Source organism: Bos taurus, chromosome 1 (genome assembly GCF_002263795.3).
Source record: "Bos taurus isolate L1 Dominette 01449 registration number 42190680 breed Hereford chromosome 1, ARS-UCD2.0, whole genome shotgun sequence".
Lineage (NCBI taxonomy): Eukaryota > Metazoa > Chordata > Mammalia > Artiodactyla > Bovidae > Bos > Bos taurus.
The window spans coordinates 118438278-118726635 of NC_037328.1; the positions used below are offsets into that span (position 1 = coordinate 118438278).

Here is a 288358-nt window from a genome sequence, read left to right on the forward strand (position 1 = left end):
GGGAGGGGTTATCAGACTCTGAGGCTGAGCATTTGGATATAGACCACCTCTAGTAGGAATTATAGCTTGGCTTCTGTGCGGTGATTTCCTTCTGTTATCTCTGAACCTTCAACAAAATCATGTTAAAGTTGTAGTCTGGTTTTACCAGTCTGGTGTGAGATTAAGAAAAGAGGTTGAATACACATGTAAGAAGTCAGTACAAGGGAAAACGTTAGCAATCTGCTGTGAGAGACCAGTGCTAATATTGCAGGAAGGTGTCTGCATAGAGTTTTATGTCCAGGAGCCAGATACAATGGCCATGATGGTTCTATGGGACAGGAATGTTTCCAGGGATTCTTGGAGCTTTTTGGTAGGTAAGCCTGCTAAAAGACTGGTCTTCCTGTTACCCTTCAGATAGGATGGAAGTAAAAGAAACATGTCTTGATGCTAATCTCCAAGACTCTTGAGTCCTGAGACTACTAGAGACTAATAAATATTGACATATATAAATGCTTGCTGTGGATAGCAGATTTCTAGAAAGATATATAAGGAATTTTTAACAGGGTTTTCTCCAGGATTTCACTTCTATTCTTCTATACAGTTGAAAAGTTTATAAAATATATGTATTACTTTTATAATATAAATTAATGAAAATGAGATAGGTATTATGTATACATGAAATATATATTGTTTATTACCTAAAACCATGTGCCAGCTAAACCAAGAAGTTCATACTACATTAGGAATTAAATAGTGGAGAAAAATAGAATATTTTAAATATTACCCCAGGATGGTTTATATTTGCCAAATTCCTTCCAGACTTTCCTTCTGAAATTTTCTTGCCTTAAAACAAAAACAAAATATACATATTACTGAACCACAAACTATGAAACAACTTTAGTATTCTCCCGGCTTCCATGACTAGTAATGATGTTGATTCCTTGCACACAGCATCACAGCATGATTCTCATCCCTGTTTGCATGCCCAGAAGCCTGACTCCAAGGTCAGTAATCCTGCAGCAGACTTATCTCTGCTCACCTCTTTGCATAATTTAAAAAACTCTACACTCGATTGTGATGTATGGTCCAGCACTGGAAGAGGAATTGGGGAGAATGGGGAGAATGATACAAGAATGCCCCCAGAGGATTCAATGCAACTTTCTACTCAAGGTGCGTAGGTATTAGTTCACTGGTCCAGCTCAAAGATTCTCCACAAATGAGCAAACAGCACAGCTGAACATAAAGTGAACCCTGACAAAGAGGCACAGACACCTCTGTAGCTAAAACAGACTTGTAATTTTGAACTGATTTTTTTCAATTCCAGTCTGGTTTCCGATTGTATTTTTCCTGCTTGCATTTCAAGAAAATCCAATATTGCATGAATGTAAATAAAGGGAAGGGAGTAGAGAGAATAAGGTGCGATGAAGAAGGTATTTTTGAAGTGGGTTTTGGGACTGTTTTGCAGTTGGTATTAATTGACTTCAAAGGTGCAGGAAAATATTCAGAGGCAGCATGAGGTTAGTGTGAAAAATGTTGGTGGAGCCTCTAGTTCTGTTCTTCACGCTCCAGGATTTGGGGCCAGCATGTGAGTTCTTTATGTCTAGTTGCCTCAGTAGTACAATTGAAAAAAAAATGCTTTCCAGCCTCACAGTTCTGTGTATCTGAGATAGAGAACCAGGCTAAAAAGGCCAGGTAAGGAAGGGGGACTCTTTTACAGTAAACGGAAACTGATGTTCTTTACCTGGGATCTTTAGAGAGCTTCACAGTGTCCATGAAGCTCCCGAAACTGCACGTAAAATTACGTGTCCCTTTGCGGGGCAGGGCAGGTAACTGTCCATGACTTTCACCAGATTTTTAGGCCATTGGGAAGTATTAAATGCTGCTTTCTTTTTCCTTTTTTTATTAGTCAAGAATATAGAGGGACTTCCCTGTAGTCCATTGGTTAGGACTCCACTCCACCCCAATGCAGGGGGCCCAGTTTCACCCCCTGGCCAGGGAATTATTGAGCTGGTGGTGAGAGCAGAGGTTATTGGCCCATCGTACCCTATGGCTGACTCACTGGAAAGACCCTGATGCTGGAAAAGATTGAGGGCAGGAGGAGAAAGGGGCAACAGAGGATGAGATGATTGGATGGCATCACTGACTCAATGGACATGCTGCTGCTGCTGCTAAGTCGCTTCAGTCGTGTCCAACTCTGTGCAACCCCATAGACAGCAGCCCACCAATGGACATGAGTTTGTGCAAACTCCGGGAGATAGTGAAGGATAGGGAAGACTGGCATGCTGCAGTCCATGGGGTTGCAAAGAATAGGACACAACTGAGCAACTGAATAAAAACAGCCCTATGGCTGGAACCTTATGGCTGAGTGAGTGGTTGGCAATAATCTCTCACTTCCTGCCATCTGCTTCCTTTTCTTCCTCAATTCCTTTTTTCTCATCTGCTTCCAAGAGAACAATCCCACTTCCTTGAGATCTTGAATTCCAAGTTTGATGTCATTATGAAAAAAGGGGAGGTAGGGAGAGTATGAGACTACTTTGGAAGGGAGTGTTTAGTCATTCAGTCCTGTCTGACTCTTTGAAACCCCATGGACTGTAGCCCTGCCAGGCTCCTATGTCCTCAGAATTCTCCAGCAAGAATACTGGAGTGGGTTGCCATTCCCTTCTCCAGCGGATGAGGTTACTTTGGAAGGCCCTTGAATTATCTGATAGTCACATAGACTTTTAAAAAAATCTCTAGGACCTGATAAGGAGTACGTCAAGGCTATATATTGTCACCCTGCTTATTTAACTTATATGCAAAGTACATCATGTGAAATGCTGGGCTGGATGAAGCACAACCTGGAATCAAGATTACAGGAAGAAATATCAATAACCTCAGATATGCAGATGACACCACCCTTATGGCAGAAAGCGGAAAAGTGAAAGAAAGTGAAGTCGCTCAGGAGGAACTAAAGAACCTTTTGATTGAAGAGTGAAAAAGTTGGCTTAATACTCAACATTAAAAACCCAAGATCATGGCATCCAGTCCCATTACCTCATGTCCAAGGAGCCGTGGCTGCGCGGGCGCAGGAGGGCCTAGAGGAGCTATCCCACGTTGAAGGTCAGGAAGGGCGGTGGTGAGGAGATACCCCTCGTCCAAGGTAAGGAGCAGTGGCTGTGATTTGCTGGAGCAGCCATGAAGAGATACCCCACGCCCAAGGTAAGAGAAACCCAAGTTTCATATGATTCCCCTATTCACTTATTTTTCAGTATAAATAGAATCTTGATGGTATGATCATTTCTGTTCTTTCCAAAATGAGGATAATAATGTTACTTGTTTTACTAACAGTCATATAAATCTTGGGAGGAAACAAATGCTTAGAAAATATGTGAACACTCAAGTTACTAATTGTTTTTCTAAACCTTGAGACCTTCCAAAACATGAATTTTAATGTCTTTACCTCAAACTGAGCATATTCTCCTTCACTATGCCCTCTCCACACCTAATAGTTAAAGAATTTCACATTTACCAATTTCACATTTGCCAATATGTTAAAGAATTTCACATTTACCAATTGGTACCTTGAATTGTCACCCTTGTCCTTCACCACTTGGGCACCAGAGGGCAGATGCCTAAGTTTCACTGTATCTGGAACACAAATCCTTTATCCCTCAGCAGAAGTTTTCTCTGGATTTGCTCCAGCTCCTTGAAGAAGCTTAAAAGATCTATTCAACTTTGCTCTTTCTGATTATTACTATTCAACACACCCAACAGAGACAAAAAGTAATGATTAACCAGAAGGCTCACTCTTTGTCAATCAACACAGTCAAAAGAGTTGTTCTTGTAGTTTTTGTAAACAATCAGTTTGTAATCTTTTTTTGTTGTTATTGTTAACTTTTCATTGTTTTTAAAGACTCTATTCATTACTCTAGCCTTCAAAGCTTATAAAGTGAGATAACAGAAGTCAAGCTGCTTTCAAAAGGACAGAAACCCCATATAATCGCAAAGTAGTCTTAACCTCTGCTACTGCTACTGCTAAGATGCTTCATTTATGTCCGACTCTGTGCGACCCCATAGACGGCAGCCCACCAGGCTCCCCCATCTCTAGGAGGCAGTAAAGAAGACCAGGCCATTTGCCTAACAAGTAATCAATAAATGGCCCATAATAATTGCTAGGGTAACATTTTTAAGTTCATTTATTTTTAAATTTTATTTTATTGAGGCATAGTTGATTTACAATGTTTACACATTGTAAATGATTTAATGATTTACAATATATTTATATACACATATACTTTCTTTTTCATATTCTTTTCCATTGTGGTTTATCACAGGATATTGAATACATGCTATGCTGAATATGCTGTATCCTATGCTATACAGTAGGACCGTGTTGTTTATTGCCAATGTTTTCTTTGTAAGCAAACTTGGGACCAATATTCCTAGAAAGACAATGTTGGTGAGGCTCCCCTGCTCATTCCCATCAAAATAAAACATGATGAAACATTATAAATACATTGTAGTTCCCTTGGGGGTCCCCACCAATTTTTGCTATTGTTATTGAATCTGCCTGCCAGGGCAGGAGACAAAAGACATGGGTTTGATCCCTTGGTCAGGAAGAGCCCCCTGGAAAAGGAAATGGCAACCCACTCCAGGATTCTTGCCTGGAGAATTCCATGGACAGAGGAGCCTGGCGGGCTACAGTCCATGGGGTCGCCAAGAGTCGGTGTGGCTGTGCACACACACACAGCATGTGATTAGTAGTAGTGTGGTGTTACTCACTCAGTTGTCTCCCAATGGACTTTGTAACCCAATGGACTGTAGCCCGCCAGGCTCCTCTGTCCATGGAGTTCTCCAGGCAAGGATCCTGGAGTGGGTTGCCATTTCCTTCTCCAGGGGATCTTCCCGACTCAGGGATCAAACCCAGGTCCTGCACTGCCGGCAGATTCTTTTAACATCTAAACCACCAGGGAAACCCTTCCTATAGCAAAGGATATCTACAAGTTTTTTATAAACCTTTATCTTTCTAAACACTTGTTCGACTTTTCCCATTATCTTCCCCACCTCTCAACAAAGCACTTCCCTTGTGAACTTCAAAGTTCTCCCTTGTGATTTTATAACCACACGAGGCAGTAACAGGACTCTGGATTTCTGGATCTCCCTTAATCAGCTAGCCCACTCTGCACAAGAACTATGCCTACCTTTCTTACAAAAGCCTTCTAAGCAACATTTTCAGTCCTCCCCACTGGATTCAGATAGATGCCTCAACACCAGGACTTTTCCGAAAACAATTTTTTAATTCCATGCAATCTCTTCTTCTGCTCAAAAATCCATTCAGGGTAAGAGGAAAACAAAGTCAACTACTTACCAGATCCCCACCCTTGCTTCTTTAAGGATTTAGTGAAGGTTTCTATAGCTTTCCCCTTTGCCTACATTCCCTCATTGATTTTCATAGACCAATGATGTCTATGGATTAAGGGTAGAAGCAGTAGAGTCTGGATCAGCCATGTTACTCTAACCTTAGAAACTGGTGAACGGAAACATTTTGCTTGTTGCCAATGAACTACTTTTGACCTATTCTAATAAAAAAAAAAGAATACAATTCCCGTGCTATCACTGAAATACAATGTGATTAGTATATGTAATGTGGAAAGAAGTTAATACTTGTAGAGCACTTCATGTGTTCCTAGTGGTACTTATCATCCATGTCCCAACTCCCCTGTGAGATCCATCCCAGAGGTGCTGCTGTTATTTCCACTTTATGGGAGGGACAACTGCCTCTGGGAAGTTAAATAAATTGATAAGATTTTAAAATTCAAGATGCATATCACTACAGAAGAGAACTTGGTTTTTGTTTCATTTTTTAGAATTGGCATTAGTAGTCTTGACTTTCTAATAGTTTATGGGTTAAAAGTTTTTTTTTAAGTCAAATATTAAAGAAAACTTGAAATATATTTTTATATTAGTAATGAGTACTAATATAAAATTATATACTAATATATTATATATATATTAATACTGAGCATGGAAGAATTGATGCTTTTGAATTGTGGTGCTAGAGAAGACTCTTGAGAGTCCCTCCAATCAATCAGTCAATCCTAAAGGAAATCAACCCTTATATTCACTGGAAGGACTGATGCTGAAGCTGAAGCTCCAATACTCTGGCCATGTGATGTGGAGAGCAAACTCACTGGAAAAGACCCTGATGGTGGGAAAGATTGAAAAGCAAGAAGAGAAGGGGGTGGCAGAGGGAGATGGTTGGATGGGATTGTCACGCGAGTGTATGTTCCTCGGTTCTTTGTCTCATCACAACAAAGATTTGGAGCCCTCAGGTCTTGGACAAACCGTGCTACAGCTCTTAGGCAAATCAGTGTTACAGCTCTATTTTATTTAGAAGATAGCAGGAGAGTGGGAGAAAGAGAGAGAGAAAGAAAAGAGCGCGCACACGCGGGAGAGAGAGTCTATGAGAGAGCGCTTTGGCTCCTCCTCTTATATGTTTTTTTCCTCCACCTGGGCCTGCCCTATGCAAATTGGGCTTAGCCAGGAGTGCTGTTTGTTCTGCCTGCAGTCTTCACTCTGGTCCTTGGACCTCCCTTTGACCTTCCTTGTCTTTTAGTCACCACGATTTTTGACCCCTTTTCCCTATTCTACCTACCTAACATTCCCCCCTCAAGAGATGGGAGGCCCAATTCTTTGGGAATAGGGGCGTCGAGGTCTTTCTGGCTACTTCCTGCTGAACTGGGACGGTGAGGGGTATTGGGCCTCCCCCTCTTGCTAGTCTCAAGCCTCAGAGTCCTTATAGCAGTGTCCAAGGGTGTGTGATATTTTCCGTGGTCGGCTGTAGTTTTATATCTTTGTTGAACTGGCACTGCATGTTGTACCTGGTTGACCTGGGCAGAGACAAAACAGGTTAGACAATTGACAGTACATGGAATAATCATAAGCATCATCAATATAGCATAACAAGGACTAGTAGGGACATTAGTCAATTTTAAATTCACATGGCCACGATGGCTCAAGTCCCTCCTTGTTCGGGGATCAGAAGATCTATCTCCTGTCTGTTTTGGAGTACAGTCTCTGTCAAGCTGTGTTGGCTCTTTAGAGTTATCCTGAGAAATTTTATCCCCAGAAACCAGATTTTGGGGGTGTTCATTAGAATGACACTCATTTGTAGTCCTGAATAGGTATCTGAGATCTCCCAGGGGCTCACAGGTGTATCAAGTGTCCTCTTCTGTTTTCTTCCATGGCTTGACTCGTGAGCAGTGAATCCAGGAGTCATGTCCTGGTACCTTGACTGCTGTGGGGGTAGAAAGTATTACAGGGTAGAGGCCCTTCCATGTGGGCTGGAGTTGAGCCTTTGGGGACCCATCTTTCCAGACTTTAATTAGGACTTGAGTCCCTGGAGCATATAGTGCTGACTCTTTAGAATCTTTTGGGTCCTGGTTCATACCCCACAAACGTATATCCTGTTGGAATTGCCCAATGGCCATGGTATAAGACTGGAGGGTCTGAACCTCTGGATCTAGGAAGAGGTCACTGACATAAACAAAAGGTCTTCCCACATAGCATCTCATAAGGACTAAGACCAACGTGTTCCTTAGGGGCAATGCGGGTGTGGAGGAGAGCTATTGGTAAAGCCTCCTTCCATCCCAGGGAGGTCTCCTGGGTTATCTTTTTTATGATTTTAAGAATTGATTGGCTCTTTCTACTTTTCCTGAAGATTGAGGCCTCCAGGCACAATGGAGGTAATAGGTAATGCCCAATGCTTTCGAGACTCCTTGGGTGACCTTAGAAGTAAATGATGTTCCATTGTCACTTTGTAATGACCTGGGCAGACCAAATCTTGGAATGATTTCATGGAGCAGTTTTTTTACCACCTCCTCAGCCTTCTCAGTCCGGGTGGGAAAGCCTTCAATCCATCCTGTGAATGTATCTATCATAACTAATACGTATTTATACCCTTGAGAAACTGGCATCTGGGTGAAGTCCATCTGCCAGTCCTCTCCTCCGTAGGCCCCACGTCGTTGGATGGGCTGGGCTAGCTGGGGTCTTCGAGCTCCTAGGGGTTTGTTTAATTGGCAAGTGGGACAAGAGAAGACCACCTGTCTTATAGTTGTTTGGAGGCCTGTTCCTCTGAAGGACCTTTCTAGTAATCTTTGGAGGGCCTTTTCTCCTAAATGAGTAGTGGCATGTAAGGAGTTAACCAACTTCCATTGGAGGTTTCCAGGCAGAAAAAGGAGTCCCTCCTTTTGGAACCACCCCATACGATCTTCTTGAAAGCCCTCGCTCTTAGCTTTAAGAGTCTCACCTTCAGTATATGAAGGAGTTTCTGGCAAATTAGTCTGTGGAACTAAGGTGGCAATCCCTATTAGGTCATGGTTCTGTAATGCTGCTCTCCTAGCTGCCTGATCAGCTGCTTGGTTCCCTCGTGCCACTTCTGTGTTCCCTTTTTGGTGTCCTTTACAGTGGGAGACTGAAACCTCAGTAGGCAGATGGACTGCCTCCAAGAGTCGAAGAATCTGATCACCATATTTGATTGGGGACCCTTGGGTGGTCAAGTGGCCCCTTTCTTTCCAAACAGCCGCATGTGCATGTAGCACCAGAAAGGCATACTTGGAGTCAGTGTAAATGGCTATTCTTTTTCCTTTTCCCAGCTCTAAAGCTCGAGTCAGGGCTATGAGCTCAGCTAATTGGGCTGAAGTACCTGGTGGCAGAGGCTTAGCCTCTATGGTCTCAAAATTGGAGACTACTGCATACCCGGCTCTTCTTTTTCCATCCAAGACAAAGCTGCTTCCATCAGTGTACCAGATTTCCTCAGGATTGGTCAGAGGATCTTCTGACAATCCCTCTCGGGGTTTTGTCCAGTGTTCCAAGGTTTCTAGACAAGAGTGAAACGGGAGAGAGCCCTCGGGGGTAGGTAGGAGGGTGGCTGGGTTAAGAACCTCACAAGGGGATATAGTGAGGCCTGGATTTTCCATCAGCATTATTTGATATCTGAGGATTCTTTGATCAGACATCCATAAATGGCCTCTCCCATTTAGGAGTTGTTTTACTTGGTGGCTGGTAAAAATAGTTAGTTTGCCCCCAAAGGAGAGTTTTAAAGCATCTTCTATCATGATTGCAATAGCCGCAAGATTTCAAAGGCAGGGGGGCCAATCTTGGGAAGTTAGATCGAGACTCTTGGATAAGTAGGCTGGGGCTCAGATCCCCACCTTTGAGTAAACACTCCCAAGGCTATTCCCTCTTTCATGGACATAAAGTTGGAATGCTTTTTCTGGGTCCGGCAACCTCAAGGCAGGTGCCTGAGTTAAGGCCTGTTTTAGTGTAGCCTCTGCCTCCTTTTGAGGAGTTCCCCACATCAGTAGGATTGAATCATCTCGTCCCTTTAAGCTTTCATATAAAGGCTGGGCAATTAGACCATAGTTGGGTATCCAGATTCTACAATAACCAGTTAGCCCCAGGAAAGCTCGCAATTGTTTTCGAGTCGTGGGGGAGGGCAACTGGAGGATTCCTGGTACCCGATCAGAGGATAGCCTCCTGGACCCGTGTGTAATCTGAACTCCCAGGTAAGTGACCTTTGTCTCGACCATCTGTGCCTTAGCACCGGAGACTTTATATCCCCTTTCTGCCAAGAAGTTTAGAACCTGAATTGCATGTTGTTGGGCACTTTTCTCATCTGGAGAACAGATTAGTAGGTCATCTACATATTGTAATATTTTCCCATTAGGTCCCAGGTCCAGATCTAGGAGATCCTGGCTATGGGCCTGTCCAAACAGGTGGGGGCTGTCTCTGAACCCCTGAGGTAATACTGTCCAAGTCATCTGTTGGTGTTTTTCTCCTGGGGCCTCCAACTCAAAGGCAAAAAGGTATTGGGATTCTTTAGCCAGTGGTATGCAAAAAAATGCATCTTTGAGATCCAAGACTGTAAACCATTTGGCACTGGGTGGGATTTCTCCCAAGATTACATAGGGATTGGGTACTGTGGGATGGAGGGGGACTACAGCTTCATTTATAATCCGGAGATCTTGAACCATTCACCAGGCTCCGTCTTTTTTCTTTACTGAGAGGATTGGGGTGTTACATGGCGAACTGGTGGGGACCAATAGCCCACAAGCAAGGAATTTATTTATTAAAGGCTGTGGTCCCTCCCGAGCCTCTCTTTTGAGAGGATATTGTTTCTGGTTAGGAAACTGAGTGGGATCTCGGAGGACAATGATGACGGGTTCAGTTTGGTGGGCTCGCCCAGGAATCCCCTGGTCCCACACCTGGGGGTTAATTTTGTCTTCCCATAGTTTTTGGTCCCTCTCTATTGAAGGTGTAATGGGTTCTTCAGTAGTAACCAGGAGCTGTAGAGCTCTAGGGGCTGAAAAACTTCCCATCACAAGGGTAGTCCCCAGTTTAGTGAGTATATCTCTTCCCCAATAAGGGGGTAGGACACTCAGGGACCACCAGAAACTGGTGGGAAAATATTTGTCCATCCCAGCAACAAAGAAGTGCTCGGGTGAATCTTTTAGTAGTTGCTTTTCCTGTAGCACCCAAAATGGTACAGGTTTGGGAGGAGAAGGCTCCGGAGTAGGAGATCAAGACAGAGTAGGTAGCTCCTGTGTCAACCAAGAAATTCTCGGACCTACCTGCCACATCCAGTTGCACCCTTGGCTCCAGCCCCGTGATGGTTATCTGTGACAGGCGGGCTGGCTGGAGCGTGCCGCTTCAGTCCTCTTGAACCATCATGAGGGTAGGCTTGGCGCTTGACCTTGAGACTCTTGGGTCCCAAGGGCAGAGTGCCGCCCAATGTCCCAGTTGATGGCATTTGTGGCAAGCCGTTCTAGACTTGTCATGGTTTGGACACTCTTTGGCCCAATGCCCCACCTGTCTACAGATCAGGCATCTGTCTTGTGCCTTGTCCCTCAAGGACTTGGGGTTTGCCATAGGGCTTCTCTGGAGGGCGGCCAGCATCTGGGCATGCCTTGTCTCTTTCTTTCTCTCCTTCTCCTGGGCCTTGGCCTCCTTCTCCTGTTCCCTGTTATAAAAGGTATTGGTGGCTGTCTGGACCATCTCATCTAAAGAGGCAGCAGGGTCCTGCTGTTGTAGCTGCTGTAACTTAATTCTGATATCTGATGCACATTGGGACAGGAATTTGTCCTTTAAAATCACCCATCCCTCGTAAGAGTCTAAGTCCAGGTTGGTAAACTTTTGGAGTGCCTCTTTTAGCCTCTCCAGAAAGGCAATGGGGTTCTTATTGAGCTCCTGAGTTATTGCTGAGACTGGGCACAGTCCCACAAGTAATAGGCTTCTTTATGTTTCCATGGGTGGACTTCCTTAGGGGTGAGTCTTTCTGAAGCTTATCCTACCCAGAACGGTTGCAACCTGAGAGCCAGGCATCTCCGGGTCAGGGTGCAGATCCCCAGGCAGGCTGAGGCGTGACAGCCTCCTAGAGATCGAATCCCCGGGCAGGTCGAGGCGTGACGGCCTCCCGAGGATTGGGTCCCTGGGCAGGTCGAGGCGTGACGACCTCCTGGGACCCCTGGGACTAAAGGATCCCCGAACAGGTTGAGGCGTGACAACCTTTTGAAGACCGATCCCTAGGCAGGTCAAGGCGTGATGACCTCCTGGGACCCCCCGGACTGGAGTTTGGGCGTCCCCAAGATCTCCAGTGTGATCAGTATTGGGTAGGATTAGGGGGTTGGATATTATAGAGTATTTCCCTCCCAAGGCCAGCTATTTTCTGGTTGTCTCTCCAGAAGATTGTAGAGGTAGTCTTGTGGGTCTGGATGGGGCTCAGGAAAAGAGCATGAAACAGGAGGGAAGGGGGCAGAGCACAAACTTTGAAAGAATGACATAAACCAATTAAAATCACTTGGGTCCAAGATGACAAGTCAAATTCAAGTAAACCTTAATCCCCAGTCTATAAGCCAACAGACACACCCAGAGGTGGCAAGACAGCTCCAAGGCACAAGGTCAGAAGAGGGAGAAGTGTGTGGTTCCCCAATGGTTGGGTTGTTCCTCTCACTCATTCGCATATGAATTCCATCCCCTCACAAAACCTAGCCAGGCCTAATTCCATGGCCTTGCCCTTAGCAATGGTTCACACCCTGAAGGGTGGCTTCTCTCTGGATCCTAACAAATCTACCTCTTATCTCAATGAATTTTTGGAATGAGACATCAGAGCCTGAGTTTCATTAGTTTTGGCTGGGCTTGAGTCCTGGGAGAGGGCTGAAGGACAGGAGGAAAAAGCAGTGGGAAAAACATGCCAAGGAATCCCCTTCATAGCCCACTGGAAGATTTGCTAAATATCTGACCGGTGCTCACAGTTTCATTGGTCTGATCTTTGGCACAGAGAAGAGAAAGGACAGAAGAACCCCCACCGGCTTGTGTAACAGCTACTGGGGCTCAGCAGATCGCGCCTTTGGGACTTGCTGAGGAATAGCCTCTCCAGAGTCCCTCAATTGTGCCCCTGCTGCCCGCCTGTTAGCGGGAGGTTTGAGGAAACAAGAAACTAGAGATTGTAAAGGTCCCTCCAGCCATAGGAGCGAGGATCTCTTAACTTAACCGGAGGTCTTCTGGAATCTGAGACTGGGCCGCGTGAGCTTTCTGCTGAGTTCGTTTTTCGCTGTCCCGGTTTCCAGCACGATGGGCCTTCCCCTGCACTGGGTTTCTTCGCCTTCCGCTTCTAGCGCGGGAGCTTCACTGAGTTGGGCTCCTGTTGTGCTTGGCCTCTTCCACGTAGAGGTTGTTTCAGCCAGGTTAAACCCGAGTCACAGCACCATAGATTCACGCGAGTGTATGTTCCTCGATTCTTTGTCTCATCACAACAAAGATTTGGAGCGACGGACATTAAAGCCCTCGGTGCGTCACAGCTCTAGGGTCTTGGACAAACCGTGCTACAGCTCTTAGGCAAATCAGTGTTACAGCTCTATTTTATTTAGAAGATAGCAGGAAAGTGAGAGAGAGAGAGAGAGAGAGAGAAAGAAAAGAGCGCACGCACGCGGGAGAGAGAGTCTGAAAGAAAGCGCTTTGGCTCCTCCTTTTATATGTTTTTTCCTCCACCTGGGCCTGCCCTATGCAAATTGGGCTTAGCCAGGAGTGCTGTTTGTTCTGTTTGTTCTGCCTGAAGTCTTCACTCTGGTCCTCGGACCTTCCTTGTCTTTTAGCCACCGCCATTTTGGACTCCTTTTCCCTATTCTATATACCTAACAGGATCAATGACTCAATGGACAGGAGTTTGAGCAAACTCCAGGAGATAGTGGAAAACAGGGAAACCTGGTGTGCTGCTGTGCATAGGAAAAGAGTCAGACACAGAACAACAACTGAGTACCTGGCAAAATATATTCTGAACTTCAATTGCCCCAAATCCAATCCGACCCAAGTTATAAATTTCAGACCTCCTTCCTATTTCCCAGTATTATTTTTCCTCTCCACCCACATACTCTGCTCACCAGGGTAGTCACTCTCATCAGCAGGAAATGTCAAATCTGAAGGCTTGTTTGGGAAGCAGTGTGGGTGGAGGGAAACATGTAGCCTTGGGCATCAGACATCTCCCTCCCCCACCTATTTATAGCATGACTTTGAGCAAAGACTGTGACTTGACTGAGTCTCAGTTTCTACCTCAGCAAATAATATCATAATAATACATACCTCTTAGAATTCTTTTGAACATTAAGTGAGTTAGCATTTGTATTGTCCTGGAGTGTGTGTGCATGTGTGTGTTAGTTACTCAGTGTCCAACTCTTTGTCACCCCATGGACTGTAACCCCCCAAGCTCCTCTGTCCATGGAATTCTCCAGGCAAGAATACTGGAGTAGGTTGACATTCCCTTCTCCAGGGGATCTTCTCAACCCAGGAATTGAAACTGTGTCTCCCACATGGTGGGCAGATTCTTTACCATCTGAGTTTCCAAATACTGCCCAACCTCTATAGTAGTAAATTGGGCAATATCTATCAATAAATTATTTGGCCATTTCAGTTGTGGTTTAGAGTAGTGAGAACAGTCAGGAAATCAAGGGCTGTGGCTGCCCCATAGGAATTAGCTTTTGGTATTGATCTAGGTCGGAGAAGGCAATGGCAACCCACTCCAGTACTCTTGCCTGGCAAATCCCCTGGACGGAGGAGCCTGGTAGGCTCAGTCCATGGGGTTGCTAGGAGTCGGACATGACTGAGCGACTTCATTTTCACTTTTCCCTTTTCCCTTTTATGCACTGGAGAAGAAAATGGCAACCCACTCCAGTGTTCTTGCCTGGAGAATCCCAAGGACGGCAGACCCTGATGGGCTGCCGTCTATGGAGTCACACAGAGTTGGACACGACTGAAGCGACTTAGCAGCAGCAGCAGCATTGATCTAAGTAGACTAATTAGAAAGTAGACTAAAAACTTTTGCTCATAAGGCTCAAGAATATGAAGGTGGGTTACACAATTCTTGCTTCCCTGGTGGCTCAGATGGTAAAGAATCTGCCTGCCAATGCAGGAGACACAGGTTCGATCCCTGAGCTGGGAAGATCCCCTGGATAAGGGAATGGCAACCCAGTCCAATATTATTGCCTGAAGAATTCCATGGACAGAGGAGCCTGGTGGGCTACAGTCAATGGAGTCGCAAAGAACTGGACACGACTGAGCAACTAACACTTTCAACTTACATAGTCCTACTTATGTAGGTCACACTTGCTTTTCCTCTCGATACAAGATTTTTATTTATTTCTTTGGTTATACAGGTCTTAGTTGTGGTATGTGGGATTTTTTAGTTGCAGCTAGATTTTAGTTGCAGTTGGGTCTAGTTCCTTGGCCAGGGATTGAACCTGGGCACCCTGCATTGGGAGTGTAGAGTCTTAGCCACTGGACCACCAGGGAAGTCCCTGAGAAGCTTTTGTCAGCAACTAAAAACCCGTTGAATAGTAGAGAAGTGGAATCATATCACAACACAGAAATGTTTGTGAATTCAAAAGAATTCAGGAACAAGAGAATATTGGGAAAATAGTAAATCAAGAACATGAAGAAAGCCACAGCTAGGAAAAAAGTCTAGCCAGTATCATCTTTAGCCCAGAGGACTGACATGAGGCCCTTACTCATGTCCCCACCTCTAGTCATTACCATCAGCGATCCAGAGCAATTCTTTCAAGCATTAAGGAGATCTCCTCAAAAAACTCCAGTATAAAATTCAAAACCTAATCACAGTCTAGAAGGATTTTCACAAGATGTCCCTCCCCCTACCCCTCTCTGACCTCATCTCCTAGCACTCTCCCCTTCAATCCTTCCTGTTCTGTCCTTTCAGACTAAGTTCATTTTCAATGCAAAGCCTACACATTTGCTAATACCTGATGCCCTAGAAGCTCCTCTCTCAGATCTTCACATGGCTCAGGCCTCATCAGCCATGTCTCAGCGGTGGAGAAGGTGAGCAGTAGACCTTTGAGAATATGGTGTAGAAGAAGAATGGATGTGACTTGCTGACGGACTGGATACAAAGCAGCAGGAAAGGGGAGAAATTGTTGCTGGCCAAAATCTTGGCTTTCTCAGCCAGCTAAAGTCAAATAAAAAATATGGAGACAGAGTTTGGAGGTAATAAAAAAGTGGCTTTAATTCTCAGCTGGCAGAGAGGGGAACACAGTAGGCTCATGCCTCAAGAACTGTGCCCCCTGTCCATGAGGAGTCTAGGGGCTTGATGGGAGCTTACAGTCAGCAGTCAGTGATGAGGAACAAAGGTGTTAGGATCTTGTCTTTTTCATCTTGCATTGCCTCAAAAACAGTCATAAGCTAGCATCAGTAGCCCAGTAACTGAGTCTGACCATTCTGAGGCCTCCTTTCTGATACATAAAAAAGAACTATAAGGAGAAGAAAATGTTTTAAGGGTAACATACTTACCTGTGTGTTACAAGATGTATTTAGCATAGAGTTGAAGGATAATGGGTGTAAATGTAGCTCCTGCAGACTTAGGGGACAGAAAAGCAAATTTAGTTACAGACATGCAGAATTAGGGGCAGTTAAAGTAAAAAACTAGGAACGTTCAGGTCTGCTCATGGTCCTCAGAAAAGAGAAAATAAAAACGTATTCCTCTTTTTTCCTTTTCATTGCAACAGAATCAACCGTGATTCCCAAGATTCTGGCCTCTGCAACTTGGAGTACAGTATTGCCATTGCTGAAATAGCATTTCATCCAGAGTTCATTTTTGGTCATACTAATGTTGAGATTCCTTTCAAATACCCAAATGCAAATGCCAAGCAGTCAGTTCAACATATGGTTTTGAAGCTCAGAAGAGGGAGTAGAGCTGGAGATATAATGTGACAGTTGTTGGCATGGAGATTGAATCATTTATTTTAAAAATACATGTTGAGTGCCTATAATGTATTCGTTAGTCGCTCAGTAGTGTCTGACTCTTTGAGACCCCGTGGACTATAGCCCGCCAGGCTCCTCTGTCTGTGGGGGTCTCCAGGCGAGAATGCTGGAGTGAGTAGGCATTCCCTTCTCTAGGGGATCTTCCCAATCTGGAGATCTAACCGGGGCCCTCCACACTGCCCGCAGACTCTTTACCTTCTGAGCCACCAGGGAAGTGCGGTGGATATATTCTATACTGATGCAAGAGTAGTCAGTTGTATAGTATCCTCAATTCAGTTCAGTTCAGTCGCTCAGTCCTGTCCGACTCTTTGCGACCCCATGAATTGCAGCACGCCAGGCCTCCCTGTCCATCACCAACTCCCGGAGTTCACTCAAACTCATGTCCATAGAGTCGGTGATGCCATCCAGCCATCTCATCCTCTGTCGTCCCCTTCTCCTCTTGCCCCCAATCCCTCCCAGCATCAGAGTCTTTTCCAATGAGTCAACTCTTCGAATGAGGTGGCCAAAGTACTGGAGTTTCAGCTTTAGCATCAGTCCTTCCAGTGAACACCCAGGACTGATCTCTTTTAGGATGGACTGGTTGGATCTCCTTGCAGTCCAAGGGACTCTCAAGAGTCTTCTCCAACACCACAGTTCAAAAGCATCAATTCTTTGGTGCTCAGCTTTCTTCCACAGTCCAACTCTCACATCCATACATGACCACTGGAAAAACCATAGCCTTGACTAGATGGACCTTCGTTGGCAAAGTAATGTCTCTGCTTTTGAATGTGCTATTTAGGTTGGTCATAACTTTCCTTCCAAGGAGTAAGCGTCTTTTAATTTCATGGCTGCAATCACCATCTGCAGTGATTTTGGAGCCCCCAAAAATAAAGTCAGCCACTGTTTCCCCATCTATTTCCCATCCTAGAAGGTTACTAAATAAAGGTTTCTTCTGAGAGAGAAGAAAGAGGAGAATTAGGATTGTGAGTGGGTGGAACTGGCTTATGGTTTTAAATAGGGAGGGCAGGAAGGCCTTCCTGAGATGGTGAACCTTAAGATTTCAAAGAAGTGAGGAAGTTAGCACTATGGATTCCCAGGGGAAGAGTGTTCCAGGCAGAGGCGGTGCCAGCTCCCAGAGGTGAGGACATGCCTGGCATGTGAACAGCAAGCGGTGCTGCAGGGCTGTGAACTCGGTACTGGAGAAATTCCTGTGGGCTGTGGGGCCCTACGTCTATAACAGGTCAGATAGCTAGGGAGAGAATCTGTTGAAGACTGAGAGCTGGAGGGGTAAGTACAAAATGTGGTGTCACAGAAGCAAGAGAAGAAAGTGTTTCAAAAAAGAGAGACTAGGGGACTTCCCTGGTGGTCTAATGGTTAAGACTCTGTGCTCCCAATGCAGAGGTTCCAGGTTCCATCCCTAGTCGGGGAACTAGATCCCACATGCCGCAACTAAAGATGCCACAGGCTGCAACTAAGGCCCACCACAGCCAAATAAATAAAAAGAAATATTAAAAAAAAAAGAGCCCAATCAACTGATGCTGCTGAGAGGGAAGGTGTGGTGAAAACCACAAGGACTACGAGAGTTGGCCCATGGTCGGCCGTGGGCAAAAAGCAGGGTCAGGAGGGTGACTGGATGGAAGCCCAGGGATGAAGGTTGAGGGGAGATGTCTGCAAAGGATGGAAACTAGTGGTTAGGCTGGGTGTGACTTAGAGCAGAGGTAGATTTGTCTCTAAAATAGGATAACGAGTTCTAGTATCCCTCTCTCACAACACACACTCACATGTTTTGTAGCTCTCTTGGGTGTGACTGCATAGACTTTTGTGGTACTCGGTGAAGCATCTGGCTGAGCCAAACAACTTTCATTCAGGATGACCACACCACCAAATTTATCCATGAGCTCATCTTCCTGACAGCCCAGAGTGTAAATCCTAAACTCTCTGAATAGGTCACTTATCTTTTTTGTGTAAGTTCTTCAGGCGATAAGCAGGATTGCTGGTAAACTTGTTAGCTATTTCTATGGTTGTTGGAAATACTGACATAAAGAAATATAAGTACTAAGCTTAAAGGTGTGATTTAGTTTTAAAATGTTACTGATTAAAGATGTTACACATCCTTCTCCATCTTGGGCACTTATTTCCTGTAAAAGTAGTCTTCACATAAGCCCCTAAGAAAAGGGAAAGAAAAAAAACTTCCTAGTGAATGTCAAATGGCTGATGAGGTGATGAGAGTCAGGATTCAATAATGCCCACCCCTACTTCCCGGAAACACACATATACTCTTGTAGCCTCATTTCAACTCACCAACATACACTCTAGAAGCTGCTGACACTTGGCAATTCAAAAATAGCACAGAAATGAATCTATTTGGTTTCTATCTTTTCTGACATTGTGCTAATAATAGTAAAAGGATTATTTCAGTTTTACTACTGATTTCATGTACTTTTGACTATTATATCAAGATTCTGTTTGGTACCCCCCAAGTATGTAAAACTTCTTCCCTTTCCCCTCCCCCATCTCCCTCCCAAACTGTGTCCATGTAATTGAATCAAAACATAATCAACTTAAAAAAAAAAAAAAACATAATCAACTTGACTGGACTTCATCAAAGCTGGGAAGTGAAATTACTCTGGCACGATGATAAAGAAGACAGACTTTGTCTATGAACCTAGATTTATATACTGGCTCTGCTCTTTTCTAGGTATGTGAACTTGGGCAAGTTACTTAACTTCTTAATGCCTCAATTTCTTCCTGTGTTAAAAGGAGATAATGGTAATATTTTACAAGTGTTTTGTGGATATTAATTCACTGAATCTTCACAATGACCCTATAAGTCTATAATTAAACCTAATTTACAGATGAGGAGACCAAAGCACATATGTTAAGTAATCTACCCTAGGCTAAAATCTATTAAAAATAAATTTACCCTATAATCCAGAAATTCTACTTCTGAGTATATATCCACAAGAATTGAAAGCAAAGTCCCAAAAGGATATTTGTACACCCATGTTACTGATAGCATTATTCATAATAGCCAAAAGGTGGAAGCAACCCAAGTGTCCATTGATAGATGAATAAATAAAATGTATATGCATACAGTGGGGTCTGACACATGCTATAACATAGATGAACCTTAAAAACAGTATGCTAAAGTGAAATAAGCTAGTCACAAAAAGATATTGTATGATCCTACTTATGCAAGGTACTTAGAGTCATCAAATTCTTAGAAAGTAGAATGGTGATTGTAGAAAGCAGAAGGGGCTGGGGGGAGAGTGAAATGGAGAGCTGTATAATGACTACAGAATTTCAGCTTTGCAACAGGAAAAAGAGTTTTGGAGATTGGTTGTACAACAATGTGAATGGACTCACTTAAAACTGAATAAGAGGGCAAATGTTATGCTACGTATATTTTACAACAATTGAAAACAAAACAGACAGAGACTTCCTTGTAGGTCCAGTGGCTAAGACTCTGAATTCCCAATGCAAGGGACCCGGGATTCAAGTCAAGGAACTAGATCCCACTTGCTACAACTACGGGTTTGAGTGCGGCAACTAAGACCCAGTACAGCCAAATAAATAAATAATTTTAATGAAAAAAAAAGAAAATGTCCACCAGCCTTTTTGAGAACATAGTAATTCTGATTCTGTACCACTGAGGGTGACAGAGGGTTGGGAAAGGATGCCTGTTGGTTAGGAACACATGAACGCAGGCTTTGACAAGCCCAGGTAAGTGTTCTTTAGTGGCCCAAATAGAAATGCCCAATCTGTAGCTAGGGGTGCAGGTCTGAGGTTGGATCTGTACGATGGAGATTCTAGGAAGACAAAGCAGTAGTCCTTTACTACAAAGTTAGATTAGACAGGAGAAGGTGGAGAGGAGGACAAAGGGAATGCAGAAGATGACTGCTATCATTCTCATTTAGGAGGATGGTGATGGCACTGCCATATACCAGGAAGGGGAGGCTGAGCAGGTGGAAAAGGCAATGGGTTCAGGAATGGATGTGTGAGGGTTAGGAATATGGAAAGTTGTTCCATTGATGGCGAATTTGAATTTGAGGTTTCAGAGGGTGACTGGGGCTGAGAAGCCTCTTGTCCAGATTTCCTCAGGTGAGTTCTAGTCTTTTGAGATACAATTTCCTTCAATGTTCAAGGTGTGCATGAACATTTCAGAGATCCCAAGAGTACTTTGGGAAAGGGAATTGCTTAACTTTGTTTAACCTGGTTTTTCTAAACTCATTTGCTTGCCCACCCACCACCACCTCCTTTTTAAAAAAATTAATTGACTGAGGACTACACTTTGTTCTGGGAGAAGGCAATGGCACCCCACTCCAGTACTCTTGCCTGGAAAATCCCATGGACGGAGGAGCCTGGTAGGCTGCAGTCCATGGGGTTGCTAATAGTCAGACACGACTGAGCGACTTCACTTTCACTTTTCACTTTCATGCATTGGAGAAGGAAATGGCAACCCACTCCAGTGTTCTTGCCTGGAGAATCCCAGGGACGGGGGAGCCTGCTGGGCTGCCGTCTATGGGGTCGCACAGAGTCGGACACGACTGAAGCGACTTAGCAGCAGCAGCAGCACACTTTGTTCTCTGGTCTAGGCAGCTATTTTTCTGTTGACAAAGTAGAACAAAGAAGAAACCATTTAGAGGGTGGATAGATCTGTGGGTATTTAGTGTGTTCCTGTTAAGTCACCAAAACAGTGAGGAAGGTTCCAAAAACCCTGGGCTGACCTGGGAACTGAGGACACTGACCCTTCTGCATGGGCCAAGGAGGGGAATGCTGCTGGGGGTTTTGATCAAAGCCAGCTTGCTGGTTTGGCTTTCTACCTACTCACACATGCCAGTAAAGCCCTGATCCAATCCCTCCCCTGGTTCTTTTTTATCCTCTACATTGGCTCCTTGTCCTTGCTTTTCCATTTGCATAACTAATGCACACAACACAGAATTCCCGCAATTTTAAAGACAGCTGGCCAGCACATCTTGGATGCTGATGTCAGGAAACATCTGGAAAAGGGCTAAAGTTACTGTAGCCCAACTGAGAACAATGGAAACACATTAATATGGAAAATTCAGGATGGGGGGGCTTGTGTACATAAAAATGGCTTCCAGGCGGACTTATAAAAGCCTCGTACAAAACTCTCTTGTTGGTTTGGGCATTGGTGTCACTGAGTCACTGAGTGGTAGGCCAGCTAAAACGAAAATATCGCTACTCTCTTTGGATCCTTGTCTTTGAGGCTCTCCTTTTCTTCAAAGTTTTCCTAGAAATCCTGCCAGCTAACCAAGGTATTCTTTTCTGAAAAATCATGAACTGGTATTTTATTTTAATAACTTTAAGCTCCCTCTTTCCTCATCCTCTCTCACAATATAAGGATATAAAATAGAGTTCTCGTGTACATATTTTTGCTGTCTCTAAGAAGTCAGTGATTGAAATATTTAAATATGAACTGTGATGGAAATATTTAAATATGAACATTATGTACCAAGGCTGCATGGTATGCAGTTAAAAGAATGGGTTTTAGAGTTTGGATTCTCCTTTCTACCAACTTTATGGGACCTTGTAAATTACTTACTTAACATTCTCTTAGTAATTTCTGCCTATTTGGATTGTCATGAAGAAGACACAAGCTAATGTGTATTGGAAGTGTTCAATGAGGTGTGTGGCCTGGGTTAGCCATTATGATTGTAGCTTTGTTGAAATCCAAGGATTAAGAAGAAATCCCTGCTATAATCTATTTCTCAATTCAACTCTAAAACATTGAGCACTTGGGCTTCCCTGGTGATCCAGTCATGAAGACTCTGCCTTGCAATGCAAAAGACACTGGTTTCATCCCTGGTTCAGGAAGATACCACATGCCTCAGAGCAACTAAGCCCGTGTGCCACAACTACTAAAGCCCGGGCACCTAGAGCCTGTGCTTCACGGAAAGAGAAGCCATTGCAATGAGAAGCCCACGCACCACTACAAAGAGTAGCCTCCACTCACTGCAACTAGAGAAAGCCCGTGGGAACCAACAAAGATCCAGGACAGTAAAAAAATCTAAAGAAATAAATCTTAAAAACAAAAAAAAAACATTAAGTGCTTGCTTCCATTTCCCTGTACTACAGACGTATGTTTTGGAATTAGGATTTCTTCTGCAAGCATTTCCCTAGAGTTTTTACTGTTTCACTTTAATTTGTAGAAACCGAAATGGTATGCCATCTCTTGTGAGGATTAATAATTACCATCTCATACTGTCTTCCAATCTTTGGACTCCTGTTTTTTTTTGTATGATACCTTGTATAATACGCTTTTTCCTTGTAAAACCTGGTTGGATTTTCTCCTGTTTCTTCTGCTGCTGCTGGTAAGTTGCTTCAGTCGTGTCTGAGTCTGTGCAGCCCCATAGATGGCAGCCCACCAGGCTCAGCCTTCCTTGGGATTCTTCAGGCAAGAACACTGGAGTGGGTTGCCATTTCCTTCTCCAATGCATGAAAGTTAAAAGTGAAAGTGAAGTCGTTTAGTCGTGTCTGACTCTTAGCGACCCCATGGACAGCAGCCTACCGGGCTTCTCCGTCTGTGGGATTTTCCAGGCAAGAGTACTGGAGTGGGTTGCCATTGCCTTCTCCATCTCCTGTTTCTAGGATTCTTCAATTTCTCAGTGATGTGTTTTGGTGCTGGTCTCTTCATCCTTTATACCAGGTATTTGTTGGACCCTATCAATCTGGCAGCTTGTGTTCCTTGGTTTTGGAAAACTTTGTGAATTATTGATGTATTGTGAGTTCCTCCCCAATCCTAATTCTCTTCTCTCTGGAATGCCTACTCATTAGAATACTGGACCTTCCAAAAGATCCTCTGATTGTCTTCTGTTTTCTTTCCTATTATCCTTTACTTTGTCTTTTGGCTTGGAGTTCTTCAACTTTATCACCTTAGACCTTCTGTCTTGTTAATTTTTAAACTCTGTGATCATATTTTACATTTCCAGTTCTCCGCCCCCCCCCCCTTTTTTTTTAGCTGCACAGAGTTTCATTGCCATGCTCTGGCTTTGTCTAGTTGTGGTGACAGGCTTAGTTGCTCCATGCATGTGGGATCCTAGCTCCTTGACCAGGGATCAAACCAATGTCCCCTTCATTGGAAGGCGGATTCTTAACCATGGACCACCAGGAGTTCTTTTTTGTTCTCATAAGATTCTTTTCTTTCTTTTTAAGCATCATATCTATATAATTCTTTTTATTTCTCTAAGTTCAGTTCAGTTCAGTCGCTCAGTCATGTCCGACTCTTTGTGACCCCATGAATCACCGCACACCAGGCCTCCCTGTCCATCACCAACTCCCAGAGTTTACCCAAACTCATGTCCATCGAGTCAGTGATGCCATCCAGCCATCTCATCCTCTGTCGTCCCCTTCTCCTCCTGACCCCAATTGCTCCCAGCATCAGAGTCTTTTCCAATGAGTCAACTCTTCGCATGAGGTGGCCAAAGTACTGGAGTTTCAGCTTTAGCATCAGTCCTTCCAATGAACACCCAGGACTGATTTCCTTTAGAATGGACTGGTTGGATCTCCTTGCAGTCCAAGGGACTCTCAAGACTCTTCTCCAACACCACAGTTCAAAAGCATCAATTCTTTGGTGCTCAGCTTTCTTCACAGTCCAACTCTCACATCCATACATGACCACTGGAAAAACCATAGCCTTGACTAGATGGAACTTCGTTGGCAAAGTAACGTCTCTGCTTTTGAATATGCTATCTAGGTTGGTCATAACTTTCCTTCCAAGGAGTAAGCGTCTTTTAATTTCATGGCTACAATCACCATCTGCAGTGATTTTGGAGTCCAGAAAAATAAAGTCTGACACTGTTTCCACTGTTTCCCCATCTATTTGCCATGAAATGGTGGGACCGGATGCCATGATCTTCGTTTTCTGAATGTTGAGCCAACTTTTTCACTCTCCTCTTTCACTTTCATCAAGAAGCTCTTTAGTTCCTCTTCACTTTCTGCCATAAGGGTGGTGTCATCTGCATATCTGAGGTTATTGATATTTCTCATGGCAATCTTGATTCCAGCTTGTGCTTCTTCCAGCCCAGGGTTTCTCATGATGTACTCTGCATGTAAGTTAAATAAGCAGGGTGACAATATACAGCCTTGACGTACTCCTTTCCCTGTTTGGAACCTGTCTGTTGTTCCATGCCCAGTTCTAACTGTTGCTTCCTGACCTGCATATAGGTTTCCCAAGAAGCAGGTCAGGTGGTCTGGTATTCCCATCTCTTTCAGAATTTTCCACAGTTTATTGTGATCCATACAGTCAAAGGCTTTGGCATAATCAATAAAGCAGAAATAGATGTTTTTCTGGAACTCTCTTGCTTTTTCCATGATCCAGTGGATGTTGGCAATTTGATCTCTGGTTCCTCTGCCTTTTCTAAAACCAGCTTGAACATCAGGAAGTTCATGGTTCACATATTGCTGAAGCCTGGCTTGGAGAATTTTGAGCATTACTTTACTAGCGTGTGAGATGAGTGCAATTGTGTGGTAGTTTGAGCATTCTTTGGCATTGGCTTTCTTTGGGATTGGAATGAAAACTGACCTTTTCCAGTCCTGTGGCCACTGCTGAGTTTTCCAAATTTGCTGGCACGTTGAGTGCAGCACTTTCACAGCATCATCTTTCAGGATTTGGAATAGCTCAACTGGAATTCCATCACCTCTACTAGCTTTGTTCATAGTGATGCTTTCTAAGGCCCACTTGACTTCACATTCCAGGATGTCTGGCTGTAGGTGAGTGATCACACCATGGTGATTATTTCTCTAAAAATGCTAATAATAGCTTTTAGGTAAGAGGAGCTCTTATTTCTCTGAAGTCTGTTTCCTTTCTAGGTGATTTTTTTCACTTTCTGTGTTGTGACTCCATATTCTTTGGTAGAGGCTTGCTTTCTTCAGATATCTGATAATCCTTACCCTTCACTCATACTGTAAAGTTAATGGGAAATTGTATCATGGATAATCTTGTCAAATTCAGCCTTTACTCTAGAGGGTTCTGCAGGGGCCATTTATGTAAGGGAAAATGTCATTGCCCTTAGGTCCTTTTTCTTGATCTAAGTTTTTCAGGGAGGAAACATCTACTTTCTTGCTTAAGCAGCTTAGCTATACTTTGCTGCCAGTGTTCTGAGAGTTGAATATGAACTGGGGAATTATTACACTTCATTATACAAACTTTTTTTCCAATGTCTGTGCTTTCAGTATAGTATATTCCAATCTTAATTATGCCGACTGCCCTAAATTCTGGCTTAGAGACCCTTATTCTCTGCAGGGGAAAACCTCAAGTCTTCTGCTGTTTTGAAGAGAGGCAGTTGACTAAGTTGCATTTGGGAAAGAGACTTTGGGGTGGGCCAATCCTGGGAATTGAATTGCTTCTTGGTTTTCTTCTCTACTAGTTTAGGATTTAGCTTTCTCAATTTGCTGACTCAGAAACCAATTCTCTCATCTTTCAGCCTCTAACATTTTGTTGCTATAGTGATTTCCTCCTCTTTTTAATTTTTAAAAATCCCTTTATATCTGTTTTAATGAGGGGGAATGCATTTGTTCAATCTTTCATCAGCATTGTTTTAAAAAAGATATTCTTAATGTAATGATGTGTTCTAAAAATCCAGATTTCCTGGGCCAGAATTCCAAGTCAAAGAATTCTGATGAGATCAACTAATCTAGAATAGTCTTGTGAATGTACTCATTAATTTCTAACTTTTTCTTAATATTTTGGCTGTTATAACTGCTGCGTGGTAAATGTTTCTATTTGTTGGCAAAACTCGCTTGAGTTGTTCATCACCTTTCATGTGGTTATAGATGCAAACAACATGTGTGCCCCAGCTGGGCTCTGAAATCCAGGCTCCCGCTTTGTGACAGACTCCTTCATAAGACCAGAGGCTTCCAAACCTAAATCCACTCATTTCAGCTCACACCCTGGCAACTCAAAGACAGAAATCTCTGAGTGATTGAAACCTCTATAGTGAGAAAACTTTTCCATTCAATATCTGTTTTGTGCCAAGTCACTTCAGTTGTGTCCAACTCTTTGCAACCCTGTGCTTGGGATTCTCCAGGCAAGAATACTGGAGTGGGTTGCCATTTCCTTCTTCAGGGCATCTTCCTGACCCAGGGATCAAACCTGCATCTGTTGCATCTCCTGCATTGGCAGATGAGTTCTTTACCTCTAGTGCCACCTGGGAAGCCTTATTTATTTTGGTGGAAGACTATTCTGCCTTCTTTCTCTAGAGTGAGGTCTGGGGTGAGACCACTTAGGGTGGGGTGGAGTCAGGGGGAGTAACAAGATGAGCAACAGGATGAGTGAGGATACATGTCCACGGAAAATGTCATGTGCTGGAGTGAGGATTCCTACAACTGATACCCTCCTAGCAGAGCTGCCTTCCTGGGAGGCAATTCTGGCACTGCCTTGAGTGGTGGACTGGGTGACATGTGACCAGTTTCATGACAAAACAGAATCAGCAGAGCCCTTGCAATCTCAGAAATGCCATGGCCTGCCTGATAAGCAATAGTCAAAGCTTACGTTTCTGAAACTGATTTTTGGCCTCCTTAGTTAAAGGAAGACTAACCTGGCTTGTTATTTTATTTGTCAATCAAAATGTATCTAACACCATTTTTTTTTCCAGTTTGCCAAAGCGAAGTTGACCAAAGCTGATTTTTAAGATCAAAGAATCACAATAGGGACTTCCCTGGTGGTCCAGTGGCTAAAACTCTGCACTTCCAATGCAGGGGGCCCAGGTTCAATCCCCAGTCAGGGAATAGATCCCACATGTCGCAACTAAGACCCAATGCAGCCAAATAAAATTTAAAATAATAATAAATAAAAATTTTAAAAAGAATCATAATCATTTATATTACTTAGTGCCTACTATTTTCTGGATGCTTTATAAACATAGTCTCATTTAATCCGTGGTATTATTATAGCCATTTTGCATGAAAAAAGTCTCTGAGAGGTTGAGTAACTTACCTAAGATCACAAAGTTATTAAAAATTGAAGCACAGTTAAAAGCAAAGTTTTTATAATTTTTCTCAAAAGTCCAGCTTTGATCCAGCCTGTCATGCCCACACCCAAACAGACAACAGACAATGTTTGTAAGACACTTGTATTATTTGTGCAGTGTGCATCTTGAATGTAGGGCACATTCCAGATGTGCTGAGAAGAAATGTGTTTATTCTTGTTGATAAATAACAAGATCAAAGGCAAACTTGTCCCTTCGACAGTACACATATACACAATTATGTGACAGACAGCCCAGCAAATCACCTTCTGATACAGATACACCCATGATAAGCACAGGAAACAGGAGTCAGCTGAGGGTGTTACTCGTTGGGCCGCCATTTTGTCTAAAACTATCCTGCTACAGTCAGTGGGGTCACAAAGAGTCAGACATGACTTAGTGCTTAAACAGCAGCAGCAGCAGCAGCAGCCTGCCTAATGGAGACACTGCAAAGACTTGTAGTCTTGTGTTCCAGGCCTGGTGTTGGTGTGAACCAGTGGTATTGGTCTTGCCACCTGTGAGGGAAACTCCCCTTTGCTGAATGCCTAATGTGTGCCAGGAACATTTCCCCTTTTAAATTTACTTGTTATTTTGAATAGTACGTGTCCAAGGGTTCTGAAGAGGATACTGAAATTAGGCTCTCTCTCCTTGGCCCCCAGTCTGTGATTCTCCTTCCTAGAGTTAATTATTTTTAACAATTTTATGTACTGCTTCCAGAAGTACTAGAAACTTTCATATATATTATGTCATTTAAGCTTCTTGATTATTTCTCCAATTTAATATAATTCAATTTAATTTGAGGAGTCATTTCTTAGGACTTTCCTGGTAGCTTAGGCAGTAAAGAATCTGTCTTCAATGCAAGAGACCCAGGTTCAATCCCTGGATTGGGAAGATCCCCTGGAGATCTGGAGAAGGAAATGGCAACCCACTCCAGTATTCTTACCTGGAAAATTCCATGGAGCCTGGTGGACTACAGTCCATAGGGTAGCAAAAAAGTCGGACACAACTGAGTGACTAACACTTTAACTTTTCCCTTTTCTTAGGACTTGAGGCAGAAAAAAGAGGTCAACAATATGTGCTTTGCCTGTATTTTTTGCCCCCATTTTACAGATTTCAAAATGGAAGCTCAATGAATGAAAGTAATCATTCAAATAGCTACTTAGTAGTGGCACCAATATTCATTAATTCTTAGTCTTTTTCAAGGGACAATAATGGATCAGGTATGGCTTTTATAATGGACCATGCTAGGCTTTGAGGATGTGATAGTGACCCAAATAGGCCCTTCCTCTTAGTGTAGTGGAGAGGTTTAAAATAACCAAAGTACAGTGAACTGTGGTTGTTTACTGGAGGAGCATCAACTCTACTTAGACGGCAAAGGAAAGCAATTAGAAAAATATGACCTCTTGGGACTTCCCTGATAATACAATGGATAAGAATCTGCCCACCAATGCATGGGACCCAGGTTCGATCCCTGGTCTGGAAAGATTGCTCTGCAACAAGAGAGGCTACCACAATGAGAAGCCCTTGCACCATAATGAAGAATAGCATCTGCTTGTGCATCTAGAGAAAACCCATGCACAGCCTAAATGAATAATTTTTAAAAGTGTAAATTAAAAAAAGTGACCTCTGAGCAGAGACATCTCGAATGAGTAAGAGTCAGCCAGGTGAAAAGGGTGACACGGGGGGAGTAAGAGAAGAGTAATCTAAGCAAGTGAAGCACATGGGCCAAGGCCTGTAGTCTGAAGTGTGGAGAGGCTCTCAGGATGACTGGGACAGCATCAGCCATTCCCAGAGGAGATCCAGGAAGCTTAACTGCCTGCCTAGAGAGGCCAGGGATTGGAAAATCTGCTAAGAGGTAACAAGGGAGTGATGTGCTCACAGAGGCACTTCAGAAAAATCATTCTGGCTATAGAAGAGCAAATGCATCAGAGAAGGCAATGCTAGTTGAGAGCCTGCCCCAGAGGGGAGGTGATGACTGCCTGAGCCAGGGTCAACCTGAGCTATTTGGGAGATGGAATCAACAGACTTTCAAGGCCTGAATGTACATTAATGGTCATGAGAGTAGATTCTAGAACTACCAAGAATCCTTGCTCGGCTGCTTCCTAACAGCAGAGTTGGATATTGAACTGCTTATGACATTGGGCAGAACTCTGGGACAGAATTTCTTGTGACACTGCATAAGGCATTGTAACCTTTTTAAGTGTCAGTTTTCTCATTTGCAAAATGAGGTAAAAAAATGGATCTAACTTTTCGAGGGCAATAACTGGGTGTGTGGAGCCATTCATTGCAGGAGACAGAGGTGCTGTATCCCCTCCTCTTCCACTTCCAGTTGCAAACAGTAAAGACTATAGTGCATGCCAAGTCACTTCAGTTGTGTTCGATTCTTTGCAACCCTTTGAACTGTAACCCACCAGACTCCTCTGTCCATTCGGTTCTCCAGGCAAGAATACTGGAGTGGGTTGCCATGCCCTCCTCCAGGGGATCTTCCTGACCCAGGGATTGAACCTGAGTCTCTTGTTTCCTGCATTGGAAGGCAGGTTCTTTACCACTAGTGCCACCTGGGAAGCCCAAAGACCGGAGGACCTTAGCTTAATAAAAAAAAAAAAAAATTAATGGATGTAAATGGGGATAATTATAGTGTCTACTTCATCAGGTCATCATAAGAATTAGTGAATCCCTGTAAAGACTTTAGTGTAATCCCCACACATACCATACTTCAATTAAACAATTTTTTTTAAAAAAAATATGAGCTTATGGAGAAAGGGGAATGATTGTGAAATTTCTGACTGTTAGAGAATCTGTTTATATATTTTTAAGTGGATGACAGGGGGCATCATGTTGCTTGGATTTTAGATTCAAGTGGATCTTTTAAAGAGAATATTGTGATAGTCTGTTTTAAAATACCTATATTTGGGACCTCCCTTGTGGTCCAGTGGCTAAGACTCTGAGCTTCCAGTGCAGCGGGCCTGGGTTCAATTCCTGGAAGGGAACTAGATCCCATTTGCCACAAGTAAGACCTGGTGCAGCCAAATAAATAAATAAATATTAAAACAAAATACCTATATTAACAATATGTTAGAAATCACCACCTTTCCAATTATTCAAACAAGTGAAACATTTTAGACATCAGCTAAAAGTTTTGTAAAGGATTACCTGGCTTTGAAAAATTATTTTAGTGCCAAAAAAAGAGGCTCTTGAAAGAACCTTTAAAAACCCAGAGACAAACCTCCTATGAACACTTCATAGATACATCGGGCTGCAAGAATGAGCAGGAGCTTTCCTGGTTCACCTCTGTCTTTTTCAAAAGCCTGTGTCTAGGTCACCCGGTACTTTGTTCCAACACAGGACATCTTTGCACATCAGGAGTCCTGCCAACAGTGTTACTTTGCTAGGTGTAGACTCATTTCTTTTGACCTTAGTTTTCCTATTGAATCATGAGGATGAGAGTCGCTTTCTTTCTTTTCAAAAGTTTTCCTTTCTTGGTTGTTCTGAGGATTCATGAGTTAAACATTTGTTAAGTACATTACAATACTTAGCTGAAAGTGCAAAGTTTTGTTTGTTATTGTTGGATGGGTGAAAGGTATACAAGTTCAAAGCCTTGTTTTCTCTCCTGGGCACACATCATGCATTATCATGCTTAATCCCTCACAACCCCCTTCTCTTGCAGGGGCTCCTCATTTACATAAACTGTCACAAACTGAGCTAACAGAGGACTCCTGGGAGAGGGCTGGCTGTTTCTTATGTTCTTCAGAGAGTTTCTATTTGCCTACCAGGTATGATAACCTTTTTGTCTGGCTGGACTAACAGTTCTTACTAAGTTATCATTTAGCAAGAGAGAACAGAAGGGAAGAAGACCCTGGACAGTAAGGGAATCAGAAGGATTGAGCTCTTATTTTGTTTTTATTTATTTTTAAATTACTTAATTTTTTTGGCTGCGTGGTGTGCCAGGCGGGGTCTTAGTTCATGAGGGATCTTAGTTCCCAGACCAGGGATCAAACCCCATGGCCCTTGCAAGGGAAGCTCGGAGTCTTAACCACTGGGCTACCAGGAAAGTTCCATTGAGCTCTTTTTTTGATTTGTCCTTGTTCACCTTGGACAAGTCATTTCACTTCTCTGAGGTTTATTTTTTTCATCTGAAAAATGAGAGAGTTGGAATAAGTAATTCCTTTAATTCTTTCAAACTTAAAATCTCCTTTTAGTATGTCAAAATGCTAAAAACTCCCCTGAAGATATCAGCATATTGGTGTGTATCATTTGGTATTATGTGATATGTACCAAGAAAAGTACCAGGGAATTAACTGCATAAGAGATACTGTTTTCCTAGTACCTCTAGAGTTAAGCTCTTTATTTAATTCTGGTTTTCATGGTAAATGTGTTTTATGCTATTAGATCTATGTAGCTGCCGATGGTGCTGGTTGAGGTGATTATGGTGGGTGGTGGTGGTGGTGTGGTGAGGACGCTGTGACGCTAGTGTTGACAGCGCAGTGATGGTAGTGATGGTGTCAACCTCACGGTGACCTTGAATGAAAACACATATATCAATGCTTTCATCACAGAGTCTGTTCATCTTTATGATCCCCATAATCTTTAGTGTTATTGCCTTGCACTAAGGAGGTAGTCGATACCTATTTGATGAAGAGCCAGCAAATTTGGCAAACTCAGCAGTGGCCACAGGACTGGAAAAGGTCAGTTTTCATTCCAACCCCAAAGAAAGGCAATGCCAAAGAATGCTCAAACTACTGCACAATTGCACTCATCTCACACGCTAGTAAAGTAATGCTCAAAATTCTCCAAGCCAGGCTTCAGCAATATGTGAACCGTGAACTTCCTGATGTTCAAGCTGGTTTTAGAAAAGGCAGAGGAACCAGAGATCAAATTGCCAACATCCGCTGGATCATGGAAAAAGCAAGAGACTTCCAGAAAAACATCTATTTCTGCTTTCTTGACTATGCCAAAGCCTTTGACTGTATGGATCACAATAAACTGTGGAAAATTCTGAAAGAGATGGGAATACCAGACCACCTGACCTGCTTCTTGGGAAACCTATATGCAGGTCAGGAAGCAACAGTTAGAACTGGACATGGAACAACAGACTGGTTCCAAATAGGAAAAGGAGTACGTCAAGGCTGTATATTGTCACCCTGTTTATTTAACTTCTATGCAGAGTACATCATGAGAAACGCTGGACTGGAAGAAACACAAGCTGGAATCAAGATTGCCATGGGAGAAATATCAATAACCTCAGATATGCAGATGACACCACCCTTATGGCAGAAAGTGAAGAGGAACTCAAAAGCCTCTTGATGAAAGTGAAAGTGGAGAGTGAAAAAGTTGGCTTAAAGCTCAACATTCAAAAAACGAAGATCATGGCATCTGGTCCCATCACTACATGGGAAATAGATGGGGAAACAGTGGAAACAGTGTCAGACTTTATTTTTCTGGGCTCCAAAATCACTGCAGATGGTGACTGCAGCCATGAAATTAAAAGACGCTTACTCCTTGGAAGGAAAGTTATGACCAACTTAGATAGTATATTCAAAAGCAGAGACATTACTTTGCCAACAAAAGTCCATCTAGTCAAGGCTATGGTTTTTCCAGTGGTCATGCATGGATGTGAGAGTTGGACTGTGAAGAAGGCTGAGTGCCGAGGAATTGATGCTTTTGAACTGTGGTGTTGGAGAAGACTCTTGAGAGTCCCTTGGACTGCAAGGAGATCCAACCAGTCCATTCTGAAGGAGATCAGCCCTGGGATTTCTTTGGAAGGAATGATGCTAAAGCTGAAACTCCAGTACTTTGGCCACCTCATGCGAAGAGTTGACTCATTGGAAAAGACTCTGATGCTGGGAGGGATTGGGGGCAGGAGGAGAAGAGGACGACAGAGGATGAGATGGCTGGATGGCATCACTCACTCAATGGACATGAGTCTGAGTGAACTCTGGAAGTTGGTGATGGACAGGGAGGCCTGGCGTGCTGCTATTCATGGGGTCGCAAAGAGTTGGACACGACTGAGCGACTGATCTGATCTGATCATTTTTTGCCACTAAGCTTGAGGTGGCTTGCTTTGCAGCAATAGATATCTGAAACACTTTCATGTAATTGGCCTTTTGCACACTTTTAATATAGTGAAGCTTTAAAATGATAACCTGGGAACTAAGTACTGCAGAATTCCTGTGCCCAGGTCTGCTGCCCAAGCCTAAATACTCTTAGAGTGGTGGTGAGCAGGCCAAGAAGTGGTTCTTCACTTCCCTGACAATCCAGACATTCCCATGAGGCTCTAAACATTGCAGTAGTGACAGGACTCTGGTTGTGCTGTTTATTTATTGGTTGCACTGAGTCTCTGTTGCTGTGCCCAGGCTTCTCAACCATTCTCTAGTTGTGGTGAATGGGTTTCTCATTGTGGTGGCTTCTTGTTGTGGAGCATGTGCTCTAGAGTCCAAGGGTCCAGTAGTTAAAGCTCGTGGACTCTAGAACTGGGGTTCAGTAGTTGTGGTGCCGGGCTTATTTGCCCTGAGGCATGTGGAATCTTCCCAGATCAGAGATAGAACGCATATACCCTGTGTTGGCAGGGGTTTCTTAACCACTGGACCACCAGGAAAGTCCTGGTTAGTGCTATTAAAGTCCTTCTCCATCTGGAGACAGTCCTAAGAGGATGGGGCTGAATAGGTAGGACTGAGATGCTCTGGCTGTGTTGTTGTTGTTGTTCAGTTGCTAAATTGTGTCCAACTATCTGCAACTCCATGGACTGCAGCATGCCAGACTTCCCTGTCCTCCACTGCCTCCCGGAGTTTGCTATAAAGGAAGTTAAATCTGCTTCTGTAACCATTGGCTGCTAAGGGAAGCTTCTCTCCCATTTTCCAAGGCTAGTCTCTGGACACAGTATAAGACCTTGACTCATTAGACTTAACTTTGTTCTTGGACTCATTTTACTCTAAGTCAGGGACCTAGTACATATAAAGACCTGGTACTGGAGAAAAGATCTAGAGTGGGAGGAAAGGCACCACCAATGAAATATCAGTGATGAAAGAAAAAAAACTTAAGTTGTTAGACAAAAGAAAGCATATAGAGCAGACAGGAGAATGGCTGCCTGGAGTGTAGCTATCTGCCTCATTCCTTCTGTTCCTATTAATTAGGCATGGATTTCTAGGTAGTGAAAGATAGAGGGCAAGGATGATAATTTAGGAGTCAAAATGGCCACGTGGCCATACGCTTGGGTTTTTTAATATTAATAAGTATTTCTTGAATATGCAGGATCTCATTAAAATCAGTTTGTGTCACAGAGGAACTGAAGAATCATCTGTTCAGTTCAGTTCAGTCACTCAGTCGTGTCTGACTCTTTGCGACCCCATGAATCACAGCATGCCAGGCCTCCCTGTCCATCACCAACTCCCGGAGTTCACTCAGACTCACGTCCATCGAGTCAGTGATGCCATCCAGCCATCTCATCCTCTGTCGTCCCCTTCTCCTCCTGCCCTCAATCCCTCCCAGCATCAGAGTCTTTTCCAATGAGTCAACTCTTCGCATGAGGTGGCCAAAGTACTGGAGTTTCAGCTTTAGCATCATTCCTTCCAAAGAAATCCCAGGGCTGATCTCCTTCAGAATGGACTGGTTGGATCTCCTTGCAGTCCAAGGGATTCTCAAGAGTCTTCTCCAACACCACAGTTCAAAAACATCAATTCTTCGGCACTCAGCCTTCTTCACAGTCCAACTCTCACATCCATACATGACCACAGGAAAAACCATAGCCTTGACTAGACGAACCTTTGTTGGCAAAGTAATGTCTCTGCTTTTCAATATGCTATCTAGGTTGGTCATAACTTTCCTTCCAAGGAATAAGCATCTTTTAATTTCATGGCTGCCAGTCACCATCTACAGTGATTTTGGAGCCCAGAAAAATAAAGTCTGACACTGTTTCCACTGTTTCCCCATCTATTTCCCATGAAGTGATGGGACCAGATGCCATGATATTCATTTTTTGAATGTTGAGCTTTAAGCCAACTTTTTCACTCTCCACTTTCACTTTCATCAAAAGGCTCTTTAGTTCTTCACTTTCTGCCATAAAGGTGGTGTCATCTGCACATCTGAGGTTATTGATATTTCTCCCAGCAATCTTGATTCCAGCTTGTGTTTCTTCCGGTCCAGAGTTTCTCATGATGTAGTCTGCATAGAAATTAAATAAGCAGGGTGACAATATACAGCCCTGATGTATTCCTTTTCCTGTTTGGAACCAGTCTGTTGTTCCATGTCCAGTTCTAACTGTTAGTTCCTGACCTGCATACAGATTTCTCAAGAGGCAGGTCAGGTGGTCTGGTATTCCCATCTCTTTCAGAATTTTCCACAGTTTATTGTGATCCACACAGTCAAAAGCTTTGGCATAGTCAATAAAGCAGAAATAGATGTTTTTCTGGAACTCTCTTGCTTTTTCTATGATCCAGCGGATGTTGGCAATTTGATCTCTGGTTCCTCTGCCTTTTCTAAAACCAGCTTGAACATCAGGAAGTTCACGGTTCACATATTGCTGAAGCCTGGCTTGGAGAATTTTGAGCATTACTTTACTAGCGTGTGAGATGAGTGCAATTGTGGGGTAGTTTGAGCATTCTTTGGCATTTGCTTTCTTGGGGTTGGAATGAAAACTGACCTTTTCCAGTCCTGTGGCCACTGCTGAGTTTTCCAAATTTGCTGGCACATTGAGTGCAGCACTTTCACAGCATCATCTTTCAGGATTTGAAAGAGCTCAACTGGAATTCCATCACCTCCACTAGCTTTGTTCGTAGTGATGCTTTCTAAGGCCCACTTGACTTCACATTCCAGGATGTCTGGCTCTAGGTCAGTGATCACACCATTGTGATTATCTGGGTCATGAAGATTTTTTTTGTACAGTTCTTCTGTGTATTCTTGCCACCTCTTCTTAATATTTTCTGCTTCTGTTAGGTCCATACCATTTCTGTCTTTTATCGAGCCCATCTTTGCATGAAATGTTCTCTTGGTATCTCTAATTTTCTTGAAGAGATCTCCAGGAGCTGACTGTGGCTCAGATCATGAACTCCTTATTACCAAATTCAGACTTAAATTGAAGAAAGTAGGGAAAACCACTAGACCATTCAGGTATGACCTAAATCAAATCCCTTATGATTATACAGTGGAAGTGAGAAATAGATTTAAGGGCCTAGATCTGATAGATAGAGTGCCTGATGAACTATGGACTGAGGTTCATGACATTGTACAGGAGACAGGGATCAAGACCATCCCCATGGAAAAGAAATGCAAAAAAGCAAAATGGCTGTCTGGGGAGGCCTTACAAATAGCTGTGAAAAGAAGAGAAGCGAAAAGCAAAGGAGAAAAGGAAAGATATAAGCATTTGAAGAACCATGCTGCTGCTGCTGTTGCTAAGTCGCTTCAGTCGTGTCCGACTCTGTGCGACCCCATAGACAGCAGCCCACTAGGCTCCCCCGTCCCTGTGATTCTCCAGGCAAGAACACTGGAGTCGGTTGCCATTTCCTTCTCCAGTGCATGAAAGTGAAAAGTGAAAGGGAAGTCGCTCAGTCGTGCCCGACTCTTAGCGACCCCATAGACGGCAGCCTACCAGGCTCCTCTGTCCATGGGATTTTCCAGGCAAGAGTACTGGAGTAGGGTGCCATTAACCATGGTGGGTCCCAAATAGAGGAAACAGGTAAGTTTATGGCTTTTTCTAAGCTCAAGAAAAGGGGGTAAAAATACATGTAAGGGTTTTTTGGTTTGTTTTATTCTAGGTGTTGTTCATCAGTTCCATTTCAAGTAGCAGGAGTGTACTCAAACCATTATGATAGGAATTCATTGGTTCTATAACTAGACAGTTGTGGATGTCAGGAGTACTTATATCCAGGAACTCAAATGAGATCTTTGAAGATCTATATATTGCTTCATTCTTCTTTGACTTGGCTTTGTCTTTATTCTACACTGGCTTCTTGCATGTGGAGAACATGATTTATGCTACAATGGCCAGACTCATACCACCCTTGTTTGTGGCTTCAGCATAAAGAGGATAAGTCTCTAGACACTGCAGGTAAAAAACAACTGGAGGAACTCTCATTGGCCAAATCTGAGTCATAGTGCCGTTCTTGAGGCTAGGGAGCTAGAGTGGGGGTCAGTCTCACCTAAACTCCTTGGAATGGGTCCTCCATAGACCAGACGTGCTCTGTTTTCAGGAGGGGGGAAATGAGGACAAACAAAATCATCAGATGTCCATTAAAAATATCTAGCTAATTTGACCCACAGAAGGCAATGGCAGCCCACTCCAGTACTCTTGTCTGGAAAATCCCATGGATGGAGGAGCCTGGTAGGCTGCCGCCCATGGGGTCGCTAAGAGTTGGGCATGACTGAGCGACTTCACTTTCACTTTTCACTTTCATGCATTGGAGAAGGAAATGGCAACCCACTCCAGTGTTCTTGCCTGAAGAGTCCCAGTGACGGGGGAGCTTGGTGGGCTGCCATCTATGGGGTCGCAGAGAGTAGGACACAACTGAAGCGACTTAGCAGCAACAGCAGCAGCAGCTACTTTGACCAGGATTAGAAAGGGACTGAGACTAGGGGCAGATGCTATCCCCAGGAGTAATGACCAAGCAGTTGGCTAGAACTTTTTGTATCCTGTATAATTCAAGAAACACTCTGAAGTGGTCAGAGTGTAGAAAGCTCAGAAATTCATGAATGCGTCTTTGACTGTATTCTGCTGTGGATCATGGAAACCCACCTACTGGCCTCACCCTGTTCCTAACATGCTTGAATTACCATTTTCCAGCCCAGAGGTTCTGTAGGTCGGGGAACAGGTGATTGTGATGCTTCTCAGTGTTTGCAAACTACTGACTTACACTAAGAAATCCAAAACATTGTATTCAGAAGTTCTCCTTCGGTATCTTGTGGCTTTAAATATACATGCTGAACTTTTTGTTGAAACATGATATACATACAAAAAGTGCACATAGTATGAGTGTATAGTTTGGTTAACTTTCAGAGGCTGAACGTAATCATGGAACCAGTCTCCAGATGAAGAGACAAAACATTTCTATAGCCAGAGGCAGCCCCCTCCCTGTATCCTCTTCTGGTCACGCTATCTTTGAACAGCACAAATTTACTTTTTCTTATTTTAATAAATTATATATATATGCGATTATACAGGGCTTCCCAGGTGGCGTTAATGGTAAAGAACTTGCCTGCCAATGCAGGAGACATGAGAAACTTGGGTTCGATTCCTGGGTCAGGAAGATCCTCTGGAGGAGGGCATGGCAACCTACTCCAGTATTCTTACCTGTAGAATCCCAAAGACAGAGGAGCCCGGCAGGCTACAGTCCATAGGGTCATAGAGAGTCACACACGACTGAAGCAACTTAGCACACAGCATGCACTTTATTATACAGTTTATATTCTTGAATGTTTATCTTTTTTTCTTCAGTGTTTTATATATATATATATAGGATTTATCTGTGTTATGTTTATAGTTGTAGTTTGTTCATTCTATATTCTACAATCTGTTACTGCATAGTGCCTCATTGCTTATTTATTCAACACACTTCTAAGGATTTGTGGGTGTTTCCCATTTGGAGCTTTTACTGCTGTGAACAATGAATATTCTAATTCATGTCTCTGAGTAAACATACATAAACATTTCTGTTTGTGTTGTATGTAAAAGTGGAAGCTCATGGCTTTAAATATTTTGGACTATTATTAACAAATAAGATTGCCCTTTAAATAAGTTATCTTTGACATTTAACGATAGCCTTTAAGGTATTGCATAGCCTTCTTCATATTCTAGGTGTTGTCCACAGCCTGAAGGGTGCTACTCAATATCTATAATCAGAATAAGACAAGGGGGCTGACACTGGTTGCCCAATAAAAAGTCATGAGTCTTTTCTCATGGGTCTGAGTCAATTCTCAGTCAGGAGTTCACTGACTGAAGAGGTAGCAGGTCCTCAGGAGAAGGGATCCTAAAATGGCAAGTTATGCTGTAAGAAAGTATTCTTAGCAATTTCCAAGGGCTCTGGTTGTTCAGTAGCTTAGGTGTGTCTGAATGACTCTTTGCAACCCCATGGACTGCAAAGAAATCCAGACTTCCTTGTCCTTCACCATCTCCTGGAGTGGCAGATGAAGCTTGGCTCCCTGGAGTTTGTTCAAACTCATTTCCATTGAGTTGGTGATGCCATTTAACCACCTCTGTTGCCCACTTTTCCTCCTGCCCTCAATCTTTCCCAGCATCAGGGTCTTTTCCAGTGAGTTGGTGCTTGATTTCCAAGGGAATCTATGGTTATTTTCCTGAAGAAAGGTGAATACTCAGATACTTCAAGGATTATTGAATACAGGTTCTAAGTTGCTATTGACATTTGGAGACCTGAGTCAAAAAATGGAGTTCTAGCTAAAGTCTGACTTATAGTGGGTTCCCTGGGCCTGCAGTCCCATCTGGTGGCCATTTTTTCTGTCTTTGAGTATGTAACTGGGATTGATCCTCTTGGCAGCTGGACTGATCTTCCCATTGGCCACTGGCCTGTGAAATAAGAGTTATCATAGTGACGAAGGTCAAGAGAAGGCTCTGAAATGGCACCGTGCACAACTGTCCACTCCCAGCAGGATAGCAAATCAAAACCAGCATTGCATCCTGAGGATAAGCGTGGGAGTGGGGTGTGGTAAAGATGAATGCCATTGTTAAAAATCTAAAGTAGGGGTCTCCAACTCCCAGGCTATGGACTGTTAGGAATTGCGCTGCATAGCAGGAAGTGAGCAGAGGGTGAGGGAGCCAAGCTTCATCTGCCACTCCCCATCACTCGCATTACTGCCTGAACCATCCCCTGCCCCATCCCCACACCCCCATAGAAAATTGTCTTCCATGAAACCAGTCCCTGGGACCAAAAAGGTTGGTGACCACTGATCTAAAGGATGCAAGGGTACAGGGGGTGTGGGTGGTCCTGATTATATGTGAGTGCTCAGTCCCTGTCTGTCCAACTCTGTGTGACCCCATGGACTGTAGCCCACCAGGCTCCTCTGTTCATGGAATTCTCCAGGCAAGAATACTGGAGTGGGTTGCCATTTCCTTCTCCAAGGGATCTTCCCAACCCATGTCTCCCACATTGGCAGGTGGATTCTTTACCAATGAGCCACCAGGGAAGCCCATAGACAACATTTATTTACAGTTTTGCCCCAGGGATATGTTAATTCTCCTACCCTCTGTCATATATGGTCTGGATATAGATACGCACCATCTAAAGTCCTGGAGAATATCACAATGATCTATTACATCAATGACACTGTGCCGATTAGGCAAATGAGCACGATGTGACTATTACGCTGGCAGCAGATGGTAGGAAAGAGGGAAGGAGGATTGGGTGTGAAGAGTTTCAGACTGCAGTGCAGCTCTGAGAATGTCCTGACCAGGCTGACGTGGAGCTTCAAGGCAGTGACTGACTGACTGGTGGCCTACATGGGCAGGAAGGGCCCAGCTTTAAAACCCTGGTGTGTGCAGTCATCGGCAGACTGAGGAGAGCATGGCCTTCAGCATGGCATTTCGGCTGTCAATTTCACAGACATGGCAGCTGGGGCTGTCAGCTCCCTGCCCTCCTCACAGGAGATTCTCTGTTGAAGGGAACCCTAAGCAGTGAATCCACATGGTTTTCACCGAAGTCTATACAGACTGCATCACATGGATGCACTTCTCCATCATGTTTCAGGGTGCAGCTCTCCCCTAGTTTCCATAGACCTCTCCCCTGAGGGGAAACTTAGAAGAGGGAGTTTAGTGACATAAACCACAGCCCCTACTGCTGCAGTTGGTCTGTAGGTCACACTGGCATTTATCTTCCCGCTCCTCTTCTATGCCCTCTGAAGACTCCCCGTCCCATGCTATCACCTCGGCAGGTGTTGATGGCTTACTTACCTGGTGGTGCAACTCAGACTTTCATTCCTGAGGTCCCAAATCCTTGGAGTCAGACCCTTCTCAGCGTGGGGCTGTTGTATAAGTCCATGCACAGTTATAACTGGGAAAAGGAATCCACAGAGGCACCAAGTAAATCATGTAGTTGTGCATATTTCTCTTCCCCTTCCTCCGCGCTGCTGCAGTGCAATAGCAGCCTTAGCTCCTCCCACTGCTCAGGTTCATTCTGGCCAGAATGATGGCAACTGCTGTCTCTTATTGATCTTGGACACAAGAGTCTAGGGTGCCTGTAGCATTCATAGATAATAGTTCAATGATACCAATGTTCACTAGCAAGAGTGTACTCCCTCTGGGGACCCGGACCCTTCTTCCTCTTTCCTCCATTCACTGCGGTCATATCTGCATGGCAATCTGAAAACCCTCCTGCCTGCTTTTCTTCTTTCGCTCCTCTATTCACAGGCATTTCCTCCAAAATATCCCTTGGTCATCTTGTTCCATCTTGGTGATCTGAACTGCCCCCATAAATCACACTCCTATTTCTTTCCCAAATAACCATCTGTTTTTCTCAATTTTTTCCCCCCTTGATAGACAGTTTAAACCTGAAGGTTTAACAAATACCTGCCCTATAAATGGGCTTCCTTGGTGGCTCAGACGGTAAAGAATCTGTCTGCAATGTGGGAGACCTGGGTTCGATCCCTGGGTCAGGAAGATCCCCTGGAGAAGGGAATGGTTACTCATGCCAGTATTCTTGCCTGGAGAATTTCATGGACAAGAAGGCTGGAGGGCTATGGTCCATGGGATCACAAAGAGTTGGACACGACTGAGTGAATGAATGCATACCTACCCTATAAACACAGGTATCTCTGCTGGTCAATTCACTGTCATTTAACTCTGCAGAGAAGTTACAGGATATGTCCGTGTCTTCCAGAACTTATACTGGGGAAACAGAAGTCTATTTTGTCTATCTGCAGAAGGGCAAGTTCACCTTCAAACTGTTCTTGGGTTACTTGTATCGTTGCCTCCCTTTCCCCTCCCATTGAACTTTAGTGGTAGGAACTCTTTTTTGTCTCCTTTAAACCACAGAACTGCTAATTCAAATGAAATGACATTTCCGGAAGAATAGAAATTCCTGGTTTAAGTGAGGCCCTTTTGCGTTCAGATGGATTTGTGATAAATAAGAGAAAGAGACTCTTGTTCCCAAACCGGCTACTCACTGCTGCCCCAAGCTGTAGATTAATGGAACTGGCCCAGGAAAAAACTTGGTTGGGATTTTCCTTGGTGAGACTTTGTGGCCACCAAGGAGCTTGCCTTGCAAGTAAATAAGTCTGGGTAGGAAAACACCTATATGTGAGGTTTTTATTGCCTCTCCTACAAAAACAAATCCCCTGGCAGTGATAAAATAGGAAAGACTGACTAGAGGTAAACACTTGAACTCTGCACAAAGGCTTTCGGTAATTTTAGGTAAAACGGGCTGGGTCTCTCCCATACCAACTGCTTGTGCTTTGGAAGCTGTAGAATGTGGGCTTCAAATACATTTGGTCAAACTGCCCGGAAAGTCAAAGGGAGGATTCATTAGCAAGGATGAAATTTACCACCAGACTATGTCTGTCTTTTCAGCCAAACAGACTGAGGCTTATTTCTGGGGGTGCTCAAACACTAAAACAAAATGTTTTGAAACCCCTGTGATATTTTTTTGGTGAGTAGAGTGTCTAAAGGAACTTATGTGGAAGAATCAATATTAACAGTTGCTCCAGAGTTGTCAGGGAATTCATCAAAAAGGTCCCTCTCTATTAGTGACTACTTTTATTTTAAGAATGGGATCCATCACTTTTAGCTTAAGACCTTAGCTTGTGAGGTAAAGCAAAATGAAGCATTAGCTCTTGGACACTTCACTATAATTTATCTCCAGGGCAGACAGAAGAGATAAATTTCTCACCCAAGATGTATTTAATTTAATATCAAAGAAACTTGTCATTCCTCATTGAAAGGCACAAGTTGCCATTGAATAAGGCAGTCTTTTAACAACTGCAAGAGAAAACTAAAGATTTAAGCAGCTTTCTTCCCTGAAAGACATTAACCAAGTTTAAAAAATTTATTTACTTATGTATTTGGCTGTGTCAGGTCTTAGTTGCCGCAGGAGGGTCTTAGTTATATCATGTAGGATCTCTCGTTAGGGCACACAGACTCTCTAGTTGTATCGTGAGGGTTCAGTAGTTGCCTTGTGTGGGCTTAGTTGCTCCATGGCATATGAATCTTAGTTCCTCGACTTGGGATCAAACCTGTGTCCCCTGAATTGCAAGGTGGATTCTTAACCACTGGACTACCAGGGAAGTCCCTAACCAGTTTACAGATACAATGTCTACTATCCAGACTGAATTATATTACCATCTCTAACCTGGAGCTCCTGACTGTGCAATCAATAACAGGAAGAGCTTTGATTGGCAATTTAATAGACAGTAGTTACCTAATTTTTTAGTAAGATGGTGGCTACATCTCAGGGATCTTGTCTTTCAAGTCTTTTTTTTTTTTTTTTTTGACCATTTTATCAGGGTCTTCTAAGTCGCTTTTCTAATGTTTTCAAATTATTTCCCCTCCTATGAAACATAAAAATAATGGCAGGTGGGAGGAAATTCACGGAATGAACAATACAATGTCTCTTGCCTGAAATCATTACCCCCAAAATAGGAGATGATGATTTAGTAGAACCACAATGTGCAGCCACTGGATTGGTGTCCATGTAGTTCTAAAATTGTTTGGCTGTAAGGGCATCATGTGATACCTCTAAGTATTTTGTTGGTGGTGTGTTTTTAGAAGATAAAGAGCTAAAAATTCAGGTTTCTGCTAAGCATATGAACATAGGTAGCTATTGCATCTCTGGGGTTCTCTCCATGGACCTTCTTTCCATGAGCTTCCTGCTTTCCTTTTAGAATCACACTCATTTTACTTATTCTTGACCTTGCTCTCACTTTCCCCCACCATCGAAGGACACCTGATTCAAGCTAAGCCAATCAGATACCTTTCCTTGGGAATTTAAACCTGAGGCAAAAGTCTGTTTCTCTTTTAAGAGGAACTGTGTATAACATGAGGACTTCTCTGGTGGCTCAATCGGTAAAGAAACTGCCTGCAATGCAGGAGACACAGATTTTATCCCTGGGCCAGGAAGATCCCCTGGAGAAGGTAAAGGCAACCCACCCCAGTATTCTCCCCTGGAGAACTCCATGACAGAGGAGCCTGGTGGGCTACAGTCCCTGGGGTCACAAAGACTTGCATAATATGTGAAGTTGTGAGGCATAGACAACCACGTGCCACGTGGCTTGAGGAGCAGAAAAAGCTGGGTGCAGAAAGAATAAGTACATATGCAGAGAGAAGTGGGAGGGTGGGGCTTGCAGGAGGAGACAGAGGGGGAGAGAGAGTTGGAGATGTGAACTTTCTCAGGTTTTATGCAGTATCCTTGTAATTGCTCTCTTTTACTTAAGAGAACATGACTTTTGGGACTTTTCAGGTGGCTCAGTGGTAAAGAATCTGCCTATTAGTGCAGGAAACATGGGTTTGATCTATGGTCCAGGACACAGGCTTTGGTGCAACTAAGCCTGTGCACCACAACTATTGAGCCTGTGCTTTAGAGTCCAGGATTGAGCCCATGCTCCACAACTACTAAAGCCTGCACACCCCAGATCCCGAGCTCAGTGACAAGAGCGGCCACCGCAAAGAGAAGCCTGAGCACTGCATGAAGAGTAGCCCCTACTTGCCACAATTGGAGAAAGCCAGTGAAAAGCAGCAAAGACCCAGAGCAGCCAAAAATAAATAAATAAATAAATAAAAGAACATAACTTTTTTACTTGCAGCCAAGAGGAGTCTTAACTTTTCCTCCCACTCCTGGCAGGTGTATGATATAGAAAACACGAATTTGCCCAACCAGGTAATCCTGGACTCACAGGAAATACTCTGATCCTGTAGGAACCGCTTTCTGCTGCAGGAAAAAAATTTGCCTGCTTTCTGCACTTTCTCCCCACACCAGCCCTCAAAGGGTTTAGAAAGACTCAACCTGAAGATTAGGACAGATGGAGGTTTGGGGGCTCCCAAGGATTTGGGGGAGGTTAGGGCCCCTAATGGAGAAGGCAATGGCACCCCACTCCAGTACCCTTGCCTGGAAAATCCCATGGACGGAGGGGCCTGGTAGGCCGCAGTCCATGGGGTCGCGAGGAATCAGACACGACTGAGCAACTTCACTTTCACTTTTCACTTTCATGCATTGGAGAAGGAAATGGCAACCCACTCCAGTGTTCTTGCCTGGAGAATCCCAGGGACGGGGGAGCCTGGTGGGCTGCCGTCTATGGGGTTGCACAGAGTCGGACACGACTGAAGTGACTTAGCAGCAGGGCTCCTAATTAGATAGCTAGAGTGCCTGGCCATTGTTTGTAATATATTTTTTCTATAACAGACTATATTCTGAGTTCCAAATCACCAATTTACAAGACAACTTCAGGACTACAATCCTTCAAAACAAAACAGTGACTTTCTATGCCATATTAATTAACAGTGATGATTCACAACCCAGAAAGGGTTCTGTAATACATACAAGCACTCCACTAATCAGGGCTTGATTGTATTAAGTTCCCTCCATCATATTTGACTTTTCATTTATTTAACGAGAGGGAGAAGACAACTAAACTTCAATTTTCTGTACACTGAATGGCCATTAGATGACAAAACATTTATGAAATGATACTGTAAGTCAGTGGAGGAAAAATAACTTTAAAAATATTCTTTTTTTTTTTGAAGAACAGAATTCTGTATGCTCAAGAAGGAGGAAGCAATTAAGACTTTGATTTGGTTAAAAAGTCAAGAGAGAAAAAAAAAGTTATGAGAGAAATATAATTTGAAAGCTGAGAGACACTAAAGGGTTTGAGTTTTGGCTCTTTTGTAACAACTCAATGACTTATGGTAAGACATAAATTTTTCTGAATCTTTGCTTTCTTGTCTGTAAAATAGGAGCTCCAGTAAGCCTTGCCTGCCAATTCTTAGAGCTACTGTGAGATTCATGTGTGATTGTACATGTGAAATTGTTTTGTAGTCTATAGAAATATTATATAAATATTGTTTACTCTTATTATGATAACTGAAATACTAATAGCTTTTAATTACTATGGCTAGGTGAAAATGTCTACAGTCATACAGTCAAATTAGGATTCATTGTACAGCAGACACTACATGAGAATAAATTCACCCTCTTATCCAAGATTATCTGCAAATATATATTTTTATTATTTTTATTTACTGTCTTTTTTTGGCTCAAACCTATGCCCCTTGCATTGGGAACATGGAGTCTTAACCACTGGATCACCAGGGACATCCCCAAATATATATTTTTAAAGAAACTTTCTGCTGATTTTAAGCTTGTGTGAGTTGAACCCATGCCTGCAGTGTCGGCTCTGGTGGAGCAGCATTTGCCTCCTGGGCCCTCTCTCCACCCTGTCTTGGTTTGGCTGGTCCTCTCATCTTCTCCTGGGCTCCAAACCACAAGTTGACTTTTCTTGACCAGGCAAAAAAGTGACCTCATTTGAGCATGGTCAGTCCTGAGACAGAGAGATAATAGGAGAGCTTGTATACTCTTGGCTCCTGTCAATAAGACAAATAAGACAGGGGAAGAGATGTGGCTTGAACAGCTGGTGTAACCAGATCTGGGACTTATTTGGGTAGAGGGAGGAGGTGAATGACATCATCAACCAATAAATGTCCTATTGGGAGGCAAATTCTTCCAGGCTCAGCCTGAAAGACCACGTCTGGTCTTGCACACAGTGGGCACCACAATTTTCTTTCTTCTGTTTTTGTTTGTTTTTTAAACTTTGTGTGTATGTTTCTTAAATATTGATTTTTATTATTTGACTGCCCCAGGTCCTGGTTGCAGCACGTGGGAATTTCAATCTTCATTGTGGTGTCTTTATGTGGGATCTAGTTCCCCAACCAGGGATTGAACCTGGGCCCCCTACTTTGAAAGCATGGAGTCTTAGCTGCTGGAGCACCAGGAAAGTCTCTGTTTGCTTTACAATTAAAAAAAGTTTTTTCCAAATATACATATACTATCATTATATGTATATATAATACACAGTATTATTCATACATTCAAGATATACATATATACACACATATATCACATATGTGTATGTGATATATGTATATACACATACATATATATATGTATACGTGAATGTGTATGTGTGTATATATATATATATATATATGAATTGTACTGAGCACCTTGAAATTTCCCCCCAAATGCTTAATTAGTTCTTTCATCACACCCAAAATAATATTAATAATATGGTTTGGGTTTCTGAGGGTGATGATTCCATTTCTACATCATGTGACACATTTACACAGATCTAAGTACATAGAGACAATTATCTATTTTATTTTTACATAGGTTTTTTTTTATTACTTTATCATCTTATTTTTCATTCATTTTTTCCCCTGTGTTTTTGAACAAAGTTGTAATTATGGTATTAGTTAATATTTGATTCTTGCTGTTTTTTTTTTTTTATCAAAAGTTAAATGTTTTTTTTTTTCACATTGGTACATTATCTTCATAAATACTACCTCAGATAGCTACCAAAAATTCACTGGATATGTTGAGCCATCACATATACTTTAGCCAATCTCGTGTTAACTGTTTAAGAAACTTCTGACTTTCCCCTACTATAAATAATGCTGTTTTCAGCAACTTAGCAATAAAGCTGCTAGTTAACTTCTACAGCTCACTTTATGTTGTGAAGTGTTTTCCATTTTTTGGCCGAGCCTCCCTGCTTGTGGGATCTTAGTTCCCCAACCAGGGATTGAACCCATGACCCATGCCCTTGGCAGTGAAAGTGTAGAGTCCTAACCATCGGACTGCCAGGGAATTCCCACGTTAAGCATTTTCAAAAGTGTATTTTTCTTTTCTAAAAATATATTAATTAACTTTTCCATTTAGATTTATTTTATCCCGTTCAAAATATATATGAAAAACTAAAGGATAAACAACTCATGCACAGTATCCAAGTAAAGACTGTGTCTCAGAAATTCCTTTTTCCTCTGGTCCAACTGCATTGCTGAAGCAGCAGATAACACTAAGCAGAAATAGTCCCATCCATCATGACCATCATCATCACGATTATCAAAACTATCTTCCTTATGATCATACCAGCGATGCATTTTTTAGGAACACCAAAATGAAAGTGGACAGTGAAACCTGTACCTGGGGAAAGTAAATGGAAAACTGGGTGGCAGCACCAATCGGCGTGCGTGAAAACTTGCTATATGGTGGACACGGTGGTCGAGGCTTGGGATGTGCTAACTTAAGAATATACACATGCCAGGTTGGACTTGTCAAGGAATTGGTCAACTCTTAGGCCCCTGTTGAAATAAAGATTCATCTTTTTCAATAGTTTTCTGGACTCTTTGTTATTCAAATCCTTATCTATTCAAAGTCCTTGCTGTTTTGCTCCTCTTCAGTTGCTAATGGTGACTGCTTTGGCAGTTTTCTCCATACTAGTTCCACAAGTTCAGGCAGCTTCTGCCCCCAAGGGTTCCTTGGGCCTGAGTCCTTTAACAACTCACCTACCCCATCAAGTTCCCGACCATTCACCTTCGCTGAAATCATTCAGATTTCAGTGATTCAGAGCTGAGGAAATCAGCTTGTGGCTTTCCTGAGGGAAAATGGCAGGCAACAGCCACTGGACTAGGCAGCCACATGTACTGGATGCCCCTGTGTGAACACTTTGTTAGGCATGTACTAAGTCGCTTCAGTCATGTCCAACTCTTTGTGACCCTATGGATTGTAACCTGCCAGGCTCTTCTGACCATGGAATTCTCCAGGCAAGAATACTGGAATGGGTTGCCATTTCTTCCTCCAGGGGATCTTCCTGATTCAGGGGTCAAACCCTAGTCTTTCATGTCACTTGCATTGGCAGGTGGGTTCTTTACCACTAGCGCCACTTGGGAGGTCCCTTGTTAGGCATGGGAAAGAGAAAAAAGAAAATGAAGCCCTCTTAGACTTGTCCTCAAAGAATTTGGAGTCCTGTTCAGGCGCTGAGTCCATATGTGGTGCCAAAATTGCAGTGAATGCTGAGAGGGTAACTTATACACTTAAGAGTATATCATGCGTGGAATTCCCTGGTGGTCTAGTGACTAAGACTCCATGCTTCCAATGCAGAGGGCCCAGGTTCAATCCCTGGTCAGGGAACTAGGTCCCACAAGCTGCAACTAAGAGCTTACATGCCACAATTAAAGATCCTGCATGCTGCTGCCAAGATCAAAGGGCCCAAGTGCCACAACTAAGACCCAGCATAGCCAAATAACGAAATATTAACAGAACAGGAGTACCCCAGTGGGTTCTGGAAGAGGAAAAGGCAATCATGTGGGGATCATCATTCCCTCACAACAAGGAATTATGACTTTCAGAGAAGCAAATCCATAAGGAAATGCAAGATCATCTAGACTTGCAGCAGGTGGAAACAGTGGATGACTTTATTTTGGGGGCTCCAAAATCACTGCAGAGGGTGATTGCAGCCATGAAATTAAAAGACGCTTACTCCTTGGAAGGAACGTTATGACCAGCCTAGACAGAATATTAGAAAGCAGAGACATTACTTTGCCAACAAATGTCTGTCTAGTCAAGGCTATGGTTTTTCTAGTGGTCATGTATGGATGTGAGAGTTGGACTGTGAAGAAAGCTGAGCACCGAAGACTTGATGCTTTTGAACTGTGGTGTTGGAGAAGACTCTTGAGAGTCCCTTGGACTGCAAGGAGATCCAACCAGTCCATGCTAAAGGAGATCAGTCCTGGGTGTTCATTGGAAGGACTGATGTTGAAGCTGAAACTCCGATACTTTGGCCACCTGATACAAAGGACTGACTCATTGGAAAAGACCCTGATGGTGAGAAAGATTGAGGGCAGGAGGAGAAGGGGACGACAGAGGATGAGATGGTTGGATGGCATCACCGACTCAATGGACATGGGTTTGGGTGGACTCTGGGAGTTGGTGATGGACAGGGAGGCCTGGCATGCTGTGGTTCATGGGGTCACAAAGAGTCGGACACGACTGAGCGACTGAACTGAACTGACAATCCAACTCAAGGCAAGAGATACTGAGGTAAAAGTTAAGTTCTGTAATCAAATCCCGCTGACCTTCAAAGTCAGATTCCCTGGGATTCTCACTCCCTTTGCCAGGTTGACATGCCTGTTGTGGAGCCTAGAACTTTCCTAACAGTGTGAGAACTTCCTTGGTATAATTGTTCTCCAGTTTGTGTATCGCCCACTTGGCAGCTCTGTGATAGTCACTAATGGCGACCTCCTTGAAGAGGTCTTATGCCACATGCTGCGCCTCCCAGGACTGCTGCTGCCAGAGCCTCTGTCCCCGAGGCAGGCCACTGCTGACCCATGCTTCCACAGGAGATGCTCAAACACTCACAGGCAGGTCTGCCTCAGCCTCTTGTGGGGTCACTGCTCCTTTCCCTGGGTCCTAGTGTGCACAAGGTTTTGTTTGTGCCTTCCAAGTGTCTCCGGTGGGTATGAAGTTTGCTTTTACATGCAATTGAGCCCCTCCTACTGTCTCGTTGCAGCTTCTCCTTTGCCCTTGGATGTGGGGTATCTTTTTTGGTGGGTTCCAACATTCTCTTGACAATGGTTGTTCAGCAGTGACTTGCACTTTTGGTGTTCTCGCAGGAGAAGATGAGCACATGTCCTTCTACTCTGCCATCTTTTAAAATAAGATATGTCAAGGGAGTGAAAGAGACTCAACCTGAATTTAGGGGAAAGGAGAGAGCTATGGATGCAGGCTTGACAATGGATTGTATGGAGGGCAGTTTTGAGCAGGGTTCAAACAAAGAGACGTGTGTAGTGAAGGATCCGGCCAAATGTGTTTGGGTTGGAGCCTGGCTGGAGCGGATGACAACACATTTGTGTAAAAATTTAGGTCAGAAAGCTGTGAAGATGGCAGTTTGTTGGGAGTCCTTGGGTGCTAGATTGACAGCTCAGACTTATTCTTGTGGGTGGTATTTCAAAACCTTGTGAGCCAAGGAATGATGTCATGAAAATGGGAGTCCAGAAATGAGAGACTGGAGGCAGAGAAAACAACTAGGAGGCCACTGAGCACCTTGGGAGATAAGGTCTGTTGTGGGAGTGGAAGATGGAAGGAAGTAATGGAAGGAAGAACTGACAGCCCTTGCCATGACTAGATGTGGATGGAGAGGGAGGAGAGAAGGATGACTCAGGGTAGATTTCAGTAGAAAGGGTGGAAGGGAGGATTTGGAGACAGGAGATCAGCTTCAGGAGATCAGCGGAAAGTCTTTGCAAGTGGAAAGATTTACATATCTGCAGGAGTGTAGTCTCAATTGATTATCTTATGAAAGCTGTGGAGTTTCTCTGTGAGATAGGCAGGCAGTAGGTATCACAGGAATTTAAATGACAAAACTTCTGGCGCACAGGAGAGCAGAGTAGGAAAAAGTACTCTCTTTGATCTAGGATTCCCCTGGAGAAGGAAATGGCAATCCACTCCAGGACTATTGCCTGGAAAATCCCATGGACAGAGGAGCCTGGTAGGCTACAGCCCATGGGGTTGCAAAGAATCGGACATGACTGAGTGACTTCACTTTCTTTCTTTCTTTCTGATCTAGGATTACAAACCCTAGACTAACCCCCGCCTTTTTTTTTTTCTTTTCTTTTCCCCCCTATTCATTTCATGTGCTGCTGCTACTGCTAAGTCACTTCAGTTGTGTCCGACTCTGTGTGACCCCACGGATGGCAGCCCACCAGGCTCCCCCGTCCCTGGGATTCTCCAGGCAAGAACACTGGAGTGGGTTGCCATTTCCTTCTCCAATGCATGCAAGTGAAAAGTGAAAGTGAAGTCGATCAGTTGTGTCCGACCCTCAGGGACCCCATGGACTGCAGCCTTCCAGGCTCCTCCATCCATGGGATTTTCCAGGCAAGAGTACTGGAGTGGGGTGCCATTGCTTTCTCCGATTCATTTCATGTACTTGGACAAAATACAGGCATACCTTGGAGATATTGCCCGCTTGGTTCCAGACCACAGGAATAAAGTGATTAGCTCACTAAAGTGAGTTGCTTAAATTCTTTTGGATTCCTCTTGTATATAAAAAGGGGCTTCCCAGGTGGTGTCATTGGTAAAGAACCCGCCAATGCAAGAGATGCAAGAGATGTGGGTTCGATCCCTGGGTAGGGAAGATCCCTTGGAGGAGGGCATGGCAACCCACTCCAGCATTCTTGCCCAGAGAATCCCATGGACAGAAGAGCCTGGTGGGCTACAGTCCATAGGGTCACAAAGAGTTGGACATGACTGAAGCGACTGAGCACACATGCACACGCATTTTAAGTAAAATTTATGTTTTACATTGTACTGTAGTCTGTTTAAGGTGCAATAGCATTATTCTTAAAAAAGACAATGTACATGCCTTAATTAAAAGATACTTTATCACTAAAAAATGCTAACCATCATCTGAGCCTTTAGTGAGTCATAAACATTTTGAAATAGTACCATCAAAGTTCCCTAATCATAGATAACCATTCACTAATACAGTAATTGGAGAAGGAAATGGCAACCCACTCCAGTACTCTTGGCTGTAAAATTCCATGGATGGAGGAGCCTGGTAGGCTACAGTCCATGGGGTCAGAAAGAGTTGGACACAACTGAGTGACTTCACTTTCTTTCTTTCTACAGTTCCATTTGGAGAAGGAAATGACAACCCACTCCAGTGTTCTTGCCTGGAGAATCCCATGGATGGAGAGGCATGGTGGACTACAGCCTATGGGGTTGCAAATATTACTATATTGCACACACATAATATAGTAATAAGGAAAATGTCTGGAATACTGTGAGAATTACCGAATTGTGACAGAGATATGATCTGAGCAAATGCTATTGCAAAAATGGAGCTGATAGTGTTGTATGACACAGTTCAGTTCAGTTTAGTTCAGTCGCTCAGTCATGTCCGACTCTTTGCGACCCCATGAATAGCAGCACGCCAGGCATCCCTGTCCATCACCAACTCTCAGAGTTCACTGAGACTCATGTCCATCGAGTCAGTGATGCCATCCAGCCATCTCATCCTCTGTCATCCCCTTCTCCTCCTGCCCCCAATCCCTCCCAGCATCAGAGTCTTTTCCAATGAGTCAACTCTTCACATGAGGTGGCCAAAGTACTGGAGTTTCAGCCTCAGCATCATTCCTTCCAAAGAAATCCCAGGGCTGATCTCCTTCAGAATGGACTGGTTGGATCTCCTTGCAGTCCAAGGGACTCTCAAGAGTCTTCTCCAACACCACAGTTCAAAAGCATCAATTCTTCGGTGCTCAGCCTTCTTCACAGTCCAACTCTCACATCCATACATGACCACAGGAAAAACCATAGCCTTGACTAGACGGACCTTTGTTGGCAAAGTAATGTCTCTGCTTTTGAATATGCTATCTAGGTTGGTCATAACTTTCCTTCCAAGGAGTAAGTGTCTTTTAATTTCACGGCTGCAGTCACCATCTGCAGTGATTTTGGAGCCAAAAAAGATAAAGTCTCTTACTGTTTCCACTGTTTCCCTATCTATTTCCCATGTAGTGATGGGACCAGATGCCATGATCTTCGTTTTCTGAATGTTGAGCTTTAAGCCAACTTTTTCACTCTCCACTTTCACTGTCATCAAGAGGCTTTTTAGTTCCTCTTCACTTTCTGCCATAAGGGTGGTGTCATCTGCATATCTGAGGTTATTGATATTTCTCATGGCAATCTTGATTCCAGCTTGTGCTTCTTCCAGCCCAGCGTTTCTCATGATGTACTCTGCATAGAAGTTAAATAAGCAGGGTGACAATATACAGCCTTGACATACTCCTTTTCCTATTTGGAGCTAGTCTGTTGTTCCATGTCCAGTTCTAACTGTTAGTTCCTGACCTGCATATAGGTTTCTCAAGAGGCAGGTCAGGTGGTCTGGTATTCCCATCTCTTTCAGAATTTTCCACAGTTTATTGTGATCCACACAGTCAAAGGCTTTGGCATAGTCGAGAAAGCAGAAATAGATGTTTTTCTGGAACTCTTGCTTTTTCCATGATCCAGCGGATGTTGGCAATTTGATCTCTGGTTCCTCTGCCTTTTCTAAAACCAGCTTGAACATCTGGAAGTTCATGGTTTACGTATTGCTGAAGCCTGGCTGGGAGAATTTTGAGCATTACTTTACTAGCGTGTGAGAAGCATGACACAAGGTTGCCACAAACCTTCAATTTGTAAAAAACAAAACAAAACAACGCACTATCTGTGAAGTGCTATAAAGTGAGATATTCCTGTACTTTAAAATTCCCTGGGCCAGTCTCCTTATCTGCAAAACATTTGTCTATTATCTATTTTATGGGTCTTAGCCCATAAATCACAGCCATTATTTATTAAATACTTCAGCAGGTAACAGAATTTAAGAACTTTATTTTTTAATTTTTAGAATGCCCATTCTTCATTTTTAAAAAAATTCCAAACTTCAGTAGCTTAAAACAATATTAATTTTATTTGTTCATACTTCTACAATCTGGGCTGCACTGGGCTCTGTGGTTCTGTTGGTTTTGATGCTGACCACTGACTTGTTTGCCGTCGCCTGGTGGGTGGCTGGGTGCTAGATGGCTGGACTTCTCTCTCTCCCCTATCTCAGGGTCTCTTCCTCTCCACCTGGTTTCTCCTGCAAAATAGTTGCACTTCTTCCCCACTGGCTCAGATCTCCCCAAAGTACAAAAGCAGAAACTTTCACACCTCCTTAGGGGTTCAAAGAGGGAACCAGCACAGCTGCAGGGCTGCATTTCCAGGTGAAGGCAGGTCACTGGCCCAGTCCAGATTTAAGTGGGAGGGACTCCATGAGGGTGTGACCAACAGAAGGGTGGTCCACTGAAGGGCAGCAGTGTCACAGACTACAACAATAGTATCTCCAATTTGTAAATGAGTCATCTGTGATTTAGGGAGGTTAAATTACTTGCCCCACATAGAGAATAGAGATAAGCATGGGAGAACAGATAAAATTTGTACACACTTGTCAAGACTCTGATGCTGGGAGAGATTGGGGGCAGGAGGAGAAGGGGACAACAGAGGATGAGATGGCTGGATGGCATCACTGACTCGATGGACGTGAGTCTGAGTGAACTCTGGGAGTTGGTGATGGACAGGGAGGCCTGGCGTGCTGCGATTCATGGGGTCACAAAGAGTCGGACACGACTGAGCGAATGAACTGAACTGACTGTCCCTCAGTATCACTGTGTGTGTGTGTGGGGTTGGCTCCAGAAAGAACGCCCCCTGAAACCCAAATCCAAGGATGCTCAAGTCCTTTATATAAAAATGGTGCAGTATTTAAATATAACCTACACATATCCTCCGACATACTTTAAATCATCTCCACATTTCTTATAATATCTAATACAATTAAATGCTATGAAATAGTTGTCAGTGTGGTGTAAATTCAAGTTTTGCTTTTTGGAACTCTGGATTTTTTTTTTTTTTTTTTAATCCACTGCGGATGTGGAATCCAAGGGATAAAAAAGGGCCGACTAAAATTTGTTTTAATCTAAAATCTTGTGAGGTGGGTACTGTTATTGTTCCTAATGTAGAATGAGGAAAACTCAGGAATAGAGAGTTGAACTACTTTGCCTCAGGTATTTTCCTCTGGAGATTCATTATACACTTGTCTCCTGTCTCTTACAGGGCACTACCTGATACACATATAGTGAAGTTGCTCAGTCATGTCCAACTCTTTGCGACTCCACGGACACCAGGCTCCTCTGTCCATGGGATTTTCTAGGCAAGAGTACTGGAGTGGGTTGTCATTTCCTTCTCCAGGGAACTTCCCGACCCAGGGATCGAACCCAGGTCTCCCACATTGTAGACAGACACTTATATAAGGTGACTGTAAATGTTATTTAATCTGAAACTATTGTTTGAAGCACTGAAGCAAATCTCTTCAGCCACCCACTATCATATCTTATAGACTGGGAACTGGGAGTTTTCCCTTTGAGCTCTCACATGATCAGAGCCTTTCCCATTTCAGGCGTCTACTTTGTCCTCCATTATCTAGGGCTTGAAGTTTGGCAAGGAATGACAGCATCCTTGCCCACCCAACCTCAACCTTAATTCTCCCTGGCTGATTAACCTCATGATTCCCTCAGTAATTTCCTCTTTTCTAGCAACCAGGTATTTCCTAAGAAGCAAGACCTTCCTTCCTGGGTGAGGACCTCCCTGCAATAGGGCTAGCCCTAAAGGTCCATCCTTTCATTGTCAAGAGGCTTCTCAATTAGTAACCCTTTGGTCCCATTCACTTCCTGTAGTTTCAAAGCTAATTCCCTATTGTTGCAACTGTGGTGGCTTTTGAGAATAGCTTGCAAAGATGCTACTTCCCATGGAGTGACCTGCAGCAGCTTCCCCTTCCCTCTGCTGGTCCTGTGGGCAGAGGACTTACTGATGGAAAACAGTTTCAGAGTTTCCTAGAGGAGCCATGCTCTGCTTACCTTTGATAGTGATCTCTCAGGCAGCTTTGATTTTTCCCAGTCTGTGAGGAGCACACCCTCAGATATAGATAATGAAGAAGGGGGCTCACATAGGTGCCCTCTGCTCTGTTTTGGGCAGTGACAGGGAGCAGCCATTCAGGGAATGTGCTCTGAATACTCCTACCCTTTCCATGGCAAAACTATAGGATGGCCTTGTCTTTCCCATACACTTTTCTCCTTCACAGCAACTCCAGATTTTAATTTTGATTTTGTTCTACTCTAATAAAAATGTGGAGGCACAATACTTGCACTTTTATTTAACAAAAAGGTATGTAGGCAGGTATGTCTGCAAAGCGCTTTACATATATTGTCTCATGTGACTTATTTCATAAGCTTATGTTTGAATCCAGTAGGGTGGGGTGGGGTAAGGGTTTTCTGAAGCCGAATTTACCTCGCACACCACTCTCCTCTTCCCCCCCCCCCCGACGGGAGGGGACAAGGAAAAGAAGGAATCGAGCTGCTTTGGAGGGCCAGGCCGCCTCCTACTTCCCGCAGCTGTCTTGCTAGGCCAGATCTAGAAGCAGGGGGTCTCCATCCCACGCCCAGATCCAGTCGGTGGGAGGGTGGGTGGTTTTTTCCGGGTCACTGGCGCACCCTCTCAATTCCCAGCCACCTGTTCCGGTTCCATCCCGGTTCCAGGCTCTCTGGAGGGCGTCAGGGACATTCCAATCCTCCCACGACCCGCGAGGATGTCGCGGGGCGGGGGGGGGGGGGGCATGCTGTCCCTTTCCAGCACCGAAGATTTGCCCAGGTTTCTTCTCAACCCCTGGTGACCCGAGTCACCCTGGAGAGGAAAAAAGAACTGATAAATGGTTTCAAGCTTGTTTGTTTACAGTGAACTAGTTGGCGAAGTCGCATCCCTAGCGACAGAGGCACTTTCTGGGCACCGTCTGCGCACGAGCAGACAATTGAAAGCCAAACAGCCGAGATGCCTCCTCGCCAGACCAAATATGGTCACATGCAGCCTCCCGTGGAAAGGCTGGCCTCGCTGGTGTCTCCCCGCGTCGGAGCGTACCCGGGCCCGCCCTTAGAATCACTGATCAGTGCCGCGCTCCGGCCTCCCGGCCTCGGTACCCGGCACGAAGAGAAGGCGCGGCACCCAGAACCCGCCCTTCTTCTGTCTGGGCCCCTTACTCGCGTGTCTTCCGCCGCCCCCAGCCTGGTTTCGGTCCACAAGTCCTTGATTAAACAGGCTCGGGCCACTTTCCCTTTGATCCCGCCCCAAGTCCGTGGTAAAATCAAAGGAATGCAGATCCAGGGTTCCGCGAGAGAGGTCAGCGCGACCAGGAGGAGTGGGTGGGGGGCACCCATCTTCTCTTATCCTGCAGAGTACCCAGCACGCCCAGGGTTTTCTGGTGCCAGGGTGGAAGGAGGAGGAGGAGGAAAGGGAGGGACGAGAAGGGGTAGGCAGGCTCGGGACTTGGAGGTAATGCATAATTCAACAGCTCAACTTTCGGACCCGCCTCTTTCCTGGGAGTGGGAGTTTGCTCCAAACTTTGTTTATGGGACAGTCCGGGATCCGCGGCGGCCGCGCAGTCTGCTTCTCCGCCTCTCCGCGGAGCGCGAGCGCCTGAGGCCAGTTCGGGGGATGTGAGAGCCGAAGCCTCTCGGCTGCCAGACACCGAGTAGGGTCGGGATTTGCCAGCCGGGCCCCAGCTCCAGCCCTGCAAGCTCGGGACGCAGCCGAGCGACCCAGGCCCAACGGCGAGTTCGGGCGGGACGGCGGCCACCGCACGCCCAGACTCGGCTTCGCTGCGCGCCCAGGTAGTGCCCGCTGGCGCGCGCCCGCTCACCCCGCACCACGCCAGGGCGCCCGGCTCCTCGGGCTTACCGAGTGGAGACGTCTTGGAGTTGGCTCGGGTTGAGACTTTGAGGGCGCTGCCTGCTCTGGGTAGTTTCGACCTGTCCTTAGACACCAGCAGTTTCATTAGCGTCTCCAGTGCAGTTAACTCCCAGCAGACACCCCCTCCCCCTTTCCTGGTAACTTCTTGGCTTCAAGAAAGTTGCATAATTCTGGAGGCCAGGAGGGACCCCTCCCCCATCCTGCTGGTCTAAGTGCTGGGTGTCTGGGATCCCGAGGCGGACACCTATCTGTCTCTTCTCTCTATTCTCCCCTTTAATTCTCAGACCTTCAATAAGAAGCTAATCTGACCTTTCTCCTAGCAGAAGATGAATCCGGCTTCGGCGCCCCCACCGCTCCCGCCACCCGGGCAGCAAGTGATCCACGTCACTCAAGACCTAGACACGGACCTCGAAGCCCTCTTCAACTCGGTGATGAATCCCAAGCCCAGCTCGTGGCGGAAGAAGATCCTGCCCGAATCGTTCTTCAAGGAGCCTGACTCCGGCTCGCACTCGCGCCAGTCGAGCACCGACTCGTCCGGCGGCCACCCGGGGCCCCGACTGGCCGGCGGCGCCCAGCACGTCCGCTCGCACTCGTCCCCCGCGTCCCTGCAGCTGGGCACGGGCGCGGGCGCCGCGGTCAGCCCCGCGCAGCAGCACGCACATCTCCGTCAGCAGTCCTACGACGTGACCGACGAGCTGCCGCTGCCCCCGGGCTGGGAGATGACCTTTACGGCCACTGGTCAGAGGTACTTCCTCAAGTAAGTCAGCCTGGAGCAAGAGGGGGACACAGAGTCACAATACCCAGGCCGCGCGCGCTTGTTCTTGTGCGTATTCGTGACCGTGCGTGCATACTTGGCGTGTGGGTGCCTGCGTGTTAATGTGTGTCCTTGCACGGCTTTTTTCCAGAAATCTGGGAGGCTGGAAGTGGGAGTTAGTTTTAGGGTGTTGGAATTGTAAGGGATCAGAAGCTGGGGCTGGTGGAGTTCATCCAGGATCCGGGAAGTTGCGAGATTTTCAGGACATGAAAATTCTTCGAGGTAGAAGAAAAAAGTACTTGGGCAGAATTCTCGTGAAACACCTAGATGACTATGCGTTGAGTCTGGAGTACTGATACTGGAGTACTTTGACTTCTGGACCCAAACTCTTACTCCTTTCCGGCCCACTCTAAGTCAGGTAACTCCTAGGCTGGTGCACTGCGATGTGACATCAAGATAGTTCTAGAACAGAACTGAGGCTTGGGGAGGAGAGAGGAACTTCTGTTACTGGAGGTGGTCTGCTGTCTCTCCACTGGAAAAGGGAACACTCACTGACTTAGGCCTTACAGCTCCCAGTTCGGTGACGTAATGACCATACAGCACCCCCCAGTGATGTAATTAGGAACTGCGTGGAGAAGTAGTTGTGGGCTGGACAAATCAATTGTGTGGAAATTGGGTCAGGAGTTCTATTGTGTTGCACTCGGTAACCTAGAATATCATCGATCAGGAGCTGCTTTGTAGTATTTCCCGACAGGTTGTTCTGGCTTTTCGATGTAGTGAATTTTACATTCGAGTGGAATTAGACTGTGTAGAAAAATGTATTCACAGGCATAAAGAAGGTTGCTTCAGTTGTGGTACCCTAAAATAATTATATTCTGAAGGAGAAGCCAAGCTAGAACTTGAAACATAACCAGTGAGGTCATGGTGGGGTCAGGCCATCAATGGCCTGGATAGAAGTCCTGCCAACTGGAGCACTTGGTTCAGGATTGCCTGCACTGGCTGGCTGTTGATTGCCGTGGAGGAAAACTCGTCTTCTGAGAACTTGCCTTAGACTTTATTTTAAAGCCTATATATACATAAAATAGAGTAGTTTAGAAGTTGTTATGTGCAATTTTAATAAGGTAATATTTGATACTTTGATTGCTATGAGAGGCTGCTGCTGCTAAGTCACTTCAGTCGTGTCCGACTCTGTGCGACCCCATAGACGGCAGCCCACCAGGCTCTATGAGTGGACCTGATAACAAATACACAGTGATGGATGGAGGCTTATAATAGCCAACCATTTTACTCATACTGGTAGCCAATTATTTCTTCTCCATCCCAAAGCTGTTGACATCTTGTGCAAGAAGGAGTTCTTTGTTATTGGTGGGGTTGATGTAGCGCTGAGAAGCCCTTGTCCGAAACAGTTGCTGATCGTTTTAGTCCACAACTGGTCTTCTGGTTATTGAGTGCTAGTGTGGACACATACTGAGTGCTTTGATCTAAATAGTTGGTGGAATTCAAGTATGTGATGTAATAGCATGACATTTTTCTAAGTGTGATGATATTGTTCTAAAGGATGGCATTAGTTTATATACTGTGTGTATGTGCAAAGTCATTTCCGACTCTTTGCAACCCTATGGACTGCAGCCTCCCAGACTCCTCTGTCCATGGGATTCTCCAGGCAAGAATATGGGAGTTAGCTGCCTTGCCCTCCTTCAGGGGATCTTCTCGACCCAGGGATTGAACGGGCATCTCTTGTGTCTCCTGAATTGGCAGGCAAGTTCTTTACCATTAGCTCCAGCCCTTATATACCATATAAAGGTCTGAAGCAGCATGTTGTGTTGCTTATTTAGGTAAATGCAGTTTTGAATATGTTATTGTGACTTTTGTAGAAATGGACTTAATAGTACATACAAATAGAAAAAGACCCAATATTTTACAATAATTTTGGAAAATATTTTTGGTCCCAAATGATTTTTGAACTATGTTTATATATATACATACACAAATATATATGATATGCGATCGGTATAACTGGTTGCTAAAAATAAGAAATAAGAGCTAGTCTTGCCTAATGTCTGAGGAAAGCTAGGGGAAAAGATCCCTAAACAAAAGCAAAACAAAAGAATTCTCTTTTATACACATTTTGAATGATTGGAGTAGCTCAAAAATATGTTCGTGAAAAGTGGAAGTTAGCCTTGGGTTTAGAAAAAATTGATCTGCTACATCTGCCTTATCCCCCCAACTAAAGCCACTCCTTGGCTTCCCGGGTGGCTCAGTGATGAAGAACCCACCTGCAATCCAGGAGATGAGGCAGGAACCATGGGTTTAATTCCTGGGTGGGAAAGATCCCCTGGAGGAGGAAATGGCAACCCACTCCAGTATTCCTGCCTGGAAAATCCCATGGACAGCCCATAGGGTCGCAAAAGACTTGGGCACAACTTAGCAACTAAACAACAACAATAACAGAAAGCCACTCCTCAGTCCAAAGCTGGGTGAATCTCCTTTGTACAATCAGCGATGACAACAACTGGAAAAACATGTAGATAATAGGGCTGTAGGCTTGAGCTGATAACAATCCTTGAAAATTGTTGGCCAAGTAGCTAAGGGAATTTAAGAAATTAAATCACTGTGATCATTGTCTTTTGAGATAAAGAACTCTTCCAAGAGTTCTCTGAATTTCTTTCGGAGCTTTGTTAAAGTTGGAATAAGGTGAACGTTATATGTCATATTTTGTTTCATCAAGCAGTGTATCTTGGTGGATTTAAGTAGAAGCTTGGAAAATGATGGCCGCTGACCCTGGATTAATTTTCATAAAAATCTACCCATGACTTTGCACCATCATCTGTGAAATGGGGCTAGCAGTAGAATCGTATTCTTGATTCTGTCAGGAGTAGAGGGCTTTATAAATCAGAAATCAAATCATTTCATAATTGACAAGGTCATTTTTTAGGGGAAGGTTAGAAAATTGAGGCCAGGGAAGGGTATCAACATGACTTTGGGAAAGTCACGTGCTTATTTATTGGTGGACTGGCCCTCTAATCTGTTGCCTTTACTTCAGGAGCAATTTTCCCTTTTCCATGCCCCACTTAATCCCCATGTCACTTCCCCAGTTGAACAATGAGCTATGTAGGATATAAAGCCTGGACATCTAAGAGGCTTTAAACAGTTTTTGTTATTTTCTCAGGTAAGATTGTTCTTATGTATACAATGTAATTATTTTCTGACACCTGTTAAAGGACACCTTTTCTCAGTGTTCAAACCTTCCCTGTGATGTTAGGGTGCCATTTAACTGTGGGCTGGATGGAACCAGGCCATGTTAAAACTCAGGGCCTCTGAGATGACTGCACCGTTTCTGCTGTTCTCTACAGCTCATAAATCAGGTTGGGGTGTGTAGGTGTTGGGCAACAGGGTTTGAACACTGATCACATTAAAATTAAAAAAAAAAAAATGTCTGGTTATAAATGGAATACATTTGGTGTATCTAGACCAGAAAATAGAGAATTATAAAGAAGAAAATGATCTGGCTTCAGTAGAACTTTCCATTCTTACAGAAAAATTGTATTTGAATAACATATTCTATAAGAGAATTCTATATCCCTACTCTTAAATATAATTCCAGCTGTAACATTTGCTGCCACTCCCAGGTTTTAGTAATAATTTTAGTGTTTAGCCTTTTCTGTAATGTGTGGTAGAAATTTATTTTTGTCAAAATTTCTCAAGGCTCACAGAGGCAACTTTTAAATTTTTTAAAAAACTGTTTCTGTATTTAATTCTTAGATTCTTACCTTCTTAACCCTTTAAGTAACATGCTTTTACCACTATTGTTATCAATATTTAACTCCTAATAAGAAAATGAGAAGACTCTTGAGAGTCCCTTGGACTGCAAGGAGATCCAACCAGTCCATTCTAAAGGAGATCAGTCCTGGGTTTTCTTTGGAAAGACTGATGCTAAAGCTGAAACTCCAGTACTTTGGCCACCTCATACGAAGAGTTGACTCATTGGAAAAGACTCTGATGCTGGGAGGGATTGGGGACAGGAGGAGAAGGGGATGACAGAGGATGAGATGGCTGGATGGCATCACTGACTCGATGGACGTGAGTCTCAGTGAACTTCGGGAGTTGGTGATGGACAGGGAGGCCTGGCGTGCTGCGATTCATGGGGTTGCAAAGAGTCGGACATGACTGAGCAACTGAACTGAACTGAAGAAAATGAGAAATGTAGCTCCTTAAAATGTTTCTTTTTTCCTCTCCCAAGTTTGATATTTACATTATTTTGAGTTTGTCTGTTAGGTCACCTTTGTTATTTTCTGGAAACTTTTGACAGTATTTCTTGACTCCCCATTTTGTAAGTCAAGGAGATTTGGGTGGCTGGCAGTTCCACAGTTTGCTTTTTGTTTGTGACACCTCAACATTCCAAAGCTCTGAATCCATGACTAATAAAAATTTTGTGCTTTGCCCCCCAATTGACTGTATTCGTAAATTCTTCTTGAAGTTGAAAAACTGGAAGCAACATTTAATATAATTTACTGCCTTGTGTATTAGATTGGGTCTTAGACTTGCACACTGGGTCTGGTGTCAGCACTCCTGAAACACTCAGGAGGATATATCCAGCAACAAAGTCAAATGGATTCTTTCTTTTCACTTTTCATCAGTTGTTTAAATTTGTGTCACCTTTTAGTTTCTTCATATTTGGACCTTGACTTTCTTAAAGATTTTTTTTCTTAGTATTTCTAATCGCCTTTTTATGCATTGATATGTTATTTGCCTTTATTATGATCTCAAAATTTTCTAGGCTCGAAATCCCCTTGGTTGTCAGGTTTCTTTTCCTTAAGCTTTTATGTCCAGATTCCTTAATCTTTGTGTCCCATTCTGGTTTCTCTCTAGACCTACAACAGGACTGTCATCCTAGGACTTCTCTTTCTTTCCATGGCTAGAAAAGCTGAAGTACAAACTTCAGTAACTTCTTAAGAGATGTTTGTGGGAGGTAAAGTTTTCAAATTCTTTTCAGTTAGAAAAGATTTCGTTTAAAATTGTTAAGTTTTACTTTTCTTAAAAAAGAACTGACTCTGGCTGGTTTTCTCTGTTTACCTTTGGTTGACTAGATAATGTCGTTGTTTTCATGAAGAGCCTTTGTCAATCAAAAAAAATTATTTGCTGCCTTAGTTTCCTTGTCTGTAAAATAAGGATCATAATACCTATTTCATGGTATTTGGAAGATTAGATAACATACCTGAAGTATCTGGTACATAGTCGAATTTCAGTACAAGTTCATTCTTGCCTCCCCACATGCATACTCTTGTCTACCTGGCCAAAATCAGATGCAGAGACTTTGGTAGTAGGGTAAACTAATTTTGGCTCTTAATTAAGGTTTGGCGCTGAATGACAGCCTGGATCTGGAATTGCAAGCTGATTTTTAAAGTCGAAAATAAGAACTGACAGTCCATCTTTGTGTTAAAAAAACCTAAATAGGGATCCCCACCTTGGGGCATGGTGGCTTTTTGCTGCAGCATCTTGGGCAAAAGGTATCCAATCACTTCTGAGGAAAGTCTACTTTCTGATTTTTATAATTTGGCTTGTGGCTGCTAGTTTTGTGTGTGGGCTGGAGTTGGAAGGGGAGTGGGATTGAGAAGTGGGGAGAGATGAGAAGGGGAGGTAACTGACATGTGTTGATTATCTGTTCTATGCCAGAGGAGGCGGGGAGCTGAATCGTTGCTTCTCAGGGAGATCAGAAGCACCCATGGAGCCCACTCCTGACACTTGTGTGTGGAAACTTTATTCAGAACCCTAGGTGCTTTTCACATATTCTTTCTTTTAACCCTCACAGTGACCTATGAACAGGTACATATTATTATACCATTTTACTGTTGAGGAAACTGAGGCACAATAAGGTTGAGTACATGACCCAGGGTCACATAACAGGCACGTGGCAGAGATGGGATTAGATTTGTGATTCTCAAACCTGTCCTACCCTTGTATTCTGTTGCCTCATGCCAATTACTGCCCATAATTAGTCCCTGTAATTAGGTATCCTTGGTGACCAGATAACTTTGGAGTGGTGGGTGGAGCACTAGGGTTTGCTTCCAGGCTCAGTCTGGGCAATCAGATTTGGAGCTCTCATTGTTGGAGAGAGAGCAAGAGAGATGATAAAGCAAATCAACCAGAAATGGGTAGTCTATGGACAATGACTATATTTTCTCATTGAGATTTTCACCATTCATGAATCCATACCATTTTGCAGGGAACACAGCTGTGACATGGCGGGAGGATGACCTAATTTATTCCAGGATTGGATGTGTTCCTGATGAAATATAGTTAGGTAATGTGAGTAAAGTAGCTTAAAGGAGAAAAGGGTACTTCTCATTGTCTTTATAATTGCAGAGATTGATTAGGAATAAATTGCTTAAAGGGTTGAGTGATCTTAATTTCTGTCTGTTGACAAATTGAGTTAAGACAAGTGGGAATTATACCCTTATCATCCTTGTCTTTCCTTTCCTCCCTCCTGGGGTCAGGAAATATCTAACCACAGAAGAGGGTGATGGAAGTGAAAGAACCCACCAATCCAGAAGATAATTTTATTAAAAAGTATGATTAGGAAGACTGGGGGTTGAAGTAATAAACTTATTGTTGAAGGGCAAGTTCTGAGGGGATGGCCTGTCCACTGAGGGACTGTGAATATTTTAGTGCGTTGAAATATCAGCAGAGCAGTTTTCCAAAGTGTATTCCTAGGAACCCTAGTCCACTCAGATACTTTGTGAACAAAAGTTCACAAAGACCAATAGATTTGAGATACGTTGCATGCTCTATCCCTCTTTTGGAATTTCACAATACGCATTAATGATTCCAGAGTCACTTATTACAAAGCTAGTTCATTTTTAAACCAATATTTCACAAGCATATTTAATTTTTGAACATTTTACTCCAACTGTCATCTCTTACCATCCACCCAGGAATGTTCTGTAGACTTTGGGAAGCCTTTTTGTGACCTTCACTGTTACTTCTCTAGTTGAGAGTTTCATATTTAAATCAAGTTATAGTTTTTCTTTTCAGTATGCTTTGTGTATGTGTTAGGCTTTCATTTGTATTTCTTGGTTTAATAGTCAGTTACCAATGCTTAGAGATAAGAAATGGCCTTAAATATCAAACAAGTGGGGTATAACATAAAAAAGACCCAACAGTTATGGTACCTTGTGTAAGTATCATAATCCTGATACTATTTAAAAAAGTATGTGTGTGTGTCTGTCTGATAGAGGGTTCCATGAACAAAGTGTTTTCAATGGTCATTTGTGGGATTATGGAGATTTTTCTTGTCTAGTTTCTGTTTTCCTGTATGTTACAAATGTTGCACAATAAACATAAATCAGGATAAGTAGGGTAAAAATCACAGGAGAGAGCAAGCACAGAGGCAAGGGAAGATGGAGGGGTAGATTTGGGTAGATGTGTGGGGCATGAGGGAATCTGAAAGCCTTAGCTCAGTAACTGAAGCCTGGAGCTTTTGTTACCAAGGAAGTCCTCTTTGGGAACTGCCTGTGTTTTCCTTGTTTGGGGTTCTTTTCTTTTTCTTTCTTTTTAAAAAGTTTTTATTGAAGTGTAGTTGAATTACAGTGTTGTGCTAATTGCTGCTCTGCAGCAAAGTGATTCAGTTATGCACGATAGTGTTAGTCCCTCAGTCGTGTGACTCTTTGCAACCCCATGAACTGGGTAGCCTGCCAGCCTCCTCTGTCCATGGACTTCTCCAGGCAAGAATACTGGAGTGGGTTGCCATTCCCTTCTCAGGGGGATCTTTCCAACCCTGGGATTGAACCCGGGTCTCCTGCATTGCAGGCAGATTCTTTACTGTCTGAGCCACCAGGGAACATATTTGACACAGTAATTGCTAAAATCTTAACCAAATTTCTCCATAGAAGTCAGGATAAGAAGTAGACTTGATGGCAGCAGATCTTCTGAATTTCCTTTGATATATTTTTAATTTGCATGCTCTCTTTCTTGGACTTCTAGCTTTTATTTAATGTTCCATCTAGACACAGCAGATGACAAGGGGAAAAATGATGTTCGATGAAGTGAAATCAGCAATATATGCCAAGTGCTTAGTGCCATGCCTGGCTCCCCTGAAAGTTGACTTATTCCTGTTCTTGTTCCTGGTTGAGATGGTGATGGGGCCTTGCCTTTGTGCCACCTTAAGAGATCTTAACTGGTTCAGCATCTACCAGGAAAAATCACTGCACTGCTCTTATGTGCCCGTTCAGGGCACTGTGTGGAGAGGGGAGAAATCGGGCAGGTTTTCAGACCCTAGGCAGCTGACAGTCTAGCTGGAGAATCATGAAGAATACAGACACAATCAGGCTGAAAGCCCCTTTCTGACCTGTGTGCAGCTGCTCTCCCAGCTTGGAAGCGCTTTGAGGTGTGTCCCAATAAGTCAGTCATTTCTATTATGGTTACAGATCTGAAACTTCCAGCTGGTCTGGATGGCTTTTAGTTTCTCCCATTGGCTACACTCCTTCTGGCCTCAGGAACTTGGCACAAGCTGCTACCTGTGCCTGGAACATTATTTCCCTGCTTTTTGCCTGGTTAACACCCACACTACCTTCAGGCATCAGCTGAGGTGCCAGCCCTGCAGGAGGTTTTCCCTGACTCACAGCCCCCGCACTGGCTTAGATGCTTTGGCTAGGTTCTCCCATAGCCCTCCGTGTCTCCCCAGATTAGCATTGCCGCTGTATCACTGTGTGTTTTTCTTTGTGTGTGTGTGTGTGGTTTTTTTTTTGGCTGTGCCTCACTGTGTGTGCAATCTTAGTTCTCCAACCAGGGATAGAACCCAAGCCCTCTGCAGTGGAAACTCGGCTGTCCCAACCACGGGACTGCCTGAAATTACCCTTATTACTGATTTATTTCTCTTTCTTACTACACTGTAACTTCCACGAGGGCAAGAGTGGATGTTTTCCTTGCTTTGTCATTGTATAACCCGAGCACAGTGCCTGGCACATAGGTAGATGCTTGATAAGGAAAGAATCCTGTAATATTTTCTTTTAAATCTTTGCAAGCTTACAGCCTGGAATTCCTTGTAGGAATCTTCATGTTCAGGAATCATATCTGTCCCCTGCCTGGACTGAAAATTTAGAACCCTAGCTCGATGTACTAAATGCAGTGGTGAGGAAGATGGATGAAGGATGGGTATTCAGAGATGTTGTGGGGTGCCAAAACAGAACATGTTCACTGGGGGGAAATGTATATACTAGATTTTTTTTATTAAAAATATATATTTCTTTGTGATGGATTTTCTGCAAATACTGAAATACTGAATATTTGTCTGTCTCCCAATTTGTCCATGAAAAACCTTTCTTGGGGTTCACAGGTTGAGAAGCAACTGTGACAATCCTTTAATCCATCAAAAAAGTAGAAAACACAAGCAAAAGAAATATAACCCAAGTGAACAAACATAACTTTTACTGACTTGGTTTTATCTTTGAATTTCTTTTTAAAACATGACACTTGGGGAATTCCCTGGTGGGTTGGTGGTTAGGATTTCGTGCTCAGACTGCTGGGGGCTCAGGTTGAAACTTGGTTGGGGAAGTAGGATCCTGCAGTTCCCCCCCTCACCCCCAAAAGATGGCTTTTTAATATACTCTCATCAAAAAATTTAAGCAGAGCTGAAGAATGTAAAGTGAAAAATAAAAGTACTCCACCCTTTAGTTTTACTCAATGGAGTCACTGTTCACATTTGCTTGTGTATCTTCCAGGGATTTATTATGTATACACATGACCTCATTTATACTTGCATCAGTTGGTTGTTTGGGGATCTTGGGAACCACAGCTTAGGTGGTCTCTTTTTCTGGTTGGTCCTCACACACCCTCAGGACTGAGTATAGATATGAGTTAAATTCTGGAGAACTTCATGAGGTTCTTGATGGGCGAAAAGCCTCATTGGGGTAACTATAGTTCAGAGACTGGGATTTGGCTTTGTGGTTTGGAAAATTGATGTCCTTGATGCTCCAAAACCGATCAGGATGTGGGTTGTACTGGGATGAAATGGGGATAGACATTTTAACTGCAGTTTCAGAATTCACAAGCCATAACTTGAATATTCTGCCACTCTGGAATGAAGGTACTCACTCACATGAGTGACTCAGTCATGGGGGAATTGCTTTGGTGGTGCTGGAAAAGGGAAGAAGTGAAATCAGTCATTTGAGGGCTAGTGAAATCATTTCAGGGACACTAAAGAGGTAAATTGGATAGGATTTGGTAATGGAGGAGATAAGGGCTGTGAGAAAAGGAGATGAATGGAAAATTTTCAGGTTACTGGCTGTATAATGGCTTGAATGGTAGTACTTCTTGTTATAATGAGCAGTATTGGAAACTTTAAAAGAGGCTGAGAAACATTTTAACACGTTAAAGATACCCAGATCAGATCAGATCAGATCAGTCGCTCAGTCGTGTCTGGCTCTTTGTGACCCCATGAATCACAGCACGCCAGGCCTCCCTGTCCATCACCAACTCCCGGAGTTCACTGAGACTCATGTCCATCAAGTCCGTGATGCCATCCAGCCATCTCATCCTCTGTCATCCCCTTCTCCTCCTGCCCCCAATCCCTCCCAGCATCAGAGTCTTTTCCAATGAGTCAACTCTTCGCATGAGGTGGCCAAAGTACTGGAGTTTCAGCCTCAGCATCATTCCTTCCAAAGAAATCCCAGGGCTGATCTCCTTCAGAATGGACTGGTTGGATCTCCTTGCAGTCCGGGGACTCTCAAGAGTCTTCTCCAACACCACAGTTCAAAAGCATCAATTCTTCAGCGCTCAGCCTTCTTCATAGTCCAACTCTCACATCCATACATGACCACAGGAAAAACCATAGCCTTGACTAGACGAACCTTCGTTGGCAAAGTAATGTTTCTGCTTTTGAATATGCTATCTAGGTTGGTCATAACCTTCCTTCCAAGGAGTAAGCGTCTTTTAATTTCATGGCTGCAGTCACCATCTGCAGTGATTTTGGAGCCCAGAAAAATAAAGTCTGACACTGTTTCCACTGTTTCCCCATCTATTTCCCATGAAGTGGTGGGACCGGATGCCATGATCTTCGTTTTTTGAACGTTGAGCTTTAAGCCAACTTTTTCACTCTCCACTTTCGCTTTCATCAAGAGGCTTTTGAGTTCCTCTTCACTTTCTGCCATAAGGGTGGTGTCATCTGCATATCTGAGGTTACTGATGTTTCTCCTGGCACTCTTGATTCCAGCTTGTGCTTCTTCCAGTCCAGCGTTTCTCATGATGTACTCTGCATAGAATTTAAATAAACAGGGTGACAATATACAGCCTTGACGAACTCCTTTTCCGGTTTGGAACCAGTCTGTTGTTCCATGTCCAGTTCTAACTGTTGCTTCCTGACCTGCATACAGATTTCTCAAGAGGCAGGTCAGGTGGTCTGGTATTCCCATCTCTTTCAGAATTTTCCACAGTTTATTGTGATCCACACAGTCAAAGGCTTTGGCATAGTCAAGAAAGCAGAAATAGATGTTTTTCTGGAACTCTCATGCTTTTTCCATGATCCGGCGGATGTTGGCAATCTGATCTCTGGTTCCTCTGCCTTTTCTAAAACCAGCTTGAACATCAGGAAGTTCACGGTTCACGTATTGCTGAAGCCTGGCTTGGAGAATTTTGAGCATTACTTTACTAGCGTGTGAGATGAGTGCAATTGTGCAGTAGTTTGAGCATTCTTTGGCATTGGCTTTCTTGGGGATTGGAATGAAAACTGACCTTTTCCAGTCCTGTGGCCACTGCTGAGTTTTCCAAATTTGCTGGGATATTGAGTGCAGCACTTTCACAGCATCATCTTTCAGGATTTGGAATAGTTCAACTGGAATTCCATCACCTCCACTAGCTTTGTTCGTAGTGATGCTTTCTAAGGCCCACTTGACTTCACATTCCAGGATGTCTGGCTCTAGGTCAGTGATCACACCATCAAGGGAGATATATATATATATATGCCCCCCCAGGCAACTATGTCTTGTTTGTATTATCTATATAACTATGATCATAGATTATTATTAGTAGTAGTATTCAAATCCAGGAGTGGATGAGATTCCTTAGAGAGAGGTTACACATAGATTGAGAAGAAAAGAGAAATTCCTAGACTTGGTGAAGGAGATGGAAAGGAAGGAAGGAGTCAGAGATATTTATGAGGAAATCCAGAAAGTAGTGCCTGAAATTCAGGGAAGTTCGAGAAAGAGGAAGGGTTAATTTTATGGCATGTTTCTCAGAGGAAGATGGGCACTGAAAAATATCCAGCAAATGATTTTTCCCCTGGGGCCACTTTTCTTTTTCCAGGGTTGGGCTACATTGAATAAGTACTACATTGGGTACTACATTGAATAAGATGGCTTTTGTTTGTTTCTTTAAAGCATTTTATGTTTTAAATTATAAACAAATGATAACACATTTATAGGAGACTTGGAAAATATAAAACAAAGTTATGGATAGAAGAGAGAAAAATGATGACAATAAGCCCCTGAGTTATATAAGTCATAGCCTACCAGTTCCCACCTCCACTGAGGTGTCCTTCTAAGGAGCCCGATGTTTTCCCTGGAGAGGTCTGCTGGCCGTCTGGAAGGATCACACATTTGCTTATTTAAACAACCAGTTAAATTAGGCCTGAAATCAGTGTTTTATAACTAACCGAGATAAGTTATAAGACTTGAGTAAAAATATTACTCTAATTGATATGATACTCACTTGCCAGGAGGAAAATTGCCTTCTCCAGTCCCAGCTGTGGTCAAAACTTTGTCACAGTTTGTAGCTCACAGGACTGTTACTGCCTAGACGCGTCATACTTAATTGCAGCCATAAAAATAGCAGATTATCTTTGCAGAGTATCAGTTAAAAATTTATGGTTTGGAATATTATGTAACTGTAGTTTCAGATGAGCGTTTATCTTTCCATCTTTGTTTCTTCATTTTGCCAGACTGATTTTAATAGCTGGTAAAGTAGATTCTGAAATTATAATGCATGTCAATGCTCTGGATCAGTTTACTCTTTCACAATGTAAGTAAATAAAACATGCTTGATTATGTCAGACTAGTTTGAGTTTGAATACATTCTGTAGTGAAATTTTGCAAATTTGGGAGCATCTAGTGGTCCTGTTACTGGCTTGGGATTCCTGTGAACATGTGAATTTAGTAGAAGGGATTAAGAACCATAAAAGAAGCAGTAAACTTCAGTGCTGCTTATAAAATCACTTGTGTTTTCTGTAGACACACTTTTCAGTACAATTGTCACCACTCTTATGGGTCTTAGTTTTGTGTCCTATGAGCAGTAGAAGCCTGTGCATTTAGGACTTTAGGCACATATGAATTCTTGTTACCTAATATGTCATCCAGAATATATTTGGCTCTTTGTGCATTTTAGCATAGAATCCATAAATATATATTGTATAAAAACTTGTAGAAAGGAAAGATGGAAATGGAGGAAGAATCAGCTACTTAAATGTTAAGCTGTACCCCAGATAGGTTTTTAAAATATGGTCCATTTTCTTCATAGGCTTTTAAAAAAGTTTAATTATCTATGATCTGAAAATAGTTAAATTTATTGATCTGACACTTCTGTAAGCTTGAAGATGGCAAGAGTTGTGCTTGGGGCTTCGGGAAAGTGCTCTAGCGAAGGTCCAAGGACCATAACCCACACAGGACAAAGTGGAGCCATTGTTCTTTGTGTTTATCTGTGGCTTACATTTTAATAACTATTGAGTCGTCTGTGATTATTAACAGATATTTAACAGTGGGAGCAAAGGAGAGTGCAGAGTCATTATCGACAATTTGGAGTGTCAACATTAAATAAATTATTTTGAAGGCTGGATGCAGAATTGTTGAAACATTTGCCTGAAAACTTTGGCAGGTGGCTAGAACAAGGGATGGACTAGCACAGCCTTTTTAAAAATTATTAGCCAAAGTGAAATGAGTCAGGTTTTGCCAAAGTGCTTTTCATTTAACCTACTAATTGGCCAACCCTAGTCAATTAGTTGAAAACCATTAAAGGACTTCATTTAACCTACTAATTGGCCAACCCTAGTTAATTAGTTGAAAACCATTAAAGGACTCCGATTTCCTGGTTGCTCATGCATTGGTATGTCCAGCTTATTCATGTGTGTGAATAAAAAAAGCCCATGATCTGACTAAACGCATTGTCTATATTCACCATAAAGTAAAGCATCAGTGGCGAGTTAAGTTTTGCATTTTAAGTCATTCTGGGCCTTGGTAAACACCTTAGCGACTGGTACATATCTTTTTGGAGTCTAGTTTTGAGAGCTGCTGAAAAAGAGTATTATAAACTTCCCAGTAAGCACGGAGGTTGTAAACTGATGCTGTGGAGTTGCTTCAGCTGAAGTGAAAGGTTATATTTACTGACACTTATTACAAATGGATTTTTAAAACAATGTCTGTTTTGTACCTTGAAGGTCAAGTTGGCCAAGGGTAAAACAAAAAAGTTACATTGCGGAACAAGATAAAATGACACTGCATAATAAATAATATCTAATGCCATTAACATGTAAGATTTCCTTTCCAAAATGTAAGTAGGAGCTTCTAAATGAATGTTTTAAAAATCTGATTTTACTTTGATTTGTCTAATGACTCGATGCACGAAATGATTATGATTCAGAATATGTCCAGATCTAGACTACTACAATAAATAATACAGCTATATAGGATGTAAAAATAATAAAACCTCAGTGACATGTGTTTTAGTGACAGCATGGGAATTGTTTTCTTTTTCTTTATTAGAATAAGTCAAAAGTAATTCATTGGCAACAAGCAGAATGTTTCCATTCACCAGTTTCTAAGGTTAGAGTAACATGGCTGATCCAGACTCTACTGCTTCTACCCTTAATCCATAGACATCATTGGTCTATGAAAATCAATGAGGGAATGTAGGCAAAGGGGAAAGCTATAGAAACCTTCACTAAATCCTTAAAGAAGCAAGGGTGGGGATCTGGTAAGTAGTTGACTTTGTTTTCCTCTTACCCTGAATGGATTTTTGAGCAGAAGAAGAGATTGCATGGAATTAAAAAATTGTTTTCGGAAAAATCCTGGTGGAGAGTTATCTGTCTGAATCCGGTGGGGAGGACTGAAAATGTTGCTTAGAAGGCTTTTGTAAGAAAGGTAGGCATAGTTCTTGTGCAGAGTGGGCTAGCTGAATAAGGGAGATCCAGAAATCCAGAGTCCTGTTACTGCCTCGTGTGGTTATGAAATCACAAGGGTGAATTTTGAAGTTCACAAGGGAAGTGATTTGTTGAGAGGTGGGGAAGATAGTGGGAAAAGTCGAACAAGTGTTTAGAAAGATAAGGGTTTATAAAAGAAGTTGAGATGTTTGTAGACGTCCTTTGCTGTAGGACGGGCTTCCCTGGTGGCTCAGATGGTAAAGAATCTGCCTGCAGTACAGGAGACCCGGGTTCGATCTCTGGGTGGGGAAGATCTCCTGGAGAAGGAAATGGCAACCCACTCCAGGATCCTTGCCTGGAGAATTCCATGGACAGAGGAGCCTGGTGGGCTACAGTCCGTGGGGTCACAAAGAGTTGGAGATGACTGAGTGACTAACACTACTTTGCTGTAGGACAAGTCTAGAAATGTTGCCCAAGTTGTCTGTGGTAAGATGGAAAAGCTAACTTCAATCTGCTCAGAATAACAAAGAAGAATGATTTACTCATTTAAAGAGTGGACTTGGGAACTTCCCTAGCGGTCCAGTGGCTGAGGCTCGAAGCACCCAATGCAGGGGGCCAGGGTTCAATCCCTGGTCAGGGAACTAGATCCCCCATGCCACAACTAAAGAACCTGCCTGCTGCAATGAAGACCAGGCATAGCCAAATACATATATAAATATTTAAAGAGTTGTGGCTCAGTTGGTAAAGAATCCAGCTACAATCCCGGAGACTTGGGTTCGATCCCTGGGTTGGGAAGATCCCCTGGAGAAGGGGGATTCACTTCAGTATTCTGGCCTGGAGAATTCCCTAACTGTACAGTCCATGGGATTGCAAAGGGTTGGACACGACTGAGCGACTTTCACTCACTGGAGTCCATCATTAGAACTTTGAGGGATGGGCTTGAAAGCAGAGAAAATGTAGCCAGGTATTTTTAAGCGACACTGTGGGTGGCTGTTGACTGTGGGTCAACCCAAAGATAAGGTATCTGAGTTATATATATATATATATGACTTCATTTCTTCCTGTCTGGATGTGCGGAGATCCCCAGATCTCTGTTCAGCTAGTGTTTCTGTTCTCAAGCCTGATGGTAGAGTGGCCGGCTTTGATTTGCATCCTGCCTGAAGCCTGCTTTGGGTGAATTTAAAAACCTGTTTGTTTCATCCGTCATCCGGCTGGTCCTTACCCGTAATTCCTGCACTTTGATTATGGGAGTTATTAAGGGACAAGAGCTTCTTTGTAAAAGAGCATGTTTAATACTCTGGGGTCTAGCGTGACTAGCGGATATAAATTGTATGGAAGCAATTAAACTTGGAGGAAATGTCATGTGGGCTGAATTTAAATGTACAGTCTTGTGGCATTGAATTTTTTTTTTTAAAGTTACACAGAGAAGGGTGGAGAGAGAAAAATAAAGGAAGAGATAAGAGAAATTGGCCAAGAGAGCGAGGGAAGCACAGAGAAAAGAAAACAAGTCATCTTGAACCCTTGGTTAAAACTCCAAAGTCTAGAGCCAGTATTATGCTAATGCCATTGCCCTTCATATGAATACTTTAAAAAGACAAATATGGGATTTAGACTCTACTGGGGGACTCGTGTCCCTTTTTGCTGTTGGTTGATCCCCTTCATCTCAAGGCATGTGTGTATCTAAGTGTGGAGTGATTTTTCGGGAACATGTGAATAAACAGGATTGAGGGTAGCCAGCCCATAAGAATCCTGAAGGTGCTTATAGCTCCAGTTTTCTCTCCATTTTGTGCTTATGGCCTCTGGATATACATAGTGGCTTATCTTGGACTTCTGATTAACAGTAGTGTATCATTTCTCTCACTGTCCTGAAATGTTCTCTGTCTCCTGCTTGGTGTGTTAACCCTCAGCCAACCCCATCTCCTCTCTGACATTTGATGAGACCAACTAGCTAGAAGGACCTCTTTCTCCTCCAGATCCCATAGTAATTTGATCTGTATGGGTAATTGGGCAACTGATCTTTCCTATTACACATTAAAATGTTGGGTAAGGCTTTTTAAAATTATCTGTTTATTTATTTTTGGCTATGCTGGGTTGGGTCTTTTCTGGTGCGCCTGGGCTTTCTCGAGTTGTGAAGGGGGCTACTCTTCATTGTAGTGCGTGGGCTTCTCCTTGGCGTGGCTTCTCGTATTGTGGAGCGCAGGCTCTAGGTTCGTGGACTCAGTAGTTGTGGTGTGGGCTTAGTTGCTCTGTGGCATGTGGGATCTTCTTGCACCAGGGATTGAATCTGTGTCTCCTGCATTGGCGGGGGGATTCTTAACCACTGGACTACCACGGAAGTCCCAAGGCTTGTTGCTAAATGAATGGGTTTATTTCATTTCTCCAGCAGGTCAACTCTCAGAATATGGACCTGATATGGTGGTGTCCTTCGTGTCTACTATGTCTTGGTACAAAGGAGTATCTATAAAGATCAAGGCTGACGCTGAACATACTTTTTAAATAATCAAAATGTACTGGGTGGTCAGGGGCAGAAAAGGATGCTTTTAAGATCTGATGTAATAAGTACAACGAGTTTGATTTGAATTTGAGAGTTAGAAATAATAGGCAATTTTGACTTTTTTGCAAGGGAGAGTACTTATGTTTTATTTCCATTCTTTATATTATGAACTCTTTAAGGACAAATAACCAAATTTTACCCCATTTGTATATCTTCAGTGCCCGGCCTAATGCCTAGCATACATGATAGGAGTTCAGTTAATATCTGCTGAAAGAAATATAAATAATTTAAAATGTCTCCTTTATTTAGATCATCTAGTACTTCTTTCCTAGGCAGTAAGCCAGTAGATTTTTATTGAGCACATTCTGTGTGCAGAAACGGGTACTCTGCTTATTGGCATAGGGAGTATACATAGAGTGTATTACAAGTTGGAATATATTCTAATCTTTGTATTTAATTATCAGTCTGATTATACATTCAAAGAAATCACTTCCTCAAGCAGAACAATAACAAATTAGGAGAGAAAAAGTTGCTGAGAATAAATCCAGTGTATTCCTTCTATTCCCAGATTATTTTCACATTCCACTCCATGCTGGAAATATAGCTCCCCAAACCCCACTCTCCTTTCAAAGGATCCTAAGATTGTAACCTTTCCAAACAGAGCTGGAGAGGTAGTGGACTGTTTAGATTTCAAAGGACTTTTTCAGGATGCAGAGTAAATAAGGGGAATTTGAGATATCAACAAAACTGTAATTAAGCAGATCAACTGTGTCGGTAGTGAATACAGAGAGATGTCAGAGGAGCTAGTTACTAGCAAGTATTTAAAAACACAGCCTCAAGTTCATCCTCAGTGGTATCACCAACATCCACAAACAAACTTGAAAGGAAGTTTCGCCAGATAAACCCAGGAGAAATGGTTCGCCTGGGAACATCACCTTCTATATCATATATCTATTATTAATATCTTTATTTTAAAATTTGGCTTGGGCTCTTTTATTGTTTACAAGTTTCTTAAGGTCACACAGAACCAGAATTTAATTTTATCATTTTTTTAGCTCTCTGAAAAGCAGGAAAAAAACCCTCTTCTGATGAGAATAAAGGAAAGAAGAATGTAAAGTTATAAATTAGATTTGAAGTTGAAGCTCCAATACTTTGGCCATCTGATTCGAAGAGCTGACCCATTGGAAAAGACCCTGATGCTGGGAAAGATTGAGGGCAAGAGGAGAAGGGGACGACAGAGGATGAGATGGTTGGATGGTATCACTGACTCAATGGACATGAGTTTTCGGAAATTCCAGAAGATAGTGAAGGACGGGGAAGTCTGGCATGCGGCAGTCCATGGGGTCGCAAAGAATTGGACACAACTTAGCGACTGAATAACAATAGCTGGTTGTGTATGTAAATGCAACAGCATCTATTTGTTTTTTATGGCACCCCCAAATTGCCCAAGTTATACACGAATGCATTTTCTTTTTTAAGAAATCCAGCCAGAGACAGTCTCTCTTGACTCTTCTGTATCAGTTGTGCTCATTATCCCTGGAAACTGAGCCCCCTTCTCAGTTCACAGTCCATCCAAGAGCGTGTACAAACCTGTAGTTCAGATTTTTTTACATGTTGGATCTTCATGTCCTTTTTTTTCTCCCCCACTGGAAAGTATGTTTTTCTGTGACAGTAGCTAGAGATCTACCCAGATGTATTATTCTGTAGTATGGCTATACTACAGTTTATTTACCTGTTCTCCCAATAATAGGACTGTGATGTTATTTAAACCTCACCGGAAAGACTTGGTATAAATTGAATTCTTCTTTTGAGTTTTTGAGGATTTTTGTGTTTTTTTTTTTTTTTTTATCACTTTGAAGGGAGATTTTTAGTAATTATCCAAAGGCAGGAGACTCAAGTCTAAATACTAAAAATACATTGTGTTTGTGTGATAGTTTAACCTTCTTTTCAATATGGGCATGGAACCCTAGCAGTGTCATGAAGATGCCCAATGCCGGTGGGGTGGGGAGGGTGGAGGTGTGGGGAGACACCACCACATAATCACAACCACGTGAGGGTGAGAATAGAGCCCTGTTCTGATTTCTGACCTTCCGGGGGCTTTTTGGTCAGGATCGCAGAGCGTGTTCCTTCCTCCTGGGCAGGAAAGGCAAGGACCCTTTTCCTCCTTTGCAGTTTATAAGCTCTGCCCAGAGCTCTCTGGCCAACATCATCAGTTCAATATTTGGCCTCAGAGCCTCTGATGTAAGTTGTGAGGGGGCAGGTGTGGTGTCCAGGGCCGGAGGCTGAGCTCCTCAGAAGCAGGGCAGGAAAGAGGCTCAAGGGTTTCTGCTGGCCGGCAGTGCCTGGGGAAGGTGGCCTGGGTGAGCAAGTGGGTACCCATGGAGCAGTCCCTCAGGGCTGTATAAACAGGAGCCCTGCAAGCCTGTCTGCAGAACACAGCCTGCCTGGTCCAGGCTCTTTCACTGGCCTCTTGGAGCTGCTCACCAAGCCTGTGGTTCAGCCATTCCTAGTGCCTGGATCTTGGTAGAGAACAGTTACTGCTGTTTTTCTTCTCTTCAGTTTTTCCCAGAAGGCCCATCCTCAAAGGCAGGGAGCATAAAAATAAAATATTTTATTCTTCCTAGAACTTCCACCAAAGAGTGAACAAATGGGGAAAAGTGAGTGAAGAAGGAAGCTTGATGGGATGAAAAATGAAGCTGGATGAGGCTTTTCCTTGTTGCTGCTGTTGTCAGAAAGTGAGGTCCGAGGTCTGAATATGCATTTATGTGTATTTATTCAACAGGCTATACAGAGCACTTACTCAGTGCCAGGCATCACTCCAAGCACTGTTCGTATTTAATTCTCCCAACAACTGTTTGATAGACAGAAACACATTTTTTAATCCTCACTTTACTCAGGAAACTGAGGTGCAGAGAATTTAACTAACTCGACCAATGTTACACAGCTGGTAAGGATTTCAACCCAGGCAGTCTGGCAGTGCCCTCCTTGTCCCTCTGTTCCCTCCCACAGGTCTTGACATGGTTGGATTCTGTTGTTTTTCTCCTTTGTGAGCTCTCTTCCTTCCTTCCTCTCCATTCCTGTTGCTTCTACCACAGAACTTGACGCTTCACTTGTAGATTGTAACACACTGGCCTCCGACCTCAGTCCCTTGCATGCTGCAGCCAGGCTAGGGCTCTGTAAAGACAGCTCTCACTGTGTCCAGGCTAGGGTTCTGTAAAGACAGCTCTCACTGTGTCCAGGCTAGGGTTCTGTAAAGACAGCTCTCACTGTGTCATTTCCCACTCAGAACTCTCCCTGGCATCCTGTCCTGTCAGGGCTGAACTCTCCCCTATTCATCTGTTCTCCTAGCAGTGGGACTATAATTTTTTTGCCCATGCTGTGTAGCATGTGGATTATTAGTTCCTCGACCAGGGATTGAACCCATGCTCTCTGCATTGGGAGCATGGAGCATTCACCTCTGGGCTGCCAGGGAAGTCTCAGAACTGTGTTATCTAAACCGCATCTGGTGGTGTAAATTGAATACTCAATAGCATCTATCTCCTTTCCCAGAAGTGCCCTCCCCTCTCTGTTCTGGCCTTCCATCCAGTTCATTCCTCCTGGAAAGCCCATCTCAAACCTCAGCTTCTGCCCATCTCCTTAGCTCCTATGGTCTTCACTTCCTCTGCACTTGGTGCTATAGTTGGTTGGGTGGAATCTCATTGTTTTAGGCTTGAAAGAACCCAACTATATTTAAGCTCCTTGAGGGCAGGGGTGAGGGTTCCCCATTATCCATGACCTGGCTCTGAGCTGAGTGCTCTGGGTCACTGAATTTTAGGGCCAGCAAGCAGAGCACACTGCGACACTGATATAAATCTTCATAGTGGGCTGATCGCTAGGGTTCCTCACCTTTAAAAATGATCTTGAATGAGATGATAGCCAAGGTCTCTTATTTTGCTTAACTGATAACACTTACTTTCTTAAATAGCTTTATTGAGATATAATTTATATGCCGTACATTTTGCCCATTTAAAGCATACAATCCAGGGACTTCCCTGGTGGCCCAGAGGTTAAAACTGTGCTTCCAAAGCAGGGGGCACGGATTTGATCTCTGGTTGGGGAAGCAAGATCACATATGCGTCTGGAGCATGGCCAAAAAAACAGAAAAGTGTACAATTCAGTGCATTTTTCTCCCCCCTGCATATTCACAGATAGGTTGCTAGCATTGCCACAGTCAAACGTAGAACAATTTCATTACTACAAAGAGAAACCCTTACTGCTGCTGCTGCTGCTGCTAAGTTGCCTCAGTCGTGTCCGACTCTGTGCGACCCCATAGACGGCAGCCCACCAGGCTGCTCTGTCCCTGGGATTCTCCAGGCAAGAATATTGGAGTGGGTTGCCATTTCCTTCTCCAGTGCATGAAAGTGAAAAGTGAAAGTGAAGTCGCTCAGTCGTATCCGACTCTTAGCAGCCCCGTGGACTGCAGCCTACCAAGCTCCTCTGCCGTGGGATTTTCCAGGCAAAAGTACTGGAGTGGGTTGCCATTGCCTTCTCCAGAACCCTTACTAGCCAGGTAGCTATTAGCTGTCATCTTCCCCTTCCTGTTACCTCGTCCTCCCCAGTTTTTAGCTATTTTATCTCTCTGTAGGTTTGCCTATTCTGGACATTTCATATAAATGGAGTTTATATGCTCTTTCATGCCTGGTTTCTTTCACTTGGCTTAGTGTTTTCAGGGTTTCTCTATGTTGTAGCATGCATCACATCTTCATTCCTTTTAACGACTTAATAATATTCCATTGTATAAATACACCACATTGTTTATCCATTCATCTGTTGAGATGGGCATTTGGGTTTCCACCTTTTGGCTAATTATATTTACTATTGAGGGGAAAATGGTCTTCTCTGCTGTGGCTTTTTCAGTTGCCAACAGTAGTTTCTTTCTGCTGCTTTAATAGTAGGAATCTGTGTTTGCAAAGTGGGGAGGCGTGAAGGGTTGGATACTTTTGTCATCTACAGTGGGGAGCAGGGAGTACTCGTGAGTTCTGTAGTCAAACATTCTGGTTTGAATCACAGCTCTGCCACTTCATGAGCTTGCATAACTTTAGCAAGCTCCAGTTTCCTCGTTTGTAAAATGGAAACCACCCTGCCTACTTCCTTTACAGTCAGGGTCATGCTAGAAAGGGTGTGGAGCTTGAGGCAACTCAGTCAGTGCAGAGACCTCATTATGGCTATAAAAATAAATAAGTAAACAAAAATGAAGATAATAAAAAAGTAAATGCTTAATATTTCAATGTTAGTAAGGTGCAGTGACTCAAAGCATGGAGCCTGGGGCCATCATCCCAGTTGCAGTCACCAAAGTGGACCTGCTTAGTATAATTGGGATAATTAAATGTCTCTCCTTAATTGTGTTAATAGTGTTTCTTGCTCTTGGGTCTCAATTTGTGGTCTGGTCACTACTCCATCAGTCCATTTGAGAAGAATGACTATATGGGGGTAAGATCTTTTTTGATAAAAAGATACAGAGGGAATAAATTTCACTCTTTGTGGAAAAGAGCAAGGAAAATGGAGGCTTCCTTTATAGGCTTAGTCTCAGAGTGTAGCTGAAGCCCTGAGCTTTTTTATGGTTATTATACATTTTGGCTCTTGTATTTGGGGTTCATACATGAAGACTGAAATGCCTTTTTTGCTGAATATGTGAATAAGAGATGAAATATTAAGTTTGATTCAAACTTGATTTGGAGGGTGGTGTAAATAACAATTTCACTGTTTTAGTGAGTGTGTTATGAAGAATCAAGGAGTTGTACAGTTCTGGATTTTAGGCAAGGCCTGCCTCCATACCCAAAATAAAAGTATGTCTTATTGTTTAAAATAAGTAGGTTTTAGAAACATACAATTCTTGTAACAGCAAGTCTTCTGAGAGAAGGGAAAATAAGTCATTGTCCTTATCCAAACTTAGCTTCTGCCTTTGTGAAATTGGTGGGGCTACATAATCTTCCCTCCCCGCTTCTATTCTGGCCCCAGGTGAGCGCGGACAGGTCTTGCCTGGCATCCTTCCCACCAGTTTGAACTGTGCACAACAGCTGTGAACAGGCCAACATGTCCCGGCTGACACGATGACCCGATTTTGTGTGGGAGATCTCGACAAAAGAGTATTTGTTTCTGGGGGACTGACACCCATTTTTTCCCATTAAGTCTGACCTTTCCATCATTAGATTGTAGCTCTTTTCAGAATTAAATAGAGCTTAGAAACAAGGAAGAAATGAGTAAAGGAGATGCAGTTTGCTATATCCAGATGCAGACTGCACAGAGACAAATGGATGTGATGAGAATGGATATTATTTTGGGGGTGACTTCAGGGCCTTGTGGTCCTACCATGATTATGGAAAAGGATGGTTCATTACCTTATTGTCATGACTTTGCTTCCTGTTGTTCTTCCTGGGACTGAAGGGCCCTGACTTACATGCAGACTCCTTCTGTTTGCCAGCCCAGCAAGGGCAGAAAGGCTTGTGCACGTGACTGGGGCCTCACCCGAAGCCAGAAGCCTTGGCCCTGTGTTTCTGGCTCAGATCTGCCTGGAAACTACAGTGATCTGAGCAGGCCTGAGCTGGTCTGGAGGAAGAGCAGGAAGAATTTCTGATCACCTGTCCTCAAACAGAGGTGTAGTTTCCTGCTTGTGAGGTGGTCAGAAAGGATCATGGAAACAGTAAAAGACCTTTGAAAACTTTAGGTCTTTGTCTTTGTTGGCCTGAGATAAGTTGCTAACTTCCTTTTGTCCTGAGCTTTTCTTTTAAAAATCTTTCTGTTCATTGCTAGAGCCAGAAGTACCAAGAACTAAATAGTTTCAATGGAAGCTGCTTGTTAGAATAGTGTTTATGTGTTTGGGTTTTCCTGTTTCAATAGCTCAGAGTGCCCCAAACTGGCTTAGTCATGTGAGTTTTTTATACCTTCAGAATTTTTCAAAAAGTAATACTTCCGTAAAAAACAAAAGAAGAACCCTCATAAGCTTCATTATGGGCTTCCCTGGTGACTTAGATGGTAAAGAATCTGCTTGCAATGCAGGAGACCCTGGTTCAATCCCTGGGTTGGGAAGATTCCATAGAGAAGGAAATGGCAACCCACTCCAATATTCTTGCCTGGAAAATCCCATGGACAGAAGCCTGGCTACACTGTACAAAGAAAGGGTGAAGATCTACCCTAGAGAGTTTTGCAAGTTTTATCAACGGAGAGAAAACCCTGTGGTTTCATGGACCATATAGCATGGATGTCTCTGGTTGGCTTAGTACATATTTTGTCCAGTTTGGTTTGGGAATGCCTAAGGGGACGACAGAGGATGAGATGGCTCGATGGCATCACTGACTCAATGGACGTGAGTCTGAGTGAACTCCGGGAGGTGGTGATGGACAGGGAGGCCTGGCGTGCTGCGATTTATGGGGTCGCAAAGAGTCGGACATGACTGAGCGACTGAACTAAACTGAACTGAACCATGGCCACATCACACTCTCTTCAGCTACCACCACTTATTCCCCACTTCCTGGCTTCTCTGACATTTCAGAGGGGAAGGGGGAATGTCATGGTGTAAAGCAGCTGCCATACCTTCCTTCTCTCAGACCCCCTCACCTTTAGGATAATAAAAACCGGTTTCTTCCCATCAAAGCTTGTGTTCTTCCTTGAATTTCAGCAGATATTCAGAGTTGACTGACTTATTCCACACGACACCCCACAAGGCCCCAAAAGAGGGCATATCCCAGGAAATTTGGCTTGTGGTTAGGAAAGCAGTGGGCATAGGTGATGGGTAGTCAGCAAAAGATGTTTATCATAAGTGTGGCTGCCTGATAAAATACAAATGTCCAGTTAAACTTGAATTTCAGATAAAACAATGGATAAAGTTTTAGTATATCCCAAATATTTCATGAACATACTATACCAAATAAATTATTGGTTGTTTATCTGAAATCTAGATTTAACTGGGTATCCTCCATTTTTATTTGTAGCCCTAAGTCCCTAAGAGACTTCTCACTGAAGTCTCATTGCACCTTTTTTGTTAGCCTCTGGCTTACCTGACCTTCTTTGAAGAGCTGCTGGGAGTAGCACAGTGAGCAGGCTATTACATTAGTGTGAACTAAGAGAGGGCACGCAGGACAGAAATAAAGTATTGGCCAAGGAGCTGTTTGGTGGCCTCGGGACAGAGTGGGTGTGCAGCAACCTGTTCGTGATACGCCAAGGTTGGGCAACACCTTGTTTTGGATACTATTCTTGGATTCACCCCTATGTTCAATGTATTTAATCACCCCATCTGAGCACACATTCATAGTGGGCAATTATCCAACTGATGCCCTTTTTTAGTCTTCATGGGCAAACACCTGCAGTACCTTCTCCTGGAGTTTGGAAAAAGAGGAGTAGAATTTCATCTCTAGCCAATAATACTGAGTGTACTTTTGGGGTTTTAGTACAAATTATTTAAATAAATTGAGAAAAAACCTTTAATTTGTATGTTTAACATCACATTTGTTAAGGCCAGTAGTTTTTATTTATTGGAAGTTCCCTGTGGTTCAGTAGTTAGGTCTCTGTGCTTTCACTACCCAAGGCCTGGATTTGATCCCTGATTGAGAAACTAAGATCCCACAAGCTGCATAGTACACCCCCTCAAACATTTATTTATTTATTATACATCACAAATATATATATATATATATATTTGTACACATTCTTTTAACATTCTGACTCAAATAAGAGAAGTCATTAGCTTTGTTTTGTATAGTAACTGATTTCAACTGAATGAATTTTAGGGGAGGAAAAACCCGTAGGAAATATGGTCATGAAGCACAGAGGATACTTATCTAACATGGTCTGCCCCTGGATGCATTAATGTTTCCTGGGTTTGGGTTCTGTTATTAATTCTTAGGTTCCAGTCATGAATGTAGAGGAATGACATAGTGGAATTAATTTTTTTTTTTTTGGAATTAATTTATTTATAGTTGTTTCCTTATGAAATCTTCAAAGATATTTTCCCAATTGCAGACCTGTCCCTTGGACCTTGGTTTGACTCAGAAAGCCATCTCTGATATTTTTCTTCTTGGGCCCTGCAGGAAAACTCATTGCTCACGAGTGACAATTACTTTGCAGCCATTACTGTGTGGTTGCAGCATATTCATCACTAGAAATGGTTGATGAGTGTCACCTTGATCTATGAGCTCAACTGGGTGTCAGACCTCTAGGAAGGGAGGAACTTAGTAGGTACTAAAATGGGACGCTCAGGGAGCTGTTTGGAGGTGTGTTAGTGATTAAGGAGGTGCCATTTGGTTTGAGTCAGGGCTTTTAGCATGTGCTTAGAACAGCTCATGTCTTCCTTATGAGAAAACACCTATTTGCATGTGGTCCTAATTTCTGCTTCATTAAAAACAAACAAGCCAACCAAGTCACAAAAGCTCTGTCATAGAAGGCAAGGATAAAACAAGGGCAGAGTTGTCTATTTCATTAATAACCAGCTTTTCCTAAGAGGCTTCCTATGAAGGTTTAGTGGTTATTATTTTTCTGATTTTTGGAAGAAACAGAATGAACCAGTTCTTCTTTATACAAGCACTGGTACTTTAGAAAGATGCAGCTAACTGGGTCTTGTATGATGCACACCTCAAAAGTGATGGGTAACCCAATTACCTGGAAGAGCTTGGATGGTAGAGACTGGACCTTTTGGCCATAAACACAGCACAGAACGTAGATTCTCATCTCTGTTCTGTGTGAGTGTGCCAGTCAGGAGTGGTCCAGATGGAAGTGACAGATGGCTCACTAACACTAGCACCAGCTAGGGTATGTATCCAGTGAGGCCAAGGTTGACTCCAGATCCAGGGCTGCATCAGTATCATTTTGGACTCCCATGTATTTCCTTGGCATCTCTCTTCCCCTTGGCCACCTTCACTTCTCCAGTTGGCAGGAGGGTGGCCTTGGGCAGATTTGGGCTTCCTGTATTACAGGTAAGCAATGTTAAAGGGATGAGAGGTCTTCGTTCTCCCCCAAGCTTCAGTGTGTGCTTGTATCTGCTCACTTGCCCTTTCCTGAGCCCAGCGAAGCTAGGCACTGGGTTGGTCACCATCCAGGAATCACCTTGTTAGAACAGAGAAAGAGCAGTTGCTAGGTGGACGTGATCATAGTATTGGGAGGTTCTGCAGTCAGAAGAGGGGAAGACTGGGGTGAGGGGAGGGGTGGCGGCAGATTTATTTGGCTATGCTGGGTTGTAGTTGTGCCATGCAGAATCTTTCAGTTGCGGCATCTAGTTCCCTTACCAGGAATCAAACAGAGGCCCCTTGTGTTGGAAGCGTGGAGTCTTAGCTACTGGATCACCAGGAAAGTCCTTGTACCCTAATTTATTCATTCAGCTCCCATGACCAATTATTTAGATTGTTTCTAGTTTTCACACTTTAAATAAGCCATATGATAAATCTGATAAATTTTTAAGATACATTTGTGATTGCTCCATTAGAATTGATTCTTAGAAATTATTGGATCTAAAGCTCTTATTACCATGGCAGATGGTGGGGGAAAGAATCATGGTCAACTTAGAATCATTTTAGTTGGTTATTGAATCAAATATACATCATCAGTTCTTTATTTTCTTTTACTATGTGGGAAAATAGAATTTGGTAGTAAATACCAAATGATTGTTATCATTGTGTATTATTCATACATTATATTGTTGTTATATATTCATTATGTAACATCTCTAATAAATTGACAATTTGTGTTTTCATGATTTTTTGAAAATTAAATCTAATATTTAAATGATAACAATCTTGATAGAAAACATACTAGTACTTGGAAAAATAGTAACAGCAACATTATCCCCAGTGTGCTTTAATCACCCTGGCTCTAACTAAAGCATTGTTGTCTGGGAAAAGCTCATAAGATTGCATTAAAACAAGCCGCTTGCTGTTCCCCAACCCCACTGCAAAATAACTTTATTGAGATTCTACCAGCTGTACAATCTGTTCTGACATTAGGCTCCTTCTTCCTTTGCCCTTGCTGGTTTAAATTTTTTTTTAATGTATTTATAAATATTAAATAGTTAATATAAATAGTTTATAATTTATTTTTAAAAATAAATTAAAATTTATTATTTTAATATTTATTTATTAAATATTTAATTTTATTTATTTAGTTTTCATGTGAAAACTAGAAACAAATAAAACCCAGCACAGCTGGGTTTTGGCTGTGCTGGGTTGCTGCTCGGGCTTTTCCTCTAGCTGCCGTGCGTGGGGGCTACTCTCTAGCCGTGGTGCACAGGCTTCTCATTGCGGTGGCTTCTCTTGTTCAAAGCACAAGGTCTAGGGCACGAGGGCTTCAGTGGTTGTGGCTCCGGGGCTCTAGAGCACAAGTTCAGTAGTTGTGGCGCACAAGCTTAGTTGCTCCGAGACAAGTGGGATCTTCCTGGACCAGGGATTGAACCCAGGTCTCCTGCAGTTTCCTGCGCTGGCAGGCAGATTCTTTACTTCTGAGCCACAGGGGAAGCCCTGCCCTTGCTGCTTTTGGTTTTTGTTGTTTTTCCTTTCCTTTCATATTTATTTTTTGGCTGTGGCATGTGGGGTCTTAGTTCCCCACCAGGGACTGAACCTGTACCCCTGCATTTGAAGTGCCGGCTTTACCACTGGATCGCCAGCAAAGTCTCGCTGTTGCTGTTTTTGAGATGAACAGTTTTATATTCATGAAAAGATAGTTATTATCAATTATGTCATAAGAGGGCGGGTAGGAGGCAGTGAGTAGTATCAGAGGTATTATTAATAGCTTTTCAGGGGAAGGATGTGGCATATGGATTCATGATTTCTATCAAAGTATTCTTTAGATAAACGTAAATGAGTGAGAGTTGAAAGAATAAAGATAAGGAAAGTGAAATGATGAAGACATTTGGGAACACTGAGCAAACATGGTTATAGCAACAAAGAAAAACCACATATTGGTTTTGAAACTGTGCCAACATGTTGAAATGATAGTAGAGGAATTCAAAGAGTTTACTGTTAGATCATTGGCCTGTCTTCCATGTAAGTTTTTGAGAACACCTGCAATGTAGAACATCAGACAATAGAAGGTGTGTAGTTCTTTAAAAATAAACCTGAAATATAAATAAATAAAGAGACTTCCCTGGTGGTCCAGTGGTTAAGACTCCATGCTTCTAATGCAGGGGAGGGCGGGGTTCAATCCCTGGTTGAGAAACTAAGATCCCCAAAATAATAAAAAATAAATAAAATAAAAATAGATCTGTAATACAGTTGAGATCAGTACAAGATGACTCTGTCTTCTACTGAATTGAGTGTTTTAGTTGAATTTCTTCCTCTCCTTAGATTTTCTTAATTTGTTTCCTTTCTCTCATTTTTAGTAAAAGATTGCCAGGGAAAGGAGTTACACTTGGTTACCTTGGTTAACACATCAAGAGAGCTGGAAAATCTGGTTACTGGTCTCCAAACAGTCCTGGCCGCAGTGGCATACAACAGGCTAGTGTGGTGCAGTGCCCTCTTTTTCTGTGGGGCCTTATTTCTTCCAGCACTTGCTACCAGCATTAGTCACTTCTGTTCGGGCCTTGTGGTTTTCTGCTTCCTTCCAATAACATTACTTGAGTTAAAAAAAAAAAAATCACAGAAATACAGTTTCACAAAGACTGCAGTGATCAGTGTTACCGTCTGGAAGAGTAGACAGGGAAGAAGCAATTTTAAGAAGCTTGAAAAGTTTAAAAACAATGATTATTTCTTTATAAGGGAGGCCTCGAAGCTGTTGGGTGCATGGTTTTTGCCCTTTAAAATGCCATATTTAGTATACCTCCAAACAGTTCAAGCGAGGTGAAGGCTAGGGTAGAGAAGCCTGTCCCTTTGTGACATTTTCAGGACCATAAGTCAGAATGGCAGCAAATGTGTTTCTCAGGATCTCTGGTTTATTCAGCAAATTTAAACCCAGTGCAGAACTGTTCCTACCAAGAGTGACATGAATTCTTTTACGATGCTCCGCATTTCTGTATTCTCTTTACTTGCGTCATTTTGAGCAAACAGTTGTCGGCATTCTTTGTAGTCAAAGACCTTGAGATTCTTCTGTAAAACGTGTTGTGTATGGTCTCCGCAGCCTGGAGATACGGTTCATTCCTGGAGGCAAGTGAGGCAGACCTAGTGGTAACTTTTTGCAAAAATAACTGTCAGTGGAATTGGACAGATTAGATTTGAGCTGGATCTTGAGATGTAGATAGATGGTATCTAGATAAAAACGATCTAGACATCTGTTTCAGCTTCTGTAGAAACATGTTTTGAGTAGATGTTACTCTGTGATTTTTCTTTTTTAATTTACTGATATATTTATTGGCTACTCTGGGTCTTTGTGTGTGGGCTTTCTCTAGTTGAGATGAGCAGAGGCTGCAGTGTGTGGACTTCTCACTGCAGCGGCCTCTTGTTACAGAGCACGGGCTCTGGGTCAGGTGGGCTCAGTGATTGTGGCACATGGGCTGCTCTGCGGCATATGAGATCTTCCTGGACCAGAGATCGAACTGGTGTCCCCTGTATTGTAAGGCAGTCTCCTAACCACTGGACCACCAGGGAAGTCCCACTCTGTTATGTTTAAAAGAAGTCTTTTACAAAGGTAGATCTGTGTGTGGGCGTGTGTGTGTGCCAGAGGAGTGATGGAGAACATGACATTTGGTTGTGTGACATCTCCAAAGGGTCTTCCTTAATGCGCTTGGAACTGAACTTGAAGGCAACCGATCCCTGAATACTGTCCTTCATCAACACTTGTCAGTCCAGCTGAGCTTTGCGGTCAGACAGACTTACGATCATCTTGAAAGATGAATTTTGTTGCTTCAACTTGAGGACTGACCGGACGGGTTCAAAGGAGACCCAGTTACATCCTTGGGTTTCATACCATTGAGGTTACAACGTCCACACATGACCTTGAGCCTGTTTATGCTCCATGTACCCTGCCTCCATTTGTGAGTGCCTTATCTGAAACATAAAGAAACCAAGTTTCTCCTCTTTAGAGGAGATGGTATACAGTAGTGGTTGAGAATACAGGTATAGAGTCAAAGTATTGGAGTTCAGTTCTAAGTTCTGCCTCTCACCAACAGTATGACCCTGTGTGTATGACACACATTATAATTTCTCTGTGTCTCAGATGCTTCATCCCTAAACAGAGATGATAACAAAAGCACCTATTCAACAAGCCTGTTTCCAGGATTAACAGAGTCAGTCTATGTAAAGAACTTAGATAAGTGCTCAAGAGTGTCGTACAATAGAGCTCAGGACCAAAAATAAACTAAAAAATCGAAGTGTATAGATATTAAGTGGAGCCGAGTCCCTAATTGGGCACTAAAAGTAGGGTGCAGTGGTGGAACCCTAAATGCTTCCAAAGGGCCACCATTTGGAAAACAAAATTTAGAAGTTAGCTCCTTGAGATTTTGAGAGAACCAGGGTATTGGAGTAATAGAGTCAGCCTGTTTCTAGGATTAAGTGCCACCCCAAGAGGGCCCTCTCATCTTTGGGCAATAAAGGTAAACTGTTGGCCTCCCCTTGGCATTCAGTTAAAGCTTAAAGTAAGAAGCTTGAGCAAAGGTGCTTTTTTGTTTTTATGCCAGTGAAGAGTGTGGAGATGGAAGAAATTGTCAACTGCACACCTGATTTCTCTTTCGATAATACCACAGACAAATCCTGCCTCATAGGAACTCCTGTCGGTTAGTGTGAAGAGACTGAGGGGAAGCCGTGCTATTTTTCACCCTTTGAGGGGTTGCAGGGGGCCCATTGGATTGCCTTCAGGGGAGTCCCTGCTCCCCACCTCAGCACGTGGTTCAGCCGCAGAGGGGTGCGACTGATGGGAGTTTCATCTCTTCCTGAAAGGTGCCATTAAACACCACAGGGCTGTTCCTCTTTGCCATTGTTTCTGCCTGTCTCGCAGCGGGATGAGGTCATGACAGAATGACAGGTTTATCTTGGATTTCCTTGTTTGGCCAGCAGCCTAAACATGAAACATCTCTGGGTTGAATGTCTCTGGGTATCATACCATGTCAGGGGCTTGGAGGTGGTGTTGGCTCCTGCCTTGCCTCTTTCTGGAGGCCAGGAGGTCTTTGGGGAGGGGGAGAAAGAGAGGGAACATTTTATATTTGTCAGCTCACTTCACTGTTCTCGAAGTTGGCACTTTCCCTGCCATCCCAGGCTCCTGCAGCTTGGAGAGGCAGCCTGCGACAGTGCAGAGCCCAGCGACTTCAGGTCCAGACAGAACTGGGTTCACATTTCACCTTGGCCTTTTATAAGGTTTCTCTGCTCTGGATTCCCCATTGCCCCCAGTCCCTAACCCTTCATTGGGATTTCTCACACCCGACCTTGCCCTTACTTTTTCTCCATCTATCTGTAAGCTCCAGGTGTGTGGGGACCACATCTTTGAATTCCATGGGTTCAGAGAACTTTCTGGAGCCTGACTGACCTCGCTTCCACTCCTGGCTGTCTGCCATTTTCTGGCTGGGTGACCTTGGGTAAGTTGTCTAGCTTCTTGCCTGCCTTGGGTGTCGTTCTGAAGATTAGAGATAAACACATGTGGGGCGTCTGGCACCAGGGAGGGCACGGATGGATGCTCAGAGATGTTGGTCCACTCACCCCCAGCTTGGTACTAGCGCCTCAGTGTCTGCCCACACCCCCAGCCACCCGGACAGATCTGTTGGCTGCCTGATCCTGAGCCCCGGCTCATGGCCAACTTGGGCAGGCAGCCTGTTGGCTCGGGGAGCCCCTCATACCATTCTTCGGTGTCCGAAAGAACGTGCCTACAGACAGCACAGACTTTATCCTTGGAATCTCTCGTTTCAGTCCATCCCTAAGAACTTGATAGTAGCCTTTAAAAAGTAACTCTTAAAAATTATTTCAAAAGTATCCATAGTTCTTTGTTAAATAAAAGAGAGAGGGGAATCTGCCATAAATCATCATTCGAATTTCTACTGTCCACTGCGGTATCTATCTATTTCCAGATTTCTCTGTGTGTGTACTTGAACAGCTATTTTCTTTTATTGGGTAGTAGAATATTCTACATTTTCATTTGTATCTGTGGTAGAGGTTTTTAGAGTTCATGAGTAATACTGATGTATGGGATTTTAAAGGGCTCCAAATAAATCCTTGGTTAGATTAAGGTCAGCTTGAGATAATGAAAGTGGCTGGTTCTTGGAAACCCATAAGCCTCCAGCAGTCGTGAACTTGAGGACGCACAGTGGAGTTACATTATGTATGCACTGAATACACCCACATAAAACTGTTGTGAGCCTAGAGGGGGTGGGGTGGGGGCAGAGAGAAAGGGAAGATGGATTGTGTAATGGCTCATTCTGGGTCCTCAGAGGGTATACCCTGGAGTGAGTGTGAAATGAGTTGTGAGTCTCTTTTTTTCTCCTGCTCATCTTGGTTCCTAGGAAACCCTCAGGGTATGACCATAATATGACAACTAAGTGAAAGCTACTTATCTCTCCAGCTGTCTGTCCTAAAGCTGGAGGAAAAACTGGGTGTGCTGGTTTTAATAAGACAGAGGCTATAAATGGTATAGCAAATGAGTGTTCAGACAGATTTTCAAGAGTAGTTTTCCTGTATCCATTTTGTCTTCTCTTGGTGAGTTTCGATCCTAACTCATTTATCAGTCTCATCTCTGGCCTCTACATATAAAGCAGCATTTTCCTTCCTTCCTCCTTTATTTTCCTTCTACACTGAGCTTCTACTCTCTGCTGGGCCTGTGGGATGTAACAATGATTGAATGGCCTTTGTCCTAAATAATCAGCATTGAATTTTAGAGAGAAATATGAAGATGGCTTATCATAATACACAGCCATGCAAGGGAATCTATTAAAGGAGACCACAGCCATTTTATTAAGAAAGTACAGAAAAAGAAACACTTAGTTCCAGCCTGGGGAGGGGTTACATGAGACCACCCAGGAGGCTGTTCCTTGAGCTGGTTTTTTAAGGATAGGATAGAGTTTAGAGAGGCAGAAAAGAGGGGTGGGAGAGATATCTCAGTTAAGGGGAAAAATAAGACTTTCTGAAGGCTTTAAAGCCCAAGCCATTTGAGGGAATAGAGTTCGTGGAATGAATCTGCGATGAGATGGGAAAAGCCTTCCCAAAGCAGCCAGAATTCCCGTTGAGTTCAGAGTAGCTTCCACTGAACTGTGTGGATGTTTACGCTTATTTGAACCCTGTTGGAATATTTCTGGTTTGTTTTATGAAGGGATGTCTCTCACTGAGGATACTGACTCAGGGACGTTTCCTTTTACAGTCAGGATGGCCTCCATCAGACCAATATTGTTCTCAGGCCTTTTTTGTTTTGTTTTGTTATCTTGGATAAACAGAGAGGGGCTGGCTGATTCATTTTTCTAGAAAAACAGGATGCACTAAAATACTGCAAGTGACAATGAAACAGACATGCTCACGTACAATAATAGTTAGAAAGGCACCAAACAATATGTGTAGCAGACACCTCCATGGTGTGGCTGTTCTTCCCCATCTTCATTGTCTTGAGTCCTTGGCCAAGTGGCTTGTTTCTTTGGGTCTTAGTTCCTTCAGATGTCAACTTGGGACCAGTAACACCCACCCACAGGCGGGTCATGAGGAATAGACGTGCTAGGACCAGCATCGGGCACACTCCACTGAAACAACTCCAATGAAGTGGGTGTGAAGGATTTGTTCACAATAGGAACAGTATATTCACAGTGATTTTAAAAAAGTGAAAAAAAAAAACCAACAAAAAACTTTGTAGTATGGGAATGTTCAAATAATACATAAAAGCGCAGAGAGTAGTATAATAAATTCCCACATGTCCATCATCACCCACTTCAGTGCTCAACATTCTTGTTCATTAAGCCACTCTCTCTTTTAAAAATGTTTTAAAATTTATAATGATTAATTGCTAGATAAATTATTTTAAAGTCAATTCCACATGGTATGGGATTTTGTACAGCTTTTTTTTAGAATCTGAAAAAGATCAGTGGGCCAAAAGAAGAAACTCTTAAAAATGGCAGAAACCACTATTTTGAGCCCAATAGTCACAGCTGAGTTTTAGATGTTTTTGCATTACATCAGAAGATGTTTAATACAGTGGTTAAGACTCTGTGCTTCCACTGCAGGTGGCACGGATTCGATTCCTGGTTGGGGAGCTAAGATCTTGCACGGTGAAGGCCCCCCCCACCCACCAAAAAAAAGATGTTTACAAATATTTTATTGAAGAGTAACACTTTGAAAGTACAAAATATTGTTTGTTTCATTTAGTGAATGCTTCACATATTGGTTTGTATGTAAGTTAGCATTGGGGTGTATATGCAAAGGATTTTTTATTATGGAAGATTTTAAATATACCCTAATACTACTAGAGTAGTATAATCAATTCCTCTGTACCCATCACCTAAGCTGTTGCTCCTGTGTGTCACCCTTTGAAGGATGCTCATGTTGTTTATAAAAGAATTCCTGGGTCAAAATGACATTATTAGTTTGGAAAAAGATGTAGACTCAAACATTTATACTTTTTGGAAAGAAATCCTTAATCATCAGTGCCTTTGAAAAGTGTGTCAGTGATAGCTTCTCAGAGGAACTGATTTTTTTTCCAAATGAAATAAAGTTAAAATTTGCTTGATGTTTGAAAGCAGTTCAAGGAAAAACCTCCTCAAAAGACATGGAAGCAAGAACAAGTTTGGAAGGCCATAACAAAATGTTAGTAGTGGGTTCTCTGGGTGGAGAAATTATGGACTTTCTTTTCTTTTTCCCACCCATGCATCTTTCTGTTTCATTTTTTATTTTCTGTATTTTACATTTTTCCCCCAGCATAAGCCTAGATTATTTCATTGTTAAAAAAGTAATAAAACAAATGTGAGTTACCAAAATAAAAGAAGGCATGCAGGGAGTAGAGATGGGCTATATTGAGGCACTGTGTAAGTGCAACAAAGATCCATATAGTCGAAGCTATGGTTTTCCCAGTAGTCATGTATGGATTCAAAAGTTGGACTATAAAGAAGGTTGAGTGCCGAAGAAATGATGCTTTTGAACTGTGGTGCTGGAGAAGACTCTTGAGAGTCCCTTGGACTGCAAGGAGATCAAACCAGTCAGTCCTAAAGGAAATCAACCCTAAATATTCATTGGAAGGACTGATGCTGAAGCTGAAGCTCCAATACTTTGGCCACCTGACGTGAAGATCCGACTCATTGGAAAAGACCCTGGTGCTGGGAAAGACTGAGGGCAGGAAGAGAAGGGGACGACAGAAGATGAGATGTTTAGATGGCATCACCAACTCGATGGTCATAAATCTGAGCAAGCTCTAGGGGTTGGTGATGGACAGGGAAGACTGTGTTGCAGTCCATGGCATCTCAAAGAGTTGGACATGATTTATCGACTGAATAATGTAAGTGCAAGGCAGATTCTTTTTTTTTTTTTGCTGGACCACAAGGCATCTGGGATCTTTGTACCCAAATTGGATTGAACCCATGGCCCCTCCAGTGGAGTCTTAACCACTGGACCATCAGGAAAGTTTGTGGACACCTTTATCTACCAAGTTTTTACCTTTAGTCTTTCTGCTCCTCTTCAGCCCTGGCTGGGTCCCTGGTCCTTACCTCTGTTTCCTTGGTACTGGTGCTGGAGAATGACGCTTACCTTCATGACATCATTCCAGGAGGCCAAGTTGGGAAAACAGTTGAACATACTTCTAGGCCAGGTCTCTAAGCTGTATTTAGGTTCATTTGTGATTCTGTTTGTATTTGATTCTATTCTGTCCTCTGGTGTTACGTGTCCTGATTTGCCTTCTGAGGCTTCCCTGGCTTTGAGAGGTGGGTGTTGGGAAAAGGCTAGGAGATGATAGATGCTGGGAGACGACATGGGCAGGATGGCTGGGACAGGGACCTCAGAGAGCAGGCATAGACCCTTCTCTCATCCTGAAAGCATAAAAATATCTCTGTGCTCCACTGCCAGCCTGCCCACCTCTACTCTGAAAGAAGAGTTATTCCATTTCTCAGAATGGTTTTCAGACCTGCCTTTGAACCATTGTCTGTCCTGAAGTTAACTCTAATGGAAATAGCTTGGTTATGTAGGCCTCTACATGGGCTTGTGTTAAAGGAACACAAAAATCATGCAGGAAGAGATATTTTCAAGGATTGGTGAGGGTGAGATGTGAGTGGAGAGGCATGGGGAAGGGGTTGAGAGGAAATAGCTTCCATGATTAAAGAAGCCATTTATACCAACTTGGTGGTTATGGAAAGTCTGACCTGTGGAATGACAGATGGTGAGAGTCGCTCCTGTTTTCCATGCTGATTTACTCATCATTCAAATATCTTGCTGGTGGAGAAATTCAGTATGGAAGCCTCATCCTCTTGCCCCGGAAATACTTGGGTCGCCAAGTATTAGACTCTTTACGGTCCTTCCCTGAAAAGAAGATATTACTCAGTTGGCAGGCAACTGCGGTTTCTAAGGGATTCATTCAAACTCTATTTATTGTGTACTTGCCAGTACAGAAGGACAGGGGAATTATTATTTTAAAAAAAATTGAAAATATTTATTTATTTATGCTACCTCGGGTGTCTTAGTTGTGGCATGCAAGATCTTTGTGGCATCATGTGGGATCTTTTGTTGAGATGCACTGACTGTCTAGTCGTGGCGCATGGGTTCAGTTGTTGTAGTGCGCGGGCTTAGTCTTTTTTTTCGCCGTAGCAAGGGAAATCTTAGTCCCCCAACCAGGAATTGAATCCAAGTCCCCTGCATTGCAAGGTGGGTTCTTAACCACTGGACTATGAGGGAAGTCTTGGAAATTAGTTATTAATGATGCCTTCCTCTTAAGGACACTAAGTTTTCCAGTGGAGAAGATGGTGATCCGCCTGCCAAGGTAAATGTTGGTGAGTTTTGTTTCCCTCTCTAGTGAATTCAGATTAATCCGTGTGAACTTTGCCCTAGTACCTGTTGTAACAAAATGTGTATGTTGATCAGAGCTTTTGAAGCACAGGATAAACTTATCTCCAGCTCCTGGTCTTTGATCTTGATATTACATAGCACCAAGCTTCCCTGGTGGCTCAGATGGTAAAGAATTTGCCTGCAACGCGAAAGCCCTGGGTTTGATCCCTGGGTTGGGAAGATCCCCTGGAGGAGGGCATGGCAACCCACTCCAGTATTCTTGCCTGGAGAATCCCTGTGGACAGAGGAGCCAGGTGGGCTACAGTCCATTGTGTCACAAAGAGTTGGACGCAACTGAGCGACTAAGCACAGCACAAGCAGGCCGCTGTTCAGGTTTGGCAAGGATGTGTCCACAAAAAGCATTTCTCTTTGATTATTTGGTATTTCATTATTGGAATTTCTAGTCTTCAATGTAGTCCATGTGTCAAGCCCACCAGTAGGAGTATCTTCCTAAAGTAAGTCATAGAATGGAAGGGGGAATCCAGGGTTCCAGTCCAGTTTCCTTGGCCCCTGACTCCATATGGGACATGCAGTAAGTCCAGGTTTTCCTCATTTGCCAAATGGAAGTAATAATGTCTGTCATGGTTGAAGATTAAATGCAAATCCAAATTCTCTAATGACCTATATGGGAAGAGAATCTAAAAAGGAATGGATTCACAACTGATTCACTTTGCTTGTACACCTGAAACTAAGACAAAATTGTAAATCAGCTATACTCTAATAAAAAGAAAGATATATGAAATATTAAATAAATAAAAAATTTTAAAGACCATAATATGTACAAGTGTTTTTGAAATTAAACTCACATGCAAATATACGATTGGATATAATCATCATTCAGGGAACAAGCATTTTTGAACTTTCATAATGCACTTTGGCTTTTGCTAGGTCCTGGTGAGAGTTGCCATAAATGTCAAGGAAGCAGAAAGAAAGGGGAATAACATTGCCAGTAAGTTAGCAAACATGATGGAACTGTGTTATTAGTGGTTAAACTGTGTAGTCTGCGTGAGTACTGTTAGCTGTGGTGCCACTGTGGCCCTGCTCATACTCTGTAACCCATTTAGATTGGGTCCTTTTCTTGCTCACACTCTTCTCACTTTGGCTGTTTTGTCTCTTACTATATTCCTTTCCAATTTCCTTTGGAATTCTCTGTATTCTACGAGGCTCAGATCAAATATCAGCTCTTTCATGTAGCCTGCTCTGATTACCCCTCTGGACGGTAGGAAGTTCTCTGACCTAGTCAGGGGTTGGCAAACTTTTTCTGAAAAGGTTCAGTTAGGAGGTGTTTCGACTTTGTGGACTACATGGGCTCTGTTGCAGCCACTCTGCCACCGACAATAAATGGGTGGGTGTGGCCATGTGCCAATAAAACATTATTTACAAAAATAGGCTGCCAGCTAGACTAGGGGGCTGAGGCTGCATTTAGCCAACCCCTGGCGTATGTCATTGTCCTCAGGGTAGGCTTATTGAAGGCTTCTCAAGGGCAGAGTCCAGGCCTTTTTTGCCCTTGAAATCCCCTGGATGTTTAAGTAGGAGGCTGTTCAGTTTTGATGTTCAAGCCAAAGAATGACTGAATGGCGTTGGGTTTCAGGTCTTGGCATCTTCAGTCCACCTCTGGATGGCCAAGTTCTCCAAGTTTCTGATGTCCTGTCCCCTCTCTGCCCTGCTGGAAAAGGGGTTGCGGGGAGGCCCTCTGAACTTTGTGTACACCTCTTGTTTCTGTATTTCTCAGCCAGCCTTCCATTACTTTGAGCAGCTACTATTTACAACTCAGAGAATTCTTTATTTATACAGCATTGAAGACTGTTTACCCATGTTGAACTAACATTAGGTTTCTTTAAATGTGCTTTTAAAATGAAGAGTGGCCATTTGTAACTTTAGGAACATAACAGCTGGAGTCATGATGTAAGCAAATATATACACCCTTAAATTTCTTTCCAAAGGCCCGGGAATGGGATTTTCCTAGTTGACGTGTTACAAGCCAGTACTTTGTACACTGGTAGAGGAAAGGAATATGGAACAAAATCAAACAAAAAACTTCTGGACATCTTAGGAGTTGTTTTGCAATACTGAGCAGGTATGGATTTGGTACTTTGTTTTCATCTGGAAAATTGGCAAATGAAAAGTTTTAGTATAGATATAATTTTCAAGGTGAGTAGTTTGTAAGGATCATTTACACATTTTGATACTGAAAGAACAGCATATCAAAGGAAGAGAAAAATGCTTTCAGTTCCAGATAATATTCTTTTTTCCCCTTAGGGTAAATAAATTCATTTTCTCTAACCTGGCTATTTGTTGTTGTTTTTTCTGCCTGAGCTCTTCATTTTAAAAGTGAATTGTTGGAGTCTTCTGAATTCAGTTGGGGAAAATGTTACAGACCAGTTTGTGAGTGAAACATTTGCTTTTTTTTTTCACTTTTACCCAATTTTAAGATTTAATGATAGTTACAGTATTCAAGATAATGTGGTATTAGCAGAGGTTTAAATACACAGATCAATAAGATAATATGAAGAACTCAGAATAGACCAAAATGAATATGCCCAACTGATTTTTTACCAAGTTCAATAGAGGCAGGATAGTCTTTCCAACTATTTAAATGGTAGCCAAAGCAACTGAACATTGTTGTTGGTATTTAGTCAATAAATCATATCCAACTCTTTGTGACTCCATGGACTATATAGCCCACTGGGCTCCTCTGTTCATAGCAAGAATACTGGAGTGGGTTGCCATTTCCTTCTCGATGAAGCATTGCTTTTTAATTTCACTGCAAGTGAGGCAGAAGAGGGCCTTGGAAAAGAAAGGTTATTATTTCCTCTGTGGAAACTTTTATCTTTGTTTTCTGAGTGACTGGTAAAAACAATAGTTTGCTGTGGAGTTTCAATAAGCAAAGAAGAGGAAATAGCATGTGAGTGACTACAGCTGGTTGGCGGGGACAGGGCTGGCTCCTTCTGAAGGTGAAATTTACTGAAGTCACGTTAACTATCTCCTGGTGCAAGGGTTGCTGACACTTTTTGTAACAGGCCAGATGATGAATATTTTAGGCTCTGGGCCCTGTGGTCACTGTCACAACTATTAAACTCTGCCACAGACAATACCTAAACAGTTGAGCATGGCTGTGTTCCAGTGAAGCTTTATTTGTGGACACAGAAATCTGAAATTTCATGTGTCACCAATATTATTATACTTCCAATTTGTTAAAATTATTTTAAACTGTGAAAGCCATGCCTAACTTCCTGGCTGTAGAAGAACAGGTGGTGTATGGGATTTGGCTGCTGGACATCATTTGCTGACTCCTATCTGTCCTAATGAATTAGCATGATAATTTTTTGAAGAGGGGAAGGGTGTAGTGGTCTTTGGTATTCAGTACCTTTTACCGGGCTTCCCAGGTGGTGCTAGTGGTAAAGAACTCGCCTGCCAATGCAGGAGACATAAGAGATGCAGGTTGGATTCCTAGTTGGAAAGATCCCCTGGAGAAGGGAATGGCAACCCACTCCAGTATTCTTGCCTGGAGAATCCCATGGACAGAAAAGCCTGGCAGGCCACAATCCATGGGTTCCAAAGAGTCAGACATGACTGACGTGATTTAGCAAAAGCATGCACCTTTCATTAGATAATTTGATTATGATTAGTTAACACAAATTTGTAAAGAAAATCTCTAGTGGAATTTGGGTGATCCTTTAGGTGTTTTTGTCCCTGACCCATTAATACAGACTTGAGTGGCGCTTTGGACCTTGTTACCCATCTCGTGTGTGGTGGGGTCAGACTAAATGGCTTCTTTTTTTTTTTATTTTATTTTTTATTTTTACGTATTTTAGTTTTGGTTTTGCTGGGTCTCAGTGGCTGGGCTTTCTCTAGTTACAATGCACAGGCTTCCCACTGTGGTGGCTTCTCTTGTCCCGGAACACAGGCTCCAAGGCACGTGGGCTCAGTGTTGTGGTGCTCGGGCTTAGTTGCCCTGAGGCATGTGGGATTTTAATACCTGACCAGGGATTGAACCCATGTCTCCTGCGTTGGCAGGCGGATTCTTAGACCACCAGGGAAGTCCACTAGATGACTTCTAAAGTGAAAGTCGCTTAGTTGTGTCTGATTCTTTGTGACCCCATGGACTATACAGTCCATGAAATTTTCCAGGCCAGAAGACTGGAGTGGGTAGCCTTTCCCTTCTCCAGGGATCCTAACCCAGCGATTGAACCCAGGTCTCCTGCATTGCAGGCGGATTCTTTACCAGCGAGCCACAAGGGAAGCCTGATAACTTCCAAGGTTTCATGTAACTCTTCATATTTTAAACCCTCTATCACTTGTGCTTCCATTTTTTTTTCTGATGATCATTCTTGCAATTTACCTTCCTAAGAATTATTTAGATATTTATTGGGAAACAAATGTACCCTAATTGTACAGGGCTCAGTGGTGTGGTTGTATGTTTGGATATGGATGGTGGGTTGGTCAGCATACAACAATGTACATTTCAGTGTTCCAAATGAAAGTTTTTTACATTGCAAAAAATAGCCTTTCTTATAGTTATAAAAATAATATAGTAATTATACATATATGTTTGTGGGAATTCCCTAATGATCCAGTGGTTAGGACTCACAGTTTCACTGCTGAGGGTGCGGGCTTGATCCCTGGTTGGGGAACTAAGATGTTGAAAGCTTTGTGCTTTCAAAAAGAAAAAAAATCATATAAAAAAAAGTTTGTTAAAAATATATGAATAATTCAAAATAAAAAATTAGACATTCATATTTGCATTTTTACTGTAGTTCCTCATTTGTTCATTTATTTGTTCATCCAGCACTTCTAATACCTCCTGTGTGCGGACTTGTCTAGGTATTGAGGACCAAGCTGTTCCCCTAATAAAGCCTGAATCTTTTGTTGAAGGCGATGGGTGGGTAGTTTTATTTGTACTTTTCGGAAGAGGTCTGCTTACTCACTACTTGTTTTTCATACACATATTTTTGTTTCAGTTATCTCCTGGCAAATCTCTGAGTAATGTTTTTGAATTATCAGAGGAAATTTTACAGTCACACAGGTCTTTGTTGACTTTCCTAGTCTCCTAAAGTTGTTAATCATGGAAGATGACTCTCATTCCTCACTGACAGAGAATGAATTCATACTTTAAAATTACATTGGCAAATTTGGAAAGTACTTCTTTCAACTTGGAGCTTTACAAAAAGTCAATCAGATAGGTCCTTTAGAAAACTATTATGTCAGGTTATCAGAGGCCACTGAAGTTAATTAATACTGTCAGCCTTCTAAGCGCTACTAGTAGATTTATATTTGTGTTACACAACACTCCTTATAAAAATATTCCACATGCATTTATTAAATGAGTACTAAAAAAAATCACAGGCAAAATAAAAACAACTGAAATACTTACCAATACTTGTTAAAGCTGTCTTACAACTTGGCCTTTATGTCACAAATTTTGTTTATTTTTGTAAAAGGGTGGCATTCTTGGGCTTTACAACTAGAAAAAAAAGACCTTTATAATAATAGTGTTATGATAATAACAGTAATAAATAATCCAACATAGAGAAAGCTGTTGTTCACCATCACTCCCCTTTGACTACTCCCTGCTCTACTCTATTTCTCTTCAGAGTGGTCATCTCTCAGTTTTTCTCCTAAAATAAAGTTAAATATGGCCTCAGACCTTTTTTAAAATTTTTCCTTATTTTTTAAAAAATATTTGTTTGTTTGACTGTCAGGATCTTTCATTATAGTGCAGAGGCTTCTGTCTAGTGGAGACGTGGGGGTTTAGTTGCCCCACAGTACCTGGGGATCTTAGTTCCTTGATCAAAGATTGAACCCGGGTCCCCTGCATTAGAAATGAGGAGTCTTAACCACTGGACCACCGGGGAAGTCCCTTGTTTGTTTTTTCTTTTTAAATACATTTATTTATTTTTAATTGGAGGGTAATTGTTTTGCAATATTGTGTTGGTTTCTGCCATGTATCAACATAAGTCAGTCATAGGTATACATATGTCCCCTCCCTCTGGAACCTTCCTCCCACCCCATCCCATCCCTCTCGGTTGTTGTAGAGCACAGGTTTGAGCTCCTTGTGTCATACAGCAAATTCACACAGATTATTTATTTTGCATATGGTGTGTATATGTTTCCATGCTACTCTCTCAATTTGTCCCTCCCTCTCCTTTCCCCTCTGTGTCCACAAGTTCCTTGCTTGTTTGTTTTTAAAAAAATTTTTTTTTTCCATTTCTTATGACCTAAGGCTTTTCACTCATCCATTTATTGCTCCTTGGGATTCCCCTTACTTGAACCCTATCATCTAGTTAATTCTTCTTAAGTTTTGCCTTAAAAGTTCCCCTCTTTGTTGAAGCTTTCCCCAACCTTTCTGGAAACAGATGATTCTGCTTGTTATAAGCCTTATACTTCTTCAGAGCAACTATAATTTATTCTGTCGTTACCTGACAGTAAGCTAGATGAATGTAGAGTCTGTGTTGCCTTTATGTACCCAGCTTGGTATGAATGAACCTGTTAGCTATGTATTTCCATATTCTGCTCACAAAGCAGACTTTGGAGGCAGAAAAGTTAAGCAGTTTGCCTAGGTTGCATCCTTATTCCTGGTGGAGCTTCAGTGCCAACCCAGGTTTGTGTAACCCAGATTCTGTGTCTCACGTGGGCCCTTCAGAGGTATCAGTATTGGCTGCTAATGGGATTCAATGAGAGATCTTGATGTTTCCTCCTCCTGTGGGTCTGTATGTCTTCTTGTAGTCCTCAGTTTTTTCATGATCTATGTGTTTAATTATAACATTTGCTGAAAGATACGTTCAGTTACTGTTTGAGGAAATGGTGGAATTTTTAAAGAAAATTTAATGGCATAGGAATGCATAGGGCCAGGCTATTTGGAACCAAGACTGCCTTGGAAAATCCAGGATCTATATCAGACACATCTGTGTCTTTAAACAGCTTAAAGTTGGGTGGGGCAGGAAAGTACTTATGCATAAATTATTAGTAGAATTCCCTGGCAGGCCAGTAGCTAGGACTCCAGACTTCCACTTCCGCGGGCACGAGTTCAGTCCCTGGTCCACGAACGGAGATCCCATAAACTGTGTGGCAAGGCCAAAAAATAAAAAATTAATGAGTATGCAGTCAATGACAGTGGCTGTCTGTACACCTGTTTGATCTTTTTCTGCCAATATCTCAGTGATATTGTACAGGCTATCAAGTTCAGGAGTTCAGAACATGAGCTGGTGATAAGAAAGCTTCATGGAGTGGTTGCGGCTTGACGGAGGTCTTATAAGGCATGGCTCCTTTTCAGTAACTAGAGAATCAGTTTCACATCTTGTCTCCAGGGACAAGTCCCTGGTCTAAATCTGCAGCTTAAATCTCTCTTTTGCTTTCCAGACACTGGTGTCCACTTATCCACTAGATACATCCACTCGTGTATACTGCAGTCACTCCAACATGTATGAAGTGAATTCATAATCTCACTCCCAGACTTGCTTCTCCTCCATTGTTTGAAACTCAGTAAATATTGCTCAAGCTGGAACCTCACCTATCAATTCTTCCTCACCTCTCACATCATCTTTCTCACAGTCCCACTTGATCAGTGTCTCCATAACCTCCCTTCTCTATGTTCCCTGGTCTAGGTCACCAGCGTCTCTTATTTGGGCTCCTGATCACCTCGTTGAGATGGTCTTACTCTCCTCTGATTGGTTGCCAGGCTTCAGCCAGAGTGATTTTCTAAAAAGACTAATAATGTCATATCATCTGTTGTAAAGCTTCTCATTTGGCTTTAGGATAAAATTCAAGTGCCTTAACATGAAAGAGGAGAGTGAAAAAGTTGGCTTAAAGCTCCACATTCAGAAAACGAAGATCATGGCATCTGGTTCTACCGCTTCATGGGAAATATATGGGGAAACAGTGGAAACAGTGTCAGACTTTATTTTGGGGGGCTCCAAAATCACTGCAGATGGTGACTGCAGCCATGAAATTAAAAGACGCTTACTCCTTGGAAGAAAAGTTATGACCAACCTAGATAACATATTCAAAAGCAGAGACTTTACTTTGCCAACAAAGGTCCATCTAGTCAAGGCTATTGTTTTTCCAGTAGTCATGTATGGATGTGAGAGTTGGACTGTGAGGAAAGCTGAGCGCCGAAGAATTGATGCTTTTGAACTGTGGTGTTGGAGAAGACTCTTGAGAGTCCCTTGGACTGCAAGGAGATCCAACCAGTCCATCCCAAAGGAGATCAGCCCTGGGTGTTCATTGGAAGGAATGATGCTGAGGCTGAAACTCCAGTACTTTGGCCACCTCATGCGAAGAGTTGACTCATTGGAAAAGACTCTGATGCTGGGAGGGATTGGGGGCAGGAGGAGAAGGGGATGACAGAGGATGAGATGGCTGGATGGCATCATGGACTTAATGGACATGAGTTTGGGTAAACTCCGGGAGTTGGTGATGGACAGGGAGGCCTGGCGTGCTGTGATTCATGGGGTCGCAAAGAGTCGGACACGACTGAGGGACTGAACTGAACGTCCTTACAAGGCCCTTGTGACCTAACCCCTACTTTCCATCCAGATTGAACTTCTTATGTTATTGTTGTTGTTTAGTCACTAAGTGGTATCCAACTCTTTGCTACGCTATGGCCTGTAGCCCTCCAGGCTCCTCTGTCATGGGATTTCCCAGGCAAGAATACTGGAGTGGGTTGCCATTTCCTTCTCCAGGGGATCCTCCCGACCCAGGGATCAAACCTGAGTCTCCTGCATTTCAGGCAGATTCTTTACCCACTGAGTCACATGGAAAGCCAAACTTCTTATAGTTCCTTCTAAAGATTGCATTCTCACTAGTCACTGAGGGCTAGACAGAGGGCCTTCGCAGTGCTCTTCCCTCTGTCTGAATTACGTGTCCCTTCAATTAGTGATTCTTCGCTCCTGCAAGGGCATGGTCCTGAAAGCCTTGTCATGACCCTTGACATCCTGAAATCCAGGGGGTAAGGTGACTGTGCTCCTCAGTAACTCAAGCCTTCCATTGACATTCCCCATTCTGCTTGATGGGGCACAATGAAGAGTTTATGGTTTCCGTTTCGTGCGGACCTTTCTCTCTCTGGTTTCTGTAGGCCCGTGTGCTCACACTTGCCTCCTGGCCTGCCATCGTGTTTGGTCAGGGGCAGGGTTGGGGGGGTGCTGAGGGAGGGTGTGGGGGTGGGTCAGGAGGAAGGGTAGTGAGTAGAGGGCCAGGAGCCTTGGATTTGGCTGACATCTGCTCCCGTGCTCCACACACAGAAGCACTGAGCAGCTGGTCAGCATGTGGGCTGGGAGGAATGGGGCTGGGCCAGGGACTGGGGATTAAGGCAGCCCTTGTAGCAGCAACTGTGACACAGAGAGCACCTGGCCCTCCCGGAAGTCCCGGAGTGCCTTCTTTGACCTCCTTCCTTCACTTCCTGCATTTTCTGAATTACAGCCCTTTTTAAAAAAATTAATTAATTTATTTATTTTTGGCTTCCTTGATAGCTCAGTTGGTAAAGAATCCTCCTGCAGTGCAGGACAGGCTGATTTGATTCCTGGGTTGGGAAGATCCACTGGAGAAGGGAAAAGCTATGCACTTCAGTATTCTTGGGCTTCCCTTGTGGCTCAGCTGGCAAAGAATCCTTCTGCAATGCAGGACACCTGGTTCAATCCCTGGGTTGGGAAGGTCCCCTGGAGAAGGGAAAGGCTACCCACTCCCATGTTCTGGCCTGGAGAATTCCATGGACTGTATAGTCCATGGGGTCACAAAGAGTCAGGCATGACTGAGCAACTTTCACTCACTTTTTGGCTGTGCTGGGTCTTCATTCTCTAGTTGTGGTGAGCGGAGGCCACCCTGTAGTGTTGGGCCAGCTTCTCATTGCCATGGCTTCTCTTGTTGCCAAGCATGGGCTTTAGGGCTTCAGCAGTTGCGGCATGTGGGCTCATTAGCTCTGACTCCCCATCTCTAGAGACCAGGCTCAATAGTTGTGGCTCACTGGCTTAGCTGCTCCTAGGCATGTGTGATCTTCCTGGATCAGGGATCGAACCTATGTCTCTTACATCAGAAGGTGGATTCTTTACCTCTGAGTCACCAGGGAAGCCCCTGAATTATATTACAGCCTTTTATCATGGAGCCAGAACCCTAGGAGTAAATCAGGCCCTGCTATCATGGATTTCCCAAGATTGGCTTCTTTTCCAGTTCCTCCTCTGGTGGCTGAGATGTCAAAGCCAACTCGGATGCTCTTGCAAAAGCCTGTGGGCATCCCCTTCTCAGGTGCCCTGGGACTTGCCGGCTGAGAGCTATAATGATAATGAGGGTGTCCATCCCAGGTGACTGGGTCTGAGGTATTTTCTAGCAGCATGACTTTAGGCAAATTACTTAACCACCAGTACAGTTTCTTTACCTATCAGGTGGGACTGATAATTCGTAATACTTATCTTCTGGGGTTAGAGCATGAAATAAATATCAGAAGAATCGAAAGAAAAAAATGCTTTGCATATTATGAAATATGAAAATATTTTACATAAACAACTTATTTATAGTGTGTTCCTACTGGTAATATTATTGTTGCTGCTTCTACAGTTGAAAAATGTCCTGTGCTTTGAATATATTTTATGAATTCTCTGCCTTTCTAATTCTCTGTGTCTTGAATGCAACATAAAGTCCATGACTGTGGCCGAAGACCATCACTGACCTTGGGTGTGGGAAATGTGTTCCTCATGAAATCTGCACAGCTTCACTTGCTGCTTTCTTGTGTGACATTTATGTAGCACCCGCTAAGCATTTTACTGTGACAGCATTTTTTTTTTTCAGTGACATTATCTCATAATCCAATCATTATTAGGAGAAAATGTCAGTTGATTTTTTTTCATTACTAAGAACAGGAACAAAGAAAACTGTGTAACAGAAAATTTTCTGTGTGGCATAGAGAAATCTAATCACTCTCATGATTTCATCAGTGGGGCAGTACCCAGCTTTAGGGCAAGCTGATGAACTATTCCACTACAGAGTTAACCAAAGAAAGAAGAATTGGGCAAGTGTATAGGGGGTTGGGGAATGTAATTAGAGAACAGAAAAAAAAAAAAACCCTCACAATTCAGTTATTAGGATTATTATGAAGGAACTGTCTTTTGAATTGTTTTGAAGCTAAAGAAATCATAAACCAGTATTTTTGTGTGACCATTTCCCCTTGCAATTGAGGTTTATATGCCAAACATTCTTCGTATATCTTCATTAAGATGTCAGAATTCCTTGTGAAGCCTGACTTCATTTGCATTCCCTTGTACAGTTATTAACAAAAGACCCTTTATGTCTCCACCCAGCTTGATTTCAGTCATGAACTCCATTTTCCTTTTATTTATTTCATAGAATCTGGTTACTCAACTGAACTTGGGAACGCATCTCTTGAGGACTTGGTGGGAAGCCAGAGAGAGGTGGTGATGAAAGCAGTTTGTGGGTCCTGGGCGAGTGGGGACAAAGAGGGGCAGGTTAGTGGTGACACTGGCTCCTCAAAGTAAGAGGAACCAGATATTACCTCAAGAGTCTCTTCCTGGCAGATTTTAAACATTCTTACTCAAAGTTAGTATGTTTTGCAGTTTGAAAATACAGTTGGAGCCTCGAGTTGTATGAAGCTTAGTTAGTTGGCTTTAAAATTATGCCTTTCTGATAAATTCTTTGAAAGTCAGTTTAAACAATGATAAAAGTATGAGCAGTTTAAGGGGTTTAGTGACCACTCAAAAGTTGTGTCACAGTAATGATCACCCACTGGAGTTTAAGCTCCTGAGATTTTGTCCTTTATACCAGCAGTACCCAACCTTTTTTGGCACCAAGGACCAGTTTCGTGGAAGACATTTTTTTCCAAGGACTGGAGGCAGGGAGATGGGATTGGTTTCTGGTTGATTCAAGAACATTACATTTAGTGTGCACTTTATTTTTATTTTGTGGCAATCTCAAGATATTCCCCCTTGACTGTGGGGTTAGGGCTCTCATTCCTATGAGAATCTAATGCCACCATTGAACTGACAAGAGGTGGAGCGCAGGTGGTGATGTGAGCAATGAGGGAGTGGCTGTAAATATGATGAAACTTGGATTGCTTGCCACCGCTTGCCTCCTGCTGTGTGACCTGGTTGGGGACCCCTGATTCATACCAAGTGCTTAGGATCCTATGACTGCTGGGATTTGAGGGTTGTATAAACTGTGGAAAATTCTGAAAGAGATGAGAATACCAGACCACCTGACCTGCCTCTTGAGAAATCTGTATGCAGGTCAGGAAGCAACAGTTAGAACTGGACATGGAACAACAGACTGGTTCCAAATCGGAAAAGGAGTATGTCAAGGCTGTATATTGTCACCCTGCTTATTTAACTTCTATGCAGAGTACATCATGAGAAACGCTGGGCTGGAAGAAGCACAAGCTGGAATCAAGATTGCCGGGAGAAATATCAATAACCTCAGATATGCAGATGACACCACCCTTATGGCAGAAAGTGAAGAGGAACTAAAAAGCCTCTTGATGAAAGTGAAATAGGAGAATGAAAAAGTTGGCTTAAAGCTCAACATTCAGAAAATGAATATCATGGCATCCAGTCCCACCACTTCATGGTAAATGTATGGGGAAACAGTGGAAACAGTGTCAGACTTTATTTTTTGGGGCTCCAGAATCACTGCAGATGGTGACTGCAGCCATGAAATTAAAAGACGCTTACTCCTTGGAAGGAAGGTTATGACCAACCTAGATAGCATATTCAAAAGCAGAGACATTACTTTGCCAACAAAGGTCTGTCTAGTCAAGGCTATGGTTTTTCCAGTGGTCATGTATGGATGTGAGAGTTGGACTGTGGAAGAAAGCTGAGCGCTGAAGAATTGATGCTTTTGAACTGTGGTGTTGGAGAAGACTCTTGAGAGTCCCTTGGACTGCAAGGAGATCCAACCAGTCCATTCTGAAGGAGATCAGCCCTGGGTGTTCTTTAGAAGGAATGATGCTAAAGCTGAAACTCCAGTACTTTGGCCACCTGATGAAAAGAGTTGACTCATTGGAAAAGACTGATGCTGGGAGTGATTGGGGGCAGGAGGAGAAGGGGACGACAGAGGATGAGATGGCTGGATGGCATTACCGACTCGATGGACATGAGTTTGGGTGAACTCCGGGAGTTGGTGATGGACCGGGAGGCCTGGTGTGCTGCAGTTCATGGGGTTGCAAATAATCTGACACGACTGAGGACTGAACTGAACTGAACAGGGCTCAGAGTGCAATGAAGGAGGGAGGATCCTTGCTGCCTGAAACATCTCACCTTGAGTTGCCTTTGTTCACATCCTTCCCTTATTGTTTAATCCAGATCACTACAAAGTAGTTGTTAGCAAAAATAGATGTGAATGCTCATTCACAAATATGAAAGGTTTTAAAATATCCTGTTACACTGTGACTTTGAGAATGAAAATGTAATTGAACTTTGCTTTGAGTTTTCCTAACATTTTTTTTGAACCCTACATAGATACAATTCTTCTCTGTGGGAAAACTTCTTTACTGTTTCCTCATTTCCCCCAGCACTATTTCAGTGTCTGCAAAATGCATATTGATAGTTTTTCTAGTGGGGTCTGGTTTGTGGTTGTTAGTGGTAAATTAGATGTGGTCTGGACTCAAAAGGAGTTTAAAATCTGATAGAAATAAGACCTACCGCAACCACCAGTGTAAAACTCTTTGAATAAATATAAATGAGGTCTAGTGCACCCCAACGCTCACATCTTGCTTACATTGAATTCTTTCTGTATTGAGGCAGCCACTGCGTACTGTATACAAGGTTGCTTACTTGTTATATGGCCTTTAGGGTTGTTTTCTAGATGTTGTAAATATGCACAAATTTCTCAAGTAGTTTAGAGGACTTTTATAAGGTATGTAAGGAACAGGACTTGTTTTAAAAAATCTACAAAGGTTTTTCATATTCTTGGTCATACTGCTTTGTTTAAGTGATAATATAGAATGAAAAATCAGAGCATATATTGGCTTGTGGGTATTTGTACTGGTTGTAAACTAGAAAAGTATTACATATTAACTATGGGAAAATTCTCAGGGGGAGAATTGATCCTGAAGTTTCAAGAAAAGGAGAAATAGTCATTTTTTGGTTGCTTCTTTTAAAATATGCACCCGTCTCTTATAATTTATACATTTTAACTTCATGAATGTTGATTAATTAACCTGAGCATAGTTCTGTGTTTTACTGTGATAATGTAATTTTTTGTGGGAGAGGACAGGGGGGACTTAAAATATCAATTATTAATTTTGCTTCCAAATTTGCAATTTGATCAGACTTGGCAGGAACAGCTTGTCTTTGCTCCATAGTGCCCATTAGAGTGGCTTGCCTAGGCTTAGATAACCTCTGCAATGCAGCTCACTCACATGCCTAGCAAGTTAGTATTGGCTGTCAGCTGGGTGCATCAGTTTCTCCACATTAGGGTCTCTCTATTGACTACTTGAGCTTCCTTATGACATGGTGGCCAGATTCTAAGAATGAACATTCTAAGAGACAGAAAGTAGAAGTTGCAAGTTTTTAAAGACTTGAGCTTGGAAACTGGCACCATATTTTCTTGGTCAAGTAGTTGATAATGTGAATTTTAAACAGGCAATTTCACAATTTAAGGAAACATTTTATTTGAACTTCATTTAATGTTTCTCATGGGTACCCTTAGGGTGATTCCTGTCTTGGGGATGTGGCCTCTTCCTACCAAGGTGTAAAGGAAGGTGCGTGAGCTGAAATTCATGCTTGTTGTGACATTTGTTTTTCTATTCCTGTTCAGGTGAACAGAATGTCGGAACAGAGGACCGGATCTCAGCTTGAGTTTCTTGGAGGGATGAGAAAGGCACACTGTGTTAGGATTGGATGAGAAAGTTGGCAGGCTTCTCTTTCCGCTGGGGCATGTGTCTTTATTAGCTCAGCTAATACTTACATAATGCTTACTCTGTACCAGGCACTTTACATCTGTTAACAGAATTATATTTCCATAGGAGACTTCCTATAGACTCTTCCTGTGTTACAGGTGGAGTCTTGTAGTACTGCTATAATGACATTATTTTTAGAAGAGATTATTATTAATAATCCCTTGCCCTGCTTCATAACTCTGTATAATATATACCTTTTTGTTGTCGTTTAGTCACTCAGTCATGTCCAACTCTTTTACAACCCCATGCACTGGCTCCTCTGTCCATGGGATTTCCAAGACAAGAATACTGGAGTGGGCTGCCATTTCTTACTCCAAGGGATCTTTCTGAACCTGTATCTTCTGCATTGGCAGGCGGATTCTTAACCACTGAGCCACCTGGGAAGCCCATAATATATACCTTGTTGCTCTTTTAAAGATATCATGGAGATATTCTGAAAATGCTTGGAATTTGGTTGTTTTTGAACACATGGCTAAATCCTTCCTCCTGTTCTTGTAGTTTCTCTTAACACTTGGATAGATATTATCTGGGTATATTTTACTTTTAAGTTTAAAAAACATGTGATATAATGATAATCCTAGTCTTTTAGTTTGGGATATTACCACGCTGTCAGGGTTGTCAGGGTCTTCTCTGAGTCTTATTTCCACTCAACACCATTTAGTAGCACTGAGAGCCAGTATAATGAACAGCAGTGCGGGACGGTCCCCTCTTTTCAGCCGAGGTCAGTTGGCAGCTGGCGTACACTGTTTCTTTATTTTGGAAAGGTTTTGCTTGGGCAAAGACTCACTCTTTTAACCAAATCCTGCTTTTCATCTGTTTTTGATGGCAGTGGACCATATTTCCCAGCCTTTTGCAAACATCGCCTGTCTGGCGGGATTTCCTGGACACAGAGCCCTTGACGACCATTACTGGCCAACTTTTTTGAACTTCAGTCATTAACCTGGTTATTTGTTCTGCATTTTCTGCCATGGGAACCAATAAGCTTAGCCTTTTGAAATTAGCCAAGGGTCTAAGAATAATCCATTTGTTAATCAGACCCATTGTTTCCCCCTGCCTATTAACTTTGACGAATCAAATCTTCTGTCCAGTATCCAGCTGTTAATCTACACATCAGTACTATGTAGAGTGACATTAATTTCTGAATAAGGTTCCCATGGTAGACCTTTGTTGTTGAAGTTTTGGAATTCTTACATTATAGACTGACATGATTCAAACATGGCAGGAATGGAACATCAGTGGCACATGATTAAAAATTGGTTGATCAATCAATGATAATTTTATAGTACAGATATCATTAAATTGCTCTTATACACAAATCATAATATATAAAGTCTGTATGTAATGAGTTGCCCTTAATAATAAGGCAGTCACTTTTTCACCTTATAAAACTAAGCCTAAGGTAAAACCAGTTGCTGCCATTGGTAGACTGTTGATAGTGCCAGTCTTCAGAATGGTGAACAGATCCCTCGAGTAATGGGAGATCTCCTGGGCTTGCACTCAGAAAAAAATAATCCTCATGCCCACATCAGGTTCCCTTTCCTCCGTGGGGTGGGTTGAGATGTTCTGTGAGATGTGTGATTCTCATGCTTCTTGCTGTCTCTTAGGAATGTGGCACACTGCTGCAGAAGACAGATTAACAAAGAAGTTAGATTATATGGTCTCAGGTTTTTTCCCCATTTCTTAATATCCAAGATGTGCATGGAATGTACATTTTTGTCTCCTACGAGTAAGCTCTGATCATACGTAAGTGAAAGAGAAAAGGGGCTTTGATTTAAAAAGAGCTATTTGATAACAGCTTTTCAGAAGCGCAGCCCTTCTAATATGTGATGAATGTGTATGTGTTGCTGGATACTATTAGTAGTAAAACCATTTACTTAATAGGGTGAGGCTGCCTTAAAGAAACCTGTACATCTGGTCTTCTCTGTAAGGCTACTTGTGAGCTTTACATAGCACAAAGAGCTTGAGGAACACGGGAGTTCTGTTGGGGAAAGTTACAGTACTTACACAGTGTAGTAGATGCTTATGATTTATGGTGTTGTAATCAGTGACCATTGATAGAGATATCTGGGGTGAAATCTGGATGAGTATTAAAGAATCCTGATATTTTCATTATCAGTCTATTTACGTCATTATACAAAGCTTGATGGGCATGGGGCATGGTGATGTGTATATTTGAAACATCCTTGCAAGGCTCTTTTTTGAAAATAATACTGTGAGCTGCCTTTGGATGTGTAACTGTTAGTCCTTATGGAAAAGTCTGTTTAAATGTATTTTTCTCCTGAGGGCTCAAACATAAAATAGAATTTTAAATATAAAAATGCTAAGACCCTAGCTTTGATGCTTCTGTCACTAAAACAGCAAGAAATTTATCAAAATTTTACTCATTTTTGTCAAATTAAAAAAATCTAAAGATTGAAGTATAGTTGATTTACAATGTTATATTAGTTTCAGGTGTACTATAAAGTGATTCAGTTATACATGTATTCTTTTTCAGATTCCTTTCTATTATTACGAAATGTTACATATAGCTTCCTGTGCTATACAGTAAGTCCTTGTTGTTTATTTTATATACAGTAGTGTGTATATGTTAATCCCAAACTCCTAATTTGTCCCTCCCCCACTTTTCCTTGTTTGTTTTCTGTGTCTGTGAGTCTGTTTCTGTTTTGTGAGTTCATTTATATTATTATTTTTTAGATTCCACATATAAGTGGTATCATATGGCATTTGTCTTTCTCTGTCTGACTTACATCCCTTAGTATGATAATCTCTAAGTCCATCCATGTCGCTGCAAATGAGTAAGCCACCTTCTTGAATGTGTAAAACTATGGGGACAGTATGATCAACAGTGTCACGAAGCCTCACCCCTTCACCCACACTGTGTGGTTATACCTACCACTGCAAGTTGTAGTGATTAAAAACACCACCTGTATTTATTTTGCTAAAAAAAAAAAAAAAAAAAATCCTGAATGATGCCACTGTTAGAAGTTTTCTCCATTCAGTTGAGTTTTATATCTCCTTGAAGAGGTTTGGAAATAAAGTCTGCCAATTGGAAAGTAAAAATGAATAAAGATGTGGAAGACATCAATTTATCTAAGTGCAGCTCTGTAGCACAGAGGCAGAAGCTAAAAGCAAGTGTTACTTTTCTTGAACTGAAGCCCAACTGCAGATGCTAGAATGGCTGTCAACTGCTTTTCTTCTCGTTGTTGCCCAGCAACGGACTCACATTCTTTAGTGAGAGGGGAGTGGTAGTTCTTACCCCCTTTTGATTTTTCTTCACCCCCACCTGCTCTATGTCCCTCTGTTTCTCTTTTAATACCACATCAACTTCCCCAGCTGTGATTGGACTTATAAAAGTTAATCTTGGAATCGTGTGGCAACCCAGGGCAGATAGTAGGGGACCAGAGACCATGGTTACCACTGTGGCCTCTTCCAACCAAGCAGGAGGCGCAAAGACTCAGGGGTGGGGCACCCAGCAGCCTGCAGTTGTTTAGAAAGTGATGGCTTGCTCTGCACAGAGCCCATGGGGGAATTCTTGGACTCTACTAGGCTTAATTCTTTAAAATATTTATTTTCTTTTAATTTTGGATTCGGATTCTTAAGATTCTGAGAATTTTCTTTTTTCATCTGAGGGACACTAGCAAGATTACAGAAAATTTCAAGAGTGCTTGGTGTTGGTGCCAGGCAGGCCTGGGTCCAGATTCCTACATGATTTATGAGTTTTGGGGCTTCAGGCAAGTCTCAGAACATAAACTTTTTGAACCTCAGTTTCTCATTCATAAAATGGGGATAATCTCTCTTTGCAGGATTGTTGTATTAAATGAGATAACCATGCAAGGAAGATTCTTGAGATTCTGTAGGAGGCCAACATCTGGGTGGTAACTAGTACTAATAGTGTCAAGAAGGTACTCTCAGTTGTATTCTTGACTTTGGCATTGTGCTGTGAGTTTTGGGGCTTCCTGGTGGCTCAGAGGTTAAAGTGTCTACCTGGAATGTGGTAGACCCGGGTTCGATCCCTGGGTCGGGAAGATCCCCTGGAGAAGGAAATGGCAACCCACTCCAGTACTCTTGCCCTGGAGAATCCCATGGAGGGAGGAGCCTGGGTAGGCTACTGTCCATGGGGTCGCAAAGAGTCAGACATGACTGAGTGACTTCACTTCACTTCACTTCACTGTGAGTTTTGCATTGTAAGATCTAAGCTAATGTGCTGCTGAGAAACAGATGATGCAAAGCATCTGGTGGGAGAATCTGCCTGTGTGGCTTCTTGTCCACCATATATATAGATCAAACACCATCACCTGTGTTCAGTATTGTCACATGTTTAGGGACTATCACTCTACTTGAGATGGACCAACACCCACCTGAAGGCATGCACTCTCTTGAATACAGGTGCTGATAATTTTAAACAGGTACAGAAAAATCTGTATCTATAATAACTTGATTAAGTGGGTGGGAGGTCAATTCTTTAGAAAAAAATTAATCACTGACTTTCCGAAAGGTTTATAGCAGAATTATTTTTCAAAGGGAGCTCTCTCTGCGTTTAAAATGTGATTAACATAAACCAAACAAAAAAGGATTTCAGCAGGCGCTTTCTGTGGCACAAAGTTAAGTCCACTTGGGTCCAGGGTTGCTTCAGCTCCCAGCATCTTTCTCAGGGCCGTCTACAATGGTTTCCATCACTTACTAGTTTTTTTCTCGATTTTAGCTTCAGAATGCTTAGGCTGATATTCATGAGTATATCTTCAAATGCTATTTTAGTCCTTTTTTTATTTTTTTCCTCTCCTTCCTACTGGATCCTTGAGGTGTGGAGAATTTTAGGAAGTAACATGGAGTGGTAGTCACTATTGTCAGCATGTAACAGAGGGAAGGTCATTGCATCTTTTTCATCCTGTTTCCTCATCTGCAAAGTGCTAATACTGGCATTGCTTACTTAACAGAACTACTGTGAAGTCCAGTAATAATAGCAAACAATTTTTTTTCTCCATTCTGTGAATGTCCTCCCCACCACAAAACTGTATTTTTTTTTTTCTGTAGCAGTTTATCAGCTTCAGCCCTATCAGCATTTGATACCCTGTAGTTTTTTTCTTTTTATTAAACTTTTAATTTTGAATTGGAATGTGGCCAATTAACGATATTGTAATAGTTTCAGGTGGACGGAAAAGGGACCCAGCCATACATATGCATGAATCCATTCTCCCCCAAACTCCCCTCCTATTCAGGCTGCCACATATCCTGTAGTTTAACTGTGGGGCTATCCTATGCACCATCGGATGTGGAGCTGCAACCCTGTTCGACCTCCACCTACTAGATGCCAGCAACACCTCTTTTCTGCCACTTTTGTCTCCAGACATATAGCAAACATTTATAGACAATTATGATGTGCATTGGAGAAGGAAATGGCAACCCATTTCCTGGAGAAATCCCAGGGATGGGGGAGCCTAGTGGGCTGCCATCTATGGGGTTGCACAGAGTTGGACACGACTGAAGCGACTTAGCAGCAGCAGCAGCAGCAGCATGATGTGCTGGGCACAATGCTAAGAGCTTTCTGTGCTTTTTTAGTAACTTTAATTTCAAGATAAATTTGTGGGGTGGATGCTTTAGTCCTAATAATAAAATGGTAGGTAATGCTGATTGATGGCTTTCTACCTGCCAGGCTTTGTTTGAAGGTCTTTTTATGCCATAGCTGTTGGTGGGAAACTGAGGTGCAGAGTGATTAAGTTACACGCCCAAAGTTTAACATATACAATATAATGATTTGGTATGTGTGTATTGCAAAATATTTCAGTCCATGGGGTCAGAAAGAGTTGGATACAACTTAGCAACTAAACACCGCCACCAGCGTATTAATATATTGCAAAATGATGAATAACACCCATCACCTCACATAGTTACAGATTTTTTTTTTCTTGTGATGAGAACTTTTAAGATCTAATCTCTAAGTAACTTACAAATACACAATACAAAATGTTAACTATAGTCCTGCTGTACTTTATATCACCAAAACTTATCTTTTAACTGAAAGTTGCACTTTTTGACCACCTTCCCCCATTCCCCCCACCCCCTCAACCTGTTAGGCAGGCTCTACTTATGATATCATTTTACAGATAAAGAAACTGAGAACCAGAGAGAGGCTGAGTAACTTGTCCGAGGTCTCATAGGTAGTAAGAGGCAGATGTGGCCTTCAAACCAAGTTTTTTCTGACTCCTCCACCTACACTCTTTCCTGTTGTGCAATATGGCCTCCAGAGACTGAGGTTAAGGGATTAGGTGCCGCTCTAAGGGCTTTCTGCCCTCTGTTTTCCTAACAGCAGAGAAAATTCACATTAGGGCAGGTCCCCATCAAAGGCCCACTATAGCAGAGCTATTTCCTTGTGGATTAAAATCTACAGTTTCTTACTTCCTGAGGTCAAATGGCCACTGTGATGTGGGCTCTCCTTTTCTGAGTTAATACACTTTTCTGAGTCAGTGCACTGACTTAGCAGCAAGTGACAGAGTGGTTTTCCTGGGAGAGCTGTGGTGCCAGGGCCTGCTTGGGTTCCAGCAAGGGTTTTGGGGGGCCAGAGCTAATTCGCTAGTGCAGAATGGTCCAGGAGAAGAAAACATGCCCGAAGGCCCTTGCGTTGTCTTTGTCTGAGAGGGCTCATCTATGGAAGATGGCCAAACAGCAGTGAAGTTTCAGAGCAGACTTAAGTATTTTTCTTAGCACATTTACCATCCACTCCCCTGATTATAATAAGTTGAGAGGGAAGTGTGCTGTTTGACTCTACAAATAGAATTGTAGGTACACTGAACTAATGGTGTCTCTCCAAGCTCTATCAGTTCATGCAGAACTTTGAAAATTAATTGGGGAGGAATTCTACTGAAATTTATTTTGATAACTTGAGACCAGAAAAAGTTGGGAAGATTTTTATTGGTAAAGAGAGGAAAACGGGGCTCGCCTGGTAGTCCAATGGTTAAAATTCCAAACTTCCACTGTAGGGAGCACGGGTTCGATCCCGGGTCAGGGAACTAAGATCTTTCATGCCCCACCGTGTGACCCCCACAAAAAGCAAAAAAGAGAGAGAGAGTGAAGAAATATGACAAAACTTGCTATTTTTGACATTTTTGTATATAAAATTTCAAACATGCATGAAGTACAATGACTACCTATTTATAATATTTATATAAACCCCTTGCTGCTGCTGAGTCGCTTCAGTCATGTCCGACTCTGTGCAACCCCATAGATGGCAGCCCACCAGGCCCTGCCGTCGCTGGGATTCTCCAGGCAAGAACACTGGAGTGGGTTGCCATTTCCTCCTCCAATGCATGAAAGTGTAAAGTGAAAGTGAAGTCGCTCAGTCGTGTCCGACTCTTAGCGACCCCATGGCCTGCAGCCTACCAGGCTCCTCCATCCATGGGATTTTCCAGGCAAGAGTACTGGAGTGGGTTACCATAAACCCCTTACCTAGATTTAAAAATGGTTAACATTTGCCATATTTGTATCCTATTCTTTAATGGAAGTATTTTCAAGCAAATAATTAACTCCAAATACTTGAGTAGTTATCTCTAAAAATTAAAGACATATTCCTGCATAACAAAATTGTCATTTTTAGACCTAAAGAAATTAACAATGCTTTTTTTAAAAAATTTTTTGAACATTTTCAAACCTAGAGAAGTACTGAAGAAGAGTACACTCTTCATTTGAATTCAGCAATTCTAAATGTTTCACCACACGTCTCTCTGTGTATTTTCTTTTTTCACTAAACCATGATTTCAGCCTTGTATACTTCAGCATGAAGCTTCTAAGAGTAAGGACATTCTTTTGCACAATAGCAAATACCATGATTACCCAAGAAAATTAGCCTTTGTTAAATAATATAATTTAATATATAGCCCTTGTTCAAATTCTCCCAATTGCAAAATATCTTTCACCACTGTGTGTGTTCACATATTCTATGCTGTAGTTTTATGCCTCTGCTTTGATTCAGAAAAGTGCTTCTCTCCCCTTTACAATTTTGTTTCTTTTTCACAATATTAAGTTTAAACGTTTTTTTAGACTAGTATTCCACTTGGGTTTCTTAGGCTTACGTTAGGTTGAAAATTTTGACAAAAATACTTAAGTCAGTTTGTGTATTTCTTATTGCATGAAATCAAGATACAAACAATGCCTTCTTAATATCATCTAATTCTCAGTGCTTACTCAGACTTTCCCAATTGTTTCAGATTTTTTTTGTTTTTGTTCTTTTACAGTGGTTTGTTCAAAGGAAATATTTTGCATCATTTGAAAAAAAAAAAAAAGTAGAAAAATAGACTAGCTTAAATGCTGTTCCTGGTAAACACTTTAGGTTAATGTTTATGTTTCTGCTAGATGCCAACCACATCTTTTTTCTTTTATAGAAATTATTTTTAAAATTGAAATAATTTAAAAAATGACATTTCTCTTAATTACCTTAAAAATGTACTATAATTTTTGTAGAAAAGTACACAGATCTTAAGTATGTTGCCTGTTGAATTTTCACAAATTGGACACACCCACATAAGCAGCTTTCAAGAAATGACTTTCCTAGAACCAAGAAGTCAGAGAAGGCAATGGCACCCCACTCCAGTACTCTTGCCTGGAAAATCCCATGGACGGAGGAGCCTGGTAGGCCACAGTCCATGGGATCGCTAAGAGTCGGACAGGACTGAGCAACTTCACTTTCACTTCTCACTTTCAGGCATTGGATAAGGAAATGGCAACCCACTCCAATGTTCCTGCCTGGAGAATCCCAGGGACGGGGGAGCCTGCTGGGCTGCCGTCTATGGGGTCGAACAGAGTCGGACACGACTGAAGTGACTTAGCAGCAGCAGCAGAACCAAGAAGTACCCCATCTGCCCTCTTCTAGACCCTCACAGTCCCCAAGGGTATCACCCTTCTGATGTCTGGTGTGATGGGTTCATTAGTCTGCTCAAAATTACTTCTAGTTCCCTAAAAGAACGAGCACAAACTAGAGAAGCCATAAAAGATATGTATATTTTAGTTCGAAATTATGAAAGCCCACCTTCAATCAAAGACATTGTAAATGATATACTGTATATATTTTCACACAGAATAATTCCCACAACAATGTTTTACATAATGGTTTCATTCAGAGGCTCCCCCTGCTTCCCGAGAAATGGGATTTAATCCAAAACGCTAAAGGTTAAGTTATCAATGGAACTCAAAGGGCATTTTGTTTCCATTTGGATAAGTCATTTAATGTTTTTTAAGTCCACGCATATGTTAACAATGGAGGCAGTCAATTATAGGGGAGCTTAGCAAGGCATTCCTGGAGTTCTCCTCAGTGATGAGCATCTCAAAGTGAATTCAGGAAAAGAGCAACTATTTTTCAAGGAGGGAAATTATTTTAATTAGTAACTCGAAAAGGATAATAAATAGTCAGATAATTCTGAAATTGCTTGGCTTTGGGACAAGTAATTACATTGAGCATGCAGTTTAAAAAAAAGGAAATAAAGAAAACGAGGCTGGGGGCACGTATAATCAATTCGGTGCAAGTAATTACATTATGAAGGCTTCATGATAATTTTATGGTACATTAACAGTGCGGAAAAGCATGCATCCTGCATTCTAGTAAGGAGGCTGGCAGCACAGTGTATGTATACGTCTCTTGACCCAAGGTTGGTTTTCATGAATTTCCAGGCTGTTGGGCTCTGCAGCTGCTAATAGGTAACCATCTAATGGGCTGAACTAAGCAGGGAGATGGAAGCCTACTTGTAGTGTCCAGTGAAGCCTTCTTAGATCACCAGTGGTGGTGGTGGTGTTAATTGCTGAGTCGTGTCCAACTCTTTGTGGTCCTGTGGACTGTATCCTGCCAGGCTCCTCTGTCCATGGAGTTCTCCAGGCAAGAATACTAGATCACCAGTATGCCCCATGTAAATTGGGTCGCAAGGGTCCTGCAATGTGCATCTGGGCGGTATTATTGTAGGTATCTGTGGGTGACTTTCTCTGTGAGCCTGGAGGTTTGTTTTTTTTTTTTTTAATTTTTTAGGGGGTGGGGGCAGGGAGCAGATAGGAATCAACCTTCTCTGGTGTGGTTTTCAATGTGACATACCCTAGTGACATTAGTTGCAAAGTGACTTGCTAAAATTAGAAAGTGAGATTGAACAGCTGGGTTGATGGCCTAAGTGCTGGGTTCCCACCAGTTGTTTCAAGGGGATGGAGCGGAGCCACCCAGAATGCTTTGCAGCAGCTGTGACCCCCGAGCCAAGGAAGCTACATTTTGAAGGCACACTAAGAATAGACAGACTCTTAAAAGCTCCCGATTTTGAAGTAAGGAAGAAAGCTAAAAGCTTCTGGGTGCAAAAATTCAGTTCACTTTTTAAAAACACAAGTTTAATTTCCAGCTTTCATAAATGGAAATGTATATAGCAAACATGGAATAGCTTGAAATCATAATATACATATACATGCCCATATATGTCTCTCACTGTCTCTCTCCAGCTCTATAATCTTTATACGAACTCTGCTTTGGATAAACTCAGTCATCAGGTTGCTTTGGTATTACAGCTTCATAGCATTACACTCACATTTGCCCACTGATTCTGGATGCGAGCTGCCTATGTTTTTTAATTCCGGTCAGTTGGGTATAAAAATGGTGCTATAATATCTGAAGTATGGGAGGGCACGGCAACCCACCACAGTATTCTTGCCTGGAGAATCCTGTGGACAGAGCCTCATGGGGTACAGTCTATGGGTTTGCAGAGTTGGACACAACTGAGAAACTAACACTTTCACTTTCTTTCATTTTCACATCTGAAGACCATTGTGTGTTCAGGCAGTGCTGCTGAACTGAGTTTGATGCTGTGCTTGGAATAAATACCACAAATGGTTTATTCTGATTCCTAAAATGTATTCTGCCTGCATGAGTGCATGCTAAGTTGCTTCAGTCAGATCTGACTCTCTGGGACCCTGTGGACTATAGCCTACCAGCCTGCACTGTCCATGGGATTCTCCAGGCAAGGATACTGGAGTGGGTTGCTATGCTCTCCTTCAGGGGATCTTCCCTACCCAGGGATGAAACCTTCGTCTCTTACATCTCCTGCATTGGCAGGCAAGTTCTTTACCGTTAGCGCCACTTGGGAAGTCCAAAGTATATTCAACAACATATTAATAAAGTGAAAGAAAAGATCACACCTAAAATAAATGTTAGGTTGCTGCTGCTGCTGCTAAGTCTCGTCAGTCGTGTCCGACTCTGTGCAACCCCATAGACGGCAGCCCACCAGGCTCCACCGTCCCTGGGATTCTCCAGGCAAGAACACTGGAGTGGGTTGCCATTTCCTTCTCCAATGCACGAAAGTGAAAAGTGCAAGTGAAGTCGCTCAGTCGTGTCGGACTCCTAGTGATCCCATGGACTGCAGCCTACCAGTCTCCTCCATCCATGGGATTTTCCAAGCAAGAGTACTGGAGTGGGGTGCCATTGCTAGTTCAAACACAGAGCTTTTTGTAACAAGGCAATTTAGGAAGGAAATGTAGCCTTCTGTGTTTCCCAAATTTATTTGATAACAACACTTTTTTGGGGTGCAGGTTTGGGGGATTATCTTCTAGAACTTAAATCCCATAGAATGTACTTGAGGTTACATGCCTGTAAATGCATCTCCTCATAGCCAGTATGACTAAGCCCAAAAGCTTTTGTCACCTGAGAAGTATATTTGATTTAGGTTGAATGTCAGATGAGGTCCATCTGTGAAGTGAAGCTGTTGGCAGACTCAGAAGTGTCTTTCCCTACAGAATGACTTAGTGTTAATTACCTCCCTTAACCCCACCTCACGGCACACTTTCATTTTCATCTTTTTGTCAAAATAGTTGTTACCAGGGTTATGGGAATTTTCCAGACCAAAGTTCAACCTGGCTTATTTTATCTTCCTTTTGTAGGACTAAGGAAAGAAAGTGAAATCACTCACTCCAACTCTTTTCGACCCCATGAACTGTAGCCTACCAGGCTCCTTCGTCCATGGGATTTTCCAGGCAAGAGTACTGAAGTGGGTTGCCATCCTTCTGCCATCCAGGGGATCTTCCCGACCCAGGGATCAAATCTGGGTCTCCTGCATTGTAGGCAGACACTTTACTGTCTGAGCCACCAGGGAAGCCCTTGTAGGACCATGCTGACAAAAATTTGTTCAAGGAACATTTTGAAGCAAAATAAGAAAATACAGCTAGTTTATTTAGATAGTCATATAAAGTCATGTTTCTGTCATTTTCCTCTTGATTTCATTTCAGTGTAATAACAGACTTCTTTTTTCTCACATAGACAGCATATGATAATTAATACATGCGCATATTCTTGCACTTTGTATTAAAATTATATGTCTGAGTATGCAAATGTGACCCTTTTCTCAAAAAGTCATTAAAATGAATCCAGATCCTAACAGTTCTTAGCTGTTTCTTCTAATATAGCTGTTTTCCTTTCAGAGCACATTACAAAAATGTACTTTGTGTAAATGTTAAAAATGTAAATATCATAAAAAGCTAAAAGGGAGTAGCTTAGGAAAGTAGCCTAGAATTATCTCTAATACTTTTTTCCCATTAAAAAAATAAGTAGGAAAGATTAATGTACACTTAAGTAATTATAGTTATGTGTGTGTGTGCTCAATCGCTCAGTTGTGTCGGACTCTTTGTGACCCCATGGACTGTAGCCCACTAGACTCCTCTCCTCTGTCCATGGAAATTTTCAGGCAAGAATCCTGGAGTGGGTTGCCATTTCTACTCCAGGGTATCTTTCCAACCCAGGGATTGAACCTGGGTCTCCTGTGTTTCCTGCATTTACAGGCAGATTCTTTACCATTGAGTCACCTGGGAAGCCAGTTATAGTCAATTAGAAAAGTTAATTACCTAACATTTATAGAATTATAAGTGAACACGTTTATGAAACATAAAAAACATCAATATTTGAATATTTTCCCTAGTAATCAACATTAATAAAGACCAAAGACAAGTCAGGCTGAAGCTGTTATTGTCAGAGTTTCTGAGGGAAGGAACTTTCCAGGAGGCGGGACCTTTAACAGCCCCAGTTCTGGCTGGGAGCCCTGCTCTTGAGAGCCATACTCGGCTGCTACCTTTGTGTCTCCAAATCCATCTCAGAGTCTTTTTACCTCTTCCTTTTAAGTCACAGCAGAGAGTCTGGCTTTGTATTTGGTTTACTTTTTTAAAGTAGTATTTGTCTGTCTTCCTCTCCTTCCTCCCTAACATCAACTACAGGATCACGTGGAGCTAATTTGTTTTACTGTCACGGGAGTCCTTTTTCTGGACCAGATGGGCCTGATTAAAACCAGGCCAGTTAAAAGGTCAACTTTGTAGGCAAGTGCATACACTCCATGACTCAAGGGGTTCAGGAGGGATGAGGGGGGATGATTGGTGTGTGCTCAGTCATGTCTGACTCTTTTGCAAACCCACAGACTGTAGAAGAGCCCCCCAGGGTCTTCTCTCCATGGGCTTTCCCAGGTAAGAATACTGGAGTGGGTTGCCATTTCCTCCTCCAGGGGATCTTTCTGACCCAAGGACTGAACCTGTGTCTCCAGAGTGCAGGTGGATTCTTTACCACTAAGCAACTTGGGAAGCCCACGAGGTGGGATTGTTGAAGCAAGACGATGGGGGGAAGAGTCTGTCTTGTGGGGCCCTTTCCTCTGAGGGACCAAGCCTGTAGGTGACGTTGTTCCGGGACAGTCAGGCTATCAGCAGCACCAACTGTCTGTACCCTCTTTTCCTTCCTTCCTAAAGGTCCAGATTATTTGTGTCAGCCTCTTTGGGTTCACAAAGCAGTATCCTGTTATGGAAAAAAAAAGCCCAAGACCCAACTCTAGAGTAAGTTTGGGCTCTCAGCTGTGTCACATAGAACATCAGGAAATTTATTAAGTCATTTAACTTTTCCCAACTCAATTTCTGGATGTTAAAAATGAAGGTTAGTAAGTCTGCTATGTGAGAGTACAATTAAGGTAATTTTTGGAGCTATGAAGTGCTATATACATGTCAACTGTTGCTGTCAGACATTATTATTACCATCATTACTGTGAATATTGTGATGTATGACTAATAGTCATTATCATGACTGTCACTATTAACTTCATTCGTATGTTCACTCATTCATTCATTTGACAAACATTTATTTATTGGAACTTCCCTGGCAGTCTGTATATGCATAAGGGTGGTGCTAGTGGTGAAGAATCTGTCTGCCAGTGCAGGAGACGTAAGAGACTCAGGTTCAATCCCTGGGTTGGGAAGGTCCCCTGGAGTAGGAAATGGCGACCCACTCCAGTGTTCTTGCCTGGGAAATTCCATGGACAGAGGAGCCTGGTGGGCTACAGTCCATGAGGTTGCAGAGAATCAGACACAACTGAAGTGACTAAGCACAGCATAACCTGGTGATCTAGTGATTAGGATTCGGTTCAATCCCTGGTTGGGGAACTGAGATCCCCCAAGCCATGCAGTGTGGCCAAAAACCCAGCAGCAACAACAAGAGCAACAAAAAGCATTTATTGCGTGTCTACAATATGCCCGAGGTGGTGTACTTTCAGGGTCCATGGTGAGCAGCACTTGGTGGTGGTTCAGTTGACCAGCTTGCTGAATCAAATTAGAATAAATTAATAATGCTTTCATTTGTTTTAGAGGCTGTTACAGCATCCTCTAGGCTTCATGTCCTTCCAGGGACCAGTAAAGAACAAATTTTCCTGGATGAGTTTTTTTGAACACTTGATAGATAAGGGTACATAAGATATGGGTGATTTGTTTGATCCTGTCACTGAGAAACAAAATATTTTGTTAAAGGAAGCTCATTAAATACATTTTTTCCCTCCTTGCTTTTTAAAGTCATTTGTTTCATGAGTAATTTTTGAATATCTGCTGTAGGTCTTCCACACTAGATCCAATATTGGAACTACTGAGAACTTGAAAGCTTATTTAAAGTCTCCTTCAATTCAACATCCTTTAAAAAAAAGTCTCATGGAAAGGAAAAATCTAAATGTGTCCTGTAGAGAAAATACCATTTCCTTTGACCATTATTATGATCTTTATCCTGCTTCTTTATACAGAGTTCCTCTCCAACTCAGTGGGAACTCCTTAGCAGTTCTGAAGGCAGGATGTGCCTTGGAGTGGGAGGAGAACGAGGCTTGTGGTTGGTCATCAGACTAAATTTAAACCATTATTTGGAATGACTATGTAATTAACGTGGGGGTTAAAAAATGAAAAATACAGCTGCAAGGGTAGTTTTCTTCCTTTAATAAGAAAAGAAGTCAGGAGGCATGAGAAGAAAACAAACACAGGAACATGAGGCATGCATTCTCTTTCATGAGAAGAGAATCAAAGATGCACCCTAATCTTTCAAGAGACAATAAATGCCTCTCCCTTCTGGATTAGGAAGATGACAGCAAGAACGGCACCGCAGCTGGGCGTCTCCAGAGCAGACAGGTGCTGGATATAAGATGCCTCCCATTGTCCTGTGAAGTGTAGACAGTGCTCCAGATGACAGGCCCCGCTTGATCTGCCAGAGGACAGAGCTGCTCAGTCTGTTTGACGCCTGGTTCACAGTCCCCCAGCTCGCTCAAACAGCTGCCAGAGGCAGCCATGAAATATTGCTTAATTATAGAATTTCCCTTGATCCTCTTTATCCCTTCTCCCGCTCCCCACACCCGTCTTTGTGCCCCTCCCTGGTTCACAGCACCTTTAGGCTGAGCACTCAGGGGAGTATTAGGATGGTGCCTTTTCCAGCTCACAGTTAAGGGACTGACAAGAGGTTCAACTACACTCTAGCTGTGGGCTTATTCTTGGAGGCTGTAATTAGCAGTGTTAAGTTTGAATATGGAATGCAATGTTATTTTTTTCAGCAGGAAGCGAGTTTACTTGGAGCAGGGCAGAGGAGGATAGCTTTTCTCATTCTTTCTCTCCTTTTTTTTTTTTTTCTGATTAGAACGTAATGGTTATTGTACAAAGTGGAGAAAGTATCAAGAAATCTAAAGATATGACTAAAGCCTACTTTCCTCTTATTCATATGTTTGGATGTTAACCAAAATAGTATTATGTTCACTTAGTATTATGTTCACTTAGCATTATGTTCACTTTCTATTTTAACAAGTATAGATCCATGTCATGTGTAATGTCTGTTCAGTCTTCCATGATCTGGCAGACCCATAATTTACTTAACCATTTAACACATTTGAGACATAAATAAAACTGCAGTGGACATCTTCGCACATACATTTTGCATACTTGTTTATTGGTTTGAAATTATGTTTGTAATTAACAGGGACATGAAATGAGATTGTCTCTGACATTAAATTAAGATGATCAAGGACTGATGTGATGGTTCGGCACGCACTTGTCTCTTTTCTATTGTCTTGTTCTTACTGAGTAGCTTTCGTTCCTCATGATTTAAAAGGGTTGCTGTAGCTCTGGTCATAACGTCTACTTTCCAAGCTGGAATAAAGAAGGTGGAAAGCAGAAAAGACTGTTTATCCCTTCCATTTAACGAACTTCCCTAGAATTTCACACAGCATTCTGTTTATCATCTCGAACTTAGTCTCTTGGCCACACCTTGCACCCAGAAGAGAGGGTGAGTAGATATTCAGAAGCAACTGGTCATCTCGGCCATATCTTTCTGTTTCCTTGGTATATATTTCATGGAGGAGTTTCTAATTCAAAGATTTTTCAAGGATTTTGTAATATGTTGACATAACCTCTCCAGAAAGAGGTTACCAATTAAGTTTAGTAATATGTAAGAGTGACCCTCAGTGAGGCTATGGGTTCTTTGGTGAGCATTTTAAGGGCATTTTAAAACTTTTTCATGAAGCTGTGTTTTTATCTTTCTTTAAATCATACATTCTGGAGAGAGTTGATGTAGGGGTTTCTGATACAATTTTTTCTTCAAATCGAGGTCTGTACAAGTAAGAGTATTCCTTCCAAAAATTGGAAGGATGTTGGCCTGAGAATTCAAATGTTATTCACACATGTTTCCTCCACTTTTAAGAACGCTTATTTGGAGATTCAATTAACAAGCAAACCCAGTTTGAAAACTTTTACTGCCAATCAAGTAAAAAGGCACAACCAAGAAGCTGCTCACTCAGCCCATGTCGGTATTAAGATATAAAGATATTTGATTTCTGTTACACCATTTCCTATACATTTAAAAATCATATCAAAATTAAAAGTGCATACACCTAAATAGATGTTTTTTACTATGAGAATTAATGCTAGCTATGATATATTAGTGAAGAACAGTGGGGTTTGGATGGGTTAATAAGTCATAAAAATGGAAAAAAATACATTTCCTGTTCTTTGTTAAGTATGTGTGTGTGTGTTTGTGTGTATATATTTTTTGGCTGCACTGCCTGGTTTATGGAATCTTAGCTCCTCCACCAGGGATTGAACTCAGGTGCTCAGCATTGAAAGGGCAGAGTCCTAACCTTTGGACTGCCAGGGAATTCCCAATAGTAGTATATTTTCGATTAACACACACCTGTGGGTACAAAATCCCACGGACAGAGGAGCCTGGTAGGCTGCAGTCCATGGGGTCGCCGGGAGTCAGACATGACTGAGCAACTTCACTTTCACTTTTCACTTTCATGCATTGGAGAAGGAAATGGCAACCCACTCCAGTGTTCTTGCCTGGAGAATCCCAGGGATGGGGGAGCCTGGTGGGCTGCCGTCTCTGGGGTCGCACAGAGTCGGTCACGCCTGAAGCGACTTAGCAGCAGCAGCAGTGGGTACAAAGCTAACTCGTTTGTTTTGCATTAACAAGTTTGTATAAAGCTATAGTACTTTTTAAGCTAATTTGTTTTTCCATTTTGTTGATTCACAGAAGTTTCAAGTCTTCTTGTGTTTCTGTACCTAATCTGTGTCCCTTCATTTTGGGGTAAACTGTGGGAGTGAACTATTTTGACCCTGTAATTGATTTAAAGAACTTCGTTAGGGTAAAACTTCTTGAGTATTTCTGTTAGGAAGGAGGGAAAGCCATTAGGTACTCTTTTTCTAGTATGTCTTATGCTTTTCACGTCAAGCTGAAATCCTTACTAGTTTATACATGAGACTGAAAGTCTTGGGCTGACACGGGATGCTCATTACCATTAAAAGCGCCTAACAAAGGCGTTAGAGGAATCTCAGCTTTGGCCTTCTCTTACACTGGACCTGAGAGTTGTTATTGTTAGAATGTAGGGTGAGGGGAGGGGTGGTAGTGAAGGAGCCACTGAAAGGCTGGTGGTTTGCTTGTTCTTTTGTGTTTTGAGAATGTTTTTGTCTCAAGATCAATGGTTTGTTAGCTGCTTTATGTGAAATCATATAAATCTGTAGCTTTTGCAGTGAATTAATGCCCACTCTTATTTTTTCCCCATTTTCACTGTACCCTAGGCTGTTTGCTGACAATTTTGCATTTGAATTCCTCAGATCTTTGTAAAACATTGGGATAGATTTTCAGGAGAGAAAGAAGTGGAATTAGTATTTATAGACTGTCATGGGTGTGTCTGGCACTGTGTGGGTTGTTTTGTTATGGGATGAAATATTTAAAACAGCCTCACGCACGAAAGGATGTTCTTAGCCTGTTTCACAGTGGAGGAAACTCAGGCTGGGAGACACTAAATAAAGTTAACTCTTAACTGGTTAATCCAGAGCTCAAAGCCACTGCAGGACTGCCTCATTTGGGTGATGCTCTCAACCCAAGATGCAAAGAAATACACGTAAAGAGACGCTTTGGGCTGGGTTTACAGGAAACATAAGCAGTGTTGCCTGGTGATTATCTTCCAGGCCTCCCCTCCCTGCTGGGAAACCTAACTCCCCTTCTTTTGTCTTTGCTCCTCCAAACCGGTTCTTGCAAAATGGGATGCTGGCTCTGAAAAGCACCTCCAATCTTTCTCCAGACCAGGGTTGGGGCTCATGCCAGTCTCTTCTCTAGTTCCATGTATCTTGTCATTCAAACATGTGCATAACGTGGCTGAAGACCAGGGTGGCCCATCCTCTTCCCAGAATTAAAAACAAGAACAACAACAAACCAAAAAGGAATTGGCTCTCCCCACATGAGTAAAGGAGAGACTAGATTAACCCAAAAGAATTCTTGTTTTTTTGGAGGTTTTGCCCTATTTCCTTGGACAAGTGACATTTAGTTCGTTTTGCCCCACCGGAACAAGCAGTGTGTCAATGTCCCATTTAAGAACAACTGGAAAAACAACACGTTGAAACACGTGTTGAGCACAGAGAGCCTGGAAAAACAAATTTCAAAGTATTTGAGCACTTAAAGTAGCTTGGTAGCTTAAAAAATTTTTCTTTTAAAAACTGATTGAGAGATTAAAGCTGCTTCCCAGATGTCAGATGCTGTTGATACCGGAGCGTATCTAACACGCAGCTATTGAGTTAGAATGTCAGGCTCTGGACCTCTTATAGCAACAATAAAAATAGGGTGTGTGCTTTGTTACCCTCAACACCAAACCTTTATTTCATTGCCACTGCCCACCTGATCGCCAGCTTCCAGGTCCCACGTTACATCTTCTGTTACGTCCTGCCAGGGAGGAGAGGACACTGCGGGCATTCAGGATCATATGTCTATTTAAGTAGCATGAATTCAATTCTACATGCCTAGCAAATCCCAACATAAGTATTTGGGGACAGCATCACTTCATCTGGAGCTTGGCTGTAGAAATAGTACCATGTCCTAACCCTGGAAAGATCTGGCTGTGTTGGACTTACTGGAAGACCTTATAATATACACAAAGCTTAGCACACTGTACATTATGGCCCATTTAAAGGATTTACAGTGGTAATTTTCACCACACTCCACATTTGCCAGAACTGCTTTTGGGGCTGCATTCTCATGGAAGATACTGTCCTGGGGTAAATACAGTCTGTTGAATGACCGAATGGATGAATGCCTTTCACTTCCTTTGATAATTTTAGAATTCACCATTCATTAAGATCCTCATCTTCACGTCTCCTCATTACTATCCCTAATTTTTGTTTGTGAAAAAGTGGGAAAATAGATACCGAGCACCTATGTTATACTTGATGCCTGGAAATAATAAAACCTGGTAAAATAAACTCTTACATGGTTGTTCAGCTTCAACACAAGAAACAGTGTGGTTTATAAATCTTTTAATACCATTATTGATCCTGATATGAAAAGCAAAAAAAAAAAAACAGTGTTGATAATACCATTGCAGTATAGCCCAAGTTAAGTGCTTGGCCAGAGGCAGACAAGAAAACAGAAACACAGTCCTTTTTATTCTCGCTTTTTTTTTGGGAATAGAAAAAGTGAGGTGAAGCAAGAGTTGGCTCAGTTTGCACAGAGGAAGTCAGGTCTGCCCCGGTCATATGGCACTGGGGATCTCAGTGGGGATGAGGGGGTGCCTCTCACACAAAAGCTCACCCTCCGGAGTGAGGTCACTGAGTCACACCTCTGGGTCATGTCCGTGAGTCATGGGCTTCCCAAAAGGCTTTCTCCAGAAGTGGCGCCTTCATGGTGTCCCCAGCTTTCTCACCCCAGGGATAAACGCTGGTAAATAAACCCCTTCAGAAAGGAACTATGATTATTACAGCCTCAAGTGGGCTCACTCTGCACTTTAGGACTGACTGCAGCTCTGCCTGACTCAGCTCTCTGCCCAGATGGAGCAGGTTTGGAAAAGCCAGATTCGTGTAGATGGATGCCCGAGGCTGTCTGAGGTGGAAGTGCCTGAAGACCTTCCATGCTGCTTCGGCTCCTACTGCTGCTGATTTCAACAAGTGGAGACTTCTTGGCACCGCTGAGATGGAAGTCGAGGATTAGAGCCTGGTAGTTAAAAATACAGTCCCTGTCATTCATTTGGAATTCCAGAGAACTCTGAAATTTTTTGAATTGGCAAGGAATGGTAGAGACCGGAAGCATGCACCAAAATAATGCTTCTGGTCTTCTATCATCTTTTATTAGAGGATCCTAAAAAAATCCCCTACTTATATATGAGTTATTATTCCTGTGTCATAGACTGCAGCTATGTTTGATGAGCTGCCGAAGTGAAAATCTGACTGGAACCTTTTAACTATAAATTCCTTGTGGTTTCAAAGAAGGATGAGCTTTCTCAGCCAACACACTTTTGTTATGTGAACAGTTACCTTTATTGTATAGCATAAGAGAGTCAGTTTTTATAGCTTTAGGACTTAATCTACGAATGATATGAATGTTTTCTAATGCATGTGTCAGCTAGGTACATTTGCAGCTTGACTTTTACCTCTTTGTATCTTTTATTCTTATGCATTGGACTAGCAAGTGCTGGTGATGTTTAGGATTTTGGCAGAACAGAAAAAGAATTATAACCAATTGTAATGTAATGAAAGCTGCTTTGGGACGAAGAATCATCAGCTGGGCTGACAATAGGAAAGATGACAACTTGGGAGGGAGATTGGTTGCTTTAGAAAGAAAATAATACATCAGCTGTGCATCTTTTCAGCCAGGTGAAGAGCCAGCACTTTATTTCCAATTGTCAATGTATTCAAAAGACAAGTCCTTATTATCCAGCTGGACTGATAGGGTTAAACAGAGGGGAACAATTTACTGATGGCTACTAATCAGATGGGGTTGCTACTATAGACGAGGGCTTTGAGCTGCTACTGCTATGGGGCTTCCACTGTGATCAGCTCCTACTATTCCCTGGGTTTGGGTGGCTCAGTGGTAAAGAATCTGCCTGCCAGTGCAGGAGACGCAGGAGACGTGGGTTTGATTCCTGGGTTGGGAAGATCCTCTGGAGAAGGAAATGGCAACCCACTCCAAAATTCTTGCCTGGGAATTCCCACGGACTGTGGAGCCTGGTGGGCTACAGTTCAAGGGGTCGCAAAAATGTTGGACGTGACTGAAAGACTAAACAACACGAGGAACTATCTGGAGAGTGTATGTTTCTGAACCTGGGAGAATTATAAGTGTGCATGCCAGCTGTCTTTGTTCTCGTGATTAAGACCCATCTCTGGTGTCAGTCGGAAGAGCCAAGTATCACTGGCAAAAAAGCAAAACATGACAAAAGGCTCCACTCAAAGAAATGCAAGATGTGAGTAAGATATGATGTGTCATTTCCTAGGTCTTGAAATTTAAATCAGAACACACTGCCCACATGTTTAATGTAATTGAAAGGCAGCATTTATCCCTGAAATACAACAAAAAAGTGAAACAGCTTTTACGTATTTGTATTTTAATTCTAATTGGGGAAAATTTTCAAATTTTTATGTGAGTCCTGGGCAAGTCTTCTTGCCATCTGGTACAGGATTAAACATTGGCATAGCATTTGTTTTCTGCTGACAGTGGGTCCAATTTATTTGGCAAGACCTGCCTGGGAAATTATCAACCTCATGCAAATCTGCTTCAGTTTTCATTTTTAACACTGATGAGTTTAACTGAATGGGTTCACAACAAGCGAGTTGCAAACCTATTTTAGTTACCAGTTTTTATGCAAAGCGTCTTCAATCTGTATAAACATTTGTTATAACATTAAGAGGGTGGTGAATTGGCCGACTAAGTCAAAAAAAGAGCTTTAAATGTCTGATTTTTAAAAATCAGCATATTTTACCTATGCCCTCAGTTGGGCTTGTGAAGATTCTGGGGGTTCCAGGAGTATTGTTTTTCAAGTGCCTACCATGTGAGGGCACCTTGCTCTGCCTCCACTGGGCCTTTTCTGTAGTCAAAAGAGCTTGTGTTCCATTGTAAGAGAAATATTAGTACCCCCCCCCCAAAAAAAAAAAAAAAAAGAATGAAAGGAGAGGTTAAAGAGAAACTGGGATTGGCAGGAGGAGGATGAAGCGAAGAAGCACTGAATATGAATTGAGTTTTGAGCAAGTCAGAGGAGCCTGGTGGGCTACAGTCCTTGGGGTTACAAAGAGTCGGACTGAACAACTAACACTTTCACAACACTTAGAGCCTTTATATTCCCATCTCCTTGGTGTGGTTGTCTATAACTGGGTTTCTCTGGTGGCTCAGACAATAAAGAATCTGCCTGTAATGCAGGAGACCTGGGTTTGATCCTTGGGTCAGGCAGATCTCCTCAAGAAGGAAATGGCAACCCACTCCAGTGTTCTTGCCTGGAGAATCCCATGGACAGAGGAGCCTGGAAGGCTACAGTCCATGGTGTTGCAAAGAGTCAGACATGACTGAGTGACTAACTCTTGCACATAATCATCTATCTAGATGGTAGTAAGAAGCTGCTTTTAAGTCGTGCCCTAATAGCTTGGTTGAGGGAGCCCTGAGTAATGTCCAACACAATTAATGTGAAACTCTGTAATGTATTAAGAGAGGAGGAGGAGTAAAAAGACCAAACACTTATACTTGCACATGAAATCTTTGCCCACATATATGAGCAAACAGCTTATATTGCTATGAACTCCAAATTCTTTCAAAATTAAACACTCATAATCATTACTATTTTTATATCTTTGTATGCTTCCAGCAATACAAAATGTATTACATAGGCTTTCTCTATTTCAGAAAGTCTTTGTTGTGTGGCTTCCTTCCATGAAGTTAGTGTAATAGGTCATGAACTGGGGGGTAAATTTATCCAAAAAACACCAAGCCTCTTCCTGGGCTATAAGAAGCTGGTGGATTCTGTTTTTGCAGATAAGATTTTATCTTTGCCTTTCACGGTTCTGCCGCCAGTCAAGATTTTATATTTATAAAATGCTTTTCATTTTTATGCCTAACAAGTGCACGTGCACTATAGGAATTATACAATCCAGGCTTGTTGAGCTAAAGGTTGCCAGCCTTGGGCTGGAGGCGGGAGCTGTCTTCTGTGAGTTCACTGGCTAAGGAGGTGAGCTTGAGAAGTGAAGTGAACTGGTCATGAAGTTGGCAGGTGACCTCGGTGATTACAGGTTTCCCAGAACAGCCGTTTTTCACCCTCAGGAAAAGGAACCAGAGCATTTGTTGGCTTTTTTACCCCTGTTTCATAGATATGGGTGCTGAGACCAGGATGGGTTAAATGGCTTGTCCACATAGGTCACACAAGATCGGAGCTGTATTAAAGCTCAGACATATGTAGGGATCCCCTGGAGATCCGGTGCTTAGGACTCTTGAGCTTTCACTACTGAAGGTGCAAGTTGGATCCCCAGTTGGGGAACTGGATATCCCACAAGATGTGCTGCTGCTGCTAAGTCACTTGAGTCGTGTCTGACTGTGAGACCCCACAGACGGCAGCCCACCAGGCTCCGCCGTCCCTGGGATTCTCCAGGCAAGACTGTGAGGTGTGGCCAAAACAAAGAAACACAACAAAAAACAGAAGAACTCGGGTATGTGTGACTCCCAGCCTGTGGTCTTTCCAGAAGACACAGTTGCTTCACTGTCTCCCAGTAGGATGTCAAGGGTCGTGGGGACCTCAGACCCAGCTGTTCTAGGGATGAGTCTGGAGGTGTGTTGGAGAAGGGATTGTCAGATAGAAAGGGTGGGGAAGGGATGGAGGATGGAAGGAAAACCTGAGAGACTGGGGGAGGGAAGCCTGGAGGCCATTGTCCTCATCCAGGTGAAAGGTCATGTAAATAGGAGCTAAATTAACAATCTCCTGGAGGCTGTTGGGAGGGGCCAGGCCTGTAGGGGAGGGTGATTGGGAGAGTCATAATGCTCTTCCCTCCCCCACTGATTTCAATGGCATTCTAACCCCAAACACAGAATGTTCCTAATACACAAAATGGCTTTCCCAACTTGTGTCTGTATTGAAGAACACATTCAGATTCTAGAAGGAAAAATTATTTAACACAACACAGCTTTCCATAAACTACCATTTCCAACCTAATATCTTCTCAGAGAAGTGCTTGACCTTTCTTGCCCCCGGGCAAACATGCAGGTCCTCAGAACTGAAGCTCTCACAGACCCTGGTGTGGTTGTATATTTGTCCTTTATAAGACTGTGAAGAAAGGCAGTCTGGGAAGGGGCCCAGAAGGAAGAGGAAAAGATTCCATTACCTTTGTAACAGGTGCCATTTCCATTGCCCACCACCTGGGGCTTCCATGAGAAATCCCTGCAGACATCTTTTTTTTTTTTTTTAGTCCAGGAAAATTGGGTGTTTGAGAGTGTGTATCAAGAAGAGTTTTTCTTTCCCTTAGAGACTGGCTTTTTTTTCCTTTATAAAAAGCATGGAGACAGGTAATTGAATCCATTTCCCTTCTTACTTTGGCCACTCAAAAATAGGAGCCAAATCTCTAGTTTATCTCCAGTAACTTTTTAGTACCTATGACCTGCATTTCATGCATCATTTTCCTTTTCTGTCTTTTTGCACCTTCAGAAGTGTTTTATTTTCACTGGTTATGAAAACAGTACATTATCGCAGTTCAAAACTGGAAAGTATAGAAGAGTTTAGATTAAGGGGGAAACAAATCTCCAGTGAGCATATTATTTGCTTACACGTGTGCGTGCTCAGTCATGTCCAACTCTGCAACCCCATGGACTGTAGCCCGCCAGGCTCCTCTGCCCATAGAATTGTCCAGGCAAGAATACTAGATGGGTTGCCATGTCCTCCTCCAGGGGATTTTCCCGACCCAGAGATCGAATCAGAGTCTCCTGTGGCTCTTGCATTGCAGACAGATACTTGCATATATCAGTCTAAATACTTTGGTATCTTTTTTGGTTCCTTTGTTTAGGGAAGTGGGGCTATGCTGGGTCTTTGTTGTGGTGAGTGGGCTTGTGTAATTGTGGCACTTAGTTGCCCCACAGGATGTGGAATCTTAGTTCCCTGATCAAGGATTGAACCATTGTTCCCTGCATTGGAAGGTGGATTCTTAACCACTGGACCACCAGTGAAGTCTTCTGTTCCGTTTTCGTATGAAAGCTGTATAGAATGTGTGTTCATAGAATATACACTATTATGCAGTTGAACATACATATATAAGTGTATATAAATATTACATATGTAAATTTTTAAGGGAAACTGGACTTAAAGCAGCAGAGAGACATTTTCTTTCTTTCCTTCATCATTTCTTTCTCCCTTTCTTTCATCATTTTTTTTTTCCTTTTTTCCCCCGTAGACATTTGCTTGAAGTGGACTCAGCAAGAGAGTGATGTCAGACAGGGGTGGGAGTAGTAGGGAAGTGGAGATTAATTGAGCTAAACTGTGGGTCCTGGCAAACAGTGCAGTATTTCTCTGCACTGAGAAATACAAGAAAGGAAGTGACTCAGTAGCTCTGAGAAGAGGGAGCAGAGATGAGGCAGCAGCATGAAAGAGCGATGGTTTATCCTACGGTTGGGAATAGGATGTGGGGACCTAAATGAATTTAGTTTTCAAATCAAATCATGAGTGGTGGATTAAATTCTTATGAGCAATGCCCTTGCTCTTGGCATTCAGACCAGGTGTCGCCCTGGATGTCACATAAACTGAGTTTTAGAGAACTGCCCTGCGGTCGATTGGTGTGCAGGGGCTGGAAAGTGGAGTGGCTTTCTTCTCAGAATTGTTTCAGAGCAAAGAGAACTTCTTCTCAGAGTTGTTTCAGAGCAAAGAGAGCTGCTTACGTATGAAAGGCTCCCCCTTGTACTCAAGTCTTTGGGGAATACAGTGAGTGACACATTTAATTATCAAACCCGCTGGGAACAAAAGTCCTTTAAAAAGCGTTGGCGGGGTGTGGAGTTTGAAGGGTGGGCTGAAGAGGCTCCCACGGTTGTGGGGGCAGTTTTGGGGCTTGAAGCTGTGGCATCTTTGGGGTCAGATCTCTTAGGATGAGGGTCAGAGTGTCCATCCAGAAAAACTCTGCCCTCTCTCCCAGGGGATGGAGGCTGTCAGCCACAGTGGCTGTCTTCAGACAAGCTGGGCTTCTCTACCACTTTGGGCGTGAGCCTTTCTGCTCTCTGCAGACTGAGAGTCCCAGCCCACTTGTTCAGAATGGGAAGGGTGAATGGGGGACGGGCATTTGAGAATCCATCATTCCGGTTCCCGTATTGTTCTGATCACTGACAGAGAGCTGAGTGTGTACACGGCAGTATCCTTAAATGTCCAAGGTGGTAAAGAACCCACCTGCCAATGCAGAGACATAAGAGATGCAGGTTTGATCCCTGGGTTGGAAAGATCCCCAAGAGAAGTGTGTGGCAACCCACTCCAGTATTCTTGCCTGGAGAATCCCATAGACAAAGAAGCCTGGTGGGCTATGGTCCATAGGATCGCCAAGAGTTGGACACGACTAAAGCAACTGAGCAAGCACAGTATGTATTACTATATTACTGCTTCTCACTCTGGGCTGTGCTCGTGCTGGTTCTATGGCAGTGTCAGTATAGTCATGGTGTCAGAGGGTCTAAGAAAGGTTCATGAAAGAGAGAAGGATGCCTCCCTTTTTGGTACAGTGGAAAGTATTTCTTGCTTACCGTGTGTTTTAGTGATATGGAATCCTGAAGGAATAGGTAGTCAAAGGGTTTCTTAGCTCTAATTACTTTGCTGAAGGGAGTTTTCTCAACTTTGACATCCTCATCAGTTGTTCCTCTTTTGGAAGACTGTGACAAACCCCCTGAAGTTGGCTATGAGTCTCCACGAGACCAAAGGTTGCAGAGAATTTTATGAACTCTTTGAACAGAATTACTATTGTTAACCTTCAAGGTGTAACTAAGACAGTTGTTTCTTGATCCTTAGATAGCTGATTTTCATCTTTTTAGTTCGGTCTCCTCACGACCACCACCATCCTTCTCAAGATCGTCTTAGTTTTTTTATTTTTATTCCTCCCAATTTATTTTTGATTATTTTTTAAAGACTCCTATAGCATGAAACTCTACAGTTAAATTTAATTTTGCCTCTTTTATGGAAACTGACTTGTTTTTCTTTTTCCTTTTAAATCATACTCATTTTAAAGGCTCTCTTGGGAAAACATCCAAGTTTTCACTCAAGGCAATGAATGAGCATCCATGGCAATAACTTCTAGTCTGGGATGAAGAAATATGAGGAAGAATTTTAGTAGAGGCTGTATTCAAATATGAGGAAATGGAAGCAAAAGAAAAGATAAATATAACTCCATTACAAGAGAGTCACTGATTTAGGTTTAAACTCAGTGATACTAATAGTGGTTTTCTACACAAAGGATTCAAAGGAAGTCATTGCTATTCAAAAGTAAGGTGTGTTTAAAAGGAACGAGGTTGCTCTTTTTCACATGGATCTAGGAGGATCTATAACATGTGGGGTTGGCATTGCCCTTTGGTTTGGGAGAGGCAACCTAGTTACAAGGCTTAGAACAACAGACTGACATTCAGCTTCTGCCATCAAAGTTTGTTGTCTTTGATAAATACAGAAAGATCTTTGATATAGTTCAGAAAACAGATTTGTGGCACCAAATGAGTATGCTTATCTTTAAAAGAAAAATGTACTAAACTCTCGAAAAAGATTGAGTTTATGGAGTGACACAGGGTCTGTAAGGCACCAGGAGTGACTTGTGATGTGGTCTGGAAGGAGGTAGGAAAGCTAGAGGTCCCATCCGTCTTTCTGAAGATATACTGGAAACTCTGGGTGGAAGCTGATGTCCTTCTGGTTTCTCTAAGATTAATAACAAAGCTTGGGTGTTATTTATGACCAAAAGTCTAATCATGTCTTATTCCCCAGAAGCCTTTATGCCTCAGTAATCTGGGTGTCTCCATAATCTAGCACTTCCTACATGTATTTCCTGCTACTCTGTTCTCCAGCTACCCAGTTGTTACCTTGCATGGTAGAACATAAGCTTCCTGGGGACCTCACAGTGTCTTACCCTTAGTAAGAGCTGTGTAATGTCATGTTTATGGGATTGGTTTCAAGGGCCCTGTCTTTGGCTGGGGCCAGGTGGAGGTGTCTCATTATGTCAATTACATGAGCTGGGAGAGTATGGGAGGGCTGATGGGCAGGAGAGCAGGGTCCTGCTTTGGAAGAGGAGTTTGTGCCATGGTATCCCAATACTTGGATGGCAGTGAGCACTGGGGACTGGAGAACATAGGCTCCTTGGACTTGGGGAAGTATGCTGGGGCTGGTCCATCCTTGGTAAGGCAGGAAACCCTTAAGAGGGCGTTTGCACATGGAGGCAACTGGTCAACTAAATCATGGACTTACTGTCAGAGAGTTCCCTGCAAAATCCCCATATCATGGCCCAACTTGGATGGAGGGTAAGTGGGCAAGCTTGATGTTGGCTGGAAACAATGTGTCAACCTCCTGTAAGCAGATTCTGAAGGAAGAAAGGCCAGCATCATTTAACTGTTGTGTTGTTACTGGTGATGATGATAATGATGCTAACAATTAAAGAGATAATTGTTTTCCTTCTTTTAGTCACATAGAAAAAATCACCACATGGCAAGACCCTAGGAAGGCGATGAATCAGCCCCTGAATCATATGAACCTCCACCCAGCTGCCACTTCCACACCAGCGCCCCAGAGGTCCATGGCCGTGTCTCAGCCGAATCTTGGTAAGCTTTGACTCGGAGCTGGATAAATAGATGTTCAAGCAAGGGCCTCTGGAGCTCAGAAGCAGCTTTGGTTGCCTCAGTGCCTACTCATATACCCAGATAGTATCCTTTCCTCCCTTTTGGCTGCATTACCCTTTCACTGCCCTTGCCGTCTTTTCTTGGCCTCTTGGCTATGTGGTTCATGACATGCTATCCAGCTTGACGCTACAGCTCCAGCATCCTCTCCAGTTACCTTTATTGAAGCTCTTGGAAAAATCACTTAGGCCTCCTGTCTTCACCCACACCAAGGCAAGAAGGGTACTTATCCTTTTCCTGTGAATTTGGTCCCTGAAGAGTACCAAAGGGTACAATTCTGGCTTCAAATCTCTTTGCTTCCTTCCTTTTCTTCTCCCTCATAATGTGCGACTAATACCAGACTAGGTATTTTCTTGACTTATCTCATGCAGTCCTCACAACAACCCTGAAAGAAGTGATAGCACTCCCATTTTATATATGCAGAAACTTTTCCAAAGTCCCGGCTTGTGCGCTAGTAGAGCCAGAATTGAAACTGAGGTTGGTCTGGTTGTAGGATGCATTCAACCCTTGCATAATCTGCGAGTGGCTTCTCCCCACATCTACCCTAGGAAAGGACGGTTCACATTTCACTTCATTTTGAATAGGTGTGATTTTTAGTCTTGAGATTAGTTTCTGCTAATTGCAAAACAAGTAAATTTCCACCCACTGGAGAGAATCCGGTGTGAATGAATACACTCCTGCAACAGAACCAATCAGCTTTTGTTGCTAGCCATTCTTCCCTGCCCCTAAAAGGTAAAGTTTTTAAAAAGATAGTGCATTTTCAGGTGACGTTTCCATTTAAGATCAGATGTCCAGATACTGTTTTATACACAGAACAGAATTTTAGAGAATGAAAAGAATCTCTGTTGGATTTTCAAGAATGAACAGATAAAAATGGAAGCAGTTTTCCTAGACACCCTCCATTTATAACTGTGGCTTAGCCATAGTGAGTATGGACTCAAGGAGATCTGAGTCAGTATACTCAAGTAAATATGTTGTCCCTTCTTTCAGGAAGTCTGGATCTACCATTTTAAAGCCTGCAGATGTAAAATATATACAAAAGGCAAACGACTTGGAACAGCCTCTGTTGTGTTTCGTATCTAAAGGGCAGATCAAGGAAAATGGTGCCAGTGCTTGTATGAGCAGTGGTAAACCAAAGCTTCCCATGAGTCATTTGTCCCCAGTATATCAGAGCTCAAGTAGAAAGCAGATGTGAGTACAGCAAAGAAACCACAAATTAGGTAACATTAGACTGTTTCAGGGTTTCTTTAACCATTTAATTTTTACTGAAAGTTCTAAAAGCTGATTATTAAAGTATTATTGCTAACTTTGTAGTCAGTCTTCATTGGAAAAGATCTTTCATGGACCTGGTTAAAAAAACTCAAACTCTTTTTCAAAGGGGTGTCAAAAAGCAAGTCTCCCTGTGATCACCATGCCTCGGTCCTTTATGTGTTGCCTGGAGTCAATCAGTGTTTCCAGTCTTATGTACGTTTCTTCACATAAATGCTGGCACATTATATCCACTGTTCTGCACCTTGGTTTTTCCACTTTCATATCTGTACACACAAAGTTGTCTTGTTTTTTTTTTTTTAAATTACCCAATATAAATATTTAACTGGCCTCCATCTGATGGGTGTTGAGATTTAGTGTGTTGTTAGTGCACCCAATATTGGAGTGAACATCCTTGTTTATGCTCGTTTATGTACTTCCCTTAATTTTTAAAAATTGCACAAGTAGGAAGAGGACTAGATTAGAAGGACTTTGATGCTAAAAACTCAATACTGAAAGCACAGGTGAGGTCCTCCCTCACCTTGCAACACACTAAAAGCCCAACTGTTGGTAAAGTTCATCTAAAGAAATTGTAATCGGAATGTCTGAAACAAGTTTACCTGTGGCTGAATGAAATACTTTTCCCCAGATCTCTAATAAATTGGGGCAGTGAATTTCTCAAGACACACATTCTGGGATTTTTCCAATAATATTTGAGTGTTTGCCCACTACAGAGTGTGTTCCTAGCCTCTTGACAATCACAGATGTATCCCAAGAATGGAAATATAGTGGGGAATCCAAAGTAAGCTCCAAAGACTGGGGATATTTAGAGTCACAATATGGTCCTAATAATAAATGATTTACTCAGAGTATTTTATTTTAAGCTATAGCTTTGCCTGTAGTTTATACTCTCTATTATCAGTCTTTAAAAATAGAACAGATTTTTCTACTTTTTCTTTTAAGATTTAACATGTGGTATTCCGTTTTCATTATTTTGAAAGTAATAGGTATACTTCTGTTTACAATATCTATTTATATTATTAGTGTGTATATGTATATAAACATATATATAAAGTCATTATTTTGAAGATAACTCAAAATTTCTAGGTCTGTTTTATCAACCACAATTTTTTTTTTTTTTACCTTTTAAGTGGAGAAGATCCTTCTCTTCCTTCTACTTCTTAAATCTCAAATTTTGGTTTTTTCAATGGCATGCATCTGACAAATAAGTGAACTTAAGTCATATGTCCCCTTCACCAATGGGTTTTTAGGTACACGTGAAAATGATGTCAAAATACAGTGAACATTACTGTCAGGTGATGGAATGAGTACCTTTACTAGTCTAATTTATGTATTTCTCGAGCTATGATATGGGCTTCCCTGATGGCTCAGACAGTACAGAACCTGCCTGCAATGTGGAAGACCCAAGTTCAATCGATCCCTGGCTTGGGAAGATCCCATGGAGAAGGGAATGGCAACACACTTCAGTATTCTTGTCTGGAGAATTCCATGGACAGAGAAGCCTGGTGGGCCACAGTCTGTGGGGTCACAAAGAGTCGGACACGACTGAGCAACTATAATCAGTGACATAGCAAAATATATTCAGCAGTAAATCTCCTTATATTGCAATTGTGAGTTTTCCTGTGGATTAGAGACATGGTCCTGGGAGTCAGACTGTCAGAACTGGAGTCTTGGCTCTGCCTATTGGTGACTCTGTTAAGTTGCTTAATTCTGCCTCAGTTTCTCCATATGTAAAATGAGGATTATATTTACAGTGTGAGGAGGTTGTATGAGTTTATAAGTAAAGTGTGTAGATCCATGCCTGGCACATAATGAAATATTATCATCATTGGGTTTTTGGAAATAAGAGCTTTATTTTGTTTTATTTAATTATATGTTATATTTGAGGACAATTTCATTGTTCAAATTAAAAGCTCTCAAAAAAAAAAAAAAACCCAGGAAAGATTTATTTTAGATTGGTTAGTGTGCTGCTGCTGCTAAGTCACTTCAGTCGTGTCCAACTCTGTGCGACCCCATAGATAGAAGCCCACCAGGCTCCCCCGTCCCTGGGACTCTTCAGGCAAGAACATGGGAGTGGGTTGCCAGCTTTAAATTAGGAACACTATTTTTAACTTTCAGTGAGGATAGCGCCCCCTGGTGCAAATATTTCAGGTCTCCTCCCTTCCCGCCACTCCCTGCCAGCCCAAGAAACCTTTTGTCAGTCAGTAAGTCGGTATTACAGTATTCTGGCCTGGAGAATCCCATGGACAGAGGAGCCTGGCAGGCTACAGTCCATGGGGTCGGAAAAATCAGACATGACTTCCGCTCAGTTGTGTCCGACTCTTTGTGACCCCATGGACTATACAGTCCATGGAATTCTCCAGGCCAGAATACTGGAGTGGGTAGCCTTTTCCTTCTCCAGGGGATCTTCCCTGGGGGAATCGAACCAGGGTCTCCTGCATTTCAGGTGGATTCTTTACCAACTGAGCTATGAGGGAAGCTTTTGTCAGTGGATATCTCATTTTTTCAGTGGATATATTCCTGAAACGTGGGTTGTAAGTCAAGTCATATTTTAATTGCAAGAGAAGACACCCATCACTTAAAGGCATCCTGGAATGAGTGACTTTGTGAAAGTCATTTGGTGAGTGACTTTGTGACCATACTTTTGTCAGGATGCAGATTTGTTGTGTAATTAACCTTGCTCTCTTTCCAAATGCCAAAGTAAAACAGAATAGTCTCTCAAGGGGTTATTTCAAATAGCCCTCTCCAGCTTGGTCTAATTTTTAACGGAAATTTTTGTTTTCGTGTTTACCAAATTGGATTGTCTGTTAGGTTTTATCCAATTTGATTCTGTCTGGGCAGATAGATCCCCTTTGAGTCTGAGTCCCCAGAGATACCCAGTGAATGGTAGCAGAAAGGAAGGTCTTGGAGAACTTTAGACAGTGAAGCGCAGACGGAGATTACCACTGAGTGGAAGCTGTATCACTTGGGGGCTGACAGCTTGTTTGAAATCCTCACTTTTACATGACACAGTGAAGGAGGAAGATTATTGTCCGTGTGAAAGTTGATTTTTTTTTTCGTGACACACACCAGGTAGGATTTCATGTCTTTTCAGTGAGTTCGTTGGTATGATTAATTACTATTAATAGCTACTCTGTTTTATTGAAGGAGGGGAAAATGAAGCAAACAAAAAAAAGGACTCTACACAGGCCATATCATAATACATGAAATAATGGGCTTGGGGGAAACGAAACGTGCTAAGGAAATCAGTTAGGTTGTTACGGCGGTGATGGGGGTGAGGCGGAGGGCAGGGACCTTTTGGTATAGTGGTTAATGGGAAAACTTGCAGTCAGAACTGAATTTCTCTCTTGGGTTAGACATTTACTACTTTTGCTTACTCGTTAACCTGGGTCTTATTTCCCTTATTTGTAATTTGGTGATAATGATAGTCTTTTCCCCATAAAAGTTTTGATTATTTAGGTATTGCATATTTTGCAATACTTAATATAGCATAAAAAATGCAACCCCCTCCCCCGCCAGAACTGTATTGTTATCACTATTATTATGAACTGGCAGCCTGGTTTGTTCTCACTTTCCTGGCCCCTGTGTAGCTGGAGGAAGAGCTTGCGGTGTGTGCATTAGAAACGTTGATCTTTTAGACCCTCTGCTTCCATGTTGAGAAAATAATCTTTAAGCCCAGCCAGTGATGGTGAAAAGATGAAGAGACACGTGCTCAAGCCCTGGCTCCTTCATGGGCAGAGGGAGTTTCTGAAGAGCAGGTTCGCCTTGAACTCTACCTGAAGAACCTTCTCCCTCTGCAAGTGTATTGGTGTCCAGGTTTTCCCATTTCTCAGCACGTGCATGCGTGCGTACTAAGTCACTTTAGTCATACCCGACTCTTTGCGACTCCATGGACTGGAGCCCAGCAGGCTCCTCTGTCCATGGGGATTCTCCAGGCAAGAATACTGGAGTGGGTTGCCATGGTCTCCTCCAGGGAATCTTCCTGACCCAGGAATTGAACCCATGTCTCTTATGTCTCCAGGATTAGCTGATGGATTCTTTACCACTGGTGCCACCTACGAAGCCCTTTCTCAGCACCTGAGGACTGAAATCATGCAGTAACTTAAAATCTTCCCATATTTTCAAATGTTTTTGGGGGAGAGAAAGTGACAGGCAATTTTTGCTTTTCTGTGATAATCCTAGCGATCATCAACCATGGTGTGCTGAGCCCCTGTCACACATTAACAGACCTTTTTTTGGAATGAGGCCCCGACCTGGGGTGCCAGTATCCTCCCAGACAGGACAGGAAAAATAAAGACTGTATAACAGCTTCACCAGACTGCCAGCCCTAGCCAGTTCAGAAACTTCTGGTAAAGTGCAGCCAGAGTGTATTTTTAATGCTATAGGAATTTTTAAAATATCACACACTCTCACACACGCTCCCTCTTTGAAGATGTGCCATCCACCAGGCCAGAATCTGTCCTCCAGGTCTGTCTTGATCTGTGCTTCAAATTATAAACACATGTGTGGTTTCCTTGCTTGCTTACTTTTGCAGGGTACGCTTTTCAAGACAAGATGGAAAATCTTGTCTCTGCTCAGTTTGCAAAGTTGGCTCCCCTGTCCCTCTAGGAAGTGTTCAAAGGCACTTAAAGACGTTTTACCAAAAGCAAATAAAATAGCTAAGGAACACCTCAGTCTAGTGTTGCTGAAAGCATGTGGAGAGGTGTCCTGAAAGTTTACTGGAAGTTAGATTTATATGTGGGCTATCTTATTTTTGTCTTTTTCCAGTAGTTACCCCCCCCCACCCCCCGCCCCGGATTAAATTTATGTAGTGAGTTTATGGCAGACACATCTGGCTACTGTGATTTTTCCAGTTCTGTTCTCACTACTTTTTGAACTTTGTGGTTTCTGCAGCATAAATTAGCCTAATGCGCACAGACACATACACACGCAAATCCAAAGACAAACTGAAAAACCTCCACCTTTGTTGGGGAGAGTTGGGGTGATGGGGCGTTGATAAGATTGCTGTGGTGCAAAGTGGGTCTTTACGGAAGACTGGTGGGCATAGGGAAAGGGGAAGGGGTTCTGTTTTTTTTTTTTCCCCCTTTCTTGGTTTTAAAAAAGAGAGAACAGGGACTTCCTGGGCGTTAAGTGGTTAAGACTTTGCCTTCCAGTGTAGTGGGTGCCGGTTCAATCCCTGGTCAACCAAAACACAAAACAGAAGCAATATTGTAACAAATTCAGTAAAGACTGAGAAAAGGCCCACATTAAAAAAAAAACTTAACTATTTTCTAAACTGCATAAAATCAACACTATTTTCTTAGATTTAGAGTTGTCAGGATTTACTCTATTTAATCAACATTATCGTAGACTGCACTTTCGGAGTTTCCTAAAAGAGATTCATTACAGTTCCTTCCTTCTAAGGCTTTTAAAGACTAAGTGAAATGGGGCCTGAAAACCAATAATAAAGTCAACTGATCAATTCTTCTTATGCAATAAAGCTGGGCGTAATGTTATATAAGGGTTTTCCAGGTGGTGCTAGTGGTAAAGAACCTGCCTGCCAATGTAGGTGACGTAAAACACTTGGGTTTGATCCCTGGGCCTGAAAGATCCCTCGGAGGAGGGCATGGCAACCCACTCCAGCATTATTGCCTGGAGAATCCCATGGACAGAGGAGCCTGGCAGGCTACATCCATAGGGTCGCAAAGAGTCAGATGTGACTGAAGAGACTTAGCATGCATGCGCACAATAGTATATAAAGAAATGAACCTTGTGTTTTCTTAAATCTCTCATCTATATCAGTATTCATTCATATGCTTGCATTAAGGTGACATGATGAAGACTTGTGTTAATAGATTTTATCACTCCAAATTTAGAAATGTAGGTAAGATAAAGTAAGACTCTTTGATAAGAAGTCTCAAGAGCCATTGAAAATGTTTGATGCCACAGCTTTGCTAAGAAATATTCTTCAAGGTAAAATTCTGAAATAGTTGCTAGGTGAACTGTTTGGAAGACTATACAAAAATGCGTTGTTTATCGGATACCACTGACGTTAAATGCTTGCAATATGAAAATAAATATATTTGTAGCCACTGACACAATTGTCATAGGACTACATAGCACATGGAAAACTGGTTTATTATATCAGTCTAATTTGATAAAGTAGGCAAAATTGTTTATACTATGATTATAATTTTGTTTCTTAAAAAAGACTTTGTTGAGATTTTCTTTTCCCATGAGACGCTGCTCTCAACCTGTGTATTTCTAGCCCATGGCCAAGTGCATTACGCATCACGGGTGCACCATTTTGTAGAATAAGTGTATTGGGTGAATCAATTATGTGTTTTTAGATGTTGATAGAGATTATAATAAGGCTTTTCAATCGGGGGTGGTCCCCTTAATTTTCTTTTAAATATAGTGATATTCTTTTTTTAATAGCCAAAATAAAAGGAGAACTATTTGGTTGGTGAAAGTGTTAATCACTTAGTAGTGTCCGACTCTTTGCGACCCCATGGACAGTAGACTACAGGCTCCTCCATCCATAGAATTCTCCAGGCAAGAATACTGGAGTGGGTTTGCCATTTCCCACTCCAGGAAATCTTCCTGACCCAGGAATCAAACCCATGTCTCCTGTATTGCAGGCAGATTCTTTACCGTGAGTCATCAGAGAAGCCTTGAGTTTTTTATTGTGGGAGGAGGATGGGGTGTAGGGAAGAAAACTCTAGGCTCCGTGTGCAGTTTAGACAAAACCATGAATTGTTAAGCTTCTCTGCAGCTGAGTCTATTTGTGGCAAACAAGTTGTTCCCTAGTCTCTTAAGATTAGTGTTTCTTTAAGTGGGGCCTAGCTGGGTAGGATTCCTTGGGGCATTTGTTAAACACACAACTTCAGAGTCCAGTAGTCGTGTGGATTGCTCCCCAAAGAAGAATCACGGGCAGCTGCTAGGAGGAAGCCCGCCTGGACCCCACCCCTGGGAAATCCTGCCTTGGACCGTGTAGGGTGGGGTCTGGGAATGGGCGCTGTTTTCAAGTGTTCAGATGCCTCTGGTCATCAGCCAAGTATAGGAACAGCCACAGAACTGTGTGCCTTAGCACAGAGATGGGAAGCTAACAGCTGGCAAAAACCCACTCAGAAATCCAGCCTCTAACTTGAGTTACCTGAAAAGAACTCTTAAGTTTTAGCTGTACAACATAGTGATTCACAATTTTTAAAGATTATACTCCATTTATAATTATTACAAAATACTGGTTTCATTCCCTGTGCTGTACGATGTATCTTTATGGCTTATTTATTGTACACAGAGTAGTTTGTCCCTCTTAATCTCCTCCCCCTATCTTGCCCCTCCCTGCTCCCCTCTCCCCACTGGTAACCATTAGTTTGTTCTCTATGTCTGTGAGTCTGTTTTTGTTTTGTTATATACACTCATTTGTTGTGCTTTGTAGATTCCACTCATAAATGATAATAGACAATATTTATCTTTCTCTGTCTGACTTATGTCGCCAGCTTCTGAGTGGGATTTTTGCCTGAAATAGACATTTATGGTGACATTGGCACTTGTCGCCTTGGTACTTGGTGTCAGTGCACACGTGAGCTTTGGTATGTGAATGTTGAAGCCGTTTTCCAGAAATTTCAAAAACCAGGGGAGATGTTGCTGTTTTGCATCCTGATTATTGAAATGTGTTGTATAAATTCACAAGATCAGTGTGTAAGCCCACCTTGAACTTCACTAGCTGAGAACTGACCAAAGAGGCCTCTACAGGCTTAAAAGTAAAAGCGTTAGTCACTCAGTCGTGTCTGACTCTTTGCAATCTCTTTGCGATCCCATGCGATCCTCTGTAGCCCACCAGGCCCCTCTATCCATGGAATTCTCCAGGCAAAAATTCTGGAGTGAGTGCCATTCCCTTTTCCAGGGGATCTTTCTGACCCAAGGATTGAATCCAGGTCTCCTGCATTACAAGCAGATTATTTACCATCTGAACCACCAGGGAAGCCCCCTTTACAGGCTGAAGCCCCTGAAAAATTCCAGAGGGGGTGCCCCATACCCAAAGATGAACAGATCCTCTTAGGAAGGAGGTCAAGGCCAGATCAAGCTTTTCCTTTGTCCCTTTTTTGTAGGCACCATGTTTATTTACTTATTTATTTTTAATGGGTTCTAAACTCTTCACCAAGCTGTAGGCCTCGGTTGAGAATTTTAAAAATAATTTGGACAGTTTTAGTACATCTGCTGGCTGACTTTCAGTAGTTTGCCCCCAGGAGCTTCCTTGCTGTGGAGAATGTCATCCAGTTCAAGTTTTAGGCAGAGGGATGCTGGGATGGTAGTCATTTGGCCATTTGTTCCAAATTGATGTGTTGAGTGACATCTGGACACTTTTTCTTTGATCTCCTCTTTGGGGCTCCTGGTGATGTTGACCCTGCCTGGGTGTGATCATCACCACCCCACCCCCCCGCCCCCCCCAGTATCAACTGCAAGATTGATTTCTTCTTCCTTTCTGGAAGTCTAAATTTATTCCCAGGGTGTTCTGCAGTTGCTGGTGGTCAGGAACAGCTGTTGTGCCACGCTTGACTTGGAATAATTCTCTGTGATGAAGTCAGCAAAATATTGATAATACCATAAGAGAATCTAGGAAAACAAAAGCCTTCATGGTCTTTTCTCATTAAGTGTGCCGAAGAGGGGAAGATCTCCCTGGAAAAAGTAAAGCAGGGGAAAATGAGGTCTTAAAACATATTTGAGGCAGCAAGATTCAGGAATGTTATTTTCTCCCATATTATATAATTACTACTTGGTCATCATAAGCAGTACTGATCAGCAAAAAATGAGAAAATAAAAATACTGTAATGTGATCATTCAAAATCACACTAACGTCTCATATTTCTCTTTTTCAAGTATAAATGTAAACAAAAGAGGTTGGAGAATCCTCTAATTCTTTTTTTGCAGCTGCTTTTTTCACTTAATGTATCATGAGCATCTGTTTCAATGTATATTTTTTGATTAGCTGTTTTTATTGGAAAAGTAACACAAACCTGGCACAACATTCATGCAGTTCTAAAGAGTTCCAGAGAGGTAAGATTCTGTCACACCAGAACCCCCAGCCTTTCTCTCCTCCCCAGTGAAACAACGACTACCAGTTTCCTCAGTACGTTGGGGGTTGGTTCCAGGACCTCTGCAGATGCTAAAATTTGAGGATGCTTAAATCTCTTGTATGAAATGGTGCAGTGCAGTCCACCCTCCATATCCACGGTTCTGCATCTGCAGGTTCCATTTCTTTTTTAAAAATTTATTTTTAAAAAATAATTTTTTTTATTTATTTATTTTTGGCTGTGCTGGTTCTTTGTTGCTACGTGGGCTTTTCTCTCACTGGGGCAAGCGGGGCTCTAGGTGTCCAGGCTTCAGTACCTGTGGCTCTTGGGCTCTAGAGCACAGGCTCAGTAGTGGTGGCGCATGGGCTTAGTTGCTCTGAGGCATGTGGGGTCTTCCCGGATTAGGGATTGAATTTGTGTCTCCTGCATTATTAGCAGAAGGACTCCTTACCCCTGAGCCACCAGGGAAGCCCTGCAGGTTCCATTTCTATCCCAAATCGGTTGCATCCTTAGATGCAGAAACCACAGGTACAGAGGGCTATTTGTATTTCAGAAATACTCTATATATGTATGTGTCCTTAGATAGATATGCCTTTTTAAAAACTTAACATATATTAGAGAGCTTTCTAAATTGGCACTTACAGATGTATTTATTCTTTTTTATCAGTAAAAAATATTCTACTCTACAGACAAACCATAGTTATTCAACCAGTCCTCTATGCTGAATATTTAAGTTCTTTGCTAATTGTTTGCTATTAGTAGACAAAGCCACAGTGTGCATTCCTCTATGCAAATCCTTGTGCCATATGCTGTTTATGTGGAGGACAGTTTTGCAGAGGTGAAATTCCTGGGTCCAAAGTTATGTGCATTTCAAGTTTTATTTATTTATTTATTTTTGTTTAATATTTGTCTTTTTTTTTAATTTAATTTAATTTAATTTTTGAACTTTACAATATTGTATTGGTTCTGCCGTATATCGAAATGAATCCGCCACAGGCATACACGTGTTCCCCATCCTGAACCCTTCTCCCTCCTCCCTCCCCATACCATCCCTCTGGGTCATCCCAGTGCACCAGCCCCAAGCATCCAGTATCGTGCATCTAACCTGGACTGGTGACTCGTTTCATATATGATATTATACATATTTCAATGCCATTCTCCCAAATCATCTCACCCTCTCCCTCTCCCACAGAGTCCAAAAGACTGTTCTATACATCAGTGTCTCTTTTGCTGTCTCGTATACAGGGTTATTGTTACCATTTTTCTAAATTCCATATATATGCGTTAGTATACTGTATTGGTGTTTTTCTTTCTGGCTTACTTCACTCTGTATAATAGGCTCCAGTTTCATCCACTTCATTAGAACTGATTCAAATGTATTCTTTTTAATGGCTGAATAATACTCCATTGTGTATATGTACCATAGCTTTCTTATCCATTCATCTGCTGATGGACATCTAGGTTGCTTCCATGTCCTGGCTATTATAAACAGTGCTGCGATGAACATTGGGGTACACGTGTCTCTTTCAATTCTGGTTTCCTCAGTGTGTATGCCCAGCAGTGGGATTGCTGGATCATAAGGCAGTTCTATTTCCAGTTTTTTAAGGAATCTCCACACTGTTCTCCATAGTGTCTGTACTAGTTTGCATTCCCACCAACAGTGTAAGAGGGTTCCCTTTTCTCCACACCCTCTCCAGCATTTATTACTTGTAGACTTTTGGATCGCAGCCATTCTGACTGGCGTGAAATGGTACCTCATAGTGGTTTTGGTTTGCATTTCTCTGATAATGAGTGATGTTGAGCATTTTTTCATGTGTTCGTTAGCCATCTGTATGTCTTCTTTAGAGAAATGTGTATTTAGTTCTTTGGCCCATTTTTTGATTGGGTCATTTATTTTTCTGAAATTGAGCTGTAGGAGTTGCTTGTATATTTTTGAGATTAGTTGTTTGTCAGTTGCTTCATTTGCTATTATTTTCTCCCATTCTGAAGGCTGTCTTTTCACCTTGCTTATAGTTTCCTTTGTTGTGCAGAAGCTTTTAAGTTTAATTAGGTCCCATTTGTTTATTTTTGCTTTTATTTCCAATATTCTGGGAGGTGAGTCATAGAGGATCCTGCTGTGATGTATGTCGGAGAGTGTTTTGCCTATGTTCTCCTCTAGGAGTTTTATAGTTTCTGGTCTTACGTTTAGATCTTTAATCCATTTTGAGTTTATTTTTGTGTATGGTGTTAGAAAGTGGTCTAGTTTCGTTCTTTTACAAGTGGTTGACCAGTTTTCCCAGCACCACTTGTTAAAGAGATTGTCTTTTCTCCATTGTATATTCTTGCCTCCTTTGTCAAAGATAAGGTGTCCATATGTGTGTGGATTTATCTCTGGGCTTTCTATTTTGTTTCATTGATCTATATTTCTGTCTTTGTGCCAGTACCATACTGTCTTGATAACTGTGGCTTTGTAGTAGAGCCTGAAGTCAGGCAGGTTGATTCCTCCAGTTCCATTCTTCTTTCTCAAGATAGCTTTGGCTATTCGAGGTTTTTTGTATTTCCATACAAATTGTGAAATTATTTGTTCTAGCTCTGTGAAGAATACCGTTGGTAGCTTGATAGGGATTGCATTGAATCTATAAATTGCTTTGGGTAGTATACTCATTTTCACTATATTGATTCTTCCAATTCATGAACATGGTATATTTCTCCATCTATTAGTGTCCTCTTTGATTTCTTTCACCAGTGTTTTATAGTTTTCTATATATAGATCTTTAGTTTCTTTAGGTAGATATATTCCTAAGTATTTTATTCTTTTCGTTGCAATGGTGAATGGAATGTTTCCTTAATTTCTCTTTCTGTTTTCTCACTATTAGTGTATAGGAATGCAAGGGATTTCTGTGTGTTGATTTTATATCCTGCAACTTTACTATATTCATTGATTAGTTCTAGTAATTTTCTGGTGGAGTCTTTAGGGTTTTCTATGTAGAGGATCATGTCATCTGCAAACAGTGAGAGTTTTACTTCTTCTTTTCCAATTTGGATTCCTTTTATTTCTTTTTCTGCTCTGATTGCTGTGGCCAAAACTTCCAAAACTATGTTGAATAGTAATGGTGAAAGTGGGCACCCTTGTCTTGTTCCTGACTTTAGAGGACATGCTTTGAATTTTTCACCATTGAGGATAATGTTTGCTGTGGGTTTGTCATATATAGCTTTTATTATGTTGAGGAATGTTCTTCTATTCCTGCTTTCTGGAGAGTTTTTATCATAAATGGATGTTGGATTTTGTCAAAGGCTTTCTCTGCATCTATTGAGATAATCATACGGTTTTTATTTTTCAATTTGTTAATGTGGTGTATTACATTGATTGATTTGTGGATACTGAAGAATCCTTGCATCCCTGGGATAAAGCCCACTTGGTCATGATGTATGATCTTTTTAATGTGTTGTTGGATTCTGATTGCTAGAATTTTGTTAAGGATTTTTGCATCTATGTTCATCAGTGATATTGGCCTGTAGTTTTCTTTTTTTGTGGCATCTTTGTCAAGTTTTGGTATTAGGGTGATGGTGGCCTCATAGAATGAGTTTGGAAGTTTACCTTCCTCTGCAATTTTCTGGAAGAGTTTGAGTAGGATAGGTGTTAGCTCTTCTCTAAATTTTTGGTAAAATTCAGCTGTGAAGCCGTCTGGACCTGGGCTTTTGTTTGCTGGAAGATTTCTGATTACAGTTTCAATTTCTGTGCTTGTGATGGGTCTGTTAAGATTTTCTATTTCTTCCTGGTTCAGTTTTGTAAAGTTGTACTTTTCTAAGAATTTGTCCATTTCTTCCACGTTGTCCATTTTATTGGCATATAATTGCTGATAGTAGTCTCTTATGATCCTTTGTATTTCTGTGTTGTCTGTTGTGATCCCTCCATTTTCATTTCTAATTTTATTGATTTGATTTTTCTCCCTTTGTTTCTTGATGAGTCTGGCTAATGGTTTGTCAACTTTATTTATCCTTTCAAAGAACCAGCTTTTGGTTTTGTTGATTTTTGCTATGGTCTCTTTTGTTTCTTTTGCATTTATTTCTGCCCTAATTTTTAAGATTTCTTTCCTTCTACTAACCCTGGGGTTCTTCATTTCTTCCTATTCTAGTTGCTTTAGGTGTAGAGTTAGGTTATTTATTTGACTTTTTTCTTGTTTCTTGAGGTATGCCTGTATTGCTATGAACTTTCCCCTTAGGACTGCTTTTACAGTGTCCCACAGGTTTTGGGTTGTTGTGTTTTCATTTTCATTCGTTTCTATGCCAATTTTGATTTCTTTTTTGATTTCTTCTGTGATTTGTTGGTTATTCAGCAGCGTGTTGTTCAGCTTCCATATGTTGGAATTTTTAATAGTTTTTCTCCTGTTATTGAGATCTAATCTTACTGCATTGTGGTCAGAAAAGATGCTTGGAATGATTTCAATTTTTTTTAATTTACCAAGGCTAGAGTTATGGCCCAGGATGTGATCTATCCTGGAGAAGGTTCCATGTGCGCATTTCAAGTGTTAATAGCTGTTCCACTTTTCCTCTAAAATGGTGACATGAATTTATACTCCTACCATTAATGGGGCTTCCCAGGTGGCGCTAGTGGTAAATAACCCCCGACCCCCACCAATGCAGGAGACATAAGAGACTTGGGTTTGATCCCTGAGTCAGGAGAATCTCCTGGAGGACAGCTCGGCAACCCACTCCAGTATTCTTGCCTGGACAATCCCTGTAGACAGAGGAGCCTGGCAGGCTAGGGTCCATAGGCAAAGAATCAGACATGACTGAAGCGACTTGACAGCATGCAACGGTGTATTAAAGTGTTGCTGTCCTCCTACTCTGGCCAATAATGTTCATCATCAAACTTTTTAGTCTTTGTAATTCTGATTGGTATGGATTCTCATTGTTTAATGAGAATCTCCATGGGGTCGCAAAGAGTCAGACATGACTTAGCGACTAAACCACATTTAACTCATATATGTATAAGTATGTATATGAATGGACTTGGGGCATATTTCTTCCTTTACACCATTACAGCCATCATGTTAATGGCTGTATAGTTGCCATTGTGTAATTCTATCATAACTTATTTTACCAGTTATTTTACTGGAGATATAAATGTTGATTCTATTTTTTATTATTTATATACATTATATTATATGCAGTAAATGTTCTTGTACTTAAATTTTTGTGCCATCCTTTAATTTCCTCATTTTTTTCAAATTTCTTTGGAATGTTAATTTGTTAGGAAAGTATAAGAATTCCTTTTAAAAAATACAGTTTAAACGTGGTTTGCTTTTATCGAACTAAACAGGTAATTGTTTACCTAAATAGACAGTTTACTGCAGGCCTGCTCCGTTTGTTGTGAAGAATTGGTTTGGAGTGCTACTTTCTTTCACGAAATAATGATTTAAAGTTGCCACAAAAAAGTGTACTTTTAGCCAGGCACCTCGCTTTTGCACTTGCTCTGGTTTTCAACTTGCGTATCCATATGTTTTTGACTAAATCATAAATGGAAGTTTCATTGGAAGTTTGCTTCCCAGTACATGTCATGTGTCTCATTCTGTATTATTTTCATCCTTTTCTTTTCCAGTATTATATTTCTCAGACATCAGTGAAGAGTGAGTTGTGAGTTTTCAATTTTGCCAGGAGTTAAATATTTGCAGAGATGGAAAAAAATAAAGTAAAAAAGAATTTAATATGGATGATGTAGTCCTGGCTCACAGGGCTTTCATACAGTTGCTTCAAACTTACACTTTAAATGAAAGAAAAATATTCTACTTCCACTCTTATCAATTGTCATAATGCCTGAATTAATTAGAATGGAACTATTATTTCTTCCCAAGTGCAACTGGCTCATTCCATCCTAGCAAAATGAATGCTCAGGGCAGCTGCTAATGGCAGTTCCTTCTCCAGTCTCAGCTCTGCCGTTCTTAGCTTGTCTAGTTTTTTCCTTCTGTCAAGAAGGCCAACCTGGAACAGTTTCTTCTGCTCTGACCCTGGGAAGTGAGGGCCTTTCACCCCAGGGCCTCAAGCTTTGTACTCAGCTAACTCTGGGAGCCCAAGTTCTCCCCAAGAAAACTTGTGATTCTTTAGTTTAGTATCTTGTTGCCAGCCACAATTGTATTATAAGAGCTTTTTTCTTCTGCAAGACCAGACCTGTAGCACACCTCTTTGTCCTTTCCAGGCTCTATATTTTTTAAAAATGAGATTTTTTCTTTTCTTACAAAAATTGAGATGTAATTGACATAAACATTATATTACTTTCTTGTGTACAACACAGTGATTCAATATGCAGATATGTTATGCAATGATCAGGACAATAAACCTAATTAACATCTGTCACCACACATAGTTTTGTTTTGTTTTGTTTTTTTCTTGTGATGTGTCAACTGAAAAAAAGTACAGCCTAAAAGCTGAGAATTATGTTCAGGGGCCTTCCTGAGGACTGTTGCCCAGGAAACAGCCTCTCAGATAGCAGTGAGGGACTGTTCAGAAAAGGTAAGAGGAGGAGTCAGGATATATAGGAGTTTTTACTGGGGAAAAAAAAAAAAATATATATATATATAGTCAAACATCAAAAAATTACTGATAATCACACACAAAAAACAGAATCTCAAGTTAATGACTTTAGTGCTTTTCTATGTATGAGAAGGTGCAAGAATCTAGACTCACTGAAATTATTTCTTTGATTTACAACTTAATTATCTAGGGTCACTATCCTATTTTTCTCTATCTGGAGTGTTCATGAGGGCTCATTGTTGGGGTCGGCTGCAGTGGTGGATGGCTTGATGGCAAGCAACACTCTGTTTACTGAAATGACAGGCAATGTATTTTTGTCCACAAATAACAGTTGGGATCCGGGGTGGAGGTTATGAGGCTAGGAGGAACAGTGAGTGTAAGGTATCAGAGTCTTGTAGCACCTGTTTTTGTTAGGGTTCTCCCCCTCCAAACCCTGGTCAGTTGTCAAAGCCATTGGGCAGTAGCCATTTCCTCCAGGAGAAATAACATCACAGCACAATGGCCTGTATACAGTACAGTTTGTCTGGACTCTGCCAGACTGAGATTTTTCCATCTCCAGGGAGTTTAGGGTGTGTTTAGGGAAAGTTTTTTTCTTTGTTGTTGTAATGTGTCACCTTTTATTTTGAAATAATCTAAAATTTACAGAGGAGTTTCAAATATAGTACCAGGAACTCACACATACCTTTTGCCCAGATCTGCCTTTGTTAATTGTTCATTTAAAATTTTATTTATTTATTTATTTATTTTTGGCTCTAGTTACAGCAAATCGAGGGCTACTCTTCCTTGCAGTGCATGGGCCTTTCACTGTAGTGGCTTCTTTTGTGGAGCCTGGGTGCTGGGGCACACAGGCTTTAGTTATTGTAGCACACAGAATTAGTTGCCCTGAGGCATGTGGAATCTTCCCAGATCAGGGACTGAGCCTATGTCCCCTGCACTGGCAAGTCAGATTCTTAACCACTGGACCACCAGGGAATCCTGTTAATTGTTTATAATTGTCTCATTTACTTCTCTCTCTTTCCCTTTATGAAGATTTATTATATATACATTTTTTCTTAACTTCTCAGGCCTAAGGTGGAGACATCATTCTGAAAGCACAGTGCAGGCTGACCTTGTATAACTGTGCTTCACTTTTTTGTGTTTCACAGATACTGCATTTTTTACAAATTGAAGGTTTGTGGCAGCCTTGCGTCATACAGAACTATCGGTGTCATTTTCCCGAGAGTATTTGTTTACTGTGTCTCTGTACCACATTTTAGTAATTCTTGCAATATTTCAAACTTTTTCATTATTATTGTATTTGTTATTGTGATCTGTGATCAGTATACTTTGATCACTAATGCAGAAAGATTGGGAGAAGGCAATGGCAGCCCACTCCAGTACTCTTGCCTGGAAAATCCCATGGGTGGAGGATCCTGGTAGGCTGTAGTCCATGGGGTTGCAAAGAGTCGGACACAACTGAGCGACTTCACTTTCACTTTTCACTTTCATACATTGGAGAAGGAAATGGCAACCCACTCCAGTGTTCTTGCCTGGAGAATCCCAGGGACGGGGGAGCCTGGTGGGCTGCCGTTTATGGGGTCGCACAGAGTCAGACACGACTAAAGCAACTTAGCAGCAGCAGCAGCAAAAAGATTGACTCATTAAAGGCTCAAATGATGGTTAACATTTTTAAACAAGAAAGTACCTTTTAACTAAGATACGTACATTTTTTTTAGAAATAATGCCATTGTATATATATGTGTGTGTGTGTGTGTGTACAATAAACTTAATAGACTACAGTATAGTATAAGCATAGCATTTTGTACACCGGGAAACCAAAAAATTTGTATGACTTGCTTTTTGCTGGGGCTTCCCTGGTGGCTCAGAGGGTAAAGAATTTGCCTGCAATGTGGGAGACCTGGGTTCCATCCCTGGGTTGGGAAGATCCCCTGGAGAAGAGAATGACTACCCACTCCAGCATTCTGGCCTGTAGAATTCCATCGATAGAGGGGCCTGGCGGGCTACAGGCCATGGGGTCACAAAGAGTTGGACACGCCCGAACAACTTTCACTTTTTGAAGTTTCATTTGCCACAGTAATGTCCTTTATGGCCATTTGGTTTCTGGTCCAGGATCTATTGAAGGTCATTCATTGTATTTAATCATCTTCTCTCCTTAATTTGTTTTTACCTGGAATTTTTTTACCTACAGCTTTCGTGTTTCTGGACCTTGACATGGTGTTTCCTCCTGGTTTAGATTTAGGTTGTACCTTTTGGGCAGGAGTAGCACAAAGGTGATGTTTGTGTTTTTCTCCTGGATCCTGTCAGGAGGCACATGTCAGTTTGTCCCAGAATGGGTGATGTTGGGAGGAAGGCAGAATTTGCTTGGGTCAGCGGGCTTCACTCACAAGTGTGTTCCATACAAACAGTGCTGCTGCTGCTAAGTCGCTTCAGTCGTGTCCGACTCTTTGCAACCCCATAGATGGCAGCCCACCAGGCTCCCCCGTCCCTGGGATTCTCCAGGCAAGAACACTGGAGCGGGTTGCCATTTCCTTCTCCAATTTATGAAAGTGAAAAGTGAAAGTGAAGTCGCTCAGTCGTTTGACTCTTAGTGACCCCATGGACTGTGCAGTCCACCAGGCCCCTCCATCCATGGGATTTTCCAGGCAAGAGTACTGGAGTGGGGTGCCATTGCCTTCTCCGACATGAGGAAAAACCTTTTGATCCCCCAGGTTTCTGTAAGATGTGTCCTCAGGTCATGTAAATACTTTTCCTTCCTCGGGATGATGAGAAAATGCCATATTTAACATGCTCGCTTAAGCTTCTTAGAACACTACTCAATTCATAAATAATGCTGTCAATATATCAGTGTAGCTGTATATACAGAGATGTTTGTGCATGTGTGCTAAGTTGCTTCAGTCATGTCTGACTCTTTGCGACCCCACGGACTGTATATAGCCCATCAGGCTCCTCTGTCCATGGGTTTCTCCAGCCAAGAATACTGGAGTGGGTTGCTGCACCCTTCTCCAGGGGTCTTCCCAACCTAGGGATCGAACCCACGTCTCTTATGTCTCCTGCATTGGCAGGAGGGTTCTTTACCACTAGTGACCCCTGGGAAGCCCATATACAGAGATAGGGTTTTAAAATGAAACTGTGATGCTTCTGTCCATTGATTCTACTCTTGCCTCTTCCAAAACACTTAATTCAAAAGGATAGATAGGGAATTCCTACTGTCCAGTGGTTAGGACTCTATGCTTCCACTGCAGGGACTAAGAACCCACAAGCCCTATAGCCTGGCCAGAAAAAAAGGGATACAGGTAATAAACTTAAGTTGGGCTAAAAGACTGAGAAAATAATAAAGCCAGGGAAGAAAGTACATACTGTACAAACCTTGTGTGGTTTCTAGAGGTGCCTGAAGACTTAACTCCGAGACTTGGGGACTTGTGCAGAGAGGGCTGCATGTTCAGATACAGGAGTCAGAACATCAGGAGCGAAAGACTTGCCTGGTGTGGAGGAGAAACAGTTTTTCGAAGTGTAGAGGCTGAAGAAGGAATTCCCCATAAATGATCTAGACTAATCTAGCAGACAGTGCTCAAAAAGTCTTCCCACGGTGAACACCAGGAGCTTTAGAGAGAGGTTTTCTCTGCCCTCCCTAGACCCTGGATGGTGGCATCATCTGAGAACATCAGCCGGGAATGGCTGCAGACCACAAGGCTACCCACGGTACCCAGCTGGACTCAGGGATGCTACTGAGAAAATTCATCTCTGGATTTCTTCAGAATTTTAAATTTTACGATAGTGTATGAAATACTCTGGCAGTTTCTCATGGAGCTTGAGCAGTAAACCTGACGGAGATTTCTGTCACTTTGGAATAGAGAGACTAACTGCAGTGCTCACTGGGCTTCCCTCATGGCTCAGTGGTAAAGAATCTGCCTGCAATGCAGGAGATGTAGATTCAGTCCCTGGGTTGGGAAGATCCCCTGGAAAAGAGAATGGCAATCCTCCACTCCAGTATTCTTGCCTGAGAAATCCCACGGACTGCAGGCTCCAGTCCATGGGGTAGCAGAAGGGTCGGACACAACTTAGCCACTACAGCAGTGCTCACCACAGTCATGATGCCCCTCAGGCCCCGGTCCCAGCCCCCAACCCTGTGCCCTTCAGCCATGTTGGCCACCCAGTTTTGCTCATGTACTCCATTCCCACAGGTCAGGCACCCTCCCACCTCAGGACCTTTGAGCTCCATCAGCCTAGAATGTCTCCCACCCTGATTTCTGCACTTCAACCACATTTTTTTTTTTTTAATATTTTTAAATTGTTTTAATTTTTTTTTTTTAATTTGGCTGCTCTGGGTCTTAACTGCAGCATATGGGATCTTTGGTTGGGGCCTGTGAACTCTTAGTTGAGGCATGTGGAATCTAGTTCCCTGACGAGGGATCAAACCGCATTGATTCCTGTATTGGGAGCCTTCTGCACCTGCATTGGGAGTGTGGAGGCTTAGCCACTGGACCACCTGGGAAGTCCCCCATCCAATGTTTTTACAAATTACCTCCTCAGACACAGAAGGAATGCTTCTCTCCAATAGTTCTGCATTTGTTTATTCAAAGCCCTTATCTCTAGAGTTACACTATGTATTTGCTATTGTCTGTCTCCCCTCTAGACTATAATCTCCTGAAGGGCAGGACCTTTCGGTCTTGCTCTCCACTGTCTCTAGCACCTAGAAACAGGGCCTTGCACTTGCCTGGGGCTCAGCAGGTATTTGGTGAGTGAATATTTAAGTGAACCGTGGACCACTGGAAAGAAAAAAATCATCCATAGGCCTACCATTCGAGGACCACTATTAGTATTTTGATACATTTTCGTTGCAAAGGTAATTAACCTTTTTGGGGTCACTAGAGATTCTAGATCTATGGGTACAGTCTTTAAAATGCATATAAGCACAAAGTCTCCAAATTTGACACATAATTTTACCAGATTTCTTAATCCTGCTACCCCGGTTGAATTCCTGTTTGTTTGTTTTTCTTGTGTATTCATGGCGTGATGCAAAATACCCCTCATTACCGTGTTGTTTCTGTTAATTTGATTGCTAAAGAATGACTGTGTAATTTGCATTTCTACAATTTCTTGTGAAGCTGGTAATTTTTCCACATTTAATTAGTAAATACATGTTCTCGTCTATACACTGTTCAAATCCTTTGACTTATCTCTTGGAGTGTCTGTTGTATGAGCTCTTTCAATAATAAAGATGTTTACTAGAATGGCACATAGTAAAAAGAACACAGATTAAGGACTATTGGCCCACGCTGGCAACTTCTTCCTACCTCTAGTGGAACACAGCTGTGGATTCGTTTTCTGTTACTGAGTTTGGGTTGCCACACTCTGCACCTGGAGTAGTTTTAAAATCATTCAGGAAAGCTAACCAATAAAAAGCTACAATAAACTCTCTCCTGACTAATGAAAATAAATGCATGGATCAGAGTTTCCATTTCCTGCTGGGATAAAAGTATACCTATTGTCTGAAGATAATAAAACAAGAAAAGTTTTGGTTTTGCTGCTGTTGCCAGGCCATGGAATAAAATTCAAAGACACAATGATAACTTTATGAAGCAGTACGGTGAAGCACCCAGTTTCCTCTTTTTTTTTCCGAGTTAGTCATTATGTGCCTAAATTCACTGCCTTCACAGATGTGCTTTCTGCTTGGTCACTTTTGATAAATCTTTCGATAGCCCAGAAATCAGATGGAATCAAGTAGCACTTTCTGGTGCTGCTTTAGGTGGAAGAAATATGATTTCTTTATAGCTGAAGGACCCAGAAGAAATGAATGCCAGAAAGATGTGATTTTTTTTCATAGATTGTTCTAGATCTCTTACAACGATGAAAACTGATGTTGAAATCTTTTACATGCCAGTAAAATATACATTTTATAATGTCTATTTAAAAAAATTATTGTTTCATTGTAAAGTATATATTCACTGTTCATGCATTTATTTTCATTAGACAGGAGAGAGTTTATTGTAGATGATGCATTTGCTATGCTGGGCTGTGCTTAGTCGCTCAGTCGTGTCCAGCTCTTTGTGATCCTGTGGATTGTGACCAGAGGACCCACTAGGCTCCTCTGTCCATTGGATTCTCCAGGCAAGCATACTGAAGTGGGTTGCCATGCCCTTCTTGAGGGAATCTTCCCGACCCAGGTATCAAACCCTGGTCTCCTGCATTGTAGGCAGATTCTTTACCATCTGACCCCCCAGGGAAGCCCTGATGCATTTGCTAGGAAAACATAAAAATCCATGTTATAGGCTTTTCCATCTTTACACCTAGGAGAACAGAGTTGCCTGGATGTTTGCACTCTGGTTTGTTGACTTGATTACTGTTTGGATGGACACACAGGATGGTAGGTAGGAAAATCGTTGGCTGCTGCTAAAATTCAGGGATTCCTGTGAAGTAAATGTAGGTTGGGTTACAAGTCTAAAACCAGTTGAGCCGGGGGCATCTGGAGAATCTAAGATCCACCTGTCTGATTCTGGGGGCACCTGGAAGTGCTGTTAAGGTTTGAAGTCGGGAAAGTGTGTCTGAACGTACATGGATCCCAGAATTTTGTGTCTTATCAACTAAGCCGGCTGAGAAATTTCCTTAGAGTTATTCTCACCCAGAATTGGAATAAAGAGCTCAGTGTGAAGTTGGGATAGTGCAACTTCTTGGTTTAATACTTTACAGATTTTTGGAACCGAATGCACCCTGAAGTGAAAAGCTGCTTTTTTTTTTTTGCTGACCTTGTTGGACGGCTAATACTGTTTCTGGGAAATAAGAGAAACAAGCGACTCATTGTTGGCAGGAGCTGAGAGAGACGCAAGAAGGGCGAGAGACGTGTCTGCAGCCTTTTTACCCCCCTTCATTGAATCGTGACTGAGTCCAGGCTGGATTGAGACTGGGTTTGTCTTTCTACCTCCGTAGACATGTGTTTTCCATCAGACTGGGCTGCAGGACACCTGACATTGGCCAGTTCACATGAGTTAAACCCTGTATGGCCCATAAACAGAGAGAAAAAGACCCGCAGCTGTACCCAGACACTCTCAATGCGGAAATATTTTTGAAGCTTGGTGTGGCTAGGTCCATGCATATGTCAGATACGATTTACACCTGTATGTTTTGGCTTCTCTCTGTTGCATATCATCATTTCCCTGGAGCCTCTGAGGCCAGAAGGGCTAGTATTGCTTGATGGTGCCACCTCTTCTGGTTGAACCCTTCCTGTATTATGAAATGTAATGCTTCAAAGATACCTGATTTGGTCTTTTTTTTTTTTTTAAAGGATGGAAGAAGAAAGCCCTATACCATTTTCTGTAAAAGCAGATCCCACAAATAGGGTTCACCCTAACATGTAACTATGTTGAATTCATCATTTTACAAGTAAATAAGTTAATTAAATTAGTCTGCTTTGGACCTTTTTGTGAAATAGGGCCAAGGAAACTCCTCTTAATCCTTGTCACCAAATTTAACTCAGTAAATAGTTTTTGACTGCAGGACAGGGCAGTGATTGGTGGCCAGTGCAGCTGACGCCAGCCATGCATTCCAGCACATTCCCTGAGCTTCCTAGGTTTGTCACAGTCTATGCTTGTGATTTGTGCTGAGTCAATTAACCTTCCAAGTTTCTTCATCTCTCAAATGAGTGAATTGGCTTAAATCATTGGTTTTAAATTGTGTCCCAAGGCCCCATGCCAGGCTTTTGGGGCATGCAAGCAGAAGCTAAGCTTAGTTAGTATCCAGTCTCCAAGAGCCATGTCTGTCCAACATATTTTAAAACTTTGTTTAATATTTTGACTCAAGAGTTGGGAAACGCCTGTAGGGAAAGCAGAGTGAAAGCCAGACCGGGACAATTTAGAGAAGAGGATCAAAAGGAGTGCCTTTTAAGCATTCACTTACACTGGCACAGGCTGCAGGCATGCTGTGAATGAACCCCTGAACATGTGGGGTGTCTCTGCTTCATGCCATATATCAGGCTCTGGGGAAAGATCCTGCTGCTAAAAAAAAGATTGAGGAACTTGGTCAAAATGGACTAAGCTCCTTCCAGCCTGAACTTCTATGGTGATGCTTCTAAGTAGGGTAAATACACGGCCACAGCTATGATGAGGATGGTGGGATTTGTAAATCACTAATGGTAGAACAATAACAAAATGCATTGGGTCCTCAATAGGGAATTATGCTCCAAGAGTAAAGAGAAAGCCGCAACAAAAATCTGTTATTCATTAAATATCCACTTATAAGAGTATCAGTTCACTTCAGTTCAGTCGCTCAGTCGTGTCCGACTCTTTGCGACCCCATGAACCATGGCATGCCAGGCCTCCCTGTCCGTTACCAACTCCCGGAGTCCACCCAAACCCATGTCCAGTGAGTCGGTGATGCCATCCAAGCATCTCATCCTCTGTCGTCTCCTTCTCCTCCTGTCCTCAATCTTTCAAAGATTATGGGATGTAATAATTAAAATGCATCCGAAACAGAAAGAATTGTGTCTGTGTGTGTAGTGGGGATGGATTTCCCGTTTGCTCTGACTTTTCTTTTAAATTAAAAAAAAAAAATAGCCTCTGCTGATCATCTTAAAAATGAACTGATATTTAACTACCCATTTCTGACCCATAAATCCATAAACATTCTCAGGGAGAATGTATTTGGTGCCTACTGTGTGCATCAACAAGTCAGATTTGAAATAAATTTTGTTCTGTGTTTATAAGGAATATTCATACCAGTGGAGTTGATTCTAAAGGACAGGGGGAGATGTGGCTGTTAGGTTTTGTTTATAAAGAGCACGAATCTAGCCCTCAGGAAGGTGAGAGTTCAAATCACAGGAAGAGAACAGTTTAGTGTTTCTTAAAAGTGCTTCTGTTCACTGTGTGTGGCTCAACCTAGAATCCAGCGAGAAAGATTTCCTGACTTGAAGGCTCATATGTATGAGCAATACAATGTAATGTCATAATAGTGCTTAATGTCTTTAAAAAGTTGCAGAATAGGTGCCGGAGTAGTAGTCCCTCTACCAAGCCATCACGTGTGCGTGTGTGCTGCCTTGTCCAACTCTTTTCGACCCCATGGACTGTTGCCCACCAGGCTCCTCTGTCCACGGGATTCTCCAGGCAAGAATACTGGATTGGGTTGCCATTTCCTCCTCCAGGGATCTTCCCAATCCAGGGGTCGAACCCACATCTCTTGCATCTCCTGCATTGGCAGGTGGATTCTTGACTGCTGGTTCCACCTGAGAGGCACCGATTACCAAGTTGTATGGGTGCAAAAGGGCAGACAGCTGGTCGCAACTGATGGAGGACACATTGAGAGCTGATTTGATGGACAGCCTGACTGTCATTCTGAATATCAAATGATTCTCTCCTATGAGTGCTGGTTCTCTTTGTAAGGAAACATGTTAGGATGGAAACAGGAAACTTGAGTCCTACTGCCATGAGTTAGCACTGGGAATTGTGGGCAGTCACAGGTGTAGGGTGACCAACCACAGCATCTGCTCAGGACTCTTCCAGATTTAGCCCTGAACGTCCCACGTCCCAGGAAACCCCTTAGTAGAACCAGGACAATTGGTCACTTCTCTCTGACAGACCTATATCATCATTTGTAGGATGGGGACAGAGAATGGAATCGTAACAGCCCACAATGCAGAAGAGCTCGTGTTGCCCTCTTGGCGTTTAGGTTTCTGGAATGTGTTTCCGATGCAATTCATATAAACATAGTCCAAACATCAAACTGAGTTTAACACCTGTTCCATCTGGGAGGAAGAATTTTTCCCACATTCCAGATCATACCCAACGAATACATTCAAATGTTGCATATTCACCTACTCTGAGGAAACTGTAACCAGATTTTCATAATAATAAGTCAGCGCTTCAAAGGGGTGCTTTCAGAAGGGTGCTTTAGAGCTCTTAATGTTGTTTTATCATGCTGCTAAGTCGCTTCAGTCTTGTCCGACTCTGTGCAACCCCAGAGACAGCAGCCCACCAGGCTCCCCCGTCCCTGGGATTCTCCAGGCAAAAACACTGGAGTGGGTTGCCATTGCCTTCTCCATGTTTTATCATAGAAGCTGGTTAAAAAAAAGAAACCCCCAAACTAAAATAAAAGATAGGTTATTTTGAATATATGGCACAGAAGTTCATTTAGCTGGATTCTGCTTAGCACCTGTGAAAATTGATACTCAAGTTAAACCATCTTAGGAATCTTCCTATTAAATCAATATTTGATGATTGAGAATATCAGCAGCTATCCTGACAGTCTCTTATAACCCTGGCTTTCCCTGTGCCTTTTTTTTTTTTTGGTTACTTTGTATCTTGAACAGCAGTGGGTAATTCCAGGCACAGGGAACCACTTTGTTCAACATCTATAGGCTGCATGTCCCTTTCTCTGACTCCACACCCCACACAGCTGCTCAGTTGACTTTGAGAAGCTCAGCACATAGTAGGAGCTTAATAAATATTCATTCATTTTCAATTCAATTCGCAATTCAGTACTGCCAAGACATCTGCTAAGATGCATGGGACCAGCATTTTCCAGTATCCCTCCTCAGGGGAACAGGGTTGAGAAGTGCTGTATTTTATATCTCCCTCTTGGAAAGTCTCATTGTCTGTTTGTAAGTTAAGGTCTTTGAGAAATTCTGCAATAAAATAAACTCCTTTAACTTTGTTTAGCCCACTATTTCCCAATCTTAATTGACCATGAAACATGGGAAGCAGCTGTTATAATTTTTTAAACTTTAACTCAATATCTGTTTGCTCCCATGGGACACACTTAGACCATATTTTCTTTCTTTTTTCCTTCCTTTGTTCCTTTCTTAATTTTTTCTTCCTGCCTTCCTTTCATTCTTTTAATTTGGCCATGCAGTGTGGCATGTGGATCTTAGTTCCCTGACCAGAGATCGAACCCGAGGCCCCCTACCCTGGAAGCACAGAGTCTTAACCACTGGATCACCAGACCATGTTTTCTTTTGAATATTTATCCATTTTTAACATACCCTATAATATCTATTCATTTTTTATATGTGATATGGAGACTATTTGATAGTGAGTATTGAAGAGACAGTGCCAAACATGGTTCCTGGTATTTATTGAAGATGTGATTACTATACACACACACATACATATACAGACACACATATGTTTTTCTTATATCTGTTTTAGGTTTTCAGAAAAAATCATGATAAAATAGAGTTCTGTATGCCTCTCAACCGAATTCCTGTATTAGTAACATCTTACATTGTATGATATTAACATACAATAAAAACAGATGTTATCATTAAAGAACCAATATGGATACATTATTATTAACTAACTTCCATACTTTATTCAGATTGTCTTAGTTTTTTTCTTAATGTCCCCAGCTGTATACCACCTTATTTTTACTTGTTATGTCTCCTTAAGTTGTTCTTGGCTATGAAAGTTTCTTAGACTTTCCTTGTTTTTGATGACCTTGATAATTCTGAGTACACCTTAGGAATTTTATAGGATTTCCCTCAATAGGAATTTGTCTGATGTTTTTCTCCGATCTGGTTGGGATGATGGGTCTTGGGGAGGAAGACCACAGAAATAAAGTACCATTCTCATCACATCTTATCAAGAGTCATGTCATCACCATGGCTCGTCACTGTTGATGTTGATCTTGATCACCCGCCCAGTGTATAAAATCCCTCCCCTGTAAAGTTGCTATCCCTCACTACCATTGGATAACTGTGCTCATTGGGAGGAGGTTACTATGTACAATCCATACATCAGGAGTGGGAGTTTTCTCCCCTTCATTGAGGACAGTGTATCTACATTAAATTATCTGAAATTTGTCTCTACAGATTTGCCTCTTTTCCTGGCATTTATTTATTTATTCAGTTATTTGTTTATATGAGTGTAGACTCATGGACATTATATGTTTACTAAAATAATGAATCATAGCAACATATGAAACTCTGTCCATTCTTGACAGAAGAGAAGTACAGAAGCTTGATAATAGGTACTGGGAGAGGAAGAATCATGCAGTGCTGGGCAGGCCTCCCCCCTCAATTGCATGGAATTGTGCCTCTGACATGTTAACAAAACCGTGTGTTTTTCAAAATTCATTAATTAATTTGGCTGCACTGGGTCTTAGTTGCGGCATATAGGATCTTTATTTGCAGCCTGTGGGATCTATTTCCCTGACTAGGGATTGAACCTAGGCCCCCTGCATTGGGAGCACAGAGTCTTAGCCACTAGATCACCTGGGAAGTCCAAAACCACGTGTTTTTAAAGTTCAACGCAAAGAGCTATGCATAGGGACACTGCAGCTGAGGAGCTGTTGTCAAGAGGAGAAAGGGAGAAGAGGAGAAATGCCTGACTAACAACAAGTATTCCTCTTGGCCCTTCCTAGACTCACGTGTGCATCGCGGAGGAGGATTGAAAGGGAATAACGTCGTTGCTGTGTCTTTCTAGGGCTTAGGTGTGGCGTCTAGCCATTGGCACGCTGGTTGTCCTTTCCATAATCTGCTCGGAGCCAGCCTGATGCAGGCCCGTGATGGGTTTTGTAGTTGAGCCCAACCTTATGGTTTTGTTTTCTTCACTTGGCATTGTTTGCGTGTGTGTGTATATAACCATACCCTATTTTAAAAAAAGAGGGGTGGGGGAAAGCAAGCCCAGGACACAGAAAACCAAGCCACTGAACTTCTCCGCGGCCAGAGAGACGTTTGTCAAACATTCCAGGAGGCTCGCTGGGCAGTCTGATTCCCTGGCCTCCCTCCTAGTCTGCAGCTCCTGGCTTGGGGAAGCTGCCAAAATACTCTGTCTATGAGCTGTCGCTCTCAGTTCCTGGTGCTGCAAAAGGCAAAAAGTTCAGAAGTGAAGCCTTAACCTTTTTCTGGTCTGCTTCTTATACAGCAAATGACATGCTGGCTTAAAATGGAGTCCAGGGACCTTCCTGGCCTCGAATCTTGGGGGCCTTTGTAGACATGACCGAGTGGTATGTTTGCTGGAGCAAGTTAGAGGGTGCATCACTGTCCCAGTGGGCATTAGACAGAGGGTCATGGGTACCCCCCATGCACCTCTGCACACCCCATTCCCATGTTGACCATTTACTTCACAGTCATTGACTCAAAAGAGTGTTCCTATCTTAAATGCTGTGGAGTTTGTTTTTCTTGGTGTTTTCTTTTATATTGAATAATAGCAGTGAAATATGTCTGGTTACGTCTGTAGAGCTTGGTTATGTTTGATGGCCAAACACTCAAGAGAAAGTCAATTATTGAAGGAAAAAAAAAAGGCGGGGTGGGGGGAAAGGAGATGAAAACAGTGAAAAAGATAAATGTGGATTTGAATTTAAATTCTGACTCTCTTGGAAGGGAAAAAAGAGAAGTCTCTGCTTTAGTTTTGATGCATTCCTGCCTCAGTGGAGAACGCTTCTGTTTGGGGTATTCCTTTCTGTGGGGGCTGGCAAAAAGTCTAGACCTGACTAGGTCTTTAGCATTTGTAAGGCATTTAATGGTAGTCTGTGCTTACCTGGTTTGGCCTCAGATACTGCATTTGAGATACTGTACGTTTTGTTTTCTTTTTCTTTTCTTAAACTGAACTATTCTCTCCCTAAAATGTTATGGGATATTATCCCAAGAAGTATTTCGTTTGTTGCAAATCTAGATGTTTTCCTTCCTGTATTCTCCGGAAGACTTCCTCTCTGTTTATCTCTGTCTTGAAACTCTTCTGCCCCCCTTTGTCTCTGAGTAGCTACGAAAGCAGTGGTTTTAAAGAACCTCAACTGTCGGTAAAGTTCACAAGATTCAACCTAATAAAAGGTTCAGTGAGTAACCCTCTGAAATGAAACAACTGCAGGGAGCAGAGCAACAGGGGAGATCTTGGGCATGTGGAGTGAGTCAGGACACCTGGCTCCTAGGCCGTGACTATTTTATGGCCTTCCCCCAGTTCACTGTTTCTCTGGGTATTGCTTCCTCACTTCTACGTGGAGAAGTTGCACAGGCAGGCTCTTAGTTTTGAGGATCTTGACTGTATTTTAAGCCTTATTTGTTGTTTTTCAAATAATTTAGGGTTTACCTCCTTTCATTCCACCAAGAAAATATTTTGCGTATTTGATGCCTCCATGACCATACTTTTGATTTCTGTGTTTTATTTTTGCATTTGTATATTTTACATAAGTAATACACACAGAAAAACTTCAAACAGTACAGAAGAGGAAAAGGAAGATCTCTTTCCACCCTTGACACCCAGTTTCCTCTCCAGACGCACCTATTGTTGTGTATTTTTCTTGAGAAATTTACTGTTTTATGCATAATATGCACCCCACCCCACCCCTATTTTTCTAATTACAACTATTATGCTCTTACATACATCCTGTTCCTTGGATTTTTTTTTCCCCCTTCTGAAAGGTGCTTCTTAGAGATTGTTTCATAGAAGTAACTACAGAGATTATTCTTTGGAATAGTTACATAGCCTTCCTCTGAATGAATCATGACCTCTTATTGGTGGACACTGTTTTCAGTCTTTTGCTGTTATGGACAGTATCAAGATGAATTTTCTCATACAGACTTCTCTGTTGGTGGGTGTGATTTATTTTGAAGACAAAGCCATTGGTTAAGTTCTATTCTCTTCCAGTCCTTACAGTTAATAACTGGAGATGTTTAGTCTAAATGGTCAAATCTAAATTAAATGGAAGAAAGCAGCATGTCCACCGTGCCTGCCTGTGGATGGTCCCTGTAAGGGCTAGTGTTTTAAAGGCTAGCAAAGGTGTGGTTTTCTAGAAGCGACCTCCACCCAGTCTTAAACTCCCCCCAGATAAGGATGCAGACATCAGTAAAACCTGACTCCCAGTGTCTGAATGATGTGTGGAGTGGAGTAACAGTCCTGTGTGTGAACAAATGACAGGGCTGGCTTCCCAAGTCATGGAAGATAGTTCTGATCCAGTTGACTTGACATGTCAGTAAGTACCAGACCTGAGTCAGTTTTAATACTTTTCAAGGTATCTGAGTTATAAAAATTAACCTCCGGGGACTTTTCTGGCAGTCCAGTGGGTAAGACTCTACACTTCCACTGCAGGGAGCAAGGGTTCAATCCCTAGTCAGGGAACTAAGATCCTGCATGCCACATGGAGTGACCAAAAAAAAAAACCCTCTGAACTACTAACAAAAATTTAACATTTTCAAGCCTCTTTTTCCTAACCTAGGGATTTGTGATATTGGAAATATTCAATTTACACATTCCTCTTATAGACACAATTGGGCTTCTTTTTCCTGTGCTAGTTACATCAGATAAATAGGAGCGTACTTTTGCAGAAGGTTCAGAAACAACTGTGCCTGGAGATAATCACTATTTTTCTATCTAAGCTTCCTTCTTCTGGCCTGAAAGAGGTCTTATGAATTAAACCCTTCTGAGTATCTGGACTTTGTCTTACTTGAATCCTTATTTTAAGAGAATTTTTCCCTATGACACAGTATGTGCCCAATCCCTGACTCTCCTACCCAGGCCTTCAAATAGAGATTGTAATTATGCTCCACGCTGTAGAAATGAACTATTTATTTCAGTTATTTTGGCATCAGTCACAACGATGCTTTTTTTCTGTTCTTGGACTAAGAACGTAAGGAATGCCCAGCTGGTTTCATTCATTCATCCCATCATTTACCGAGTTTCGTTCTGTGCCAGGAGGTGAGAGTTATTGGTGGTGGAGTTGATTCAGGAAGTGAAACCCAAACTATTTTTGCAGAATACTCCAGTATCTTACCTTGTCTTGAGCGACTTCTCTGTGATTGAGCAGAGTTGTCAGCCTGTCCAAACCCTCCTTCAGCCCTGCCTACTTGTAACCTGAGCAACCTTTGGGCCCAGAAGCCTGTTTTGAGGGCCTGCTGTTTAAGTGGCCTTTCATTGTGGTTCATTGAAGGCAAATTGTGTGTAGAGGGGTTGCCCCAGTTTCAGTGATTGTTCCTGGACTTGGGTCTCAGGTGTGACAGAGGACGAAGAAGGACAGTTGAAAGGGCAGGTGGACAGGGTGTCAGGAGTTCAACTTTGGCTCCAGTTGTACCTGTTTCTAAGCAGAGCACACCCCTTGCCTCTCTGGCTTTCGCAAAATAAAAAGCTGAACTAGATGTTCTCCAGGAATCTTTACAAAGCCTAACATTCTGGTGCTCTACAGACAAGCTTCCCTGGTGGCTCAGATGGTTAAAAATCTACCTGCAATGCAGGAGACCCGAGTTCGATCCCTGGGTTGGGAAGATCCCCTGGAGAAGGGAACGGCTACCCACTCCAGTATTTTGGCCTGGATAATTCCATGGACAGAGGGGCCTGGCTGGCTACAGTCCCTGGGGTCGCCAAGAGTTGGACACAGCTGAGGAACTTTCACTTTAATTTTCACAGACAATCATAAAACCCCATCTCATTTCTCCACACGTTCCTTGCAATAGCCTGTTAGTTCCTGTGAGGGCAAGAGCTGTTTATCCAGCTACAAACCCAGCATCCAGCACATAGTGGGAATGCAATAAAGATTTGAGTGAGTTAGAGGTAAATTTCAAAAAAGAGATTTTTATCCCACCTCTACTCCTACCCAGAGGAACTTCCTGTCAAGGAACAAATTCTTCCTTAAGGAAGCCAGTTCTACAGAAAATCTTAAGTTTTGGTTTGTTTTCTCTTCCTTTCTTTTTAAAAATTTTATTAAAGTGTAGTTGATTTACAGTGTTTTATTAGTTTCAGTGTACAGCATAGTGATTTAGTTATATACATACATGCATTCATTCTTTTTTAGATTCTTTTCCCATGCAGGTCATCATGGAGTACTCAGTAGAATTCCCTGTGCTACACAGGAGGCCCTTGTTGATTGTCTATTTTATATAATGTGTGTATGTTAATCCCAAATTCCTAATTTATCCCTCCCCTATTGTGTTTTCTCTTTGGTAACCATAAGTTGGTTTTCTAGGTCTGTGAATCTGTTTCTCTTTGTAAATATATTTAGTTCTTTTTCATGGCTGAGTGATATTCCGTTGTATATATGTACACACCTGGTTTATCCAGTCCTCTGTTGATGGACATTCAGGTTGCTTCCATGTCCTGGCTATTGTAAATAGCACTGCAGTGAACATTGGGATGCATGTATCTTTTCAAGTTATGGTTTTCTCCAGATACATGCCCACGAGTGGGACTGTTGGATGATATGGTAGTTCTATTTTTAGTTTTTAAGGAACTTCCGTACTGTTCTGCATAGTGGTTGTACCAATTTATATTACCACCAACAGTGTAGGAGGGTTCCCTGGTACCTTTTTTTCACTGTGTATGTGTGTGTGTGTTTGTGTTTTCTACACATTCATTTAATACATAATTGATTAGGCTACTTTAAAATTCACCTAAGAAAGTTTGGTCATAATATGTGTCCATGTAATGTCTATATCAAACTGAAGATCTGAAATATTTCACCCTGAACTTTAAGTAAAATATGCCAATAATTTTATCTTTAAAGGTAATGATATCAAATATAGCACAAATTACATTTTTTGTTTTTTTTTCCTCAGAAATGAAGTAAGTATATAAAATTACACATTGTTGCCTTTGGCTCTGACTTAGGAGAAATAGACTGGAAAACATGGTTTTCTTTATTACAGGATATTACCCAGTAGAAGTTAAGCAAATTTAATAGGTTAACTGTCTTGAGAAAAACTAGCACTTTTTAAGATGCATTTTTTGTGGGGAGGGGACACCAATTATATAATTTATTAAACTATTTAAAAGTGTTTTGTAACATGAAATACTGTATGCTAAAATTTTAATATTGGTAAATACAGACAAATAGAAAATCCTTAAAAAGTTGAAAACACTTCTATGCCTTTATCCAGTCATAAACATGGTTAGCATCTTTTATATAATTTCTCTCACTAATAATTCTCACTAAATGTTCTCTAATCATTCACTAATAATTTCTCACTAATCATGTCTTTGGGCGTCCTCTTTTAACAAAGCATGAATGGGGTCCCGCTTTTGTGTAGACCCCTGATCTAGGTGCTGTGTTTTACCTGTCAATTCGCTCACCTGTCCTAAATATTATTTTACACCCACCACTATCAATGATCACATGCCCTCCTTAGCTCTGCCATGAACATGCAGGTTGTCTGAGGACAGGCACACACACCCAGATGTCCTGGTGAAATTAGCTTTCATGCTGTGGTAACCTTTGTGGAATTTGCTTATGACCACTATGTTCTATTTAAGGATTGAAATGTACCCTAGACACAGGCAAGGTGTGAAATCAGACTTCTAACAGGGCACAAGAGCTAAGACTAGGTGGGTCAGGAGAGGGGCCAGTATCTGAGTCTCTGTGAATTGAATTAAGGTAATGATTACTTAAACAGTAATGATAAGCAGCAAAGTACTTTGGAAGGAATCTCAGGAATCTAAAGGCCACAGCGTTCTGATGGTCTCTTTTTGATAAGGTGCTGTGGTCCTGGCCACTCATCTCCCTGTTCTTCTCTCCTGTAGTGATGAATCACCAACACCAGCAGCAGATGGCACCCAGTTCCCTGAGCCAGCAGAACCATCCCCCTCAGAACCCATCAGCAGGGCTCATGAGTATGCCCAACGCGCTGACCACCCAACAGCAGCAGCAGCAGAAGCTTCGGCTTCAGAGGATCCAGATGGAGAGAGAGAGGATTAGGATGCGCCAGGAGGAGCTCATGAGGCAGGTATGGCCTTCGGTGGTACCTGGTGGAGGCTTTGTGGCCAAGGCTACTAGGTAGGTAGCCACTTGCCATCAGAGTAAAATAAATCTTTCTCCAGAAGTATTAAAGGCCCAAAATTCTGCTCCAAGCATCCATTCTCTACTTGCACTATTTTGAGAGCCAAATCTGTGAGCACACAGACTAGCTGTATTACCATGGCTACCTTTGGCTTTTCACTACTCGTCACTAGAGGGAGAGAAAAAGTATGTACCAATTACTTTTTATCACAAAACTTAGTGGCTTAAAAGAATAACCATTTTATGTATTTAATTTTTAAACTTTTTATTGTATATTGGTATATAGCTGATCAACAATGTTGTGATAGTTTCAGATGGACAGCAAAGGGACTCAGCCATACATAACACATATATCTATTCACCCCCAAACTCCCCCTTATCCAGGCTGCCACATAACATTGAGAATAGTTCCCTGCGCTCTACAGTAGGTCTTTGTTGGTTACCTATTTTAAATATAGCGGGGTGTACATGTCCATCCCAAACTCCCTAACCATCCCTTATTCCCATCCTCCCCCTTTCCCACCAAATAGCCTTTTTATTATATCACACAGTTTGTGGACAGGAGTTGAGGCAGGGCTCAGCTGGACTGTTCTTCTATACATAGTGTAGTCTGAAGTCACTTCAGTTCAGTTCGGTTCAGTCGCTCAGTCATGTCCGACTCTTTGTGACCCCATGAACTGCAGCATGCCAGGCCTCCCTGTCCATCACCAACTCCCGGAGTTTACTCAAGTCCATCGAGTCGGTGATGCCATCCAGCCATCTCATCCTCTGTTGTCCCCTTCTCCTCCTGCCCCCAATCCCTCCCAGCATCAGAGTCTTTTCCAATGAGTCAACTCTTCGCATGAGGTGGCCAAAGTATTGGAGTTTCAACTTCAACATCAGTCCTTCCAATGAACACCCAGGACTGATGTCCTTTAGGATGGACTGGTTGGATCTCCTTGCAGTCCAAGGGACTCTCAAGAGTCTTCTCCAACACCACAGTTCAAAAGCATCAATTCTTCAGCGCTCAGCTTTCTTCCACAGTCCAACTCTCACATCCATACATGATTGCTGAAAAAACCATAGCCTTGGCTAGACGGACCTTTGTTGGCAAAGTAATGTCTCTGCTTTTGAATATGCTATCTAGGTTGGTCATAACTTTCCTTCCGAGGAGTAAGCCACTTAGTGGTATTCAACTGATGGATGGATTGACTTGGAGGGTCCAAGGTGGGTTTACTTAAGTGTGTGGCCTCATGGTGAGGGCTGCTGAAAGTCTGGGCTTAGCTGGGACGAAAACTTGAAGTATTTGCCCATGGCATCTCTAGCTTGGCAGTCTTAGAGCAGTGGAACTCTTCTATTTGGAATAGCAGCTTGGGTCTCCCTGAGAGAATATTCTAAGAGACAGGAATTGAAAGCTGCCAGTGTATTAGGGCCTGGCTCTAGAAACTGCCACAGAATCACTTCTTCCACATTCTCTTGATCAAACAGTCACAGTGTGCACCTTCCTCCTCTAATCCCCGCTACCCTTCCTACCCCAAATTAGAGCAGATAACAGAGAGTGTTCATGGAGGAAATGACAGTGAATCTGCAACTGTCTTTAATCTGCCATGAAGCATGAAAAAAAGAGAAAACTGAGGGGGCTTGCGAAAGCAAAATGTTTTGCCTATGGACTCTGATAGAGGGGTCTGCAAAACTGCCTGGGCTTTGAATAGCCACCTCCATGGCATCCTCCACTCGTTCGTGTATTCATGCAGTCAGTCCATCCAAAGAGGGTGTGTCCTCAGTGAGTCAGGCTCAGTGCTTCCCTTCAAAAAATAAATGAAAGTCCTTGAAGGAGGCCACAGCCTTTTCCCTGCTGAAATGGCTTGGTCTGTGCAAGAGCAGAATTCTCTTCTGTGCTGCTCAACTAATGTAGCACATGTTTTCAGGCCTCATAAATTTTGCTGGCTGCATTTTGGGGAGGAAGCCTTCAGTTTATTGTTCTAATTCTTCAGACTTTGCCTTATGACTCACATGAAGCAAGGTACATGGGGAGCTTCCTTTCCATGTTTAAGGAAATGAGTAGTTTTGACTGTTCCAGAAAGCTTTTTTGCAGGGGGATGGGGATATTAAACACTATTTTTTTTCCCTTTGGTATTATTATATCTGATACTTTCAAAAATATACACCTACTGCTATAGGTAAATAATGAATTTCTCATCAAATAAATTCTAAAATACAAAGTATCTGTACTGTGTGATACTTTATACTGTGTGAGGTGGCTTCCCTTGTGGCTCTGATGGTAAAGAATCTGCCTGCTATGTAGGAGACCCGGGTTCAATCCCTGGGTCGGAAAGATCCCTTGGAGAAGGGAATGGCTACCCACTCCAGTATTCTCGCCTAGAGAATTCTATGGACAGAGAAGCCTGGCAGGCTATAGTCCATGGGGTTGCAAAGAGTCAGACATGACTGAGTGACTAACAATTACACTGTGTGAAGTTTAAAAACCATGATGAATTAAAAGAATTCCTTAGACAGTCTTTGAAAATGCGGGAAGTGAATATAAATTGTGCTTTGTTGTTCTGTTGAACTATCCTCTAAATTTGAGGAATACAACTTTGTAATATGACCATTATTATGCTTTTTTACCCTGAGGATTTATGTCTGAACTTTCATAGTTATTTCAGGGCAACAGTTATTTATACTGTTTTTAGATATACACTATCATGTTTCTTAGAAGGAAATGGTTGTATTATGGTTTTCTGTCTTTGGATAATGATTCTACTTGGAATAATATATCTATTTTATAATACAGAGTAAATTAAATAGCAGTAGATTAGCATTTATACATTTTAATGGTTTTTCCCCCCACAAAGCTATGACTATCCTGCAAAGAATGACTTGCTTCTCAGTTTCTGCCTTGTTCTGTTTCTCTTTCTCTTACTCCACCTCCTCCTTTCCCACAGAAAGCATTTCTGAAAAGGGGTGGAGGAAAGTGCCCCAGATTGTTTCCTTTATGCCAACCATAGGTGCCTTTGAACCAGCATGTTAGTATTGATGGTTCGTATTACAGAAATACCAACCAAGTTCCTTAAATGCTGATCCCTAGAGGCTGTGGAACTCAGAGTATTTTGCTTCATCACAGTGTCATCTCCCCTGTACAGGACATGGGGAGAAATACTGTCCAGATTTGCTCACAGAGGTTCACATAGTTAGCTTTGAACGTGCAAGCACACACATATGGAGGAGGAGAAGATGGAATGGGTGGTTCAGATGTCTTCTTATCTTTATTATGGAATACAGGAAGAAAGGCCTAAAGAGACTTTTTTAAGTAGTGGAAGAAGTTTTCCTCCATCCAGAATTAGCTTGCTTCTCAGGGTCAAAGATGTTATTTAAGACCGTACAATAAATGGTGTTAGAGTGATGACAGTTTTCTGGGGCGTTTGCCAAGACGTCTGATTGTTCAGGTGTGGATTATGTGTATCATCTTGGTGTGTAGTTTTTTTTTTTTTTTTTCACTTCTTTCTTTTGTTGCTTTGCTCTCAAGCATCACGATTTGAACTTAATGGACTGGAAGTAAAAGTGATACCTGGCTCACCTGTTTAGCTGCCTTCTAGCATCTGGTAGGAAGGTAGAGGCACTTTGGCCCTGAAGAGCTCTGAAGATTGTCAGTTCCATTTGTTCTTTCTGTCCCACTCCCCGTTCTTCATAGTCAACAACTGCCTGAATATCCTTTGCTCTCTGGGCACTTAGTAATTCCCCTGCATGCTAAGTTGCTTCAGTCGTGTCTGACTCTGTGAGATCCCATGGACTGTAGCCTGCCAGGCTCCTCTGTCCATGCAATTCTCCAGGCAAGAATACTGGAGTGGGTTGCCATGCCCTCCTCCAGGGGCTCTTCCTGACCCAGTTATCCAACCCACATCCCTTATGTCTCCTGCACTGGCAGACAGGTTCTTTACCATTTGTGCAGCCTGGTAATTCGCCTGGTCCCCCTGCAGTTTGCAGGAGGGCCCTAGCTGTCTAGCCTGTCCTCTCAGAGCCCCTGCCCTGCAGGCAGGCCTTGACCTTCCTCTCACAGGACAATTTCTGGGAGAAAAGCCCCTTCCTATCCTTCATCTTTAGGCAGGAAAGGGGGTTGGTACATTTTAATAAGCAGAATGAATTTATTCCCTAATTCTTGGGAAATTATCACTACTCTGTATTTTTTTTTAACTATTTATTTATTTATTTATTTTTGGCTCCTTCGGGTCTTTGTTGCAGCACATAGGATCTTTTACTGTGGTGTACAGTCCTAGTGGCTTCTCGGCACGTGAGATCTTAGTTCCCTGACCAGGGATCGAACCTAAGCCACCTGCATTTCAAGTGCAGAGTCTTAACCACTGTACCTCCAGGGAAGTCCCCTGGAAGCTCCTTATATGCTATGTAAATATTATTTCATTTTTCCTTCTTCTTCTTTCTGCTTCCATGCCATTGTTCCTCTAGGCACGTAGTCTGCGGAGAAAACAACTCCTTGGTCCTTCTTCCACAATCTGACGTGTACCTTCTGATGCCAAGGACTCAGACATGAACTTATCACTGAAATCATGCAGAAGATATTAACCCAATGAATTTGAGGAAAGTCTGATTACAGATCTGAAGTGAACTTCCATTATTTCAGGATGGAAAATTATTTTCTGATTCCTTTTTTTGTCTCGTCTGTTTATTCACTCAACGTTTGCATAGTGCAAAATAATAAAAAGATAAACGAGACATGGCTGCCTTCAGATAACTTATGTTTTATCACTGGAGACAAAATGATTAAATCTAATCCGAATTGGTGGCCAGAAGGATGAATTCAAACCATTCCCCACTTTGTGGGGTTCCAATGGCTGCCATCTTTGACTTTCATGACTGGAGCAGAGACCAGATCACTTGAGCCCAGAGTTCTGGGAAAGGAGCATAACGTGCTTTTTGCCTTCCTTTTCGGTCCCCACAGGCCAGCAAGTTGTTGGATAACTACAGAATTAGGATCAAAGGGCTGGTGAGGTTTGGTATCTCCCCTGATTAGGAATCTTTTTAAGTAGGAGAGTTTTGTTCAAAATGATTCCTATGCATTAACGTTGGCTGCTGTAGCAACACAGTTGAACTGCTTGTATCTGATAACTAATGAATTATCTGGAAACATGGCAGGTGCTCCCAGGGCAGGGGTGCTAACGGGCCCAAAGGGATCCCAGCCAGGTCTGCAGAACATGGCCTTATTAGGAAACTTTCTCTGCTTTCAGTGTCTCTCACAGACCTTATGGAGAATGACTTTTCATGAAAGACATTCTCCATTGTCTGTGATAATGACAGTTTTATTTTTTGCTGGTGAAGAAGTTTCAGGTTCATCAAAGTAAAAACAACCCTGGAAAAGAAAGCAGTTCTCAGGAATTCCCTGGTGGTGCAGTGGTTAGGATACTGAGTTCTCACTGCTGAGGTCCCAGCTTCAATCCCTGGTCTGGGAACTAAGATCCCACAAGCCACATGACCAAAAACAAAACAAAAAACCTCAATTGGACAATGTACTTCTTGCTATCTTCTCATAGAGTTTTTAACTTTTTAAGTTATAACTAGTAGTAGCTGTTTTTGTTGTTTTTGTCTGACTGACATAAGAGAGAGCATTTTGCTAATTGAAAAAAATCCAGACTCAGCAGACTGCAGGGGCTTTCCTGGTGGTCCAGTGGTGAAGATGCTGCGCTTCCAAGGCAGGGGGTACAAGTTCTGTCCCTGGTCAGGGAAGTAGGATCCCACATGCCGTGCAGCCCAAACAAGCAAACCCAAGTGGTTCTGTCTCATTACTTTTTCTCCCTGACCTTCAACCCCAGGGCAAATCCCAGCCTCTGGAAAACCACTCTGCTGAGGGTGCTGTGCTCTGGAGGTGGGATAACTGTAAGAAGGGGGAAAGAAGGAGACTTCATAACGTATGATTCCATTTATATGACATTCTGGGAAAGGCAGGACTATAGAGACAGCGGAAGAGTGTTTGTCAGAGTAGGGGTGAGGGAGGGGCTCCCTGCAAAGGAGAGGCACTCGGGGATTTGGGGAGTGAGAGTAGTCTGTGTCTTAGTTGGGGTAGCTGTTTCACAGCTGTATTAGGTATTTGGCAAAACTCTGAACCGTACAATTTCACAAAGTGTGACCGTGACTATATGTAAATAAAAATAGTAATGAAGTAAAATTATTGCACAGAAAAGAAAATATTTAAAATAATCAAAACCAAAAAGGAACATAATCGTCATCTATTCTTTTACCTCAAGAGAGCTGTGAAGATGCTGGTGATTTCTTTCCAGTCTTTGTATGTATCTTTTTTTTTTTTAATATATATTTAGTTTAAAACAAAACTGGTAGTGTATTATACTACTGTGTGTTACCTCTTTTCTTAATATATTTTGAGAAGTCATCTATTTATTCTGTATCAGCCATGGACATGGTGCTTTGAGTTTGGACCTATCTATTTTAGGCTGCCTGGAATCCTTTCTACAGCAAGGCTGGACATAAATTTTAAAAACCCATGAACCACACATGCCCTCAAGACTATAGACTATTCTGCTGTTGCAGCTTAAAAACCAACACAATATTTGCTCAGTATCATAAAGGGCATGTTTACAGCTTTACCCAATGAAATGGAAAATTTGAGTAACTGGTCAGAAACTGAGAAACAAGCTTCTCAGTCCCTATTTGTCCCTCTGAAAGAACGATTCCTTGACATGAAAACAGACTCTTGGCTTTATCTGAGTAGAGTATTCCATTGTTTTATTCATTCAGATGTGAAGCTTGGGGTCTTTCTGGCTCAAAGATGATTTCTGACTGGAGGACTTCCTGTCAGCCCCCAGGGCCTGGAAGAATCTTAAGTAGAGAAGCCTTCGCTCCCTCTGTGTTGTTGAGAAACCGTTATTATTCTCAGGCAGACTCAGCATTGCTTTCACCCCCATCCTTCACTTAATTGGGGCTCAGTGGACAGGAGAAAGCAGCTTGTCAGACAAAAACGCTGACTCAGCTCGGCCTCTGGTTGCCAGGACAACGGGGACCAGGGGAGAGGGCTTGGGCGGGAGGCCTCGGAATTCTTTGGCAGGTCTCACAGATTTCTGTGGGGCTTGACAGCCACTATCGGGTCTGGCGGGCCAGCTGGCCGGCCTCTTTCGGCCATTCCTGACTGAGGGCCCCGGGGAGGGACACACCCGGCTGTGAGCAGGGCTGGTCCAGGGAAGGCTCCGAGGTCTGTTGTTTGTCATGTGAAGAACAACTATTTAGAGAGGTTAAAAAGTGTCATATCGTAGCATAAATAGTGGCAGCTTCATGGAGTCATGCCTTCAGCACATGGGGCTATGATTTCCTTTTAGGAAAGCATTTCAGGGAATTAGGTTTCGGGGTTGAGCAGGAACATCAGTGGTCATGTTGTCCACCCGTGGATCCCACTAGAGTAGCCTGGCTGTGTACATTCATTCACTCATTCATTTGTTCAACACGTTCTAGGCACTGAATGCACAGTAGTGAACTAATAGGCTTGTTCTTTACCTTCATAGAGTTTCCATTCTAACTGCTGTCAGTGTTCTATTTGCCTGGTCCTGGAAATAATTCATTTTCTTAAAAAAATGACCAATTCCTTTCAAAAGGACACTTTTGAAAGATGTTATAAAATCAAACACATTTAAAATTTGTATTTATTCTTAAATATCTATTTTTTTAGGCAATTAAAAAACTGCATTGAAATATAGTTGGTTTACAGTGTTTGTTTGTTTTAAGTGTACAGCAAAGTGTTTCAGTAACATATATATGTGTGTGTGTACGTATATCTCTGTGATATAGGGAATGTTTGCCTAGGGCCATACATGCTGTGTGGCTGAAATCCTGGGAAAGCTTTTGAGACATCACTCAGACTTTGAGAGTGATGGAAAAAGCCAAAGATGGAAAATACTGAGCATTCTTAATCATTAGTTAAATTGGTCAACCAATTTGAATTGGCATAAGAAAGCATTTCGACCCCTGGGTGGGGAAGTACCCCTGGAGGAGGGCATAACAACCCACTTCAGTATTCTTGCCTGGAGAATCCCATGGACAGAGGAGTCTGGAAGGCTACAGTTGATGGGGTTGCAAAGAGTCGGACACAACTGAAGCGACTGAGCACGCATATATTCTTTTTTCAGGTTATTTTCCATTATAGGTTCTTGAAATTTTTTAGATAATTTTTAAACTTTCCTTTTCATTTCCAATTACATGGCATTGGCCGTATTGTCCATGTTGTACAGTACATCCTTTTAGCCTATCTTACACCCAATAGTGTGTATCTTCCTCTCCCCCACCCATGTATTACCCCCAACTCCCGCACTGGTAACCACTGGTTTGTTCTCTGTGTCTGTCATATTTGCTAGTTTCTTGTAATTTTTAATTCCACATGTAAGTGATATTGCACATTGTCTTTCTCTGTCTGACTTATTTCACTTGGCATAGTGCCCTCCGGGCCCACCCGTGCAGTTGCAGATGGCAAAATTTTGTGTTTTTTTATGGCTGAGTAGTACAAACACAGTTTTTAAAATGGAGGTTCACCAAGTTTGAACAGAGGAAAAGCAGCTTCATATTTCTGACCTTGGTAAGATCTCTGAGGTATAAAGAAATACTCCATCTTGAAATCGATTCAGCTACTTTTTGTTTTTTTAAGTGAAGAGGAGAATATCTAAATTATAATGTTTCCCTTAATGTGATTCTAAAGGATAACAGAGATTATGGAACAACACAAAACTGTTTTATACATCTTGAATTAAAGAGTGTCAAGAAGGCCGTGGTTAATAATTAGGGACTCAACAAATGTCTTTCCCAAAGTGTCAGAGTTTTGAATATTCTTTCCTAGCGACAGCCTGGGTCTGGCAGCTGAGCCTGTGTGATGAGGTATTTCCAAAGAGAGCCTCCAGGAAATGTGACAATAAAGTTCTAGAATCCCTTGGCACAGAGTTAAAAAGAAATTTACACTGGGCATGGGGTTTTGTGCCCCCCTGTAAAGAAGGTCAATAATTCGGCATTCTGCCTCTGAAGTCCCTCAGGGTTTTGGCAGCGAGAGCAACTTCTCTGCACCACAATAATTTTTTTAATGTTAAGATTTCAAAATATTGTCTTTCTTTTCTTTTTTTTTTCATTTGTTTCTACTCACTCCACCCCTTATAATTAAAACAATCCAATCTTCCATTTTTGTAGTATCCCTGGCCACACACACTTAAACAGATCACCCTCAGAAGAAGTTATTGTCTTCCTTTGTCTTTGAAGTACATTCCAGCGAGGGCCAGAGCTGGCTGGCTGGCGAGAGACACTCCCTTCACCCAGGATGGACAGGGCTACAGGGCACTTTCAACTGCTGTTTACTTTCTCACCTCCTCTGTTGATTTATTCCATGGGCAGGCGGCAGGCCAATGGGGTGCTGGAAGGCGAGGAGGTTTGAAGTTCTCTTCCAGGGACATCTTCCTCTTATGAATCAGCATTTGTCTTTCACCTACTAACCCCTCCAGCTATTTTAAACACCATCCCATCCCCAGCCCCTAGGAGAGGGCACTTTTAAACCCACATATATATATATAATTATTCGCTTCAGGAAGCTAGATGGAAGACCACAAACTCTGAAGGAGATTCTCAGACCTTTATCTTGTACCAGTCTTTACACCCCCAGCTTGCTGCTGCTGCTAAGTCGTGTCAGTCGTGTCCGACTCTGTGCGACCCCATAGACGGCAGCCCACCAGGCTCCCCCGGCCCTGGGATTCTCTAGGCAAGAACACTGGAGTGGGTTGCCATTTCCTTCTCCAATTTATGAAAGTGAAAAGTGAAAGTGAAGTCGCTCAGTTGTGTCCAACTCTTAGCGACCCCATGGACTGCAGCCTACCAGGCTCCTCCGTCCATGGGATTTTCCAGGCAAGAGTACTGGAGTGGGGTGCCATTGCCTTCTCTGCCCCCAGCTTGGATGTAGACAAAAAAATAAAGTTGTGGTGGAGGAGGGTAGGGGTGGGGTTACCAGGGGCAGCTTTCCAGATCTTTCTGAAAACTGGCCTTTAACATCTTAACTTGTAACTCTGCTGGCTGTGCTTGTGAATTCCCGGGACACTAGCTCCACCCATATACATTGAAACGGATCAGAGAGGCCAGTTCGATCTCTCTTCCAATTCAGAGAGAGAAAGTGTGTTCAGGAAGTGAAACAGGATGGTTTGTTAAATCCTCTAAACTGCCTGAAGCTCAGCTCCCTTGTAGCTCAGCTGGTAAAGAATCCGCCTGTAATGCAGGAGACCCGGGTTTGATTCCTGGGTTCAGAAAATACTTTGGATAAGGGATAGGCTATCCACTCCAGTATTCTTAGGCTCCCCTGGTGGCTCAGACCTTAAAAAATCTGCCCACAATGCGGGAGACCTGGGTTCAATCCCTGGATTGGGAAGATCCCCTGGAGGAGGGCATGACAACCCACTGCAGTATTCTTGCCTGGAGCATCTCAATGGACAGAGGATCCTGGCGGGCTATAGTCCATGGGGTTGCAGAGACACAGCTGGACAACTAAGCGCACCAACACAACCTGAAGAAGGCGGGGACTGGCATTTCCATGTTCTGACTGTGAAAGCAGGCTGAGAGAAATGAGAGAACGCGCCCAGGTCCCACAGCTAGTAGGTGAAAGGGCTGACAGTTTGAGGTCTTGAGGTCTGCCAACCTCAGTCCTTGGCTTTCCTCTCTCTGCCGCTGACTGTGTAGTGGCTGTGAGAACAGACTCTGGGGCCAGATCCTGGGAAAGTTGCTTAGCCTGTCTGCGCCTCAGTGTCCTCATCTATAAAATGGAGAGAGCTGGGCTGTCGAGGATGAAATGAAATAGTATGTTGGCACACTTAGGACGGTGCTTCACAAGTTGTAAGTGATACGCAAGTATTAGCTAATATCTTTGTATCCTAAAACATTTAGCGCCATCAGTAGCTCATTTTATTAGCTGCCTCCCTGTGCCAGGTTCTTGATAAATATGCTTTTTAATCTTTATAACCAGCCAGCAAGATAAATCTTAAAAGTCATTTTTTTTCCAGATTAACAAACTGAAAAAAAAGTGTAGTCCAAGATGCTATATCTAAGGAGTAGCTGAGCTAGGATTTAAGCTTTCATCATTTTGATTCCAAGAACACTTTTTTTTTCCTATGCCAAGCCCAGGTCATGTCCAGTAGCATTTACGCCTCAACAAGTGTTTGAAAATTCCAGTGGCCAGTAGCCCAGAGAATTGAGAAGCAGCCAGTCCTACCAATGAATGGACTACATCAGATGTGGCTCCAATCTGGGATAGAGGAATCTTCCTTCTTCCATGTGACAGTCCATTAATAGTTTGAGAGCCACAGTTGCCACTCAGTATCTCTTTTAAACAGTCGCCTTGTTTCTTCATGGGACTTTCCTGGTGGCTCAGATGGTAAAGAATCTGCCTGCAATGCGGGACATGCAGGTTTGATCCTTGGCTCAGGAAGGTCCCCTGGAGGAGGAACCCACTCCAGTATTCTTGCCTGGGAAATCTATGGACAGAGAGGAGCCTGATGGGCTATACAGTCGACTCATGGGGTTACAAAGAGTCGGGCACAACTGAGCAACTTCACTTTCACTTGCTTCTTCATAGACATAATACCCTGACCTCTTCCCATGTTGAATTTTCTCCTTTGATAACTGTAAAAATCGTGACAGTGTAGAACAGAGTTCTGGATGCAGTCTTGCATGTGGAGGTTGGTAGATCCTCGAATGCAGTAGAAATAGAAGCCGTGCTGACTACTTGAGTTGGAAAGAAGGTTTGGAGCATGTAGATGTCAGGGAGAGAGACCCTACTAGGCATGGCCCTTGTCCATTATTTTTTGTTGTAACCTGTTTCCCCTCTAGAATCCTCACTGAGCAGGGCACTATCTGTATTTTTCATTGCTATATGCCTGCTGCTGAGGTGCCTGGCCTCTGATAGTCTCAATAGTATTTTTTAAAAATAATTTTTATTTATTATTTTTGGCTGCACTGGGTCTTCATCGCTGCTCAGGCTTTTCTCTAGTTGCGACGAGTGGGGGCTATTTTCTAGTTGTGGTGTGAGGGCTTCTCATTGCTGTAGCTTCTTTTGTTGCAGAGCATGGGCTCTAGGGCATGCAGGCTTCATTATTTGTGGCATGTGGGCTCAGTAATTACAGCTCCTGGGCTCTAAAGCACAGGCTCGGTAGTTGTGGTGCTTGGGCTTAGTTGCTTGGAGGCATGTGGGATCTTCCTGGACCAGGGATCGAACATGTCTCCTGCATTGTCAGGCAGATTCTTTACCACTGAAACACCAGGGAAGCCCTCTCCATAGTATTTTTTTAAATAAATACAGGTGCAAATGAATGAATCTTTGTGGGATCTTTGGGAGACAGTTGGCTGAGATTTGGAAGGAGGAGAGGTGGTGATGGCATTAAGAAAAAACTTGAAGTTAGCAGGAAGAGCTGCTGTATGGCCAGGTGAGGAATGTACTTGTGAGACATGAAGTTTCAGACCCCAGATGGACATGTTATTTTGGACTTCAGGGCTGGGAGAGGGGCAGGTGGTGGCTTGCTGTGGTCGTCAGGAAAGGCATTCTGGAAAAAAGGCAGTGGAACAGAACCTCTAAAGGTGGAGGAGAAATGGCCTGATGAAGGGGGACCCAAAGTACTGACAAGTCCAGGAAACTGTAGACTTGTTTGGGAGGACAGGTGGGTGGCAGTGGAAGGGACACTGGGAGGGGATCTGTGAATAGACTTGCTGACCTGGAGTGGAGGTAGAAGGTGAGAGACAAACCAAAGGCTCAGATGTGCTTCCAGCTTAGCTTCTGTTATCCTGCTTGGACTGGGGGGAGGTGGGGAGGGAGCACGGGGTTAGGGCAGCTGCACCACCAGCTCTGAGTTGGAGGTCTGAGTCACATCCTAGACCAGCCTTGTTCAACTGTCCCCGTTTGCGAATCAGTTCACTTGGTCCAGTGCTCCATCTTCAGCCTTGCCTCAGCTGTTTTCGTTCCATCAGCCTCAACTCCACGTCTTAGTCAAACTAAAGTCAGGTGTTTGCCTTTCATTTCTGCCCATGTGAGGGGAGGGGATGTCATGTGGCAGCTAAAATCACACTGGATCTAGGGCTTAATTTTATACCTAAATTTAGTGTGTGTTTTTTTTTTTTTTTTTTAATAAAAATCCTCCCTTGTGTGCATGAGGACATGTCAGGATGAGGACATGTCAGTGAGGTTAGTTCTTTTATTTCCAAGCCTTAGATTTTGTACTGCTCTTCTTCAATTTATGAACAGAAGTAGGAAACTTATTTTCATTCAAAAAGAGACTAGACCTTTAAAAATTCTAAATATGCAATATATTATTAAATATATATGAAGCTTCTCATTACTGTCCAATTACATTAAAATTTAATTTTATGTTATATAAAAAGGTTTACAAACCTGTTCGTGTTTTGTTTTTTTTTAAGCTATATTTTTAGCCTTGCTGACTCATGATGAATTTCACACTTGGTATAATCTTCCAAGGTGAAAGCTGATCAGGAAAAAGTGTCAAACCACTCAAAGTGGATTAGCTCCATGTTGTAGTGTGACTTTTAAGATGGTTTATTTTTACTTTAGTTTTGTTGGGATTGGAATACAGAACATGAGGTGCCATTAATAATAATATTTAGTTAACACTTATTAAATGATCTTGTATGCCAGCACTGTTCTGTGCACACAGTGAATTACCTCATTTATCACCACAGCTTTCCTATTGGGTGGATTCTATTATTATCCCCAGTTTACATATCAGGAACAAAAATATTAAATAACTGGCTGGGAGATGGCATGGCCAGGGTTCAGACCCAAGCATCTGGCCCCAGATGCTGCTCCTGACGACTCTGGCCTTCTGCTCATCTTCTGTGTTGGGAGCAGGAAAAACGCAGTAGGATCATTTCAGTAGGATGGCATATAAGCCTGGCTAGTTGGGATGTATACAATAGACTGTTGTTTTACTCATATTTGTGGTTGGGGGTGAGAATTGAATGTTCTTAGTTAATTTTTCTTTTGTTATTAATTATAATTGAAAATATTTCCATTTGAATTCCAGTGATATTTTCATTTCTTCACCGATTGAATATTTATCAAGTACCTAGTATATGTCTGGGCTGTTATACACAGTGGGGACACAGAAGTGAACATGATAAGTAAGATCTCTTTCCTCTGGACCTTACACTCTAAAGAGAAGGACAGACAGTAAATATGTCAGTTGCCATGAAGAACATTTAATGTAATCTCTGAAGAGATTGCATCTGTTGAGACAGTCATCAGTGAGGGAATGAACTTTGGGAAGATCTGAGCAGTGTGTTCCAAGCAGAAGGAACAGTTGGAACAGAGGCCAAAAGTGGGAGGAACAGTGGGGAGGGAATGAGGGAGTGAGGGGTAACATGTCCCAGACAAAGGAGGAGACATGGCCAGTGATGTCAGGCAGGCTTTGTGGGCCACTGTGGATAGGGAGCATGTGGAGAGGGAGCATGTGGGTTTAGAGCCAGGGGTCAACATCACCTTCACAGTGGCTGCTGTGACTTAAGAATGGTCTCATAATAATCTCGAAGAAAGTGTTGCATCATCCCCCACCCTGAAAACCTTTCTATCTCAGACTGGCCTAATTTATATTTCGGAGCTAGTTTTCAGGTATATTCAACACATTATCGTCTCTCGTTTGTTAGTTATTTCAAGGTGAAAATGATATCGTGAGCCCCCTACAGGCAGAACAAAGCATTGCCTCTTATGATAATGGGGTCAAATCCTCAAAGTACTGAATCATTTGGAAAATACGGATATGGAGGAATGGAACTTCAGGTATCTTTCATTTAAAATAAAGGGAGGAGAAGTGAAATGGCACCATTAATCGTTTTCACCAATATAGTATAAAATTCACCCAGCTTTGGTTATTATAAATCAGTTCAGTTGAGTCACTCGGTTGTATCCTACGCTTAGTGACCCCATGAATCGCAGCACGCCAGGCCCATCACCAACTGCCAGAGTTTACCCAAACTCATGTCCATCGAGTCGGTGATGCCATCCAGCCATCTCATCCTCTGTCGTCCCCTTCTCCTCCTGCCCCCAATCCCTCCCAGCATCAGGGTCTTTTCCAGTGAGTCAACTCTTCACATGAGGTGGCCAAAGTATTGGAGTTTCAGCTTCAGCATCAGCCCTTCCAATGAACACCCAGGACTGATCTCCTTTAGGATGGACTGGTTAGATCTCCTTGCAGTCCAAAGGACTCTCAAGAATCTTCTCCAACACCACAGTTCAAAAGCATCAATTCTTTGGCGCTCAGCTTTCTTCACAGTCCAACTCTCACATCCATACATGACCACTGGAAAAACCATAGTCTTGACTAGATGGACCTTTGTTGGCAAAGTAATGTCTCTGCTTTTGAATATGCTATCTAGGTTGGTCATAACTTTCCTTCCAAGGAGTAAGCATCTTTTAATTTCATGGCTGCAATCACCTTCTGCAGTGATTTTGGAGCCCCCCAAAATAAAGTCTGACTCTGTTTCCACTGTTTCCCCATCTATTTCCCATGAAGTGATGGGACCAGATGCCATGATCTTCATTTTCTGAATGTTGAGCTTTAAGCCAACTTTTTCATTCTCCTATTTCACTTTCATCAAGAGGCTTTTTAGTTCCTCTTCACTTTCTGCCATAAGGGTGGTGTCATCTGCATATCTGAGGTTATTGACATTTCTCCCGGCAATCTTGACTCCAGCTTGTGCTTCTTCCAGCCCAGCGTTTCTCATGATGTACTCTGCATAGAAGTTAAATAAACAGGGTGACAAGATACACCCTTGACGTACTCCTTTTCCTATTTGGAACCAGTCTGTTGTTCCATGTCCAGTTCTAACTGTTGCTTCCTGACCTGCATATAGGTTTTTCAAAAGGCGGGTCAGGTTGTCTGGTATTCCCATCTCTTTCAGAATTTTCCACAGTTTATTGTGATCCACACAGTGAAAGGCTTTGGCATGGTCAATAAAGCAGAAATAGATGTTTTTCTGGAACTCTCTTGCTTTTTCTGTGATCCAGCGGATGTTGGCAATTTGATCTCTGGTTCCTCTGCCTTTTCTAAAACCAGCTTGAACATCAGGAAGGTCACAGTTCACGTATTGCTGAAGCCTGGCTGGGAGAATTTTGAGCATTACTTTACTAGCGTGTGAGATGAGTGCAATTGTGTGGTAGTTTGAGCATTCTTTGGCATTGGCTTTCTTTGGGATTGGAATGAAAGCTGACCTTTTCCAGTCCTGTGGCCACTTCTAAGTTTTCTAAATTTGCTGGCATAATGAGTGCAGCACTTTTACAGCATCATTTTTCAGGATTTGAAATAGCTCAACTGGAATTCCATCACCTCCACTAGCTTTGTTCATAGTGATGCTTATTATAAATAGTCCTTTTGAATTTTGTTTATATATTTAGCCACTCACAAGCATTCTTTTAAAATAAATACTCTATTAGAACTATCCCAGGAGTAACTTAAATGAACAGGAAAGCTTAAAATATTAAAACTGTATTATTTTATATATTTCTGTAATAATAATTCATATATATTGTATATATATATATATTTTTATCCAGTGAAGTTCCAGAAATGATTCTTATTAGGTTTAAATTCAGACCATCTGGAAATTGCAAATTTATCTAGTATTCTTAAGAAATATGGTGGTAAAATTGCATCACATGTAAAGAAGTGCAGCAATCTCTTCAAATTATATGTTTAAAAGGATAGCTGTTTAGGGGTAAACTCCACCTTTATTCAGCATGGTTGGAGAATGGGAATATTCTAGTTAAAGTTGATTTTCTTTTTTGGATAATGAAGGTTATTGCCTGAAGGATCTTTGCATTTACTGTCTATAAGGGACTAAAAATTACATCATTGACTAGCTGTTTTCAGACTGTGGTGTGTGCATATGAGTGTGTTTGAGGAGTTGGTGGGCTCTGTGTTCCTCACACCAGGTCCAACCCCGGTTATTCTTATGTGTGAAGCCTCTAGGTAAGCTTTGGTTAGAAGATAAGGAAGACAACTATAGCAAATAATTCAGTTTTTCTACATGTATTCAGAAGGTACTTCTAAGATTGGAATTATGGACTAAAACCCCCCTTTAAAAATCTCCTTTTTTGGGGGTTGGTTTGGTTTTCATAGATTACTGAGTAAAATTTAGGTTAGTTAAGTATTGAATTATTTGAAATCTGGATGAACAGAGGTGAACCAGGAGCCCTTTCTAGACAGGGTATTTATTTCAGTATAAATTAAAAATGCAGTTTCTTATCTATCAGATCTTCATGGTTTGTAATAGTCATGCTACCATAACTCCTAGGAACAGTATGATGAACCCTAGTAACCGAAAGTTTTTATAGCCGATGACTTCACTAGACTTGTCTAGACAGCAGTTACTCTGTTGCTGTCTAAAATCATCACTGCTTAGGGCTGGAAGAGATCTAACTTAGATGGCCTGAATATTCTGTGTGCTGTGGTAGCCTTGGTTTGGGGTTTGATGGATGGCAAGACCAGTGATTCAGCTTGGGTAGTGGGAAACTCGTAGGCATAAACATGGGAAGGGCCTAACTTAGGTTTTGGACACATGGGAAAATATACAGAAGTTTTATTCTCTGGAAACAGCAGCAAATTTGAAAGGAATCTGATGTCTGGTCATGTTTGTCAAAATAGGAGAGACTCCCTGGAGGTTATATCTAGAGAAAGTAATTGCAGTCAAATTTGTAACTTTTTGGATGGACTCTCCTTGGCAAAATCATGTTAGCTTTAAAAAAAGAAATGCTGGTGTTTTAACTTTTGCTAATGAAATCCATATGCTATCAAACAGTTAATCAAGTGAGATCTGGATTGGATCTGCATGCTTCTCCAAACTTCAGCCATTTTAGTGGACAGAATAATTAGTCAAATAGAAAAACCGATTGACTAACAAACTTTTAAACTGGTTGCTTTGCTCTTGTGGTTATCATCTAAAACTGCCAGTTGTGATTTAACACAGAGCCTGAACTCTGTAATTCCACAGCTTTACTGGGCTGTAAGTGGCAAAGACCAGAATGTACCTGCTAGTCCAGAAGAGTCCAGTTGCTTTGATTGACTTAGATTTGGTCTGATCACTTGGGGTAAAAATAGCCTTGTCCTTGAGAAAGTGTCTTGAGAGGTCTTTATATGATTTGGGTGTTTAAGCAATTTGGATGGGTTGGACAGTTGCTCCATCAGTGCTTTGAGGGCAGATATTAACATGAGCTTCTCATTAACTTGGTGTCTGTGAGAAAGTGACTTATGCCTGTAAGACTTCTTCATAGAAAGAACACTAATGATTTCCTGATGATTCTGACTTATGAGGAATAAACATAAAGTGCTTTTGTGTTTGGTGAAAAGTTTTTACGTGAAGCATCCTTTGCTCCAATCTTTGTAACAAGCGAATCACCGTTGCCTCTCCCCCTGACTGTCATCTTTCTGCAGGAAGCTGCCCTCTGTAGACAGCTCCCCATGGAGGCTGAGACTCTAGCCACGGTTCAGGCTGCTGTCAACCCTCCTGCCATGACCCCAGACATGAGATCCATCACTAATAATAGCTCAGATCCTTTCCTCAATGGGTAAGTCAACATTTTAAGGCCACTTATTTTTGCTTTCTTTATTATGAGGTTTAGAGTATAATGGATCTTTGTTTATATTGGGAAAAGTTGGGGAGCTGGGAGGTTGGGGTGAGGACAGAGGGAGGGTGTGGAGGGACGTGGCAGAAAAAAATAAAAGCAAACAAGAAGTCACCAATTTTTTTTTTTTTAATCTCAAATTTAAAAATTGATGCTATGGCATGGAGTAAACCCCTAGTCAATAATTTGAAAATAGGGATGAATTTATGATTTCAATAGCATGGTGTTTGTAGTAATTATTTAGAAGAATCTTGTGGTTTGATATAGCCAATGGAGATAAAAACTTGTTATGTGGCAAATAGGAGCAAAACAAATAAGAGGTGATATTTGTGATGAAATATGAATAAGGTGTTAGTTAATAGTATTATTACGGTTGTTGTTGTTTAGGCATGAAGTTATGGACTCTGTTGCGACCTCATGGACTGTAGCCCACCAGGCCCTTCTGTCTATGGGATTTCCCAGGCAAGAGTACTGGAGTGGGTTGCCATTTCCTTCTTTGGGTGATCTTCCCGACCCAGGGATCAAACCCAGGTCTCCTACTTTGGTAGGCAGATTCTTTACCACTGAGCCACCAGGGAAGCCAGTTAATAGTTATACATTGTCAGTTCCTATTGTGGTTATGTACCGTGTCCTTGGGGAAAATGCACACAGCATGCACAGGAGCTCTGTACTCTTTTTACATCTTCTATGTGAGTCTAAAATTATTTCACAATTAAAGAATGAAATAAAACAAAGACGTGTTGTTTTAAAATATGAAATATATGAGCAGAAGGAAAGGTAATTGAACCAGAAATATCTTCATGAGTAGAAGTAGTCAACCTTAATTGTAGCCTTTTAAACCCAAATAAAGGGCAGTTTTCTATTTCCTGTGTCTTTTCTGCCCTTGTGGAGGCTTCAGGCAACAAGCAAATACAGTTATGAAAGTTACTAAAAATAGAAGAATGAAAACAAACAGTAATCAAAATACTGAAGGAAAGGAGTTTCTAAATGATGGATACAAAAATAATTCAAATGTCCAGAAAAAATGTAAAGAATAACTTGAGATCTACCCACATACCCAACACCCAGGTTTTCCATATTTACATTGATCTTATTTTTTTTAATAAAATATTACAACTAATATTTAAACTCTTCCCCACCACCCCTGAAATACATTTCTTTTTCTTCTTCCCTGCCTAGTGGTAGCCACCATTTGGATATTGATGTATATCCATCACACCTATTTTTATACTTCTCATTGCCTGTCAAAGGCTTCCCAGTTGGCACTACTGATAAAGAATTACCTGCCAGTGCAGGAGACACAAAAGAGGTGGGTTTGATCCATGTGTCAGGAACATCCCCTGAAGGAGGAAATGGCAACCCAGTCCAGTATTCTTACAATTCCATGGACAGAGAAGCCTGGCGGCCTACAGTCCATGGGGCCGCAAAGGGTTGGATGCACTGTGCATGTGTGCAAACACACACACACACACACACACTGCCTATCAATGTCTGTATCCAGAAGCAATATTCAACATATTTTTTAGGTTTTTTAAAATTTACATAAATGGTATCATCCTCTATATGTATTGTTATTTTATTTTATTGTTTTCAGATGAAAAAGGAATCAGTGTCAATTTATTATGACTGGCCAGTTGGTTTTTTCTTTGCTTACAGTTGATTAATTTCGACACAGGGATATATGTTTCAAAATTAAAACGAGGTTCAAAGTCCACCTCCCTTTGTTATCTGGAACATCAGGCAGATCTACTTTAGCTGGGGGTCTTCATGATTATATTTTAATTTTAAAACGTCTTCCCATCTTTTGCTCTGTAGGGGACCATATCATTCGAGGGAGCAGAGCACCGACAGTGGCCTGGGGCTGGGGTGCTACAGTGTCCCCACGACTCCAGAGGACTTCCTCAGCAACGTGGATGAGATGGACACGGGTAGGGGCCAAGCCTGTGAAACCTTGCAGTGGGTTTGGACTTTGAAATTGTCTCTTTAGTCCTCTCAATTCCTTTTTTTTTTTTTGACCACACTGCGAGGCGTGTAGGATCTTAGGTCCCCAACCAGGGTTCAAACCTGTGCCCTATGCAGTGATCCTCTCAGTTCTAAAATCCAACCAAGAACACTTAACTTCAACAATATTAACTGACAGCTTCAAAGCCCCCAGAACCCAAGCACCATTAGTAAACTCCACCTCCTTCCCCATAGTTTATACAAATACAGTTTTATATATGGGCACAGGATTTTAATTTCTGCTTTTTTTCTTTCTTTTCTCCTTCCTTCCCTCCCTCCTTTCCTCTCTCCCTTCCATTTCTTGTCTGCTTTATTTAGCCCTTTCCTCACAGTTGCATTAATATACCGCTGTCTGCTTTACCATTCTTTCACAATTGAATATTTATACTTTTCTAGCTTTTGTTATTGTATACTTTTCTATACTTTTGTTATAATGTACAGGCCACCAGTACGCAGCTTTTCATGTTATTATTGCATTTGGGAAGCAATTGGCAGTGGGCTTTTGGAAAGTTAAACAACTCAAAGGATTCTAAATTGTCAGCTCCAAATCCTAACAATGTCTTCCTTCAGCAATTAAATTTAAGTAGTTCCCGGCCTGCTCTGCCTTCAGGCTAGGCCTCAGCTGGCTTCCTGGTTACCTCTTTTTCTCTACTTCTCCAGGAGCAAGGCCTCCAAACTTGGTCTAGATTTAATTGTCAAAGTCCTAAACTCCCAGAAGATACTCTTTTGAACCAAAATTAAATGACAGCTCACAACCAGGACCCACTGTATAGCACAGGAAACTCTATTCAGTATCTTGAAATAACATGTAATGAAAAAGAATCTGGAAAAGAATATATATGTACAACTGAATTGCTTTGCTGTATACCTAAAACTAACACGACACTGTAAATCAACTATATTTCAATTAAAAAAACAACAACAACATAAAAATAGACTTAAAAAAATAAATAATAGCTGACGTGCCCGCTCTTTGGAGCTGCTCGTGTAAGTTTCTCCTCCATCACCACTGATGATAGAAATTTGTTCTGTGATGAAAAGGATTGTCTTCCCCCGTGCCATTGTCCAGAGGACCTGTTTGTTACCTTCTGGTCCTCGATGGCTGTGCTTTGTGCTCTGAAACTAAACAGTTGGTCAGACAAGATGCAGACTCTGCCAGAACATAGGAGCAGCTGTTCCGGGCTCTCCGTGCATCCTATCATCTATGTGTTTAGAGAATTGCACAGACTGTCTTGTGAGGAGTCACCCAGGAATAGTTTGAACTGTTTGTTTTGTTAGTCTTCAATTTATTACTTCAGCCTTCTGCCTCCCTTCCTGCCTCCCACCCTCTCTTTCTTCATCCTTCTCTTTATTTTTTGGTGTGAGATTTATCTTGTCCTCTTTGAAACAGCTTAATGAAGTGGCTCCTTCCCGTGTTTAATAATTGTTTGCTTTCATCTTTTCAACATTGGAAAGCTAGTAAACATAAAAGGCAAAGTTAAATAAGAAAAGACTCAGGAAATCGAAATCTAAGCAAGTTTGACATTAAAAAAATTTTTTTGTTGTTTTTAATTGGAAGATAATTGTTCTATAATGCTGTGTTGGTTTCTGGTGTACAACAGGTGAAGCAGCCATTAATATACATAATCCCCTCCTTCCTGACCTTCCCTCCCACCCCTCTAGGTCATCACAGAGCACCAGGCTGAGCTCCCCGTGCTATACAGCAACTTCCCACTAGCTAGACATTTTTTAAAAAGTATTTATTTATTTGGCTGTGCCAGGTCTTGGTTGCAGCATGTGAGATCTAGTCCAGAGATTGAACCCAGACCTTTTGCCCTGGGATGGTGGAGCTGTAGCCACTAGAGGACTAGGGAAGTCCCTAGCTTGACTTTAAAATGTAAAAAAAGATGGACTCTAGTCTTTGGCTTTTTAAAATGACATCAAGTAGATAAGTAGGGAATGTTTTGAAACCAAAATGTGAAATTAAGTCATGTCCTGTATAGAACATAGTCCTTGCAGACAGGCCACCTGAATTGGATCTTTGCTTCTCTACTTTTTAGTAGTAACTTTGGTAAGTTACGTAACCTCCCAGGGCCTCAGATTTCTCACCTGTAAAGTGGGAGTAATGTGCACACCTGGTACAGTGGTGAGGCATCATGAAGTCATAGTGCTTGGCACAAAGTCCTCTTCTCCTGAGAAGGATGAAATTAGTCCTATTAAATGTTGGGGTTCCAGGTTAGCCTGGCTTAGTGAGTACTGATGGAGAAGGCAATGGCACCCCACTCCAGTACTCTTGCCTGGAAAATCCCATGGCTGCAGTCCATGGGGTCACTAAGAGTCAGAAACGACTGAGCGACTTCCCTTTCACTTTTCACTTTCATGCATTGGAGAAGGAAATGGCAACCCACTCCAGTGTTCTTGCCTGGAGAATCCCAGGGGCGGGGGAGCCTGGTGGGCTGCTGTCTGTGGGGTCGCACAGAGTTGGACATGACTGAATCGACTTAGCAGCAGCAGCAGCAGCAGCAGTGAGTGCTGAATTTACAGTCACATCTGTGAAGTCTTTATAGGAAGTGGGCATAAGCCCCCTCAAGGGGAGGCGTGTAGTTAATTACACAGGAACAAGAAAAGGAAAAGCCAAGGGATGGGCAGAGCTCAGATGTGGCTGGAAAAGGTCTGGTAGACCCACTGTTCACATGCTGACCACACGCTAAGTGGTGACAAGCCAGCCAAATACTCCCTTTGTAAAATACACATGGAGACAACAGCTGGACATAGTGTTAGAGACATAGGAGGATAGAGTAGATGGAATACAGGAGCAAAGGGTGGAGGTCATCCACTTTCTAGAATATTCTACAATAATCACACCCTTCTAAGAACTTCTTTTTTTTTTTGGTCTGTCTCATTTATATTCATCCATTCATTTTATTATTGATGCAAATGTGCATCTTTTTTTAAAGTTGAAGTATAGTTGCCATACGATATTATATGTTACAGGTGTATGATACAGTGATTCACAACTTTTAAAGGTGATACTCCATTTATAGTTATTGTGAAATATTGGCTATATTCCCCATGTTGTATAATATGTCCTACTTTTCAAATGAAGAAAACTGTAATGACCAAAAAGATGACTATGAGGTTGCAAAGTTGCTCCAACGAGAGATATTTTAAGATTGTTAGCCTTAATGAAGAACCTTAACTAGACTCATCATGCTTTCTGAGGAGAGAAGGTAAGAGAATTTTTTAAAACAGAGAAATTTTATTTGGTTAAAAAAAGTCAATTCTTGAGTTATTGTAAACGTAAAACAGGAAATCAGTTGAGGTGGATATTTCTATCTGGATATGAAGAAGAAAGACATCCAGCACTTTAGATGAGGTAATTTTTCAGGGCGGATAATTTTTTTTTAAGCCTAATTTCCTTCTGTTACAATCTATTGGGTAGAAAAAAGTTATTTGGGTTTTTTTTTTTTCTAAATTAACCTTGTTTTTCAATGTCGGTAACACAATAACCCTGAGGTCATGTTGAACTCATTTTAATTTTTCAAATGACTGCTTTTTGCAATGCAAGTCCTATAAAATATTCCCAAGAGTCACTGATATTTTATAAGTTTGTAGAAAAGCCATGAAGTTTTGCTACCTCCAAAAATGTAAGTGTGATTGTTTCCCTTGTCGCTATGAAGTAATTTTTCTCCTTGGAAAATGCATATTATTAAAATGAGTTTTCTCCCATTTTGTCTAGAATAGTAAAATCTCTATGCAGGCTTCTTAGGAAGCCTAAAGTACTTGTATGACACAGAAGTTAATTAAAAAAGTTTCTTAGAAATGATTCCATGGTGAAAGCTGGCCATAGTTATCAATGCACCTCAGACTTTGAGGTATATTTTATCCCTTCAGAAAATTGATTGGGGCTGTTGGAATGAACCAGTGGTTCTGATATTATGTAATTAACCATGACTGAGTTCTCTCAGCACAGTCAACAAACATTTATGGTGTTTTTGTATTTGTGTAAGTGTTATTGTGGGCTTCCCTGGTAACTCAGTCGGTAAAGAATCTGCCTGCAGTGCAGGAGACATGGATTTGATCCCTGAGTTGGTAAGATTCCCTGGAGAAGGAAATGGCAACCCACTCCAGGATCCTTGCCTGGAGAATACTATAGACAGAGGAGCTTAGCACGCCACAGTCCATAAGGTCACAAAGAGTCAGACACGACTTAGCGACTAAATCACCAACTGTTTAATTTATGTATGAATGAAGCCCAGAGCCTCATATCATGTGTGGCAGATATGATACGGCACCTACCTCCCAATTTCAGACAAGCGAGTGCGTCTTAGGCCACACAGCTAAAAAGCTCCATCTCCTGGCACAATGATCTGTTCGTTTTCCCCTATCCTGTCATTCATGAAGGATGTGTTCTTCATGTCATATCCCAGACACTGAACTTTCCTCTACAATAGCATTGTCTCAACTAGGTTCTGCAGACTTTAGTTCTGTTAGGATATAAATTCTGCCAAAATTGGACTCGAGGAGGTGATAGTGGCTTAAACAAAATAAAACAGATTTTCCTTACTACAAGACTTCTCCAAACCTATATGCTCCCATGCATTGTAACTCATATGCTTTGTGAGACTACTCGATAGTTTTGGGGTATATGAACATGTGTAGTGAAGGGGTCAATCTGCAGAAGCCACTTTCTAAAATACTTTAAACACGATCCCCAGAGTTGTCAATGAAGATTTTTTTTTAATAACATAGTTAAAAGAACCTCCTCACTACTACCTTTGAACATAAAGAGGATGATATGAGCAAATTTGAGTTTACAATTAAATTGTTGGATTATAGCTCTGTGATAAGGTTTTTATGACTGTCAGGGCCTCTCTACTCAAACCAGCTCTTCGTGCCATTGTCATGGGAAGTCAGTGATGGTAGTCAGATCCACAGTGTCCTCATTTTCTCCTTTCCTGTGTCCCTGGACTTACCCATTCTGGACCATGTCTATCCAGAACAATTAAAGATTCACCCAGCATCTCTGTGTCTCTTAGGCGTGAGCACCACCAACTCAGTTTCAGTAACGCAGTAGCTGAAATTTTGCAACATGCAGCAATAAGATCTTCTGGTGGAATGTGAGCACAGTGGAAATGAAGATGAGAGTTATGTTGACAACTGAACTTGTTCCTCTTTTCAGAAGCCTTAAAAAAGAATTAAATATGGTTCATCTGTACTATTTTTCTAGATTCCACATATGTGTGTTAATATATGATATTTGTTTTTCTCTTTCTGACTTACTTCACTCTGCAGGAAAGGAACAGACATAGAGAACAGATGTGCGGACAAGGGGGGATGGGGAAGGTGGGATGAGTTGGAGATTGGGATTGACATATATATATGACCATGTGTAAAATAGATAGCTAGTGGGAACCTGCTGTGTAGCACAGGGAGCTCAGCTCAGTGCACTGTGATGACCTGGAAGTGTGGGATGGGGAGTAAGGGAGGTCTAGGAGGAAGTAGAAACATGTATACATGTAGCTGATTCACTTCATTGTACAGCAGAGACCAACACAACATTGTAAAGCAATTTATACTACAATAAAAGAATTTAAATGGTTTCATTCTTTTCCATTACAGGAGAAAACACGGGACAGACACCCATGAATATCAACCCTCAGCAGACCCGTTTCCCTGATTTTCTTGACTGTCTTCCAGGAACAAACGTTGATCTAGGAACTTTGGAATCTGAAGATCTGATCCCCCTCTTCAATGATGTAGAGTCCGCTCTGAACAAAAGCGAGCCTTTTCTAACCTGGCTGTAATTAATACCATTGTAGCTTGGATGCAGCCGTGACCTGACATTTCCTGGGCCTCTTGGAAAAAGCGATGGAGCAGAGCAAGGCGGCAGGTGAGCTGCCTCCTGCCTCCATCACACATGCTCCCTCCTTTCCTTGTGGCCAGGTTAATAATTGCCTGGATTTGATTGGCAGTCACTTAAGTTAAACATGAATAAACATTTTATTTCTGTTTTCTGCAAGCCTGCATTCCTGTGATGGGTTGTGCAGCAGAATTGATTATGCAGAATTGCTTCTTTGCTTTCCTCTCTGCTACCCCATGACCAAGCTTTATGGGTGTTAGCTGAAATTTGTACATCAATTGATTATAAACCATGAAAAACTGATGACCACAGGCAGTGACTTTTGACAGGTGGCTGGGTCCAGGAAATGTACACAAAACTCGACCTGATTTACAGTTTCAAAAACTGTATTGATGACATTAGTACCAAATGCTTTAAAGAATATTTAACTAGAGCTTTAAAAATCATTGTACTGATAGTAAAATTCTGCTGTTTGGAATACAATGTAGTTTTCAATCCATGCAGGTTCTGATGGCTCTTATTACCCGTATTCACAAAGGCACACAGAGTCCTCTTGTAGTTTATCCTTCATCATTTTACTGCACAGCATCTAGACAACTAGTCCTTCCAACAGGAGAGCGGCAGTGGCATTAGTCACAGTTCCTACACCAAGGTCTCATGAAAGAGACCAGTTTGGTACTAATTATGAACATTTATTAAACAAAAGGTTTTTAAATGACAAGTTAGATTTTTTAAAAAAATTACAGCTTAGAACTTGATGTTTATTTTATGAAGCACTATCATTTGGTGACTGATGACAAAGCGCAGCCAAATGTTTTTGATAAATCGGTGGCAACTGTATTTTTGTCCTTTGAAACTGTTCTGAAAACATCAGGACCACATAGCTTTCAACCTGATGGCATACAATGAGCTGTTGCTTTTAAAATTCTGAAGCCTTGTTGGTTTTTCTTCTTTCAAGATTTCTAGGGTTTAAAATAATCTTATCTATGAAGCTGTTTGAAGGATGAAGCAGATCTCTGACTGACAGGTCAAAAAAGCCCCCTGAGGGTGTATGGTGGAGACCCTTAGTGTTTCCGAAGTCACTAAAGTTGATTCCCAGATGTATTATCCTAATCCTGTTTGCTACAGTTGGTATAGAAAGGCATGAAATATGTACTCAGTACCTCTTATGTAACCAAAACCATTTTTTTTTTTGTTTTGTTTTTGTTTTTTATTAGCTTTTAAGGACTGAGAGAGAGCATCGGGTTCGCCTGGCATGCACTCTGCCTGCATTGCCAATGAAGTCCTCAATTGTTTAATATTTTGAACTGACATTATTTATAATCTATGAATTTAATATCTTTTTTGAGAGACATTAATAGTGCAGGTCTCTGAGAGGAACCTTTCCATTCCCAAAGGGGCTTATTTGCTGGGGATCTGAGATCCTTTTTGATCTCCCAAAAGACAGACAGGCAGAATACATCTTATCTTGTTGGAATGAAGGCAAGTGTAAAGGTCAGAGATGAAGTAGTACCGTTAGGGAATACAGTGGAAAGGCTACTAGGTGTGAGTTGGAAATAGACAAGCTACGGTGCCCCAAAAGCAAGACGAGAAGGAGGTGTGAGGTGCCCCCAAAGAACAAAGCAATGATTTTCTCCTACAACTTTTGTACCAAAAGACTGTTGTAGAAGAAAAGAAGGCTTCGGTGCACTTTATGTGGGAGAAGGAGGCACAGCGCTCGTGTTGCCCTGTCCACGCTGATGTTAAGTGAGTAGGCAGATGAGAGCTTAAACCTACCGTTGCTTCCAACACAATGAAGTGACTTTTTCCCCCTGAAGGACCCATGGTTTCTCTTCCTCTGATTCCATCTCTTTCTCAAAACACTCTGAGAGATGAGGGTAGATGTTTCTATTGCTACTATATTGAAGGGAGCACTATTTCTTTTTCTCTTCTGTTAGCAATAATTGCAAAAAGCATTGTACATTCTTTCTAAGAAAAAGCAAAAAAAAAAAAAAAAAAAAGACTCAAAAACAAGGGACCTAGTAAAACTGAGCAGTGTTACTGTATTTTTAAAAAATATTTTTATAGATTCATTTTCAGGTTATTAAACATTAAAGAAACAATTATCCCTCCTTTTTTTAAGTAGTTAAAACATTGATGATTTGTATTATCAATTTTTAGAAATACTTTCCTAGTAAGCTTGTGGCATTAGAAAATACTAGAAGAATTTTTTTTTAGTGAAATTAGTTGGAACACTTATTAATGAACATAACAATTATTTTTCCAGAATTAGATACAGATCTTGACTACATGTTTACTAATAAATGAAGCCAGATCTAATTTTTGTTGTTATTTTTAAGGCCATGTTATATGGCCTTTGTTAAAGAACACTAAAGCTAGAAATCTAAAAACAACTTTTTAAAGGTTCTTTCCTATTATTGTAAGTGTTAAAACCCCTGCAGAATTCATGATAAGGTGCTATTTATACTATATTTCTTATTATAAAATGACTGCCAAATATCATGTCTTTTTAGTCCTAAGTCAATCAGTAGATTTCAACATTTCATCCAGATTAAAAATGGAAAAATAATTGCAGAAATCTTTCTTTTAAGGTATTTTCTTTCCCTGATAAAACACATTTCCTTGAAGTAAATACATTGTCAAGACCTATTTGCAATTCTGTTAAATCTAAGTAATTGTTAGTGTTTCACCATAGAATTTAGGATGTGATATGCCTTTCTTTCGCTGATTATACAATATAAGTAAAAACAGACTGAAACAGTTAGTATGCTGGGGGTGCTACTGACTCCAGCTTGGCAGAAAATCTTTCTGGAGAAGAAGGTGATCTGGAGTGAGAGAGTTTTGCTAATGACATGTGATGTTCTCATAACAGAAAGCAACTTCCAGAAGTGCAACTTTTATGACAAACAAAAGCTGTTAAAAGGAAATTATAGATTAATTGGGAAAGTAGGTGATCAACAGAGACTGTTTCCCTAACACACTACATCATTTATGTGTTCGTATTTTAACTTTTTAAAAAATTATTTCTACATTTTGTAATATGATATATGTGTGTTTATTTTTAATTCAAATTGCTATGCATACAGAGAGTATGCAGAAAAATCAATCAGATCAAACTGTTTTACCTGGAGTTTGGTACTGGTTTTTACTTCTCTGATTCTGTATAAGAAAAATAAATACAATTGAATTTCCACTTGGAACCTTTATCTTGTCATGATTTGTGTGTGTTCTTTTTACTGAGGGCTTTGGGTGGTACTGGAGGAAGGCTTATGTAACCTTCCTGGCAGACAATGAAGGAAAGAAAATTTTGTAGGCAAACATTTTTTTGGCTCAAATGCCTGGTTTTCAATATTCTAAATATCCAGAGTTCTGGTTTCTACTTTATTTGAAGTAACCCACTGAGACTTTAAAAGCTGTGTGTGTGTGTGTGTGTCCTTGTGCTAAGTCACTTCAGTTGTGTCTGACTTTTTGCAACCCCATGGACCATATCCCACCAGGCTCCTCTGTCCATGGGATTCTCTAGGCAAGAAATACTGGAGTGGGTTGCCATTTCCTCTTCCAAGGGATCTTCCTGACCCAGGAATTGAATCCGAGTCAGCCCTTCCAACAACCTTGCAGATTTGACTGAAACATCAGGACTATAGTATTTTTCTTTGTTTCTCTGTTATTAACAATATGCTGTGGCTTCTTGGGCTTCCCTGGTGGCTCAGACGGTAAAGAATGCAATGCAGGAGACCTCAGTCCCTGGGTTGGGAAGATCCCCTGGAGGTGGCCATAGCAGCCCACTCCAGTATTCTTGCCTGGAGAATCCCGTGGACAGAGGAGTCTGGAGGGCTACAGAACATAGGGTCGCAAAGTGTCAGACACAACTGAGTGACTAAGCACAGCGTGACTTCTTGTCAAACCAAAAGCAGTTCATCATTCATTCTGTGACAGTGTATTTCTTCTGTCTTTTGAGCCCCCTGATTCTTGCTGTGGTGACACTTTATGATGTGAGGGCACTTTTAGTAGCAGAGTGTTTTTAAGCAGAAGCACTCAGCTCAACAACAAAAGAAGAAATTCTGGGGGAAACAACTTAGCAACAGTCCAGAGTCTAAGCCTCATGCATCTTTTTAAAAACTGTATTTCATCATTACTTTTAAGTTAACAGAGGCTCTCTGTTGAAAGTGTTATAAGTACCAGCATGTATAAAGTAAAAATATGAAAGTTCTCTGTCTTTCAAATCTCACACTTCAAAAAATATGTTTGTTACATTTTTTCCCCCATTAGCTGGATTTTTTTAAACAAAAGAAGAGCAATTCTGTGTGAAGTTTTGAAGCTTTCATTTTTTCTCTGAATAATAATGATATTATCAATACATATTGAACATTTACTAAGTGACAGACACTCTACAAAACATTTGATATGAATTATCTAATTTAATCTGCACATCAACACTATTATTTCAATATTATCCTCATTTTGCAGATGAAGAAACAGAGGCTTAGAAAGGTAAAATAATTTTTATAAGGGTACATAGTAAGCAAGAAATATATCCAAAAGCTCAAGATCGTCCTTCCATGCTAGTACATGTGTATTTTATTATATTTAACAATAAGTTTCCTTTTGCATGGGTGTCCCCTCTTGGTAGTCAGTTGGTTGTTTTCAGTTTTTGCCCTTACAAATAGTACTGAACATAGCAGTTTGTCCTTTTGATATTTATTTATTTTGGCTGCACTGGGTCTTACTTGTGGCATGCAGGATCTTCAGTTGCAGCATTTGGGATCTGGCTCCTTGCATTGGGTGTGCAAAGTCTCAGCCACTGGACCACTAGTCCCGACAGTTTGTTCTTGTATGAGTATGTCTACAGGATAAATTCCTCAGAAAGAAATCACTATATCAAAAGATACGTGATCTTAAATCTTGGTGAAAGTGAAGCAGCTCAGTTGTGTCCAACTCTTTGCAAACCCGTGGGCTGTAGCCCACCAGGCTCCTCCGTCCATGGGATTCTCCAGGCAAGATTGCCATTTCCTTCTCCAGGGGATCTTCCCGACCCAGGGATTGAACCCAGGTCTCCCACATTGCAGGCAGACGCTTTAACCTCTGACCCACAAGGGAAGCCCCTAAATCTTGGTAGATTCTGTCAAATATTTTTGAAAACAAGTCCATGCCAATTTATGTTTCCAAGAACAATGTATGCAAAGGCCTCTTTCACCATTGCCAACCCAGAGCTGGATATTGCCTAACTCTTGTTGTTTTTCTTGTTTTTCCAGTTTGAGGCTATAAACATACAGTCTCAAAAAAAAGAAAGTCAAATTTTATTTGTATGAACATTAACTTTTTTTGTCGCCCCCACCCACGTATACATCCCACGAAATGTTCATGAATATATGTGGAATATATGAAGTTCAAAAATAGAATGAAAAATATTTTTTCTATTTCTATCTATAGTATACAAAACAAATTAGCTTCTCTTTCTGATTTTTTTCCATCTTTATTGAGATATAATTGACATCATATATAAATGTAAGGTATGCAACACAGTGATTTTAAGCATGTATATACTGCAAAATGATCACCACAAGAAGATTAGTTAACCTAATCCTAATCCTAACCTAATAACCTAATCCTCACATGGTTATATAATTTTTCTTTGCAGTAAGAATTTTGACTAACTCTTAAAACTTTGCAAATATGATATATAGAAAATAGCTTACTATTATAGTTTGTAATTCTTGAATTAATAGTTAAATTGGTCTTTTCATAAAATTATTGTCTATGGTGGGTGATGTCAGTTCTCAATTACCCAGATTACCCTAGATTCCTTTTTACTGTTTTTGTGAAATGGCATCCCACTCCAGTATTCTTGCCTGGAGAATTCCATGGACAGAGGAGGCTGGTGGGCTACGGTCCATGGAGTCACAGAGTCAGACACGACTGAGCGACTAACACTTTCACTTTTCACCCCCATTATGGTGTATTTTCACTTCCAAAAGCAAACAACTGTGGCTCTTTAAAAAGGATTGTTAGGATCACTTTGCCCCCATACACAAGAGAGCTGGAAATGCATAGGAATTTACATCCTAGGACATGACTTTGTCCAATGGCAGGTGGGCCTTAACTCACATTCCAGAGTCCACTGTGGGATCGGGCAGAGACTACCTGCTGTGGGATATTGCCCGACAGCACATTTCCTATTTCTTCCACTTTCCAATGCTGCTTCCCTGACTCTCGCCAGTTTCTCCTCTAAATATCCACTTCCTTAATAAATCCTTTTCTTAATGCTCCCTTAGTATACCATCTGTACATGAAGCCTTATATCAAGATCTGCTTCTGGAAACCAGATCTAAGTTAGCATCCAGAATACACAGCCAACTCTTGCAAATCTATCAGAAAAACAATCCAATGGAAATGTGGGGTAAGGATATGCACTGAAACTTTACAGAAAGGAAAACTAGGTGCCAAATAATTTCCCAACCTTGTTACTAATCAGGAAAATGGAAATGAGATAGTAGTAACATAACATTTCACTTATATCAAACTGCAAATTCCCGAAGACTTATAACACCAAGGGTCAGCTGGGATGTGGAAAAGTGGGAAGGCAGTGTCCTGTTGGCAGCAGTGTGAACTGATAAAAACACTTTGTAACTTTCACAAAGCTGGCTGCCTGGTCTGTTTTGTTGACCACTATATCCCCAGTCTCTAGGGCAATGTCCAGAACATATGGATGACCAAACAGTAAATATTTGTTGAGTGAATCAATATTTGGGTACACTGTATTCCTCAGGAAGTGAGTACTGTCAGAGGGGACACAACAGAGAGAAGCAGTTGCAAAATAGGGGAGAAGGAACTTCCTACACAATTTAGTTGCTTAAACAAATCTGTCAAATCAATCAAATAGATGGGGAAACAGCGGCTGACTTTATTTTTCTGGGCTCCAAAATCACTGCAGATTGTGATTGCAGCTATGAAATTAAAAGACGCTTACTTCTTGGAAGAAAAGTTATGACCAACCTAGATAGCATATTGAAAAGCAGAGACATTACTTTGTCAACAAAGGTCCGTCTAGTTAAGGCTATGGTTTTTCCAGTGGTCATGTATGGATGTGAGAGTTGGACTGTGAAGAAAGCTGAGCGCCAAAGAATTGATGCTTTTGAACTGTGGTGTTGGAGAAGATTCTTGAGAGTCCTTTGGACTGCAAGGAGATCCAACCAGTCCATTCTGAAGGAGATCAGTCCTGGGTGTTCATTGGAAGGACTGATGTTGAAGCTGAAACTCCAATACTTTGGCCACCTGATGCGATGAGCTGACTCATTGGAAAAAACCCTGGTGCTGGGAAAGATTGAGGGCAGGAGGAGAAGGGGACAACAGAGGATGAGATGGTTGGATGGCATCACCGACTCGATGGACATGGGTTTGGGTGGACTCCGGGAGTTGGTGATGGACAGGGAGGCCTGGCGTGCTGGGATTCATGGGGTCGCAAAGAGTCAGACACGACTGAGCGACTGGACTGAAGTGAACTGAATCAATGGGATGACAGCATTGCGCCAACCACATTGTTCATGTAGTGGATTGATCTAGCTGGTGAGTAAATCTGACAGGCATTGCAGCCAAATCGGTTGAGAGCTAGGACTTGTACATTTATAGTGTACTCAAGTTTATTTTATTCTTTTTTAAGGATGCAATCGATTAAAAATTCATATGATAGTATTCCCCATGGAAACCTGTGACCACTATATTTTTCCCTGGGGCACTGTGTGTTTTTTTTTCTTTTTTTACATTATGATTAAATATTGTGTGACCATCAGAGCTTCTGCAAATGTAATTTACTTGACTTCCACTGAGAGCACATATGAAAGTTCAGTTCAGTTGCTTAGTCACGCCTGACTCTTTGTGACCCCGTGGACTGCAACATGCCAGGCTTCCCTGTCCATCGTCAACTCCCGGAGCTTGCTCAAACTCATGTCGATTGAGTAGGTGATGCCATGCAACCATCTCATCCTCTGTCATCCCCTTCTCCTCCTGCCTTCAATGTGAAGGGACCACAGATGTTAAAAATCTGCAGAAACTATGACATCTGTCTTGCTCCCCAAAATAGTTAAATATATGTGATAAATAAAAATGAATACAGAATCAAGATCAGACATATTAGGTCACATTCAGAAGATTTCTGAGATGAGATTCTGGTCACTGGTGTGAGATGGTTGTATGAATTCTGGCCTTAAAACAGAATGAATTTATTCCAGGGATGTTTCAGAAGGTCTGGGACACTCAGGTCCTCAAAGGAGAATTCCTTAAAATTTTCTCTGTAATGTCCCCAGATTTCAAGATTTACTGAAACAAGCAACCAACACATTTGACTTTTGCACAGTCTGGAGGCTTTAGGAAACTGACCAAAGCTTTAGATGTTGTTCACAGGAAGCTGCTCACACACTCTGTTAATGGCTCATAGATGGCTCATAGGTTCTCTGGAGCCCTTCTATTGACCTGAGACTGCAACGTTTTCCTACAGGCTGTCTTTTGTAAGGCTTGTGCTTAGTTGCTCAGTCGTGTCCGACTCTTGGAGAACCCATGAACCAGGCTCCTCTGTGTATGGGATTTTCCAGGCAAGAATACTGGAGTGGGTAGCCTTTCCCTTCTCCAGGGGATCTTCCCAACCCAGGTTTCCTGCATTGCAAGCAGTCTTTACTATCTGAGCCACCAGGGAAGCCCTGGGTCCTCCTCAGATATCTTACCTGGGTAATGATGATGTGACTAATTAAACTATAAATGAAAAAAATTAATTTATGGGATTAGCAGAGATTAACAGTCACCAAACTCTCGCACGCTAGCAAGAGAATCCATTTATGGAATTAGCACAGAGTGAAGTAAGAGTTTCAGAGAGTGAGAACAAGCGAAAGATGAAGGGAGAAAGGTGAGTCGAGCACATTCTGTGCAGCATTACAGGTCCTGGAGAAGGTGGGAGTGTGAGTTGAAGAAGCGCAGGTGTGGGCAGTCTCCTTTACAAATCTGCTGTGGGCTTTGTTCCCACAACAAGTGAAGAAGGTCAGTGCCATCCCACTATTAATTAACATCATGGCTTCAGCCATGTTTCTAGTGTTGTGGAACTTCAGTTTCTTTACATGTAAATTGGGATGTTATATTTTTTTTTTAAAAAGGAGGGTACAATGAAAGGGTGGTGAAGCTCCAGGGAAATGACTTATGTAGAACATTCAGTAATTCAAAGGTGGTCAATAAATGATTATTTCCCTCTTTTTTCTGTGAGCTTTTTCTTCTCTTCTTCCCATGTTTTTCTCCATAGCACTCACCACCACCTAACAATATAATGTCATTGTCTCTCCCCATTAACCTGTCAGTGCTGTGAGAGAAGATATTTTTGTTTCTTTAGCACCTAGCTGGAGAAGGAAATGGCAACCCACTCCAGTACTCTTGCCTGGAAAATCCCATGGACGGGGGAGCCTGGTAGGCTGCAGTCCCTGGGGTCTCGAAGAGCCGGACATGACTGAGCGACTTCACTTTCACTTTTCACTTTCATGCATTGGAGAAGGAAATGGCAACCCACTCCAGTGTTCTTGCCTGGAGAATCCCAGGGACAGGGGAGCCTGGTGGGTTGCCGTCTATGGGGTCGCACAGAGTCGGACACGACTGAAGCGACTTAGCAGCAGCAGCACCTAGCACCTTGAACAATACCTGGTACACTGTTCTAAAGTATTTTCAAAAATATCTGTTGAATGAATGAATACCTTTAAGAGAACTTGTCTTTCACACCACAACCCTTGCTGAGGATGGCACCATCTTTGATTGACTTGTTGGCTTGCACTTCCATGTCTTGAATTCAATAAGCTTTTGGAAAATGTTCCTCAGTGGGGGAGGTATCAGAGGAAAATTGTATTCTTTTTTTTGAAGTTTCCAACATCATTTTTTTAAAATATAAATTTATTTATTTTAATTGGAGGCTAATTACTTTACAATTGTATTCTTTAGAAAGATGGCCAAACCTGCCCACTGAGAAATTATCTGCTGTGAGCAGTTTGGCTGAGTTGCCATTAGAGGGCAGCAAATGGCTTTGTCAGGGTGTGACCAGAGCCGAGTGAGGGTGGGAAGGAGCCAGGCATCACGGGAGGGGGAACTAGAAGGACAAGCAAAGTACTGATATTTTGTTACCTTCCTTGCATTCGCCTATATATCTCTTGACAGGAAGATCTATAGCTTTTGAGGGAAAATAAAGTTATTTTTAAGAATACAGAAAAAAAAAAGGAAAAAATAAGACATTCTCAGAGCAAGGTTCACAGTGGAGTCAATGGATCACCTGCTTCAGATTATCCTAAAACATCAGAATAGATTAGAATTTTCCTGAATCTGAATGAGGCCGAAGACTGGGAATCTGTATTTATTTAGCAAACTTCCAGGTCATTCTCGTGCACTCTTAAGTTTGAGAACCACCACACATGATGAATGTGAATGTGTGCTGTGCTTAGTCGTGTCCGACTCTTTGCAACCCCATGGGCTGTAGCCCGCCAGGCTCCTCTGTCCATGGGGATTCTCCAGGCAAGAATACTGGTGTGGGTTGCCATGCTCTCCTCCAGGGGATCTTCCCAACCCAGGGATCAAATCCAGGTCTCTCGCATTGCAGGCAGATTCTTTACCGTTTGAGCCATCAGGGAAGCCCAAACATCTGATAAGTAGTCTCTAAACTTTTCTGTCATGGATCCCCCAAGGTATGCATGTTTGCCTGCTCATTTCTTTATAAATTATATACATAGAAGACTGTCCCAGAGGCTTCCCAAGTGGCGCTAGCAATAAAGAACCTGCCTGCCAATGCAGGAGACATGAGAGTGAGTTCGATTCCTGTAAGGGGAATATCCCCTGGAGGAGGGCATGGAGAATCCACGGACAGAGGAGCCTGGGGGGCTACAGTCCACAGGGTCACCAAGAGTCAGACACAACTGAAGTGGCCTAGCACACCACAGCCATGGCTGTCCTAGTGTATCTGTACATCATAAAGCATTTCACAAAAATAGAAATTCTGGAAGATTGAAAAGCATACACGTTAAGTTTTATAAATGAACTTCCCATACCACATTTTGGATGAGAGGATAAGGATAATTCATGCTGATGAAATGTCGTTTAACTGATCTTCAGGCTGATTGTGATGGCACAATATTCATTTTCTCAAAGTTAGGGCCGCAACATCAGTGTGCGTGAGGCAGCATGATTATATGTAGAGATTTTATTTCTGCTTCCGAAGAGTCATTGGGGATATTCCCCCCACCCACCTTCCCTCTCAGATTCCCATTTGGTGCTGAGGAAAGTTGTCATGGTTACCCTCTTCCCCAACCTGATAGCCTGAATACAACTTCTGGGTGGGAAGCTGAGTGTGAACTGCTTGGTGTGTTGGCATGGTAGCAACACCCAGGTACTTCATACACACACACACACGTACACACACACACTCACCCTCTGGGACTACGTCAAGTCTGAACAAACTACAAAATCATCTGCTATTAAACCTGACCTACAAAAAGCTTTAAATTCGCCATTAGACTCTAAATTTGGTTCTTCATCTTTTGAGGTCATGGGTCTCTTTGAGAATCTAATGAACCCTATGAACTTGGAAGGGAAAGAAATGTACTCATCTTCCCACAGACACCATTTCAGAGGGTGTGAAAGTTTCTGGAGTTCTCAGAATGTGGACTCTGAGACAACAGGTGTCAGCATTTTCCGGGAATTTACTAGAAATGCTCCACCCTTAAAGCCTACAGAATCAAACTTTTGGTTGGGAATAAGCCATCCCGGTATTTTTAGTGAATATTTGCCTCCTCCCCCTTCTTTCAACCTGGCTTCCTTTCCTCCCTTGAAATCTTTGATGTTAGTACTTGGATCTGAAGTTCTGTGTCTCTATAGGAGGTTTTCTGAGAGACTGTATTCTTGTATTTAAGGGCTTCCCTAGCGGCACAGAGGTTAAAGCGTCTGCCTGCCATGTGGGAGACCTGGGTTCAATCATCCCCTGGAGAAGGAAATGGCAACCCACTCCAGTATTCTTGCCTGGAGAATCCCATGGACGGAGGAGCTAGGTAGGCTACAGTCCCCGGGTCGCAAAGAGTCAGACACGACTGAGTGACTTCACTTTCACTTTCAAGTTTGAAAACACTCCAGCTTATTGGTTCTCAAATGTGCATCCTTATAAGACTCTCCTGGTGAGTTTAAAAAAAAAGAGAGAGAGAGAAAGCACTGATTCATGGGCATCAATCCGATTTAATTAAATCAGTATCTTTGGAGGTGAGGCCTGGACATGGGGATTTTTTTTCCTTTTCTTAAAATTTTTATTTTTTTTTAACTTTTTATTTTGTATTGGGGTATAGCCGATTAACAAAAAATGGTTTATTTAAAAATATATGTATTTATTTAATTTGGCTGTGCTGGGTTTAGTTGTGGCATGCAAATTCTTAGCTCAGGATGTGGGATCTAGTTCCCTGATCAAGGATTGAACCTGTGTCCCATGTATTGGGAATGCATCGTTTTAACCACTGTACCACCAGGGAAAAGTGAAAGTGAAAGTCGCTCAGCCACATCCGACTCTTTGTGACCCCATGGACTATACAGTCCTTGGAATTCTCCAGGCCAGAATACTGGAGTGGGTAGCCTTTCCCTTCTCCAGGGAATCTTCCCAACCCAGGAACTGAACCCAGGTCTCTTGCATTGCAGGTGGATTCTTTACCAGCTGAGCCACACAAGGGAAGCCCAAAAATACTGGAGTGGGTAGCCTATCCCTTCTCCAGGGGATCCTCCTGAACTAGGAATCGAACTGGAGTCTCCTGCATTGAAGGCAGATTCCTTACCAATTGAGCTATCAGGGAAACCTGGACCACCAGGGAAGTCCCCAACAAACAATGTTGTGACAGTTTCAGGTGGAGAGCAAGGTGACCCAGCCAGACATACTCATGTATCCATTCTCCCCCCAAACTTCCCTTCCATCCAGGCTGCCACATAACATTGAGCAGAGTTCCATGTGCTATATGGTAGGTCTGTGTTGATTATCCATTTTAAATGTAGCAGTGAGTACACATCCCCCCCAAACTCCCTAAGTATCCCATCCCCCATCCTTCCTCCAGTAACATAAGGTCATTCTTGGAATTTGGGATTTTAAAAAATTGTCCAAAGGATTTGGAGATTTTATTTTCTTGGTGTCCAAAATCATTGGGGACGGTGACTGCAGCCATGAAATTAAAAGATGCTTGCTCCTTGGAAGGAAAACTATGACAAACCTGGACAGTGTATTAAAAAGCAGAGACATCACTTTGCTGACAAAGGTCCATATAGTTGAAGCTATGGTTTTTCTAGTAGTCATGTGTGGATGTGAGGGCTGGACCATAAAGAAGGTGGAGTACTGAAGAATTGATGCTTTTCAACTGTGGTATTGGAGAAGACCCTTGAGACTTGGACAGCAAGGAGATCAAAGCAGTCAATCCTAAGGAAATCAAGTCATTGGAAAAGACCCTGATGCTGGCAAAGATTGAGGGCAGGAGGAGAAGGGAGCAACAGAGGATGAAGTGGTTGAGTGGCTTCACCAACTCAATGGACATGAGTTTGAGCAAATCCAGGAGATAATGCAGGGCAGGGAAGCCTGGCAGGCTGCAATCCATGGGGTTGTGAAGAGATGGACACAATATAGTGACTAAAGAACCGCCAAAGAAGGTAAGCTCTGTAGACCCAGATAATGACAAGCCAGACTATTTCTGACAACCCCAAACTCGAGCATACTAGTTCCTCCTAGAAAGGGACCTGGAAAGGTCTGACTCATGGCTTTCACTTACCAGTGAGGAACCCAAGGCCTGGAGACTGAGGAGCTTTCCCAAGACCGCAGAGTTACCGAGAGTCTCAGGCAGCATTCAGCTCTCCATGGGTCTCTGTTCCAGGAATGGCCACACACTGGAACAGCAAACCCAGGCGCTCCTGAAGAAGCCTGGACACGAAGATGCCCGTGTTCAGCAGTGACCCAGATCTCAGCACTTTCTGAAGCAGATCTTTGATATCAGCTCTGAGTGTTTTTTCCTCTTTATCTCACTATTTGTGGTGCCTACTGCTCATTTGCATTCAACTCAGCTCGTGTTTTCTTGGGAATGAGCTTAACCTATGCCTGGCTGGTGGGAAGCAGCGGGCTGTAGTGCAGGGAGAGGGTGATCCTGGTGTTGACACCTGGGGGTACCGAGCAGGAGAGCTTGGTCCTGGTCAGGGGAAGCTCAGGCTTGGAGCCAGGTGTCCTGGGTTTAATGCCAGCGCTGCCGTGAGCGCCTTCTGTGACCTTGGGGCTTTTGCTTATTCTCTTCATGCCTCAGTTTCCTCACTCCTCACTCAAGGGTGATAATATCACAGCTATCTCCGATGAGCAGGTTGTGACTATTAAATCGGTTTGATGCCCATCAAGACCAATGTCCACACCAGACTGCATACTCTGCAAATGTTCACTCTTCGTTGGTGGCAGGCCTGGGGGCAGATTGCTTAGGATCCTGCCTTTCTTTTCTCTTTCCTTTCTTTGTTCTTTTCATTCCCTCCTTTTTTCCTTTTCTTTTTCCTTTCTTTCTTTGTTCTTTTTTTTTTAACCCTGAGGGTTATAGAATTCTGCTTGTGCATTCCAGCTTCTTCCACACTGAGAGAAGAAAATCATTAAATAGGAATAATTGAGAAATAAAACACACAGAAGTGAGCAGCCAGGGGGACTCTGTGGGTGGATGTCTGTATACAGGTGCTTTGAAAGATTATATAAAAATAATGACTCTGATTATCATGGTTTAATAGTTTTCACTAATTCAGTTTAGAATGAAATAGTGAGCAGTATAAATTGTGACTATTTATTTTAAAAATTTTGATTCATTTATTTATTTGGCTGTGCTGGGTCTTAGTTGTGGCCAGAGGTATCTTTAGTTGAAACATGCAAACTCTTAGTTGTGGCATGTGGAATCCAGTCCCTTGACTAGGGGTCAAACCCCTGCATTGGGAGTATGGAGTCTTAGCCACTGAACGACCAGGAAAATTCCCATGACTTAAAAAAAATAACAGTATTTTAGTATTTTCAGTTTTACAGTGGATCTTTAGCGTGACAAAGCATCCCTTCCTAGATGCTTTTAGAAGAATTAGGAGGGTAAAGAGCTCAGTGGCTGAGAGTGTAAAGATTCTCACCCTCAAATAGTCAGACTCTCTAGGCTTAGATCCTGGATTTCCTACTTGCTTTTTATGAGGTTCTGCGGAATTTATTTGTTTGTTTTTTTCTAAGCTTCACTTTGGTCTCATACAAAATGGGCTAATTGTAGTTTCTTTATCATAGAGTTGTATCAAATAAACAAACCCAGACTTGGAAAAGGGAAACTATTCAAAAGGACTATTGCAATGGGAGAATCTCCAATCTCAGAAATATGTTGGCATCTCAAAAATAAAAATAAATTTAAAAGGCCTTTCCTTTATGGGAGGGGTAAGTAGCAATTGGAAGTTAGGTGAGCAAGTGTGCATGATGGCTGGGGTCTGACAGTAACAGTGTCTAACTGGGGCAGCCCATTTCCCAGATAAGCTGAAGAAGGAATGTTGTAGTGCTTGCTCAGGCTTGGAAGCGAGCAGAGTTCATGGTCTTGTGAGGGGGAGAAGAGCCTCATTAAAGCTCCATCAAGACAAAGCAGTGGGTAAGCTATGGGCAGTTGTGAACACTTGGCCGGTTGTTTGGAAGATTAAGTAAATTCTCCATGTATATCACTTGCCAAGATTTCTGGGTATATATGAATGCCAAGGGGAGAAGGCAATGGCACCCCACTCCAGTACTGTTGCCTGAAAAATCCCATGGATGGAGGAGCCTGGTAGGCTGCAGTCCATGGGGTCGCTAAGAGTCAGACACAACTAAGCGACTTCACTTTCACTTTCCACTTTCATGCATTGGAGAAGGAAATGGCAACCCACTCCAGTGTTCTTGCCTGGAGAATCCCAGGGACGGGGGAGCCTGGTAGGCTGCAGTCCATGGCGTCGCACAGAGTCGGACACGACTGAACGACTTAGCAGCAGCAGCATGAATGCCAAGTTCTTTTTTTGTTACAAACGCTTGACTCTAAAATGCTAGAGAGTAGCTTTTTTTTTCCTTTGAGGAGAATAATTTTAGTCATGGAACCATAACCAGGGTAACAGCCCATTCAGTGAGTATTTATTGGGTTGGCCAAGAAGTTCATTTGGGTTTTTCCATAACAGCACACAGAAAAATCCAAACAAACTTTTTGGCCAAGCCAATACTATGTTTCAGGCCCGGTGCTGGGAAGAGGTACAAACACTGAGACAGAGTTTCTGAGTTCGAGGAGTTCTCAGTCCAGAGGGAAAGAAGGAAGTGTTACGTGATATAACCTGCAAAGGGCAATCATTCTCATATATACGGGATGTCATGGGAGAATATGGAGGGGTTGTGACTTAGCTGGAGGTACAGTGATGTACGAAGAACAAGATGAGAACTGAGTTGAGTCTTGAAGAGGAAGCTGTTACCCTGATGAATAGTAGGGAGAGAGCGTTCCCAGGCAAACAGAACACAACACAACATACAAAGCCAGGGTTTCAAAGGGTGTGGGGGGTGCCCAGGACGTCAGGCACTTACTGGATCCCTGAGTTTCGGGGCAGAGCAAGGACAGAAGCCAGTGGGAGTTAGGTGATGGAAGCCATAGAAAGGGCATTCGAGCATGCTTAGTCGTGTCCGACTCTTTGTGACCCTGTGGACTGTAGCCCTCCAGGCTCCTCTGTCCATGGGATTCTCCAGGCAAGAACACTGGAGTGGGTTGCCATTCTTTTCTCCAGGGGATCTTCCTGACCCAGGGATTGAACCTACATCTCTTCCATCTCCTGCATTGGCAGGTGGGTTCTTTACAGTAGCACCACCTGTGAAGCATAGATAGGGCAGGGGCATGCTAAACTTTGTGTTTAGGACATGTTGCAGCTCACTCCTACATTTCTGTGTCTGCCTGATATAGATGATGACTGTAAAAAAAAAAAAAATTAAAAAAAACCATTCCCTTCTCCCAACTAAGACAAAGATTTCAGGACAAGCCTGTATGGAAGGACTGGGAGAGTTCAGCTTAGAAATGTTGCTTTGAGATACCAATGAGAAATTCAAAAACAGACATGTAGCAGGCAGGGCAGTGGTCTGGACTGGAGAAAAAGACATGGAGGTCATGAGCATTGTCATGAAACCACAGCAGTGAAGATCACCTGGGAGCATATTTAGACCGAGAAAAGCAGTGCTCAGGGGCTTTCCTGGTGGCTCAGTGGTAAAGAATCCGCCTGCCACTGCAGGAGACAAGGGTTTGACCCCTGATCAAGGAAGATCCTACGTGCTTTGGAGCAACTAAGCCCGTGTGCCACAACTATTGAGTCTGTGCTCTAGGTCCCAGGGGCTACAATTACTGAGCCCACACACCACAGCTACTGAAGCCCTCTTGCCCTAGAGCGTGGGCTCCGCAACGAGAGAAGCCATGGCAACGAGAAGCCCACGCACAGCACCTAGAGAGTGGTCCCCTCTTGTCACAACTAGTGAAAAGCCCTCAGGCAGCAAGGAAAACTCAGCACAGTCAAAAGTGAATAATAATTTTTTTAAAAAAAAGCAGTGCTCTGAAGTCAGAATGTTTAAGGAGCAGTGTATCTCCTTTTCAATGTATGTATGTCACTTGATGATGGGCCAATACTTGCTTATGGACTTACGAGAGGATTCAAGCAGTCACCGAGCACAGTGTGTGTAAACACTGCGTTGGTGTCCAGGAGAAAGAAGACTCCTCAAGCAGCAGATGAGTGATCCTCAACATGGGTGAGTTTGCCCCCTCCCAACTCCTCCCAGGGACACTTACCAACATCTGGGGATATTTTTGGTTGTCACAACTGAGAAGGAGAGGTTGTTACTAGCACCTGGTAAGAAGAAGCCAAGGATGCTGCCAGACATCCTATAGCGCACTGGACAGCTCTCCTCACACCAGACAAAGAATCATCTCGCCCAGACGTCTCATGAGTGGAGGCTGAGAAGCCCTGATCTACCCTAAGAAATAGGGCATGTACACTGCCAGTCCTCAGCCTTTTTTGGCACCAGGGACATTTCATGGAAGACAATGTTTTCACAAACCAGGGGGCAAGGGATGATTTCAGGATGATTCAAGCTCATTTCATTTATTGAGCACTTTATTTCTAACCTAATGCCGCCGCTGATCTGATAGGAGGTATTGGTCTGAAGCCTGGAGATTGGGGATGCCTGATATACACAGTCAAGGAAGTAAAAAAAAAAACTTCCCTTCTCCCATCTGAGTGTGGTGGCTTTGTAATGTTAGCATGGCTAGGGCAAACTGCATGCCCCAAAGTTATGTTTCCCAATATGGTGCACCACAAGAGCGATTCCTGCCAGCCCTGGAGGGCAGACAAGAAGCAGCAGCACCTTGGGGTTCCTGTTCTTTGTCGTTGACACAAGGGTCTACATCTGCTCACCTCCCCTGGGATCAACAGCTCTTCTGACCCCTGGGCCCACCATACCCAGTGTGTTTATCTCCCCTGGTTCCAGCTTCCTGAGGACACCATTCCGCTGAAGCCAGAAGCAGTGAGAACTGCCACGGGTCTCAGTGCCTCCTCGTGGGCTTCAGCTCATGCTGTGGGTTCCAGCTTGTTCACGCTCTCTCACCCCTTACATCCATCTTTCCTCGCAGATTCTGCCCTGTGGACTTCAAGCCCCAGCAACAGACACTGAGACAACAGTTGGAAACAGTGGTCCCCAACCGTTTTCATATCAGGGGCTTGCTTTGTGGAAGACGATTTTTCCACGGGCCAAGATAGGTGGGGGTAGCTTCAGGATGATTCAGGGCATGACATTTATTGTGTGGTTTATTTCTCTTATTTTTACATCAGGTCCATCTCAGATCATCAGGCACTAGATCCTGGAGCTTGGGGACCCCTGGTCTATCAGAGAATGCTTACCTAGCTCCCACAATTAGTAAAGGAAAATCCTTGTAATTTATACACACAGATCTTTAATCTCTGATTGAACCATGACTGACACGGGTTAAGCTGGACATCAACCAATTAGTATTTTTAACACAGGACGAAGTAATTTTGTACAAAGGCAGACTTTTTTCTTTCCTGGGGCCAATCTCAATGGTTCTCTCCCATGACTTTTTCTAAACCCTGGGTCTACTCTTTCCTTTTTGCCCCTCCTCTTCCTCATCTTTCGCCTGTTCTTTCTCTTTTTTTATTTGTTCTATTTCACCTTTTAGATGAATATCCTCCATAGATACCTCTGTCACCTTTAGGGTTTAGCATGTACTCCGTTAATTAATATTCATCAGTAAAGTGTGAGCTCCCGACAAGCTGTCACGGGGTCCAACCCATTGTCATCCTTGATGCCCACAAGCCTGTGATCTCAATCAATGGTTGCTCAAAGAGGCTGGATTTTAGCATCACTTGGTGAGCTCGAAACACTACAGAATGGAAAAAAAATAAAAAAACTTTCATGCCTCATGTCTAGATTTTCAGATGTCGTAGGTGTAAGCTGGGGTTCAGGAATCATAGTTTTAGAACATTTCCTAGGCTATTCTAATGATCAGCTACGTTGGAAAACCAGTGGTCTAAACTGATTTGAAACACATTGCATGTAAGTGTGTGAGCGTTTGCATTCATAGTACCCCTTTGAGATCTTTTTTCAAAGATTTTTTTTATGTGGACCATTTTTAAAGTCTTTAATGACTTTGTTACAATATTGCTTCTGTTGTTTTTTATGTTCTGATTTTTGGGGAGTGAGGCATGTGGGATGCTAGCTCCCCAACCAGGGGTTGAGCCTGCACTCTCTGCATTGGAAGGCAAAGTCTTAACTACTGCGCCACCAGGGAAGTACCCCGGCACCCCCCCCCCCATCAAATGAGATCTTAGTTGTCTGTCTGGCTGCCTTTCTTCCTTCAACTTGGCTAGTGCCAGGGGCACTCTCTGGCCTCAGAGTTCTCATTACAGTGAGGGCAAAATCACAGCATGTCGTGTCTTCAGTGCCCAGCCTTGAGTGGCCAGCACTATGATTAGTAACTGTCTTTTTGGTGACTCTGAGAAACCCATTATTGGGTGTGCCTAACTTATATAGTGCTGCCCATCGGCTTGGCAGGTGCAGAAGTGAGATGCTAGCTGGTGTCAACCTCTGAGAATCCTCCTTGTTATACATCAGTAATGTGGACAATCACACAGATCTTTTTGTTTCCCCTTGAGGGGCTTCAACATTTCTTGGATGATTGATTGCTTTTCAGTAGTCCTTTATACAGATGGAGGAACTGAGGTTTAGGAAGTAACTTTCCCAGGATCCCCAAGCTGACATGTGGATAGATGGGGTTTGAACTCAAATCAGTGGAATGAATTTGATTCTATATTAGTGCCTGATTCATAAGACCAAAGCTAATGTCCTAATATAACATGTAGAACTGATCATACAAATCTATTACCTTAATCCTGGGCCATAGGCTGACAAAATGATTACCCAAATCAATTTTTTAAAAACATTGCTTTTGTTTGCTCAAAGGAAGCATTTGTAGAAAACATGAATTTTCATTTAATCTTTTGCCCCTCCTTCCTTGCAAACATATAACCTTTATTATATCACCTTTGAATTCTGATTTTAATTTAATACATAAGGAAACCCTAGTAAATGATGTCAAGCTCAAAAGATCAGTCACAAGTAATTCAAACATGTTAGCCCAAAAGGCAATAAATAAAAATTATGATATATCAGTCATCCTGTTTTCCCCATAAATCTTAAAAATAAAAATTGGTCTTAGCTTCTCATTTTTAATGTGATTTACTCCTTTGAGTTCTGTAAAACTTCCAAAGATATTAACATCTCTATGTACAAAGAAGCAGTGCAGCAGTACATGTGTTTTTATACATTTTTCATTCTTAGAGAAAAAATTATGAAACATTTGCTTTGAACCTGTTCTTCAATTATAAAAGGAAGCTAATTGGAAAGATTCATAAATATTCCTTAAGTGGTCAAACTATTTTTTTTATCTGAAACTAACATAAAATTCTAAGTTGAACTGAGCTGGTTGGAAAGGAGAAGAAATAACTCTGGCCTGCCTAAGCTTTGTCAGTTAGGAAGCAGGTAGGAACTGGCAACTCCAAGAAGGGAAGAATTAAGTTTAATATATCTTCTCACACGCCGTCAATTTACAACAGCTCATCATGGAGGTTTAGACTGGCCCATCTCCCTAGAAGACAGAAAAAATTAATTAATTACATCATTTGTGTGTGTGTACACTTTCCCCTCCCATCACCCCTAGGAGTCTTAATTTGTTTGTGTGCTCAATCGTGTCTGACTCTTTGTGACCCCATGGACTGTAGCCCACCAGGCTCCTCTCTCCATGGGATTTCCCAGGCAAGAATACTGGAGTGTGATACCATTTCCTTCTCCAGGGATCTTCCCGACTCAGGGATTGAACCTACTTCTTCTGGATTTCCTGCACTGGCTGGGGGATTCTTTACCATTGTACCACCTGAGAAGCCCCCCTTAGTCTTGATTACTTCTGCCCTTACTGGTCACTTACTGAATGTTTTCTATACTCTTCTGACTTTGGTTCAGATCTTTGTCACTTACCTATGTTTAGGCTAGAAATGTGGAAGCTTCACTTTATTATTAAAATTCATTTTTAATGAGTGGAACTGAGGGCTCAAGTGATGTATCTGAAGCCATTGTTAATAACTAGAGAAGCCAGGAATTAATAAGTAGAGAACCCTAGGAGGTGGAATCCAGAAACTGTGTTCCTTTTCTTGAACTTAGGCTGCTACACAGATTTCCATCCTCTTAAGGAAATAACAGTACAGTGTACTGAGCCTTCTAGTTACTGACATGGATGCATTTTTTCTTTTTCCTGCTGTGCCACGTGGCATGTGAGATCTTAGTTTACCAACCAAGAATTGAACCCTGGACCCCTGCTGTGGCACAGAGTCTTAACCACTCAACCACCAAAGAAGTCCTGACTTGGATGCACATTGATCACCCCAGGTTAGACACTCACTCAGCACCTTAGGAAGTAGGTTTAACAATCACATTTTTTAGGCAAAGACACAGTTGAGGGCAACCAACTTGGCTAAGACCACACAGCTGTCATTCAATAGCTTGTAGTTTGAAGCATGTTTCCACCTATTACCTCATGTAAGCACTGTGCCAGGCCAGGGGCCTCTCAATAAATACTTCTTGTCTGAATGGATGGATGTCTATCTGCACCCTCGCTATGGAAGTTCGGCAGGAGGCGGCTGGGAGAACGAAGCTTCTAGAAGCTAGGCAGCTTGCTCAGCTCACTCAGCAAGTGAGTGATTAACTGAGAGCCCAACACTCCCCCTTGTCCTCCTGTGGGAGGGACCCCGACCAGCTGTACAGAAGGGGAGTTGCCCACAAAACAGGAATCTTCAGCAGACCACTGTTTTGTTTTTCCCCCTCCAATGTAGCTCTTGTGTGTACTGAAATATTTAGTAGTAAGGTTTCATGATGTCTGTGAATTACTTTCCAATGGTACAGACAGAGAGCAAGCAAATGTTAACAGTCTGTGGATCTAGGCAAAAAGGCGCAGGTGTTCATTGTATTGTTTTTTTAAAATTTTACATAGATTTGAAGTTATCCAAATAAAAAGATGGAGCAGGAAGAAGGGAAGGGAATTCTGGTGATGTACATCTGTTCTCTGTGATTCTCCAGTGCCAGCTAGAGTGTTCAGCAGCCTTCTTATCACTATCAGGTGATTTATTCATTAAAATTGCTAAAATACAGAGTCTGAATAGATGACAGTCACTGAAGAGTCAACTGACTACAACTATGGGTATGTTTTTTTGTTTTGTAATTTTTAATTAAAAAAAATTTTAATACAATTTTAAAGGTTACCTTCCATTTACAATTATTACAAAACATTGGCTATACTCCCTGAGTTGCAGCCTACCTTACACTGAAGAGCTTGTGCCTCCCATTCCGCACCCCTGTATTGCCCACCACCAACCCCCAATTTGTTCTCTATATCTGTGAGTCTGCTTCTTTTTTGTTATGTTCAATAGTTGTGTTTTTTAGACCCCACATGTAAGTGATATCATATAGTATTTATCTTTCTCTGATTTATTTCACTTAGCTTGATGATCTGTGGGTATGTTCTTAATTTATAGATACTCCTCAGATTTAGTAAACTGCTATCTTTCATTAGAAGAACAGTTGTATTTCCAATTATACTTACAATGAAAATTTGCTACCTAACTAAAAAAATGTAACTTCTTCCATGAAAACAGAAAAAGAAATATCAGTGTTTGAAATGAATTAGCTGATTTAGCAAGCTTGCATTCTTGTTGGATGAATTACAAAATTCAAATGCACAATACTCTTAACCACTACTGTAAAAATAATTTTGATGGATTTCTAACCGGTAGTTTTCTTTTCTCCCCAGTTGTGTTTCAAGACCAAAAAATTAAAATACAACACCATAGAATTGAAAGTTTATAGAACAAAAATCCAATAGTCAGGGAAATTTATTTTTAATATATGCATTTTACTCTTGACTTTGGGAAGAAGTTTTTATTTATATTTTTATATTTAAAAATATATGATTGTAAACATTTTTGAATAATATAAGCTAGAAGGAAGAAAAAAAGTCAAAGTCTTCTTACCTACAAATAATTATCATTAAACATTTTGGTTGGATTTCCTTTAGGTCTTTTTTCTACTCATTGTGTTTGAGTTTTCATTTATTTTATTTTATTTATTTTTAAAATTTTATTTTATATTGGAGTATAGTATAGTTGGGCTTCCCTGGTGGCTCAGTTGGTAAAGAATCTGCCTTCAATGTGAAAAACCTGGGTTCGATCCCTGGGTTGGGAAGATCCCCTAGAGGAGGGCATGGCTACCCATTCCTGTACTCTTGCCTGGAGAATCCCATGGAGGAGGAGCCTGGTGGGCTGCAGTCCATGGGGTCGAAAAGAGTTGGACAAGACTGAGTGACTAAGTACACACAAAAATCGTTGATTTACAATGTTGTCTTAGTCTCAGGTATATAGCAAGGTGATTCAGTTATACATATACACGTACTATTCTTTTTTAGATTCTTTTCCCATTTAGAATATTGATTTTTAAAATTTATATAATTGTGAGTTCTGTATATATTTTTTGTATATTGCTCTTTTTAAATAACATTATAAGCATTTTCAGTATGATTACAGTTTTGAAAAAAATCCTTTTAAGGTACAGGAAATGAAAGCAATAACAACGAAACTCTGGGAGGATATATAAGAATCACATAACTGAAGAAATTGGTGGGTGAAAGACAAGGCCAGGGCACAGATTTCCTAACTGAACACCTCCCTAGATTTCCGTGCACACACACACACAACTGTTGACTTATATACATATATTGCTTAAAAGAATTATTTGAAAAAATTATTTGGATCATTTTTAATTTGGGTGTGATATTATATTAAGTAGATAGACCTTTATTTATACTTGTTTACATAATTCCCCAATCATTTTTAATTTGGGTGTGATATTATATTAAGTAGATAGACCTTTATTTATACTTGTTTACATAATTCCCCAATAAGGGAACTCTGAAGTTCTAGCTAACCTATTTTTTTTTTTTTTTTGGCCACAACACACCGCGTGCAGGATCATGTGATACTTCCCTGACTGGGAATCAGACTTGTGCTTCCTGTGGTGGAATTGCAGAGTCTTGCCTGGAAAATCCCATGGACAGAGGAGCCTGGTAGGCTGCAGTCCATGCTAAGGGTCAGACACAACTGAGCAACTTCACTTTCACTTTTTACTTTCATGCATTGGAGAAGGAAATGGTAACCCACTCCAGTGTTCTTTCCTGGAGAATCCCAGGGACGGGGGAGCCTGGTGGGCTGCCATCTATGGGGTCGCACAGAGTTGGACACGACTGAAGTGACTTAGCAGCAGTAGCAACAGTAACCACTAGACTGCAAGGGAAGTCCCCAACACTTGAGTCCTATTTAATTTTTTCCTCATACTTTAATCTGTGTTTAAAAATCACTTCATGTGTGTGAAATAATTTCCTGATCTGGCTTATTCAGTAGTTGAAATAATCACCTTGGTTTACTGTCCATAGGTTTATTTTTCATAGTGTCAACAATTTACAGTCATATTTGGAGAGGAAATCCCTAATGATTTCCACTATTTCTTGCACGTAAGAATAATTTTTCTCTTACATATCTTTTCCAAGGGGAAGAAAGTATCCTTCAAGTATTCCTTGACAAATTTAACACACTATGTAGATCAAGTTAGTGTAGGTCGAGTTAGGAAAGAGAACATTTGGGAACAGACTGTGATGTGTCTTCCTATAACAGATGTCCACTTCCTGAGAATCTTCATGTAGACATTATCATAAACTTCTATACGTGTGTGGAGTCCTTTGCCTTCAGAACTATGGTCAGGTGCTGGTAAGACTGAAACTGTGGTCAGCCTAAGCCTGGGTATGCTATTAATAGCTTCATAGACAGCAGAGTTTCCCTTGGCTGAGAGAGGAGCTGCGTGGACCTTCCAGCCTGGTTGGAGATCCAGCAGCCACCACTCTTTCCACCCCCTTGTCCCATTTGCACTGGTGGCCTGTCTTGACCAAAGACCTCAGCTTACCCCACAGCAGCCACAACACTGGCAATCTCCACACAGGGTCCCCAGGAGGCCATTGATCACCTGGATGGCACAGATAATTATCTGAACTGCTCCTATGATCAGCAGGATGGAGAAGAGGGTCAGATTCCAGGGAACCACATCACTAGGCTTTTGGCACCTGCTCCATAAGTTAGAGTCCCCGAGGTAATCTCTGTCAAGGACATGGGAGAGAAAAGAGACACTGGTTAAAAAGTATGCAATCCCCTAGGCTAGAAAGTCACCACAGTGATTTTTCTTTTGCAGCACTATCTATCCAAGACCTAAGATTCCTAAGAAAAAGAATCCCATAATAACAACACGTTTAAATGCAATAACTAACAATTTTATTGAGTATCTACTATGTGCTGGAGAAGGCTGAGCGCCGAAGAATTGATGCTTTTGAACTGTGGTGTTGGAGAAGACTCTTGAGAGTCCCTTGGACTGCAAGGAGATCCAACCAGTCCATTCTGAAGGAGATCAGCCCTGGGCTTTCTTTGGAAGGAATGATGCTAAAGCTGAAACTCCAGTACTTTGGCCACCTCATACGAAGAGTTGCCTCATTGGAAAAGACTCTGATGCTGGGAGGGATTGGGGGCAGGAAGAGAAGGGCATGACAGAGGATGAGATGGCTGGATGGCATCACTGACTCGATGGACGTGAGTCTGAGTGAACTCCGGGAGTTGGTGAGGGACAGGGAGGCCTGGCGTGCTGCGATTCATGGAGTCGCAAAGAGTCGGACACGACTGAGTGACTGATCTAATCTGACTATGTGCTGGACCCTCTTCTGAATGTTTCACACATATCCACTCATTTATTTCTCATGGAGACTTCATGGTTCTTTTCTCCTGCTTCACAAATGGGAACACTGAGGCGCAGAGAGGTTAAGTGACTTACCCAGCTCACACAGTTACTGAGTGACAGAGTGATTTTTGTGAGCTGACCAGGCAGATGGGCAAATCGAATATGTATTAAGGGGCCATGAAAATTAAGACACACCAGGAGGACAATCTTACAAATGTCCACGGCCTTTATCCTACTATTGTCTTCAGGGACCCTTTGAACTTCTGACAAATGACCTGTCACCTCTAGTGGCCCTCTGAAGCCATGGAAAGTACAGTCGTGTCATATAGTTAAAGGGAAGGGCTTGATTCTTTTGAGGCCTACTTCCAGTCAAATTGTGAACTGACTCAGCTGTATTTTTGTGACAATATATGGATTCCACCTGCAAAAAGGTTTAATTAACTAGAAGAAAGAAATAATCTGCTGCCTTGTTACATATTTTATAAAAACTTTGAAATAGGAGAAATTATAATATATTTATAAAATAATATATATATTATATTATATATAGTATATATAATATTATATATACAAATTAAAACATATTATATTAAATATACATTTAATATTATATATATTAAAATATAATATAATATATATATTATTAAGAGTCCACTGCAATATCAAAGGCATTGTGCCTTGAATGAGAAATGTATGTTTAAAAGACAAAAATGAGGGTAAGGGGATAAAATTTCTGCAGTATTATAATTCCTTCTCACATTCTTAGAGCCCCAAATTGGTTTTTCCCTTTTGCTTTAGGATCCACTCTCTCTTCACGGTCTCTGTAGAAAACTATCTGGCTACTAAAGGAACACCCATCTCATTGTTTTTAGATCTTTTTGACCATCTATCTCTGACGGTTTCTCCAGCGTATCAGTACACACTAATTTGAGATATATTTTGTGTTAAGATTTTGAAAAATCTTTGAAATGATGGAAGACTTTTCCTTTATCCAGAAGGGATAAAGGAAAGAATGAGCCATTCTTGATTTAAAGATAAAGCATTGCATATTGCATTGATTCACCTTCCCACAAGAATACAGTCCTGGCTGCTCACTGGCTCTGTGACTTGTGTATCTCTCTGTAAAGTGGGAATAACAATATCTATCAAATCATAGGGTTAAATAAGGATTAAAGTAAGGATTAAATGAGTTAACACTAGTAAAGCACTTAGAACCGTGCCTAGTAGATAGTAAGTGCTCAATAAACCCTAATATTGTTAATTACTTTGCTTAAAGCTGAGTAGTGTGGCCTAAAGGCAAAAGACTGGTATTTTGAATTCAGACGGACCTGAGTTTGAATTCAAGTATTCCTCTTCCTGGCTGTGTATTCCTTACAGAAGTCACCTAACACCCCCTGACCCCTGCCCTTACCATTAGTTTCTTCATCTATAAAATGGGCTGAGAACAACTGCACAACTCTGAACATTCAGTAATATACCTTATGTATTGCTAGGTAAGACTTCAGTATGTTATTTTTAAAACACCCATTTTTCTTTTCTGCATTTTCCCATGCAGTCTCTCTTATCTTTACCATTTTTCAACTTGATGATTATAAGAGGTAATAAAAGGCAATGTATTCCAGTCACATTTTTATAAAGACAAGATCCTAAAATGAAGTTAATTGTCAATCCTGAGTTCCTGCCCTGGTAGAAAGGGTTTGTCCAGTGGTGGGATGACAGTGTCCTCTGGTGGTAAGATTGGTGAAACACTCACGGGAAAGCTAGGAAGCGACGACTGAGTTTGGGTGGAGAGATCCTTTCAGTTTCACTCCAGCAGCTGTATCAGCCCTTACAAACCCTCACGGATAGTTGTTCCACAGGCCCTTTTCCTTTACCCCCAAACTCTCAGGTTCTAAGAGTCTCAGATCCCTGAAATGATTGCCGCTTCCAGCCCTCCAACCCCAGGTGAAAGGGCTCCCTAATTTTTCGTGGATCTGGAGGCTAATCATACTCCCACATTCTGTGAATCGAAGAGATCTGAGACAGTTTAAACTCCTTGAATCCTATCATTTGTGAAGGCAGTCCCAACGGAGCGGCAGTAATTCCATCAACCTCAGAGTCAACGCCATGGATTTCGTACAACTCACTTCTTACCAGCAGCAAAGGCTGCTGAGGGAAGGAGCAGGAGAGCCCAGGTGCTTTGCCTGGATAATAGGTGCCACTTCCTCTCTCCTAGACCCCTGGACTCTCCTCGTGACCTCAGCTGGCTGTGGCACCCCTTCTGTGCTTCTCAACTCTCTGGGTTCCCTCTGTACGGAGTGCCCGGGACCTTGAGCTGTCCCCTATTTGTCTGTCTTCTCTTTGTGACTATACACCCACAGGGGTAGAGACCATGTCCCACACCTCTGTCTCTCATCTCTGTCCCCGGTTCTACCACAAGGAGTGTTCAATAAATGAGCGGCTTTCCTGGTGTATGTTATACCAGGCACTGGGCCAGCTGTGTTCCACCATTCCTCCCAATCCTACAAGGAGGTACTACTTTCCTTGAACAATGCCTGGCATACAGTTGCCCCCAGGAAATAGTCACTGAGTGAATGAACATATACATAGATTGAGAAGTTGAGTGGGGAGGGGCAACATAGGGGGAGAACATTAAGAGGTACAAACAGTTAGGCATAAAATAAGCTACAGGCTATATTGGACAACACGGGGAATTATAATAACCATAAATGAGTATAACCTTTAAAATTACAAATCTCTACATTGTACACCAGTAACTTATACAATGTTGTACATCAACTATACTTTGGTTATGAAAAATGTACTACTAAAAAAAAGGACATTAAATATTTAGAAAGTGTTAAAGAAAAAAGAAGCTGAGGCTAGGGAATATAAATGCCCGACTTTGATCTTCCTTCTGTCTGACTCCAAAGCCATTGCTCTTAATCATTACACACATGCCCTGTATTTGAGTAATGTCACTCCTTTAGAATAATTAAAATATGATTTATTCATGAAATTTGATCTATATATCTTTAATAGTATGTATAGTCTCTCTAGCAGTATGTCAATCAAGGCTTCCCTGTACCATAGTAAGGGCCTCCCTGGTGGCTCAGTGGTAAAGAATCTGCCTGCCAATGCAGGAGACATAGGTTCAATATCTGGGTTGGGAAGATCCATGGGAGCAGGAAATGGCAACACACTCCAGTATTCTTGCCTGGAGAATCCCATGGACAGAGGAGCCTGGCGGGCTACAGTCCATGGAGTGACAAAAACTCAGACATAACTTAGCGACTGAACAACAACATAACATCATAAAGAGATTATTCTCTTTGAACCCTCATGAGGCTGGTTGAAAAGACAGAAATTAATCACAAAATTATTATAAAAACATAACATTTTAGAAAGTTCTAATGCATCATAATACATTCCATTCATGGTAATGAATTTTTTATATTCATAAAAATGAATAGTAAGGTTGAACTTTTAGCAAGTGCTACATTATGTACATGTTATTTCATCCTTGCCTGAACCTGTGAGGTAGATCTTACTGTCACCCCATTTCACAGAGAAAGAGCTAAGAGGTGTGATTGCCAAGATTATACCACTAGGATGGGACTGGACCCAAAGTCTGGTCAGGTCAAGGGCAAAGCATCATCTTAACATCTTTGGGGCTTTCCTGCTTCATGAAAGCTGGGAACACTTTGTTGCAATCCCATCTCACCCCATCTATGTGACTTTCTGCTCTGGGGAGTGTGTTCACAGCAGTTCCTTGCTAAGAAGTAATCACGAAGAGCAGCTGCAGATGGTCGTAACTGGACGTCCAGGCAGAACGCTGAATGGTTTCAGCTCTGTGCCTGGTGAGAGAGCACTCTCCTCACCCCTGAACTCGGTCCTCAGGGAACAGGGAGGGCTGCAGCCTGAGCTGGCAGTGCTGTGCTTGGCGGTGTCCCCTGTCCTCCCTACTGCTGACTGTCCTTGGCCTGGCCTCCTGCATTCCCTCCCACAGCTGTTTGCATGCCCTATGCCAGCTGCTTCCCTTTCAGCAGCTCAGGGTCAAGGCAGATTGGCCAATTGTCTCAGAAAGGAAGACCTTGGATGGGAGGAGGTCCTACTTCAAAGGAAGCCAGGAGGGCGTATCTCAAAATGTCCCAGGTTTCTTTTTCCTTCTAGGATGCTTCTTCAGTATGGTTCCCATGACCGAAAAAGTTAACTGCCTTTGTTCCTTTAATATGATCAGCAACAGGCACTTCTAAGGAAAACAGAACTAAATTCTATACTCTTGAAGAGCCCTGAATTTTGTGCCCCAAGCTGGAAACCTCAAAGTCCAGCTTGATAACCTTCCCTCTTTCTTCTCATTCCTAATCCTGATGATTCCATCTCAGACAGTCTCTGAAATTTCTCCCCTTTTGAGCCCCGGTTCCACTGCCTTAGAGATGCTCAGAATCTTATCTGGATTGTTCCTCCAACCTCCTGATGTGCTCTCTCTGTCAGTTACGGAGCCCTTTTGTTCATCCTCCACATCACTGCATCATGATCCTCCTAAAACTCCCAAGTGGCCATGGCTTATCCTGCTTGAAGTCCTCTGCTGTCCCCCAATGTCTTGAAGGTCTACCTGGTCTCCATCACCCCCTCCTGTGGCGTCCCTCTGTTCCCCCGTCAACATTCATCCTGAGCTTCTGGCCACTCAGTGATCTGACATTCTATGAGCACATGGAACCTTTGCAAAGCAGCCTCAGGACTTTCTCTTCTCTCTGCTTGAAACCTGCTTCCCCTCCTCTCCAAAAGACACGCTTCTGCACATCTTCCAAGATCATCCCCTGTCACCTCTTCCAAGGAGTTTCCCTTGGGCAACTTCATTTCGCCCTTTTGGCAGGTGAGGGTCTGTTCCCTCTTAACACCCTAACTTACCATGTGCCCACTGGGGCAGGGGACCAGGTCTGTCCTCTGCTCCATATCTGAGACAGATTTCAGCAAAAAGTGAGGTCCCATCAGGTGCTTTTGTTTTTAAATTCTTCTACTAATTACTAGCTGTGGAGCCCCAGGAAAGTTAACCTTTTAACTATATTTTTTCTACTCTAGGGATTAAAAAAAATCTTCTGAGATTTATTAGGAAGATTAAGTGAAATAATGCATGCAAAAACACTTGGACTTTAATTATCAGAAGGAGGAGGAGGTGGAGGAGGAAGGAGAGGAGAAGGGAAGGTTCTGCTGCTGCCATTGGGTGATGAGGGAAACTGTCCTGAGACCTTTCCTCTGGTCTCATACACGTGATTATTCCTTCCCACTCACTAAGTAGCTGTGTATGTGTGTTACACTTGCAGCTACCATAACTCCTCTGATGCCTCCACACTGGGATCTGATGGATGAATCCATGGGATAGTAAAAATGATTGGAGACAGAGGCCCCTGGGCTTTTCAAAATGGACTCTACAAAAATCAGACAGTGAAATCAGTACAGTGTTGAAAAAGCATTGTGACCTGAAGTCAGAAAACCTGGACTGGAGCTTCCATCATTAAGAATAGCATTCCCTTGGGCAAGTCATTTGTCCTCTTTGGACCTCTGCTGAATTACCTCTGAAGGAGAGCTTTTTGTGAAGCTGAAATGAAACATTGTGGGTGGGGTGGAAGCACTTACTTTTTTTTTTTTTAATGTTTTATCGTTTCACTATTTTTTTTATGGGAGTATAGTTGCTTTATACGCTGTCAGTTTCTGCAGTACAGCAAAGTGAATCAGCTGTACATATACATATATCCCCTCTTTTTTTTAATGGAATTTCCTTCCCATTTAGGTCACCACAGAGCATTGAGTGGTTTCCTGTGCTCACAGTAGGTTCTCATTAGTTATCTGTTGTATACACAGTAGTGGGTATATGTCAATCCCGATCTCCCCATTCACCCCACTACAGCCTCCCACTTTGACTGAAAATACTAGGCAACACGAGATTCGAGGGTTATAAGAAACTTGGAATGAGCCTCTGCAGCTGGAAGGAAGGTTTGGAGCTGGTTGCAGGAGATAAGGCCATAAAGGAGGAAAGACGCGGGATGTAGGGGAGAATGGGTGTTGAGGAAAGCCTGCTGGGTGGCAGAGGGTGTGGTGAGACGCATGCTGGACCCATCCTCCTGAAAGCCCTTCTGTAGCAATTGTGGCATATTTCACACCAAGGGTGGACCTGCATTTTATGTGGGATTAAATCCTACAGTCAGGGCCTGATGGGAAAGAGCACGAATAGTCAAAATCATTCTATCTTATAAATCAGCTGCAGAGTGTAGAGTATGTATGATTTTGTAATAAATCTGAATGCAGAAATTTTTAATATTATAGTTTGAAGCTACTATGCAAATGTGTGAGTACACAAACCTTTCTCCCTTTGATAACTATCAAAACCTTTTGGCAAAAAGGGAATGAGTGGGAGAATTCTGAAGTGTTCCTGCTTTTCTGCACAGTTTATTCTGTTTTCATTATTTTGCCATTCCCTTCTCCAGGGGTTCTTCCTGACCCAGGGATTGAACGTAGGTCTCCTCGTTGCAGGCAAATTCTTTACCATCTGAGCTACCAAAGAATCCAGAATGGAAAAAATATGAAAAAGAATGTATATATATATATATATATATATATATATATATATATATGTTAAACTGAATCACTTTGCTGTACAGCAAAAATTGGGGCATCCCAGGTGGCGCTAGTGGTCAAGAACCCAACTGTCAATGCAGGAGATGTTAGAGGCGTGGAATAGATCCCTGGGTCAGGAAGATCCCCCTGGAGAAGAGAATGACAACCCACTCCAGTATCCTTGCCTGGAGAATCCCATGGACAGAGGAACCTGGTGGGCTACAGTCCACGGGGTCACAAAGAGTTGGACACGACTGAAGTGACTTAGCATGCGCAGCAGAAATTAACACAATGTTGTAAATCAACTATATTCCAATTAAAAAAAAAAGAGAGAAAAACAGGAAAGTGGTTTCCTGTCCTTCTCCCAAGCTGCTATTTCCTGTGGAGACCCATAGACCAGCTGTCTCTGTCCTGAGCTAGAACATCAGTGCCAGCCCACCCCAAGCTGGGTATGAGGGTGTCAGAACAATATGAGACCACTGTACTGCTTTGGGGTGTAACTTGGCATCTCTTGTATTTCTTTCTCTCTCCTTTGTTTTTGACGTAGATGTATTCTAATTGTTTTTAGATCCATCAAGGGGAGTACCGTTCACATTATAGGATAAACGCTGTCCATAGAAATACTAGGAGAAAGATCCTTGAAAGGAGGTGTAATGTGTAGCTTTGTAGGTATGCCCCTGGGTCAGGAGGAGGGCTCCATCCACGGAAGGACCTCAGGAGATGGCTCAGCCTCATGCCTTCTGAATGCTACACGCAAGCAAGTCAAAAGCCCACAGCGGTTCTCTGTAAGAGGACAGGGCTTGCCACAGCAACATAAACACTCACGGCATTTGCTACATGCACTATAAGGATGACAGCTCTGCCTCTGCCTCAAGCCCTTAGAGGGCTTGTAACTACAGAGAAGGGTGGGGATATTTTATGTGAAATCCTTGTGGACAAACTGAGACCTCAGGTCATAAGAACCAGCCGCCTCCATCTCCTCTGTCTGGAGCCTGCTCCAGAGATTCTGTAACCTCTCATATACATCCATAACTAGGGATTTGACTTAATGAATTGATGTCCTATAGGGTTTTTTTTTTAGGCATGGGCCCATCCTCTGTGTGCAGGAAAACCCAACAACTCTAGTTTCTGACTCCCTAGATATGTCAGTCCCTGTGCCAGACAGAGAGGTTGTAATGATGAATGAGACAGAGGTCATCTCAGCCCTCTTGGAAGTTAGAGTCTAGTGTAACCCTATCTGATGGGAATGCCCCATCTCTGGCAGTGTTCAGTATGGTCAATAATAGCCATCTGCAGTTACTGAGTGCTTAAAATATGGCTAGTGTGATTGAGGAATTTTAAACTTTATTTCATTTATTGGAACTTAAGTTTAAGTAGACACATACAGCAACTGTCTACTGCCTTGAGTGGTGCAGTCTAGGTAGGGGCAGAAGAATGTGTAATATAAAAAGACTAAGACCCAAAGTTAGAAGACAGGAGTTTGTGCCTGGTCTCTGCCCCCTACTAACTGAGAGACGTGAAACATATCACACTTATTCAGCCTGCCTTGAGGGGGGGAAGTCACACTTCTTGAGGTTGTTGTGCAGATTAAATTATAAATTCATTTGTTTAAAAAGTTCTTTACAACGTACCTGAAAATATGAAGTGTTAATTTAATGAGTTCTATTAACATTAACTCTCATGGAGAACCTACAGTGTTTTCAGTAAATTTGCACCTTAAAAGATTGTTTAAGTATTTATCATGCAGACTATCAGTGAAGGTCTTTAGCCCCTGTTTATGAACACCAGTGAAGGCCTTTGAGCTCTGTTTACGAGTAATCATTCTCATTTTCTATTATAAGATTTTCAAACAGAGCTCTCTGTTTATTAATGTTATAAGTTGCCTAGTGTTGATGCTAATAAATGTTTGAGTGTAAGTGGTGATACCACCAACCTCTTCCCTCAGGACAGCTTAGTGAGTAAGTGCTAAGTTGCTTCAGTTGTGTCTGACTCTTTGCGACCCTATGGACTGTAAGGCACCAGGCTCCTCTGTCTGTGGGATTCTCCAGGTAAGAATACTGGAATGGGTTGCCATGCCCTCCTCCAGGGGATCTTCCCAACCCCGGGATGGAACAGATGAGGTGCCTTCTTATTTTACTTCTCCTGGTGTCTATCACAAGATCACTGAGAGGTGAGATCTTGTGGAACTTCACTGCACAACTGCAGCTCTGCCTCAAAGGAGCAAATTCCTGAAGCTTGTAACTGAAGATGGAGGACCTTATACCGTGTGCCCCTTGGGCATGTACCCCCTGGTGCCCACTGTGGTGACACGTTGGTATTGCAGGGTGTACCTTACCCGTCCTGGAAGGGGTAGCCCCATGTGCTGTTTTGGCTCATGAAACATTTTGGACCCTTGTTGATTGAAACGGCTGAAACAATAAAGGAGTATCCAGCACCCAGGACTCCAATCACTGCAAATATTGTGGAGGTGAACATCTGAAAGAGAAGGAGAGAGACCACGTGGGGTTCTTAAGGTGTTCAGAGATTAAATGCAACACTCCTGACTGTCCAATCATTGATGTGATGAATATGAGGAAGTTCTGGGGTAGAAGCCAATCTTTACTGGAAATGGGGCCTGTGGAGTCTCCTAGAATGAATTTTGATGTCTCATGTTCCCTTATCTACCCCCATCCCCATATATTTTTCTCCTGTTCATTGAGGACTCACGTGCTAGTTATGGTTTTATACCTTTGAGGCAGAGTTTTTAACTTTGTTAAAAATAGACTGTCCTTCACAGGGTTAATATGGAAGCCCAGTCTATTACAGAATCAAAGACTCTTAAAATGGGAAGAGATCTTAAGTTTTCTGGTCCAGTCATCTTGCTGAGTCTAAGTCATCATGGGACCTCATGTGGCAGGCAGGTTTTGCTTATGAGAAAGGGTAGAAATCTAGGATATTTCCTCATCAATCCTAATTACATCCCTTGAGTTCAAAAAGGGATTAAATCCAACTTCTCTTCCATCAGGTAGCAATCTTTAAAATATCTGAAGGTATTTTATATTTTACACAAAAATATTTTCTGTTTGACATCTCTCCACCCCTTCTACCTGCTGCAAATTTTCTCTCCTTTGGGTTACACAAGCCCAACAATTTCAGTTCTTTTAAATATTTTTATATAACAGATTAATTAGTGAAAAATGGATTGTACTAGTGCCTTTTTTTCAAATTATAAAATCAAGATAGACTATAGAATATAAAATGCAGAAACAATCTTGGAGCCCATCTAGGCTAACCCACTCTTAGAGATGAAAAAATTTAGGCATAGAGATGCAATCTATATTCTAAACAGTAATTAGAGAGTAGCTTGGAAACATTAACAATTTTGAAATTAGAGACGAAAAATTATCACCTCCATTGCATTGGGACATGAAGGTGTAGTGCAAAGCACAAGAGTTTAAAAGTCAGCAGACTCAAGCTCAAATCTCAGATACGCTACTTTTCCCTGTATGATGAATCTGCGTAATGAATGTAGCCTCAGGGTCTTAGCTTCTCATCTATGAAATGTGCATGATAAAGCCTACCTAAATTAGACATGGTAACATAAGTTAAATGTCAGATACTTCCTTCTTCCTGTTCCTTGTATTCGTATCAGTCTTTTCACAGTGCATGTTTGAGGGTTTGAGGGAGGGGTTAGAGGGTAGAGAGGATCTAATTGTGCCTAAGCAACTGGAATCCATGTAATCTATTTAGCTTGGATTCATATTCATATCATATATCATATTATGTATTAATATACTTTGGATGCAACTTTCCAAGACTGAACTCTGGTTCCATGGACCATATCTGACTTCTCGTGCCTGTAGAACTGACCATTTTCTCCTTCATATAAAAACTCAACAGGACCCTATGGGACTCCTGGGCATGGAAGCCTTTCCATGTCCCCTGTTTCTTATTTGTAGGGAACAGACTGCATTCTCCATGACCTTCCCAGAATCCCAAAAGGCAGATTCAAACAGTTGCTAATAAAGGAAGAAAGGAGATGCAGAAACAAGAGAGGAATGGCCAAGAAACAAGAGTGCAGCCTTGGGGCAGGGTCCTGGCTCTGTCTCAAGGGATACGCATAGCAGTATCTTTGGGCTCTTTACAGAATTAAGACCCCCAACAAATGGAAGATGTTAGCATTCTGCATTTCAGAGAAAATCACAGTTTGATAACTTTAAGAAACTCATCAGGAGACCACCTGAGACCAGATTAAAGAAGTGCAGGCCCTGCACACACCCTGATCCTTGTCAGCAACACTGCTCTTGAACCACTGCTATAAAACCTCACCAAATCCTTGGAACATACAGTTTTTCAGAGCACAAGCCTGCTGTGTCCCCTTTGGCCTAGCAAAGCAATAAAGCTTATTTTTTTCCTAGTTTATATTTGGGTATATACGGTAATTTGCAAGCTTCCCAGGTGGCACTAGGGGTAAAGAACCTGCCCACCAATGCAAGAGACATAAGAGACGTGGTTTCAATCTCTAGGTCAGGAAGATCCCCTCAAGAAGAGCATGGCAACCCATTCCAGTATTCTTGCCTGGAGAATCCCATGGAGAGAGAGGCCTGGTGGGCTACCGTCCATAAGTGGGCTATGGTGGGCTACCGTCCAAAGAGTCAGACACAACTGAGGTGACTTAGCACGCACACATACATGGTAATTTGCAGAGTTTTCTGATCTCACAGGAGACTATAACCTTTTTATCATGAATCCTCGCAACAACACACTTTGGGAGATGCTGCTCCAATTTAGTGCTAGTCCACAGAGGCCAAGAGTTTGGCATCAGTATCTCCTAGCCCCAGGACCCTGAAATGTATCTACTCTCATCACAGCACAACATCTACAAATACATAGTCTCTCATCTTAAAATTGCTTAAAGTCTTCAAAAGCCAAAATTTCCATTTATTTAAAGGGTTGAATATTCTTATATTTTCATGCAAAGATCTCAAAAACCTTCTAGTGCAATCATCTAATTTTCTGACTAGTAAAAATGCCTTCATTCTATTAGAATCTTAGATGCGTTATCTCATTTAATCTTTTCAACAAACCTGTGAGGTGGGTGTGATTACCTAGGTTTTCCAGACAGGAAACTGAGACTAGTAGAAATTAAGCTAATAGTTCTGAGTCAAACAAAAAGTGGAGTGGTGGGACTGGGATTCGTCCACGGTCATTTGGTTCCAAAGGCCATGTTCTTGTCACTTTCTCAAGTCACACATCTAGAAGGTGGCCAAGCTAGACTAAGACTGGAGGCTTAGGGGGAGGGGCAACATAGAGGTGGAGGATAAGAGGTACAAACTATTAGGTATAAAATATGCTATGAGGATATATTGGATAACACGGGGCATAGAACCAATATTCTATGATAATTATAAATGGAGTATAACCTTTAACAATTGTGAATCACTGTATTATACTCCTGTAACTTATTTAATATTGTACAGCGACTATACTTCAAAAAAAAAAAGAACTGGAGTCTCCCTCCCAGTCCAGTGTCTTGTACCTGCTACTTCTTCAAATCACACACACACACACACCACGCGCGGCACACTGCCACCAGTGTCAGATGCCCTTAGCAACAGATCAAATTTGTCATTTGCAAATTTCTCTTTGAGTGACATTGATTCCCTCACAGAAATAAAACAACAGATAAGGAAAAAATATCTTTTTCCTCTTTTTCCTGGTCTTGAGTCAGGAATCATGAAACTATTAACTGTTGAGAATGAAAGAGCAACTAAAATTGCTATAATAGAAAAGGAAGATCGCTTTTCCAGGAAGGCAGTTTGGAAGTCTGAGGGGCCCAGGGGTCTAGCCTTCTCGGCGGCACCCAGGTCTCCACCTGCCCGGCCTCAGCTTTAGGTGGTATACAGAAGAAAGGGGTGGGTAGTTCTAGAAGGTGCCTTCAATTAAAACAACTCAGGATTTCATCATCCAGTGGCTGGAAGGGAGAGGAGAAACCTATTTTGTGCTATTCCTGCTGTGTGGGAAGAGGAGAGGATTTTAGATATCATTCCTGGAACATTTCAACAGGCCAATGTTTACAGACACAAAAAGTGAGTGCACTTGCCAACAGTCCTCATTTTAGGCAAGTCTGAGTGCATGCAAAACCAGTTAATATAAAGCATCAATGGGATAATCTCCCCTTTACCAAAGAGGCCCCTGATAAGCACCTCTGACCAACAGTGTCCAAATGGAAACTAATGCAAGCCGCATTCATAATTTAAAATTTTCTTATAACCACCACTTAAAAGGTTTCAAAAAGGTGAGATTAATTTTAATAATATGCTTTCTTTAACTCGCATACTCAACATATTATCAATAGATAATCAATAAAAAAACTACTAATGAGATATTTTATATTTTGTACCACTTCTTTGGGATCTGGTGTGTGTTTTCTACCTATGGTACATCTCAGTTTAGACTGGCTACCTTCTATATGTTCAATAGCCACATGTGGATGATGGCTCCTGCATTGGACAGTACAGTCTAGAAAATTTGGAAGATTGATTTTGGGTAGTAAAAGTTAAAAACAATAGATGAATATGGTCTGTACTGATTTCATGATTATGATTACTCTCAGGGGGCAGGAGTGTATAACAGAGGATGGCTACACAGTCATTCTCAATTGAAGCAATACGGTTTTATTTCTTTACAAAACTATCTGAAGAAAAAATGGCATCAGGTTACAATTTAATAAAGCTACAGGCAGTATGTTCTGTTTTTGTATTCGCATTTGACATATCTCACCTTGAAACTTGAAAAGTTTCTCCAATTAATTTTTCATTACTTTTCCAGGATGGAGAAGCCAGCTACATTTTATATCACTTTGTTTTAACTCATGTTTAGAAGTCTTGAAAACCTGCTTAATTTACTACTCTGTTATGTCTTAAAATCAGAAAGAGTACCTTTCATTTACCATGGGTTACATGATACAACATTTTTCAAGTTAAAAGAGAAATTATGAAAGTGAAGTTGAATATGATAGGGAGCAGGCACTCTAAACTGATGCTTTTTAAAAGTAAACAGGCAAAAGGCCTGGAGTATTTCTGGAAGGAGACACAATAATTGGGAACACTGCTAACCTCTGGGGAAAGGCGTTGCCAAACTTTATAGAGTCAGGAATGTGTGACTTCCTTTGTAGTTTTTGTACTATGGACATGTTTTTCCTATTCTAAATTAATAAATAGTAAAGGGGGGACTCTATTGTGTAGTGGCCAAGGGCACAGGGTACAGGCAGACAGATCTGGGTTTTGTTTTTTGGCTGTCCGACAAGATATGTGGGATCTTAGTTCCCAAACCAGGGATCAATCTTGTGCCTGCTGCATTGGAGGCATACAGTCTTAACCACTGGACCACCAGGGAAGTCCCAGATTAGGTCTGATTCCTGTTTCTTCCCCCATGACATTGGGAAGTTTATCTTTCTAAGATCTCCATTTCTTCTTCCGTAAAATAAGGTTCAAGAATAACTACCTGTCTCCCTGAACATGGGCTTCCCCGATAGATCAGTTGGTTGGTAAAGAATCCACCTGCAATGTAGGGGACCCCGGTTTGGTTCCTGGGTCAGGTGGATCCACTGGAGAAGGGATAGGCTACCCACTCCAGTATTCTTGGGCTTCCCTTGTGGCTCAGCTGGTAAAGAATCCACCTGCAATATAGGAGACCTGGGTTCGATCCTTGAGTTGGGACGATCCCCTGGAGGAGGGCATGACAACCACTCCAGTATTCTGGCCTGGAGAATTCCATGGACTGTATAGTCCAATGGGTCACAAAGAGGCAGACATGACTTTCACTTTCTTTCCCAGAACATAACATGTAAGATTTCCTAATCAATAGTAAATCGGGAATCAAAGGTACACATGTCTAGAAAATCAGATAACCCCCTGGTGGGGTAGGCTATTAGATAATGCCTAGCACTTCACTGGGGCTTTCCTGGTAGCTCAGCTGGTAAAGAATCTGCCTGCAATGCAGGAGACCTGGCTTTGATCCCTGGGTTGGGAAGATCCCCTGGAAGAAGGAATGGCAACCCACTCCAGTATTCCTGCCTGGAGAGTTCCCACCTGGACAGAGGAGCCTGGTGGGCTACAGTCCATGGGGTCACAAAGAGTCTGACACATCTGAGCGACTAAGCACAGCACAGTACTTCACTGGGAGGATACCCAGAGATCTCTCTTGCCTATTCCCAATATTTGAAGAATTTTCCGTGACATTAACAAACACTTGATAAATGTCTTTATTATAAAAATTTTAATAGTCATAGCACTCTGGAGGCAGATGAGGTGGGGTCCAACCCCAGCTCTGCCCCCGCCTGTGGGTGTTCTGTCAGCCGAAGCACCTGGAGGAGGTGTGGGGGTGGGGCGGGGGACACTGAGAAGGGAGGAAAAGTGGATGGTTTAGGAGACAGGATATTTCAAGGCTTGGGCAGTGGCAACATGTTGGGGAAACATCTCTGGTGGGCATGAAGTCTCCTTTCAGAAAGGAGATACGTAGAGATTACTTGAAGATATTTTCACTTAAACATTAATGCCCTCCTGTATTTTCTGACTCAGTCTTGGGAATACAGGCTGGGTATGGGGGGTGGGGGCATGGGGGAGTTTGCCGTGGTCAGAAACTTAACTTGCAAGAGCCTCAGTTTCCTTACTTATAAAATGAGAAATGGAATGTCTACCTCAAAGAGCTATTGTTAGAATTGAGCCTGATAAAGTACGGAAATGACCTGAAATCCTCCCTTCATTTACTTCATTCATCCAACAAGCATTTATGAAGGCTCTATGAGTCCCCAGTACCCCAGGCACTTGGTACTACCCTCCTCTGCCCTGAAGCTAATGCTTACAACCTTTTTCCCCAGCCCTTGCCATGGTCTTATGAAAGGTAGCCACTGGCATTGGCCATTTTACAGGACAGGATTTTGAAACACAGAACATTTAGAGAAGAAATAGGGTTTCATACTTCATTTCTTCTTTTATGATAATTATTTCACAAGAAGGGGCTTTCTTAAATCCCCTTCAAACTAGCGGTCCTTATAAGGAATGCGGAGGCTGCTGTCAGCAGTTCTCTTGGCCTCAGAAAGTACTGACGTCAGAAGTGCTCAACCAGGAGGCGTCCCTAGGGGTCGCTGGCGAGCCGAGTGGGACGCGGGGAGAAGTTCTGACTTCAGTGAATAGATTGATTTGTGACCTGATCAAGATCTTCCTTCAGAACTGGTCAGTGCACTCTCTGGCCCTGCCTATGGGTGGGGTAGGCGTTTATCTGCATGATATACTTTCAGGATGCTGAAATTCCTGTCTGCCCCTAAATATCTCCTTTATCAGGCCAATTATTAAAGACACTCCTCGAGTTAAGGTCAAGGTTTTCTAAATGCTCTTACTACAGTACATACTTAACAGGAAAGAATTGATAAAATGAATTAGCTGTCTCATTGGACCCTGTGTGTACATGCTCAGTCGCGCCTGCCTCTTTGCGGCCCCATGGACTGTAGCCTCCCAAGCTCCTCTGTCCATGGGATTTCCCAGGCAAGAGTACTGGAATGGGTTGTCATATCCCCCTCCAGTAGATCTTCCACACCTAGGGATCGAACCTGAGTCTCCGGCATTGTAGGTGGATTCTTTACTGCTGAGCCACTAGGTAAGCTCATTGGACCCTGAGAGGTCAATTTTTTTTTTTTTTTTTTTTAATGGATTAGAGGACAGATCAGCTGCTAGGACACCTCTAGTTTGGGAGCAAGAGGGTGAGACCTAGCCACACACCCAGACCAGGGTTTTCAAAGCCCAGTTTGAAAGTCTCCCTCCTCTTGCAGCTTTTGTCCCAGGGCTCCTTTTTCTCAGCTCTTATTTACCCTGCTGCTGCTGCTGCTACTAAGTCGCTTCAGCCGTGTCCGACTCTGTGCGAGCCCATAAACAGCAGCCCACCAGGCTCCCCCGTCCCTGGGATTCTCCAGGCAAGAATATTGGAGTGGGTTGCCACTTCCTTCTCCAATGCATGAAAGTGAAAAGTGAAAGTGAAGTTGCTCAGTTGTGTCCGACTCTTCGAGACCCCATGGACTGCAGCCTACCAGGCTCCTCCGCCAATGGGATTTTCCAGGCAAGAGTACTGGAGTGGGTTGCCATTGCCTTCTCCGCTTATTTACCCTAATTTATTTAAAAGAGTACAGATCTCAGGGACAGGGTTTCAGTCTTGCTCTGCTTCAGAGAATGTTTAGCCTTCATTTTTTAGTTTCACTCTGAAACCATCAACTAGGCAACCTCAAAAAAAATTTTTTTTCCAGCTTATTTATTGTCTTGCTTTATCTCTACAGCAATCACATCCTGCTTCCACTATTGATTCCTACCTCCTGGTTTTACTGCCCAAGGAAAGAGAAGAGAATGATGCAGCTAATTTCTGAAGAATATTCCTGAAAGACTGAACAAAGAAGAGAGAGACAGACCAGGAAACAAATGATAGAGACAACTATGAAGACAGCCACGTGATTTGGCTCAGCAGCTCTTGGCCCAGTTTGTTCCTGCCTCACAGGCCTTTCTACCCAATAGGATTTCTTACATGATGCTCTCAGAAGCCCAGTGTTCCTTATACACCTGGAAGGGAATATTGTGAGCCTTTGGAAAAATAATTCAAATCTTTAGCATTATAGAACCGATCAAATTATGCTGCAGGGGTTTTTTCTTTTTGTATGACAAATGTTTGTAAATGTATGCATGCAGGCTAAGTCTGACTCTTCGCGACCCTATGTTCTATAGCCCTCCAGGCTCCTCTGACTATGGGGAATCTCCAGGCAAGAATACTGGAGTAGATTGCCATGCCGTCCTCCATGTTTGTAAATACCTTTCTTTAAAAACTGACTATGGCTTCAGAGCCTTGGAACATTAAGGAAACATCTGAAGCAGGGACATGAACCCCGTGGCCTTTTGGGGTGGGCAAAGAGCTCAGTAATGCCCAAGTGGTGGTGGTTTAGTCGCTCAGTCATTTCTGCCTCTTGCAACCCCATGGATTATAACCCACCAGGCTCCTCTGTCCCTGATATTTTCCAGGCAAGAATACTGTAATGGGTAGCCATTTCCTTCTCCAGAGGATCTTCCCAACCCAGGGGTTGAACCCATGTCTCCTGCATTGCAGAATGATTGCTGGGTTTTTTTTTTTTTTGCCAAAATATAGGTGCAGGAGTACCAGGTTATTTTTGTTGTTGTTGTTGTTTGTTTTTTAAAAGAAGCAAGATATCTAGATTTCTTTTGTGTATATGTGAAATCTATTTTTAAACGGTGGCAGCTGATTAACAAACAAATGAACCCAAAACAAGAAATCTTTCTGCTGGTCACTTAGAGAGTGGTCACCCCTGGTGCAGGGCGGCTGTGGCTGGTGCTTTGGTTTCCAAGTGGTAGAGCTGGTCCTTTGAAGGGCACTGCCCTTGTGAACAGTTAGCTAGTGGCTGGAAGGAGTCCTATTCAACTTACATCAAGAACGGATCCCCACTGAGAGGTGAGGGACCCCAGTCAGATGATTTGCATTGAGCAGACCAAGTGTTTCAGATTGTATATATTCAACTGTGCTTAATAATTTTTCTGCTTTCCTCTCAGATTAGTTTAATTTAATCTGAGCACCTATCTAATATCCAAAGAGTCAGTTGTCCATCTAAAAGAACCCCAATGATAAATTATACATTCCTACCTTAATCACTTAAAGGGAAAGGTGTTGCAACTTGTCCCGAAACCTAATCATTTCTAACATTTTTTTCTTATCCGTATCTCCTCATCTGGTCAACTAAAAAATATCTGTGCTGTGCTATTTAAATCTAATTTAAAAACATGCTTTGCACAGTACTTTGAATATTGTTTCCCTTCTCACTGTGATTATGTGTGAAACAAAGAAAACAACAAAAATGAAACAAAGACCCTGGTTTTGTACTGGCTGATGTTTAGCCTTCTACTCAGCACCAGGGAATGAGCTGTTAGATTTCTATGTAATTCATCCAATTTCCTTAATTGCTCGTTTTTTTTTTTTTTTTTCAAATTCTCATCTCTGATTTATTCCCCCCAAATCCACAAGGTGCAATGGGATTAGATTTCAGAGAGAAAATGAGTTACATATTTACTTCTTTCCTTTATTATTAAGTATATGAAAATATAATTATATATAACACACACTGGAGCTTCCCTAGTGGCTTAGTGGTAAAGAATTTGCCCGCAATGCAAGAGATGGGAATTTGATCCCTGGGTTGGGAAGATCCCCTGGAAAAGAAAATGGCAACCCACTCCAGTATTGCCTGGAAAATCCCATGGACAGAGGAGCCTTGTGGCTATAGTCTTTGGGTTCACAAAAGAGTTGGACACAACTTAGTAACTAAGCAGCAACAACAATACACAAAATTTTTAAATCAAATGTATCAAATTACATAATTGTAATTTGCATCAAATTACATAATTGTATAAAATGCATTGTGGTTGATTTTTGCATCTCTTTGTCAATAATGATTTTAAATGTTGCTATAATAATCAATGCTTGATTGTGTTTGAAAAGTGATAGCACTCTCTTTGAATGATCCTTGATCTCGAGTGGAAAAGCATCATGGTATTCACAGTGCACCAGCCTCAGCTCTTCACATGTATTCAACAGGGCATGGCAACCCACTCCAGTATTCTTGCCTGGAGAATCCCCATGGACAGAGGAATCTGGCAGGCTCCAGTCCTTGGGGTTGCAAAGAGTTGGACATGACTGAGCAACTAAGCATAGCACAGCACAGGTATTTTTTAGTTGACCAGATGAGGAGATACGGATAAGAAAAAAATGTTAGAAATGATTAGGTTTCGGGACAAGTTGCAACACCTTTCCCTTTAAGTGATTAAGGTAGGAATGTATAATTTATCATTGGGGTTCTTTTAGATGGACAACTGACTCTTTGGATATTAGATAGGTGCTGGTTTACCCATCATCCAGCCAGTAATTCTGTCTCGGCCTTCTTCATTTTTGCTACATCAGTGTATCTGAACTCAATATTTTTCTTTAAATCAGCTCTCTATTTTATTCATTTATATCACCTCTATGAATGAAAAGCTAGAATTATCAACACACATAAACACAATATTATTGAATTTCTAGTTAATGTTTCTCACATTCCTGGAGCTGGAGACTCGTTAGGGAGATTACAGAGAATTAGAAATAGCAAAGACTTTTTTCCATCAAAGTAAGTTTTCTTGATAGACTTAAGAGGATTGAAGGAGAATTAAAAGAAAATAACTTTCTATATTATTGAAAGACAGAGCAAATCTGTGTGCCAGCAGAGCTTGTCTGTCCTTGGGAAATTCTGAGTTAGTCCCTTCCTCATCTTAACAGATGGGCAGAGTGAGGCAAAGAGCACCCCAGTTGAGGAAATGGGACTCAGCCCCACTCCCAGCCTTCCCACTCCAGCTTAGAATGGTGAAGCCTATTTTCTGTAGCTTGCTCACTAAAGATGGATGGCTACAGGAAACAAGAAAGGAAACAGAAGGCTGGGGGCAAAACAGAGGTAGAGGTAAGGAAGTGCTGAGCCTCTGAGGCAGTGATCCTGGCAGGGGTGCAGATGGGGCTACCAGGAGAAGAAGTCACCATCTGTTATCCTGTCCCAGCCCCATCTTTACAGACAAGGCAACCCAGAGCCAGAGAATGGAACTGACTTGCCCAAGGTCTCAGGGCTTCTCAGCGGCAGAGGCAGTCACAGCCTCCATCTCTGCCTTCCAAGCCTGCAGTCTTTTCTTTATTAAGCTATACTTTTAGTTAGCATTTTATTTTTAAAATTTTTCCCTTTGGCTGAGCTGTGCTGCATTCAGGATCCTAGTTCCCTGACCAGGGATCTAACCCACGCCACCTGCACTGAAAGCGCAACAGCTTAACCACTGGACCACCAGGGACGTGCTCAAGCCTTCATTCTTTCTATAGCATCACTGCAGATTTCCAGCTCTGATATCCCTGACTGTTTGTAACATTTTGAATGATACTCATCTATAAGTAGAAGGGCTATGGTTTTAAAAATTTATGATTACTGTTACTTTGCACCAGCAAGAATTCCATCATTATCCCTGTACCAGCTGCCCCCAGAGTGTTGCCTGGGGCTGGTAACTCATCCCCTCAATGCCCAGCACAGGAAGGCAGTGCCCTCTGGAGCGAGTCTGGTGGCTGATTCCCCACTCCCGTCCCCCGCAGACACTCACCGCAAAGCGCTTCCCGCAGCCCTCATTGCCACAGCACCCGCAGCAGTCATTGTTCTTCAGGCCCAGGAACACCAGGGCAGGGAAGATCATCTACAAGCAAAAGAAACACCTTGTGATTTGGCACGTGAAGGGGGGCCCCATGCCTGCCTGCCTGTGTGGGGAGCCTCATCTCCAAACTGGGACTTGGGGGCCAACAGCTAATGGAGTCTGGCTGGTGGGTAGACGAGTGTTATGGAATATTTAGGTTCTATTTGGTCTAACTGCACACCCAATGAGGCAATATATCAAGATCTGACACTCTGAGTTTCCATTTACATGGTGGGTTAGGAGAAGGGCAAACAACTTGTCCTCAATTGTCATGAAACATGAGTTTTTCTCTCTCTAAACCAGAAGTTCCTAGTCTATGTTGGAAATAAGGGATAAAGAAATCATTACCAAAGAATTGGAAGAGGAATTCACTGACACCTGTTTCTCTTGGTAGTTTTCAGTCAATTTACTAGAAAAAGTATATTCACTCCCCGACCCCCCACAACCCCGCACCCTATCATTGTCTTGTTAAAATAAATTCTGTAGCACTCAGTTTGGTTCAGGGAAGTCTACGGCCCCATGGGAGCTGCCAGCCTAAGTCTGGGGATTCCTTGGTCCCTATGGGGAAGGGAAAATATTGAGGCACTTAACGTTTCATCATGCAGTTCTTGGGCTTTTGTTAGCAACTAAATGTCTTCTTGTTCAGTAAGTACCCAATTTTAAAAAGATAGGATGAAAATCGATGGGGCTAGATTTTAAGGTTTCCTTACTCACCAAGACTCCGCTTCCTAGTATTCCTCCAAAATACCAGACTTCGTCGGAAAGGTGGTCATTGTTGTCTATCACTTTTCCTCCAGGGAAAAATAGCAGGATGTTAGCGAGGAGGCCAAACACAGACAGGGGGATGAGGGTGCCCCCCAGGCACTTGGCACAGCTCCCAGTGCACATGCCGGAGATGTAGGATGTAGGTGTGCGATCAAGCCCCCCTAGCTGCCTTCCTCACAGGTTCTCTTCAAAGTTATCGGCTGCAGAGTCGTAACAATTGTCCTCAAATCAATTCTTATTTTGGAGCCGAGAAGCAAAATCAGCCTGTGAGCTGTGTCCTGGGAGTTGCTTCAGCTTCTCAAATGTAACAGAACCTCAATGGCGATGGTCATTTATATTCTCCCTGACCTGAAGCTCTTTTTTTTTTACCCCTGCACCCTCATAAATAAGATTACGTTCATTGCAATCATTTTGCCATGGAGACCAATAACCTCTGTTAATAATCCACCAGCACAGACAAGACACAACCTTGTTGCAATCGAACTTAGGGCTGGAACAAACAGCATCTGGGCCTACTGCACCTTTAATCTGACAATGGCCTGCCCAAATCAAGAAATATTTCCCCCAGGCTCTTTATAAATCACAGTAAAATTGAGTTACATCCTAGCTAAAATCATGTCTCCTAAGTACTTAATGGTCTACAGTGCGTGTCTTTGCCTTTTCCGCTGAAAGCCTGGAATGCAAAAGAGTTATTTGAAAGAGCTTCTGTTTTCCTCAATAGGAAAATAGCAATCTGACGGTCTAGTTGGGTATTTTTGAGCTCGGGCCCACAGGAATTTTTTAAAGGACAAAATCAGGATGATTATTTATTTTGTTGTCTTCTTGCTCTATTTCCATATTTGCTATTCCATTAAGTTCTATTTTCTTCCCTACCTGGCATGATAGAATTAGCAAAAACCATTCCCAATCAACTTGTTCAGCTATATCTTCTCTGCAGGAATAAAAAGCTCCATCTTTGAAAAGGGTAAGGAGAAAGGGAGTTGGTATTGGGTGGAAGAGAGGAAAGATATTGATGAGGGGATTGGAGGTAGATTGGACAAAGTTAAAAGAGCAGTTAGAAAGTGTAAGAGGAGGTGAGATGGACCTTTATTGGAAATTTTGCCAACTGTCTGGGGCAGCATTCGGTTACTAGTACGCTTTGTGTCACTTTAAGAAAGCTCCTGCCATGCCTAGACCAAGCCCTACGTCATGCAGTGACCCTCCCTGCTGGGTACTGGTGTTGCTTAGCAGCTGGCTGGAGGACTGTGGGATGAAAAGGGAGCCCTGCTAGCCCTTTGTTGAACCTGGTAGGCTGCAGTCCATGGGGTCGCTAAGAGTTGGGCACAACTGAGCGACTTCATTTTCACTTTTCACTTTCATGCACTGGAGAAGGAAACGGCAACCCACTCCAGTTTTCTTGCCTGGAGAATCCCAGGGACGGGGGAGCCTGGTGGGCTGCGGTCTGTGGGGTCGCACAGAGTCGGATATGACTGACGCGACTTAGCAGCAGCAGCAGCAGAGGTTAAGAGAAAGACAGAATTTCACAGGCAGTCAAGTTGTAGCTAAATAAAAAGCAAGTAACATTGTAACGTGGTAGGACCTGTCCTGCCATGAAGTTGGCCACTTGTTCCCAGGGAAGGCCCTAGGGCTCAGAGAGATTAAGTACATATCATAAGGTCATCCCAACATAATAAGACAAGGAACCAAGACTTTAAAACAAGATTCTTTGTCATCCATGCCTGGGCTATAGTCTCCCTAATAGATTTTCTTCTTTAGAACTTAAAAAAAAATGTTCTCTTTTCAATATAAACAATAGAATGATACCATGTGTGAATTGTATGGGTACAGCGGGACATACTTCTTTCTGAACAACCATGAACTATTGTGATTTTTTTCTTATTACAAGATAATATTTTTTTTTTTTTGGTAGAAAAGTCAGTTATACAGATTAGCAGAAGGAAGAAAAACCAGCCATGTTCCTACCACCAGCAGATAAGGACTGTTATCACTTTGCTGGCTGTTGCTTTTCAACATTCTGAGCAGGTGCAAATGAGCTTTCTTTGTAACCCACCAGCTTTGACAAGGAGTTCTGAAAGTGTCGGGAGGAAGTCCAAAGTTCTCAGCATGTAAGAGTGGAGTTGATCTTTGTAGATGCCATCTTGGAGCTAGGCAGCTCCCCTTTGGAGCCTGGGCAGTTTTTTCTTTCTTCAGAGACTTTTGCCCCTAGAAGTTACTCAAGAAATTTGAATAACACTGGTCACTTTTTCAGACTAGACTTTTCAGATTAGTAACACGGGTTACTGATCACTAAGTGAACAGGTGAAAGTAGAAGATACCATGGACCACAGTTGAGGTTTCTTCCATGATTTTTAAAAAGATGTGGTACATGAGGAGCTATGAGGGAGAGGCTAGAGGTCATTTATAGGCTGTATGCAGAAGGGGAAACGCTGTGGGATAGTCAGCCTTCTGGAATGCCCTGACTTCAGACACTTTGAGAGTGATTAATTCATTTATTGTTCAACAATTCATTGTGCCTTTAGACTTGCAAGCAGGAAGTGGCAATCTAATCTGGGGAAGGGGGAGGTGAGGGGAGGGAGCCTTGGTGAAGTTTACCCTCAGGAAGGGCTGGGTCCTTGCTTAAGACACTCGTGAGATTCTGACAATGAGGCTGTGACGCCCATGCTTGACGTTCGCTGTTCACTCTCTGTTCAGCAGTGAAGCCCTTGAATCGCAAGGGCTAGAGCCCTCCTTTTTAGAGACAGTGAGGACGAGGTGGCTGAGGCTGAGCCCCACTTTGGTTCCTGTTCTGCAGGAAGAAGACCTCAGAAGTGAGAGCAGATGGCAGCTCTCGAAGGGACAGAAAGGGATCCTTGTAGAAAGAAAAGGAGAATATGAGCTTGGCAGCTGCCCTCCTGGACCACATCCTCTGGGAGTTTGCTGGCAGTAAATTCAGCCACAGGAAGTCCAGGGGTTCCCGGACCTTAGGAGTGATGCAGACACTCCATCCCTAAGCCAACGAGCACAGGCCTGGGAGATGTTTGCCCGGTGACCCTGACCATCTGCAGAAGACATGCATTAATACTTGGGTGACACTTATTAGTGTTTCTCAGTCTGCTGAACTCTTCGCCTGGCAGTTGATGAAGAATCATGAATTCAGTGCAATGCACTGCAATCCATAAGTGTGTTTGAAGCACCCACAGTGTGTCCACCAGTGTGCCAAGTACTGTCCTAGTGAACAAAATAAATCTGACTTGCTTTCTGACCTCACTGGTTTTACAACCTTGGGACTTCCCTGGCAGTCCAGCAGCAAAGACTTGGAGCTCCCAGAGCAGGGGACCGGCGTTTGATCCCTACGTCAGGGAAATAGATCCCACATACTGCAACTAAAAGTTTACAGGCCACAGTGAAGATAGAAGATCCCACCTGCTGCAAGACCTGGCACAACCCCGCAGTATTACCACCTCTTACTTGTGACAAGAGATTTAAAAAAAAAATCATGCACGAGGTTAAATGAGTTAACTGCTCCTTAGCAGAAGAAGTAGGACTAGCTTGTTTTAAAGGAGATCAGGTAATTCTTCAGCTCTAGGTACTACCATTGGAGCTCTTTGCTCTTGTTCAGTTGAGGGCTGCATTGCATTTATTTGTAGGGCCCAAGATGGCTTCACTCACCTACCAGGTGCCTTGATGGGAAAGGTGATATGATTGGGCTCAGCAGGGCCCCTCTCTTCCCCCTGTAGTCTTAGGGGTCTGCAACTGTAGCTCCAATACTTTGGCCACCTAATGCGAACAGCCGACTCATTGGGAAAGCCCCTGATGCCCGGAAAGATTTAAGGCAAGCGAAGAGGGCAGCAAAGGATGTGATGGTTGGATGGCATCACTGATTCAGTGGACATGAATTTGGGTGCACTCTGAAAGGTGGTGAGGGACAGGGAGGCCTGGAGTGCGACAGTCCATGGAGTTCAGAGAGGCGGACATGATTTAGGAACTGAACAACAAAGTGAGATTTTATATGATGACTCAAGAGATAAGAATTAGAAGCTATCACTTTCTTAAAACCTGAGTCAGAAACTGGAACAGGGTCACTTTTGGCCTATTCTCTGCATCAGAGTCCTCTAAGATTCAAGGAGAGGGGCACAGACTCTACCTCTGTATGAAAAGAGTCTCAAAGCATTTGTGGCAGTCTTTAACCTGCCACACTAGTAGAGGTAGGATTCAAACCCAGGGAGTCTCACTCCAGAGGTGAAGCTCTTAACTACCACAAAGTAATTCTTAATACACTGAGTTTCGATCAACACAGGGAGGGCTGCCGGTGTGCACTTCGCTTCACATCAAGGGCCTTTTTCAGCTACAGGCTGGATACTCTGGATAATTCCCTCTATTTTATAGGAGTGGACACAGCTCGATTAGGATTTGGACTTGGGAATTTTGAAAGCACCATCAACACCAAAGAGTCCATGTCTCCTGTTGATTTCAAAATCAGAATGAGCAATTGCAAGCACACCCTGCCTTATGACTCAAAGAGGTGCTCTGTGACCCTCCCCAACCCAGGTCTCAGTACAAAAGGGCACAACTTGACCCTTCAGAGAGGCATGAACCTTGGCTGACGAATCTTTCCTGAGACCTGCCCAAATATCGATTGGTTTCAGCAATCTTTCTCTTTTTAGCCTTATGTTGCTATGGTTATAGGTGGAAAGTTAGCTTTCAAAAGAAACTCAGCCCTCACTCACTCTCCATAAAGTAGAACATCACTAATTGAGGTTCTTTATCCTCTTTTTAAATTAAGTGTACTCACAGGTCCTAAAGTAGACTAAATTAAGAAATTCATGTCATGGTTTAAAGGCAGAGACATGTGAACACTGCATTTATTTCTTATGTTTATAAATCTGACTTTATGAAATTATATATAAATAATTTTATATAATTATAAATATATAACTATATATATAATTTCATAAAGTAAATATGACTGGGAAATACCTGCATTATTATACCTGTTCTATACCAAATTTATATGTGCATACATATATTTGGTCTATGCCTCTGCACAGGTATTTCCCCAGTCATATTTACTTTATTAATTACATATAATTATATACCAATAACAATATAAAAGCATATATAATTTCATACATATATAATTATATATATATGGGCCAAATATATATACATATATTTGGTCTATGGCTCTGCACAGGTATTTCTTTAGTCATATTTATTTTTAGAAAGTTTACAAATATATTTGAAAACAATAAAAAGCATAAAACAAGTGAAATTTGGAAAATATCAAAGCTTGTCTAAGAAGGTAACATACCTTTGAAACTTAATTGCCAAGAAAAAATTTTAACAAAATTATATAGCTTTACCTGGTGGCTCAGATGGTAAAGAATCTTCATGCAATGCCGGAGACTCAGGTTCAATCCCTGGGTCAGGAAGATCCCCTAGAAAAGGAAATGGCTATCGCTTCCAGTGTTCTTGCCTGGGAAATCCCATGGACAGGAGGCTGGTGGGCTAGAGTCCATGGGGTTGCAAAGAGTCGGACATGACTGAGCGAGTAACACACACTAACAAACACACACAAATGTTTATTGTGCACTTGCTCCTTGCTAGGAGCCTTTAATGCTTTTCATTGTTAGCTCATTTAATTGACAGTGCCGTCTGAAGTGGATATAGTAACTCACTCTTTCCTATATGGGAGGAACTGTGGCTCAGAGGGGTAAGGAGCTTACTGAGGACCATGCAGTAGAAAGCATCAAGTCAGCATCTGAACCCAAGCCCACACACTGTTTATCATAGCAAAAGGAGAGGCAGTGCCCAGGGAGATGGAAGGGCTCAAGGTGCCCTGCTGCCCAAGCATGCTCACGTTGACTTTAAGGACTGGTTTCCAGTTGCAAAAGCACTGAGCAAGAGACAAAAACTTATGGGTAAGAATAAAATAGGGCATTCTTGGTGGCTCAGACAGTAAAGAATCTGCCTGCAATACAGGAGACCTGGGTTCGACCCCTGGGTCAGGAAGATCCCCTGGAGAAGGGAATGGCAACCCACTCCAGTATTCTTACCTGGAGAATTCCATGGACAGAGGGTAGGGTGTTGAAAATATTAAAACCAAGTTTAAAAAAGGCAAGTCTTCAAAACTGTCACAGAGGGATGGAATGGGTAGGGAGGTGGGACAGGGGTTCAGGATGGAGGGGACGCATGTATACCTATGGTGGGTTCATATTGAAGTATGGAAAAAGCCATCACAATATTGTAAAGTAATTATTCTCCAATTACAATAGAATTTTTAAAAAGCAAGTCTTGGTGTAGGCAGCTGGTGTGACATGTGCTTACTCTGTGGCCAGGTTGGGCTGCCCTCCTCTGCTGACAATGATGTCCAGAAGCCTGAGTTGAATGGTAAGCATCACTCACTTGCATTTGATTGACCAGCTCCAAATCACAGAAAATCAGAGTTAAACAACTTTCCTTTAGAATCTAAACTATAATTGCAAAAAAAAAAAAAAAAACTTCCCAGTAATAACTATGCTGATCAAACTTAGAGGGTAGACAATACATCCTAGAGGTCTTTGGTAGTCTTCTCAGTATCTGGTACAGCCTGAGGGACTTGGCAGAGGTGCAGTACTTTTCTTTATTGAAGTTAGCATTACTGTGATTACCTATATGTGTATCAAAGATTTTAGCAGTTATAGACCATGGCTTCTCAGAATTTGCTGTGTATATAATTCATCTGTGAGCTTGTTAAAGTTAATATTCTGATTTAAAGGTCTAGGGCGGGACTTGTACTCTTGCCTGGAAAATCCCATGGATGGAGGAGCCTGGTAGGCTGCAGTCCATGGGGTCGTGAAGAGATGGACATGACTGAGCGACTTCACTTTGACTTTTCACTTTCATGCATTGGAGAAGGAAATGGCAACCCACTCCAGTGTTCTTGCCTGGAGAATCCCAGGGACGGGGGAGCCTGGTGGGCTGCCGTCTATGGGGTCGCACAGAGTCAGACACGACTGAAGCGACTTAGCAGCAGCAGAGTGGGGCTTGAGGCTTTGCAATTCTAACAGGCTTCCAGGGCTGCTGGTAGTCAGGGACTGAATCCGCTTCTTCTGCATCTCCTACCTTGGCAGGCAGGTTTTTTACCACTGCACCACGTGGGAAGCCGGAGCTCCTTTTTACCCATTCATAAACTTCAATCCTTATCAAAATTTGCCACTTCTGATTTTTTTTTTTCTTGGAAACATCTTCCCTCTGCTCTGCTCCCTCCCTCAGCTATCACCCTACTTCTTGGTTTCCTTTTGTGATCAAGCCCCTCTCTCCAGTCCCTGGTTCTGTCTGATTTGTTAACTTCTTGCTGCATGGGTCCTGTCTGGGCTCACCATAGAAAGTTCATCACCAACATTTTGCATGACTGAATCCAGTGGTGATTTCTCAGGCTTCACTCTGGCCACTGCTGCATTCCATTGTGGAGTCACACTGGTTATCTCTGCAAGGACTTTGGAAGTTAGCACTCTGCACTGTTCTCTCTTCCTGGGACTTCCAGGGCTACATTGACTTTCCAAACTCATCACCACATCAAATTCATTGATCTTAGACTTCTCTGGTGGTCCAATGGTTAAGACTTCAAGCCTCCAATGCAGGGGGTGCCAGTTTGATCCTTGGTCAGGGAACTAGATCCCACGTGCTGCATGGTGCTGCCACACACACAGAAGATCTTTCATCTTAACCTCGATCCTAGAAAAAGAGACAGACCACTCCTTGAAGACAGTGACTGTATCTTTAGAAAGGTAAAGTCCTAGACAGTACCTGGTACGTGGTATCTTCACTGAATTGAAGCACCATAAACTATTAACTGATAACGGTGATGACGATGATAATGACAGCCACCCCCACACAACTATAAAACCTTACTTGTGGAAACATAAGATAGGATCATGTATTTACTTCTTGAACTCACAGTTTTAATACCCTTTTGGAATAACCACACAGCTAATTACCCAAAGGTTCAGAGGCTGGGATTTCCACGTTCTTGTGCTTCCTGTATGGTTTTGAGTGCATTTAAAAATTCTAGTTAGCTCTTAAGAATATCCATTCATTGCTTCTTCACAATTGAATTGAGAGCTGCTTAAGAGTACATGGAAACTGGCAAGGTGGAGTGAGGGATGTGGCTCAGGAGGAGGGCAGAGAGGGAAAGGAGACATTTTCCTACCTGATTTACACGTTTTTTCCTTGTCTGGGGGTGGGAAACACCTGAAAAATAACATCATATTGAACACTTTCTGGAAAATAGTTTAGATACTTTTTGTGTTTGTTTAATTTTTTCGGCCATGCAGCATGTTGCAGGATCTTAGTTCCCCAGCCAGGGATTAAACCCCGGGCCATGGCAGTAAAAGCGCCAAGTCCTAAGCACTGGACAGCCAGGGAACTCCCAAGACAGTTATGTTTTAGACAGAGGAAACATCAGCCACTTCCCTTCCCCCATGTATACACATTCTCTAGCTTTGAGTCCCCAAATGAACCACAATCTGACAACCATCATGATCCAGAGTCTTCCTCCTGCCTGACCCTGGATAGCTCTAGCATTTTAACTGACCTTAAGTTCAGCTCCTGGTGACTTCCAGAGCTACCTGCCAGCCTCAGGGTTCACCTATCAGCTTCAGAGCAAGTGAAGAAAATCCAAAAGATCCCCCAAAGCTTCCTGGTGGAAGGGATTTGTCCTCTTAATGTTTTATGCTGCATTCTTGTGAAGACACCTGGTCATCACCCCACAAAAAGGTAACTGAGATGTGTATGTCTTTGAGGCAGGCCCACTATCACTTTAAAAAAAAATTATTTATTTTATTTTTGGCTGCATTTGGTCTTCTTGCTGTGTGCGGGCTTTCTTTAGCTGTGGCAAGCAACAGGCTACTCTCTAGTTACTATAGTTACAACATACTATAGTTACAACAACTATAGTTACAACATACCTACTCTCTAGGTATGCAGGCTTCTCACTGTGATGGCTTCTCTTACTCTGTCACTTAATAACTGTGGCCCTTGAGACATTACTTAACCTGTCAGAGCCTTAGTCATTTCATTGATGAAGTGGAATAATTGGCTTTCAAGTTTCCAAGAAGATGACGTAGGCAAAGGTCAAGAGTAGCGGCTCATTCATCAGTGTGCTCAACAGACTGTGTGGTCATCACTCTTCTAGGTGTAGGGGCCTGGTGGTGAACAACCCTGCTCTTAGGAAGATCATATTCTAGAGGGAGTCATTCACATAGCAGTTCCCTTTCCTGTTTTCACTTTCCTTTTCCTTATTCAGAATAAGAACATCTGCAATTATGACAGATATATAATATTTTAGAAAAATGGATGCTCCAACCAAACACAAGTCTGCCTTTCTTTGACAGAGTCAAGGCAAGTAACAACTTTTTTTTCCCCCAGAAGAGTAGAAAAAAATCTGATTCATTAACTTACTACCCTTATTCCTCTGTTAGAAAAAAGACACTAGAAAACTCATACCAGATGGTACATAATGTTTCTTGTACTGAATTCCAGAACTAGAATTTCTGTTCCATGTTAGGTGTAATCTCCTGATGGTCTACCAGAGGGTAAGCCCAAGGCAGTAAGAACACTGAACTCAGAAGACCACAGAACTAACGTCCATGGGCAGCTGAGAAGGTCATGGCTCTGTCTGCAGAATGCTTACTACCTGCATCTGGCAGGGAGACTAGGGTAGGGAATAAAATGTGCATTGCCTGATAAGCAGAACAAAACTTTTATTTGTTTATTTTATAAAATAAAATCCAGGCATTTGACAAAATATAGATCAAACACTGACTTTTTAAAAATTAATTGAAATTCTTAAGTGGTATCAGACATTTTGAATAGTCCAGACCAAACCAGGGTACGATCAGCTAAAGCTTCAGGTCCTATAATCACTTTATCTCACACACATAAGTGCAGATGACTATTATTCAGTCTTCAGTGTGCATTCATAGCTCCATCTCACTTGATTCCAACCATGAGATCACCAGTCGGTATTATTACAGCCATTTTTTTCCAGTGGATGAGGAACTGAGGCTGAAGAGGTTAAGAGATTTGCCAAAGTTCACACAGTCAGGTGGTGCAGTGGTAAAGAATCTGCCTGCCAATGCAGGAGATACAACAGACGTGGGTTCAATCCCTGGGTCTGGAAGATCCCCTGGAGAAGGAAATGGCAACCCACTCTAGTATTCTTGCCTAGGAAATCCCATGGACAGAGGAGCCTGGTGGACTACAATCCATAGGGTCACAAAGAGTCGGATATGACTGAACAACTGAGCACACACAGTCAGCAAACAGCAGAACCAAAATTAGAGTAAATATCTTCTGACCCCTAGGCTAGGACTCTGACTGCTGTGATGCTGAGAGAGACAGAATTTTCATACCAGAATGCTCACCCAGCATGGGACTCCAATCACTGACTCTTTAACACACATGGCAGGATTTCCCTGGTAGTCCAGTGGACAAGACTTTGCACTCTCGATGCAGAAGGCCCGGGTTCGATCACTGGTCAGGGAACTAGATTCTACATGCTGCAACTAAAGACTTGGCACAGCCAGATAAATAAATAAATACATAAAATATTTAAACATACATGGCCAAGCTTCCTGCTCACTACAGCTCCTTCTTCTCCACCCACCCCTAGATAAAACTTAAACTGAAGAAGTATGTACATATATATATATATATATATATATATATATATATATATAAAGGACTTAATTATTAAGTGTGTTAAATGTTGGTTTTGCTGGAAAAAAATGTTATCTAAACAGGACTAGAGATTATCCCTTTTTTCCTGTATTAGTTTGTGATTGCTGTATAACAAACCACACCAAAACCAAGTGATTTAAAGCTGTAAATGTGTGCATGCTCAGAGGCTCAGTCGTGTCTGACTTTTTGTGACGGTTCCTCTGTCCATGTGATTTCCTAGGCAAGAATACTGGAGTGGATTGCTGTTTCCTCCTCTAGGGGAATCTTCCTGATCCAGGGATCGAACCTGGGTCTCCTGCATTGGCAAAATTCTTTACCACTGAGCCACCTGGGAAGCCCAAATTAGTAAACCCCTTTTGTTATTCATAAATCTACAGTTCTCCTGCTCTTAGTTGGGCTCTTTCATGAGTCTGGCATCAGCTGGCAGACTGGCTAGAAGCAGACTGGTCTAGGGTGGCCTAGACTGGGACAACAGGATTCTCCTCCAGGTGGTCCCATCTTCCTACAGGTACTTAGGCTTGTTTATTCGATGACAATCACAGGGTTTCAAGAGAGACACTGGTATTTGCCGGATTTCATTTGATATGTTTTATTGATCAAAGCAAATCACAAGGCTTGCCCAGATTCAAAGGATGGTGAAAGAGACCTCTCTAAACAAGAGGACCTGCAAAGTCAAATTGAGGCCTTTAATTGGGGTCACCATTCCAATCAATCTGAGAATTCTTTCTTCTGGCTACCATGAAGAAATATGGGACCAGGCTGTTACCCCTCCAGATCTTTCAAAGGAAGTTAGAAATCATACAAAATATTCCAATTTGAAAGTGATTGGAAACCAAATAAAAATGTCCAAAAACAGTGTGTAAGCAAACAGAGCCTTTGTATAAATCTTGGAATTAGAACCTGCTGCTCTATTGATTATATATGGTATATTGCCACTGGAAGCTTACTGTATCTATTTTGACCCCATGAATAACAACCAAATGTTAAGATCAATATTCATCCAATTTTGCCCCATAGAATAAGGGATATAAGAATGAATCTGGAATTTTGCCAATAAACTTAATTATCACTGCAGTTTTATTATTTGAACTTTTTGTAGAAGTGTGACTAGCATGAGATCAGTAATTAATCAGCACTATCTACTGCTGGATGCTGTCTTCTACTCTAAACAGATGCTCATTTCACCTGAAGCTGATGGAGAAACAAGATATTTGGAGATACCAAAGCTATGGTTTTTCCAGTAGTCATGTATGGATGTGAGAGCTGGACCATAAGAAGGCTGAGTGCCAAAGAATTGATGCTTTCAAGTTGTGGTGCTGTAAAAGACTCTTGAGAGTCTCTTGGACTGAAAGGAGGCCAAACCAATCAATCCTAAAGGAAATCAACCCTGAATGTTCATTGAAAGGGCTGATGCCAAACCTGAAGCTCCAATACTTTGGCCACCTGATGAGAATAGCTGACTCATTGGAAAAGACCCTGATGTAGGGAAAGACTGAAACAAAAGGAGAAGCAGGCAGCAGAGAATGAGATAGATAGCATCACCAACTCAATGGATCAGACTTTGAACAAACTCTGGGAGATAGTGGAGGTCAGAGGAGCCTGGCGTGCTACAGTCTGTGGGGTCACAAAGAGTTGGACACAACTTATTAACTGAACAATAATAACAGCAACACTATTATTTATATTTTCTTTCTTTTCATAGCATTTTTCAAAGTAAAAGTTGAATATACATATAAGGTGTAAAACATGATGATTTGACATACGTATACAAAAAGAAATGATTATTGTGTGTGTATGTGTGTTCAGTCGCTCAGTCTGACTCTTTGCAACCCTGTGGACTGTAGCCCGCCAGTCTCCTCTGTCCATGGGATTTTCCAGGCAAGAATACTGGAGTGAATTGCCATTTCCTACTCCAGGGGATCTCCCAGACCCAATGAAGCTACTTAATATACCCTCTTCTCACATAGTTACCTCTTATAAGGGCACTTGAAATCTACTCTCTTAGGATATTTCCACTATTCAGTACAGTACTATTAACTACAGTCATCATGTTGTACATTAGATTTCTATTCATCCTCCATAGCTACAGTTTATATCCTTTAACCAAAATCTCCCCATTTCCCCCACCTACCCAGCTCCTGGTAACCACCAATCTACCCTCTGCTTCTATGTATTTGACTTTATATTTCACATATAAGTGAGATCATATAGTTTTTTTCCTTTCTGTCTCTGGGTTATTTCACTTAGCATAATACACTCTGGATTCATCCAGGTTGTTGCAAATGGCAGGATTTCCTTTTTAAAAGGTGAACAGTATTCCATTGTATATATATTCACAATAGTCTAGGCATGGAATCATAACATTATTCTCTCTAGGTCAAAGATAATTGATCACAGATGTCAGATGATTTTGAAGCTTCTACTCATAATCTTTTGAAGTGTTAATGTTATATTTAGGGCATCCCTCATAGCTCAGTCGGTAAAGAATCCACCTGTAATGCAGGAGACCTGGGTTCAATTCCTAGGTCTAGAGGATCACTTGGAGAAGGAAATGGCAACTCACTCCAGTATTCTTGCCTGGAAAATCCCATGAACTAAGGACCCTGGTGGGCTATGGTCCATGGGGTTCACAAGAGTAGGACATGGCTTAGCAACTAAATTACCAATGTTATATCTATGCTTTTAATGCATCCTCCTAATATGTAAAGAATTTTTAAAAAGGACTTTTCTTTGATTTATGGCCTAAATGAAATTTAAATAACCAAAATTGAAATACAATTTTGAAAGCTTATTTTATTTAATTTTATGAAAGTTAGAACACCAATTCATTCTGCAAAGGTTAAATCATTGCACAAACTGTCAACTGATTTCCCTATCAACTTAGTAGTTCTTAATTTTTTTGTATATAAAATAAACAGCTTTCACAATAAAAATGAATTATTTTGACATTTTACCCTTCAGTTCAGTTCAGTTCAGTTCAGTCACTCAGTCATGTCCAACTCTTTGCGACCCCATAAATCGCAGCACACCAGGCCTCCCTGTCCATCACCAACTCCTGGAGTTCACTCAAACTCACGTCCATCAAGTTGGTGATGCCATCCTGCCATCTCATCCTCTGTCGTCCCCTTCTCCTCTTGCCCCCAATCTCTCCCAGCATCAGAGTCTTTTCCAATGAGTCAACTCTTCGCATGAGGTGGCCAAAGTACTGGAGTTTCAGCTTTAGCATCATTCCTTCCAAAGAAATCCCAGGGCTGATCTCCTTCAGAATGGACTGGTTGGATCTCCTTGCAGTCCAAGGGACTCTCAAGAGTCTTCTCCAACACCACAGTTCAAAAGCATCAATTCTTCGGTGCTCAGCTTTCTTCACAGTCCAACTCTCACATCCATACATGACCACAGGAAAAACCATAGCCTTGACTAGATGGACCTTTGTTGGCAAAGTAATGTCTCTGCTTTTGAATATGCTATCTAGGTTGGTCATAACTTTTCTTCCAAGGAGTAAGCGTCTTTTAATTTCATGGCTGAAATCACCATCTGCAGTGATTTTGGAGCCCCCAAAAGTAGTCTGATACTGTTTCCACTGTTTCCCCATCTATTTCCCATGAAGTGATGGGACCAGATGCCATGATCTTCGTTTTCTGAATGTTGAGCTTTAAGCCAACTTTTTCACTTTCCACTTTCACTTTCATCAAGAAGCTTTTTAGTTCCTCTTCACTTTCTGCCATAACGGTGGTGTCATCTGCATATCTGAGGTTATTGATATTTCTCCTGGCAGTCTTGATTCCAGCTTGTGTTTCTTCCAGTCCAGCGTTTCTCATGACGTACTCCGCATGTAAGTTAAATAAGCAGGGTGACAATATACAGCCTTCACGTACTCCTTTTCCTATTTGGAACCAGTCTGTTGTTCCATGTCCACTTTTAACTGTTGCTTCCTGACCTGCATATAGGTTTCTCAAGAGGCAGGTCAGGTGGTCTGGTATTCCCATCTCTTGAAGAATTTTCCACAGTTTATTGTGATCCACACAGTCAAAGGCTTTGGCATAGTCGATAAAGCAGAAATAGATGTTTTTCTGGAAGTCTCTTGCTTTTTCCATGATCCAGCGGATGTTGGCAATTTGATCTCTGGTTCCTCTGCCTTTCCTAAAACCAGCTTAAACATCTGGAAGTTTATGGTTCACGTATTGCTGAAGGCTGGCTTGGAGAATTTTGAGCATTACTTTACTAGCGTGTGAGATGAGTGCAATTGTGCGGTAGTTTGAGCATTCTTTGGCATTGCCTTTCTTTGGGATTGGAATGAAGACTAACTTTTCCAGTCCTGTGGCCACTGCTGAGTTTTCCAAATTTGCTGGCATATTAAGTGCAGCACTTTCACAGCATCATCTTTCAGGATTTGAAATAGCTCAACTGGAATTCCATCACCTCCACTAGCTTTGTTCGTAGTGATGCTTTCTAAGGCCCACTTGACTTCACATTCCAGGATGTCCGGCTCTAGGTGAGTGACCACAGCATAGTGATTATCTTGGTCGTGAAGATCTTTTTTGTACAGTTCTTCTGTGTATTCTTGCTACCTCTTCTTAATATCTTCTGCTTCTGTTAGGTCCATACCATTTCTGTCCTTTATCGAGCCCATCTTTGCATGAAATTTTCCCTTGGTATCTCTAATTTTCTTAAAGAGATCTCTCAGTTCAGTTCAGTTCAGTCACTCAGTCTGACTCTGTCCGACTCTGAGACCCCATGAATCGCAGCATGCCAGACCTCCCTGTCATCACCAACTCCCAGAGTTCACTCAGACTCACGTCCATCGAGTCAGTGATGCCATCCAGCCATCTCATCCTCTGTCGTCCCCTTTTCCTCCTGCCCTCAATCCCTCCCAGCAGCAGAGTCTTTTCCAATGAGTCAACTCTTTGCATGAGGTGGCCAAAGTACTGGAGTTTCAGCTTCAGCATCATTCCTTCCAAAGAAATCCCAGGGCTGATCTCCTTCAGAATGGACTGGTTGGATCTCCTTGCAGTCCAAGGGACTCTCAAGAGTCTTTTCCAACACCACAGTTCAAAAGCATCAATTCTCTAGTCTTCCCCATTCTGTTGTTTTCCTCTATTTCTTTGCATTGATCGCTGAGGAAGGCTTTCTTATCTCTTCTTGCTATTCTTTGGAACTCTGCATTCAGATGCTTATATCTTTCCTTTTCTCCTTTGCTTTTCGCTTCTCTTCTTTTCATAGCTACTTGTAAGGCCTCCCCAGACAGCCATTTTGCGTTTTTGCATTTCTTTTCCTTGGGGATGGTCTTGATCCTTGTCTCCTGTACAATGTCACGAACCTCAGTCCGTAGTTCATCAGGCACTCTATCTTAGATATATAAATACATATGATTTCATTTTAGCTGTCCAATAGTATATAAAGGAAAAGAATACATAAGGAGAGTCTTCATTCCAAGTTATCTTTGGAATGTTTATCTGTATTTGAAAATGAACAGTCAGGTACAAGATATCTAAGTGATACCATGTACTCTAGAAGATTCTATTTTTAAGGATTAATATCAATATATACTCCCATCCCACACACTCTTCTCACTATGTGACAAAGATAGTTCAGGTCTATGTCCCTTCCCTTTGAAACAGGGTAAAAGTGACACTGAGGTTGGGTCATAAAAAGCAAATGACCTCTTCCTGGTTCTTACCTTAGGGACTTTTACCCTTGGAAACCCGCTACTGTGTTGTAAGGAAGCCCACATGTGAGAACTTCAGCCAAGAGCTGTGTGCAGTGCTGACAAGCATCCACTGCCAAATACAGGCATGTTCCATCTTCCTGCTGAGGCCCCAGACATAGTGAGGCAGAAATGGCAGAAACTGTCCCCCAATACCCTTTCTGAGTTCCTGACCTGTAGAAAGTATGTGATACAATAAACAGCTTTTGTTGCTGTAAGCCAATAAGTTTCATTATGCAGACAGATTACCTGGAACCTATGCTTTGTAATTAAGGCTGTCAGATAAAATACAGGGTGTCCAGTTCAATTAGAAGTTTCAGAAAAACAATATATTTTTTAAAATATAAGTATGTCTCATGCATTATCTGGGACTTACTCATATTAAAAAATGACTCATTGTTATTCCAAAATTAGAATGCAACTGGACGTCCTGTATTTTTATTTGCTAAATCTGGCAACTTTTGCAATAGGTCCGTATTGCAAATTTACGTGCTTAATTTACAATATGGACCTCTGCGGAATCTACACTATCAAATTCACTGATTGCCCACAGTTTTGGGGAGGCCAGACTGACCTTGCAGACCTAGGTACTCAGCCTTCCAAAAGCCGGGGCCAGAGAAGAAAATCAGACTGTGGCTTGACCCTCTCTTCATCCTGTGGCTCACAGATTCTCTTTGATCCCCACGTCCATTCATTGGATCACTTCAATTAATGCTGACAAATAGCCACAGGAGACTATTTTTAAATGCAAAGAATATTCTGGGAAAAAATTATATCTTTACCTTTTTTATTTTTTTTAACTCTAGCAGCTAGGCATCATGCCTCTTAAAACCACTTCTGATCAAATTGTTGTCTATTTCCAGTCACCCTGTTACATGTAGCCTCTTTGTCCTTAAATTTCTAAATATGAACAAATGTGACATTGTGGGACTCTAAATTTAAAAATTGCTCTTTCTCTTAAAAACATTTTTTTCCAGGAAAGAATGGCAGATGAAACACATGATGTCTGGGGATTTGCTTCAAAATAGCCATGGGCGTGGGTCGGAGCAGAGACAGAGCAACTTCAGCCAGCGCTGGGAACTGGGTGGCCAGGAAGCTGGTGATGGCCACACGGGGTCATTTTTACTGTTCTTTCAACTTTTTTACTTGTTCAAAATTTCCCATGACAAAAGTTAGAAGGCAGGAAAAAATATTTATACAATACAGAGAAGATTATTTTATGCCCTATAAACAGAGATTGATAGTGCTAACAAGTCATCTGGCCCAAACTAGTGTATTATAGCTAAGATGCTGTAGACCTGGTGAAGCAGGGACAAAATCAGGTCCACACGAATGTAGCACTTGTACTCAAGCCTTCTGAATTTCCTGCCAGTGTTTCACATGGGCTCACATTATACCATAGTCTTTAATCTTTCTGGTTCATAAATCATAGTTTTATAATCATCAAAATTTAGAAGCTCTTTTTAAACAACTATGTTCCCTTGCATCTCAATAGGAACGCAGACCAAGAGAAGAATGCTTGATTTATTTAGGTTGTAATGGAAAATTTGTCAACATTTGAAGTATAACTTTGAGAGCAAAAAGGGTAAAAGATCAAATAGATATATATGATTTACATATAATGCATGTATTCATATATTTTTAACATGTATTTACTTGTAACTTTCTTTGATTCTCTCCGTGCCCCCATCCCCATGTACATGCATGCACACACACATACACACAAGCACACATGTATTCAGCTGTCTTTCCTGACTCTGAATTCAACAGCACACATTTTTTTCAAGCACGTATCACTTCCTACTTTGAATGTGATTTGCTTATGTATCTCATATATCTTATTTATTCATTAATGAATATTTTATTGAATGCTAGCTCTGTGCCCAGCAGTGCCGGGTTTAAAGTAGTAAATAAAACAGACTTGGTCCATACCTTCATGGAGCTTAGCAGGGGAGAGAGAAAGTAAGAAAATACAAGGAAAGTACATAAAAATTGAGATGAAACCTAAAAAAGGAACCAAACAGAATAAGAGAATAGGGAATAATAAGGTGAGTGGGAGCACCGTGGGGATGACCAACGCTGCACGGGGTTCAGAGACATTCATGATAAGATTCAAACAGGGAGAAGGGGAGTCTCATTGCAGGCAGAGGGCACAGCCTGTGCAGAGGCCCCTGTGTGGCAACACCTGGCCCCAGTGCTGCTGGGCCATGAGTGAAGAAGGCAGAGGATGCAGTGTGATTGAAGGGAAGAAGCGAGGTCAGGTCACGTGTGGCCTTGACGTCAGGGTCAGAAGTTGGGGTTTCCCAGTGATGTCCCATTAAGAAATTTTAAGCAGAAGAGTGACACAATTCTTTCTATTTTTCCTTTTAGTTAGGATCTCTTTGGTTCCTGGCTGGAGAATGGATTATAGCAAGACAAAATATGAGTCAGCTGGCCAGACCGAAGGGCATGGTGGTGGCCCAAGTGAGTTGTATTGAGGTTGGTGGTTGCAAAGAAATGGCAGATTTGAGAAAGGATTTGGATGGAGATCATGACAAAGTCTGGATGTGAGGTCACAGGGAAAGAGAAAAGCCAAGATTATTTCCCAGGTTTTAGGCCAGAGCAACTGTTACGTATGGTAACTCCATAGATGAAGGTAATTCAGGGAAGAAAAAAGTTGTATTCTTCTTCTTTTTTTAAAATAAATATTTATTTATGTTTGTATTTATTTGGCTGTGTCGGGTCTTAGTTGCATCATGTGGGATCTTTAGTTGCAGAATGCAGCCTCTCTAGTTGTGGCTTGAGGGCTCAGTAGTTGAGGTCCATGGGCTTAGCTGCTCTGTGGCATGTGACCAGGGATTGAACCTGCCTCCCCTCCATTGCAAGATGGCTTTTTAACCACTGGAACCACCAAGTCCCTGTTTGACTCTTTTTCCCTCAAGGATGGATGGTCTAGTAGGAGACAAATCCTTACTAAACTGTGAGCGTCTTGTAGACCCATCACTGTATTCTGAGAAGGTAGCTGGGTGCCCACCACACAGGTTGAGGTTGAATAAGGCTTACTTACTGGATGTGCAAGCAAACAGAGCCCTAAGTGGTGGTGTTGGTGGTGGGGGAGCACCTGGGAGATTTCCCTTGAGTGCAGGATTTTAAAAGAACAAAATTTTAAAATAATTATTGATTATTTCAACGTATATTATAGTTCCATATTAGACTTTGCAGGCGGCTCAGGGGTAAAGAATCTGCCTGCAATACAGGAGCTGCAGGGACACAAGCTCTATCCCCAGGTGCAGAAGATCCCCTGGAAGAGGCAAAGACAGTCCACTCCAGTATTCTTGCCTGGAGAATTCCATGGACAGTGGATTCTGGCGGGCTACAGTCCGTGGGGTTACAAAGAGTCAGACGTGACTGAGCATGCACGCAGCTCAGCATAGTTGCATATTGAGGGCTCCCTGCCCTTTTAAAAAATTATAGTAAAATACACATAAACTAAAATTTACCATTTTAACCTTTTGTTTTTGGCTGCAGTGGGAGGCTTGCAGGATCTTAGTTTCCTGATCAGCAGTTGAACCTGGGTCACAGCAGTGAAAGCAATGAGTCCTAACCACTAGACTGCCAAGGAATTCCCTATTTTAGCTATTTTTTTATTGGGCTATAATTGCTTTACAATGTTGATTAGTTTCTGTTGTACAACGAAGTGAATCAGTTATATGTATACATGTATCTTATCCCTCTTAGATGGATGCCCCACCCCCATCCCACCCTTCTAGGTCATTACAGAGCCCAAAGCTGAGCTCTCTGTGCTATACAACAGATTCCCACTAGCTATCTATTTTACACATGGTATTGTATATGTGCCAGTCATATTCTCCCAGTTCATCCCAACCTAACTTTCCCCTCCTCCCTGTATCCACATGTCCGTTATCTACATCTGCATCTCTATTCCTGCCCTGCAAATAGGTTAATCTGTGCCATTTTAAAATTTACACTTCAGAGACATAAGTACATTCACATTGTTGTGCAACCGTCGCTACTATCCATCTCCAGATCTTTTTAATCTTTCACAACTGAAACTCCACACCCATGAAACACCCACTTTCAATCCTGCCCTCCCCTCAGCCCCTAAGTAACCACTCTCCTCCTTTCTCTCTCTATGAGTTTGAGTACTCTAGGTACCTCATATAAATGCAATGATATGATATTTGTCCTTTTATGTCAGGCTTATTTTACTTTATATAATATCTTCAAGGTTTGTCCATGTTGTAGCATGTGTTAGGATTTCCTTTTTTTTTAGGGGAGCCCAAGCTCTTTTTTCGGAGAAGGCAATGGCACCCCACTCCAGTACTCTTGCCTGTAAAAATTCCACGGACGGAGGAGCCTGGTAGGCTGCAGTTCATGGGGTCATCAAGAGTCAGACACGACTGAGCGACTTCACTTTCACTTTTCACTTTCATGCATTGGAGAAGGAAATGGCAACCCACTCCAGTGTTCTTGCCTGGAGAATCCCAGGGATGGTGGATCCTGTTGGGCTGCCATCTATGGGGTCGCACAGAGTCGGACACGACTGAAGTGACTTAGCAGTAGCAGCAAGCTCTTTTATAGCAGCTAAAACAACTAAGTTTAGCAAGACTGATTAGTTAAAATTGAAGTGCTCTCCTCAAGTGAATGTCAATGATCAGTCAAGTGTACTGGCTCAACAATCTGCCCCTGTGAAGGACTGGGCTCACTCTGGCAGGGCTGGGCAGTCTGTTGATGCCACAATGTCTTCTCTAGGTAGATGCCCCAGTAGGGCCCCACTAACCTCCAGCCTACTAATGCCCCACCCCCCTTTTTAATTTTCGTCACTCTCACCCTATTCCCCAACCCTACCCCAGGCTGCCCACCCTGAAGTGTTCAGCTTAGTCCTTCTACTCTGTTCTTTGGTCTCTCATCTATTGTTGCTGGGTGAATGTCTTGATTTCTTTGACTCTTGGTATTCAAAGCCAAGTTTATGTCTGCTTTTGACGGTGAACTTACAATCTCCATTCTGACTCTCATTTACTCTGGGTAAATTTGGATCCTTTCCTCTTTATGGCAAATGAAAGAGCCACGAAGCAAAAAAAGAATGATGTTGACAGTGACGAGAGTAGAAATGGAGAGTCAGCAACGAAGATCTAGGTATAGTATATATCTCCAAATATCTTCCTTCTACAGACATTTCTTCCATTTCTTCTTTTGGTAGGGTGGAAAGAGAGATCATACTTCTTGAGAAGTACTGGAATGCAGTTCTTCTCTGCTGATAAGTAAGGGCTGGACTTGGCTTAAAGTCCTGTTATGAGAGTCCGGATGAATGATGGAGGCATACTCCCAACACAGGTTTTCTCTACATGGGGAAAGCACAAAAGTACTAAGAGGGAGGGCTAAGATTTCTCTCCACAAATAATTTGTCATCATCTATGCCATTCACCATTAATTACCATCATTCTAGGCAGGAAAGATTTTTAAATGGTTTTTACAGTACTCACCAAGGTTTTAAAAAACAACAGCAACATCAGTATCAATTCAACGCTGCTGCTGCTTCTAAGTCACTTCAGTCGTGTCCAACTCTGGGCGACCCCATAGATGGCAGCCCACCAGGCTCCCCTGTCCCTGGAATTCTCCAGGCAAGAACACTGGAGTGGGTTGCCATTTCCTTCTCCAATTCATGAAAGTGAAAAGTGAAAGTCAGGTCGCTCAGTTGTGTCCGACTCTTAGCGACCCCATGGACTGCAGCCTACCAGGCTTCTCCATCCATGGGATTTTCCAGGCAAGAGTACTGGAGTGGGGTGCCATTGCCTTCTCCAATCAATTCAATGAAGAACATCCAAATATGTTATTTTGTGCAAAATAACTTCCTAATGCCAAGCCAGTTTTTAAACCTTCAAGTTGAGATCCATTAGGAGGTCACACAAAATCAATTTAGAAGGTTACTATTTAATTTTTAAATAAAATAAAATAGAAAATATTGTGGTATATCACAATTAGTAAATATTAGCATTGCTTTGTAGAATTTTGAGTTTGGGAAGGTATGCGTATGAGACGAGTATATTGTGTGTGTGTACTTTTTACTGAGTACAATGTACTCCTTACCAAGGGTCCCAGCAAGGGTGAAAAAGTTTGAGAAAATTGCCTCCAAACTGAATGCATTAATTTTAACGTAGGCCTGGTTACTGCCCTAGGAAAATAAAATGGTATTGAATGTGCATCAAAAATGAGTTTGATTTTGGAGTGTTTGACTAGTTTCTGACTAGTGTTTGACTAGTGAAACTGGGTTAGTTTCACATTTGCAAACATTCCTTCAAACATGAATTCATTTTTCTTGTCCAGAAAAATATTTAAGAGGGTTTATACACAGTTGAATATAAAATAATAGAACACATCAGTTCAATTCAGTTCAGTCACTCAGTTGTGTCCGACTTTTTTCGACCCCATGAATCGCAGCACGCCAGGCCTCCCTGTCCATCACCAACTCCCGGAGTTCACCCAAATTCATGTCCATCAAGTCGGTGATGCCATCCAGCCATCTCATCCTCTGTCGTCCCCTTCTCCTGCTCCCAATCCCTCCCAGCATCAGAGTCTTTTCCAATGAGTCAACTCTTCACATGTAGTGGCCAAAGTACTGGAGTTTCAGCTTCAGCATCAGTCCTTCCAACGAACACCCAGGACTGATCTCCTTTAGGATGGACTGGTTGGATCTCCTTGCAGTCCAAGGGACTCTCAAGAGTCTTCTCCAACACCACAGTTCAAAAGCATCAATTCTTTGGCGCTCAGCTTTCTTCACAGTCCAACTCTCACATCCATACATGACCACTGGAAAAACCATAGCCTTGTAGATGGACTTTTGTTGGCAAAGTAATGTCTCTGCTTTTGAATATGCTATCTAGGTTGGTCATAACTTTTCTTCCAAGGAGTAAGCGTCTTTTAATTTCATGGCTGCAGTCACCATCTGCAGTGATTTTGGAGCCCCCCAAAATAAAGTCTGACACTGTTTCCACTATTTCCCCATCTATTTCCCATGAAATGATGGGACCAGAATCCATGATCTTAGTTTTCTGAATGTTGAATTTTAAGCCAACGTTTTCACTCTCCTCTTTCACTTTCATTATACACACCGGTAAATAATAAGTGATAAAAAAAAAAGATCTTAAAGGAGAAGGGGATTTAGAAAGTCACACAGAACCAAGATTATAAATAGTAGTATTCAGTGAATTCATTTACCGTAGAAATTGATGAAGTAATGAGAAAGAAAAAAAATATAGCTCCTGATATCCAGAATGGATTTGACCTTCACAGTTAGATGTCAACGTTATTATAAGCTGGTCTGAGGCTCACAGGGTCACTTTGCTTTCCTGTTGCACAGAAACATTCTTACAGAATATCTGTAACAGGTTCCTCTCAGACCACCATCAAGTGAGACAAAAATAAGGTTGCTGCCCAACACAAAATACCGAATGTTGCCCTCATCTGCTGCGTGGGAGACTAATTTCTCTACCAACATCAGTGTTCACCCTTCTCTAGTCTGACCTCCCCACAGAGATGACCTATTGAGATATCCATTCATAGAACTACTTCCACTTTCTGACAACCCCCAACCCAAAGTAAATCCTTACTTCCACTGATTCTCTCCCAAACTACAAATCCTTCACTCGCTTCTTCTGACACCCTCTTACTGAGACGCTCCATTGTTCCCCATAGTGTGTGTTCCCACCACTGCAACCGATTAAAACAAAAAAAATAGCATCTTATCCCACTACAGGTGTTCCTGGTGGTCTTTGAAGAACAGAAAAAAGCAAAGCCAGTAGTCGGTTAGTGCCTTATCTCACGTGGGACAATAAAGGACATAATCAGAAAAGCACATCTTTCTGTACTTTTTTTTTTTTGGCTGCACCATGTAGGATCTTAGTGCCCCAACCAAGGATCAAATCAGCATCCCCTGTATTGGGAACACAGAGTCTTAACCACTGGAACACCAGGGAAGCCAGTTTCTGTACTTTAGAGAGTGTGTATCTGTGATCATTGGGGAGGGCAGTGGAGGAGAAGGGTTAAGTTTATGGCACTCTCTTATATCAATACCTTTCAGACTAAAAATGTGTAGTCACTGACATTTAGAAGGCCCAGAGAATTTTTAGGTATGATCATTTTTTTTAGCTGTGTTTTTTTAAAGTACTTATCTTTTGGAGATGGATACTGAAATCCACAGGGAAGAGGGATAGTGGGTGGAGATGTGACTGGAAATAGACTGGTCATGAGTGGATGATAATTAAAGCTACGTGATGAACACATCAAAGTGTGTTATAGTATTTTCTTTTTTTTTTTTTTTAAGTCTTTTTTGAATTTGTTATAATATTGCTTCTGTTTCACATTTTGGTTTTTTGGCTGCAAGGCATGTGGGATCTGAGTTCCCTGACCAGGGATCAAACCACACCCCCTACACTCGAAGGCAAAGTCTTAACCACTGGACCACCAGTGAAGTCCCTATAGTATTTTCTTTGTCTTTGAGTTTTCCATGATAAAAAATAAGAATAAAAAGATTTCTGGAGTTCTATCGCTCCTCTATGTTTGTAGTTTGTGGAGGCCCAAAGTGGAATGGGGCTGTGTCTGAATACTTTGAGAATCCGGGTATTGGAATTTAATCAAGGATTCCAGAGTTCTGTGTGGGTATGGGCATGAGGCAGGGCAGAACTTTGCAAGATATTGTCTGAGGGGTTCAGGGAATTCAGGGAGATTTTAAGCCAAATGGATATTACAACTGTAATATCCATTAGCAAGGATTGAATAACCAGGTATGAAGCAACTGGAAAGGAATGTGAGATGCAGGAACACAGAAACCTAGATACGTTCCTCTAGCAGAGCCTGGTGTGCCTGAGGTCACATCTGCTGCTGTGGAGTGCTTCTGAAAGATTCTTTCGTTTGTACTGCTTGAGTCACAGAATCCAATAATTTCACTTTTCTTAAGTTGGGTATCAAGGTTTTGAAGGTCTGACACGTCAACATAAACACTACATTTTTCGAAATAAATTTCTAAAATATTTCTTTTTGTTTTCATAGGGTTGATCTTCTTTCTGCCATAGTTCTGAAAAAGAAACCATTCATTCAAAGAATATTATTGAGAATCTAGTATATTCTACGGAGAAGGCAATGGCAACCCACTCCAATACTCTTGCCTGGAAAATCCCATGGACTGAGGAGCCTGGTAGGCTGCCATCCAGCCAACCAAAGTAAGCGACTTCACTTTCACTTTTCACTTTCATGCGTTGGAGAAGGAAATGGCAACCTAGTGTTCTTGCCTAGAGAATCCCAGGGACGGAGGAACCTGGTGGGCTGCCATCTATGGGGTTGCGTAGAGTCGGACATGACTGAAGCAATTTAGCAGCAGCAGCAGTATGTTCTAAGTACAGACCTAAATGCTGGAGTTACATAGTATCTGACTCCATAGAGTTTGGAGTCTAGTGGGGAAGATGGAAATCAATTCAACAATCTCATGAATATAGTTACAAATTAAGGTAAGTGCTTTGAAGTATAAGGAGCTATTAAAGGATGTGGTTTATTCTAGTTAGAAGAATTAGCTGAGTAATTAGAACTCACTGGAAGCCATGATCATTGGACAAAAGAAAAACATAAAGCAGCATCTGACTGATCTGAAGCCTTGGTTTTTACTCTGAAGTCAGAACAATGAGTTACAAAGTGAGTGACAGGCTCACATGGAAGATAAAATTTGTGGATAAAAAAGAGTTCCAAGGTGATGAAGACGCCTTCGCCAAGTGAAAAATATAATGATCTGATGCAGTTACTAAATTTGTGCCTAACTGTGGCATCATTTCCAGTGGTAAGAACTCAAAAGCTTGAGACACACGAATGGTGTTTATGGCACACTTGGGTGAAGAACTATCAGCTCAAAAAAGCCTTATGAGTAAACATCGTGCATTTACATCCACGGGGAATGCATATGTTGTATCCACTGGTGGCAGCTTGTCTCTAAAGTAAAGATGTCCACTATCAATCAATTCCTCCCCTTTGTGAACATATGCTACTCCCCCACTGAGAGGTAGCATCTATTCCTCCTCTTCCTTGAATCTGGGCTGACATGTAGTTGCTTTGTCATTAGAATCAGGCAGAAGACAACCGGGGTCCTTCCTGCTGCTGCTGCTGCTAAGTCACTTCAGTCGTGTCTAGGCTCAGGCTTTAAGATCACTGGCAGTTTCTACTTCCTTTCCCTTGGAGCCTTAAGCCACCAATTAAGAAATCCTGGCTGATCTCCTGGAGATAGGTGTCATGGGGAGAAGCACTGAGACATCAGATAAATCAATGAATAAGTGGTCTTGGACACCCAGCCCAGACAGGCCTTCCAATGACTCAGCACTAACTGTCATTGCATGAAAACAAGCCAGGTCAACCCACAGAACCACAAGGTCAGTAAGACATTGTTGTTTTAAAACACTACATTTTGAGGGTGGTTTTGGCAATAGGCAACCAGAAATCATCTCTACCTCCCAGGACCTACACAGAGATAGCTTGTGCTCCACAGATCTTTCTTAAGTCAAATTTGAGTAGAACTGTCTTTTGTTGAGCAAACCAGTTGTCACCAAAATTCACTGTGACTTTTATGAAAGGGGCACTGGGGAAAATTTACAGGATAGAGGGAGTTGTCTTGCATGCTCCTACTGAAAGTATGTGAAATGACAGTGACTGGGGAAGATTAATACCTACTGAGGCTCTGTCATGAGCCAGGGACAGTACAAGGCACTTGACATATGCTATCCTCTGTCATTCTCAATCCAACCATTAAAAGGAGGTGATAGGACTTCTCTGGAGGTACAGTGGATAAGAATACACCTGTCAGTGTAAGGGACATGGGTTCAGTCCCTGATTTGGGAGGATTCCACATGTTGTGGAGCAACTAAGCCTGTGTGCCACAACTACTGAGTCTGAGTGCCCTAGAGCGTGGGCTCTGCAACAAAAGAAGCGGAAGACTGCAATGAGGAGTAGTCCCTCGCTGCAACTAGAGAAAGCCTACTCACAGCAATGAAGACCCAGTGCAACCAAAAACAACTAAATTAATAATTTTTTAAAAAGAAATGATATGATCATCCCCAATTTATTGATGAGAAAACTGAGGCCCCAAAGTTGCTGCATGGCAGGTCCCATTGGTAGATCTGTTTGATTTCAATGCCAGTTACTTTGCCTAGAATGTGGGTCTCTGTTTGGAGGAAGGTCCCCAGAAGTCACCTATGGAAGTTCTTGAATAGCTCCCAAGATGCGATGGCAGATTCTTGGGAATTCTGAAGAATCTCACTGAGCCTGACCCGACTCTCTGATGTTGACTTCTCTTAGTGTGAATGTGGGGAGAGACGTATTTGAGGGTGGAGGGGATATGATAGTGGGTATATTGGAAATTACTGTTGCTCCCTAGGAGCTCCCTAGCCTGTGCTCTTCCTTGCTATCCACACACACGTTCCCTGGCATTCTGCATCACCAAGATCAGAGCTACAGGAGACTCCAGCAGCTGTCTGAAGGAGTCCCAGATCTTGGAGGAGGCCAACAGAAACAGTCACTGGGGGTGGAGAGGGGAGGAGGTCAGCAGAGAAGTGACCTTCCACATTCCTTCAGACCTCCAACCTGGCAGGAGGCTGCCTTCTCTGAATGCCACTCCCAAACTTCCCAGGGGAGCAGGCTCCACCCTCAGCTCAGATGTTTCCCCTAGGGGGAGGTGTAGGAGGTTGGGGTGGGGTGGAGATGGGCGTGCTGAAGGCACCCATGGTGAAAAGTTCCATTTCCATCAATCACCCGCTTAGCTTTAGGGGTGAAGTGCTCAGCTTTGCAACACCACAGCTTACGCTTTAGAAACCTGAACATTCTTCAGTGTAGAATTGGCAGTATCATCCTAGTTGAGGGCTTGCACAGGGAGTGTGTGTTGAATATGCTGAAGACAGTCTTCAGACATCTCCTACCTACTTTGCTTGGTAGTACTTACCTTTCTGAGGGTTTAGTCTCCTGTTTCCTGCTTTTAGTTGTCTTTTCTCCTCACTCTTCACATTTAGGTTCAGGAAAGAAAATCACAGAAAGACAGCCATCCTGTGGAGTTGAGACTGTCCTTGGGAAGAGCCTGCAAAGGAGGAACTCAGTGTTTGTTGACTGAATTAAGTAGTGTTATGTTGCCTTTCTGGAAAGAGAAGTAAAGCTATCATCATGTGTATGCATGTGTACATGCTGAGTTAGGCTTAAAACACTACGCAGATCAGGAAAACTAGTACTGAGCACTTGAAAGTAGAAGTGTTAGTTGCTCAGTCATTTCTGACTCTGTGACCCCATGGACTGTAGCCCACCAGGCTCTTCTGTCCACAGGATTTTCCAGGCAAGAATACTGGAGTGGGTAACCATCTCCAGGGGATCTTCCCAACCCAGGGATCGAACCCAGGTCTCCTACGTGGCAGATTCTTTACTGTCTGAGCCACCAGAGAAGTCTCTTTGAGCACCTATTGGGTTCCAAGTATTAAACTAAGCATGTTCATTCAATTTTTACAAAAATTCTCTGTGGTGTTACTTTATTTCCATTTTACAGATTAAGAAACTGAAAATCAAGGAGTTAAGTAATTTCCAAGTAGTCTTTCACAGTTTTTAAATCATCTTTTAAGTTTGTTATGTGGTCACTGTATATTTTTGATGTTTTCTTGGGCCAATTTCGGAAACTTGTGTTTCCTACAGATTTTAAAAATTTGCTGCCATTGATTTATTGATTGTATTTGCTTTGGGAGCTATTTAACTTTGTAAACCAACTTAATTGCATATGGTAAAATACTTTGCATAAGGTAAAATATGCCTGTATGTCTATTTTGAGTGTACAGTTCAATTAGTTGTGACAAAGGTATCAGTTCAGTTCAGTCTTTCAGTCATGTCAACTCTGTGTGACCCCATGGACTGCAGCAAGCCAGGCTTCCCTGTCCATTACCAACTCCCAGAGATTGCTCAAACTCATGCCATTGACTTGGTGAAGCCATCCAATCATCTCATCCTCTGTTTTCCTCGTCCCCTTCTCCTCCTGCTTTCAATCTCTCCCAGCTTCAGGATCTTTTCCAAGGAGTCAGTTCTTCACATCAGGTGGCCGAAGTATTGGAGCTTCAGCTTCAGCATCAGTCCTTCCAATGAATATTCAGGACTGATTTCCTTTAGGATGGACTGGTTTGATCTTCTTGCAGTCCAGGGGACTCTCAAGAGTCTTCTCCAACACCACAATTCAAAAGAATCAGTTCTTTGGCACTCAGCTTTCTTTATGGTCCAACTCTCACATCCATACATTGACTACTGGAAAAGCCATAGCTTTGACTAGATAGACCTTTGTTGGCAAAGTAATGTCTTCGCTTTTAAATATGTTGTCTAGGCTGGTCATAGTTTTTCTTCCAAGGAGCAAGTGTCTTTTAATTTCATGACTGCTGTCACCATCTGCAGTGATTTTGAAGTCTAAGAAAATAAGTCTTTCACTCTTTCCATTTTTTCCCCATCTATTTGACATGAAGTGCTGGGACTGGAGGCCATGATCTTCATTTTTTGAATGTTGAGCTTTAAGCCAGTTTTTTCAGTCTCCTCTTTCACTTTCATCAAGAGGCTCTTTAGTTCTAAGCTTTCAGCCATAAGGGTGGTATCCTCTGTGTAATCTGAGGTTATTGATAATTCTCCTGGCAATCTTGATTCCAGTTTATGCTTCATCCAGCCTGGCATTTTACATGATGTACTCTGAATACAAATTAAATAAACATGGTGACAATATACAGCCTTGATGTATCCCTTTCCCAATTTGGAACCAGTCTGTTGTTCCATGTCCAGTTCTAACTATTGCTTCTTGAACTGCATACAGATTTCTCAGGAGGTAGGTGAGGTGGTCTAGTATTCCCAACTCTTGAAGAATTTTCCACACTTTTTTTGTGATCTACACAGTCAAAGGTTTTGGCATAATCAATATAGAAGAAATAGATCTTTTTCTGGTACTCTCTTGCTTTTTTATGATCCAGCAGATGTTGGCAATTTGATCTCTGGTTCCTCTGACTTTTCTAAAACCAACTTAAACATCTGGAAGTTCACAGTTCATGTACTGTTGAAGTCTGGGTTGGAGAATTTTGAGCATTACCTTTCTAGCACGTGCTGCTGCAGCTGAGTCACTTCAGTCGTGTCCGACTCTGGGCGACCCCATAGATGGCAGCCCACCAGGCTCCCCTGTCCCTTGGATTCTCCAGGCAAGAACACTGGAGTGGGTTGCCATTTCCTTCTCCAATGCATGAAAGTGAAAACTGAAAGTGAAGTCACTCAGTCGTGTCCAACCCTCAGGGACCCCATGAATTGCAGCCTTCCAGGCTCCTCCATCCATGGGGTTTTCCAGGCAAGAGTACTGGAGTGGGGTGCCATTGCCTTCTCCATTCTAGCATGTGAGATGAGTGCAACTGTGTGGCAGTTTGAACATTCTTTGGCATTGCCTTTCTTTGGGATTGGAATGAAAACTGATCTTTTCCAATCCTGTGGCCACTGCTGAGTTTTCCAAATTTGCTGGCACATTGAGTGCAGCACTTTCACAGCATCATCTTTTAAGGTTTGAAATAGCTCACCTGGAATTCCATCACCTCCACTAGCTTTGTACATAGTGGAGGCCCACTTGACTTTGCATCCCAGGATGTCTGGCTCTAGGTGAGTGATCACACCATCATGGTTATCTGGGTCATGAAGATCTTTTTTGTATAGCTCTTCTGTGTATTCTTGCCACTTCTTCTTAATATCTTCTGCTTCTGTTAGATCCATACCATTCCTGTCCTGTATTGTGCCCATCTTTGCATGAACTGTTCCCTCGGTATCTCTAATTTTCTTGAAGAGATCTCTAGTGACAAAGGATACACAAGACATAAAACCTTTTCATCACTCCAGAAGCTTTTTTTTTGCTCCTCTGTAGTCAATTTCTTCTTCCTGGCCCTGGGCAATCACTAATCAGCTCTCTGTTACTGTAAATATTGTCTTTTCTAGATTCTCACACAAATGGAATCATACTGTATATTCTCTTTTGCTTGTGATTTGTTTTCATGAGTTTAATTGTTTTAGATTCATCTGTATTGTTACAGATATCAGAAGTCTGTTTATTTCTTATTACCAAGTAGCATTCCATTGTATGAATATTCAGCAGCATGTTTATTGTTCTTCTGTTGTTTTCAGTGACTATGATGTGGAAAAAATTACTATAACACTTGGTGATTTAAAAGGGAAATACATATTATGTTACAGTTTCTGTGGGTCAGGAATTTGGGTCTAGCTTAGCTGGGTGCTTCTGCCTCAAGGTCTCCTCACAAAATTGTACTTGAGGTGTGTGGCCAGGCCACAAGTCCCAACGCCCATGTTATTGGGAGGATATAGCTCCTTGTAGGCTGCTGGACCAAGAGCCTCAGTTCCTCCTTGAATGTCAGCCAGAGGCCTCCCTTAATGCTGTGACATGTGGCGTGTTCATAAGGAATCTCATAACACACCCACTGGCTTCACCAGAGCTTCACCAGAGCAAACAGGGAAGAGACCAGGAGAGTGGAGGATATACCAAAATCAGTGTTTATGTGGCCTAATCCCATCTCTTTTGCCATATTCTTTCTCTCCTTTTCTTTCTTTTTTTTTTTTTTTTGTTTTCTCTTTTTTTTTAATGGAAATATAGTTGATTTACCATGTCATGTTAGTTTCAGGTGTGCACCACAGTGATTCAATTATATTCCTTTTCAGATTATTTTCCCTTATTGTTGTTGTTCAGTGGCTCAGTCATGTCTGACTCTTTGTGACCCCATGGCCTGCAGCACACCAGGCTTCTCTGTCCATTACCAAGTCCCACAGCTTGCTCAAACATATGTCCATTGAGTTGGTGATGCCATCCAACCATCTCGTCCTCTGTTGTCTCCTTCTGTCTTCAGTCTTTCCCAGCATCAGGGTCTTTTCCAATGAGTTGGCTCTTTGCATCACGTTTTTCCCTGATAGATTATTACAAAATATTGAATATAGTTCCATGTGCTTTATAGTAGGTCTTTGTTGTTCATCTATTTTATATATAATAGTGTGTATTTGTTAATCCTAACCTCCTAATTTATCCCTCCCCCTCTTTCCCCTTTGGTAACCATAAGTGTTTTCTATGTCTATGGTCTCTGTTTTATAAGTAAGTTCATTTGTATCACTTTTTAAAACTTCCACATATAAACAATATCATATAATATTTGCCTTTCTCTGTTTGACTTAATTATGATAATCTCCAGGCCCATCCAAGTTGCTGCAGCCTTATTCTCTTTGTTAGAGGTAAGTTATAGCTTCAGCCCACAGTCAAGGAGACAGTATGAACAAAGGTGTGAATTCTAACAGATGGGGCTCATTGGGACCCATGTTAGAGGACGCCTATCACAGAATATGACTGCTATGAACCTTTGTGTACAAGTCTTTGTGTGGACATGTTTTCATTTCTCTTGGGTAAATACCTAGGAGTGGAACTGCTGGATCATACAAATACTTTGGCAGAAACTGTCAAGTAATTTTCTCTAGTGATTGTACCATGTACAATCCCACAAGCACTATATGAGAATTTGAGTTGTTCTATAAAGCTTGGCAACACCTTACTTTGTGAGTCTTTTTAATTTCAACCCCTCTAAGTTGTTCAGTCATGTCTGAGTCTTTGCAACACTATGGATTGTAGCCCACCAGACCCCTCTGTCCATGGATTCTCCAGGCAAGAATACTGGAGTGGGTTGCTATGCCCTCCTCCAGGGAATCTTTCTAACACAAGAATCAAATCTGTGTCTCTCATGTCTCCTGCACTGGCAGGGAGGTTCTTCACCACTAGCGCCACCTGGGAATCCCCCTCAAATGGATATAAAGTGATATATCCTTGGGGTTTTCATTTGAATTTCTCTGATGATTAACAATGTTTCTTTTATACTCATTGTCCACTTGTATATATCATATTTTGTGAAGTATCTGTTCAAATCTTTTACCCATTTTCTATTCAGTTGTCTCCTTATTACTGAATTGCAAAAATTCATATGTGTATATACATGTATGCATGCTCAGTTGCTTCAGTTGTGTCTGACTCTTTGTTGACCCTATGGACTGTAGCCCACCAGGCTCCTCAGTCCATGAGACTCTCTAGGCAAGAGTACTGGAGTGGACTGCCATGCCCTCCTCCAGGGGATCTTTCCCACCCAGCGATTGAACCTGGGTCTCCTGTATCACAGGCAGATTCTTTACCACTGAGCCACCAAGGAATTTCCCGTATATACTTAATATAAATATATGTATGCATACATAGGTATATATATACATATATATATCTCAAAGTCACCACCCCCAAGGTTGGAAGACATCTCCAGGCTAGTAACATGTGGCTACAGACTTTTTCTGTAGCCTAGCTCTTGTAACTTGAGGGCAGACCTCTGAGCCATAAGACCATGGAGCAGAAGGTTTCTGTCTAAAGCAACTTGAAGATTACCATCAAGCTGCTAATCCAGCCAGAGGGGAAGTCCTGGAGGCTTTTCACTGACTCTACTGCTAACCTGTGGGCACCCATCAGGCAAATTACTCCTTTATAAAATAGCAGTATCAAGCCCAAGGGTCTGAGGCACTGTTAAATTAACATCTGAAATCACTAATTTTGAGATTGAGCAAGCTAGTTCACGTGAAGATTAAAAGACAATTATGCTTTGCTAGTTTGATTTTTATTTCTTGTTCAGTCATCATTTAACCACAGGGCATTTTGTATTTTAATAAAATGACTGTATGTGTCTTTGTCATCCTTCACAAAAACATCATTAGAATAATATGGAAGGGAATGAGGAGGAGGAAGGGAGAAGCGGGGACGGGTGCCCAAGGAATTATGTGACTTAGATAAGTCACAAGGTAAGTTAGAACTGAAGGGGAAGGCAGACAGACCTGGAAGATTTTGTCTCCTTGGCAAGAGGCTCAGAATATAGGTCTCACCTACCCCTACTCTCCTGGAACCTACAGGCAGCATCTCTCCTCAAGGCCTAATGACCAGAAGAGGGAGGCCCCTACCACACCAGGGTTGAACAAGAGGGAGGGTCATGCCTGGAAGTTTCCCCATCATGACAAGGGGATCTACTCTGCCTGCCAGAGGAACGTGAAACTCTCTGTTAGTCACCACCTCTCAAATCATGTTTTGGGGCTCAGCATGGTAATTAAGGGTTCCATATCACACTGTGTCTGCCCTAACCTTTGCTCCATTCTTGCCATTTATATCAGGCTTTCTTTTTTTCAGCTCAGATAAGAACCCATGACGAATGTATCTGTGAGCACTATTCCTTTAGAAAAAAGAGCTTGTGATATTATCAAGTAAGAACTCCATTCTTACACAGGAAACCAGCTTTAACTACTCAAAAGAAAGAGCTACAATGTAACACTTTCTACCTGTGTCTAAATTTTGAAGTTAGAGGTTCCTGACCTTAACTGGAAGTTTAGGATCCTTGCTGTCACAGAGTTCACAGCACAAGTGGTTATCTTCTTGTAAAAGACTCAGCATCAGACAAGGCAAGAGACACTTCAGTGCTGGTCAATGCTTGTTATTTTGCACAGGAAGGTCTGGACCCAGAATCAGAGAAGTTTTGAAAGCTGACTTCATCAGAGACTGTGTCTTTTATTCCTAGCTAATAGGGAAGGAAAAACAAACAAATGAACAAACCTCATTTCCCCCCCCTATGCCTCAGACTGCATTGCTGATCTCCATGCAAATCTCCATGTGGAAAATACTTTGGATACCAGTTCTACCTCGACAGTGGCAATATAGGAAGAGATGTGTGTTTATTGCTGCTAAAAATAAGATGAGCAAGCCACACCTCTGGAAACCAAAGGGTGTAATCACCTCAGTGTTCTCTAATAAAAGCTAATTACTTCCTTCTCTTTAATGGCTTATTTATCTTTGTAGCCTTCACTGATGACTGAAGGTTGGATGTAAAAATGTCATGTGGCTTGGCTAGCAGAATGTGCCACATGAAATAAGATGGTTTGAATGGTAAAAACAAAAACAACCTTTCTAAATAAGATCTGAGAGAAAAGTGTGTCTAAATCAAAGGGAAATACAACTGGCAATTTTCAGACCCCAAGGAGTCAGATAAACTAAGACTTGAGCTAATTACTGAGTGATTTCAATGCACTTATAAAAGCTAAAATATTTATTTTTTGAGAGGGAGTCGGTGTTATTTTAATAAAACTCTAAATTATTTTTAATCCTCTTACTCCTGATTGAGAAATATGAATGTGCTGTTTGACAGAATCAAAGTAGACATGTTAAAACGTTAAGATACAAAAATTTATCTTCTATTTTTCAGTAGTGGAATATTCTTGTCACTTTTATTTTGTGTTGCTGTCAAAGAAACCTCCCTAGAAGGCTGCAGATTTTTGGAAACCATGGTTACAATGATTAAAACAGGCATACACAATTACCAGTATATATCTTAAATACCTTCTGAAAATTTACCATGCCTGGTAGATTTCAATTATATGTAGCATAAGGCTACTTACAGTGAGCAAACCATATACCTGGATGTCAACTAATATTAAACTGTAATTTTTAGAGCTGAAAATCTGGTGCCCCAGAGGCTGACCTTGTGACTAAGTACTTAGCATTCTTATTTTGGAAGTGCCCTGATTCGGTCTGTAATGATGGGATTTTGTATGGCTCATGCGTTGGAAAGCAGCTGGCCCTCTGATTCCGTGTGGAAATGCATTGCAGTTTATTTATTTATTTATTTTTTATTTTTAAACTTTACAAAATTGTATTAGTTTTGCCAAATATCAAAATGAATCCGCTACAGGTATACATGTGTTCCCCATCCTGAACCCTCCTCCCTCCTC

At 42.2% G+C, this 288358-nt stretch overlaps 2 protein-coding genes and 1 non-coding gene across 5 annotated transcripts; 2 read left to right on the top strand and 1 right to left on the bottom strand.

Moving 5' to 3' along the window:
- The first annotated feature begins 49278 nt into the window (after nt 1–49278).
- On the top strand, nt 49279–49351 carry TRNAW-CCA (transfer RNA tryptophan (anticodon CCA)). The gene has a single exon. It is a non-coding gene; the product is annotated as a tRNA-Trp (tRNA).
- Nucleotides 49352–58180: 8829 nt separating this feature from the next.
- WWTR1 (WW domain containing transcription regulator 1) lies at nt 58181–207230 on the top strand. Of its 3 annotated transcripts, none has more exons than XM_005201826.5 (7): nt 58181–58440; nt 58840–59276; nt 141832–141968; nt 177304–177506; nt 195997–196130; nt 198003–198115; nt 203790–207230. In XM_005201826.5, exons 2-7 carry the CDS (start codon nt 58846–58848, stop codon nt 203972–203974), a joined length of 1203 nt encoding a protein of 400 aa, XP_005201883.1. In that variant the 5' UTR covers nt 58181–58440; nt 58840–58845; the 3' UTR covers nt 203975–207230. The 3 variants fall into 3 exon arrangements, with proteins under 3 accessions (XP_005201883.1, XP_005201882.1, NP_001179976.1); XM_005201825.5 differs by having other exon boundaries at nt 58843–59276; NM_001193047.1 differs by lacking the exon at nt 58181–58440 and having other exon boundaries at nt 58846–59276; nt 203790–204527.
- Nucleotides 207231–224814: 17584 nt separating this feature from the next.
- On the bottom strand, nt 224815–252408 carry TM4SF4 (transmembrane 4 L six family member 4). The gene is made up of 5 exons (NM_001034306.2): nt 252049–252408; nt 251248–251337; nt 239397–239536; nt 229649–229838; nt 224815–225239 (listed from the first exon to the last, which is right to left on the bottom strand). The coding sequence occupies exons 1-5, from the start codon at nt 252220–252222 to the stop codon at nt 225222–225224; spliced, it is 612 nt and encodes a 203-aa protein (NP_001029478.1). The 5' UTR covers nt 252223–252408; the 3' UTR covers nt 224815–225221.
- Nucleotides 252409–288358: the final 35950 nt, after the last annotated feature.

Excerpts from the sequence above, each read along its gene's own strand:
- WWTR1 (XM_005201826.5), top strand. The coding sequence starts at position 58,846 with ATGAATCCGGCTTCGGCGCCCCCACCGCTCCCGCCACCCGGGCAGCAA. Across the intron at positions 196,131-198,002 it reads TCAGATCCTTTCCTCAATGG|GGGACCATATCATTCGAGGG; the intron begins GTAAGTCAACAT and ends TTTGCTCTGTAG. Across the intron at positions 198,116-203,789 it reads CGTGGATGAGATGGACACGG|GAGAAAACACGGGACAGACA; the intron begins GTAGGGGCCAAG and ends TTTCCATTACAG.
- TM4SF4 (NM_001034306.2), bottom strand. The coding sequence starts at position 252,222 with ATGTGCACTGGGAGCTGTGCCAAGTGCCTGGGGGGCACCCTCATCCCC. Across the intron at positions 239,537-251,247 it reads GCTGCGGGAAGCGCTTTGCG|ATGTTCACCTCCACAATATT; the intron begins GTGAGTGTCTGC and ends CTTCTCTTTCAG. Across the intron at positions 229,839-239,396 it reads GGCTACCCCTTCCAGGACGG|AGATTACCTCGGGGACTCTA; the intron begins GTAAGGTACACC and ends TGTCCTTGACAG.